Source organism: Dendrobates tinctorius, unplaced genomic scaffold (genome assembly GCF_039654945.1).
Source record: "Dendrobates tinctorius isolate UK_male_01 unplaced genomic scaffold, ASM3965494v1 ptg000038l, whole genome shotgun sequence".
NCBI classification, from domain to species: Eukaryota; Metazoa; Chordata; class Amphibia; order Anura; family Dendrobatidae; genus Dendrobates; species Dendrobates tinctorius.
Window position 1 is genome coordinate 8,522,712 of NW_027361706.1, and position 288,358 is coordinate 8,811,069.

The window sequence follows — 288,358 nt, forward strand, 5'->3', positions numbered from 1 at the left end:
GGGACAGCAATTTTTGGGGAGCACTATACTCTGGAGAATGATAGATGGGGCCCACCATACACTGGAACATTCCAAAGGTGGACATCAGACACTGGAGCAGCATTTACAGGGCCCATTATACACTAGAGCATTAGAAATGGGGCCCATTATGTTTGGAGCATTATTTGGGCCCATAAGACAGTGGAGCTTCATCCATGGGGACCAACATATACTGTAGCATTATGTGGAGCTCATCATATACTGTTTCAAACATTATATGGGACCAATGATTCTGTATGGAGAAATAGATGGGCCTCGTCATGAGATGTAAAAAGTGAGGTATTTTTCATTGTACTATACCGCTATTTCTCTGCCGTATCGGAGCATGATGAGTTGTGGTATGTGTTAAAGGGGCGCTCTTTCGCCCAGGGCACATGAAAACCTGGAGCCAGCCCTCCCCCCCCCACAGTTTGTAGCCAAATAACCCCCATTTTTCAGTGCGTAACTTGTATTATGAAGTTAATTAAGGTTGCAAGCTTAAGAAGAAGAATTGATGCTTTTGGCATTCAAATGGGCACTGTAGGTGTGTTTCCTGTCCTCCTCTCACTGCCGACTTTTATTCCCCATTGACTTACATTGGGTTTCGTGTTTCGGGACGACCCCGACTTTTCCCTATAATCGGACGATCTTGCTCGACCCGACTTTTGGAAAAGTCGGGTTTCACGAAACGAAACGCGACCCTAAAAAACCAAAAGTCGCTCAACTCTACTTCTGAATAATAACACAGAAGCCACACGGATGGAAAAAAAGCCCGCACAGACAACATAAGGATAATAAATAGGGATATGGCAAAAAGGATCAAAATTATAATTTAAAACAATTAATATGAAATTTCCTAGAAAGGTTAATGGTATCATCATAGAATTCTTAGACATTTCAGTCTCTATATAATTAACAATGAAATCATCACTAAAAACTACAGAAAACTACTCTTTCTTTGCAGTAAGAAAGTGCCCATTCTGCACATGTGAAAAATCGAAATCATACAGTCAATTCTTGTGAATATGATGTACAAATACTATTATGGAAAACTTCACGGAACAGGAGACGGAGTTAAAAGAAACATTAACAAAAAGAGGGCACCCAAAAAATGAAGTCCCAGAACTTCTGAAGATACGAAGCTCCAGTGACCTGCCATATTCTAAAGATGGCGAAAGAAGAATAGAAAACCTGTTTGCTTTTCTTTTGAGCACAGTCCTTTATATAAAGCTGTAAAATCGCCATTTATAAAAAAAATTGGCATATAATTGATAATTATCCAGATTTTAAATTAGAAACGCAATCACAATAAAAAAAAGATATTTCAGAGTGGAGTCGCCTTAGTGATAGGAAAACCACCTGGTTAGAAAATTCCACACCAAAAGGAAATTAAATGCGGCAATTGCACAATTTGTACTGACGTCATGATAGAGTCGGGCCAGATGAAGCGTCAGTCACAGAGCGAAACAGCGGTTGCCTTATAATGTTGCCTGCATGCACGTCCCATCTACCGCTGCACAGTAATAAAGTATCCGTGCATTTTACTTCCAAGGTGTCTGACACTCTTTTCTCTGTAGATGCTGTATGTGGACTGCACCTTATAGAGTGTCCAGCACCGCCCTTATGGTCGTATATCCTGGGAGATCCATTATATACAGCTAATCTCCTAATGCAGCCAAGTGATTCCTAGTGCCGGACAGTTTCTTTTCACTATTTTCCTCGCAGTAATAATACAGTAACATTACAGCCATAGAGAGATAAAGTCATGCAACTACATCATCCTATGGCTCCTGCAGGGTCTAATATCAGTGTGGACAAAATGCCAGTGAGTATAAAATGTAGGCCGCTCTTTCTGTGTTCATTGTGATTGATCTAGGCTGCTGTACACACATACAGCAGCCCTGCCCCAGGCTCTGCTTGATTGTGCACCTGTGTCTGGGCCTGTTTCACCCTTCATCTGTGGTGCTGGTTTGGCAGTGTGGCGGTTGGACCTGAAATGTCTATGACCTGGTCAACCTTTATCTGCGCTCGTCCTTTCTGGCGCCTTGGGAGTGATTCAGAGACGCTTCAGATACAATTTGCATTTAATGTGGTCTTGCTTTTAATACATTTAGGAGGCTGTAATGGCACAGCGAATACAAAAAACCTAGAGTAGGACTGCCCCATTTGAGAATGCCTTGGCATGGCGGGGTGGCTCAATGAATTGATCAAATGTGTGCTAACTGTCTGATTTTGAAATACAGTTAGATATCAATGTATTGCGTTCTGACCATAGGCAGCGCTGGCTTCTTTCTCTTTTTTATGTAGAATAAAATCCACTGGAGAATGTGAAGACTTTATACACTGTTGTATGTAGATGAAATGTCACTATGGCCTCTACACAACACAGGGCTCTGGGATGGAGGCGGTGGGGGCACAATGTGGATTTGTTCCTATATTCATTCATGTGCATCACTGCAGATTTGCTCCCATCAGCCATAACATAAAAAACACCTGTCTAATATTCTTGGTACTCTGGAGAACTGAGTCTCCGATAGGTATTTTAATACGTTTTTCTTCATATATTATATTAATGAGATCATGTCCAGCAATTTTATATACTGAAATGTATTTCTTTGGTTATTAATCTTTGTATTTGTTGCTGCATCAGTTCTTGCCTTTTTCTAGGTGTTCACAGTTCTTTAAATAGTTAGATGCAAAACATTTAGGGTCAATCAGTAGGATATTAAAATGTGCTAAGTATGTTATTATGAAAAACAAAACTTTTCTTATACTAGGTCATCTGATTATGTCAAACTTAGTCCTGCAGCATCCGATGACATCATCGCTTACACTCTGGCTGATGATGTCACAATGGCGATGATGTCACAATTGAGATGATGTCACAATACTAGGTGACTGTTAGGTTAAGGATTCCGATGTCTTTTCTTACTTTACCTTCAGCTGTTGGAGAGTGAAGACGACTTTTGACTACTTAGCAAATTTGTTATTATTGATATTAACTTATCATGGGACGAAAAAGGAAGTGTGGTGAAAAGAATATGAGGAGTGCTAAAAAGAGTTGCATGGAAGAGAATTTTTCCCAGAGAGGAGAAACTTCTCAGGACATTGTACAGGACGTACCTGTTGAGAAGACAGATGATCCCTGTACATTATCTTCTGGAAATCCTCCAGAGAAAAAGACCCTTAAAAAGGGGAAAAAAAGAGGGAACACACCTCCTGAGAAAGGAGATGAAACCCCAAATAAGAGAGGAAGTATGGTGGAATGTGAGAGAAAAAAGGATGTTACCTCTGAAATACGGTTTAGCTTAACAGCTAAAACCAGGAGCTCTCACTTACATCATGAGAGAGTTGAAAATCAAAGTTGTAGAGAACAACTTAAGAGAAAGAGGACATCTGACACTGAGTCCACCACAAAGAGAAGATGTGAGAGTGACAAATCCATCAATCAAGCTCCAGAAGGTAAAGTCTATAGACATTTAGTCACAGGCCACATCCATGTTTTATAAACAGTGTTCATATATTTTATATTTTACAAAATGTAACCGAATGACATAATCTTATCCCGTATATCTTACCGCGTACATCAGGTCCACCTTTAATACTTGGGGCTCTCCAGCCAGAACATGGTGGTAACCAGGTTCATCATGGTTCAAAGTTCATGATAGATTTAAAAAAAATTGCCAATTTATTGTAGCATTATATATGTGCATGACTGTAAGATTAATTGTTAGTTTTTATATCTGTTTTCCGTTCTAGGTGTAATCGGTGCTCCGACCACCAGCCCTTCAGAGCAAGTGACTGCCTGTTTTTCCCTGGAGAGTTTCAACTTTACCAGGAAGCTTGGAAAAGGCGCTTATGGCAAGGTGATGCTGGCGACACATCAACCCAGCGGACTTCAGCTGGCGGTCAAGATGGTTAAGAAGAGAAGATTGTTGGAAAATGATAAATACACCCTCCACATAGAGAGAGAGGTCCTGGAAATCACTAAAGACAGCAGATTCGTCACACATGCCTATGGCACCTTCCAGACAGCGGTAAGGGACTCCTCACGTTCTATAAATTTTCTCCTTTCTCCCCATCATGTCCATTTGCTTCCATTAGATTGCAAATTCAATCTTTGCCAGTGCAAATGAAAGGACCTGCTGCATGCTCTCTGTGCCTGTATGTCCTGGGGGCCATTACTGATGGCTATCATTAGAGGATGTTGACTTAGTTTCACCCTGGACACCTCTCCAGTGTGTGCAGACACAGACACGTCTTCTGAACATACAGTATAGGTCTCAGAACCATAGTAAATGTTATCAGGATGGATAAAATCTGCATTATTTACCATCTTCTCCCTTTCTCTCGCACAGGACTATGTATTTTATGCCATGGAATATCTGCGTGGTGGCGAGTTGTCTGCATTCATCCGTTCCAGACCCCCCCTGGATGTCTGCACAACCAGGTAAGAGAGCAGCCGCTCTGTGATATCTGTGGCCGCTGTCTCCCCTCATAGTTATTAGTGGTTCAGTAGAACAATTAATGCTGATAGGAGTTTTTTCTTCCTTATTAGGTTCCTTGCAGCAGAAATCTTGAGTGGAATAGAGTTTCTCCACAGTCGGGGGATTATTCACCGGTAAGAAGCCATTTCTTGTTTTATACGTAGGGAAAGATTTACTATGGGAAATAGTTAACTGTGCCAGAATTGTGGTGTTGTTTGGCCAAAATTCTGGTGATCATGACGTGTACCACATTGATGAAGTGCTTTAGACACTTTTGGGGCTCACTTGAAGAGGGGACAACGCTTTTATAGAAATGGGAATAGTTTGATGGGAATCCATGTGGCTTACAATGTCACAACGTGCAACTAAACTGTAATCAGATTTTGGTGAAAATTATTGGCTCTAAGCAATGAAAACAATAGTGGTGTAACATCAGACAAAAGTCTCTGAAGATGCTCCTAATGTGTCACACAGCCACTGTGATGAATTTGGCGCGTTTTCAGACAGCCTGGTATATGTCTACACAAGATAGGATTAGTGAATCTGCCCCCCAGTGTATAGTGAGTGGTCCTGTGAAGCCCCCACAGCAACCCAAGCACTACAGCTGATCTATGATCTGACTCACAGAACTATTTTTCTTTCTTTTTTTAAGTGATTTAAAACCAAACAACATTCTTCTGGACGGTGATGGACACGCTAAGATTGCTGATTTCGGCCTTGCTGCCATGAATGTATTTGGCTCTCAGAAGATCAGAGACGCTTGCGGCACTCTTTGCTATATGGCTCCTGAGGTGACTATGTGACTACTAATATCTCTTATTATTCACCTGCAATTCTCACTTAATGTGGAGCTTGTGGAATCACAGATCTATCACCACAGAGCTCACATTAACGTTATCTAATAGATGGACTGTGTAAGGCCCCCATACATGTTAGACTAAAGTCAGCCAAACCGGCCAATATCAGAAGGATCAGCTTAGTGCAGCACGGTGGCTCAGTGGTTAGTACTGCAGCCTTGCAGCTCTGGGGTCAAATCCCACCAAGGACAATACCGTGTTTGTGTGGGTTTCCTCCAGGTTCTCCGGTTTCCTTCCCCACTCCAAAGACATACTGATAGGGAACGCACTGTATGTAACGCACTGTGGAATAAGATAGGGCTATATAAGAAAAGCATAATAAATAAAAAAAACAACAGTTTAATGTTTACTGGGTCTTCTCGACTTGAGAGGTAGCTATCAACCAAATGATCTTTTGGCCAATATGCCATATTTTGTTTGGTTTAGGTGCGGAAAAACACTACCAGTAAAAATGGACCACGGTAGTTTTCTCTCTCCCAGGAGGAACAATGTACTAACTTACTCTTCTAATCTTATATTTCCACAGATGATTCATCGACGGCCCTTTAATTACACGGTCGACCTGTTTGCTTTTGGGGTCATACTCTTCCAAATGGCCACAAGATCTCACCCGTTTTATTATGATCAGTGTGATAAATATGATAAACCTTGCTATCCGCACACCATGGATTCTCAGCTCAGGGATCTCATTAAGAGAGTGAGTAAATAGACACTTCTACCTGGAGATATAGGAAGGATAGACCAGTCAGGAGATTTGATAATACACCGTACATTTCATCACCACTGTGATGGGTTTTTCAGCTTTATCCAATAGAAGGAATGGGGATAATGCTGGAGCCTCGGGACAGCTTCTCCCATATGTATACTGTTCTTATCTACAGGCCAGTTTTATACAATAAAGAGGCTGCGGTGCTCACCAAAACCTCTTCACACAGCTAATCCTCAGGATTATGGGGTATCGGCCCCTGACTGATCGACTACTGATGGCCTATCCTGTACTATCCTATCATGAACTATCCTGTACCATTCTATCCTGTACCATTCTATCCTGTACCATCCTATCCTGTACTATCCTATACCGTCCTGTATTATCCCATCCTGTACTATCCTGTACCATCCTATCCGGTACTATCCTATGCTATCCCATCCTGTACAATCCTGTCCTGTACCATCCTATCCTATCCTATACTATCCTGTCCTGTACTATCCTATCCTGTCCTGCCCTATTCTATCCTGTCCTATCCTATCCTGTCCTATCCTGTCCTATCCTGTCCTATCCTGTCCTATCCTGCCCTATTCTATCCTATCCTGTCCTATCCTATCCTATCCCATCCTGTACCATCCTGTCCTGTACTATCCTGTCCTGTACCATCCTATCCTGTACTATGTTATCTTGTCCTGTCCTATCCTATCCTGTCCTATCCTGTCCTGTACTATCCTATCCTATCCTGTCCTGTCCTATCCTATCCTATTCTGTCCTGTCCTATCATATTTCTTTCTAGCAATTGTTGTTTTAAGAAATTCATCTTTCTATAACAAAGTGAGAAAATAATTCTGTTACTGCTGCTTTTTTCTGAGATTATTTATGCTATTACTTGTGATATAATAGTGGTTCTTATATATTTGCAGCTCTTGCGTAAATCACCAAAGAAGAGGCAGGTTGCTTGCAGCAATCTAAAAGGACATCCATTCTTCTCGCCCATAAACTGGGAGGAATTAGAGGCGGGAAGGTCCCAGCCACCATTTACAATGACACCTGTAAGTGCACAGCGCTATTTTATTATAATGTCACCTCCTCGTCTGTGTAATGTGATAATATGTGTAAGAAATACTCAAATAATGAGTAACAATCCTACATAGTATAAGGCAGAATGTGTTTATCCTCCCCTGCTGGTAAATGGGTGGAATTACAGTATGGGGCAGGATGGACAGGCCTTTACATATTTCTCAAAAGTGTAATTATTGTCCCCAATTCTTCAGAAGGCCACTTAGTGACTAACTTGGATCTGTTAGGCTGCGTTCACACTGTGCATTTTTTTTTCTACGAAAGAGCCATAATGCTCTGGGCATTTTTTGGGGAAAAACACAACAAAAGTATGCATTATTGTTGACACTGAGTCAAAAGAACCCAATGTGGTTGCAACGTGTGAGCACAGCTTTGTGGTGCAGTTGTAGCAGATGTGGATCCCGCAGATTGCCAGGCAGCACCAGTACTTGACTTGTTCTCAAGCTGCAGGTAACGATGCATCGTGGCGATTAGCGGTAATCGGCACACGGTTACCACGGCTCATCCACAATCTGTACAGGTGCCCTCAGGAGGAGACGGATATAAATAAATACCTAATGAATTAACCAGACTGATTTGTCTTTCTTCTATAGATCCCAGTTACGGAAACCAGTGAAGAAACAGAATTGCACCAAGTGATATCTGGCACTGAAGCTCAGAAACCACCTATAACCCCGGAGGACCAGCGGCTGTTCTGTGGCTTCTCCAACATCAGCAACAGGTGGAAGAGCATTAACAGCCGCAGAAAAAACAGCAATAGAAATATAACATAGTCCCCTCCCCCAACACCTGACTACTGTCTCAGGAAGGCGTGCACCTGGGTGTGGTCTGAAGAAAGAGGCGGGGTCTGGTGGAATCCCAATCCCGAGATCTTCCATCTACTCTGTTACATATCAGGGACCTGCACTCTCATCTGAGTGGCAGGCTACTTGGAGATATAGGACCATCATACTACAGGACGGCACGGTGGCGCAGTGATTAGCGCTGTTAGCGAGCAGCAGGGTGGTCCTGGGTGTAAATCTGGGACCACATCTGCACAGAGTTTGTATGTTCTCCCCGTGTCTGTGTGGGTTTTCTCCGGGTACTCCGGTTTCCTCCCACAATTCAAAATATACTGATAGGAGAAAAAAATAAAATTATTAATTATTGAACATCATCATCCTGTATCTCGCGTATTTCTGTATTTTTTACCAGTGTGTGATCTATAGAAAGGTGGTAACACCGCACATTGTCATGAATTTCATATACTATTACTCTAAATTACACATCTGTAAGAATTAATTGATGTCCACAGTGACATAAAACATGAATTTCCGAATAAGTAGGTTTTGGGCCTCTAGTAGTCTGCACAGTAACGATGTAACACGTAAACTCACCGGCTCCTTCCAACAGCCCTCCCTACACGTTGTTATTGCTTCCTCCTGAGAACGAGGTTGTGTTGTTACAGGGGCGGACACTGACAGCTTGGGGCCCCTGTGCAAGAAATGTGACTGGGCCCCCCTCCTTTTATGGCGTCAAAGCAACATGTGTATATACACTCACTGGCCACTTTATTAGGTACACCATGCTAGTAACGGGTTGGACCCCCTTTTGCCTTCAGAACTGCCTCAATTCTTCGTGGCAGAGATTCAACAAGGTGCTGGAAGCATTCCTCAGAGATTTTGGACCATATTGACATGATGGCATCACACAGTTGGCGCAGATTTGTCGGCTGCACATCCCTGATGCGAATCTCCCGTTCCACCACATCCCAAAGATGCTCTATTGGATTGAGATCTGGTGACTGAGGAGGCCATTTGAGTACAGTGAACTCATTGTCATGTTCAAGAAACCAATCTGAGATGATTCGAGCTTTATGACATGGCGCATTATCCTGCTGAAAGTAGCCATCAGATGTTGGGTACATTGTGGTCATAAAGGGATGGACATGGTCAGCAACAATACTCAGGTAGGCTGTGGCGTTGCAACGATGCTCAATTGGTACCAAGGGGCCCAAAGAGTGCCAAGAAAAAATTCCCCACACCATGACACCACCACCACCAGCCTGAACCGTTGATACAAGGCTGGATGGATCCATGCTTTCATGTTGTTTACGCCAAATTCTGACCCTACCATCCGAATGTCGCAGCAGAAATCGAGACTCATCAGACCAGGCAACGTTTTTCCAATCTTCTACTGTCCAATTTCGATGAGCTTGTGCAAATTGTAGCCTCAGTTTCCTGTTCTTAGCTGAGAGGAGTGGTACCCAGTGTGGTCTTCTGCTGCTGTAGCCCATCTGCCTCAAAGTTCGACGCACTGTGCGTTCAGAGATGCTCTTCTGCCTACCTTGGTTGTAACGGGTGGCAATTTGAGTCACTGTTGCCTTTCTATCAGCTCGAACCAGTCTGCCCATTCTCCTCTGACCTCTGGCATCAACAAGGCATTTCCAGCCACAGAACTGCCGCTCACTGGATTTTTTTTCTTTTTCGGACCATTCTCTGTAAACCCTAGAGATGGTTGTGCGTGAAAATCCCAGTAGATCAGCAGTTTCTGAAATACTCAGACCAGCCCTTCTGGCACCAACAATCATGCCACGTTCAAAGGCACTCAAATCACCTTTCTTCCCCATACTGATGCTCGGTTTGAACTGCAGGAGATTGTCTTGACCATGTCTACATGCCTAAATGCACTGAGTTGCCGCCATGTGATTGGCTGATTAGAAATTAAGTCTTAACACACAGTTGGACAGGTGTACCTAATAAAGTGGCCAGTGAGTGTACATATATATATATATTGATATTATATAGCCACACACATACATGTATATATATTACATAGTCTCCTTTATTATGTATATTGCTGTCCCTTACACAGTGCCCTCTCTTATGTACAGTACCATCCCTTACATATTGAATTATATAGAGCCCTGTTTTTTATTACATACTGTCCTGTCTTGTTAGTTGTATAATGCAATGATGGCTGATGGAGCATGGGAAAGCTTCCTTTCTAATGGAGGAGCTGATAGACTGGTAGTTTGGTCACTGGCTCCTCCATCAGTAGTCATTTTATATCTAAGAAGAGAGGGGACTATGTAATAAAAGAGGGCACTGTAAATAACAAAATTAACAAGAATGCACTATGTAAGAGACAGCACTATACATAACAGCAGAGGAAGCTATATAATAAGGGATGGCACCATATATAACTAGAGAGGATGGTACGTAATAAGGGACGTGTTATACATAATAAAAGAGTTAACTATGTAACTAAGGGTGGTCTTATACAGAATTAGTGAGTCCACTATATACTAAGGGACTGTGTTAGACATAGTGAGTTCACTATATGCTAAGGGACTGTGTTAGACATAATAAGCTATAACGTCTTCCTCCACCTCCCCCTGTTCCTAAGGCCATTATAAGTCCCCCTTCCTAACATCCCAATCCCCCACATCCCTCATTGTCCTTCTCCCCTCGCATCCCATTATTGTCCTCTCCCCCACTCCATCATTGCCCTCTTCACCACCTCCATCATTTTCTTCTCCCCCACCACTATCTTTGCTTTCTCCCCCACCACTCCCATCATTGCCCATTCCACCACCTCAATTATTTCCTCCTCCACCACCCCATTATTGCCCTTTCCACCACCACCAGTACATTCTCCCCCACCACCCCATCATCATTTCTTTTTCCCCCACCACCCCATCATTGCCCTCTCCATTACCCCCATCATTGCCTTCTATCCATCACTCCCATCATTGCCTTCTCCATCACCCCATCACTGCCTTCACCCCATCACTCCCATCATTGCCTTCTCCCCATCACTCCCATCATTGCCTGCTCCATCACCCCATCACTCCCATCATTGCCTTCTCCCCATCACTCCCATCATTGCCTTCTCCATCACCCCATCACTGCCTTCTCCCCATCACTACCATCATTGCCTACTCCCATCATTGCCTGCTCCATCACCCCATCACTCCTATCATTGCCTTCTCCCCATCACTTCCATCATTGCCTGCTCCATCACCCCCATCATTGCCTGCTCCATCACCCCATCACTCCCATCATTGCCTTCTCCCCATCATTCCCTTTTCTCCATCACTCCCATCATTGCCTTCTCCCCATCAATGCCTTTCTATCACCCCTCATGGCCTTCTCCCATTACCCCTCATGGCCTTCTCCCATCACCCCGGGCATCATGGCCTTCTCTCCTCATCACAGTCTTCTCCTCATGTCCGCATCTCCTCCAGGGCCAGGCTCCAACTACACACACACACAGACACACATACATACATACACACACAGACATACACACACACATACATACATACAGACACATAAACACAGACATACACACATACGTACACACACAGACATACACACACACACATACACATACACACACATACACACACACATACACACACATACACACACACATACACACATACACACACATACACACACACATACACACACATACACACACATACACACACATATACACACATACACACACACACATACATACACACATACATACACACATACATACACATACATACACACATACGCACACACATACATACACACACAGACATACACACACATATACATACATACACACAGACATACACACATACATACACACACAGACATACACACACAGACATACACACACATATACATACACACAGACATACACACACATACACAAACATACACAGACATACACACACATACACACAGACATACACACATACACACATACATACACACACAGACATACACACAGACATACAACCATACATACACACACATACAAACATACATACACACAGACATACACACACAGACATACACATATCTCCTCCTCTCCTCCCCCACAGCAGCAGCGCAGCACAGCGGGACTGACGCTGATATCATCTCATATTCTCACCTCAGGGCAGGCTCCTGTCCTCGTTGCGCCTGGTGCTCCACATGGCTAGTTTGAATAATAAGCCATGCGGTGCTGGAGGCTGGAGGGGCCCCCCCTCTCCCCCAGGGCCCCAGTGCAATGCACGGGCTGCACGGGCGGTAGGACCGCCCCTGTGTTGTTATATGTATACTAGATGGTGGCCCGATTCAAACGCATCGGGTATTCTAGAATATGTACAGGACTGTGCCTGTGTAATGAGCGAGGCAGCAGTGATGCCTTTAACGCAGGGGTCGGTCTCAAACTCAGCAGAGTAAATGGGCCGAACATAAAAAAAATTTAAGCTGGCGGGCTACATTCCTTTCAAACTTAATACAGTCACAATTGATAGCGGTATCTAAGGGGTTAAATGGCCGCGATCGGTGCTAATACCGATCGTGGCCGCTCAAATAGGTGGTCAGCTGCGATGTACAGCTTACCTTAGCGGATGATAGTGTCGGCTCTGCATGTGAGCCGGCGCTATCACCTCACTGTACACGCACAGCCACAGTCACCTGCATAATCCAGCAATGGGGGGAAAAGTCACGCCTCTGCTCTCTGCACGCTGGCATAATGTCTTTACACAGCGCCAGAGGGATGTCATCACACAGGGCCACAGCCACTACGGAGCAGCGCACTCCTCCTCTCTTCTAGCGTGAGCAGTGGCGTAACTACAAAGTTATGGGCCCTGGTGCGAGCTTTCAAATGGGGCCCACCCCATGCCAAAATACACGCACATTTGATCGCTGGTCTCCCGCTGGCCAGCACGCATCGCTGCATGTGGCAGGCGGGAGACCAGTGAGCTGGAGCTGGTAACCAAGGTAAACAGCGGGTTTCTAAGTGCGGCGCTTAGAAAGTCACTGTTTTCTTGGTTACCAGCTCCCTGCACCAGCACGCTGGTAAATAAGGTACACAGCGACGCGCACGCTCGTCATCACTGGTGCTGATCGCTGGTGAAGCTGCCTGCTTGGCAGCTCACCAGCATTCCTGTAGCGACAAACCAGCGATCCTGACAAGTTCATATCGCTGTCAGGATCGCTGGTGAGTCACTATGTGTGACGGGGCCCTAACTTTAGTAGGGAAGTGCGGTGGCTGCAGGAACTTAGCTAGCATGCAGCGGTTATCTGGCACGTGGAGTGATGGCTGGAATCACTGCAGGGGGATGGTTGAAATGGTGGTGTGGCACCAAGGGGGTGTCCCCCCTTGTTGGTGTGACCATGCCTCCGGTGCTGCTGGAAGTTGGAATTGATAGGCAGCGGGGACGAGGGAGTGTGGTCAGGGTGACGTCACCGCGACTAGGGAAGGGAGTGCAAGTGGGCCAAAAGAGTGCCAACGCATTTCCAAGGTACTCGGAGCTTCTTCGTCAGGGCTATCAGCCCCTGTTGTGCCCAACCCCTTATAAAGCTTGACCTGCACCTCCCCCCATCTGACGCCACCATAGAAAGTGCAATGTTAAAAAGTGAATAATAGAAGTGCCCCATACTGATATATTAATGTGAAAATATGCATAGTTAGGCGTAAAGCATGTTGGTAATCAGAATAGTAATAAGAAAGACCATAATGATGGGAGAGGGGATGCATTAGTTAAAATTTAAATATTTTATTTAAGTGAATTAAAAATTAAATAAGAGCAATTAAGAGTCAACCAAGCAGAGTCATATATGAAAAATATGACTAAAAACAAAAAGAAGAAGGTGAATACATTAAAAAATATATTAAAAATAGATAAATATATGAGACTGACCTTTATTAGTTATGCCATGATAAAAAATGTAAATAAAAATGCAGTTGATTAATAAAAACGTGGGTGAGAGTGCTTTTAACCCATCATGAGAAGGCATGAAGTTCAATCTCATGATTGAGGCTCCTAGGGGCTAGACCATCCAATCCACTGGGATTCCACCTGGGACATACGTTAGGTAGTCACCGCCCCTTTTATTTTTACGTACCACCTGGATACCACAGAACAAAATTCCTCTTGTTGATTTCTTATGATAATCCTTGAAGTGTCTGGAAAGGGGATGGCTATCGAAGCCTTTTTCAATGTTATTAAAATGTTCCTTTACCCGATCCATTAGTTTGCGTTTGGTGCAGCCAACATAAATTTTGTTGCACAGACACCTAATTAAATTAATAACACCGGTAGTAAAACATGTAATAGAATCTCTGATTATGAACAATAATTTATTCTAAGATTCATTCAAAGAGGTTTGTACTGTTTTGTTGAAGTTGGTACGAATGCAGCAAGAGCATGTGCCACATGGTGTGAAACCCCTACGGGGTGCACCTGATAGTGTGCGAATAGTAGATTTGATAGTGAGGGCTACCAAATTTCCCACAGTTTGCGCTCTCCTGAACACAAATCTTGGATTTTCAGGTAAAAGGTCACCTACTCTCTCATCACCCTGTAGGATAAACCAATATTTGCGAATGATATTCATAAATTCTCTGTGTCCCTGATGGTATTGGGTAATGATAGGTAGGTTATGAATTTCTTCATGTAGAGTAGATGGGCCCACAGAAGTTAATTCAGTTTTGTGGATCAGAGCATGTCTAGATAACAGCTGAACTTCTCTAGCTGCATCCAATTGAGCTCTAGAGTAGCCTTTTTCAAGAAATTGATTAGTTAGATTTTTAGCTTCGATGGCGTGTTCTTGCGTTTTAGAGCAAATTCATCTTATTCTCATGAATTGCCCTTTGAGAATGTTGGTAAGCATATTGACAAATGACAGCTATTTATATCAGTAAAGCTGTTAGGCTATGTGCCCACGTTGCATTTTTTATGCGTTTCCGATGTGTTTTTGCCACAGCGGAAACGCTTAAAAAATGCTAATAAAACGCACCCCCATGCAATCCTATGGGATTCTGCAGTTGCTGTGCCCATGCTGCGGATTTTACCGCTGCGGAATCGTATAGCGGTAAAATCCGCAGCATGTTTATTATTTCTGCGGAATCGCGGCGGATTCACGTAGGATTACATTGAAATGCTCACTTTACGCATGTGGTTATGCCCACCATGTGAAAAGGGAGCGCTTCATGTGCGGATGGCACCCAGTCTCCTCTCCTCCATGCCCTGAGTACCATTATCCCTGTGAAAAATAGAATTAAAATAAAAAATAGGGATATACTTAGTGTAAGGTTATGCACATGGGAAGGAGAAACAGATGCTACAATTACTTACTAAATGGGAAACTGCTGGGGAAATCAGACATGGAAAAAGACTTAGGCATCTTAGTCAATAAGAAGCTAAATTGGAGTGCCCAGTGTCAGGCAGCTGCCACCAAAGCAAATAGGGTCATGGGATGCATTAGAAGAGGTCTGGGGACACGAGATGAAAACATAATTCTCCCTCTGTACAAATCACTCGTCAGACCACACTTGGAGTATTGTGTGCAATTTTGGACGCCGGTGCTCAAGAAAGACATTACTGAACTTGAAAGGGTTCAAAGGCGGGCTACTAAAATGATAAATGGAGTTGGTTCACTACAATACCCAGAAAGGTTATCAAAATTAGGTCTATTTACTCTAGAAAAGAGAAGACTTAGGGGAGACTTAATATATATGTACAAGTATATCAGAGGGCAATACAGAGATCTATGCAATGAACTGTTTGTACCAAGGACTGTGACAAGAACAAGGGGGCATTCTCTCCGTTTGGAGGAAAGACAATTTCTGCCCCAGCATAGAAGAGGGTTCTTCACGGTAAGAGCAGTGAGGCTCTGGAATTCTCTTCCTGAGGAAGTGGTGATGGCCAACTCACTGAATGAATTTAAGAAAGGAATGGATGCTTTTCTTGTGAGTAACAGTATAGAAGGTTACGAATAACATAATATTATAGGTAGATGGTTGACCCAGCTTAGGGGAGGGAATATTTTTCCCTATGGAGAAAATTGTCTTCTACTCTGTGGGATTTTTGCCTTCCCCAGGATCAACAATGCAGAACAGCTGCACTAAGAATAGGCTGAACTAGATGAACATAAGGTCTTCCTTCAGCCTTCAAAACTATGTTACTATGTTACTATGTTACCCTCTGTCGCCCCGGAGTCCTCCCGCCTCTCAGCCACGCTGCCAGCATCTTCCATTCCCAGGAATGCATTGCGCGAATGACCTCTGATGACGTAGCCGTCTCGCGTGATGCTACGTCATCAGAGGTCATTGTCGCAAGGCATCCCTGGGAATGTAAGTTGCCGGCAGCGCCTATGAAGGGTGGGACGACTCCGGGGGCCGACAGAGGGTACGTACATCACTATTTTTTATTTTTTTTTATTATTTTTTACATTCTATCTTTTACTATTGATGCTGCAATAAAACCTGTCAATCACTTTTCCAAGCGCTTGGAAAAGTCCAAGGATTCTGCAAGCTAAAAACGCTTGCAAAACGCTTGTGTTTTGCGGGAAAATGCATGCGTTTTACCCGCAGCAGGGAGTTGCGGAAATGCTGCAGACATTTCCGCAGCATTTCTGCAACGTGGGCACTTAGCCTTAGAGTCAATTTCTTTATGATGACATTTTGTGTATAAATTATTTTCTTCCACATAGATTTCAAGGTCCAGAAAATTTAATTAGTGGTGCTAGTAGTGGCGGTGAACTCTAGGCCAAAAACATTATTATTATTAAGGCCAGAAATAAAGACATCTAGGTCCCTGGTAGACCCCTCCCAGGGGTTACACATGCATCAAATGACATTAGTTATAGGGTATTCCTTGTCTTTGTGAAAAACCGAAACGGGGGTATATTGTATTGAATTGGTATTGGTATATACTGAGAATGCTGGTGAATTTTCTGGTGTATTACATGATGGAGTGATGTTGTATTCATCTAGGACCAAAAATTGAGCTGATTTGTGCTGAGCACTTACGGTGGGTGGTGGGTAGCAGAAATGGTGAGAAACAAAGGGTTGGAGTAACTTTCACTTGATATGTTATCCCTCTGGAATTTTCTGATTTTTTTGGAAATAATCTTTTTCTTTATTTCTTAATCTGGAAAGTATATTAGTAACCAGATCCTGAAGGTCTTCCAAGTGGTTGTAAGGCTCCAATTGGTCGAACAATTTCTCTACATGACGGCTAGTTTTGTCCAGGTTGGACGTTCTTTTGCTTATCAAAAATTGCAGGGTCTTTAAGGAAAAGCTAAAAAACATAGTATCCCACTCCTGTTGGATATTCGGATCCCCAAAGACACCGGCTAGGCACTTGTGGATCACTAGCCCTTTGGGGATAGTTTTAGCCTGTGCATATTTTTCCAATGTAACTGTGGCGCCCCTGAAGCTCAGTCGCCACAGAGGTACTGCACCTTCTCCTAAGGTGTAGTGCCCCACCACCTAGGTAAGTTGGGAGCTCCTTTCCACACTCCAACACCTGCACCCCACACACAGGATAGTTCAGCAGGACCCCATTGCGGCTCCATGCTTAGAGGGTAGCAGAGCATCTTTCGTGGGTCCTTGCTTCGTAACACGAGATGTGCTGGGAGGTGGGTGGAGTTAGATATAAAAGGTTGGGAAGGTTTAGAATGACTGATCAGTCTAGAGGTCAGTCAGTCAGGAGAGACTGAGGACGGATCCCTGGAAGGAGGGATGGAGGAAGGAGTGCTGCAGCTGCCTCAGTGACCTGAAAGGGAAAGGAACAGAAGGAGAAAGACGTAGAACTGCAACCTAAGCTTCCATAAGAGAGAGAGAAGGAACAGTGCGGAACGAAGGCGTAGGAGAACAGAGAGGAGTTGTGGGTTGGAAGAGAAACCCTGCCTATAGGTTCTCAGCGCAAGGCCGGGGCCCGGTCCCCGAGGTTGTATGGACACTTATGGTTCTGCAGCAGACACCGGTGGAGTATTTGGCTGTAAATGCATTACTCCCATCCAAGACTTGGGGCACAACAGCAACTGAATAGAGAGCCAGGACTCCGGAGAAGGGAATCCCCGAGAGAGGCTACAGCTGTCTGCCATACGAGTAGAGCTGTTAGGAACATCTGACAGGAAGAACTTCAGAGAACCACGGTACTGGAGCTCTTCACACTAAAAGGCGCAATAGAGGAGTCGTTCAGGAGAGGTACATGTTGGCAGAGTGTTGGAGAAGAGTACCCTGACTTGCCCGGGAGATTGATTGAGTCTCTACCCCGGAGGACACGGCACGGAGGCAGGCACCAGTGTGTACCACAAACTGTGAGTAAAGCTTTGGAACTGCAAGCCCTGGTGTCTTCCATTCACTTGTGCGCCAACACAGTCAGCCCTGCTACTTCTGGGTACCAACATTCCTCACACCGCCTGCGCCTATCCTCATCTATTGCCTATACACTGCCCTGGGGTCACAGCTTCACCGGTGGGAAGCTACACCATCTATGCTGCAACACACCATCAGCCCCAGACGATCTGCACGCAGCGTTGGCTTAACATCTTGCTTGCCAAACACCACAGGTGGCATCACGAACTTTCACATAAACTATACCACAAACCACCATTGATTTGGGCGCCAAGGGCCACGGACCGGGTCACAGCCGCCGTGACACATCCCCCTGACACCGGCCCGGCACCGAGTACCCCACAGCCCTGAGAGGGCGACCCATAACTACCTCCCATAAATCCCTCATTTCAATAAATACAAGTTTTTCTAAGGATTTAAGCAAAATTCTCGCTTAGTGATCCATGGCCGTGGTATCATGATCCAGCGAAAAACGTTTATTAACACGGGAGAAACAATGATCCCTGTCAAGTTTAAGTGCATTTACAGCCGTTGGAGCTACCCATGTGTATTTGCACAGAAATGGTAATAATAATAATATGGATATAGTATACACTGGCGCTACCGGGTGCAGAAAAAGAGGGAAATAGAGTAAAAATGAGATTAAATAAAATAAAATCAGTATGTGATCTATAGAAAGGTGGTAGCACTGCACATTGTCATGACTTTCACATACTACTACTTATCCTCTACATTACATACCTGTACAAATTAATTGAGGTCTACAGTGACATAAAATATGAATTTCTGAATAAGTAGGTTTTGGGCCTCTAGCAGTCTGCACAGTTACGATGTAACACGTAAACTCACCGGCTCCTTCCTACAGCCCTACCTACACGTTGTTATTGCTTATTCATGAGAATGAGGTTGTGTTGTTACTAGAACTCCAGGTTTTCTGTTACTACGTGTGCTATGAGGATTTTCTTTAGCTGTATATGTACAGCGGATGTTGGTTGTGAGTGCATGAAGCCGGCTCAGGAGCGGAGCCCGCGCCCTACAAGGCGACAGTGGGTTGGATACACAGCTGACTTGCATCTCTAACTGACTGAGGTGGCATTATTACTAGAACTCTGGGTTTATGGTTCTGAGTCAGGGACGCATCTTCCTGCAGGGTCTAACTCTGACATTATCACTTATCTCCCCATGAGGCCTAATGTCCATCAGTCACTAATCTATTGTATATCTGTCCCATCAAAAATAGAATAAAGTTACATCAGTCACCCAATAAATTGGCAGTGCAGTAACGCCCTGACCACACGGGTGGAATATTATAGCCGCAGGACTCTGCTGGTGATACACAGCACAGAAGAGCGCAGTATGGCGTCACATGGCAGAGAATTATCATGACATGTACTGAAGAACTATACTGTAGAATGTACATTTCCAAGTGGAGCGCCCCCACCAGTGCCTAGCGGGGTACTCGGTACCGGGCCCGTTGATCTCAATGGGAGTTGTCACGGAAGCTGTGACCCGGTCCGTGGCCCTGGGGCTCCATGGCAAAAAGGGGATAAATGAACAATGAAATAAAGTTTATGAATAGTTCATGACGCCACCTGTGGTGTTCGGCAAGTGAGGTGTTAGGCCGATGCTGCATGCAGATCCTCTGGGACTGGTGTTGGGTTGCAGCCAAGATGGTGAAGCTCCCCACAGTTGGAGCTGTAGTCCCAGGGCAGTGTAGATGTAGCTGGAGGAGAGGCACAGGCAGTGTAGAGGCCGGTGCCCAGATGTAGTAGTGCGGGGTGTAGTGATGCGGGAATAAGTGGAGGACACCAGGGCATGTAGTTCCAAAGCTTTACTCACAGTCTGCAGCTCACACATATGCCTGCCTCCGTGCTGTGTCCTCCGGGTCCTGGGCTCCGTCAACCTCCAGGCAAGATAGGATGCTCCCTTCCAACACTCCGCCAACATGTACCTTTCTGAACGTCTCCTCTATAGCGCCTTTAAGTGAAGTACTCCTAGTACTGAGTTACACTAGAGTGCCTCCTGACAGATGTTCCCAAGAACTCCACTTGTACGGCAGACAGCTGTAGCCTGCTTCGGGGACTCCTTACTCCTGAGTCCCGGCTCACTATCCAAGTTGCTGTTGTGCCCCCAAGTCTTAGATGGGAGTAGTGCATTTACAGCCCACTACTCCACCGGTGTCTGCTGCAGAACCATTAGTGTCCATACAACCTCAGGGAAGGAGCCCTGGCCTTTCGCTTAGAACTTCTAGGCAGGGTTCTCCTCTAACCCACGTCCTCTCTGTTCCCTTTTACTCCTTCATTCCGTACTAATCCCTCTCTCTCATAGAAGGTCAGGTTTCAGTCCAATGTCTTTCTCACTGAGGCAGCTGCAGCACTCCTTTCTCCATCCCTCTTCCAGGGATCTCCTTTCCTCACTCCTCTCTGAGTGACTCTCTCCGACTGACTGACTGACTGACTGACTCTTCCCGCTCTTTATGTATGCTAAACTCCACACACCTCCCAGCACGTTTCGTGTTCCAAGCAGGGAACCACTAAAGGTGCTCTGCTACCCTCTAAGCAAGGAGCCGCAATGTGGCTTTGCTGAACTACCATGTTGTGTGGGATGCGAGTGTTGGAGCGTGGTTAGGAGTTCCCACCCTACCTGGATGGTGGGGCACTACACCTCAGGAGGAGGTGCAGCACCTCTGTGGCGACTGAAGCCTCAGGGGCGCCACACAAGCACTAAATTTTGTATTTATTTTCAGAAAATGAGAAATGGTCAAAATAACAAAAAATGCACTCCTCGCAGACCTCAAATAATGCTAAGAAAACAAGTTTATAATCATTTGGAAACAACAATACTAATGTTTTAACTCAGGAAAAGTTCAGAAATCAATATTTTGTGGAATAACCATGATTTTTTATCACAGCTTTCAAGCATCTTGGCATGCTTTCCACCAGTCTTTCACACTGTTTTTGAGTGACCTTATGCCACTCCTGGTACAAAAATTAAGTTCATATTTGTTTGTGGCTTGTGACTATCCATCTTCCTATTGATTCAATTCCAGAGGTTTTCAATGGGGTTCAGGTCTGGAGATTGGGCTGGTCATAACAGGGATTTGATGTGGTGGTCCTTCATCCTCACATTGATTGACCTAGCTGTGTGACAAGGCGCATTGTTCTGCTGGAAAAAACAGTCCTCAGAGTTGGGGAACATTGCCTGAGCAGAAGGAATCAACTGTTTTTCGAATAAGATGACAGTCATCCCGGTCAGTGGAGAGTTGTTTTTTTTGCCCTCTGCCGGTCTGTAGCTTTGTTGTCCCTAATATTTGCTGCTTGACCTCGTTGTAATGGACTGCTGTCTTAGAAATTTTAAGGATGGAGGCAACATGACGCTCACTGTATCCCTCTGCTAATAAAGCCAGAATTGAGCCCTTCTTTTGCTCACTCAAGACTTTTCTATTCAACTCCTTTGGCATGGTTACAAGTTATTTTTTCATTCCTAATACTTTTGGGATATTACTAGCACTTGTTTTGCCCTCCAGCTTGTCCTATTGCAAATGGATTGTAAACACCACAGCAGGGTGTTTGGAATGGAATGGCTGTCAGATAAGTAGAGAAGTTGAGTTTTATAAAACTGCAGTGGTCTCTTAATTTTTAAACATGACAGTGTACAAAAAAATAAAGATGTAATCCAATGGTATGAAAAGTAAGTAAATACAAAGCAAAAACAGTACAGTGGATGCTGTGACCTCCTGCGGTGTTTAAAAAGTGAACATATATTCCCTTAAAAACAACCATTAATGATTAGATATTAAAAAACACCTACCCAATGAATATTGGCTTAATACCAAAAATAAAAAATGACCTAACAAGCGACCTATAAACCCCTGCAATAGGCCTTATTGATTTCCTGCCTTGTTGTGGAGGTTGGCACCCTAGTTGTATGATTTTTTCTGCCCCCCACTCAATGTAGGCTGTCCCTATCACCCCTATTAAACCCTATCATGCAGGTGGGAAAACAATGTTAATGATAGAAAAGAGATGAAGAAAGACAGGTGAAAAACACCTAAAAATCCTTGCATGTTTTTAGTAGACGCAAGATAGTAGCAAATATCATGCTATTAATTATGTACATCCCATACAATAGTAAGCATTAAAATATCCACCCAAAATAGGGACATGTCCCTATTAAATAAATCAGGCCAAACACAGATTAGTCAATGCTTTCACAAAAACGACTAAACATAACAGAGGGTGCACTAATCATGTATGGGGTAAGCCCCAATGCGTTTCCCCGCTGTAACGGTTCATCAGGAGGCCAAAATGATGAGAAGATGCTTAGACAATGCCAGATGCCATGATGAATGGATGACTCAACTGGTGGCCAGAAGCGAGTGGACTTAAATAACCCCCGCTGTTTAAAACTGCCCTAATGGGCTCTGCCCACCAAACGTCGGCGGTAAAACAACCAGGTAGAAAAAGTGCATTGCAACATGTAAATGTACAAGATACAGGTCCTTACCATCCAGGTGTGCGTTCCACGATAATGCGCATGTCTAGAACCACTAACAACTCCACATTAGGCACTGGACAATATGTGTTCCACCGGCTTATGCTTAAAGCCACTGCTCGTGCACGGATGTGTGTCATACTATGAGTTCCACCAGTGCCCGCATAGTCCAGAATAAGACACTTCCGGGAGTAATTCAAAACTTAGCGATATCCTGCGATAAGATGCTCCACTGTCCAAGAACATGAAGGGAAAAACCCAATAAAGAGATGCCTTGGTATCATGAACCATGGTAACAATCACCTCAAAATAAGGAGATGTTATATTTAATTAACCGTACCATGGGACCAAAAGAAGAAAGAACAAAGAATAAATAAATCTGAAAACAGATAGAGAGGAGGATAAACCATTGTTATCATACAATGTGAACCATGTAGAAACATGTAGGTAATAAATAGTAAAATCAGTTAAACCCCAAAACAAACATGAAAAAGAGGCAAAAATTCCACAAGCAGGAATACCCAAAATTTATTGGCTACTGATTAAATAAAACTTGTGTAGGAGAGATATTCATTCAATCCCTTGGGGGAAAGCGACTAAAGAGTGAATTCTGTCTCTGTGTATGATTTTGTCTAAATCTCCCCCTCTAATTCTTGGTCTGATCAATTCGATCATAATGAAGGTGATATCACCCAGGCGTCCGCCATGCGTAGCATTCATATGGTGAGCAACTGGTGTATCTCTTTGATTCTTAATATTCCCCAGATGCTCACCCACCCTCACACTCAGTTCCCTAATGGTCTTGCCAACATAGTCCAAGGGGCAGGTGCATGTAGCCTTGTACACCAAACCCATGGACCTAGTTACCAAAATCTCTAATACAATAGGTCCTGCCATTTGCTGCACTATGAAAGGTCTTACTTTGAGTCATCATGCTACACCTGGAGCAATTTCCACACCTAAAGAAGCCAAGGGGTTTTGATCCAGCCATGTTCCTGGCTTCATCGGTCTCTGATACAGACTGTGCACCAATCAATCCCCAATGGAACTACCCCTCCTATATATAATGCTGGGTTTTTGTGACAAAGTTTTTAAGATTGGGGTCAGCCAAAAGAATCCCCCAATATTTTTTAATAATCTGGTAAACCCTTTCTGCTTGCTCAGCATAAGTTCCAATTAATCTAACCAGATTCTTATCTGCATCCACCCGGGCACGTTTTGCCCCAAGAAGGGACTGTCTATCCACTGCAAAGGCATCACTTAATGGCCCATCCAGTACATTGCAGGGATAGCCCCTCATCCTGAATCTCTGATATAAATCACCAGCCTGTCTTGTAAAAGTACCCAAATCAGAGTAGTTTCTCCTAATTCGGAGAAACTGCCTCTTGGATATACCCTTTTTCAAAGGGACAGGATGGTGACTTGTCCATCTCAACAGGTTATTAGTGGATGTGGGCTTGCGATACGTGCAATTACTGATGCTTCCATCATTTTATTTGTGATTGTAAGGTCCAGAAAATTAATGCTGTAGTCATGGTGCTCAGATGTAAATTTTAGTCCAATTGTATTGATGTTACTGCTCTCAAAAAATGGCAGAAGTCTGCCTGTGGGCCAGACCAAAAAATCAAGATATCAATGTATCTGGCCCAGAGGGTAATGTAAGCGTTCCATCAACCCTCCTCTCCTCCAAAGATATGGGCTTCCTCCCACCAGCCCAGAAAGATGTTAGCATAAGTGGGGGCACAAGGGCTCCCCATCGCTGTTCCCCTGAGCTGGTGGAAGTACTTACCATCAAGGAGGAAATAGTTGTAGGTGAGCGTAAAATACAAAAGACTCTCAATGACCAGGTTGTGCTCATAATACTCAACTGTTCTAGTTTGTAAAAAGTGGGTAATTGCCCTCATTCTGCATTCATGTGGTACTGCTGTAGAGTGCCTCCACATCAATTGATGCAATCAATGTGTCGGTCTTCGCAGCAATACCCTCAAGTATATTCAATAGGTGGGAGGTGTCACGAACATATGAAGGGAGTGATACCACGAATGATCTAAGTATCCTGTCCAGGTAAATGCCACTATTCTGGATTAAATCTATCCCTGAAACAATGGGACGGCCACTCAAAGGTACTAGACCCTTGTGGACCTTTGGCAGGGCATAAAAGGTTGGTATTGTAGGTTTGTTTGATAGCAAAAATTTCAGCTCATTGTCAGAAATCAGGAAAAATTTAAAGGGGTCTGAATACTTTCCAATTCCATACCCACTGTACATCTCAGGCTAGAAAATGATCAAAGCTGCACCACTTACGAATTTGACATATACAATATTGTAAATATAGATATATGCATAAATTCATATGTATAGAGCTCAGAAACACTCTTTAAACATGCCATTGTACAAAATAACAAAGATGCAATCCAACAGTAAGAAAAGTAAGCAAATACAAAGCAAAAAACAGTACAGTGGATGCTGTGACCTCCCGCGATGTTTTCCCCTCGTGTCTTCTCAGTCACCCATTGAAGTCTCCTAAAGTACACCTTCGCGGATATTGTGGTTCAGATAATGCGTGTATTTACCAAATGTTGCATCATTTAAGCGGTAATGGAGAACTAAGGCAATTAATGGCTGACATGCTGAGTAAACATAATGTAAAATACAGCCATTTACGAGGAAGCTATTTATCGGGAGTTTGCCACCTGCTATTTTGCATTATTATAATGCTCACATGGTGGCGAGCGTAATGAAACAAGGACATTTATTCTCACTTTCACATTTTCCATTGTAGTTTATAGGAATGAATAACTTTTAATATTTTGTCTTTACAGTTTCTTGCATGTATACAGCGCGCAGAGCGGCAGCTGCAGCCGACGAGATAGAAGATTATAGATCAGATAGCGGTAGTCTTTGAAATGTGGAGACAATGAGACAATGGAAAATTAGGAAGACATCTTCTTCACTGATTGCAAGGAAAAAAATATTTTATTTATACACTTAGAAATGCATTATCTGTCTTATGCGGGTGATAAGTTTGAGACTATTCTCATAGCTGGGAGATCCACAAAGATGAATGTAGTGCCAATGGTTCTGTGACTCTGACTTTTGTCTTTGAACTTTCCACATCAGGTTGCTCCCACTTCCTTAAGGCCGCCACTCACTTTAGACTGATGTTGGCTGAATCTGCCGATATTGATTGGTCCGATTGATGGTCTAATGAGTATGGGGCCGACTGATGGTGTGGAGAGATCTCATAGTAACATAGTTTTGAAGGCTGAAGGAAGACCTTATGTCCATCTAGTTCAGCCTATTTTTAGTGCAGCTGTTCTGCATTGTTGATCCTGGGGAAGGCAAAAACCCACAGAGTAGAAGCCAATTTTCTCCATAGGGAAAAAAATTCCTTCCGCTAAGCTGGGTCAACCATCTACCTATAATATTCTGTTATTCGTAACCTTCTATACTGTTACTCACAAGAAAAGCATCCATTCCTTTCTTAAATTCATTCAGTGAGTTAGCCATCACCACATCCTCAGGAAGAGAATTCCAGAGCCTCACTGCTCTTACCGTGAAGAACCCTCTTCTATGCTGGTGCAGAAATTGTCTTTCCTCCAAATGAAGAGAATGCCCCCTTGTTCTTGTCACAGTCCTTGGTACAAACAGTTCATTGGAGAGATCTCTGTATTGCCCTCTGATATACTTGTACATATATATTAAGTCTCCCCTAAGTCTTCTCTTTTCTAGAGTAAATAGACCTAATTTTGATAACCTTTCTGGGTACTGTAGTGAACCAACTCCATTTATCATTTTAGTAGCCTGCCTTTGAACCCTTTCAAGTTCAGTAATGTCTTTCTTGAGCACCGGCGTCCAAAATTGCACACAATACTCCAAGTGTGGTCTGACGAGTGATTTGTACAGAGGGAGAATTATGTTTTCATCTCGTGTCCCCAGACCTCTTCTAATGCATCCCATGACACTATTTGCTTTGGTGGCAGCTGCCTGACACTGGGCACTCCAATTTAGCTTTTTATTGACTAAGATGACGAAATCTTTTTCCATGTCTGATTTCCCCAGCAGTTTCCCATTTAGTAAGTAATTGTAGCATCTGTTTCTCCTTCCCATGTGCATAACCTTACACTTATCTGTGTTAAACCTCATTTGCCATTTTTCAGCCCAATTCTCCAATTTACTCAAATCTGTCTGTAGTTGCAAACTGTCCTCCTTTGTGTTAACTGCCTTACATAGTTTTGTATCATCTGCAAATACTGATATTTTACTGTGTAAGCCATCCACTAGATCATTAATAAATAAATTAAATAGTAGGGGGCCCAATACAGAACCCTTCGGTACCCCACTAGTAACCCTGGCCCAATCTGAGTATGCACCATTAATAACCACTCTTTGTTTTCTATCTCGATCAGGCGTGTCCGATTTCAGACTGCCGATCGCATTATTCTCCCTGAGATAAGACACTGTCCAATGCGTCAGTCGGCAGCTTTCTCCTGGAGAACACAGGAGTATTCGGCCAAACAAGCGCCCCTGTATATGGGTGAGTCGACTGAGATGACTGTCGGCTGAATGATTGGCCAACAGCCCTCTCATGTGTATGGCAACCTTAGACTTGAATGAGGGGAAACTTAAGGAGGTTAATTAGACCTCACCTTCTCAATTTTCCATTTTTGCGCTTTCACTTTTGCCTTCCCTTCTTCCAAGTGCCCTCTCTTTTATATTTTTCTGCCGACATAGACATAAGAGGTCTTGTTTTTTTGTGGGACAAGTTGTAAGTAAGGTGAACTTGGGCAAAAAAACTAAATTATGCAATTTTTACAGCGATTATTGTGTATTAGAAGTAGTGACCTGTCAACATGATTCTCCAGATCAGTACAATTATGGTGATACCAAACATAATTTTTTTGGCGAAAAAAAAGGGTAAACTTTTGTAAAAAAAAAAAAAAGAAAAATAATTAAGCTTATGTCACCATTTTCCGAGACCCATACTATTTTCATATTTTCTGGAAATGGAGCTGCATGAGGGCTTCTCTTTTGAGGGGTGAGCTAGTGCTTTTATTGATTCCATTTTGGGGAGGATACAGTGGCATAATGAGCACACACAGCGGTCGCAGCCTCAACCTGGACAGGCGGATCGGGGGCCTGCTGACGCCAGCAGAAGCCTCAACTGGATGTCTCTCCTCAGACACATATTCAGCTGTGGTGTATTACACTGCACAGATCTAGCGGTCCATGTGCGGCAATAAACATTGCTGGCCAATCAGAGGCAAACAGCTGACGTTGGCGTGCACGTGACCGGAGACGCATAGCAGTGATGTCATGTGCTCCGATCGCACACTGAAGTCAGCTGTCAGTTTCAGAATAGGCCGCCCAGGGAAGGAAAGTAATTAAAAAAAAAAAAAAGGGGCCATACTAATTTGTATGACTATGGGCTGTGCATTATACTACAATGTATGACTATGGGCTGTGTATTAAACTACATGGGTGACTATGGAATAGGCATTATACTACATGGAGGTCTATGGGCTGTGCAGTATATTATATGGAGGACTATGGGATGAATTATATTATATGGATGACTATGGAATGTACATTGTACTTAATGGATGACTATGGGCCGTGCATTATACTTTATAGATGGCTAAGGGCTGTACATTATAATTCATGGATGGCGCAGAGGAATTATATTTTATGGAGGATCATAGGCTGTGCACTATACTTTATGGAGGACTATGGTATGCATTACGCTATATGGAGGACTATGGGGGATGTTATACTATATGGAGGACTATGGGAAGTGCATTATACTTCTGCTATGGGGCCCCATGACATGTACGCCCCTGGTGAGTATAATGGCTTATTTTTTTCTATACATGAAAGATTGACGGCAGAATGGGGGACATATATACAAGGATGGGAGATATATACCAGGATGGAACTCAGGATAAGGGATATATACATGGATGGGGCCAGGATGACGGTTATACATATGATGATTGAGGATGCATATATATATATATAATTTATTAAGGAAGGGGGGCCACGGTCCAAATCTTGCATCGGGGCCCATCAGACTATAGTTACGCTACTGGGTGAATACCACGTTGTGTTGACCAAAAAACATGGAATTCTGGAGGTTCAATTATTTTTCCTCTTTACTGAATTTACCAATTGGGTTATTTGGACTTTTACAGACGCAGTAATACTAACTAATATTTCATTATGTTGAAAGGAGGAAAAGTGGGGTGATTCAAATTTTTATACTTTTTTATTTTTTTCTAAAAACTTTTTTTCCTTTAATATTTAGTCCCCTTAGAGGATTTGAGCCTGTGAGTATATGGTTAAAAATACCACAGTCACCTATGAAGTAGAGCCATTAGCTGGTCTTTTATAGGACTGCCATCATGGCAGGCATGGGGATCTTCAGCAAATCCCATGCTTTGTAATGACACCCTGCGATCGCATGACAGGAGGATGCTGTATGTCGGGAAGAAGTTAAAGGGAATATCGCAACAGAGCATGACCTATTGTTTAAATCACATTTTTATATTGAATGCATTTTTTTTAATTTTTTATATTTTTTTAATTTTGGCATCTCATCACATTAGAAACAATTCTAAAATCTTGCTAGCTGGTTGTGGTCAATTTTGAATCTAATCCACTATGCTGTTGCACCAATCATCTATACTTATAGATGTAGGCAATCCCAAGAACTAATTGATTCTAAAGTTGCCATAGAGCACTGCCAATAACACTTAAAGATGTTCTCTGAGAATTAGATAAACATAGCCTTGATCACATATGTCTAGGACCGGTTGCAGCTTGAAATATGTGATGTCGGCAGTTTTATCCCATTCTCAGAGAACCCCTTTAATACAGTGGTGGGAACTGACAAAAAATTTCGAAAGGAGATTTCCTTTGCCAAGCCCTGTCATGCACCAATAATACCACAGTATATTATCAGTTCATGTAGTGTTCACTTAAGGGTTTTTAAAAAGTAGTTATTAACTGATAGGATATAACTTGTTGATTGCTTGGATTTTGACTGCTACCTCCAACAATCTGTAATTTGTTGTTCCTGAACCTCGATAATAGGGCACTTCTGTTTTGAATGGAAGGAAGGCGTGCTATCTGCTGTATTTATTGTCAATGGAACAGACGGAAATTAATAATGACAATTCTTGACTTCTTCTAGAAGACCCAGAGACTATTAATTGAGTGGAGGTTTGGAGTGTGCACCTCTGCACTTGTGAGTAGAGATGAGCTAATTTGTTTGGATTTTGGTCCCGAATCTGATTTTGACATCTTCAAACACTATTTGGGCTGAATGTTTGTCTTATGATCGGTTCCGAACATATTCAGTAATTTCTACTCCCATTGACTCTAATGACGTTCAGCTGTGTTTGACGGATATTGCCAAAAAAAATATTCGAATCCGATCGTATTCAGAACCGAATCCAAACAAATTTGCTCATCTCTACTTGTGAGACCCTGGTGCATAGCTTCGTTTTTGAGGTTTCAGAGCCCTGATCCCTGGATCATTGAAGGTGCAGTGGTCAGAACCCCAACAATCAGCAAGTTATTTTATAACTCTCAACCATATACTACTGTCATATGTCTGTCCACAGATGTAATGATTGGTAGAGGCAGATAAGACAGTGGATCCAAATAGTTTCAGTAACTTAAATATCTATGACTTTGGCTGCATTGCAATTGCTGCTTTTTTTGCATTTCTTTCTAAATTGCTCTCAGTTTTAACTGCTTTGTATTACGATTAATGTCATTTTTATGTAATGCTTTCCTTTCCAAGGTCCTTATTCCCAAATTGCATTTAACCAAAAGTGCTGAAATTGTGGTTGCAGTGGTATCTGCAGCAATGATAAGACGCAATGGAAATTAGATTCCATAAACAACTGATGTATTACGTTTATTCCAGAATGGGAGCCGCGCTCCGAGCTAAGAGCATTGTATGCCAAGACAATTTTAGTTTTGTGCTAACATTTCAGAACAGGATAGTATTAAATCTCCATTCAAAGTCATTTGACTTTACTTTGCTTTTGTAAAATATACAGCATATTGTATCATTGCTTATTTACAGATAGCTACTTTCCTACCATTGCTCTTGGCTTGACATATCCTGAGATTTGCAAAGTGCTTCCATCAACATTTTTATTCTCTTAATATATTCCCAATTATCATATTATATAGCACCGTGAACTTACAATTGCTTATTTTGCCTTTCTACCTAGTTAATACTTCTCTTTTCCAATAGGTCTATAATATCAAGTGATTAAAAACACTGAAAAAGCTGAACCCTCTCTATGTAGAAACAGGATGTCTCTTTTCCCTGAATGAGTCAGCACTGCAAAAATCCCTGGCAGGGGGAAGGGTGGAGAAGCCCCAGTCAAGAGGTGAAGACGGGGATGATTCATGGTGGAAAAAAGAGACTTCCTGTTTCTACACAGAGCAGAGAAAAGAGATGAATTATATGGGTAGAAAGTCAAAATGAGCAATTGTAAGTATATGATGATTGCAATATATTAAGAAGATAAACAAAGCATAGAGGTCAATTAGTTCAACAGTTTATATCAGCTTTGTGACGTAAAACAGCTTTAAACATCACAGACGTTTTTACGCCACTACTCTGACAACCCCTTCTCAATTTTTATAGTCCCCCCATATAAATTTTAAACAGCCTACACTCCCCTCCCATGCCGGCGCCCATGGATCGGGCAACATATATCAGCTGTCAGGTTCTCTTTAAGATCTTAAACTTTTCCTTATCTATGCCACAATCTACATTTGTTGCCAAATGTTACAAATGACATTTATAAAGAGATAACATGCATTTTTTTCATCTTAATTTCACATCATCGCTTAGTCTTAATGTTATCAAGGATCTCTGGGTGGGACACAATTTACTGTAACATGTTAACGCTGTCAGGCAGAAAATGTAAATCAGTTATGAGAAAAAGAAATCAAGCTTTTCAAAAAATTGCAATTACGGAGAAGCCATTAAGGGGCAGATGAAATAGACAATTGCAGAAATTATCATGGTCTCTGTATACAATAATGTCCTTCAGTCATTTTATTATAGACATTAATAGGACTGTACTGAGGTTTATTAAATAATCAATTCCATTTCCTAATACATGTCTCGTGACTGTACCAAGGCTTTTTATCTCGTTTATTGCCAGATGTCTTACATGGTCTAAGGGGCTGTCCAGGATTAAGGTATCGATGACCTTTCCTTAGAGTAGATCATCAATCTCAGATCGGTAGGCACTGGCACCACCACCGATCATCTTGTAGTAGGGTCCACAGCAGCTGGTAGTAATCAATATACAAAGACAGATATCCAAAGCTACGTATCCCACGAAGTGACCATTCCCAAGGACTCACTCATTGAAGTGGATGTGATTTGAGCTGCAGTACCCCCAAAACAGCTACTACATTGTGCATGGAGCTGCAGTCAGCTGATGTGGATATGGTACAGTTGGTGTTGGGACCCTCACTGACCTGATACCTATGACCTATCCTTGTGATAGCAGATCAACAGTACCAAATCAGTGGGGATATGACACCTGGCACCCCCAACCGATCTGCTGTTCTTGGTGTTCCCGGTGACCAAATGTGCTCAGTTGCAGAGCGGAACTAAACAGTTCCGTCAACTGTATAGTGGCAGCAGTGGGGTATTGCAGATCCGCTCCCATTCACTTGAATAGGGATGGATCTCCAGTACCTTGCTGCAGTTGACGGGGATAGGTCATCAATATAAAGTACCGAACAACACTTTAATGTTGAACACATCACGGTGAAATTTGAACCCTAGACCTTAAGGAAGACCTGTCACCTTCTGGGAAAACTTCATAAAGTCAAAGGTAACAACAATACAAAGCATTTCTAATGTATGATTAGAAAAAGTACAATATTAGTTGTTTAATTTTATGATTTAAACTTTGACCCTTTAAGAGAAGACTGAAGTAGGCTGAAGACAACCGCTTTAGGTAGCTAAGCTAAGACCATCAATGGTTCTAGTCAACTCAACTCCTTTAGATAGCTAAGCTAAAACCATCAATGGTTGTAGACAACCCTTAGCAGTAAGGATTTATAACAACAGTGAGGAAACAGTGTTCCTCTGGCTGTAATTATAGTTCACAGATTTAATTCAACAATAGTCACATATAAAAAAAAAAGTGGACCCCAATATTAAGATGAAACCTGGCTCATTGTATTTTGTTTTCCCTTTCCCCTCCATCCTATTTACATGACCCTTTTGCCAATTCGCCAACACCTCATTTGCTATCAACATAGTTCTTCAGGGAAGAAATTGGTTCTCAATATCCAATAGCATCAAGATGGGGTAAACCAGGGCTAGGTATCTTTTTTTTAAACCTCTTTCCGATGTTAGGAGCTATAGTACACCGATGTAGGACACCCTCCCTTTGATGTGGGCTGCGGGGCTAAGCCCACTTCGATTCCGGCACATGTCAGCTGTTTTGAACAGCTGACATGCGCCTCTAACAGCCGCTGGTGGAATCGCGATCCACCCCCAGCTGTTAACCGTTTAAATGCCCCTATCAAACTCTAACAGCGGCATTTAACACTCGCTTCCAGCAAGTGCACACCGGAAATCCTGCCCATCAACGCCCGTGTCACATGAATACGATGGGTTGGTATGACAACCAGAGGTCTCAAGCATGTGGTTGTCACTGCCGAATTGCTATGAGTGCTGTCCCGTAGTCGGCGCTCATAACAAGTCAGCAATTCTGCTACATACAGGCGATCTGATCATCACCTGTATGTAGCAGAGCCGATCGGATAAGTGCAGCTTCTAGTCTCCCATGGAGACTATTGAAGCATGCCAAAAGTAAAAAAAAGTTTTAAAAATATTTAAAAAATAAAAAATATATAAAAGTTCAAATCACCCCCCTTTCGCCCCATTCAAAATGAAAAAAAAAAAATCAATCATACACATATTTGGTATTGAAACATTCAGAATCACCCAGTCTATGAATATAAAAAAGGAATTAAACTGATTGCTAAACGGCGTAATGAGAAAAAAAGTCAAAATGCCAGAATTAAGTTTTTTTGGTCGCCGCAAAATTACATTAAAATGCAATAACGGGCGATCAAAAGAATGTATCTGCACCAAAATGGTATTGTTAAAAACATCAGCTCGGCGCACAAAAAATAAGTCCTCACCCAACCAGAGATCACGAAAAATGGAGACGCTATGGGTATTGGAAAATAGCACAATTTTTTTTTTACAAAGTTTTTAATTTTTTTTCACCACTTAGGTAAAAAAGAGCCTAGACATATTTGGTATCTATGAACTCATAATGACCTGGAGAATCATAATGGCAGGTCACTTTTAGCATTTAGCGAGTGTTACGTGTTACAGAACCACTCAGCACCCAGAATATGTTGTGCAGTTATATGTATGTATAATAGGTTCCATGTGAGATGCATGTCCCTAATGCATCAGCATTCCCCTTTTGTCCGCCCTCCCCCCACCTTTGTAATTCCCACAGTAAACATCGGCAGGCTCCGGCCACCTGCGGCTTTTGTAATGTATGTCTGGCCTGCCGCTTTTCTATTGGCCGGCCCTCTGTATCTGTGTGATATATTCTGTGTCCTGTGAGAAAAGTGTTGTCAGACTGGAAATACATGGAGAAGCAGTGATCTTTTATATGCGCCCATGTAACCAAGGAATTCCAGCCAGCGTCATTCATTCAGACTCCAGCCAAAGCAGAGCGGACCTCCGAAAACACGGGGTGGTACTGAAAGAGGTACCCCAGCTTGGTAGACCCCGTTACAGCGAGCATAGTTAAAATAAAAAACAGAACAAAAAACACTTGTGAAATTGCAGTTTTTTGCAATTTCACTGCACTTGGATTTTTTTCTCCATTTTCCAGTACATGATATGTTAAAACAAATGATGTAGTTGAAAAGTACAACTTGTCCCACAAACAACAAGCCCTCACATGGCCATTTTGACAAAAAAAAAAAGTTATGGCTCTGGGAAGAAGGGGAGCAAAAAATGAAAACGCAAAAACGAAAATACCTCCGATCATGAAGGAGTAAGGCTGGTTTCACATTTGCGTTAAAACAACGCTGCGCCCTGCGTCGTTAAGCCCCGCCCCGAGCCGGCTCCCTGCCCGCCCCATCCGGGATCACCGCCTACTTTCGCATTTGCACGCATGCGATCGGCGCACCCTATCTTTAGCATAGGGTGCGCAGATCATGCGCTGCCAGTGTGAAAGTAGCGTGCTGCGCACTTTTGACGGTGCGCCGTGCGCGCCGAAATGCAGCATGCATTCTCAGTGGTACAAGGGAAAAAAAATCATGCATGCTGCATTTCGGCGCGCACGGCGCATCGTCAAAAGTGCGCAGCACGCTACTTTCACACTGGCAGCGCATGATCTGCGCACCCTATGCTAAAGATAGGGTGCGCCGATCGCATGCATGCAAATGCGAAAGTAGGCGGTGATCCCGGATGGGGCGGGCAGGGAGCCGGCTCGGGGCGGGGCTTAACGACGCAGGGCGCAGCGTTGTTTTAACGCAAATGTGAAACCAGCCTTAAAGAGCCAATGGCTGTTTCAATATTGAGTTTGTCTCCAGTGATCTGTTGAGTAAGGAAGGGGTGGGTAATTCCCCGAAAACACACTGTAACAAAGACTTTCTGAGCTGTGTGACATCTGGGGGAATACAGGGAGTATCTTTACTTATTAGGCAGCTATGTATTCTGCTATTTGCTATAAAGTAAGAAATGTGTAAATTTACACATGATACAACTATATATATGAACAGTATAAATAAACGAAATCTTCATTCCATTATGGGACAGCTTTGGAAATATATGCCTGCGTATTTCTTTCATTCTCAACAGCGCAATAAAATGAATCCCAGAAACTTTTTAAATTGGAGGTAGAACTGCTCCAACAGATCCTGAAATGGGGACTCTGAAACCCTGAGAACGTGGCTCTGAAGTCCAATCCTGAATGGAACGGAGCTCCACATGCTCGACCTGTGCTCCATTCATTGTCTACGGGACCGTCGGAAATAATGTACCTCTGTACTCATCTTTCTCCAGCAGTGCCATAGACAATAAATTCACAATAATCACACATTGCGGGTTTATGTCAATATAGATTTTTGTCCTCTGGATTTTTTAAATCCACAGCATGCCAATTCTTTGTGAAAATTTTTACTGTGTAATTTACCGTTTGCAATACATAGGGTAAAATCCACAGCAGAATCTGCGCTGATATTTCTTCATAGTGGGATCCGATTTTCTCAAATGAGGGAAAGATGGAGAAAAAAAAGTCTCCATTTTCTCCATAGAGTGAAGCCACGGAAATCTGACTGCAATCGGATGTCATCCGAGTGCAGTCCAATGGTTTCTATGGACTCATTGACTTGCATAGCCGAATCCGATCCGAACATTGGATCAAATTTGGGCACGCAGAGATTTTTTTTCCCTTGTACCACTGAGAAAATCTGAAATGTCCACAGCCCCACAGCATAACATTGCTCTGAGTGCGATATGAATTGTCAGATTACACTCGGGCCATAAATAGTGCCATGTGCATGAGTTGTAAATATCGCTGATCACAAGGGTTCTTAAGAAATTAATTTTTGAGCAAAAAGTATTCGATCTCTGAACTACCAATCGTCTTAACTACCTAAAGGGGTTGACTACTCCATTGTCTTCTTAAAAGGCCACATTAAATTAGGGAACAAATATTGTAGATTTTCTAATCATATACAGTTGTGCTCAAAAGTTTACTTACCCTGGCAGAATTTTTGCTTTCTTGGCCTTTTTTCAGAGAATATGAATGATAACACCAAAACTTTTTCTCCACTCATGGGTATTGGTTGGGTGAAGCCATTTATTGTCAAACTACCGTGTTTTCTCTTTTTAAATCATAACAACCCAAAACATCCAAATGACCCTGATCAAAAGTTCACTTACCCCATTTCTTAATACAGTGTATTGCTCCCTCTAACTTCAATGACAGCTTGAAGTCTTTTGTAGTAGTTGTGGATGAGGTTCTTTATTTTCTCAGATGGTAAAGCTGCCCACTCTTCTTGGCAAAAAGCCTCCAGTTCCTGTAAATTCCTGGGCTGTCTAGCATGAACTGCGCACTTGAGATCTCCCCAGAATGGCTCAATGATATTGAGATCAGGAGACTGAGATGGCCACTCCAGACCCTTCACCTTGTTCTGCTGAGAAAGACTCACAGGGCTAGCGGGGATGTCACCGAGGTCATGGCAGTTCAGCCCAGCTGGGAACGAAGCCTGACTGACCGGAGGTAACCTTGATGACGTCACCACCGGACTCTGAGTCTTCGCTCGCAGTAGCTCATTCACTAATGGTTCTCAGCCTGGACGTTCGCATCTTGGCACCATCCAGGTTGAAAACTGTTTATCCCCCAGACATGGATAACGGCGTGGGACAGAACGACGGACAGGTATGGTATATTGTTGTTTTTTATTTTACTTTTATTATAGGGGAACGAGGGCTTTGCTGGAATTAGGCATTTAAATAAAAATGGAAAACTGTGTTTAGTCTTATATAAAATAAAGGACTTTATTCTGGCTGTGTCTTTATTTACCATACAACTATAGGATTAGTAATGGATAGATATCTTATAGACGCCTTTCCATTACTACTCCGTGGGCTTGATGTCACCTGACAATACAAAGGTGACATCAACCCCACAAATATTAACCCCACTTGCCACCTCTACAGGGCAAGTGGGAAGAGCTGGACAAAGCGCCAGAATTGGCGCATCTAATAGATGTGCCTTTCCTGGGCAGCTGCGGGTTGCTATATTTAGGATGGGGGGGCCCAATATCCATGGCCCCTTACCAGCCTGAGAATACCAGCCCCCAGCTGTCTGCTTTAGCCAGGCTGACTGTCAAAAATTGGGGGGACCCCATGCTGTTTTTTTAAATTATTTAAATAATTAAAAAGCAGCGTGGTGACCCCTCTATTCTTGATAACTAGCCTTGCTGAAGTTGACATCTGAGGGTTGCAGCCCCCAGCTGAGAGTTTTACCTGGCTGGTTAGCAAAAATACAGGGGAACCCACGCCGTTTTTTTATTATTATTATTTATTTACATTTGCCGCTTAGCGGCAGCAGGTGTCGGATTATGGGATCAGTAGTCCAATCAGCTGACACAAGTTAACAGTAAACTTTACACCTCTGATCACAGCTGTGGGCTCACGCTGTCTTTTGACAGCGTGGGAACCGCGGCTCTCTGACCGGCGGGACGATCAGAAGCAGTGTTTGCCGCTCTGTCATGCACATGACAGTGTGACACACACCCAATGGTCAGGCAGCTGAACCCAAAAAGTAACACAGACTTCCTGGTGAAGCCCATGTTCGGTGTCCGTGCTCGAACAGTAGGTGTTTGGTATGGATGTCGAACGTTACTGTTCGGGTTCACCCATCTCTAGTCCCGAATACAAATCTCACAATGATGTGTTAAATGTAAAGAGGTTGTCCAGTACTTTATATTAACAGCCTATCCTCCGTCAACTGTACTGACGGGGTGTACTCCGCGCAAATGAAGGGAAGTGTAGCTACACTACCCCACTGCTGCCACTATACAGTTCATGGAGTTGGGCAGTTCCAATTTGCAACTGATAACATTCGGCCACCGCCAACAGCTAGAACATCCACCCATCTAATATTGATGACCACCTATCACAAGGATAGGCCATCAACCTAATATAACAGATAACCCAATTAATATAATTTATTAATAAAAGACTACTTAAAATGCAGAATTTTGCAATGGGGGTTCAGGATCATTTCTTGATGGGCCAAGGTTTCCCACATGAGCAGTTTATATACGGCAACCCAGCGGCAAAATGTTGCTGAAAATCATTTTATAATGCCGGTTACAATGCAGTGCCATATTTCACAGCCAAGCTATCCAGTGGTAGCAATGAATATCTGCAGAGGAGGTGTTCTCCAATTCCTCAGGACAGACGATTGCGGAGACTTGTAATAAGAGTTAGTGGACGGCCAAGGTCAGGCTGGATACTGGCACAAAACGGAGATGTGTTCCCTCACATTACGCCAATAATATTTAGTCTGGAACATCAAAAATTAATTGGATCAGCAACCAAGATACATATTCTCTACAAAATGTACCTATTGCCATTCACGAGTCACTGCACCAATTTTAATTACACTTTAGCACAATTATGACTTAAGAATAATGCGTATTGGCATTTCCCGCTAAGCCAAGGCTTGGATAGGATAATCATTACACTATTGATTATGTGTTCAGTAGAAATTATTCATTAACTCTATAGTGGTCAATTACCATCAACACAAATATCACTGAACACAGCTGGATATCTAAAGTTATGAGAGCATCATTTCTGGTGACCTCAAGAGTGATTGTCTGAATATTTGTACCTTTCTTTTACTATCCTATAGGGCATCTCAATAAATTAGAATATCATCAAAAAGTTCATTTATTTCAGTTCTTCACTGCAAAAAGTGAACTCGTATATTATCTAAAGTCATTAGTGTTTATTTCTGTTAACGTTGATGATTATGGCTTACAGACAATGAAAACCCAAAAGTCATTATCTCACTAAATTAGAATAATTAACAAATAACACCTGCAAAGGCTTCCTAAGCATTTAACAAAGTCCCTAAAGGGCATGTCACACTAAGCGATATCGCTAGCAATATCGCTATAACTTGTGACGTTATAGCGATATTGCTAGCGATATCTCTGTGTCTGATACTTACCTACAACCCGCTCCCCTGCTGGTTATCACTGATCGCGCGAGAACGTTCAGGACTGTTTCTCGTTGTCAGCTTCCTGCGGTGCTTCCTGCTGTGAAGACGAGCGACGCGTGGAGCCGGGCGGGAGGACGCAGGATCGCCTGGAGTGACAGGTAAGTAGCGACCCCCGTCCCCAGCGATGTCGCTGGTGAGATCTGCCTGTGTGGCAGCTCACTAGCGACCACTTAGCGATGTACCAGCGATCCTGACCGTGTCATATCGCTGGTCGGGATCGCTGGTACATCGCTAAGTGTGACGGTCCCTTAGTCTGTTTCAGTAGGCTCCACAATCATGGGGAAGACTGCTGACTTGACAGATGTCCAGAAGGCCGTCATTGACAACTGTAAGCATAAACATCAACATTAAAATAAATAAACACGTGAAATAGATCACTCTGTAATGACTCTATATAATATATGAGTTTCACTTTTTGTATCGAAGAACTGAAATAAATGAACTTTTTGATGATATTCTAATTTAGTGAGAAGCAGTTGTATGTATTTTATATACAGTATAAAGTTATATCAAAAGGGAGTCTGTCGCCCCAAAAAATATATTAATCTGGCTGTAAAGTGATATAGTGGACTTAGCCCCTATAAAAATCATACCAGCATTGTATATTTTAGTGGTGCAGTGCTTGAGAAAATAACTGAATTCAAATGAGTGGGGTTTCGGTGTACCCTTGGTGTGTCCGAGGGCACAGTATAACAGTATTCCATCTCAATTAGAATTTTTGTGATTTCAATCACTTCTGATTGACAGTACTCACTTGCCAAATTAAATGATAGCTAAACTCAGCGCACATGTCTGTGCGTGCACACTGACACTGCGGGTCCGGCCGCACAAACACACCATCAATGCTGACACACACAGTGTGGGTAGGGTGGGCACTTTCTCCTGCCTGGTTTCTCTCTGAATCCACTTGTTCACTGCACTTTCGGGTGTATCAGTGTATCAGGCTTCAGAAAAGAGCCCGGGAGGAGAACTTGCCCAACCCAAGCTGTGTGCGCCAACTCTGACATTGTATGCACACCGGCTCTGACATTTTGTGTCTGCCGGCTCTGACACTGTGTGTGCACTGGTTCTGACACTGTGTGTGTGCTGGCTCTGACACTGTGTGTCTGCCGGCTCTGACACTGTGTGTGTGCTGGCTCTGACAATGTGTGTGCACTGGCTCTGACAATGTGTGTGCACTGGCTCTGACACTGTGTGTCTGCTGGCTCTGACACTGTGTGTCTGCCTGCTCTGACTGTGTGTGCACTGGCTCTGACACTGTGTGTCTGCCGGCTCTGACACTGTGTGTGTGCTGGCTCTGACAATGTGTGTGCACTGGCTCTGACAATGTGTGTGCACTGGCTCTGACACTGTGTGTCTGCTGGCTCTGACACTGTGTGTCTGCCTGCTCTGACTGTGTGTGCACTGGCTCTGACACTGTGTGTCTGCCGGCTCTGACACTGTGTGTGTGCTGGCTCTGACAATGTGTGCGCACCGGCTCTGGCACAGTGTGTGTGCTGGCTCCGACAATGTGTGCGCACCGGCTCTGGCACTGTGTGGTCGCATTGACACTGCCTGATCCCAGACATGTCTGCTGAGTTCCGGCAGCACTCTTTCTGGGCAAGTGAGTGCTGTCAATCTGAGGGGAGGGAAGTCCCCAAAATACCAATTGAGGGGGCGTAACGCTGTACTGAGATATTTGCCATGCCAAGGGTGCATTACATATCTTTATACAGCTAGTTCAATATACATTTTGAGAGTGACAGACACCATTTAATTTGGGCATCTCGTTACTGAGGGGAGCACAGTTGTTACACTGGTGTCCTGGGTTCTAGTTTAACTGAGATCAACATCTGCATGAAGTTTGCATGATCTCTGCATGTTTGTTGGGGTCCCTACTCCAAAAGTCCTCTGTGTGAATGAAGTGGTAGATGTCCACCGCTCCATTCACTTCTATGAGAGCAGTATTACACATGCATGACTGGAGTGAAAGGAGCAGTGGTCAATCATGCATGTGTAATACTAATCCATTCACACAGGGGACTTTGGGACCCCTATTCTCAGGAACAATGAGGGACTCATACATTTATCACTTATCCTGTGGAAAGGTAATGAATTTTATTTAAGGACAACATTTTTAACCCCTGTACTATATATATATATATATATACACACACACAGTATTTCAGGTGTGTCGGGGTTATGAGATGAGACCACTCTACACAGGTTAGGTGTTGACTGTGTTATACAGCCGGCTGCAGTCTCTAATAGTATCGACCTCTGATCGCAATTTGCAAATGGCTGTGATGGGTGCTCCTACATAGATGAAATTGCAGAGTTCAAATAGATTACAAAGACAGTCGGGGATCTTCTCAAAACAAAAATATAATATACCCAAACCTATAGAATGGAAACTGAAGATATACTTAAACCGATAGAATGGAAAACAAAAATATACCCAAACCTATATGGAATACAAACCAAAAACATACCCAAACCTATAGAATGGAAACCTAAAACATGCCCAAACCTACAGTTGTACTCAAAAGTTTACATATCCCGGCACAATTTTTGCTTTCTTGGCCTTTTTTCAGAGAATATGAATGATAACACCAAAACTTTTTCACCACTCATGGATAGTGGTTGGGTGAAGCCATTTATTGTCAAACTACTGTGTTTTCTCTTTTTAAACATAGTGACAACCCAAATTCATATTGTCTGAAACATGGCAAAGAAATCAAAAATTCTGCCAGGGTATGTAAACTTTGGAGCTCAACTGTATATGGAATGCAAACCAAAACCCTACCCAAACCTATAAAATGCAAATAAAAAACATGCCCAAACCTATAGAATGCAAACCAAAAACATAGTCAATCCTACTGAATGGAAACCAAAAACATACCCAAACCTATATGGAATGCAAACCAAAAACATACACAAACTTATTATCATGCTGCTGCGATGCAGGTTGGTGCAGGCTCCACAAGATGGCAGTAGAGTGGAAGCAGGACTGCACCTAAACAGAGCTGGCCTGCAGTACAGCAGCAAGCTACCACAGGTGACAGCATAGTAGTCGAACTAGCCGGGTCAAAACCTAGACTGTAGCGCAGTACGAAAGGAATAAGCAAACTCACGGTCAGGGACAAGCCAGAGAATCAGCAACTGTCGGAAGCAGATAAGACATAGACAAAAGACAGAATCAGGTCAGGATGCAAGTGGGTCGACCTCCCAGGGTTGTGGGGTACTCGGTACTGGGCCGGTGTCAGTGGGTTATGTCACAGCAACAGTGACCCGGTCCATGGCCCTGGGCACCCAAGTAATGGGGGAATGTAATGGTGTAATGGAATAGTTCGTGACGCCACCTGTGGTGTTCTGCAAGGGAGATGTTAAGCTGACGCTGCAGACAGATCCGCTGGGACTGATGGTATGGTGCAGCAAAGATGTAAAAGCTCCCCACAGGTGAAGCTATAGTCCCAGGGCAGTGTAGATGTGGTTGGCACGGGGATGTAGTGGTGCCGGAAAGGTAGGAAGCAGACAAGACACAGCGGGGTGCAATTTCTGTACCTTTACTTGATAACTGCAGTCCAGGTCCTGATTACAGATGGTAACGGAGCAGGCTAGCCTGGAAGCAACTCAGGAATTCTCTCTCAGCAGACGGGCTGTGCAGTCTCCTTCCTAACGCTTGTTTGAATGAAGCACTCCTGTACTAAGTTACTCTGAAGTTCCTCCTGTCAGATGTTCCCAAGAACCGTACTTGCACGGCAGACAGCTGTTGCCTCTCTCGGGGACTCCCTTCTCTGAGTCCTGGCTCTCTATCCAAGCTGCTGTTGTGCCTCAAGTCTTAGATGGGAGTAGGGCATTTACAGCCTCCTACTCCTCTGGTATCTGCTGTAGGACCCTTAGTATCCGTACAGCCGTGGAGACCAGGCTCCAGTTTGTGCGCTCTCAAGCTGAAGGAGCTCTCCTTCCTAGCTCAACCTCCAGCTTCTCTCCATACGTCTGCACACTTCACCCTCCACAGACTAACTGACCACTCCTTCCTCTTGGCCCTCAGAGGGCACCCCTCCCCTTAATCCTGGTTCAAAGTCCCCCTGCTGGCCTGGAGTGGAACTGTGTTGCATGTATGGATTGACTGCGAGAGAGACCCATCATTGCCTCCAAGCCTGGCATTACCCTCCCCTGGAGGAAGGCAAAGCCACTGTGGCGGCCATACTCCTGGGGGCGCGACATTCCCCCCTAGTGCAAGTCAGCACTCCTGGGCTGAACAAAAACATGAATAACATATAAACAGTTACAATAATAACAATTGTACAAGATTTAAAAATGAAAAATGTACAAAAACCAAGTGCTTCAAAAATGGTCCTATGATGATAAGTCCAGCATCAATGTCCATGGTCCATCCCTGGGCAAATGGTAAAAGTTTTTGGCCACACACAAGTCCTGTGGTTCAGTGTCCATAAAACAAAACTCCAAAGGAAACTCTTACAGATTACCTGTAGGCACAAAACTTGAAAAACAGTTACACATTTACACTTACAATTTCAACATTTACATTTTTCTACATACGAGGGGTGGTATACCTTGTGTGGTGTGGGTAGACCTGCGTAAGACTGGTGTAGTGGGTAATGTACTGGATACACTACTGGGGGTTCTCTGTAACACAGGGATACTAGATTGTCTGTGAACTCTTAGACTCACCTGGGGCACAACAGGTTCACCACTAGCAGGGCGAGGGTTCTCTGGCTCCACTGCTGGTGTGGCATCTGCTACCTGATTTGCCTGATTCTATGGAGTCACATCTTCCTGTGCTACCAATTGGGGAAACAGCAACACTGGCACCACTATAGCATCGTTCACTTTAGTCCAATTCGAAGGGAATTCCCCAAGCACTGTGCTGACCTTCTCTTCTTCCACTATGGGCTGGATGTTATCTGGTTCTTCTTTCCTTTCCTTCAACTGGTCAGGACACAACTTCAAGTGATCTCTCGATACCGCAGCTGAGGTCTCCCCTCCATCTTTACTCACAAGGCATACCTTAGTATTATCAAAGTTCGAGGGCAGAATGGTATAAGGTTCAGCTTCCCATTGATCATCCAACTTGTGCAATCTTCTCTTCCTTTTCAAGACTTGCTCCCCCGGCGACAAAGGAATGGCAGGTGCATTTTGATTGTAAAGGTTCTCCTGCTTTTGCCTTGCCTGAGCCAGACTCCTTTCCACGCATTCTTGAACTCTCCGGTACTGTTGCTGCCTCTCCGTGTCCCAATCAGCATCTGGGGACGCTACTTCAGGCGTCAGAACTCCCATGTCTAAGTCAATAGGCAGTTTACCAGGTCTGGCTCTCAATAAATAGGCTGGGGTACAGTTGGTGGAGTTCACTGGGATATGGTTGTAGAGGTCCACCAGATGGAGCAACTTCTCCCACAGATTCCTCTCCTCCAAGAGCAAAGTCTTCAGGAGGTCAATCACAACCTGGTTCATATTCTCGCACATGCCATTGGTCTGTGGGTGATATGGTGTTGTCCGGATCTTCTTACAACCATACAGGTTACAGAATTCTTGGAACACTTCTGCCTCGAAAGCTGGACCTTGATCTGTCAGCACTTTCTCAGGATACCCATGTGGTCTACAGAAGTGCTGTTGGAATGCTCTGGCTGCTGTCCTGGCAGTTTGATCTTTGACAGGCACAACTACCAGGAATCTTGAGTAGTGGTCCACAATGGTAAGTGCATAGATGTAGCCTGACCGGCTTGGAACCAACTTCACATGGTCCAGGGCTACCAACTCAAGGGGCTGTTTGGTGATGACTGGCTGTAGCGGAACTCTCTGGCTGTCTCGATCCTTTCTGCGCAGGTTACATTGTCCACACTCACGGCACCACCTCTCAATGGCTTTCCTCATACCAGGCCAGTAGAACCTCTCTCAGAGCAATACTTCCAACTTCTTCCAACCGAAGTGTCCAGCTCCATTGTGGTATGCTTCCAGGACCATTGATGCCTCTCTCTTTGGGACTACCACCTGCCAAACCAGCTCATGAGAGTGGGCATTGATACTCCTCCGACACAGCTTCCCTTCATAAATGAACAGCCGGCCTCTCTCCTTCCACAACTGCTGAGTTTCTTCAGGAGCATCCGACTCTGGACGTGAGTCAGCTCGGGTCAGCAGATCCTTCACCAGGCGGACTGCAGGGTCACTATCTTGTGTTTCTGCCAATCATGATGGGGCAATGGGTTCAGGGTGACCTCCTTCAAGCCAGACCGTCTGTTTCTCACTCCTTGAGCACGCTGGGCCGCAAGTGGCCAGTGGAAGGGAGGTAGCTCTATCTCTTCAAGAGCCTCAGGGTCTTCTCAGTCATCTGTTAGGTTAGGCATTCTGGACAGCGCATCAGCATTGGCATTCTTGTGCCCTGCCCGGTACTTGATGGTAAACTCAGAGTTCGATAGCCGAGACATCCATCGCTGTTCCAGTGCACCTAGTTTTGCAGTGTCCAAATGCGTCAACTTATTGTTGTCCATGAAGATAGTGAACTTGGCAGAGGCTAGGTAATGTTTGAACCTTTCGGTGACAGCCCAGACTATGGCAAGGAACTCCAGCTTGAAAGAACTGTAATTATCAGAGTTCCTTTCCGTGGGGCACAGCCTCCTGCTGGCATAGGAGATCACTCTTTCTTTCCCATTCTGTACCTGCGACAGTACGGCTCCTAGTCCCACGTTGCTGGCATCTGTGTACAGCAGAAAGGGTTTGTCATAATCTAGGTAGGCCAGAACTTCGTCTCCTGTGAGAGCCATCTTCAATCTGGTGAAGGACCTTTCCAACTCTTCAGTCCATTCAAAGGTGGAATTTTTCTGTTTGGTCTTCTTGAACTGCCCCACCAGAAGGTTTTGCATAGGGGTGGCTATTTCAGTAAAGCCCTTGATGAATCTTCGGTAGTAGCCTACGAGTCAAAGGAATTGGCGTACTTCATGAAGGTTGCTGGGCTTCGGCCAGTCCCGGATGACTGTGACCTTATCAGGATCTGGTGCCACACCTTCTGCACTAACCACATGACCGAGGTACTGCACCTTGGGCTTCAGGAGATGGCACTTGGAGGGCTTCACCTTCAGGCCAAAATTGGAAAAGCTTCAAACACTTCCACCAGGTGCTCCAGATGATCTTCATAGGTTTTGGAGAAAATAATGACATCATCCAGGTACAACAGGACCGTCTCAAAGTTCATGTGTCCCAGGCAGCACTCCATCAGCCGCTGAAATGTTCCTGGAGCAGTGCAGAGCCCAAATGGCATATAATTGAACTCACAGAGACCCATTGGAGTGGTAAATGCGGTTTTCTCCTTGTCTGCCTCTGCCACGGGAACCTGCAAATACCCACTGGTGAGATCCAAGGTGGAAAAGTAATTAGCAGTTTTAAGTGCAGCTAATGATTCCTCAATTCTAGGTAATGGGTAGGCATCTTTATGTGTAATGCTGTTAATTTTCCTGTAATCAACACACATTCTCATGGTACCATCCTTTTTCTTTACAAACACTATTGGAGCTGCCCAGGGGCTACAACTGTCTCTGATGACTTCTGCCTCCTTCATCTCCCTCAACATACTCTTAGCACACTGGTACTGTGTTGGGGGTATAGGTCTGTACCTCTCCTTTATGGGTGGATGGTCTCCCGTGGGGATATGATGTTGAACCCCCTTTGCCTGCCCAAAATCTAGTGGGTGTTTACTGAATACCCGCTCATACTCTTGTGTCACTCTGTAAACCCCATTTTTCTGGTATGAAGGTGTAGAGTCAGTTCCCACCTGCAGTTGCTGACACCACTCATCTGGCTGCTTCACAGAGCCATTGTCCTCCACCTGATCGGATGAGACCAAGGGTCCTGCTGCCTGCAAAGAGTTATTAACGGTGAGCAGCTTAGCAACTGTGGTGTACCGAGGTATTGTGGCTTCCTCTTCCCCACAATTCAAAAGGCGTACAGGTACTCTCCCCTTTCGTACATCAACCACCCCTCTGGCTGTCAGGACAGTGGGCCTGCTCTCGGAGTATGCTGGTTCTACCAACGCCTAGTAATCTCTCCCTCTAAGACCTATAGCTGCCCAACACCAAACCAACATTTCACATCTGGGGGGTATTGCAATGGGAAAAGCTTCACTCACTCTGACGCTACCAATCTCTCCGCCAGAGAGTTCTACCTGTTGCCTTTGCATCAGGGCTCGGATCTCCTTCTGCAGGACTCATTGTTCTCCGGAACCAGCAGTCTCAGCCACCTGTTGCAACAAGACAATAACCTCGGACAGACAGTTTTCAATTACATTTGTAACAAGAGTCATCATGGGATTACATTCACGTCGGTCAATATCATCAACTATTTAAACCTTGAGACTTTAGCTCTGCCCACCCAACTTTGACAGTAATTTCTTTACATCCTATCTGCGGTAAAGACTGACCATTACTAGCAACTACTGTCAGTTCATCAGTTGGGCCACGGGTAAGCTCTGAATCAGCCCAATATCTCTTGTACAGAATGTACGGCATAGTGGTCACCTGGGAACCAGTTTCCAGCAAAGCGTTCATGGGGATGCCGTCAATCACCACCGGAAGGATTGGCCTCCCTCCCACATACTTGGCTCTCCAGTTCTTTGGGCCTGGGGATCCTACTCCTGGGGGTTGGCCCTTTGCCCCAGGGGTTGCTCGTTTAAAGGACAGTACCTGGCAAGATGACCTGCCTTGTAGCAGCGACGACAGATGGGACGTCCGTCCTGGTCATAGCGATTGTCGTTCCTTCCTTGAAGTGGCAGGGTTCTCCTCCTCTGGAGCCACGGGACATCCTCTGGACTGGAAGCAAGCTGGATCTTTTCTTTGGAGGACACTTGTAGGGACTGCACAGTTTTGGTAAGTGCAGCCATCCCTTTGGTCAGCTCCTGGACTTGAAGACGCAGCTCCTCAGTTGGATCTTTATCCAGAGTCTGTGCATCAGCCTCCACAGGGATGGAAGGAAAAGATGTTGCTTCCTGATGGTAGGTGATCGCTAGGCGCCTAGGGTCACTGGACGGCTGTCAGTGGACTCCTGCAGTACCCGAATAGCCCTGTCCTTAAAATCAGCAAAGTTCAGATCAGGGTTTTGCAGGGTTATAATACGCAACTGTCCTCTGTGGGTACTAGATAGGAGTCCTTCAATGAACTGCTCCTTTAACAGTTTATCTTCTTCCTTTACACTGTCAGGATCAACTTGCTTAACTGCTCGCAGCGCCTCCTGCAGGTTGAGAGCATAATCCCTGATACTGTCCTGCGCCTTCTGTTTACAGCCAAAGAACCTCATCTTGATTTCAGCTGCAGTGTGGGTGTCAAAGGTGCTCTTCAGCTTGGCCAGGATCTTTGCAACAGTCTCTTTATCAGTCTCCTCCCAGGCTTTCACCTCTCTCTGCGCTGCACCCGTTAGCTGTCCAATCAGGATATTCACTTTCTGGCTTTCAGACAGAGGGTATACTTTAAACAAACTGCACAGTCTCTCTTTAAATTTACTCAGGGTATGCGACTCACCCGAGTACTGCTGTAGCCAGGCCGCTCCCGGGATGTAGGGCATGGATAGCGGCATTATGGGGACCGCTGCGGTGGGCGCTCCTCCTGGCGGTACCGTGGGGTTAGCAACGGCGCCTGCCACTGCATCGCCGTTTGCCACGGACATCTTCTCCCCCCTAGTTAACGTTAGCCAGGGCCAGGGGTTGTGTAAGCTCACCGGCGGCCACTTCACAGGCCCGACGCTCCGGGCTGTAGGCCTCAGCTTCTCCTCCTCTCGCGCGCTGTCCTCTCTTCCCGCGCGGCACTTCGCTTCTTTGCGCTCTGCGGCAGGCTCCGCCCACGAAGGCCTGCCTCTTTCTTCCCGCGCGCGCCAAGCAGCGCGGCAATGGCAGCAACTGGCGCCAATTTCACGCACAGTCTTTATGCACAAACACAGTCTGTGGCACACAGGACCCGGGGATACCGGGCTCCGTAATCCTGTTCATGACGCCAAATTGGGTCACCCTCCCAGGGCTGTGGAGTACTCGGTACCGGGCCGGTGTCAGTGGGATGTGTCACAGCAGCAGTCACCCGGTCCGTGGCCCTGGGCGCCCAAGTAATGGGGGAATGTAATGGTGTAATGGAATAGTTCATGACGCCACCTGTGGTGTTCGGCAAGGGAGATGTTAAGCCGACGCTGCAGACAGATCCGCTGGGACTGATGGTATGGTGCAGCAAAGATGTAATAGCTCCCCACAGGTGAAGCTGTAGTCCCAGGGCAGTGTAGATGTGGTTGGCACGGGAATGTAGCAGTGCCGGAAAGGTAGGAAGCAGACAAGACACAGCGGGGTGCAATTTCTGTACCTTTACTTGATAACTGCAGTCCAGGGTCCTGATTACAGATGGTAACGGAGCAGGCTAGCCTGGAAGCAACTCAGGGATTCTCTCTCAGCAGACAGGCTGTGCAGTCTCCTTCCTAACGCTTGTTTGAATGAAGCACTCCAGTACTGTTACTCTGAAGTTCCTCCTGTCAGATGTTCCCAAGAACCGTACTTGCACGGCAGACAGCTGTAGCCTCTCTCGGGGACTCCCTTCTCTGAGTCCTGGCTCTCTATCCAAGCTGCTGTTGTGCCTCAAGTCTTAGATGGGAGTAGGGCATTTACAGCCTCCTACTCCTCTGGTATCTGCTGTAGGACCCTTAGTATCCGTACAGCCGTGAAGACCAGGCTCCAGTTCGTGCGCTCTCAAGCTGAGGGAGCTCTCCTTCCTAGCTCAACCTCCAGCTTCTCTCCACACGTCTGCACACTTCACCCTCCGCAAACTAACTGATCAGTCCTTCCTCTTGGCCCTCAGAGGGCACCCCTCCCCTTAATCCTGGTTCAGAGTTCCCCCTGCTGGCCTGGAGTGGAACTGTGTTGCATGTATGGATTGACTGCAAGAGAGACCCATCATTGCCTCCAAGCCTGGCATTACCCTCCCCTGGAGGAAGGCAAAGCCACTGTGGCGGCCATACTCCTGGGGGCACCACACAAGCCAAGTCAAAACCAGGGAGTCAGTACACTAAAGTAAAACACTGAGTCAGGACAGAAATAGAGTAAAACAGAAACACGGGATCAGATAGCAAATGTAGCAGGGCCAATCAGAGTCAGCTACAGCAGCCCTAGGCAGGAACTATAACCGACATCGCCTGCAGGAAGCAGAGGCAATAAATAGCAAACCTGAACCCAGACTGAGGCTGAGAAAGGTTAACCCCTTCATGACCAGATCGGGAAAAGGGGAAAACAGGACTCGAACCCCGATCTGGATCATGACACCTATATGGAATGCAAACCAAAAACATATCAAAATCTATATGGAATGCAAACCAAAAACATACCCAAACCTATGTGGAATCCAACTCAAAAACATACCAAAACGTATATGGAATACAAACCAAAAACATTTCCAGACCTACTTGGAATGCAAACCAAAAACATACCCAAACCTATATGGAATGCAAACCAAAAACATACCCAAACCTATATGGAATGCAAACCAAAAACATACCCAAAAATATAGAATGCGAACCCAAAGCATACTCATATCCTACCACGGTGATGACATGTTATACACATTATGTAATAAAATGACCAATACGAAAGGTGGAATACATCAACAATTGATTTAAGCATGAATGAAGAAAAAATATGAAAAATTGGAATTTTTAATAGCATTGATATGTGATGGAAATAAAATGCAAAAATACTTTGGGTTGGTTAAAAAAATGTGTTTACGGTAATTCAGAACTTTAGCAAAGTTAAAAAAGAAGTGTTTGGTTATTGAAAACCAGAGTAACCTGGTTGCTTAAGGAATAAGGCACACAATGTTCACATTTCTAGTTTCTCACTGTAAATGCGATTAAGCAGTTAATGATGGGGAAACAGGCAATGTAACGCAATGTAAATCCCCGGTATTGACATCTTTACTCAGCAGCTATCACTCGGACCGTTAACACCATTTGGAAAGGAAAGAGTTTTGCAGTGACATCAATCCTTGAAAACAGCCCGATTTAATAGAATTAACCCTAATTTGGTAGACCGGTCGATAGCAGTGACGTAGAATATATTACGGAGTGAATTACTAGAGCGCACTCCGCTCCGGAGTGAGCAATGAAGGTGCTGCTCCACATTGCATGAGAGTTGGCAGAACCTTCAGATTTTGTCAGAATTGGCTGACTATCTAATATGTATCTGGGGAGGACCTTCACTCCCCCAAAGGGAAGATGTTGAAGATCACATGGATTGGGAATATGGAATTTGCTAGCAGATGGCCCACTGACAAAGGCGTCTGGTAGAAACGTAGTCTACTATTCCCAATGAAATACATGCATGATTGGACAGCAGCATTAGTCACCCATTGGTGCTATCTGCCATATATTTTTGGTGAAAAGCACCAGGGAGTATATAAAGAGGGCTCCTGACCTCACTCTATAGGCAAAGGGTACATAAGCTGTATGTTAAAGCCCATTTGGACCCATCAGGTCTATAATTGGTGAAATAGTTTTTGTAGCAACTCTCCGATATCAGCCTACCTAAAAAGGATGGGAAACACCCAACAAATGAGCAAAATGCTCCTTAACCGGTTGCAATGAGTTCTAGCCAGGTTTAAAAATCAGTGATTTTGACCGCAGATCCAGCGTAAAGAGATGTGCTGCCGAGAACATGACCCTTCTCTGCACACAGAATTGTTCCTGGCTTGTCTAAATAGGCCAATAAAAGACCATTAGAAGACCACCGATGGGCCGGCACGGCCACGATCATGCCACGTAAATCCAGCATTACTCTACTGCAATGGCATGGATTGTCAGAAGATTCAATTCTGATCATTTAACCACATAGATGTTGTGGTCTCCCCATTGACCCCACCACAACACAATGCAATGCCCCCAGGTCTGCCATTTTATTACCGATATTAGACTTAACAGGAGAATGCTTAAAAGACAATATATATATATATATATATTTGTATACCGTATATATAATGATGTAAAATTATTAAAAAAAAATAACGTTAAAAATAAAAAAAAAAATGTAAAAAAAAGTATACATAGTAGCAGGCATCATCACATTCCTAATGATCCAAGCTATTTATCCTGCCTGGTTAACACCAAAAAAGGGGAAAAAAAAGAAATAGAATTGCTGTAATTTTTCCTCAATATACACCTTAGCGACAAGACAAAACTTTACAAAAATTGATCAGAAATTCAAAAACTACCAATAAAAACTACAGCTCACCCTACAATGAAACAAACAAGGCCTTATGGAGGTTAATCAACAGAAAAAAATATATAGTTCTAAGAATCTGGCAACATAAACCAATTTCCATTTTCTTTTTTTTTAATTTTAAAAAAAGGATATCTTGCTAAAATAGTAGAACATAAAAAAAACCCTATATGTTTAGGTCACTATAATCAGGCTGTCTGACTGAATGATATAGTATATAATATAATATTTTTAGTTCTCAGTGATTGTCGTAAAAATGAGACCCCCCAAAAAAAAATCTGGGGAAAAAAATTGTGTAGTTGCTGATATTTTTAGATTCCATTGGAAAAAAAAAATAAAGTTTTTCAACACACTATATGGTATTTTACATGTGGCTTTTAAAAATAGAATGGAGCCGCTGAGCTCAGTAATTCACTACAAAAAAGTTGACATAATGTCACAACTACAGCCAAAGAATGGAGACCTAGGAAGTAGTGGAGACATTGTGCTGAACCCAGGAAGGGTGAATAAAGTTTGGTTTGTTTAAATGCTGATCTCTGTATAACCCCGCCCACACGACTGATTGGCAGCTTTCTGTGTACACTATGTATAGGCAGAAAGCTGCCAATCAGTGGTGAGAGTGGGGTTATACAGAGCTCATAAATATGGAGGACTATATGGCAGCAAGTTTACTAGTTCACTAATGATAATCTCCTGCTGATAGAACAGTGAATTTATCAATAAGTCACATGACTGTATAAAAAGAGCATGTGAGAGAGGCAGAGTCTCTCAGAAGCAAAGATGGTCAGAGGTTCACAATCTATGAATTGGGCTTGGGATTGTAGTTTAGTAGGAAATGAAGTGTTATAATGTTCCTTCATATCTTTAACCTCTTAAAGAGAATCTATCAGCATATTTTTGCTATGTAATATGAGGACAGCATGAGGAATGGATTAAAACACAGATTTCAACAATGTGTCACATATCAGGCTGTGTGCTGTTGTTTACTTATACTGAAGGTTTTCTCACCTGGTGATTATCATTACTGAACTACAGGCACTACTGCAGTGTGTACATGCTAGTCTGACTCTGCTCCTTTCTGTGATAAGCAGCCCACTGCCTATAGATAATGTACTTACAGAGCCTGGTGTTGATGGGGTCATCTTTCTCAACTCTGCTGCATTGCTAAATCCAAGAACTCTGATTGTGTCAGAATCGCTTCACCCAGTAAGCTAAGTGATACATCATTTGCTTCAGTGTCTCTTTGCCTACATCAGGCTGCTGTCAGATGAGGTAGCAAAAACCCGGTGAAAAAATCTTTTTAAGGACTCTAACATTTTGGGCTTTTAGGACGAAGCAGTTTTTATCGTCGCATTATTTTATCGTCAACCTACCTGTATGCTGGCTTATTTTTTTGCAAGATGAATTATATTTGTCAGTGACATCATTGTTGAGAATATGTACGGTAACTTATTACCAGTGATGAGCGAGTATACTCGTTGCTCGGGTGTCCTCAGAGTATTTTGGCGTGCTTGGAGATTTATTTAATTTTCATCATCTTATCTGCATGATTTGCGAATTGTAGACAGCCTGAATACATGTGGGAATTCCCTAACAAACAGGCATTCCACACGTATTCAGGCTGTCTAGCAGCCGCAAATCATGCAGCTGAGACGACGAAATCTAAATCTCTGAGCACGCCAAAATACTCGGAGGACACCCGAGCATGCTCGGAAAAACCCGAGCAACGAGTATACGCGCTCATCACTACTTATTACCAAACTTTTATAGGGAGAAATAAAAAAATAAAACAAACTTGTTGACATTATAACTTTTTACGCTATTCACGTGTTGCACAAATATTGTGTTACCTCTGTTCTGTAGGTCACCCTGAAAAATCTATTTTTTTTAACAACTCTTTGGGGGGTGCATCATATGCGGAGACCCATACTTTTTTTATTTTACTGTATGAGGGCTTATTTTTCGATAGGAGCAAACCCAAACTTAAAAGTTTGTAATACATACCGGACAGTTAGTGTTCGGTGCTAAATGGCGAACACAGATTTCGCCCTGAAGTCTGTTGCAATGTACAAAGTTTCGGAGGAAGTCCGTTGCAGAGAGACAGGACGGGAGGGAGACAAAGAGATATTTTTTCCAGCTCAAAACTTCGGAGGCCCGAACTTCCACGGGTCTGCTCATCCCTACTCATTTTGGAGGTGATAAGCTGTATTTTTATAGGTTCCAATTTTTGATATATACAACTATTTGTTCACATTTTATTTCATTATTTTGTGAGGCTAAGTGAGAAAAAAACTGCAATTCTGGTATTGTTTTCTGGATTTTTTTTCTCGCTGCATTTATCATGTGATTTTAATTATAATATAGCTTTATAGCATGAGTCAATTTTTATTTTTTTAAGTTACTCGGTATTGAATCGCTGTGGCTGCATGTCTCGCGTTATCTGAGGCTACTCATTCATCTTTACTTTTTAATGCTGATCTGAGGTCAATAGACATAGAACAGAGTTGTGTGGTTCAGCTCTTTTTTAATGTTTACATCCATCCATCGGAGTTCTAGGTCTCTGACCCCCCAAAAATCTGATATTTATGTCCTATTATAAATAAAGTTTCAATATTATATACTTGAGAATACACAGAAGAAGCTCAGGGCAAAACACGCGTCGGGGTGAGGGTGAATGCCTGGACTATCCACTCACACTTTCACTGCAGTCCTATTTGCCTAAGGTATTGTGGTTTCACTCTAATTTATTTGGCTTTACATTTATGCCTTTGGTAAGGCTTACTTTGGCCCCTTTTTGTGTCTACAGGTGCAGAATTGTTAGAGGATGCCATTGGGACCTCTTTGCCTTATTCACTCCTGACACTCCTTCCCACTTACCCTTTATTCTTATGACTGCTTTATTTTCCTATACTAGAAATTCAATTTAATGGATCCTTGTCTTATAAACTCTAATGTTGTCTTACTTTGATGATTTGATTGCTATTTGATCTATTTTATTGCACCAATCACTTTTTATTATTATACTCAGGATACTTATCCTGTTCACAAGGCTAAAGTATAGGATATATTTACCTAGTATCTATTTAGCTGTATAGTACTGGGGTTCCCTCTACAGGGTATTTTGTGTATGATCGTCTGGTGGTTTTTACTATTTTTTTTATTTTTATGGATTATCAATAAAAGTATTATGTTTTTATATATGGGTCTCTTCTCCCAGCCTGCTATTTTCATGGGTCCTGTTCTTTGTTGTTCTACTGTCTGAAGTGCCATTGCTGTTAAATATGGACATTATGTGATTTATTCATACTTGGGAAAACGCCTTTTATCAAATCTAAAGATGGATAAATCTGTACATAATAATTTTGAACACTGACCCATTTAAGGATCCATATGGGTCCCATTGGTCAGTTGGGTTATGTCTTATAGAAGTCATTAATAGAGATGAGAAAATTTGTTCGGATTTTGGCCCCGAATCTGATTATGACATATTTGAACACTATTTGTGCAGAATGTTTGTCTTATGATCGGCTCCGAACATATTCGTTAATTTCTACTCCCATTGACTCTAATGACGCTTGGCTGTGTTCAATGAATATTGCAGAAACAATATTCGATTCTGATTGTATTCGGAACCCAATCCGAACAAATTCGCTCATCTCTAGTCAGAATGACTAATTTGGGGGTCCTTTTCATTATCGCCCATTAAAATGTAAATAACATCTAATTGGATTTTGTCTTTCAAACCACAACCTTTTGTGAGACAGAACCTTTGTTTTTCAGGTTAAAAGCATCCGACCCTCCCTGATTAACTGTCTCGGAAGTGTCTCTCAGACCATGCTATCTCTAACTTCCAGATAGATCATTAACTGCGCTCTTATTGATGAGCTCATGAACTGTCGGAAAAATCCATTTTAGCCCTTGATGGTGCATACGCCCGCATTAACGGGTTTTCCAGCCAAACTTTATTTAATATAAAAGTCTTTCATCTCAGGTTTAATGTAATAGGACAAAAGAAAAAAATAGGAATACAAATGATTAATAGCAGCGGAGTAATTGGTGTCCAATGTCTATTTATCACTTACTCTCAATTTCTTTGTAAAAATTCTTGCCTGTATGATAAATATAGGGCTCCCCTGTTCAGGCTGACAGCGTGATTAATGATGATCCAGCCCCCAGACATTCATACAATAAGCGGCGTATAAGTATTGTAAATGTCAGTTATTCTGCCCAGGCTTCAAGTCGATTTATTTCCGTTCACCATTAATAAAGAAAATACCGATGAAAGCGGATTCTCCGGACTAAGGTTCCTTTTTTTTTATTGATTTTCTGCTGCTAAATCATTCCACATTGCCTCTCCAGGTATTGTTGCACTCTCTGAAGAAACGGAGTCTTCAGAGGAGCCGGTGGAATAAAATCTAATTTAAATGGCATTAATGCAATCTGTAATTTCACGGCAAATTACTGGAAAAGAAGTTATCATCCAAACGAAATTGGTTAAACATGATTAGTGGGGAACGTGTACTACCTATTTCTATCTTCGAATGTCTTGCCGGCATCCGGAATGGACATAGATTTATTTCATGGCAGTTAGCAGATCTACCCTTATTACATGATTTTTTTTCTTCTGGAATTTCTACTATTAGAAACGTTTTATCATTATTTGAATAATTTAAATTAGAGTTGAACATGCTGGGGTTATGTTTGGCACAGCGGGTGCCCTGGATCACCGGGGAATTGTAAACTGTGACAACATCTCAAAGGAGAATTTCTGCCCTCCCTTAGTATGAGATTTCTTCTGATAGTCCAGTTTATTACTACTTTCAAACACAGGTTAATTGGGTTCCAATGATCCCCCATAAGTGTCATCCACAGATTCCCCACAACAGTGCAACCTCCATAAATCCCCCTAACTTTGTCAGAAAGAGATGCTTCAATGACGGTGCACCATTCACAGATCCCCTGTAGTAGTGCGTAATTCACAGATCCCCATTAGTGAGTCATCCACAGATCCCCCATAATAATTCATGATCTACAGGTTCCCCATAACAGTGTGTCATCCACAGACCCCCATAACAGTGCATCAGCCACAGATCCCCATAACAGTGTGTAATCCACACATTCCTATAACAGTGCATCCTCCAAAAATCCCTCATAACTGTATCATAAACAGATGCCCCAATAACAGTGAGTCATCCACAGATCCCCACAACAGTGCATCATCCATAGATCCTCGTTAACAGTGCATCATCTGTGAATCCACGATAACAGTGTGTCAGTAACAGATCTCCACAACAGTGTGTCATCAACAGATTTCCTATAACTATGTTAGAAACAGATGCCCCAATAACAGTGCGCCATCCATAGACCCACCATAACAGTGTGTCAGAAACAGATCTTTCATAGTAGTGTGTCATACACAGATCCCCCATAAGAATGCATCATCCACAGTTCCCTAGTAACAGTGAGTCAACCATAGGTCCCCTATAATAGTGCATCATACACAGATGCCACATGAAAGTGCATCACAGACAGGTACCCCATAACAGTGATTCATCCACAGATCCCCCGTAATAGTGTCCTAGTAAGTCCCTATTGCAATTAGAACTCAGATATTTCCACTTTTTTGAAAATATGTTGTTGAAATAATGAAGGAGAAATCCCACTACAACTGCATTGTATCCAAATAGCCGATGTTGACAGGTGTTTTTGTGGTTTTATTGTGAATACAGTATTTAATGGAAACCTGTTGAGCCCAACGAGGACACCTGATCTCCAGGGAGACAATAAGCCACAATGGTAAGGATCAGCGCTACAAGCGCCATACCTCTGTACCTGCCATGGCGGTAAGGATCAGCGCTACAAGCGTCATACCTCTGTACCTGCCATGGCAGTAAGGATCAGAGCTACAAGCGTCATACCTCTGTACCTGCCATGGCGGTAAGGATCAGCGCTATGTGTGTCATACCTCAGTACCTGCCATGGCGGTAAGGATCAGCACTACAGGCATCATACCTCAGTACCTGCCATGGCAGTAAGAATCAGCACTACAAGCGACATACCTCAGTACCTGCCATCGTGGTAAGGATCAGCACTGCAAGCGTCATACCACGGAACCTGCCATGATGGTAAGGATCAGCGCTACAAGCGCCATACCTTAGTAACTGCCATGGCGGTAAGGATCAGTGGTACAGGCGTCATACCTCAGTACCTGCCATGGCAGTAAGGATCTGCGCTATATGTGTCATACCTCAGTACCTGCCATGACGGTAAGGATCAGCACTACATGCGTCATACCTCAGTACCTGCCATGGCAGTAAGGAACAGCACTACAAGCGTCATACCTCAGTACCTGCCATCGTGGTAAGGATCAGCACTACAAGCGTCATACCGCAGAACCTGCCATGACGGTAAGGATCAGCTCTACAAGCGCCATACCTTAGTACCTGCCATAGCGGTAAGGATCAGCGGTACAGGCGTCATACCTCAGTACCTGCCATGGCAGTAAGGATCAGCGGTACAGGCGTCATACCTCAGTACCTGCCATGGCAGTAAGGATCAGAGCTACAAGCGTCATACCTCAGTACCTGCCATGGTGGTAAGGATCAGAGCTACAAGCGTCATACCTCAGTACCTGCCATGGTGGTAAGGATCAGCGGTACAGGCGTCATACCTCAGTACCTGCCATGGTGGTAAGGATCAGTACTACAGGCGTCATACCTAAGTACCTGCCATGGCAGTAAGGATCAGCGGTACAGGCATCATACCTCAGTACCTGCCATGGTGGTAAGGATCAGAGCTACAAGCGTCATACCTCAGTACCTGCCATGGTGGTAAGGATCAGCGGTACAGGCGTCATACCTCAGTACCTGCCATGGTGGTAAGGATCAGTACTACAGGCGTCATACCTAAGTACCTGCCATGGCAGTAAGGATCAGCGGTACAGGCATCATACCTTAGTACCTGCCATGGTGGTAACAATCAGCGGTACAGGTATCATACCTCAATACATGCCATGGTGGTAAGGATCAGCACTACAAGCGTCTTACCTCGGTACCTGTCATGGTGGTAAGGATCAGCGGTACAGGTATCATACCTCAGTACCTGCCATGGTGGTAAGGATCAGCCTACAAGCGTCATATCTCAGTACATACTATGGTGGTAAGGATTAGTGGTACAGGCATCATACCTCTGTACCTGCCATGGCGGGGCATATTTTATGTGAACGCTCATGTCTTTTCACATTGGATCGGTTCCTACGTTAGATACAGGTCTGATATGGCCGCTCACCGCTCCGGGTTCAGTCCTGCTTTGTTCCATGTGAATAAAGGTTATCTGTGACTACACAGCACACGCATCTCGGGCATCTTCCAGAGACGTCTCGCTTCTGCCGGTATGTAATTATCATACAGAAAATGTCATCTAAGGTTGCCATAACAACGGGATTCTTTTATACTTTTCGCTATTTGTGGAATTATTCAATTGTGTAATTCTAATTTCCTTATTTTATAGAATAAAAAATGCACAATCTGCTATCCGGTGTAAGTGGCAGTCATATAAATAGCAATACTCTGGAGTTTTACTAACGCTCTAGGTGTCAGTGGTGTGCACAAGGTATAATAAAAGGGGTTGTCTCACCATTAACCCATTTATCATACAGATTTTAGAAAATGAATGACATTAACCACTTACATGCTATGAAAAAATTATCCAATGAAAAGTTCTGACATATATTAACATAGTTTGGCGCCACCTGGTGTTCAATGTGTATAGCATAGTGCACGTCCACCTAATGAGCTGAGTGCTGGAGGACACACATGCTCAGTCACCCTCCTAACAGAAAGGTCTCTGCAAGCAAATGATCCTGTGTCAACTACAGAGCAGTCAGTAAGAAAACATTTCTGCCCTACCTGTCATGGAAGGAGCCAAGCTGTTGCATTAGCATAGCTAGATAGCTGACAAATCTCCTTTTGCAGATCTAATATATAAAGCTCAATGTATGTGTGTATGTGTGTGTGTGTGTGTGTGTGTGTGTGTGTATGTATGTGTGTATGTTCGGGATTGGCATCTGCACCGTAGCAGCTACAGCCACAAAATTTTGCACAGTCACACGTCTGGACCCCAAGAGCGTCATAGGCTATGTTGTGAGGCGAAATTTTAACCCTGTGCGTTCCAATTTACCAAACAATTTTGCCTATTATTCTTATAATTTCTTTGGTGTTATCATCCTTCTGTAAAGCTGGAAATAACACAATTTATTACCGTGCCAACACAGACCACCTTCTGACACAGACTGCAGGGGGAGCCCAGTATCACACAGGATAGGATTAGATACACGACTCAGCAGTCAGTATCACACAGGATAGGATTAGATACGCAGCTCAGCAGTCAGTATCACACAGGATAGGATTAGATACACAGCTCAGCAGTCAGTATCACACAGGTTAGGAATAGATACACGGCTCAGCAGACAGTATCACACAGGAGAGGATTAGACACATGGCTCAGCAGTCAGTATCACACAGGATAGGAATAGATACATGGCTCAGCAGTCAGTATCACACAGGAGAGGATTAGATACACAGCTCAGCACTAGAGTTGAGCGAAACGGGTCGAAAAAATTCAAAAGTCGCCGACTTTTGGCAAAGTCGGGTTTCATGAAACGAAACCCGACCCTAGGATGAGGTCGGCCACGAGGTCGGCGACTTACGCGCCAAAGTCGCGTTTCAAAAGTTTGTTTTGCGCTCTTTTTCAGCCAATCAGGATCCACGGACACTGTGGGCAACGTGATGACATAGGCACGGGTCACCACCATCTTTCAGAAGGGCATGCAAGTGATTGGCTTGCTTTGGTGGGCGTCACAGGGGGTATAAAAGGGCGTGCACGCCGACCGCCATCTTACTTCTGCCGATCTTAGTATAGGGAGAGGTTGCTGCTGATTCTGTAGGGAGAGCGTTAGGCAGGGAAGAAGACAAAAAAACTGCTTCTGCTGCTAGCGATTTGGCCTGCACAACACACAAGTCACTGTGTGTGCAGTGCAAGGGGAGGCTATATTGTGGTGTATCAGTGGTGTTGGTTGTTGGGCTGCCTTTTAAGGCTTCCTGACACGCTGGCATTGCTGTTTACCCACTGCTCCGCAAACTGCTTTTTTAAAAGCAATCCAATCTCCCTTATCCTCTCGTCACTTTGGTCACAGGCAGCTGTGCCATCGAGCGTGTCACATAGCGCTCAGATATCAGTGGGCCTCACACCATCCACAAGTGTCCAGTGTCCAAAAGTGTACGAAGAGATTCAAAATCTCCATTATCCTCTCGTCACTTTGGTCACAGGCAGCTGTGCCATCGAGCGTGTCACATAGCGCTCAGATATCAGTGGGCCTCACACCATCCACAAGTGTCCAGTGTCCAAAAGTGTACGCAGAGATTCAAAATCTCCATTATCCTCTCGTCACTTTGGTCACAGGCAGCTGTGCCATCGAGCGTGTCACATAGCGCTCAGATATCAGTGGGCCTCACACCATCCACAAGTGTCCAGTGTCCAAAAGTGTACGCAGAGATTCAAAATCTCCATTATCCTCTCGTCACTTTGGTCACAGGCAGCTGTGCCATCGAGCGTGTCACATAGCGCTCAGATATCAGTGGGCCTCACACCATCCACAAGTGTCCAGTGTCCAAAAGTGTACGCAGAGATTCAAAATCTCCATTATCCTCTCGTCACTTTGGTCACAGGCAGCTGTGCCATCGAGCGTGTCACATAGCGCTCAGATATCAGTGGGCCTCACACAATCCACAAGTGTCCAGTGTCCAAAAGTGTACGCAGAGATTCAAAATCTCCATTATCCTCTCGTCACTTTGGTCACAGGCAGCTGTGCCATCGAGCATGTCACATAGCGCTCAGATATCAGTGGGCCTCACACCATCCACAAGTGTCCAGTGTCCAAAAGTGTACGCAGAGATTCAAAATCTCCATTATCCTCTCGTCACTTTGGTCACAGGCAGCTGTGCCATCGAGCGTGCCACATAGCGCTCAGATATCAGTGGGCCTCACACCATCCACAAGTGTCCAGTGTCCAAAAGTGTACGCAGAGATTCAAAATCTCCATTATCCTCTCGTCACTTTGGTCACAGGCAGCTGTGCCATCGAGCGTGTCACATAGCGCTCAGATATCAGTGGGCCTCACACAATCCACAAGTGTCCAGTGTCCAAAAGTGTACGCAGAGATTCAAAATCTCCATTATCCTCTCGTCACTTTGGTCACAGGCAGCTGTGCCATCGAGCGTGTCACATAGTGCTCAGATATCAGTGGGCCTCACACCATCCACAAGTGTCCAGTGTCCAAAAGTGTACGCAGAGATTCAAAATCTCCATTATCCTCTCGTCACTTTGGTCACAGGCAGCTGTGCCATCGAGCGTGTCACATAGCGCTCAGATATCAGTGGGCCTCACACCATCCACAAGTGTCCAGTGTCCAAAAGTGTACGCAGAGATTCAAAATCTCCATTATCCTCTCGTCACTTTGGTCACAGGCAGCTGTGCCATCGAGCGTGTCACATAGCGCTCAGATATCAGTGGGCCTCACACCATCCACAAGTGTCCAGTGTCCAAAAGTGTACGCAGAGATTCAAAATCTCCATTATCCTCTCGTCACTTTGGTCACAGGCAGCTGTGCCATCGAGCGTGTCACATAGCGCTCAGATATCAGTGGGCCTCACACAATCCACAAGTGTCCAGTGTCCAAAAGTGTACGCAGAGATTCAAAATCTCCATTATCCTCTCGTCACTTTGGTCACAGGCAGCTGTGCCATCGAGCGTGTCACATAGCGCTCAGATATCAGTGGGCCTCACACAATCCACAAGTGTCCACTGTCCACAAGTGTGTGCAGAAATTCTAAAACTCCCCTGTCCTATAGACACCTTGTACCTTGTTTTACATTACTATATAGTTTGTTGGATTTTGTCTACATTTCTACCAAAAATGAGGAAGGCTGGTGGAAGAGGCCGTGGAATTGGGCGGGGGTTGGCAGCTGGTAATGATGGTGTTGGTGGTGGATCTGATGGTAGTGGCAAGAGCAAAATAGGACCGAATGCAGGAGGTGCTGACCCTGCGTCATCGTCTGGCTACATAAGGCCTCGAACGCTTAGTTTTCTAGGAGTTGGCAAACCGCTTTTAAAGGCAGAGCATCAGGAAAAAGTTTTGTCTTACATTGCTGACTCCAGCTCTATCGCCTCCTCTTCTTCAGTTGTAAAAAGTAAAAGCACTGAGTCGTCATTGGAGGCTCATGTTCATGAACCACACCTTTCCTTGTGTCCTTCACCCCAACCAAGATTGAAGGATGACGCAGGCCATACTACTGATTACTCCATGGAGCTGTTTTCACATACCATGCCTGGATTATCAAGTGAAATGGTGAATTACCCAGGCCAAGATGAATCTGACATGGAGTGCACTGATGCACAGCCGCTGATGGATGATTCTGCTGGTACATTCACTCAGAGCACTACATTGTCCTCGCAGTGTACAGAGCCAGATTCTGACCCTGATGAGACTCAGGTGCCCCTTCCCGCACACTATACCACCATACACGGTGACACAGAGGAAGGTGCACATGACATAGAAGAGGAGGTGATGGATGACCCAGTTGTTGACCCAGATTGGCATCCATTGGGGGAAGAGGGTGCTGCTTCCAATAGCTCAGATGAGGAGCATCCACAGCAGACATCGACATCGCAACAGCTGTTATCTGGCAGGCCCGGAGCACTCCAAAGACAGGTTCCAAACATCAAAAGAGTTGCTGGACAGCTTGTCCAGAGGGTCAAAAGATAACAGCGTGCTAGGCCGCAAAATGTCTGCCAAAGTAGGAAGAGTGCAGTGTGGCACTTTTTTGAACAAAATCCTCATGATCAGGCCAAGGTTATCTGTAAGAAGTGCGCAAAGACCTTTAGCCGAGGGAAAAATCTGAAAAATTTGAATACCAGTTGCATGCTTAGACATTTAACCAGCATGCACTTGCAAGCGTGGACACAACACCAAACCTCAAGTGCCACATGTGCAACTGATCACAACGAAGGTAGTCAGCAACGCTACATTGTTTCCCCCACTGTAAGCCCACCGGTTAGCACAGCAGCAAATGTTGAGGTGTCGTTGCAAGGCCACAGCAGTCAGGGAATCCCACTGTTATATCAATGAAATACTGATTCTAGGCCATCAGAAAGAACACCAACTCCATCACCATCATCAACCCTCTCTCAGTCCGCCCTGTCCACCGCTACTTCCACCATATGCAGCTCTCAAGTCCAGCTCACCCTCCCAGACACTATGAGTAGGTCAAGAAAGTACTCAGTCTCTCATCCGCGTACACTGGGTTTGAACGCCCACATTGCCAAACTAATCTCGTTTGAGATGATGCCCTTTCGGTTGGTGGAAAGCACAGCTTTCCGCGAACTCATGGCCTATGCAGTACCACGCTATGACCTACCCAGTCGCCACTTCTTCTCTCGCAAAGCCATCCCAGCCCTCCACCATCATGTGAAAGACCGCATTGTCCATGCACTCAAGCAGTCAGTGAGCGGAAAGGTGCACCTCACAACTGATGCATGGTCCAGTCGGCATGGCCAGGGCCGTTACGTGTCCATCACTGCGCACTGGGTTAATGTGGTGGATGCAGGGTCCACAGGGGACATCGGTGGTGGGACAGTGCTGCCTAGCCCACGGTATAGGAAACAGTTGGCTGTAGGCGTTCGACCCTCCTCCTCCTCCTCCTCCTCCTCCAGAAGCGAAAGCTCGTCCACAGAGCGCAGTCGTACGAGCACTCCATCTGCAGCTGCCACTGTTGCACACGATGTGTCCCCCTATCGAGCAGCTAGTGGAAAGCGTCAGCAGGCTGTGTTGCAGATGATGTGTTTGGGCGACAGACACACCGCCGAGGTGCTGGCCGAGTACTTGAAGCGACAAACTGAGTCATGGCTGGGCAGTGTACATCTTGAGGCAGGCAAGGTAGTTAGTGATAACGGCTGTAATTTTGTGGCAGCCATAGCCCTTTCAAAACTCAGCCACATACCTTGCTTGGCTCACACCTTGAACCTGGTGGTGCAGTGCTTCCTCAAAAATTATCCGGAGTTAACAGCCCTGCTCCAGAAGGTGCGAAGACTGTGCGCGCACATCCGCCGGTCGCCTGTACACTCCGTTCGTATGCAGAAGCTGCAGCGATTGCTCCACCTTCCCAACCACCGCCTCATTATCGACATTGCAACAAGGTGGAACTCCACCCTGCACATGGTGGAGCGGCTGTGCGAGCAGAGGCAGGCCATAATGCATTTGTGGGAGGATACACGGCCAGGCACTTTGAGAGCAGACATGGAGTTGACAGGCGTGCAGTGGTCGAAGCTGAAAGACCTTTGTAAAGTCCTTCAGTGTTTTGAGGAATGCACATGGCTGGTAAGCGCAGACGATGCCATCCTAAGCATGAGCATCCCACTTATGCGTCTGCTCATGCAAACTTTGACGCACCTTAAGGAGCAGGCGTCTGCAGCCAATGTTGATGAGGAGGAAGAGGAGGAGGGAATCCTTGATGACATTCAGCCATTGTCTGCTCAGGGACCTCTCCTGGACGAGGTGGAGGAAGAAGAGGAGGAGGAGGAGGATGATGGGGATGATTACTTAGGGGAGGAGGATGCATCTCGTGGGGCAAGTGAAAATGTTGGCGTGGCAAGGTCTGGTACAGGGTTTGTGCGTGACTGGAGGGATGTGGATTTGCCAGAAAGTGCTCCTCCACCCAGCACTCGCAGTGCATCATTGACACCGGGAACATTGGCCCACATGTCAGATTATGCCTTGCGGATCCTAAAAAGGGACCCCCGCATTGCCAAAATGATGAACGATGACGACTACTGGTTGGCCAGCATCCTGGATCCACGCTATAAAGGCAAATTACAAAACATCATGCCACAGGAGAACCTTGACCTAATATTGGCTAATAAACAAGCAACTCTGGTAAATCGGTTGCTTGAGGCATTCCCAGCACACAGCAGCGGTGATGGTTCTCACAAGAGCCGTACGGGCCGGGGGCAGCTTGGCAGAGGTGTTCATGGTGCACACAGCAGAAGTGGCGTTGGAGATAGGGGTTTCATGACAATGTTGTGGATTGATTTTTCAAATACCGCTCACACAACTGGTAATACTGCATCGATGGAAAGTGACAGGAGACAGCAGTTGTCAACTATGGTTACAAACTACTTTTCCTCCCATATCGATGTTCTCCCACACAGGTCATTCCCCTTTGACTATTGGGCCACTAAACTGGACACCTGGCCTGAATTGGCCCAATATGCCTTACAGGAGCTCGCTTGCCCAGCTGCAAGTGTGCTATCGGAAAGAGTCTTCAGTGCAGCTGGATCAATCCTGACAGAAAAAAGGACCCGTCTGTCAACCCAAAATGTGGATGATCTAAGCTTCATTAAAATGAACCACGCATGGGTTTCCAAAGATTTTGTCCCACCTTCCCCTGATGACACATAGGGTGACAGAAAAATGGCTTGCTTTGGTCCACCTCTTCCTGGTACTTCACCTATTTCGCCTTTTGCATCAGCTGAATGTCCAACATCAACATATGCCACTTTCTAAAACTCCATAACTGTGCTGCCTCCCCCCCATGGCCGGGGTCACCACCTACCGCACGACACCGTGCGAGTGCCGTTGCCCTGGACAGGTGGGTAGGCCGACTCTTGGGCGCGGGCACTGGCACAGGGTCCCTCATAGTGCAATCAAGTGTCTCTGACGGTGGTGGTGCACACCCGCCGTCAGACACACCGCTGTACTATGAGGGGCCCAGTGCCAGTACCGATGCCCACGAGTGGGCCCCCCTTGCTTGGCCAGGGCCCCAGCATTTGCAATCTTTACCTCTCCCTGCTCCTCCGCTGTGTTATCTGGGCCGTCAAATCCATACTGTGCCTGACACCGTCTGAGCCTGCCTCCTGAGACATATATTTTGAATGTGTACGCTATCCATACATGTTATCCAGGGATACGGTACCCTTTCTAACCTTTGTGCAATGACGTGCAATCCATACTGGGCCTAACACCGTCTGAGCCTGCCTCATGCTGTATAGACATATATTTTGAATGTGTACGCTATCCATACATGTTATCCGGGGATACGGTACCCTTTCTAACCTTTGTGCAATGACGTGCAATCCATACTGGGCCTAACACCGTCTGAGCCTGCCTCATGCTGTATAGACATATATTTTGAATGTGTACGCTATCCATACATGTTATCCGGGGATACGGTACCCTTTCTAACCTTTGTGCAATGACGTGCAATCCATACTGGGCCTAACACCGTCTGAGCCTGCCTCATGCTGTATAGACATATATTTTGAATGTGTACGCTATCCATACATGTTATCCGGGGATACGGTACCCCTTCTAACCTTTGTGCAATGACGTGCAATCCATACTGGGCCTAACACCGTCTGAGCCTGCCTCATGCTGTATAGACATATATTTTGAATGTGTACGCTATCCATACATGTTATCCGGGGATACGGTACCCTTTCTAACCTTTGTGCAATGACGTGCAATCCATACTGGGCCTAACACCGTCTGAGCCTGCCTCATGCTGTATAGACATATATTTTGAATGTGTACGCTATCCATACATGTTATCCGGGGATACGGTACCCTTTCTAACCTTTGTGCAATGACGTGCAATCCATACTGGGCCTAACACCGTCTGAGCCTGCCTCATGCTGTATAGACATATATTTTGAATGTGTACGCTATCCATACATGTTATCCAGGGATACGGTACCCTTTCTAACCTTTGTGCAATCACGTGCAATCCATACTGGGCGTGAGAACGGCTGGCGAGCTGTTAAGCAAGCTACAGCACCTGTCCAGACAAGTACAGGGATTCCCTAGCGAGGAGACTTATTTGATTGTTTTCAATGTTGGGACAGCAATTTTTGGGGAGCACTATACTCTGGAGAATGATAGATGGGGCCCACCATACACTGGAACATTCCAAAGGTGGACATCAGACACTGGAGCAGCATTTACAGGGCCCATTATACACTAAAGCATTAGAAATGGGGCCCATTATGTTTGGAGCATTATTTGGGCCCATAAGACAGTGGAGTTTCATCCATGGGGACCAACATATACTGTAGCATTATGTGGAGCTCATCATATACTGTTTCAAACATTATATGGGACCAATGATTTTGTATGGAGAAATAGATGGGCCTCGTCATGAGATGTAAAAAGTGAGGTATTTTTCATTGTACTATACCGCTATTTCTCTGCCGTATCGGAGCATGATGAGTTGTGGTATGTGTTAAAGGGGCGCTCTTTCGCCCAGGGCACATGAAAACCTGCAGCCAGCCCTCCCCCGCCCAAAAAATAGGGCCAAATAACACCCATTTTTCAGTGCGTAACTTGTATTATGAAGTTAATTAAGGTTGACAAGCTTAAGTAAGAAGAATTGATGCTTTTGGCATTCAAATGGGCACTGTAGGTGTGTTTCCTGTCCTCCTCTCACTGCCGACTTTTATTCCCCATTGACTTACATTGGGTTTCGTGTTTCGGGACGACCCCGACTTTTCCCTATAATCGGACGATCTTGCTCGACCCGACTTTTGGAAAAGTCGGGTTTCACGAAACGAAACGCGACCCTAAAAAACCAAAAGTCGCACAACTCTACTCAGCAAAAAAGTATCACACAGGATAGGATTAGATACACGGCTCAGCAGTCAGTAAAACACAGGATAGGATTAGATACATGGCTCAGCACACAGTATCACACAGAATAGTATTAGATACACGGCTCTGCAGTCAGTATCACACAGGATAGGATTAGATACATAGCTCAGCAGTCAGTATCACACAGGATAGGATTAGATACACGGCTCAGCAGATGGTATCACACAGGATAGGGTTAGATTCACGGCTCAGCAGACGGTATCACACAGGATAGGATTAGATACACTGCTCAGCAGTCAGTATTACACAGGATAGGATTAGATACACGGCTGAGCAGTCAGTAACACACGATAGGAATAGATACACGGCTCAGCAGTCAGTAAAACACAGGATAGGATTAGATACACGGCTCAGCACGTATCACACAGAATAGTATTAGATACACGGCTCTGCAGTCAGTATCACACAGGATAGGATTAGATACACAGCTCTGCAGTCAGTATCACACAGGATTGGATTAGATACATGGCTCAGCCGTCAGTATCACACAGGATAGGATTAGATACACGGCTCTGCAGTCAGTATCACACAGGATAAGATTAGATACACGGCTCTGCAGTCAGTATCACACAGGATAGGATTAGATACATGGCTCAGCAGTCAGTATCACACAGGATAGGATTAGATACATGGCTCTGCAGTCAGTATCACACAGGATAGGATTAGATACACGGCTCTGCACGTATCACAAAGAATAGTATTAGATACATGGCTCTGCAATCAGTATCACACAGGATAGGATTAGATACACGGCTCTGCAGTCAGTATCACACAGGATAGGATTAGATACATGGCTCAGCCGTCAGTATCACACAGGATAGGATTAGATACACGGCTCTGCAGTCAGTATCACACAGGATAAGATTAGATACACGGCTCTGCAGTCACTATCACACAGGATAGGATTAGATACATGGCTCAGCAGTCAGTATCACACAGGATAGGATTAGATACATGGCTCAGCCGTCAGTATCACACAGGATAGGATTAGATACACGGCTCTGCAGTCAGTATCACACAGGATAGGATTAGATACATGGCTCAGCTGTCAGTATCACACAGGATAGGATTAGATACACAGCTCAGCAGTCAGTATCACACGGGATAGGGTTATACACACAGATACACATGTTGTTTATCAAAAGGCTCTTGTATGAGTTGAAAATAAAATACTATCAATACTTGGGTAATCTATTTAATTGTGCACCTGTGTCTGGGCCTGTATCACCCTTCATCTGTGATTGCCGGTCAGGAGAGTGTGGAGGTTAAACCTGAAATGTCTGTCTGGACCTGGTTGGCCTTTATCTGCGCTCACCTCTTCTGGCTCTATGGGAGTGATTCAGAAACGTTTCAGGTACAGTGTGCATTTAATATGGTCTTGCTTTTAATACATTTAGGAGGCTGCAATGGCACAGCAAATATAAAAAAAACTAGAGTAGGACTGCCCCATATGAGATTGCCTTGGCGTGGCGGGGTAGCTTAAATCAGGGTTTCCCAACTCCAGTCCTCAAGGCACACCAACAGATCATGTTTTCAGGATTTCCTTTGTATTGCACAGGTGAAGCAATTATCACCTGAGCAATACTAAGGAAATCCTGAAAACATGATCTGTTGGTGTGCCTTGAGGACTGGAGTTGGGAAACCCTGGCTTAAATGATTGATAAATTTTTTGCTAAATGTCTCATTTTGAAATACACTTAGAAATTAATATGTGCATATGCACTTTATGTATTGCGTTCTGACCACAATCAGCGCTGGCTTCTCTCCTATTTTATGTGCTATTGCAGTGTATGATATCAGTGATCAGATGATCGAAGGAGACTAAAAAATAAAGGAAAAAGTTAAAAAAAAAAGTTTTTAAAAATAACAAAAAAGTAACATCTAAAAGTTTCTCACCGCTCTTTTCACCCATTAAAAAAGAGAAATATACCGTAATTAGAAAATGAAAAACAAATATATTTGGTATCACCACAGTAAAAAAAAAAAATCTATCAAAATATAACATTAATTAACCCAATCGGTAAACGGTAAAATGCAATAAAGGCAGATCAAAAAGTCACGTATAGGCTAAAGCTAAAGCTGTCAACTCATCATGTAAAAATCAAGCTTTAATCGATGGAAAGACAAAAATGTTACTGGTCTTGGAATATTGCGACATAAATCCAAAAAAAAAATTTTTTTTACAAATCTCTAAAAAAATTTCTCTCCAATTAAATGAAAACTAAATCCATACAAGTTTGGCATCGCCGTAATCCTACTGACCTGGAGAATCAAGTTATCGAGAAATGTTTACCACAAAATGTACACCGTAAAATAAAAAAACATGGCGGAACTGCATTTTTTTTTTCCCAATCTAACCCCAGTTTGAATTTAAGTGAATGATTTAATTTAAAACTACAACTTGTCTTGCCAAAAACAAGCCGTCGTGCAGCTATTTAGATAGAAAAATAAAAAAGTTACTGCTCTTGGAAGAAATGGAATAAAAAACAAAAACATAACAAAATGGTTGCAGAGGGAAGGGGTTAACATAGAATTTTAAGCATTTCCCAAAAATCATGCTGCTGGTGCAAATGTACAATGATCTAAAATAAAGTACAAAAATTATGATCGGCATATGAAGCAATAAGAGGAATTATGGTCTGTTGGCCACAAAGAATACCAAAAACGAGACACCTACAAAGCCATAAAGCGCCAAGGTGATTTTCACAGCATGGAGTAAAGAGAACAGCCAGGATCATGTTGAAGGGAAATATCGCAGTAGGCCAAGATGGAAAAAGCTATCATAATATGTAAATGATGCTGAACCAGGCGTCAGAACAAGATAACTGACAAGCCCGGTGAGGGACAAATTCACCAAGAGATAACTGGCATGTTACGGTGTCAGAAGTGCCAGCTGACAGATGGATTGCTGGATTAATGAAAGAGGAAGGTCTCTAATTAAATGAAGGGTCACCAGGATCTTTAGGCAGATAACAACACATTTTATTAATTACTGGGTCTCCTTATGGTCATTAATGTCTATTTGCATATTTACTGAATATGTTAAAATAAATTAACCCAAAAGTACTAATTAGTGGCCCACGAAAAAAAAAAAAGTCTTGTCAACCTTACCACCCCACAGGACAAAAAAAGGACGAGTCATTTATATTCTTCTAATGTATTTATAGAGGAAATTAATTGAGCAAGTGTCCACAGTGTAGGTCTGAACTCTAGTGCCGTGGTCACACGATTGAACTGTCGAGTTTGAGATTTTAGCTTGGGTTTGACCATTGTCGACTTTTCTCACAGACCTGACAGTCATGGTCACCCTCCTGCCGCTGACTGGGAGTTAAAATGAATTACCTTATTAACTGAGAATATCTACATGTAGAATAAGATCTTCTCTAGACTGCGAGATCATAGAAATATCAAATAGATAGTATTCCTATAAAAATGGCTGAAGTTTGCGTTCTTAGGCTGGGTTGACATCGCGTTAGGTGCCATCCGTTTAACGGATCCGTTACTAAGCGGCACTAACGCAATGTAACGGATCCGTTAATGCCCCCATTGCCATCTATTATCGGAACGCATCCTAACGCATTTCAAAGTCGGCATGCGTTAGCGATGGTCCGTTACTTTGTGGCGCACCTTCAAACGGGGTCTACCACGTTTTCGGGTACATTAGGTTGAACGCACAGCTAACGGAAGCGTTCGCTGTGCATAGACCTCTAATATTAACGCATGCCATCGCAATGCTACCATGCGTTAACGCGATCGTAGAAAAAAATAGACTTTGTGCATCATCGTTATCGCATCCGTTTAACGGATCCGTTAAATGGATGGCACTAACGCGAAGTGAACCTAGCCTTACTGCTTAATGGTGTGGTAGGCGCGGTTGGCCTTGGATGCCTATAGGATCACTACAGAAAGTTCAGTGACTTTCGGTCTGGCAGACGGAATATGGAGAAGTGGACTTTCAGCTTGGGGCAGTAAAGCCATTGAGGAATGGCAAGCCCAATGGTGGGCTGCTGAAAAGGGAGAGTAAAGGAAGTTCCAACACTTATAGCATTCGCAGAATGCTGATTAAGATGAACAAAACACTCGAAAACAGTGAATTTCAATTTATAAATCATGAAAATCTGGATGGTTCTTGAACATATATGCGCCAAGTATAGCTGTAACTTGGTGTAGGGATAGGAGGTGCAAGATCAAGATTTTATTCTGGTTTTCGGTGAAATGACAAGTATGCGTTAGCATCTTCTTACACACTTATCTAGTCTTCAAAGCCGAGATCTGTTCCTGTCCCACATGCCTGCCTCCCTTTGCTGTACTCCATATCAGGTCTTACAAGTGTTCCGGTGTTCTTCAGTGATATCATCTACCAAAGTCTTTTAAAGTGAACCTGTCACCAGAAAAAACTGAACCTGCGCCGCCCCCGGGACTGCCGGGAACAAAGTTAATTTTTTTCCCCGCAGCGTTAGGCTAAGTGCAGGTACCGGCCAGCATAATAGCATTATTAGCCTGCAGATTAACCCCATATCTGCAGATTATTAGCATTTTTTCTGGTGACATGTTCCCTTTAAGGCCTAGCAAGCCATACCTTTGTGTCTGAGTATTGACTCTAATGTGCTCAGTTGCTGTTTAGAGATTATTATTATACCTGTTTCTTCTGTTACTTTAATATTCCCAGACTTCTGTGATTTCCATCATTTGCATCTGTTGTAGGTTAACCCATCATTTGCTATAAGCATCACAAACTGTTATTAGAGTCTGTTCTCACTATGTTCTGCTGTGGATTCTATAACCTCCATCTACCCAGGTTGACATCTTGCTTGCTGTAAGCTTTTTCAACTGCTATTAAAGGTGTACCACAATGATACATTAGGCTGTGAATTCTATAACCTGCAGCTGCTCAATTTGATCCATTGTTTTCTGTAAGAGTCATGAGCTTTTTTAATTTAAATGATGAAAAAAATCAGAAATTTGTAAGAAAGAAAAAAACTGCTTATCTCGCCTTCTTCCGAGACCTGTAGTGCCTCAATGTTTCGGGGTCTAGGGCTGGGTGATGGCTTATTCTTTGCGACCGGAGCTGACATTTTTATTGATATCATTTTGGGGTACATAAGATGTTTTAATCTCCTGTTATTGCATTTTAGCCTTTTTAAATTGCCTGTTAATGCTTTTTTGAAATCAGTGATTGACAGCAGCATTTAACTGGTTAACAGCTGTTAGAGCAGTGGTTCCCAAACTCCAGTCCTCGCGGACCCCAACAGGTCATGTTTTCAGGATTTCCAAAGTGTTACACATGTGAGAGAATTCCTGATGCCTTGATGATACTTCCATCACTTGTGAAATACTAAGGAAATCCAGTAAACATGACATGTTGGGGGGCCGCAAGGACTGGAGTTTGGGAAACGCTGTGTTAGAGGCACATGACACTGATTAGATCAGCTGTCAAGTGCGGAAAAAGATGTGGGCTCAGCCCAATTGAAAGGCAAGGACACAACCTTTGACGTAACTATACATCAAGGGTCATGAAGGGGATGAATACACCTTCTGTATCAATGCCCTGGACCTGTGTGTCCACCCTGACCTTGGAGATTTGTGAATCCACTTCACCCCCATGTTGAGCCAAAATTTATTGTAAGCCTCACAAACTGGTATTAGAACCTTTATTTTAACTTTTTTTCACATAGTTTGTCCCACCATTAGCTCATAAAAGACATTTGTGGAAAGAGGAAAATTTTAACATTTAAATACTTTTTTTTGCCTGATTTTTCCTGTAACTGGTACTGGTAAGTTATCCCCAGTTACAGTGGAAATGCATCTTCCTGGTTACAGAGTGGATCTGACTGGGTCTCCTAGAATTCAACAGCTCCTGTTCCCTCCCAGCTATCACATGTCGGAAGGAAGAGTTGCTTAAACGATAGTAATGTAGTGTAGCCTAAAGACATATCCGCAAAGAATTCTTTAAGTTATGTTCCCTTGGTAAAAACCATAAAATTTGGCACTAAATAAAAAGGTCTAGATCCCTGGAATGATATGGAGTATTTAAAAACACAAACAAAAGACAAACAGCTAAAACAAAAGAGAATACTCAAGGGATCAACTCGAATAACATAACAGCAGAAACTGGCCAATTTTAAACTGTTGACAGGTCACCTTTAAATTGACTCTAGAGGGCATTTCTTTTAATTTCTCATCCACAGGAAAGCTCTCATCACAGTGGGTATCAGACCTCTGGGATCCTCTCTAAAAAAAAGTCCATGGCTTGATTTTGGCAAACAATGGAAACACTTGTAAGACCCCCACTGATCAAATATTGAATGCCTCCCATTAGCATAGACCACTACTGTTAGAACTTCTTTAAGAGGATAATACAAAGGTATAAAAGAAAAATAACACAAATTTTCTTTATAAAAAAAAAACAATAAAAAACTCTTGCAAATCAATAGCTGTGAAAGTTCCTTCTGTCTTATCTGCATTATTAAAACACAAGTCTAATGGGCAGGGGAAAAAAATTGGCTGTCAAATAGACATCTGCATTTAAAATATACAATATCCTGTATTTAAATTCTAATTAGACCATTAAAATTAAAATTACAACACTTCGGCAGAAATTAGTCAATTTCTCGGCAAAATAAAGGCACTTGCACAGTCAATCAATAGAAAAGAGGCACATTGTGATCATTTTGCATTATGCGCTTTCAAGGTGAGCGGCTAATAACTTGCACGTTACTTGCCTAAGCCGGAGGAGAGAAAATTTGTGGCATGATAATTTAGGTGTTTCATAAAGAGAGGGAAAAGAAATATTGTGAGAACTGGAATAATTTATCACTGGACAACACATTTCACAGAGAATAAGTGAGGTTTAATTGCCGTACATGTAAAATGGGCGAGTCTCCATAGAAAGTTTTATTAACGTCTGTGTTACAACGAATGAATCGGAACCTAACATATATATTTTTATACTTTTTTTTTTCTTAGAGTGTGTGCACACGCTGCGGATTCTGCTGCGGATCCGCAGCGGATTTGGCCCTGCGGATCCACAGCAGTTTTTGCTGCAATGTACAGTACCTTTATTTTCTATGCAAAATGGAAACTGCAGTGCAGACGCTGCGGAATTTTCTGCGGCGCGGATTTGCTGCGGTTTCAAAACCGCAGAAAAGAATTGACATGTCAATTCTTGCTGCGGATTCCGCTGCGGTTTGCCATCTGCTCCATTGTAGAGATGATAAACCGCAGATAAACCACAGGTCTTCTGACCTGCGGATTTTACTAAATCCGCGCCGACGAATCCGCAGAGCATTCCGCAGCGTGTGCACACACCCTTACATTTATAATGTTTCATAATTAACAAAAAATACAAAGAACAACCAAAAATTTTATCAAGGATATTGCAATATTTATGGAAGATATTACAAGCACAACATACTCCAAAATCCAGTTTTCAGGATCAGCAATTATTACCTATCCATAGGATTGGAGATATTTTGCTATGTTTGCCTTTAATATCAGGCAAAATTACATATTCATCTGCCGACTCTATCAAATACTCCCACAATACAAAAAATGACTTAAAGTCAGACCATTACTGAGCCTCACACTCCTGACTTTATAGCTACTATGGCTCTGATTCAACATTCGCTTTTTTTTTTTTTTAAAGTCACTTTTCTTTTTTGTCTTGAGTTATTTGTTACCGTTTCTTTGGGCCAAATTCATCAGAATCTTAAGAACAAATTACCCAAAGGGTAAATAGACCCAACGTAAGGGATAATGTGATTAAAACTTGACTTTGATTGTAAATCTAGCCTGTGTCCCCTGATGAAGCTAGTCATGGCGAAACATGTCTGGGAAGCTACTGTATGAGCAAATTTTAAGTTAGCTTTAGTGATTTGCCATAGATACTTTTGAAAAACTAGCAGACTAGGTCGGAAAAAGTCAGCTTTAGGATAGTGATATCTCACAGAGGAATCCTGAATAAATTTATTCACATAGCAATACCACTTTAGCGATTTTAATCTTTATTTGTTATACCATATTAAATAATTCTAATAAAAGTCAAGTTTTAAGCATATTTTCCCTTAAGTTGGGTCAATTTACCCTTTGGGTAATTTTATTATCACAATTTTTCATCCCTAATGGGTTTTGTTATACACCTAGTTTTTTGTTGATTATAATTCATCAAAATGGCACGCGTGATTCTTGAATTTTGCACAAAAGCCAAAAATAATCTATTTTTTTTTGTCTTTCACCTTTTTTGTACTAAAAGTCACACATTTCACAAAATGTCTCCAAAAATGTTTGAAAAAAAAAAAAATAACCCGGCCTATATATGTAAAATCACTCCAGTAGGAAATGGCGTGCATTTGAGAAAAAATTCAGCAACTTTTCAAAAAACCATAAAAGATGAATCATGTGAAGATATATGGAAAGCCTAAACCCAAAAAATACATAAAAAAAAAATCAAAATGAAAAATAGGGGAAAATATACTAAACTTGGCAAAAAAATGCACAAAAAGCAATGCTAAATCGATGCTTGTGATTTTTTTTTTATATCTAACACTGAAAAGTATTGTGACCCAATTGTCCATTCCTCTGGGATTGCAATGAGATCGTTCATTGTATAGAGATAATTACGCAGCGCACAATATGAAGGAATTGTGTTACTTACCGTGAAGATGCTCTGCAGCAGTAGGGAAAAAAAGATGACACATTAAAGACTGTTATCTGTGGACATAATAAATGCTGTAATAAAATATTGTATTAAAACTTTTTGTCAGTAATACTTTAAAGTTTGGGAGGGTTTCGACATTGCCCATACTAAAAGTTTTGAAAAGTCCCCAACTTTTTTGCGCAACGCAGAATTGCACAAACATTTTTGCCACTTTTGGTATTTCCACGCAAGTTTCGCAGGAGGGGGGCACCTCAGGGGTGCAACCCCACAAATTGTGCATTTCATGAGAACTTTTGGAGTTCCTTATGCCAGAAATACCCAAGTACTGGAGTAAGATTTGTACTTAGGTGAACGGAGGAGTCCAGTGGCTATTCCATGGTAGAAAGCCGTCCCTTGAGGACTGTGAATAAAACATATATAATTCCTATTTATGGAGAGTTACCCTGATGATGCAAAAGCAATGCCGCAAAATGACAAAAACTTTGGCTCTGTTTGGTCCATATGTTATAGTTAATGTTTAGTCATCCGATAGAGACAATCCAATATATATTGATTTTTTTACCTGCTGATAATTCTAATTATGTGGATAATAAAAATGAAAATCAATTAGAAAATATATTTGCCATGTTGGAAATTTTTCAATATGTATCCTGCAATCTCCTGTTTATTGACAGATGGCATAGAGAAAGTAGTTTCGCATAGGATTCTTGGAGCTTGGAATGTTTACGTGTTTATGTTCTGCTGATAATAAAGGATTGATTGTTTATCTATTGAGACAATGCTGCGAAAATAGATAGGAGGCCGACTAGGGGACCAATCAAACCAATTTAGGCAGAGGGGAAAAAAGATAATACAGCAATAAATAAGTTGTTCAGATGTTAAATAAAAATAAATTTGGCTGATGAGTATCTATTAAAATAACAAAAAATACAATACCTCATCAGAAGTCTCCAATTGCTCCAAGGATCCATCACCATTTTTGTTTGAAATGATTAAATGATTTGTGGTTGATTTCATGTTGACAAAGCAGCGGCTTATCTTACACTTTGCTTTATTAACAGGGCGTGACTGCTGACGTCATGGTGATTGATAGCCACCTCGCCGCTGCTCAACTGCAGGGAGCCGGGAATCAATCCGCATGACGTCGGCCATCACACCCCATCAACACCGCAGCTTGGAAGAGAAAGAGCTGCTCTGTTCAGGTCAAGCAGTTTAATTACTGGCAGGAACCGTCAATGACTGCTTTGTGCCCTAGCCAGGTAGAACAGGCAGGTAGATAGAACAGGCAGGAGCTGGCTGGCAATCAGCATGAGGTCGGCCGTCACGCCCCATCAACAGAGCAACTCGGAAGAGAGAGCTTCTCTTTTTAAGTCAAGCAGCTTAATTGCTGGCAGGAACCGTCAATGACTGCTTTGTGCCCTAGCCAGGTAGAACAAGCAGGTAGATAGAACAGGCAGGAGCTGGCTAGCAATCAGCATGAGGTCGGCAGTCACGCCCCATCAACAGAGCAGCTCGGAAGAGAGAGAGCTTCTCTTTTTACGTCAAGCAGCTTAATTGCTGGCAGGAGCCGTCAATGATTGCTTTGTGCCCTAGCTGGGTAGAAAAGGCAGGTAGTTAGAACAGGCAGGAGCCGGCTATCAATCAACATGAGGTCGGCAGTCATCCACCATCAACAGAGCAGCTCAGAAGAGAAAGAGCTGCTCTTTTTATGTCAAGCAGCTTAATTGCTGGCAGGAGCCATCAATGACTGCTTTGTGCCCTAGCTGGGTAGAAAAGGCAGGTAGTTAGAACAGGCAGGAGCCGGCTATCAATCAACATGAGGTCGGCAGTCATCCACCATCAACAGAGCAGCTCAGAAGAGAAAGAGCTGCTCTTTTTACGTCAAGCAGCTAAATTGCTGGCAGGAGCCGTCAATGACTGCTTTGTGCCCTAGCTGGGTAGAACAGGCAGGTAGTTAAAATAGGCAGGAGCCGGTTATCAATCAGCATGATGTCGGCAGCCACGCCCCATTGACAGAGCAGCTCGGAAGAGAAAGAGCTGCTCTGTTTTACGTCAAGCAGCTGAATCTCTGGCAAGAGCGATCAATGACTGCTTTGTGCCCTCGCCGGGTAGAACAGGCAGGTAGTTGCCAACTACCTGCCTGTTATTTTTAAGTCCATAGTTAAAAAAAAATAGTTGTGGATAAACCCTTTAAGTGAATGATTCCATACCAGGTAAAACAACGGTCAACTGATGTGAGGGACATTCTAAAAAACCTTCCATGATCGTCAAGAGAACTTTGTATCTATGAGCTTTGAAAACTAATTATGAATCCAATCCCATATTATGTCTACTGCAACTGTATAGCTTAATGAGGGGCTGGCTTGTGCTAAGGAGATTGGCAATGCTCCATCAGAAAATGCTGTAAATTAGCCTTCTCCCAGAACAAAACAATCTTGCAATAGTTACCCCAGAAGCCTCACTAAGGGGATACTTACTGTACATGGTAACTTCCTTAAGAAAGTGGCACATGCTTAAGTTTTCTTTTGCTTTCAGAGCTTCTTTGCAGACAGCAAATGTGCAGCAATTATCCAATGACATAACCCATGTAAAATATATCTCACAGAATTGATATTATGTATTACTATGTATTCCCAAGCTTCAGAAGCGGCCCAGCACTGACAGCTAATGTAAACAGGCTCCAGACATAATCCTGATTTTGGTCATTGGACAACGGATCATTTAACCTACAAGGCAATTCACCAAGAGCGCTATAAAAATATCAATTATTACAAAGTGTTGTCGGTGAAGTCGCTCGCCTGTGGAGTAATTTCATCAGCTTGAGCAGTGTTTGTAAAATGATATTCCTGTGCAGCGACGGTGAAATCGACAGAATAAGCCATTGAAAAGTTAGACATGAAGGTCAATATCCCAACTCGTGAGCATGGCCCTATGGCTCGTACATGATGGCGCAAGGTTCACCAGTCTATACATTGCCTGGATAAGGAAAACTGATGGAAGGGGTTATAGGAGAGTGGAAGGCTGCTGACTCGGCAGCCCGTCTTGGATTGTGTACACATAGAAGGTGAGAGGGACACATGCATTATTTAGCAGGTTTATATAATGCAGAAGTTCCACATTCATGACATTCCGAGGTCACAGCCGGTGACTCGGCAAAACGAAAAGAAAAAAGTGACCACAGTTACCACTGGAATCAACTGCTCAATTCAGTCCCAATTCTTAGATGTACAGTTCCCCTTTCAGTAGAAGTGTTTGATAATAAATAGTAAAGTTGCGTGGAGCGCTCCTTCTATTAAGTTGCGATAACTACAGCTGGCTAATTGTTCCTGAATAAAACAGAGCCTGTTTGGTGCTCAATAAAGCAACTAATTCCCATTATATTCCTCAAAATTGCCATTGTTTTTATTGTCTGCCATTGTGAATGTATATGATTATTACCCGGCGCTGATGTCAGAAATAAATGGCAATTAAATTTTGACATTTCAAACTTCACCCGGAAATCTGCTCATTCTTGTATCTCTCCATTCAGAGATTTGTCATTAAGTGTCAGCGGCGTATAAACAGCTGTATAACATTCACTTCTTTCCTGGTGCGATCCTGTGCTGACAACCTTTTTGGCTTTCACCATCGATTTCTAATATACCGTAATTAATAACAGAGTACAGCATTTATTCTTGTTTTGTTTTTCAATGTGACAAAGTGTGAATGATTTGTTTAAGTGATTTTTTTTTTAGTAGTTATATGCCAAGCAAAAATGATAGATCCCATAACAAATGTGTTTACAAAATACAAAAAATAGAAAAACTACAAAGCAAAACTCCAGCTCCTGAAAAAGGAGTTTTATACTGGGTGCATTCAGCTCACGCAATTACAATTGTTTTTAAACATTTTGGAAATTTAAAAGGTAATCTGTCACCAAGTTTTTGCCGCCCAATCTGAGAGCAGCATTATTGCATTTTCCCATCATCGCCTTCCTGCGAGTGTTGGCTGCGCAAACATTTGGGCATCTCTACATGCAAGCTCCTAAAGGAGAAACGGGCAGGGCAAGAAGCCAGAATCTATAAATGGAAATGTGAACAGCTCTTCCGAGAGTCCAAGTTTGGGATCACTTGTCTCCTAGCACTTGGCATGGTGGGAAGAAGGAGGATCAGGGTAAGGATTATGTGGTCCAGAATCACAGCTACTGAGACTGGACTGTGTGGAAGACATGGTGGTGCTGGAAGTGTGACTGGAAGCATTATCTGCTAATAATCCAACAACCTTTTCACTCTGGTCTGGCTTCAAGAGTGGTTTCCCAGGTCTCCCTACAAAGTGCGACAGTAAGCCAGATCGACATGATGTGTGTGTTTGTTGTGATCTCACAGCAGGCACAGTTTCACCTTGCCCACAGCCTTGGTCTCTGCAATGACCTACCTGTCCCTTACCACACTCCTTTCCCATTCTAAATTACATATGATATATCCCTGTTGAGAAAACATTGCAGACAGTATTACAATGCCAGCAAACTTTGCCCAGTACAGATGAACATATAAGACTGCAGTATCAATATAGCAATGCTATTTGTAACCAAAGTTTTTTGTGTTTTTGAGGCATAATATTACGCTGATGTCGGACTCCCTCCCTTTACTGTGGGCTACGACAGTGAGCCCACATCTGTCCCAGGACACGTCAGCTGTTTTGAGCAGCTGACATGTGCCTGCAAGATCCGTGGGTGGAATCGTGATCCACCTGTGGCTATTAACCAGTTAAATGCTGCTGTCAAACACTGGCAGCGACATTGAACAAGCGCTTCCAGCAATCGGGCCGGAAATACGCACACCAGTGACCCTTGTCATGCGATCGTGGATTACCGATCTGTTGGCATGACATTCGGAGGTCTCCTGGAGACCTCTATGGTTGTCAGTGCTGGCTTGCAGTGAGCGCCACCCAGTGGTCAGCGCTCATAGCAAGTGAGTAAATCTGCTATATAGAGGCGATCTGATCATCGCCTAAATGTAGCAGAGCCGATTGGGTTGTGCCAGTTTCTAGTCTCCCATGGAGACTATTGAGGGATGCCAAAAGGAAAATGTTTTTAAAAAATATAAAAAAAATAAAAATTCAAATAACCCCCCTTTCACCCCATTCAAAATAAAACAATTAAAATAAAATAAAACATACACATTTTTGGTATAGCTGCGTTCAGAATCGCCCGATCTATCAATAAAAAAAGGATTAACCTGATCGCTAAATAGCGTAGTGAGAAAAAAAGTCAGTGCCAGAATTACTTTTTTTGGTTGCCGTGAAATTGCATTAAAATGCAATAACGGGTGATCAAAACATCGCATCTGCACTAAAATGGTATCAATAAAAATGTTTGCTTGGCACGTAAAAATAAGTCCTCACCGAACCCAAGATCACAAAAAGTGAAGACTCTACGGGTATCGGAAAATGGCGCAATTTTTTTTTAACAAAGTTTGGAATTTTACTTCACTACTTAGATAAAAAAGAACCTAGACATGTTTGATGTCTATGAACTCATAATGACCTGGAGAATCATAATAGCAGGTCAGTTTTAGCATTCAGTGAACCTAGCAAAAAAGCCAAACAAAAAACAAGTGTGGGATTGCATTTTTTTTTGCAATTTCACTGCCCTTTGTAATTTTTTTCCCCATTTTCTTGTACATGACATGGTAAAATCAATGGTATCTCGTTCAAAAGTAAAACTTTTCCCGCAAAAAACAAGCCCTCATATGTCCATATTGACTGAAAATTAAAAAGTTGTGGTTCTGGGAAGAAGGGGAATGAAAAACAAAAATGCAAAACCGAAAAAAGCTCCAGGGGGTTAAGGGGTTAAACTTTTTTATGTGTGTGTTTTGAGGCCCAACTCTTGCATGAAAAATGCCATATAAAATATCACTGCTGAAAAAGAAATTTTGCCCACTTCAGATGGACATATAAGACTGCAGCATCAATATAGCGATGCTATTTGACACCAAAGGTGTTTTTTTTTTTTTTTTGTATTTTGAGGCCAAACTGTAGCATAATAAATGCTGTATAAAATTTCACTGCTAAAAAAAATGCAGTATAACCATTCCAGCAAACCATGTCCACTTCAGATGGACGTATAAAACTGCAGTAACAATATAGCAATGCGATTTAACAAGCCATTTTTGGGGAGTTTCAATGCCCAACTCTAGCATGAACAATGCTGTAGAAAATTTCACTGCTCAAAAAAATTGCAGTATTACAATGCCAGCAACATGTACCCACTTAAGATGGACTTATAAGCCTGCAGTATCAGTATAGCAATGCAATTTTTTGTAACAAACAATCTTCTTTGTGGGGATTTGAGGCCCAACTCTAGCACAGTAAATGCAGTATAAAATGTCACTGGTGAACAAAAATTGCAGTATTACAATGCCAAGCAAATTTGAACACCTCAGATGGACATTTATGACTACAGTATCAGTATAGCAATGCTATTGAGATTCAACCAAGTTCTTGTGTATGCTTTTGACGCACAACTGCACAGTAAAAATGCTGTATAATATTTATTATAATTAGTCCTAAGAAGGGCTGTTTTTGTACTTAAAATAAATATAAACGTGATTAAATTCCTGGCTAATATGCAGCTACAATTCTGTCCCTCTCTGAACAGAACCTCTTCCTATTCTGCCTGTTTCTGGGATACACTGTCCTGCGCATGGCTTCAAGGGTCTTGTATAGACCTGATGATGCTATGCGGCTAGCCAATCACAGTAATGCCACAACCAAGATATTCATGGCATTACAGTGACTGGTAGGCAATTCCCACATGTTCATTAGCTGTCTAAAAAGCGCAAAACATGCAGGGTGGGGACTCGAGCTCCCACTCAAACATTAAAAAAATGCTTGCCGATTAACAAGTATCCCGAGCACACTGATTCTCAAGCAAATTACGAGTAGTGACGAGCACGCTCGCTCATTTCTAATTACTATCATTATGTACAGGAAAGATATATATCTTTGTACTGTGTTAGCCAGTAAATAGAAGAATATTTAGAATTGAGAGTCCTCAGTGGTTGATTACCTTTTAATGGATAACTGAAAAGATGGTAACACATTGCAAGCTTTCGAGACGAAGGTAGGACTTTTTGGTGATAATTCTAAGCCGTATGTGTGGATAAAACCAGACACTGCCCCAATACAATCCCAACAGTGAAACATGGTGGTGGCAGCATCATGCTATGGGGGTGTTTTTCAGCTGCAGGGACAGAACGACTGGTTGCCATTGAAGGAAACATGAATGCGGCCAAGTACAGATATATACTGGATGAAAACCTCTTCTAGAGTGCTCTGGACCTCAGACTTGGCCGAAGGTTCACCTTCCAACAAGACAATGACCCTAAGCACACATTTAAAATAACAAAGGAGTGGCCTCAGAACAACTCTGTGACCATTCTTGACTGGCCCAGCCAGAGCCCTGACCTAAAACCAATTGACCATCTCTGGAGAGACCTGAAAATGGCTGTCCACCAACGTTCACCATCCAACCTGATGGAGCTGGAGAGGATCTGCAAGGAACAATGGCAGAGGATCCCCAAATCCAGGTGTGAAAAACTTGTTGCATCATTCCCAAGAAGACTCATGGCAGGTATTAGCTCTACTGTATATGGCTGTAAGCCATATAGATGAATATGTAAGCAGAGCACAAAATAATGCCCCGCCCACATCCCTGCCCACAACCCCACCCCGGAGCACGACAATCTTATTAATTGAAAACTACAAATACCGATTAAACAACAACCACGATATGGATTTCATCAACCAAGGTGTCATTCTAATCGGCATAATGGCGCCGACCTGACACTGTCCGTAGATTACTGTGCACAATCCTGATGACAGGTTCCCATTAATAACAAAAAAAATTGCTAACAATACATAAAGGGGTTGACTCATACCTGTTCTTCAGAACATACATCTCCGCTTTTCCAAGCTTCCTGCTTGTCAGAGGGAGCTGTGCTTCTGAAGATTGAGAGCTTTGATTGGCGTATGACTTAGCCACTGGCCCAAACCACGCACCCTCTGATACAGCAAGAAGAGGCAGTTTTGCCTCTGCAGCAACGTTGGACTAGGGTGCCATGAACCCAGCAGTAACCAATGCCAGGGCCCCACTTTTCAGTCACATCAAATGTGACATTATGCTCATTCACAAATTTATGTAACAGTGAACTGGTTAGATTATAAATGAATGAGATGCCGCCTTTGTCTGTACATAGTGATCCAAGTATATTGTGCCAAGCAATGCTCATATAAGAGGGTGGTGGCCCACTCTTGAGCAGAGGCCCACCGGAGGATTCTGCGGTTCTCCTGTGGGCCAGTCCAAGACTGCTCTGAAGTATGATTAAAAGCACAAGGACTCTTAAGCTGTATAGTAAACTGCTTGCAAGCACATAGTACTTGCATAGGAAACTGTCCACTAAATAGATGGCTGTTAAGTTGAGATGAGTGGAGCAGTTTGTGTTTCACGCAATTAAAAACATTTTGATGTTTGATTATAAAAAAAAAAAAACTTGCCCAGCAACATATCCCACACTATGGAAACATCATAAAGCGGGCTAACGTCATATGACACGGCATCTAGAGGATTATCATGCCTTGTACATTTGTGGTCAGTACCTGGGACATCACCGATCAGTGGTTTCCAGTGGAGAACGGTTCGTATAGCAGTCTTTTTCCATCCCAGAATCACAGGGTAAGTCTCTGTCTCTTGTAGACTATAAGCTCTTATGGTCAGCGGAGTCCCCCAACTCCCACTATCTCTACCTCACCCCTTTCCCTCGAATTGTGTATGATATTATGATCAGCAGGGTCCTCTATCTCTCAATTCTGTAGACTGTAAACACTTATGGTCAGCGGGGTCCTCTATCTCTCTTCTGTAGAGTGTAAGCTCTTAAAGTCTGTGGGGTCTTCTCTCTCTTCTGTAGAGTGTAAATCCTTATGATCAGTGGGGTCCTCTTTCTATCATGTAGAGTGTAAGCTCTTATGATCAGTGAGGTCCTCTCTCTTCTGGAGTGTATATACAGTGTCACTCAGTGTGTCCATGTTTGATCTCCTGCTGTATTATGGAGATAGTACTTCACACATGATGGGCATTAGCCCATTCGGCCCACAATCTCATTTCTTTACCCCCGACACATTCACAGGAAGGGCCATCTGTAGAGTTGAGCGAAACAGGTTGGTCAGATTCAAAAGTCGACGACTTTCGCCAATGTCGGGTTTCATGAAACGAAACCCGACCACAGTGTGAAGTCGGCCATGCGGTCGGCGACCCAAGCGCCAAAGTTGGGTTTCGCCGAATGCTTGCATGTGACTTTTTTCAGCCAATGAGAGAAGCGGAGAGTAGCTGGAGTGGGAGAGGAGAGAGAGAAGAGAGAGAGATTTCGCCGCCTCTAGGGTTAAAATTCATGCCAGGTGTGTTTCCTGTCCTCCACTCACTGCCGACTTTTCTCCCCATTGACTTGCATTGGGTTTCATGTTTCATGACTTTTCCCGACTTTTCCCTATAGTCAGCCGATTTCGTTCGACTCGACTTTTGAGAAAGTCGGTTTTCATGAAACCCGACTCGACCCTAAAAAAGGCAAAGTCGCTCATCTCTAGCCATCAGTAAGTTTCATAGCACTTGTGTCTCCATTATTATACTTTTTTGACATGTTTAAAGAGTTGCTGCACTACTTTTACATTGCTGTCCAATCCTATAGACAGGTCATCAATATTGACAGACACCCAGAACTTCCACCGATCAGCTGTTCTCAGTGACGGCCATCACCAGATGTAAGCAGCTGCAGATCTATTCAGCACAGCTCCACCAACTGTGTAGTGGCCACTGCCCAGTACTACAAGTCCACTTCTATTCATTCCAATAGGGACGGATGGGCAGTACCCGGCAGCGGACACTACGTAGTTGCCGGAGCTATTCTGTTCAGATCCGCAACTGCCAACATCTGGTCACAGCCGGCACTGAAAACAACTGATCGGTGGAAGTGCCCGGTGTCTGACCTCTACCAATCTGATATTGATGACCTGTCCTTGGCATTGGTCATCAATATAAAGTAATGGACAAACCCTTTGTAACTGCTCTGTCAGGGAACATCCATCTGAATGGCTGTTGTGTAAAACTACACTTTTCCTTACAGATCTTGCAATGGATGTTTGAATTCTGCTTCTGAAATCAGATACCCAAACTGTTATTAAGACTACCTTCACGCCGAGTTTTTTTAAGGAGGATTTTGGAGCAGATCTGCTTCAAAATCCACATCAAAAAACACTTTGAATACACTTTGCTTACTCTTCCTATTTCTTTTCTATGGAAAATCCACTTTGCTGTTCATACAAGAATGTGAGCTCAGTGGTTAGCACAGTGGTTCAGTTGTTACCACGGTGACTCAGTGGTTAACATGGTGGCTCAGTGGTTAACAGTGCTGCTTTGCAACGCTGGGGTCCCGAGCTAAAATCCAACCAAGGACAGCATCTTCAAGGAGTTTGTGGGTGTGTGCACACGTTGCGCATCCGCAGCGGATTTGTCCCTGCGGATCCGCAGCAGTTTCTGCTGCGCTGTACAGTAGTCTATGTAAATAGAGAAACGCAGTGCACACGTTGCGGAATTTTCCGCGCCGGTTTAAATCCGCAGCATGTCAATTCTTTGTGCGGATTCCGCAGTGGTTTGGCACCTGCTCCATTACCAGGTGTCAAACCGCAGGGGAAAACCGCAGGCTAATCCACAGTAAATCCGCAGATAAACCGCAGATCATTGGACCTGCGGATTTTGACAAATCTGGGCGGAAAAATCCTCAGCAGAATCCGCAACGTGTGCACACACCCTGTATGTTCTCCCTGTGTTCATCCCACACTCCAAAGACATAGTAATAGGCAATTTATGTTGTGAGCCCCAATGGGGACAGTGATGATGATGTCTGTAAAGTGCTGTGGAATTAATGGCGCTATTTAAGTGAGTAAAATAAATAAATATGTAGTTTCGCTTTTTGTATTTTTTTTCAATGATGTTTTGAAAACCTAGAAGAGGAAAGCAAAATTGTAATGTGACTTCGATGAGGCTGAATCCGCAAGGCAATCAACTCCAAACGTGACACTGTCAAGTAAAAAAAAAAGCTATAAAGAGAGGACATTTAGAATAAAAAATACTCTTCAACATATATGTCAATAAAAAAAGACACCAAATAAAACAACAACAAAAACTACTGTGTGTTTTTAAAAGGGGATTAATCTTGAAAAAGTTGTCAGATTTTTCCACATCCAAAGAACTCTTTGTGAACATGAGAAGTCTATTTTGGAATTATTTGTAGAAAAATCATTGCAAAAAAAAAAAAAAAAACGCAAGAAAATTTCAAAAAGCACAAAATGCCACAAAAATTTTTTTTTTTTTTTAAATTTCTTTTACCATTTCTTCAACCATCATCATTACTATGGAAATAAAAAAGCTTGACATAAATGTAACATATAGTATGTAACAGCAGCTCAATCAGTCGTCAAATGTATAAACTTCGGGCAATCCACCCTAATCCCTTTATAGTATACACTGTACCTTTGGTGCTAATAACATGTTTGCCCTTCATGCAGAACTCATTTATTATACTGTAGCCGCAGGAATTATTGTGGCAACATTCTCCGGGATAATCTCTCGCTTACAGAATTTCTTACTATTTTCGGCAGTGCATACTTTGGGAAAGCGGGTAAGATGCTGAGATTTTTACCCTACGCCGTGACCCATAACTACTGTTAGATAAGCTGTTTTTAAGCCAGCAAATCTTCCGCTTTCTCTCTACAGGTGAGACGTATATTTTGCTGATGCTTCTGCTGTGCTGCTACTGTGTTATGTAAAATGGTGAGAGCCGAGGTGAAGAAAACGGAGATAAAAGACTCAAGAAAGCGTTAGAGGGGTTTTATATAGAACCTAAACCAGGTTTTTGCAACCACATCTGAGGGCATCATGATATAGGGGCAGAGACCCTGATTCCAGTGATGTGTCCCTTACTGGGCTGCTTGCTGCAGTTTTGATACAATCACTATTTATCTGCTGCAGATCTTACAGTTTAGTATATACTGTACGTAATTTATGGTAGCATCATGTAGGTCCTAAGGTAGTATTATTTTGATGCTATATGGTAGAATTAAGGCAGATGGTATAGATGCAGTGCTATGTCAGTAATATGTGGGATAAAAGTCTAAGAAAATTGTCCAAAAATAGGAAGCAGTGAAGGCGAGCGAACCCAAAAGGTAAAGTTCGGGATCCATACCGAAAACCTAGTGTCCAGGCACAGACCACGAACATGGTCTTCTCTAGGAAGCTAGGGAGTCTGTGTTACTGCTCGGGTTCAGCAGACTGACCATTGGGTGTTACCCATGCTGTCATCTGTGTGACAACGCGAGAAACACAGGCTCTGATCCGTGGTTCTGGTAACCTTTCATGCCACTGCCGGTCAGATCGCTGCGGTTCCCACGCTCTCATACACTGCGCGTGAGGCAGCTGATGTGACCAGCGGTAAAAAGGTTAATGGATGCGCCTTTTCTGGGGATCGTGCGGGCTGCTATTTTTAGGCTGGAGGGGTGCCAATATTCATGGTCCCTTCCCAGTCTGAGAATACCAGCCCCCAGCTGTCTGCTTTTGCTTGGCTGGTTGTCAAAAAATAGGGGGGGACCTATGCTGTTTTTTAAATTATTTATTTAAATAAAAAACATGGGGACCTTTCTATTCTTGATAACCAGCCTTGTTAACGCTGGCAGCTGAGGGTTGCAGTCTGCTGCAGCTGTCAGTTTTGCCTGGCTGGTTATAAAAAATACAGGGGAACCCATGCCGTTATTTTTTATTAAAAAATGGCTTGGGGCCCCTCTATTTTGACAACCAATCAAGAGAATACTGACAACTGAGAGCTCACGCTGGTTGTCAAAAATAGAGGGAACCACATGCCATTTAAAAAAAAAAAAAAGTATATGTTTATTGCACAGGCGCCTGCTGATGAAAGTAAAATTTTTACAGCCGATCACAGATGCTGGCATACATACATGTCATACAGATGATAGCGTGGGAATCGCAATGCTCTGACCGAAGGTAACTTGAAAAGTTAACGCCAATTAGAGCCAGTGTTTCTCGCAGATGAAAGCATTGGAAACACCCGATGTTCAGACATTCATTTGAAAGGGTGTATGTATCTCGTCTGTTTCACTAAATCCCATAGCCAGGAAGGAGTGAACAGAAAAAGCACAAATCAAAAAAATAATTTATAACTAGATAACATTTAATTACATTTTTAATTACAAAAACAGAGATAAAAGCAAAAAATAGTGACCTCAGATGTGAGAGACACTTAAGGCTACAGACTCCTTTAAACACACTGCTGAGTACAAAGTAATAATAAAGTGAAGCAAATCTATAGAGAGGAGCAGTCTGTTGGTAAAGAACAATACTAGAGGCACAATTGTGCAATGTGAATAAAATACTGTATACTAAAGGCAGAACGCGCTGTATAACTAAGTCTCATATGTAACAAAGCTTGCCAATGCAATTTGCCTAAAGAATGCCCTGAGTATTGGTATAGCAATTTACTGAAGCAAAGTCAGTGAATCCACAACTAGAAAAGTGCAAGTGCAGACATGTATAACCTCTCAAAATATATTTACTAAGTGTGTGGAGTCAGTGCCGTATCCCTCCACTCCGACGCACGTTTCGTCCATACTTCTTCAGGGGGCAAAATATTTATTATATTCATGAATATTCATCTCTCTTACGTAGCAGCTCATGTGACAACCGGCAGCAGCAGGAAGCCAGTGGCTGGCACTGAGCGCTACTTGAAGATCAATGCATACTCAATGCTCTATGCGCGCACAGTCCCGTGAGTATTCTGGCAGCTGTGCTCTGCTTGTGAGCAGCGCATGACGTCCCTGCCATGTGCTGCTTACAAGCATAAAGCAGTTGCTGGCACTGGAGCAGGACGCTGCAGGGGAGCACCTGGTAAGTGTAATGGTTTGTTTTTTTAAAGTTTTCTGATGGGGCCATGCATACGAGTATGGAGATGGGAGTGGGGGCCAATTATAAGGATGGGGCCATGCATACCAGGACCGGGGTTGGGAGGAAATCATACCAAGATACTATGATTAAAGAGAAATTAATATTCATTGCCCTCCACCCCCATGGACGTACCTTGGTGGATCAGAAGTCTAGTCTGACGCTAATGATGCAGGATTTGTCTGTGGAACATAGGACCCTGGCCACGTCCCATAGCCAACTACAAAGGGAGCTTTCTGTGACGGTTAACACCCTTCAGGGTTCTATTCCCCAATCTACCTGTAAGCACTCTGACCCTGTAGATGTGTTGCTACACTCTCCTGAACTCTCCAGATACCTTCTCCAGAGAAAAGGAGAAATTCCGTATGTTCAGGGAGAGTTGTAAGCTGCCATTCTTTCTTAGAACCCGATCCTCTGGAGAGGAGAGTCAACGGGTGGGGATAATTATTTTGTTACTGCAGGAGGGTCCCCAGTTGTGGGCTTTCTCTTTACCTGCCTCTGCCCCTGAACGTGTGTCAGTGGATAGGTTCTTTGAGGCCTTAGGACTGATTTTTGAAGAACTGGACCGGGTCAGGGTGGCAGATGGCAGAGGACACAGTCATGGGTCTCTTTTCCCAGGGTAAACTCACTGCTGAATGGTATTGCTCAGAGATTAGATGATGGTCCTCTGAAGTGACCTGGGATGACTGCGCTAAGATGTCAGTTCAAGAGGAGACTGTCGGATCATCTTAAGGACGCTTTTTCTCTCCATTCACCACCCAGATCCTTGGAGGAGGCTATGACTCAAGCCATTTGCATGGATCAGAGGTTACGGGAGAGAGGTGTAATACAGCAAGTCCAAAAAATACAGTAGATAGATAGCGTCAAAACTAGAAGGTTACATACACTATATATAAAGACACATATGCATGTTTTTCTCATCTGACATGAAATCAGAATAAACCTTTCCGATTTTAGTTCAATTAGGATTACTATAATTATTAATATTTGCCAAATGCCAGAATAATGAGAAAGAGAGAGAATGTGTTAAGGCATTTTTATTACTGCAAGGCCAAAAGTTTACATACACTATGATTGCTATGCCTTTTAACATTTCTGGACTGCCCGTATGATGATGTCATGTTTGTTAACTTATAATAGGATTTTTGGCAACATCTGAGTTAATTAGAGACACACCAGTGGATATATTTTAATGCACACCTGAAACACACTGCTTCTTTGTGTAGCATCACGGGAAAGTCTAAAGAAATGAGCCAAGTTTTCAGGAAGAGAATTGTGCACATGCACAACTCTGGCTCATCCTTGGGTACAATTTCAAGGTTCCTCGTTCATCTGTACAAACAATTTTACTCAAGTACAAACCATGGGAATGGGAATGTCCAGCCTTCATTCCGCTCAGGAAGGAGATGAGTTCGGTGTCCCAGAGATGAACGTGCTTTGGTCCAACATGTATTAAAAACACATGTGACATGCACAAATGTGAACAAGTCTGTTGGACAATGTTCACACCACCCACTGACCGAAACACAAACAAAAAGCACAGAATGACAAATGTGCAGAAATACCTTACAGTAAGACGTCTTACTGCAAGGTATTTCTGCACATTTGTCATTATGTGCTTTTTGTTTGTGGTTTGGTCCAACATGTGCATATCAACCCAAGGAAAAAAGCAAAAGACCTTGTGAAGATGATGGCGGAAGCTGGTAAGATTGTGTCAATATCCACAGTGAAAAAAGTAATGTATCAACATTTGCTGAAAGACCACTCTGCCAGGAAGAAGACATCACTCCAAAAGAAACATAAAAAAGCCAGATTAATGTTTACAAATGCAAACAGGAACACAGACCTTAATTTTTGTAGACATGTCCTGTGGTCTGATGAAACTAAAATTGAACTTTTTGGGCATAATGACCATCGTTACATTTGGAGGAAAAAGGAGAAGCTTGGAAGCCTAAGAACAGCCTAAGAACACCATCCCAACTGTGAAACACAAGGGTGGCAGCATCATGTAATGGGGTTGTTTTGCTGCGGGAGGGACTGCACTTCACAAAATAGATGGCATCACGAGAAAATAAGATTATGTGACAGTACTGAAGCAACGTCTCAAGAAGTCAGCCAGGAAATGAAAGATTGGGAGGAAATGGGTCTTCTAAATTGGCATAGTGCCAAAATGGTAACAGCGTGGCTTAAGGATAACAAAGTCAATGTTTTTGACTGGCCATCACAAGGCCCTGATCTCAACCCTATTGAAAATTTATGGGCAAAGCTGAAAAGGCCGGTGCGAGCAAGGCATCCTACAAACCTGGATCAGTTGCAGCAGTTTTGTCTGGAGGAATGGGCACAAATTCCAACCGACTATTGTGAGAAGCTTGTGGAAGGATATTCCAAACTTTAAGTCATTCAGTTTAAGGGCAACGGTACCAAATACTAATGAAATGTATGGGAACTTTTGACTTTTGCAGTAAGTAATAAAAATGCCTTAAAACATTCTCTCTCTCTCATTATTCTGGCATTTGGCAAATATTAATAGTTATAGTAATCCTAATTGACCTAAACTGGGAAAGGTTTATTCTGATTTCATGTCAGATATTGAGAAAAACATGCATACGTGTCTTTTTATGTAGCGTATGTAAGCTTATGGTTTCATCTGTAGATATGGAGTGACCCTACAAAAAATGTTCTCCCAATTTTTAATAATCAGCAAAGACTAAGCAGACTCATGTGCAGTCTGTGATCTCTTAGTATACCCAAGTCTTTTTCACATGTGCTGTTGCTTAATTCTATTCCTCCCATTCTATAGATGTGATTTTCGTTTTCTTGCCAAGGTGTAGAATCTTGCATTTCTCCCTATTAAATACCATTCAATTAGTTGCTGCCCATTGTTCAAGCTTATCTAGATCCTTCTGAATCCTTCCTGTCTTCTCTAGTGTTAGCTATCCCGCCTAGCTTTGCATTGTCTGTGAATTTGATTAGTTTACCTTCAGTTCCCTTATATAGATCATCTAAACTTATCTCATTCATATTCTGCATTCTATTCTGGTACGTTTCATATGGATGTCACACGTCTGACAAACGTTATGTTATAAGTGTGCACGTGTTGTATTACTGCTGGAGAAAAACGGACATGTGTCACGCACGGTGAGAGAAAACCAAGTATAACATAATGGGGAATTGGGCCCAGACACTAAGGAAGGGATTTGGAGACCCCTAGACTTGATCTAATCTCTCCCTAGAACTCCTACCGAGTCCCTATATTGGTTCCTCACCAATCGCCGAACCGAAACCTGGGGCCCTGAATCTCCCTGGGGCCTAGTCCTGAATAGGGAACGGGAGGAGATGCACGCTAGGCAGTCTCTGCTAAACTAAAGACTGTAAGGTGAGACAAACAGGGGAACACTTAGCTGAATCGCCAGATACGGAAACCAGAAGAGGGATTCCAGACACCAAACTGGAGCACTCTGAAAAGGTCCAACACTCTAGCAAGCAGAAGTGGAAATGAAGCTATTACCCGCACTGGGTCACAGCTGAGCCACTAACTAAATAGATCCAAACTTCTCAGGGCAGAAGGAGGTCGATGCTGGGTCCTAGAGGTAGATGGTTCAGGGAGCAGTCTGTGTGGACAGACGCTCAGACCTTCTGAGGCCTGATGCAGGATGATAGCCTGTCATCTCCGAAGCGCTCGTGACAACATGTCCACATGTAGGTCACGCGGTCAGTGTGAACACATGGACATGTGTGCAGACCCATAGATTTAAATGGGTCAACGTGTGTAAGTGTCTCCAGCACATGGGATAACTGTCACATGTATTGGAGGCACTGACGTGTAAATGCCGCCTTATATACAGCGCTTCCTACAATACGGGACTGGCTATAATAATTATATTCATAGCAAACTGAAATGAATATGGCACATGTTCACTTAAAAAAAAACAATATAAGCGAAATGCAGAAACGCACATGAAAGGAAGGAATGGATCTTCTTGTTCAATTTAATTGTCTAATTTAGTACTTCGTTTATCTGTCTGCAGATTCAGAAGCCTTAAAATGAATACATTACTGCTATGCCACGTAAATACGGCATTCATCAAAGTGACAAGGGAGTAATTGAATATATTTTAAATACAATTAGAACACCAGTTTATACTTTTTCTCTCTCCTCTGTGATGAGTTCAAGCTGAGAATAGAAAAAAAAAAAAGCAATACCTGACATCAATGCGGAGCAAAGAAAAGTAAAGTGATAACTGTATTTACAATGGGACGGACCCGGATGCCCTGCGCTGACATTTACTGCAGTACGTCAATGGACTGAATAGAAAAGAGCTGTTCTGTTCTGCCAGGTATGTAATAAACAGCTATGCACTGCCTTACAATCCTTCTGTTAACCCTTTCTATACAGCTTAGTATAGCTCAGGCACTGACTATATTATGTGTTTATCAAGGTCCTACAATATGTTCATGGGATTATCTACAGTCATATAGATGCAGAACCCAGGAAAGGTGCAATCAGACTCAGCAATGAGGACATCTTGGTGGAGGCTTTCTGCCATTTCTGCTTTGTAGGCAATCCTCACGCAGAAGATGTAACTCATGTCTCTGCCATCAACCCTTTGGTTGCTGCTAATTGAGGTTTTCCACTTTTAGAAAAGTGAACTTCAAAAAATTTCCTATAGTATAAAGAGAACTAAATCAAGTAATACTCACACTTGACAAGTCAGTCCAACGCCAGCTCTCCGCTGCTGCTCCCGTCTCAGAGTTTTGGCTGCAACGGTGAAGCCACATTGATGGCTTACATCACCGCAGCAGACAATCACTGAGCCAAATGGCTAGTGGTGTCTACCTTGGTTGATCTACTGAGCTCATTGTTTGGTTACAGCGGTGATGTGAGCTGTCAACATGGCATCACCACTGCAACGAAAACTCTAAGACTAGAGAGCAGGCTCTGGACCCATGGAGGGTGAGTAGTATATGATTTTGTTATTTTATATTGCAGGAAATGTTTGGGGGTCCACTTTTCGAAAACCACTTTATCCCATTCATGACCTCGGGATTTTCCATTTTTTGCTCCCCTTCTTCCCAAAGTCATTACCTTGTTTTTTACCGTTAATATCTATATGAGGGCTTGTTTTTTGCAGGACTAGTTACCAAACATGTTTAAGTTCTTTTTTATTTAATCCACTCGCGGCTGTTAGGGGCACATGACCGCTGACCAAATCAGCTTTTATGTGCCAGAAAAGATATGGGCTCAGTGTCGCATCCTGTAACAAATGCGGGACACGACCTATGACTTACCTATATGTCATATGTTGTGAAGGTATTAATGCTAAAAAGGTGAGTATGTCTAGTGCCTCATTTTACAGGGTTATTATCAAAATAGTAAATTATAGTCAATTTGTACTTTACTGATTGCCAAGGGTTCAACCACTGGGACAGCAGTGATCCTGAAAATGGGGCTCTGGAATCCAGGAAGAGCCCCATCTTGAATGGAGCGAATGGGCAGCATGGTTACTCAGTGGTTAGCACTGCAGCTTTGCAGCGCTGGAGTCCTGGGTTCGAATCCCACCCATGACAACATCTGCAAGGAGCTTGTATGTTCTCCCCGTGTTTGCGTGGGTTTCCTCCGGTTTCCTCCCACATTCCAAAAGACATACAGTTAGGGAATTTAGATTGTGAGCCCCATCGGGGATGGTGATGATAATGTGTGCAAACTGTAAAGCGCTGCGGAATATGTTAGCGCCATTTAAAGATTATTATTATTCACATGCTCGACTTCTGCACCACTTATTGTCTATGGAACTGCCGGAAATAGAGGAGTGATGTACTCGGGTATCCGGAATGTTTAAATGCGCATCTCAATTCCATTCAAGATGGGGGCGCTGCAGAGCCTGATTCTTAGGTTCCATTCTCAAGATCTCTGTGGGTCTGAGTAGTTGGACCCCCAACAATCAGTGAGTTATTCTCTTTCTTTCAGATTGGAGATAACTTACTAAACCCAACATTGTGGATTTTCAGATTGCTGTTTTCTGAACAACTTTGTCATGCTAGGTTTGCCTGTGAAGGTTGTGGTCTTGTGACGCCCCTGAGGGTCCAGTCGCCACAGTGGTACTGCACCTCACCCAGAGGTGTGGTGCCCCACAGCCAGGTAAGATGAGTGCACCCGACCAGACTCCAACACCCACATCCCACACACACAAGTAGTGTAGCATAGCACCCTTTATGGCCCCCTGCTTGGAACATGAAGAGTGCTGGGAGGTGGGCGGAGCATAGTTGGGAGGGGGAATCCTAGGATTGAGAGCGAGGTTAGTTCCCTCAGAGGGAGGGAAGTAGATGGACGTGTTCTGCGCAGCTCCTGACTTGCACCAGGAGTTGCCGAACAGAGTGGACTCATACAAAAGGTTCTCCGTGGGAAAGATTGGTTCTTCTAGAGACACGGTTGGAAAGTGTATCCCGTGGGGCTCGTTCCATGCAGACCGCCGTCAGGTGGAGGAAGGAACCGGACTTGTCACAAAGGGAACGGTCCCTAGCCTAGTTCGCATTCCTCAGGGTGCCACTAGCAAGCCGATAGCTTTGGTTACTTTATGGACCATCGCCCCTACAACAGTTAGTCCGACTGGAAAGGTGGCTGTATAGAATCACAGAAACGGTGAGGTGTTGTCTGACAGGATTCTCAGCTGACGGCCCAGAACGATAACTGTGAAGTGCTGGAGTGGAAGGAAGGAGTTTAAGCAGCATATTGCTTGGAAACGGCCAAGAAAGACACACACTGACAGGGAAAGTTGGAAAGGTGCATTTCATCGTATCTGGAAGTTGGCTGGACCCCTCACCTGGAGGATGCAGCACCGAAGCGGGCCTCTGTGCATGCCAGAACTGTGAGTAAAGCCATTGGAACTGCATTCAACTGACTCCTTGTCTCTTTCCCTGTGCCTCTCATCCAGCTCTGCTACATCTCCCTCTCTACACTACCTCACCAATTACCGACTCATCACTACTGCCCTGGGACTACCGCTCTACCTGTGGAGAGCTTTAACATCAATGCTGCCCATAACATCTGTACCAGAGAAGCAACACTGCAGCGCTGGTCATACTGACCAGAAACCACAGGTGGCGTCACGAATTCACGTCATAAACTTTATTCCCATTCAATTCTATCCCTTTTACATGACCGCCTGGGGCCACGGACCGGGTCACCGCCACTGTGACATTTCCCATTGAAGTTAACTGGCCCGGTACCGAGTATCCCACAGCCGCTGGGGCAAGTCAGTCTAATCATCTCTGCCGTGATTTGTGGTCTGAGTTCCTTACACTGTTTCATTTGGTATTTATGCACCTGTGCAGCTGCCATTTTACTTGGGTCCGCTGCACCCTGGATTAGTGCAGATGCATTTAGGCCTGTCTGGTTTGTATCTGAATTTTTTGGAGGATTTTTTCCTCTTTTTGAGGTTTTCATGTTAGAGTAGGATTGGCAAGTGTAAGGAACTTTGACGCAGTTTGTCAGCTTCCGTACTAAGGCCTTAATATCAACCAATACCTTACATATATTTATATGTTTTTTGTGCACTTTTTATATTTTTTCCAGGGTGCAGTTGGGCCCTAATGGTTCTGCAAACTTGTGGCCTCTGTTCACACGGGATGCATTCTAGTTGGCACTGGGCAGCCCCCCTATATGGTGTTACTAAGAGGTTGTGAACCAGAAGCCCTGCATTCCCTGTGTGAACACTGCTACATGAAGATTATTTCTTCTGCACTGGGGTACCACACGGCCAATCCCTGATTGTAGGCTGGCAGTTTCATTTGGTATTTATGCACCTGTGCAGCTGCCATTTTACTTGGGTCCGCTGCACCCTGGATTAGTGCAGATGTATTTAGGCCTGTCTGGTTTGTATATGAGTGATTTGTGGTCTGGTCTGAATTTCCATTGATGGTGATGTAGATCATTCGACAGCAATGTATTTTCAACTGCAACACCAGAAGATAACAAAAAAAATCAAACATGGCCGATCAACTTTGTAATAGATATCCGCCATCGAACAAGTTGTCAAGATAACTCACATGTCATTGGCTGTACAGCAATAAGCGCCAGCTAGTTCTGTTATCCCTTCCTATCACATTTCTGATTGGCTTGGTATGTAGCTTTTCCCGCTAAAGTAAGCTCATTCACGGGTGCACAGTTAATGAGAGATTAGCGCTAAGTCATATCAAAAGGGTAACATAAATTATGAATGCATATTATGTCTTCAGAGAGGAAGAGGACTAGATCGCTACAGTCTCCTATTACAAGTTGCAATCCTAAAAGTCAACATCGACCCTTTAAGAAGCCTTGCCACTTGACTCGGGAAAAAAGCCAAACCAAAATCTCAATGTTCTGACATGTGTTTCAGGGTGCTGTCCCTCTTCAGTGCAAAGCATGAGAACTGATTTGGATGTATGAAAGGCCTCTAACTGCAGACAAAGGGGTAATATTTCACCTTGTGGAGAGTGAAATGCTTGACATACCAGGGTAAGGAGACTTATAGGCCAAGTAATGCTCCTCTTGGAAATTAAATTTGCAAATTGCATCTTCAGAGAGGAAGAGGACAGGCACTCCAGGGCCACCTACTGGAAGTAGAAATCCTAAAAGTCAACGTCACCCTTTTAACGCACCTTGCTATATGACTTGCTACCCCATAGACCTCAATCAGAGGCCTCTCAAACAACCAAATGAGATCTCAAGCTTTGTACTGAGGAGGGGCAACACCCCAAAACAGTGTCTGCAAATTGAGATTCTGGTTTCACTTTATCATAAGTCATGTGGCAAGACTAGTTAAAGGGTAAATATTGACTTTTAGGATTGACTAGTCAGCCCTCTCATGCAAATCTTTTGCATGTACTCCGCTCATTCCGGTAGCATCACTGCGTCTCTGAAGCCAGGTGTATGCTTTCAGGCTTCGAAGGCGCGCACTACGCATGTCCTGAAGTTTAGAAGATGGCTTCCAATGCGCGGCTCTGAATCCGGGAAGTGTATACCTGGCTTCAGAGACACAGTGACGCTGCCAGAATGAGCGGCGCTCATGAGCAAGATTTGCATGAGCTGCGATGATGCCCACAGGGATGTGATAACATGGAAAAGGGCTGACTATTCTGGGGCAACTAATACCCCATTGACTAGTCAAAGCCCTCAATAGCATAGGAAATGGGGACATTATAAATGCTTTTAATGCTTATAAATGGCTGAAATTTTGCTGCCCCTGGGTCGGACAGCATTTGTCAGCTGTCAGATTCGATTTAAGTGCTGCTCTGTATATCTCTGAACTAATTTCTCATTACCTTCCAACACGTAATCTCCGTTCCTTCTACTCTCTCTCTCCTCCACACTTATATGTTCCTCACCTTATCGCCTCCAAGACTTCTCCTGAGCATCCCCCATATTTTAGAATTCTGTGCCCCACCACGTCCAATAATCCGCCAGTTTTGGAACTTTCAGATGGAATTTGAAAATATGTCTCTTCGAGCAACTCTAGTGGTGGTGACGCAGCTCCAGTGGTTGTGAGGAGGCATCTCCAGTGGTAGAGAGGAGGCAGCTCCAGTGATGATGAGGAGGCAGTTACAGTGGTGGCAAGGATGCAGCTCCAGTGGTGGTGAGGAGGCAGCTCCAGTGGTGGTGAGGATGCAGCTCCAGTGGTGGTGAGGAGGCAGCTCCAGTGGTGGTGAGGAGGCAGCTCCAGTGGTGGTGAGGAGGCAGCTCCAGTAGGGGTGAGGAGGCAGCTCCTGTGGTGGTGAGGAGGCAGCTCCAGTGGTGGTGAGGAGGCAGCTCCAGTGGTGGTGAGGAGGCAGCTCCAGTAGGGGTGAGGAGGCAGCTCCAGTGGTGATGAGGAGGCGGCTCGGGTGGTGGTAAGGAGCCAGCTGGGTTATTGCAGTCTCTAAGCTTGCCTCCTCACCACCACTGGAGCTGCCTCCTCACCACCACTGGAGCTGCCTCCTCACCACCACTGGAGCTGCCTCCTCACCACCACTGGAGCTGCCTCCTCACCACTACTGGAGCTGCCTCCTCACCACCACTGGAGCTGCCTCCTCACCACCACTGGAGCTGCCCCCTCACCACTACTGGAGCTGCCGCAACCCCCAAAATCTACTTTTTCCTTCTCCATTATCTGGCAGACTGTAAGCATGCACGGGCGAGGCCCTCTCCCCTCTGTATCAGTCTGTCATTGTTAGTTTGTTCACTGTAATATATATTTGTGTAACCCCTTCTCATGTATAGCACCATGGAATCAATGGTGCTTTAAAAATAAATAGCAATAATAATTAAAAAGTAAAGGCCCTATATAAATCTAGCCTAAAAAAATATGTCAAGTAGTGTTGACAAAACCTTTCTTAAAATCTAATATATGCTACTTATTTCAACATTGGCGGAGGATGGAGGTAGTGATAATGACTAAAACAAAAGAGCTCAGAGATAAGATGATGGTTAGTGTATATACACCAAAGTCAACATGGATTGTACAGCTTGGGGCACCCATCACATTGGAGAGAGATTATATAAAGTATATGGTCACTTAAACTCGCCCTTTGTAAAATAGCTAAGGTCAGTGCGGTCTCTGAAATGAGACATGAGCACTTCAGCTTCCATTGTATTTGGTAAAATCTGAAGCTGAACAATTAAAATTTTAAGAGGCAAATTATACATCTCACTATTTCTTTTACAATTTATCATTTTTAAGGCAAAATTAGCATTATTCTACAAAGCCTTTGGCCCCACAATGAAAGACTTACTAGTACATCTCTAGCCTAGAACAACAGCCTTCTTCTCCCCCTTCATCCTCCTCCTCCTCTTTCCCATTCTCTGTGCTGGAGAGACAGCCTTCACGCTTCACTGACTAATGCTGGAGTTTTAATATCTATGGTGAAACCCTCATCTATCATCACCTGATCTATTCAGTGGCTTATACTAATAGAACGTAGATAGAAATCAGATAGCATACACTTCCACACAGGCTCAGAAATCATTTGTGTGCTCCTGCAAGCAAATAAAGCTGTGCATGCAGATTAAAGCTATTCTATTGAAATTAAATTTCAATGTTGTATCACTGGGGAAAAAAAGAACAAAGGGTCATTTACAATAATAAGCAACGTAAAAAAAAGAGACAATTAAAAGGGAACCAGCAGATCATCCTCCCATAGAGTAGACTTTTTTGAAGTCTAGAAATCAAAAATAGGATGGTAGTGCCAAATTCGCAATGGACCATGTGGTCATCATTATCTATAGCCACCTTAAGAATTAATAGTCAAAAGAGAATTGCAGCATTGTACCAGTTAACACTCTGTAACTTGGCAACACCAGGTTACAGGGAAACTGTCGGAAGATTTTTGCTATGTAATCTGAGAGCAGCATAATGTAGGGGTTGAAACCCTGATTCGAACGTTGTATCACTTACTGGGCTGCTTTTTCTTGTTTCAATAAAATCAGTGTTATATCAGCAGGAGTTTATTACAAGAGAACTAGCTGCCTCGTGCCTCCTAGATAACTGTTCTGTGTAAACCTCACCCCCAGCATTGATTGGCAGCTTTTTGCCATGCACATTGTACCAACCCCACAATCAGTGGTGTGGGCAGAGTTATATAGGGCTGGGCATTCAGACATCTGCAGCAGAGGAAACAGTGGTTGTATCAAAATTACACCAGGAAGACCAGCAAGTGACACATTGCTGGAAGCAGGGTCTCTGCTCCTAAATAAGATTACATAGCAAAACACTGGTGACAGGTTTGCTTTAATCCTCACTGACACTGACCTAACTGAAAAGTCATTTTTGCCAGCAAATGCCTACCATTAGTTTATTTTAATAAATAACAATTTGTGTCCTTGATTAACTTTCCAAGATTTTGATGAGATTTTTCCCATAACTTGTGATAACTTGATCAGTGGGAGTCTCCCATTGATTCTGAAAAGCAACACCTATATGGAGCAGTGGCCAAACATGTGTAATGAGTTTGAATAGCTGCCATGTTCCCCCTGAAGACATCAATGCTGCTATGATATAGAATGTGAATAATGTTTTGCTCCTGATATGTTTCCTAGTGAAAACAATTGTTAATTTCCCTGTAAGCTGCACTACTAACTCATGGTCACAATATGTCACTGTCTAGAACTAGGTGAAAGGTTAAGTTTTGATAGCTTCAGTGAAAGTTATGGGAGCGTTTACTAAGTGTAAGGACAGCCCATAGTGATGGGCATTTTGGGAATCTCTGGGTAGTTTCAGGAACAGGAAGAAGTGAGTTCAGTTAGGAGGATTGTGGTGAAGTGACAGCAGCGGTCACAGGCAATAGTCTGTTAGGGACAGTGTGAGTCTGTCAATCGGGGCAGTGGATTGCCATAGAACTCTTCCGTGCGAGTCCATCTGTCAGCCCGGGAACCTCGAGATGGACATTGGAGACTTTAGGTGCACTAAGCCGGCAGGGCTGTAGGGAAAGATGCACTCAAACTCTTAGAGGCGGGAGGTGATGGAATCCGGGTTCACTGCTTGTGCTGGAGACAAATTCCTAATTCTGGAGGGGTTAGCAAGAGGCATGCTCTACCCATACCAAGAACTGGGGCTGAAGTTAAGTCTGGTATCTGTGTGGAAGACTGTAACCCATTGGGCGTTATGCTATATGCCTGATTGTAATGACTGAAAGCTGCTAAGTAAAAATTTGACCGTTTTAACAAATTAAGTGTCTCCTGGATGTTTGCTGTGAAGCTACTGGAAGATGAAAGCGTAGAGGCCTATGGGACACAAGTAAATGTGATGCACCCCACACACAACAGCACTCTGGGACTGGGACGCATTTTGCCTGTAGGGTGCCAAAGCGAGTAGAAGCAGCAGCTTGCCCACATCTACCTCGCTCAAGTATCTTACACATGAGCACCAGTCCTTCACTCATTGTCTATGGGGCAACCTAGTGCAGCGCTCTACTTTTTCCAGCAGTGCCATAAACAGTCAGTGGGACAGTGATACACATGCCAGCCACCTTTACATCAAATAAGGGTCATTTCCTAAATGCATTCTTTGGAATGATGGAGGTACCAACGGTCTATCTCCCACTGATCATCAAATTATCGCCTATTCTATTAAGCGGTGATAACTTGTAAAGATGGGAATAACCCTATAAAGGCTTATAATGGTACAAATGTAAAACTTGATCCTGCCAGTGTGACAGCAAATTTTTCGACCTATTACAATGCACATCTCAATCACTACGGGGCCATATATACACACCCATAGCATAAACACAGTGTTTCAGAGTATTACAACAACCTTGATTTTATTTCAAATCTTCTCATCTCATGCTTAACATTTTGAGATTTGTTTGACCCAAGTTAAAACATTGAAAATCTGTACTTGGATAATTTGTCAATTGTACCTGACATTTTGCAGGGTCTATAAAGTCTATGCCATGCTTTGTCTTGTTTTGTGTTTGCTCTTCCGTCTGCACCGATCCTGTAGTTAAATTAATGTGACTAGGAATGAAGGGACCCGTGGAAATTCTGGTTCTGGTACCTGACCTGATGTTTATTCCAAAGTTCGGTTTGGATACCAGAACTGTACCAGAACTTGAACCAGAACCCGAACCCCTTTGATAACAATGGAGACCCAAACTTTGGGTCTGGGGGAAAAAAATCTTTCTCTCTTCCCCTTGAACTCCGAATATTGCAGCAGAGTTCCGGGGAAAGTCCTTCTTCAGTGTTTATCTCCAGACACTAACTGTCCGGTAGGCATGCCAAACTTTTAAGATCAGGTTCGCTCATTTTTAACTGTGACCCCAAAAGCCACCGGCTCGTTCTGTAGCATTTTGCTTATTTTAGGATAGTAATGGGTTTGCATCGATGCTTATACAGTGAGTAAGGCTGTGTGCCCACGTTGCGCTTTTTTAAGCGTTTCCGCAGCGTTTGTGCCGGTTCAAACGCTGCAAAAACGCTTAAAAGATGCTTCAAATTAATTTGCATGCGTTTTTGGCTTTTTGTGCCAATGTATGCGTTTTTAAACGCTCAGGAATCGCTTAGCGGCTAAAAACGCAGCATGCTCATTAATTTCCGCATTGCTGAGCGTTTTTAGCCTTCCCCAATGTTCCCAGAAAACGCGCGTCAAAAAACGCATCAAAAACGCAAGTCTTTTGTGCAAAAAACGCGCGGAAAAAAGACGCGCGTTTTCTGGGAAGGGGATCAGTTTCCTGAGCGTTTAAAAACGCTAAAGTGGGCACATAGCCTTAAAGAGAGAAAAAGTTTCATAAATCATTTGAGGACGCCGGCTCATGTTCGCCTCAGCCCCCAGACTCCAACATATGGGCCCCAAAGCAGCTACGTCCACTGCCTCCATTGGAGATACACCATGCAAATTATACAGATATGTAAATAAAAAAAATTATCATTATACAGCTGTTCATCAATATGCGGAAAGGGTTATATATACAAGCTTCCATAACACTTTATGAGCTACTTTAATTAGTGAATATTTGCACTGATGCTCTAGATTCCATTTGTGGGAAGATGATTGGATGAGATTAATAAAGCTCTAAATTATTCTCACTAGTGATGAGCAAACGTTTTATGGGAGCATGCTCGTGCGCTAACCAACTGTCCTCGGCATGCTCGAATAATATGTTTGTGTCTCGCGGCTGTTCTAACAAACAGGCAATCCCTGCATGTGTTGTGGCTTGTCGAACATGCGCGCGACATGGAGCCCCTGGAACTTGAACTCGATCAGTTTTTATTTGTCTTTTTTATCCATATTCTGATGGCAAAAACTGACCAAAATTTGATCAAAAACATTGATAAAACTTTCCAGGTTTTTTTCTGCATACGAAAAAAAAATCACCAGCATTTAGGCTATGTGCCCATGTTGCGTGTTAAAACGCACACTGAAAACCAGACTCCTTCCCAGAAATCGCGCGATTTTACCGCGATTCTGTTCGCGATTTTGTCGCGATTTTCTCAAGCACTTTCCAAACGATTTGAAGCATCGCTTGGAAAGTGATTGACAGGTTGGTCACACTCGTCAAACATAGTGTTTGACAAGTGTGAGCAGCTTTTTACTATTGAGGCTGCCTATGCGGCATCAATAGTAAAAGATAAAATGTTAAAAATGATAAAAAAATAAAAAATCGGGGTATATTTACCTTCCGACGTCCCGCGCTGCCATCCCGGGCCTCAGCGTTCCCAGTAATGCCTTGCGAGACCTGTGATGACGTTGGTCTTGCGTTACTATAGCAATCTCGCGAGACCGCTAGAGTCACGAGAGACTATGTCATCACAGGACCTTGCAGCAAGGCATTACTGGGAACGCTTAGGCCGGCATTGCAGCGCGGGACGCCGGAAGGTAAATATACCCCAATTTTTTATTCTTTTTCTTACAGGGGTATGGTACCCAGGGCCTGGAGGACAGTCTCCTCTCCTCCACACTGTGGGTACCAACCGCACATGAGACGCTTAACTTCCCGCATGGTGGGCATAGCCACATGCGGGAAGTAAGCGATTCTCATGCATTCCTATTGGTGCGGAATTGCGGCAATTCTTTGCGATTCCGCACAAAAGAATGACCATGTTGCGATTTTTTCAGCGATGCATTTCCGCTGCGGAAAAAAGCGCAGCATTAGCACAGCATGTGCGGAATGCCATAGGAATGCATGGAGGGCGTTCTGTACACGATTTTTAAACGTTTTCACAGCGTTTTTGCGCCGAAAATCGAGGCAAAAACGCTTAAAAATCGCATCGTGGGCACACAGCCTAAAATGAGCCCTAAATCAAAAGAATCAGTGTTAGGCAGGGGTCACACTTGTGAGAAACTTGCACGAGTCTTGCGTCTCAATACATGGCACTGCCTCTCGGGACCGGAGTGTGCGGCTGCATGTATTCCTTTGCAGCAGAGCGCTCCTGTCTGAGGGCCGGCGGCAGTGCCGGGTATTGAAACGCGAGACTCGTGCGAGTTTCTCACAAGTGTGACCCCCGGCCTTAGAAGCGTATTTCCAATTTGTCATGTTATACACACTAAATTGTATACGCTGCACATATATGTAGAAATGAAAGTTGCAATGAATGACAAGGAATCTTATGAAAGCAAAGGTATTAAAAGAAAGAAAAGTACAGTAAACAGCCCGGTAGATGACATTAGTTTTGACATTTGGAGGGTTTCTGTTTAGTTTCTGCTCTAAAAACTGCCCTTAAAAATCTGCGTGCACATAGCCATTAAGAGGAAAATGAGCGGAGACTCTTTAAATGCACCACCAAATCTCAAACTCCTCAAAATCTATGAGTTTTTACACTGTTTCCTCTAAAAAAAAATATCAGCAAAAAGACTCCATTCGCACGTAGTCAGTATATTTTAAAAACCGGCACAGCCGGCAAGATTTTCCAGGCAAAGCTGCTTTAGGAAAACATTGGCAGTCATTTTCCTGAGGTAGTTTTGCCTACAACTGTGCCTATGGGTATGTGCACCAGGTCAAAAATCAATAATTTTATAGGCAGAAACTTTTTCATGAAGGTCTTCTGTTTTGGGGACTTGTTGGAGGAGTGGTTTTGATTAGGTATTGTACAGTTTTGGAAAAGTTTTTTTCTGAAACATTTTTGCAGCCTTTTGATCAGACAGTGCTAAATTTCCTTCCGAATCCTCTTAAAAAAAAAAAAAGTCACATGCCTTTTTTTTCCCCCCCAAGAGTTTTTCAAAACCTCTTCAGAAAAAAAATGAAAAAAAAAATTCATATGAAAAACGAATTGGAAAAGTTTTCCAAGAGGCTTTGAAATGTTTTTTTTTTTCAGGATGATTTTGGTGATGATCCACTTAAAAAATACTTTTAAAGAAAGCCTAGTGTGAACATAGCCTTTGGGTCTTTTTTGATGAGTTTTTAGAGTGGAAAGTCCAAGTTTTTGAGAAGTTTTGAGTTTTTGAGGGGTATTTTGAAGATTTTCAGGTCAATTTTTGCTCTTTAAGCTTTTTTTTAAAGTGCAGAAAACTATTCTGATGTTTTATCCTATTTTAGACATATTGATTACCATATATCAATGGTGAGGAGAGTAATGCCCAGATGAATTAAAAGAAGTTCAAGAAAAAGATTAATGCATATTATTATTATATTGATGCAGACTAGTAAAAGTCTTCTATTGATGCAGACTAGTAAAAGTCTTCGTTGCTGCATCAGAGATTTGCCAATAATTTAGAAAATAAAGATTTAACTTTTACATTTTGCTTCTCATTTTTCCATTAATTCAGACCCCACAGTGAACTACAAATTTAGACAGGGAAAATATAATCAGGCAGAGGTCAAGACAAGTCTGTAAGGCTTGAAAGGAGGAAATTAACAGCGAAAAATGGCAGAGGCCACTGCTGACAACACATTCTACCTATTGCAATACAAACCCCTGTGCTTGAAAAAAAATGTTCTCCTACCACCTGCAATGGGCACAAATTTCCAACCTAAGAAAGCTGTCAATGTATTAGAGCTAAAATGAGCATCCCTTGATTATTTTTCTTTCTAGTAAACAGCACGCAACATGGTTCTTTCATTTCCCGCAGAAAAATATCAATAAAGGCTTCGCAATAATAAAAGCTTTTAAAAGGAGCCAGCCAGCAAGAATAATTCAGACTATGGGGGGGCCAGCCAAATGAACCAAGATATAAAAGGGACGGTGGTCATGAATGTGAAATCAGGGAGAGGAGAATTACAGAACTGCTTGCAGATTATATCGCTTAACACAATAAAAATAACAAATAAAAATCTGTTTCCCTAAATAGTAAATGGTCATTTTGATGTATCACAGCAAGTTGGTTAACCATGCGTCTCTGAGCTTAGTGATGAAGCTTTATATCTGCTGTAGGGGCTAAATGATGACTGCTAATACATAGCAACAATGTAACTAGATTAGGAGATTACCTGTAATCATCACTAATACCTGTAATTAGTGCAGGAAAGGTTCGTCATCCACTCTTGCTGTGTCAATAAGTGCGTTGTTCTACTTTATGATTAGAATAATTATTTCTGGATCACTGAAAGTTAAAGGAAACTTCTTAAAATTCCAAAAATCTTAAAATTGCTGTATTCTAAAATCTATATATACTGTTTATATATTGTGAGGTTGCAGCCGGAAAAGTCCTGGATGGACTGTATGTGTCACTGAGGTGCCTAGCTTCAGTAATGTGAAACCCAGAGAATAGGTTCAAGCATGGATAGCGCTGAGAAGTTTTTTAATGGGACCGGATATTGGGTCCAGATTTTAGGAACAGTCACTAGAGCTGGGTGGGACTGGCTGTTCCCATACCTCTTTGAGCCTTTTTTAAGCATTTTCTTTACATATATTTTGTAGATACTAGAATTGTCTGCTGATTGGTGGGGTCTGTGTCCAAAGATCCCAACCAATCAATCATAAGAGACCTGAGAAGTGTGCCTGAGAAATGCGCAGATTGGGAGTCAGGAGCACACAGAATCAAGTATGTATTGAACAGAAAGCTTGTGGTTGCCATCAGATTACAGAGGGGGCAGGTAATCAAAAAACATTGACTACAAATGACTTGAGATTTGGTGGCAGCATGAATTGAGGTTCCAATTTTCACAGTAAGAAGCATGCTAAACATGGAACAACTTCAGGTCCGGACTACTCTACTGACTGAAGAAAAGTCTTATTCAATATGCCCACAATCATATAAATAGCCAAAAGAAGTTTTGAGACTGTGTTATGCGAAGCAATGTTGTAACATAACTGGTACTTTTCAGGCCTTTGGGCTAGTAGTGTGTTTGGAAGAGGAAAAATAAAGTATGTGCTGAAAAAAACACCCTGACTACAGTGAGCATGGTGGGGGGCTCAGTAATGCCTAAAGTGAAGCAGGCCAGTGGCTCGATGATTGGTGCAGTGAAGTAAACCAATGGCTCAGTTAAGCCTACTGTGATACATGATGGGGCTCAGTGATGCCTAAGGTGAAGGACAGTGGCTCATGATGGCTACAGTGAAGCAAAGAGATGGTTCAGTTAAGCCTACAGTGAAACATCTCAGGGGTTAAGTGATGCCTAAAGTGAAACAGGGCAATGGCTCGGTGATGACTATAGAGAAGCAAAGCAAGCTTTGGCTCAGTTAAGTCTACAGTGAAGCACGGCAGGCACTCGATGATGCCTCCAATGAAACCTGGCGGGGGCTCAGTAATGCGTACAGTGAAACATGATTGAGGCTCAGTGATGCCTAAAATAAGCATTGGAGATCAGTGTTGCCTACAGTGAAGCATGGCGAGATCTTAGTGATGCATACAGTGACGCATGGCGGTTGATTGATGATGCCTACAGTGAAGCATGGTCCCTCAGTGATTGCCTACCATGAAGTAGGGCAGTGGTTTGGTGAGACTTGCAGTGAAGCATGGAGATGGCTCGGTGATGCCTACTGTATAGCATAGCGGTTTCTAGTTAGTTCTTACAGTGAAGCATGGCAGTTTCTCGGTGATACCTACAGTGAAGCATGATGGTAACTTGAAAATGCTCTGGGCTACTTTGCTTCATCTGGCACTGGAAATCTGCAGCATGTGGCAGTCAAGATAGATTCAGTGAAGTGTAAGGAAATCCTAAGAGAAAGTGTCATTTTATCTGTGAAGAAGCTGACACTTAGGCATTACTTGACCTTCCCACAAAACAATAATTCCAAGCAAACCTCAAAGTCCACCAAGCCTTTGTTTCAGACGTCCTGGAAGATTCTGGAATAGCCTGACTTGAATCCCATAGAAAGTCTTTGGTGGGCATTGTAGAAGGTGGTTACAGCAAACCCAAGACTATTAGTGAACTAGAGGCTGTTGCCCACAACGAGTGGGCTATGATTTCTCAAAAATGCTCTTATATGCAGGTCATAAGAACCAAAGTCACTCTACTAAGTACTAAAAACACTTGTCATGAAGGGGTGAATTATTGTAAGGCTGGAGTGTTCAGTAAAAGTGGTATTCAATGATGAATTTAGAGACTTATTATTAGTTATGTTGAGACAGCTGAAAATTTGAAAATTTCCCTCATAAATCAAATTTGAAATGATGGTGGAATAATTTTAACTGCATATTAAGGCTGTGTGCCCACGTAAGCGTTTTTTTCACGTTTTTAATGGCAAAAATGCTTAAAAATCGCATAAAAGGAGCATCCCATTCATTTTAATGCATTTTGCACTTTTTGTGCATATTGATGCGTTTTTTTCCACAAAAAAATACTTTGTGGTAAAAAACGCAGCATGCTCATTAATTTTGCAGAAAAGTCCGCGTTTTTAGCTATTTTCTATGTGTCTGGGGACACGCAGAAAAAAACGCATCAAAAACGTGTGCTTGTTTGTTGTGCAAAAACGAGCAGAAAACGCACAAAAAAAAGCGTGTCTTCTGGGAAGGAGTCCGGTTTTGATGCAGAAATTTTCTGCATACGTGGGCACATAGCCTGAATGACGAAAGATACAAGAGTGAACACTTTAAGCTAATGGATATAGTCAGGATGGTTGGTATAATCATACTTTCTGGGAGAGGTTCAGCACTTCTAGACTTTTTGGGAGAAGTCAACTCCACGTGACTTTTTGGGAAAGGTCAGCACCTCTAGGCTTTTTTGGGAGAGGTAAACTCCTCCAGACTTTTTGGGAGAGGTCAGCTCCTCGAGACTTTTTTTTGGAGAGGTCAGCTCCACCAAACTTTTTTTTTTTTGGAGAGACCAGCTCCTCCAGACTTTTTGGGAGAGGTCAACTCCCCCAGACTTTTTGGGAAAGGTCAGCTCCTCTACACTTTTTGGGAGAGGTCAGCTCCTCTAGACTTTTTGGGAGAGGTCAGCTCCTCTAGACTTTTTGGGAGAGGTCAGCTCCTCTAGACTTTTTGGGAGAGGTCAGCTCCTCTAGACTTTTTGGGAGAAGTCAGCTCCTCTAGACTTTTTCGGAGAGGTCAGCTTCTCTAGACTTTTTCGGAGAGGTCAGCTCCTCCAGACTTTTTCAGAGAGGTCAGCTACACTAGACATTTTGGTATGTTTCTGATTTGCCAATTATGAAAAAATTGTAGAGTTTCTAAAGGAATTCTATTATATAAAAGCCAGAAAATGCATTGAATAAATATCCTATTTTTTTTGTCATTTTCAATAACATCTCCTTTGTTCAGAAGTAAAACCATCGACCCAGTCAAGAGCAATCAATCAAAAATATATACGGTATACACAAATATTTGCAAAACCAGAAAAATAAATTGCTGTAGTTAAATCTGCCTGGCAGTAGTCAAGCTAAAAAGACCATCAAAACACAAACCATAAAATGTGTTTCCGACGTCACCAGCAGATAAGAGAAAACTCTTCAGCGTAACCAAGGAATCTACATTAACCATGATTCTCCTCCAACCACTTCTTGAAAGAGGCATTTTATGGATTGGGTTCTGAGAAAATAATTTAGCATATTTTTGAATAAACGGGGATTCAAGGATTCACGTATGCACTTTTCATGTGGAATGTGATTTGCAAAAAAAAATGGAAAGAGATTGTATCACTGTTTTATTTTTCAATGTGGCAATGTTTTCTGCCAGTAACACAGAGGAAGGATCGAAGAACAGAACTTATAAATTACAATTGTGAAATCCAAGTGGTCGATGTGGTGCCTCCAAGTACATATTCTCCATCTATCTTTTCTTTATCTATCTCTATCATATTAGATGAACAGAAAAAGACTGTTCTGATAGGAACTAAAAAGAGAGTGAGGACTAAAACTTTCTATTGTGTCCTACAGCCATAAAATTTCTGCATCAAATTGATTTCCTGCATGCTGGAGAGATTTGTCTATAAGACGCGATGACCTCAGTGGCATTACTAGTGCTGTGAGAGAAGGAGCAAGCAAGAGATGTGTCATCCAGTACATGTCAGCCACTCCAATAGTAAGGTAAATCAGCATGAAGGTAGACCACTGAAGGTAGATGTTAGCACTAAGGTCAACGGCCAACGTGACTGATTCATCACACTCATTCCAATGAGATAGATAGATAATGGATAGGTAAATGCATAGATAGATAGATAATAGATAGATAGATAATGGATAGATAAATAGACAGATAGATAGAAGATAGGTAGATAGATGGATAGATAGTGTTACACAGCTCCGTCATACTCACCCGGCCTCGGCTCCCACGCCGCAGCTGGCCTCTGCTCCCATGCCGCAGCCGGCCTCCGCTCCCACACCGCAGCCTCTCTCCACCTGACGGCCACGGCGGTCACCTCTGATGGGCTCGCGGCCGACGCCATCCCTGCATGCTATGCGCATGCGCCATAGGCCGGGGCCACGCCTCCCTTCTGCTTCTTGTGCTCCGGCTGTGCCCTGACTCGGAAGCACCTTCGGACCAATGGCAGACCAGACGGGTCCATATCAGGCCGCTTCCCCCTGAGGGAGGCGCCTGATCGTTGTTTTCTTGCACACTGGGCCCTGCTTCCTCCTATGCTCTCTGCAGCCTCTCGGTTCCGTCCTCTGTGTTTCCTGCAGCAGCCTCGTAGCCCTGTCACCCGTGTTCCTTGCAGTGTTCTCAGTCCTGCTCCAGTGTTCCTGCTCCTGCTCTGCTCCAGCGTTCCTGCTCCATCCTACTCCAGTGCGGTTCCTGTGTTCCTGCTCCCATCCTACTACAGTACAGTTCCTGTTCCCTCCTGCTCCTGCTCTGCTCCAGGGTTCCTGTTCTGTCCTACTCCAATCCTGTCTCTGGTGTTCCTGCTCCATCCTACGCCAGTCCTGTTTCTGGGTTCCTGTTCCATCCTACTCCAGTCCTGCCTTCGGTGTTCCTGCTCCATCCAGCTATCCACACTTCTACAGTCCTACTCCAGTCCTGTCTCCTGTGTTCCGCTCCTGCCATCTCTCCACATTCCAGCCTTACAGTCTACACTTCAGTCCCGCACTCCTACTCCAGTCCATCCTGAGCCGCCCCTCTCGGTACCGGCTACCGTGGTACTTGAACCCCTGGGCTTGCTCCTAACGGTCCCCGTATAGGGGTCGGTTCCACCTGGCAGCTCGCCCGGGGCCCCTCGGTGCCACGGTCCTTTGGGTCCACTCCTGGAGTTTCCAGCTCCTGACCACCCACGCTAACAGATAGATAGATGATAGATGAATAGACAGCTAGATAGTTATATAGATAATAGATAGATAGAAGATAGGTAGAAAGATCTATAGACAGTTAGACATACAGATTGATAGATAGATAGATTGATAGACAGATAGATAGATAGATAGATAGATAGATAGATAGATAGATAGATAGATAGATAAAACAAAAAACAGACAGCAGCACAAACTTAAGCAGATTTTGGGTGCAATACTTCCTGAATGATGCGGTTGTCCAACGCAAAACATAAATGGAAAAAAATCAGGCAGCACTCCAGTTCAAGGAAAAATTGTGGACTTTAATCCAGCACCAAGTGGTGCAACGTTTCGACCTCACAGCACGGTCTTTGTGTGCTTGACAAAGACCGTGCTGTGAGGTCGAAACGTTGTACCACTTGGTGCTGGATTAAAGTCCACAATTTTTCCTTGAACTGGAGTGCTGCCTGATTTTTTTCCATTTACATAGATAGATGCTAGATAACAGATAGATAGATAGATATAGATAGATAACATGGGGACATTTCTATTCCTGATAACGAGCCTTGTTAATGCTGGCAGCTGAGGGTTGCAGTCCACCGCAGCTGTCACTTTTGCCTGGCTGGTTATCAAAAATACAGAGGAACCCATGCCGTTATTTTTTAAATTATTTATTTATAGTGGAGCGCCCTGCGGGGCCAGGGGGGTACTCGGTACCGGGCCCGTCGACTTCCATGGGGGACGGTGTCACGGCGGCGGCGACCCAGTCCGTGGCCCAGAGGCGTCCAGTAATAAAAATAGGGGAAAGTTGTGTGGTATTTATGTAGTAAAAAATGAAAATAAAGTTATTAGATGGTGAAATACGTGACGCCACCTGTGGTATTCTAGTCAGAGGTGACCAGCGCTGCAGTGTGGCTTCTCTGGGATGGATGTTGGGCACAGCTATGATGTTGTAGCCCTCCACAGGTAGAGCAATAGTCCCAGGGCAAAGACGTTAAATAAATAGTAAAAATTACTGTGAACATTGGGGTGCAGAGAAATGAGAGAAGGACACAGAGAGGTGCAGTTTCTTTACCTTTTACTGGCAATAGGTTGCAGTCCGGAGTAGCACAGCAGGTGATGGAATGAGTCCGGCTCACCTGGAGGCACCTTGCCAGGTGGGGATTTAGGACCTTCCTTTCTACGCTTTGTGTGTGGGTTTCCGCTGTTTATAACTATGCTGCGACCCTCAATTGCGTGATGATTTCACTAACCTGTACGGCTGTCAGCGTGAGCCTATTCCACGGGTACCGTCCTTTTCACCGTCGGCCCCGGGCTCCTTATCCGCTGCCGTGCCCTCAGGTGTGCAATGTCGCACAGGAATTTACAATCCCCTGTACTTTCAGATTCGTCGGTCAGGACTTACAGCTCCTGTCAGCCTAGGACTCTGACGTCCCTTTTCTCCCTATTAGCGCTTCACTCAGGGGTCTGCTATTTGCAGTATTTTAGCTTCCCCAGAGCCTCTCCATCTCTGCTCGTGTCCTATTCCTTCTTCACAAATCAGCTGCCTGTCTTGCACTGACAGGACCTTCCAGAAAGATCCTTTTTCCTCACCTCCTCACGTTTAACTGTCATTATTTCTGCTCACAGCTGCTTTGTATCCATGACAACCCCCTCAGCTGATTTCTAGCTGACTCACCAACCCCCTCTGCTGGCCAGAATTTATAAGGCATCTCCCTTTTATGACCTGCAGTAGGAATTGTGATTTTTTTTTTTTAATCTGTTAGGCTACTTTCACACATCAGGTTTTCGGCGTCAGGCGCGATCCGGCGTCGTGCCGGAACGCCGGATCCGGCAAATGTTTAGTAAAACCGGATGTGACGGATCCGGTTTTCTGCCGGATCCGTCTTTTTCTTGACAGACAAAACCGGATCCGTCTCATCCGGTTCATCCGTTTTTCTATCCGTTTTTCGACGGATTACGCCGGATCCGGTTTTTAAAATTGACCCTTGTGGCCTTCCGAACGGGATTGGCTACTGGAAAACTATATATAGCATGTTCCTACAGCCCTTCTTTGACAGGTTGTAGAGGAGAAAGTGCAGGTTGGAGAGAAGAGCAAGTTACTGGCGAAGATGGATGTTGTCATTGGAAATATTTTGAAGAATTTGGCGGATTTTACAGCGGAGGCAAATCGTTTGAGGGTGATTGTTCTGGAGAAGGAGAGAGCGAGACAGCAGCGCATCAGGCATCGTAGACGACGTTTGTGGATCCACCCCATCACAGCCAAGAGAATGACGCGTGGGGTCTATTCTACACTCTGCATGGACCTTCGACGAAACCCGGATAAATTTTTTGGATATGTTAGGATGAAAATGGAGAATTTTGATTACTTGGTGGAGCGCATTGCACACCTCATAAGAAAAGCGGACACCTATTGCCGCTTCTCTGTTTCACCCGCAGAGCGTCTGATGGTGACTTTAAGGTAAGCCACATTTATTGGATATGCTCGCATCAGAGCACACTTTCACTGCAATCTTGTTGGTGGTAGTTTGTATCTCCAAGTGTTATAGCTGAGTTTTGGTATGTAATGCTGTGATTTAAAACTAATTTATTGTTTGTTAATTCCCCACAGATTTCTTGCAACTGGAGAATCACTTTCGTCACTGCATTTCCAGTACAGACTCGGGATTTCCACCATATCTGGAATAGTGAAGTACACATGCCGTGCACTGTGGGACTCCTTAGCTGAAGAGTTTTTACCAGAGCCCACAACAGAGAGGTGGATTGAAATTGCTGACAAGTTTCAACAGATATGTCAGTTTCCAAACTGCTTGGGCGCTGTGGACGGGAAACATATCCGCATTGTAAAGCCAGCTGGATCTGGATCGGAATATTTCAATTACAAGAAATATTTTTCAATTGTCCTCATGGCCATCGCTGACGCGGAATACAAATTTATTGCTGTTGATATTGGGGCCTATGGCCGCTCCAATGACTCTCAAGTTTTCAAACTGTCTGCCATGGGGCGTAAACTGTATGGAAACACCTTCCAGTTCCCACCACCTAGACCGCTGCCGCAAACATCTGGTCCACCTATGCCATTTGTCTGTGTAGGGGATGAAGCCTTCCAGCTGTCAGAACACCTTTTGAAACCGTACTCTAGCAGAGGATTGACAAGACCAAAACGCATTTTTAATTACCGCCTCACAAGAGCAAGAAGAATGGTTGAATGTACCTTTGGTATTCTGACAGCCAAATGGCGGGTCCTATTGACTGCGATCAACCTCAAGACAGAAACTGTGGACGAGGTGATCAAAGCTTGCCTGGTACTCCACAATTTTGTTATCTGCAAGGAACCCATTTCCATTGAGGACACCTCTGAAGAAACCACCTTGCAAGATTACCATGACATTACCACTAGAAGTTCTGTGACGGTTTCAGTAATGAGGGACAATTTTGCACTATACTTTATGTCACCTCAAGGCAGAGTACACTGGCAGGATGACAGAGTGTGAAAGATTTGTGCCCCAAACTTGTGTACCTTCTGTACCAACAGTATATACCTTTGCCAACCAAAGTTGGCTATCTTGTCATGGTCTCTATTTTTAGCTTTAGGCCACAGGTGTGTACCTGGTTGTGTTTTATGCAAAGTATTTCACCTTTTAACAAAAGTTGTGTACATTGTTAGGAAATCACCAACAATAAACACAACTTTTTAGGTGAAATACTTTGCTTCAAACACAACCAGGAACACAACTGTGGCAAAAAGCTAAAATTTACCCACAGTTATATACCTAGTTTTGAATACCATTTCACCTTTTAAATACCCTGTATTTAACCTTTTTCGCCGCAGAAAGAAATGACAAACAACCAGTGTAAAATAATTTAACTTTTATTGAAAAATGTTTTTTTTAGTAAACTTTTTTAAAATTTTAATAAACATGTTTAATAAAAATTTGAAACTATAAAACTGAAACCATAAAACTGGTCATTTTTATTTAAAAACACACATTATAAATCTGTGTAGTGTGTGGTGGAAATACTGCTGTAGGGGCTGCGGGACACTTCGACACTGGGAGTGTGGAGAGAGGACTGGGATCGTTGTGGGGAAGGAACAGTTAGAGGTGAAGGTGTGGAAAAAACTACAGAATGGGTGGACATGTGGGAAGCAGAAGAGGTGGTGGGTGGTGGAGTGGAGGGTTGGGCAGGGACTGTAGGAGCAGATGATGTTGATGGCAAGTTGTATGGGGAAGGAGTTTGGTACGGGGCAGGTTGCTGGAAGTGGGGAGATGTCTGGTACGGGGCAGGTTGCTGGAAGTGGGGAGATGTCTGGTACGAGGCAGGTTGCTGGAAGTGGGGAGATGTCTGGTACGGGGCAGGTTGCTGGAAGTGGGGAGATGTCTGGTACGGGGCAGGTTGCTGGAAGTGGGGAGATGTCTGGTACTGGGGAGGTTGCTGGTACTGGGGAGTTTGCAGGTACTGTGGAGGTTGCTGGTACTGGTGAGGTTGCTGGTGCTGGGGAGGTGGCTGGTGCTGGGGAGGTGGCTGGTGCTGGGGAGGTGGCTGGTGCTGGGGAGGTGGATGGTGCTGGGGAGGTGGATGGTGCTGGGGAGGTGGATGGTATGTAATAGGAGGGGGAGGATGGAAAGTGGCTGGAGGTGGATGGTATGTAATAGGAGGGGGAGGATGGAAAGTGGCTGGAGGGGGTGTAGATGTAATAGGAGGGGGAGGATGGAAAGTGGCTGGAGGGGGTGTAGATGTAATAGGAGGGGGAGGATGGAAAGTGGCTGGAGGGGGTGCAGGTGGAGGAACTACTGTGGTGGGAGGAGGAGGAGGAGGTTGGGAGGTAACTTGCTGGAGAGCAGCGTGGCATGAATGCATTACATGCATCTGCTGGGCAGGAGAGAGCGTTTCCATGCGCTCCACAACAGACCTGAAAAAGGTGTGGTTTGGCGAAGATCTTGCTTCTGAATGCATGGTTTGCAGAAGTGTCTTCACCTCCAGAATGCTGGAGTTGATCTGCTGATAGCTTGCGGAGATTTGCTCTGACAAGACTTTTAGACAGTTCTGGAAAGATGCATTCAGATGCAAGAACTCTGGCGCATAAGTCTTTTCCTGACCCCTCTGCCGCTGCCGAACAGTACCCGCAGGTGTACTAGAGGTGGCAGGGGCAGAAGGGTGGGGTAAAGGGAAAGCGATCTCCTCACCAGCAGCTTCATGTAATGTAGGCGGCCACGATGCTCCTGTGCTGGTGGATGGGACAGATGGGTCGAATGTGTGGGAAGGTGCAGATGTACCGGGGCGGTCGAAGTGTCCCTCGGTGCCGGTCTCCTCAGGGATCGCCTCAGAAGGGTCCAATCGTGCAGGCTCCCGAGTGCTGCTCACCGTGCTGTGGAATAAAGAGAAAAAAAAACAATTAAAATACTGACATGGTATGGCCCTGGCTGAAAAAAAAATTTACATCTAACATTTTTTTTCACATGTGGTGTGTAATATTTACCTTCTGGTGACCATTGTTTCCGGAGGAACGACAGGGCTTCTGCGTACTTGTACTTGCTCCTGCGTCCTCCAGATCCACTCGGGGCCCGCATCTCTTTATTGAACTCCTTCTTGAAACGATCCCTCACAGACCGCCACCGATTCACAATTCTGTTCCCTGAAACGAGAAAGGAGTGGTTAGTATACAACATCAGTGTTTCCCAAACTCCAGTCCTCATGGCCCCCAGGGGTCATGTTTTCAGGATTTCCATAGTAAATAGAAATCCTGAACACATGATCCGTGGGGACCACGAGGACTTGAGTTCGGGAAACACTGGTTTACATCAAGCAACCGGTACTGTATATACTTACGCTCTATAATCTGGGCCCGAACATCGAGGTCCTCCCAGCGGCCCACAAGGAGCGAACAGATTTCCTCCCAGAGTCGTCGGGTAACGATCAGGTCAGCGTGGCGGCGGTCAGCCATATTCCAGAGCGGCTCCCTTTCTCTGACAAGATCGATGAGGCGGTCCATATCAATCCCTCCATCCTCACCGTCAGAGTCGGGAGCACGCTGTGAAGGCTGTTAAAGAAAAAGACAAAAATAACATAATTAGCCTCCACAAAAGAAATGAAATAAAAAGTGCAAAAAAACAAAGCAAAAATATTTATACTTACACGCTGGTGACCGCCGCGTTGCTGTCGCCGACGACCCTGGGAGGCACTGCGAGCACCTCTTGGCCAAGCACCAGATTGGGAAGACTAGAGAAGAAAACAAAAAATGTTATGTCTTTGGATGTAGGCATTTGTTTGCTGTGTGTGGTCTGCAGAACATTGTTTTCTATGTGTTGTGTGTAGTGTGATGTTGTGTTTCTGCGTTTGATGCAAAAAACTTACCAATTGTGAGCCCACTCCAGGTGTCTGTCCACCCCTTCCTTCTTCTTCTGGGAGCTCCTCTTCATCTTGTGATTCCTGTTTTGAAATAAAAGGCCATGAATAGACATATATTACAGAGAAGATGGATTTTGGAAATAAAAACTTACCGTCAAACGCTGACGATGCGAGGGAGGGCTCCCAGAAGATGATGTGCTGTCTTCCTGGTGGCCATACTCCATGCCTGTGGGTGGTGTTGCAGCTGCTGCCATTGCTGCTGCTGCTGCTGCTGCTGCATCTATTGGGCGGCTGTTGAATAAAGAGAAACAAAGGGCCAATGAATATCTTGATATTCAATAGCCCTAGTTTGGAGGAATGGGTTATTTGATAATTACCGTCTCTCATCTGCTGCTGGCCTCCCCTCCTCAGCATGTTCTATTTGCTGCTCCATTTGGGGTGGTGGTGGTGCGGATGGTGCTGCAGTGGTCTCCTGCCTTCTCCTGCGCCTGGTTGCTGTCTTGGGTGGCATGTTGGGTGTGGCTGTGGGTTCCACTGTCTTGCTTTTATATATGTCTTGTGGGCAGAGCTACTGAGCATGCTCAGACCAAAAAACCGGATCCGGCCGCCGGATCAGGCTTTCGCCGGATCCGGCACATTGCGGCGCTCATAGGCTTTCATTGTGTGAAAAAGCCGGACGCGCCGGATCCGGCGTGTCCGGCTTTTTCGCCGGAGACAAAAAACGTTACAGTAGACGTTTTTTCCAGACGCCGGATCGCGACACATTGCGACACATTGCCGGATCCGGCGATAACCGGATGAAACGCATGGCCATCCGGCGCGATCCGGCGCAAATGCAAGTCAATGGGGGGGAAAACGGATCCGGCATTGCATTTCGCCGGATCCGGTTTCTGTCAAAAGCGCCGGATCGCGCCTGACGGCGAAAACCTGATGTGTGAAAGAGGCCTTAGGCCTCTTTCACACTTCAGTTTTTTACAATCAGTCACAATCCGCCAGGTTTTGAAAAAAAACGGATCCGCAATCTTCTTTTGAGGATCCGTTTTTTCCCCATTGACTTCCATTATTGGCGGATTGTGACGGATTGCCGTCCGTTGCATCCGTTTTTTTTGCGGATCCGCCAAAGGTTCCTGTCCGTTACCATCCTCAAAGATTTGAAAACAGAGCTTGCAACTCTCTCTCTCTCTCTCTCTCTCTCTCTCCTTTTCCAGGCTGCGATTCCTTTAAAATTGTTCATTTGTCGGATCCGTCAAAAAAAACGTACGGGTGCCATCCGTTGTCATCAGTACTAAAACGGATCCGCCATCCGTCCTTTTGGCGGATTATAACTGATGCAAAAAACTGAAGTGTGAAAGAGGCCTTACCTGGAATGGGGGTCCCTTTCTGCCTCCAAGCATGACTTCACCTCTTAGAGGGAGGCAATGTCACTGTGACAACCAGACTCTGGGGTGTCACATTAGCACAACTGATGGGTCAACTGATGCCACTTTTCCTGGCGTCTGCCTCTAATTTTAGCTGTTTTTGCAGTTTTTTTGCCTTCTGAAGGTGTTGTCTATGTGTTTGGTTTTGCCTCAGATTGAAGTGATTGTACCCAAAGAGTGGTCGTAAATGGCTGCACATCCAGTTGGAAGAATGTCTCAAGTGGGGTACCACAGGGCTCTGTCCTGGGCCCTGTATTGTTCAACATCTTTATCAACGATTTAGATGAAGGAATTGAGGGTAAACTGATTAAATTTGCTGATGACACAAAGCTAGGAGGGATATCTAATACTAGAGAAGAGAGAGAGGATTCAAAAAGATATAAATAAACTGGAGAAGTGGGCAGCAACTAACAGAATGGTTTTTACCAGGGAAAAATGCAAAGTACTACATCTGGGCAATAAAAATGAAAAAAGCATATACAGAATGGGAGGAATAGGGCTAAGTGACAGCACATGTGAAAAAGATTTGGGTATACTGATAGATCACAGACTGAATAGGAGTCAACAGTGTGATACAGCAGCAAAAAAGGCAAATGAGTGGAATAGGCTGCCACGAGAGGTGGTGAGTTCTCCTTCAATAGAAGTCTTCAAACAGAGGCTGGACAGACATCTGTCTGGGATGATTTAGTGAATCCTGCTTTGAGCAGGGGGATGGACCAGATGACCCAGGAGGTCCCTTCAAACTCTACCATTCTATGATTCTATTATTCTATGAAGTCAATGGGGTTCGGGCTGGTTTGTTGATCCCGATGTTCACCGATCCGAACTGAACTGAACCTTGAAAGGTTCGCTCATCTCTAGTTATCACTAGAGTACTAGAAATATTTTGCCTCCTGAGCCAACCCGCACCCACCAGTGATTAGCAGTTTTCCGTCAATATACAGTGTACACAGAATACTGCCAATTGGTGATGTGGGCGGAGTTACACAGAGCTCAGCATTCTGAGCACTGTTGGAACTGCTGCAGAATAAACAGTGATTGTATCACAACTGCTGCACCCAGTAAATAAAGTTATACATTCCTGGAATCATGGTCTCTGTCCCTACATCATGCTGCTTTCAGATTGCATAGCAAAAACCTGATGACAGATTCCCTTTACAGTATTCACTTATAGCATTGCTACTTCTAATAGGTGACACTATAGAGCTGGTTCTCTATCTCAGTGAAAAAGTTATTTGCGTCTTTTATTTCCTGTGGAGAATTGCATGGCATACAAGTCTCCTTACACAAAATTGTCAGTTTTCTTAAAGGGAGTCTCTCAACCCCAAAACTCAGTTTAAATCAATCAGATTAATCATATAGGCCCCATTAAAAATCATTCCTTTGTTTAGTTTTCTTAAAGGTGAATTTTTACCCCTTAGACTGCCAGTATAAAATGCATAGATTGCCTTTACCAGGGACTGCTGAGCCCTTTTTACCGTGCTATTTACTCTCATGCATTCATTGTGTTTGGAAGTCACTACACTACACGGCAAAAAAACATATTATTAAAAATGCCCTTTTTTCAGTCCACAATTTACTGGGTTTTTTTCAGCAAATCTCCTAAAACCAATTTGAGATGACATTTACAGCACTAAAATATTCTCTATAAAACCAGACAGAGGAACCTTTTCTAGTCCACCTCCATTATGTAAAAAATTATAAAGGAAGAAACAAGAGAGTATTTTAAAAAGTCCAGAACAGCATGGCAATGAATTCTAAGTAATATACTAGACTGTTTTTCCAAAAGTTTTCTATATACTTTTTTAACCATTGATTTAGTCCATAATTTACTGGACTTTTATTTTAGCAAAATGGTATTTTGCTAAACTATTGTTGAAAAAATGAATAAGAGATTTGATCTATGCAGCAAGAAGTAAGAGAGTATCTCACAAGGTACAAAATGGCAACGAGTTCTAAGCAATGTATAATAAGTACGTGTTTAATATAGCAAAAGTTCTTTTAAAAAGTCATTTGAGGTTACTTTTCTGAACAAGCTGTAATGTGTGTATACGTGAGAAATATCACTATATCTGGCCATTATATGACTTGTATTCGTCATTTTCATCAGTCTTCCCTCTGAAGGCTCCATCACCTGTCTGTAGCTGTCCCGTATATTTAGAAAAAACCTTGGGCCGCCACAGAGTGATGCTTTTACAAAATAACACTTATTATCGTCCTTAATGGGAGGTTAAGGGAGCAGTTTTCCAGCAAAAGTCAGATTCAGCCTTCCATGTTGTGTGATCTTGACACACAGCGTGAGATCCCGCAACCTTTCATAGCCACTCACCAAGAATCTTGTGCGTTAAAAGGAATCTCTCAGTAGGATCAACCCTCATAAGCTGTCTACATTGGCATGCAGTTCATAGAAAGTTGAATAAAATGATATCTTGAATTCTGCAATCTTCTGTCTTTTTCCAAAGAAATTCACATTTTTCTAATATGTAAATTAGTTGTTAAGATCTATGGGCCGGACATAGGAGGAAGATTCTCAGGGAGATCTGAGTTTATTTTAGATGAAAGGGGAATTACCATTGTGATTTCCCCCTGTTGATCCCCTTGACAAATTGGTTGTAACTCATCTTCCAACGGAAACACGCGTCGGGGTCTCCTTGCCCCCTGCCTTCTCTGACTTCTCAGAGTTTCCTTTATCTTTATAATATTAATGTTCTAAATGATTTGTACTACTTTGTAACCACTGTGTGTTTTACTTTTGCCTGCACATTTTTTATGGTCATACCTTTTTACATTGTTACACTTTTGCTATCACATGATCACTTTGGGTTCTACTCTTATTTACATATTTTTATGGCCATATTCGGTTGCACTACTATGCATAGACATTGTGCCTATGCTTTCTAGTATTTTTTGTGTCTGCTTTGCGACATACAGATTGGCACTGTACATTCTAAATTCTAAACAGACACAAACCTCATATTACTTTTGCTCAAGCATTTAGGCAACCTGTATTTATTTTTCTATTGATATTTAGCAGTGGGGTATTTTCTCTGTTCTACATTCTCCTTTTTAATTGTTTTTATGGATTATCTTGATTGAACTAATACAATTTTTATACTTTTTTCGACATTCAGGTTTTTGCACTTCCTTTCTTTTTGATTTTCAGTTTTTATTACCAGCTCAGTCCTGCTATTCCTGGTGCTACCCACACCCTCAACTCTGCTAATTCAAAGTACCTAATAACCTGCTAATTGCTGCTATTTCTGGTGCTGCTCACACTCTCAACTCAACTAAATCAGGATATATGATTCCAAACTTGTCTTTGCTAGTCCTGGTGCTGTCTATACTATACCCGTGATGAATCAGGGTACTTGATAATAAACTCATCCTTGCTATTCCTGTTCTAACCACACCATCAACTATGCTGAATTATGGTGCCAGATTACCTACCCAACTCTGCTGTTCCTGTGTGCTATTGCAGTTCTGCAACGAGATGCCAGATTGTCTAATCACCTCTGCTGTTCCTGACCTGTCCACACAATTGGCTCTGCTGCATCTAGTACTTCCAGTTCCTCTTACAGGGAACCTGTTATGTGAAAAAATACTATTAACCTGCAGATATGGGGATAATCTGCAAGCTAATAACATTCTACAGCTGTTTGACTGCCACCCTGAAAGCCTAGCTGCTGGAAGGAAATTAACTTCCACATGACAGCCTCCAGCTTTCAGTCATAGAGAAAAATTTGGAGTGGCTTCATTCACTTCTTAGTACATTTACCATGCCCCGTCACTGACTGACAACTGGCTTAACATTGTTGCACTGCTGAGCTGGCTGTCAGTCAGTGCCAGAGTGTGGCTCCAGCCTTTCCTCACTATTTACTGAGCAGTGACTGAAGTCTCTCTGGCACACCTCTATGACTGAAAGCTGGAGGCTGCTGGGAGTAATAAAGACAGCATTTCTAGTTTTCTACACTATTAACCTGCAGATTAACCTCATATCTGAAGGTTGCTAGCTTTTGAAGAACTGAAAGGTTCCCTTTAATTACACTTTATTGAAGATTAGAAACATGAAAAATACATTCAGAACTGGTAACATTTCTTGTTCCTGTTTATGAAAATTCAATACTAATTGGCACAAGCTCAAAAACATGTTTTGATATGCAGAAGTGATGGTCCAACTTTCTAAATAAGCCTAATACAGAACAAGGGAGCAAACTACACGGCCTCTGCCTTACTCCATTGTTCACTTATGTCAGTACATGTAGCTCCATGTGCTAACCTATTTAATATATTTGAAATCCAGCTAAAGTGGAATCAAACACCCTGTTTGCCAAAATTGGAAAACCTCCTTTACATCCCCCTGGTAATGCTGTGCCACGGTGAAAAGATTAGGATTTTTTTTTATTAAAAATTTAACTGTTTGTTTTTTTTTCCCATATTTTTGACATAAATCCTGGAAATGACAAACCTTTCACAGTTAATGAACAACTTCTAAATGATTGAGATTTATACATATTTCAACACAGTTGTTTGAAAGATCCTTCAGGAATTTGTAGACTTTTTATGTGATTACAGCTTTTACATTCCATAGTAAAAAAAAATATATATATACAAACTCCAGTGTAAGGCTGGTTTCACACTAGCGTTTTTTTGCGCTGCGTTTTTGCGCATACATGCGCATGCGTCCTTTTCCCCTATCTTTAACATGGGTGCGCATGGTCTAGCGTTTGCATGCGTTCATAAGCGTTTTACGTGCGCATGCGTTTTTTTGTAGTGTGCGCCCAAGCACGCCGGACGCTACCTGTTGCATTTTTGGTCCGTCCGACCTGTCTCAAAAAAAACGCATGCGCACAGAATGCGCAAAAAAGCACATTACAGTCTATGGGAACGCAGATGTGTGCATGGATATGCGCACGTCTGCGTTTAAAAACGCATGCGTTTTAAGAGTAAAAATGGCTAAAAAATGGTTAAAACACGTGCAAAAAAGCAGCAACCGCATACAAATCGCAAGATGCGTTTGCACTGCGCAAAAATGCAGCGCAAAAAAACGCTAGTGTGAAACTAGCCTCACACAGTTTTCTGGTTTTAAGAAGTACAGATTTGTGCAGTAGAATATGGGGGTTTGGAGGCACGTGGATTACTGAGACATTACTGGGAACACTCAAAATATATTTCATTCACTCCGGAAAACACATTAGGTATGAAGAATAACTGACAGCATTTTATATAAACATTACCAAGGACACATGAGGATTAAATTTTATTATGTATGTTACATTTTATAAAGTATTGCTCCATTTTACACTGCAGCAGGTCCGAGTTTATGCAGGTCCTTGGGCCCCCTTGAGCCTCCACCATTCAATCTTAAAAAAAATAAAGGCAACACTATGACATAGGATCCTATGTTATAGTGGTCCCTTTATTTTTTTGAGCAGTATATATACCGTATATCTACATACATATATATATTCTTTTTATATAATAATATATATTATACATTTTCTATATATACCTCACAATATAATTAATGTCATGAATTGAGGTAGGCGTTCACATTAAGTACATAATATACTACACATAGAGGAAATGAGTGAAAATAAATGTATAAAAAAATCTATAATTAATTTTATTAGAAAAATATAAAAGCATCTATTAAAATCGTGGGCAACAATACAAAAAGACAGTTCACGACAAACGTATCAGAAAAGGGGTATCATAAAAATAAAAGTTTTGGGTTCTCTATACAAATGATAAGATATAGCAGACAACTTTATCATACGTTTGTAAGAACAAGTAGCATTTTAAATATAGAAGTGAATAAATACACCACATATGTCACAAGAGATACATACCAGTAAGGGGAGAACAACACGTAAAAAAGAACCCCAAATCTCTGATGTATGTTTCGCCCTTGGCTTTCTCTAGGAGTGTGTGGGGTAGTGGATAACAGGCATTTTATATGCTGACTCATCCACTAGAAATTTAGTAATTAGAGTAGGTAATAAGGTGCATGTGTGGCATACAATAGAGATTGCTAAATGAAGGAAGTGATGTGTGTGTTCCAAGCTCTAACACAATCATGTGATAAAACAATCGGGATATGATAGGTGTAAACCATAGGAAAATGCATCACTGTCCTTTTAAATCAATAGAGATGATGATGCGTTCTACAGTGAACCCATGACGAAAGGAAAGCAAACAACACCAGCACAAGTTCTGCTGTAGCACCTTCACCCATCAGTGGTTTGTTCTGGAGTCTATGCTGTTATAATTCATTTCGATATAGAGATAGCAGGGCATTTAAAGAAGCACAAGACTTGAAACGGTGAGAGCCGCGATCAGGACACATGCTTTGAAAGCAGTCGATGGTGAGGAGCTGGTGATTTTGCAAGAATTATAACAACAGCTTGCCATGAGCTGAGAGTGGTGGAGCTAACTGCTGTATAGAAATCAATGAGCTGGAGAAAGGTGGCAGGATATTAGGCGCTAAACCCTTTTGTGGACCTTTTCTACAGCGCACACTCAGCCAGGCTCTGGGCAGGCACTAGTGGTCGAGCTCCATGGATACCAGCTGTACACTATGAAAGATAAAAGATCTCATAACAGTCAATTGTAAAGAGCTAATTTTCATGCAGTCTAACTTACTAAAGAAATGTATTAACCTTCTTTAATTCACTTATTATATCTTCTGTAGTTTTATCTGATTGTTACACACCTGCCCCAGCCCGTTAGATTTTCTGATGCTCCACGTCAGGATTTGCAAGTAGCCCAGCGTATTTCCTAGGCATCTATATGGTCTCCTAAGACACATACCTGTGTCTTAGTACTGTGTTAAGATTTTCTAGTAACTCTTTTAGTTTATCTGTGCATGCTTCCTGCCCACAGGCTCTAGCACGTATTCTAGTCTCCTTTGGTTTTCAGTCCCTGAGTTACTTGAATGCATCTTCGAGTAACCCTGCTGGCTGTCAGTAGTCTTCTGGACTTCACCTATTTGCCTGCAGCTTCCAGTACCCTGCTGTCTGTCAATAATCTTCAGGGTATCACCTGTTTGTCTGTGACTTCCAGTCACACTGCTACCTGCTAGTGGTTTCCAAGATTTCACCTGTTTGTCTACAGCTTCCAGTAAGGCTGCTGCCTGTCAGTGCAGGATGGGCCATTTATATGGATACACCAGCGTGTCAAGGGTAGGAGAAGAGGGTTTCATTGACAATCCAACACAATGGCCAGCACTTTGAACACATTTTATAAGTGATCATAAACTTTAAAATAACTCATGAAAGAATAAAGTTATGTTAAAACCAAGCACACCATTGTTTTTCTTGTGAAATTCTCAGTAAGTTTGATGTGTCACATGACCCTCTTCCCATGGGAAAAAATAAAGTTGGATGCAAAACGCCCAACTTCAAAATGGCCACCATGGTCACCACCCACCTTGAAAAGTTTACCCCCTCCCATATAGTAATGTGCCACAAACAGGAAGTTGATATCACCAATCATTTCCATTTTATTTAGGTGTATCCATATAAATGGCCCTCCCTGTAGTGTTCAAAACTTCACTTGCTTGTCTGAGGCTTCCAGCAAACCTGCTGCCAGTCAATGTTCTTCAGAACTCTACCTGTTTGTCTGAGGCTTCCAGGAAACCTGCTGACTGCCAGTGTTTTTCAAAACGTCACCTGTTTTTCTGCAGCGTCCAGTAACTTTCCTCTCAGTGTCCTTCAGGACTTCACCTGTCTGTTGCTTCTAGTAGCCCTGCTACCTGTCAGTGGTTGCCAAGACTTCACCTGTTTGTGTGCGGCTTCCAGTAACCAAACTGCTTGTCAGTGGTCTTCAGGATTTCACTTGTCTGCAGCCTCCAGCAAACCTGCAAACTGTCAGTGGTCTCCAGGAGTTCACATATTTGTCTGTGGCATACAGTAACCCTTTTACATGTCTGCCTGTGGCTTAAAAGATGTCTCTTTTCCACTTGTGGCTTCCAGAACCATTTAAGATTTTCAGTTTGCTTCTATGCATCTGTCTGTGGCTTCCAGTAGGTCTTCTGTCTGCTTTCAGCTTCCAGGACTACTGTAAGACTTTCAGTTTGCCTCTACATACTGTATCTGCCTGCAGCTTCCAGGATGTCTCCTGTTCGCTTGTGGCATCCAGGGACCCTTTAACCTTTCGGTTTACCTCTACATGTCCACCTGTGGCTTCTGGGACATCTGTCCACTTGCAGCTTCCAGGAACCCTTTAAGATTTTCAGTTTGCCTCTAAGTGTCCGCCTGTGGCTTTTAGGATATCTGCTGTCCGCTTGCGGCTTCTATGATCCTATAAAACGTTTAATTTGCTTCGAGTAACTCTGCTATCTGTTTCCCATGTGAAACACCTTCCTGCTGCACTGACAACTGTGGCCCACGTGCCTACCCAGACCTTAGGCTTAGAGGATCCACCTCACCTAGTGCTCTGGCTTTCTGTAACACTGATGCTCTGGTAGTCATATAATCTTTTTTACATGTCCTGAAATAATGATTTGACGTTCATTCACACGACTGCAGAAACCAATATCTTGTTAGGCCAGTGTTTGGACGCACGGTCGCGCTGATAAATGGCACGTCATCCCTTCAGTAAAGTAAACAGAGACCACCTAACCATCAGCACTGGAGAAATAGGGATGTTATGTATTTATTTTAGAACCTTTCCTGTCCTAATGCTAATTTGTTAATGAAACATCCATAGAAAGATTCCGAAATAAATATATTACATAAAGAGTGAATTACTGGTATTGGTAACTATCCAGCATCACAAACAGACGGGCTCCCATATGGAGAGAAGAATGAGATAGAGTGATGCTGATTAGCAGAGAGCTGGCAGGAATTCCCTCACACTGCACCATTTTTATCACAATCTTTAGTTGGCAGATGTAGACTGCAGTTCAGGTTCTTGAATATGGCCATAGTATTATTGTACACCTGTCCGACGACAGATGCACTTTAATGTGCAGTTGTGTTTGGGTTTTAGGCCTAGGTTATAGCTGACGCCAGAGTATAGGATTGCAGAAAAGAAGCCTGGAGGCTCCTGTCATTTAAGAACTTCCACCACTCATGTCTTATTCCATATTGCTTCTCTAGGTGATGATCATGGAGTAGAGATGAGCGAATCTGCTGAAATTCAAAATGAGCAAATTTGCTCAAATTCAACTGGAACATTTGGTAATATATTTGGTGTAAATTGAATCAGCCAGGAAGAGGTTGATAAAAAAAACTCTTAGGCTGTGTTCACACGTTGCGTTTTCTTTCGCGGATTTACCAAAAAAATCCGCTTAAACGCTTAAAAGAAGCTTCCCATTCATTTTAATGCATTTTGCACTTTTTGTGCATTTTGATGTGTTTTTTTCCGCGGTAAAAAACGCAGCATCCTCATTAATTTCGCGGAAAATTCCGCATTTCTTGCTATTTTCTATGTGTCTGGGGACGTGCTAAAAAAAAGCGTGTTTTCTGGGAAGGAGTCCTGTTTTTATACAGAAATTTTCTGCATACGTGTGCACATAGCCTTATACTCACTTGTCCTCAGCCCTCTTCTTACCACTCCTGAAGTTGTCAGTCCTCCAATCAACACCTCTATCTTCTCACTTCAATCTTCTCTTTTCAGGCATCCAGCTCTGTGGTTCTTTATTAGCAAATTAGGAAGGGGAAAGGGAAATTTGTGCTCACCAAAATAGTCCTGTAAGCCGGTCGTGCCTAGGGATCAAATGGCTGACCACCATGTGTTGCAAACATGAAGAGAGAAGGAAGATCCGGCACTGGAGACTTGATAAAATCCACGATAAGTTTTATTCACATAATAATGATAAAACCATAAAGGGGAAAACAGACCCCCACGCCTGACGCGTTTCGAACCTTACACCAGGTTCTTCCTCAGAGACAGTTCTTTATTAGCTCCCGTGCTGTCACATGGGGCACATCTCACGTCATTGATGTTAATGACATGCACTGTGCTCCATGTGATCATGTGCATGCTCATCATTAACGTATGTCACATCCCATGTCACATCGTGGGGCCTGTTAACGTCAAGCAGTGGCGGAGACATTAGTGTCAAAGATGGGATACATAAAGCTGATCTGGAAGCCAGTATCAGCAGGAGAGGTATGAGGTAGGCTGAGGACAGGGGAATTTTCATTTTTTTAACCCCTCCCTAAAAAGTGCGGTAAAATCTCAGCCAGCTAGCCACAATTTTACTGGGATTCACACAAAGTATATTGCAAAAAATTCAAATTTTGTCGAATTCCAATTTTTTGAGAACCTCGTAATAAATTAAACGGTATGAATCAATTTCCTTATCTCTATCTTTTAGGCATTTCACTGTAAAATCGTCATTATTTAGAAAGGATTTCTGTTCCTAAATGGTGAAAATAAATTTCATATTTTATTGCTCATTGGCAAAGTTAACAGTAGAAATGAGTGGATGCTTCGAAATTCGAACTCACCCAATTTTCTCCCCAAATTTGATTTGCAGTGATAAATTTGCTCAAATCCTAATACTGTAAAGCTTGTAAATGCTCGAAAAATACACTGAGAGAGAGGAGAGAGAGAGGACTCAGTTGACAATAAGAGCTTATACTCTGCAGGAGAGAGTAAAAGAGAGAGGACCTTACTGACCATAAGAGCTTACACTCTACAGAAGAGAGAGAGGACCTCACTGACCATAAGAGCTTACACTCTACAGAAGAGAGAGAGGACCTCACTGACCATAAGAGCTTATACTATACAGAAGAGAGAGAGGACCCCACTGATCATAAATTCTTACACTCTACAGAAGAGAGACAGAGGACCCCGCTGATCATAAATGCTTACACTCTACAGAAGAGAGACAGAGGACCCCGCTGATCATAAATGCTTACACTCTACAGAAGAGAAAGACAGAGGACCCCGCTAATCATAAATGCTACACTCTACAGAAGAGAAAGACAGAGGACCCCGCTAATCATAAATGCTACACTCTACAGAACAGAAAGACAGAGGACCCCGCTAATCATAAATGCTACACTCTACAGAAGAGAGACAGAGGACCCCGCTAATCATAAATGCTTATACTATACAGAAGAGAGAGAGAGGACCCCGCTGATCATAAATTCTTACACTCTACAGAAGAGAGAGAGGACCCCGCTGATCATAAATGCTTACACTCTACAGAAGAGAAAGACAGAGGACCCCGCTAATCATAAATGCTACACTCTACAGAAGAGAAAGACAGAGGACCCCGCTAATCATAAATGCTACACTCTACAGAACAGAAAGACAGAGGACCCCGCTAATCATAAATGCTACACTCTACAGAAGAGAGACAGAGGACCCCGCTAATCATAAATGCTTATACTATACAGAAGAGAGAGAGAGGACCCCGCTGATCATAAATTCTTACACTCTACAGAAGAGAGACAGAGGACCCCGCTGATCATAAATGCTTATACTATACAGAAGAGAGAGAGAGGACCCCGCTGATCATAAATTCTTACACTCTACAGAAGAGAGACAGAGGACCCCGCTAATCATAAATGCTACACTCTACAGAAGAGAGACAGAGGACCCCGCTAATCATAAATGCTACACTCTACAGAAGAGAGAGAGGACGCTGCTGACCATAAGTGATTAGATAGCAGCAAGCCAGGAGAATATAGGAAAATGTACACACTATAAAACTAATAAAGTTTATTTCAAATATGTTTAAAAAGGAACTTCTGCTCCTAATAAAAAGTGCACGTGGGACAAAAGACAAACAAACAACACAAAAATCGCATATTAATCTAGCCTATGCGAAAACAAAGACACTCAACCTCAAATGACAGCGCTCAGGAAAATTTCTAACAGTTATGCAGAGCTGTCTGAATTAGAGGCTGGTAGTGTCTATCACAGTATTCTACTCATATCCTGGGAGAAAAAATACTGAATTAGTCTATTTTTTGAAAGGAATTATATTCCATCAATGAAACAACATTGCATATAATCTCAGTCTCCTTAATGTAAACATGCACAAATCTCATAGACCATATAGCAGCACAAAAAGATCCAATTGATCCAACATGGGCAGCATAGAAAAGCAAACTGAGGTTTCCAATTCATGTATGCGTCTCATACTTTAAGATAACACAAATCATTTACATCTTATACCCCCTTATTAAAGTTTGCAAAAAATTACAAACTGGGCGGCACAACAAAGCAAACAGGGGTTTCCAATTTAAGTATGTGTCTCATAATCTAGTAGAACACAAATATCCATATCCTATACCCCCTTCTAATGGTTTGCATGTATAGAAAACAGCATGTATTAAGGAAGGATCTCACTCTTTCCCATACTATTGATGGGTCTCTCCATAGCACATTGCTCCCTTCTTCCAACGCGTTTCGCTCTGGTCAAGCTCATCAGGGGAGTCTCAAGAGTAAATTCGTGCCTGCATGCTCCATAAGTGTTTACATTATACAGAAGAGAGAGGACCCCACTGACAATAAGAGCTGACACTCTACAGAAGAGAGAGAGAGGACCTCACTGATCATAAGAGCTAACACTCTACAGAAGAGAGAGAGGACCCCACTGACAATAACAGCTTACACTCTACAGGATAGAGAGAAAGAGGACCCCACTGATCATAAGGATTTACACTCTATAGAAGAGAGAGAAGACCCCACAGACCATAAGAGCTTACACTCTACAGAAGAGAGATAGAGGACCACGCTGATCATAAGTGCTTAAATGCTACAGAAGAGAGAGAGGACCCCACTGATCATAAGAACTTTCACTCTATAGAAGAGAGAGAAGGCCCAGCTGACCATAAAAGCTTACACTCTACAGAAGAGAAAGAAAGAGGACCCCGCTGACCATAAGTGTTTACAGTCTACAGAATTGAGAGATAGAGGACCCTGCTGATCATAATATCATACACACTTCGAGGGAAAGGGGCGAGGTAGAGATAGTGGGAGTTGGGGGACTCCGCTGACCATAAGAGCTTATACTCTACAAGAGACAGAGACTTACCCTATGATTCTGGGATGGAAAAAGACTGCTATACGAACCGTTCTCCACTGGAAACCACTGATCGGTGATGTCCCAGGTACTGACCACAAATGTACAAGGCATGATAATCCTCTAGATGCCGTATCATATGACGTTAGCCTGCTTTATGATGTTTCCATAGTGTGGGATATGTTGCTGGGCAAGTTTTTTTTTATAATCAAACCTCAAAATGTTTTTAATTGCGTGAAACACAAACTGCTCCACTCATCTCAACTTAACAGCCAGCTATGTAGTGGACAGATTCCTATGCAAGTACTGTGTGCTTGCAAGCAGTTTACTACACAGCTTCAGCCAGCTTCAGAGTCCTTGTGCTTTAAATCATACTTCAGAGCAGTCTTGGACTGGCCCACAGGAGAACCGCAGAATCCTCCGGTGGGCCTCTGCTCAAGAGTGGGCCACCACCCTCTTATATGAGCATTGCTTGGCACAATATACTTGGATCACTATGTACAGACAAAGGCGGCATCTCATTCATTTATAATCTAACCAGTTCACTGTTACATAAATTTGTGAATGAGCATAATGTCACATTTGATGTGACTGAAAAGTGGGGCCCTGGCATTGGTTACTGCTGGGTTCTTGGCACCCTAGTCCAACGTTGCTGCAGAGGCAAAACTGCCTCTACTTGCTGTATCAGAGGGTGCGTGGTTTGGGCCAGTGGCTAAGTCATGCGCCAATCAAAGCTCTCAATCTTCAGAAGCACAGCTCCCTCTGACGAGCAGGAAGCTGGGAAAAGCGGAGATGTATGTTCTGAAGAACAAATATGAGTCGACCCCTTTATGTATTGTTAGCAATTTTTTTTTTTTATTAATGGGAACCTGTCAGCAGGATTGTGCACAGTAACCTACAGACAGTGTCAGGTCGGCGCCTTTATGCTGATTAGAATGACACCTTGGTTGATGAAATCCATATTGTGGTTGTTGTTTAATCGGTATTTGTAGTTTTCAATTAATAAGATTGTCGTGCTCCGGGGTGGGGTTGTGGGCGGGGCATTATTTGGTGCTCTGCTTACATATTCATCTATATGGCTTACAGCCATATACAGTAGAGCTAATACAGCCATGAGTCTTCCTGGGAATGATGCAACAAGTTTTTCACACCTGGATTTGGGGATCCTCTGCCATTCTTCCTTGCAGATCCTCTCCAGTTCCGTCAGGTTGGATGGTGAATGTTGGTGGACAGCCATTTTCAGGTCTCTCCAGAGATGCTCAATTGGGTTTAGGTCAAGGCTCTGGCTGGGCCAGTCAAGAATGGTCACAGAGTTGTTCTGAAGCCACTCCTTTGTTATTTTAGCTGTGTGCTTAGGGTCACAGTATGAAATTTGTAGAAACTTATAAAGCCCCAAGTGGGGTAACAAAAATCTGGTGATTCCTTTTTTTTCAATAAATATTAAAATCCAGGGACTTGCAGGAGCAATTTTTGAATCCAATATATCTAAGTATGAATTCATGCAAGACACAGGTTAATTTTCTTCAAAAAAGGAAGGACAGGTAAAGCACCACCTACCGGATACCATTTTATGTCACAAATATGTATTTAGATAACAAGTGAAAAGTAAATAATTTATTATAACGAAGTGCTCAGTAATTACCTGCATTCTGTTAGGGGCTCCCAGCAGGATAGGTAGAAGCTCATTCATTGTTAGAGATAAAGGGGTTCAGAAGGCAGCACTGTGCATAAATCTGCAATTACTTGCTGCGATCAGTCAGGGCATATCTGCCAGATTCTCCGGAATAAACAAGCGCAGACACAATCTGCTTATTTGTACTCCCTCTTTAGATAAATGCTGGAGAGCAGCGTTACCATGCCTCTGTCTTACGGCTTACCAAGCCAAGCATTTCTAGAATTGTTCATCTTTGAAGTAAGGTGCTAATCACATACAAATGCTCCCCAGAAATAACGGGGTTTTAACACTTAAAAATACCTTTATTTATACATTTTACAGAATTTTGCTGTCTGTAATGATCACAATAAAATGATATAAGATGTGGCAAACTGTTCTTTATAAACTGTAACATAAAGCCTGTATGGAGTGCATATGTGGTATGGACCGACAGTGCCTTGAAATAGTATTCGTGAACTTTTCCACCTTTTTTCACATTATACATGCTGGCTGTATTGCTACATAGTATGTGGAAGAAGGTGCTGTGGTCAGATGAGAGCAAAGTAGAACTTTTTGGGCTAAAATCAAAACACTATGTAAGGCAGAAAAGTGACATTGCACATCAGCCTGAAAACACCATCCCCACTGTCAAACATGGTGGTGACAGCTTCATGCTATGGAGAGGCTTTTCTTCAGCAGGGACAGGGAAGCTGGTCAAAGTTGATGGTGAAATGGATGGAGCTAAATACAGGGCAATCCAGGAGGAAAACTTGTTAGAGCAGTGTTTCTCAACTCCAGTCCTCAAGACCCACCAACAGGTCATGTTTTCAGGATTTCCTTAGTATTGCACAGGCGATGGAATTAATGCTTGAGCAGGTGTTGAAATCACCAGTGCAATGCTAAGGATATCCTGAAAACTTGGCCTGTTGGTGGGTCTTGAGGACTGGAGTTGAGAAACACAGTGTTAGAGGCTGCAAAACACTTTTTACTGGGGCATTGGTTCACCTTCCAATGACCCTAAATACACTGCCAGAGCTACAATGGATTTATATCAAAGCATATTCATGTGTGAACAGCCCAGTCACAGTCTTTATCCAATCTGACTGAGCTAGAGCGAGTCTGCAAAGAAGAACGGGCAAAAATGTCACATCTAGATGTTCAAAGCTGATAGAGAAAGACCCCAAAACACTTCTAGCAGTAATTGCAGCAAAAGGTGGTCCTACAAAGCATTGACTCAGAGGATCTCAATACAAATGCAAGGCACAATTTTCAGATTTGCAGTACTAACCAAAAGTTTGGGCATACCTTCTGATTCAAAGAGTTTTCTTTATTTTCATGACTATGAAAATTGAAGATTCACTCTGAAGGCATCAAAACAATGAATTAACACGTGTGGAATTATATAATTAACAAAAAAGTGTGAAACAACTGAAAATATGTCTTATATTCTAAGTTCTTCAATGTAGCCACCTTTTGCTTTGATTACTGCTTTGCACACTCTTGGCATTCTCTTGATGAGATTCAAGAGGTAGTTACCGGAAATGGTCTTCCAACAGTCTTGAAGGAGTTCCCAGAGATGCTTAGCACTTGTTGGCCCTTTTGCCTTCACTCTGTGGTCCAGCTCACCTCAAACCATCTCGATTGGGTTCAGGTCTGGTGACTGTGGAGGCCAGGTCATCTGGCGTAGCACCCCATCACTCTCCTTCTTGGTCAAATAGTCCTTACACAGCCTGGAGGTGTGTTTGTGGTCATTATCCTGTTGAAAAATACATGATGGTCCAACTAAACGCAAACCGGATGGAATAGCATGCTGGTTCAGTATGCCTTCAGTTTTGAATAAAACCCCAACAGTGTCACCAGCAAAGCATCCCACACATCACACCTCCTCCTCCATGCTTCACGGTGGGAACCAGGCATGTACAGTTGTGGCCAAAAGTATTGACACCCCTGCAATTTTGTCAGATAATACTCAGTTTCTTCCTGAAAATGATTGCAAACACAAATTCTTTGGTATTATTATCTTCATTTAATTTGTCTTAAATGAAAAAACACAAAAGAGAATGAAGCAAAAAGCAAAACATTGATCATTTCACACAAAACTCCCAAAATGGGCCAGACAAAAGTATTGGCACCCTCAGCCTAATACTTGGTTGCACAACCTTTAACCAAAATAACCGTGACCAACCGCTTCCGGTAACCATCAATGAGTTTCTTACAATGCTCTGCTGGAATTTAGGACCATTCTTCTTTGGCAAACTGCTCCAGGTCCCTGATATTAGAAGGGTGCCTTCTCCAAACTGCCATTTTTAGATCTCTCCACAGGTGTTCTATGGGATTCAGGTCTGGACTCATTGCTGGCCAACTTAGAAGTCTCCAGTGCTATCTCTCAAACCATTTTCTACTGCTTTTTGAAGTGTGTTTTGGGTCATTGTCCTGCTGGAAGACCCATGACCTCTGAGGGAGACCCAGCTTTCTCACACTGGGCCCTACATTATGCTGCAAAATTTGTTGGTAGTCTTCAGACTTCATAATGCCATGCACACGGTCAAGCAGTCCAGTGCCAGAGGAAGCAAAGCAACCCCAAAACATCAGGGAACCTCTGCCATGTTTGACTGTAGGGACCATGTTTTTTTTCTTTGATTGCCTCTTTTTTTCTCCTGTAACCGCTATGTTGATGCCTTTGCCCAAAAAGCTCTACTTTTGTCTCATCTGACCAGAGAACATTCTTCCAAAACGTTTTAGGCTTTTTCAGGTAAGTTTTGGCAAACTCCAGCCTGGCTTTTTTTATGTCTCGGAGTAAGAAGTGGGATCTTCCTGGGTCTCCTACCATACAGTCCCTTTTCATTCAGACGCCGACGGATAGTATGGGTTGACACTGTTGTACCCTCGGACTGCAAGGCAGCTTGAACTTGTTTGGATGTTAGTCAAGGTTCTTTATCCAACATCCGCACAATCTTGCGTTGAAATCTCTTGTCAATTTTTCTTTTCCGTCCACATATAGGGAGGTTAGCCACAGTGCCATGGGCTTTAAACTTCTTGATGACACTGCGCACGGTAGACACAGGAACATTCAGGTCTTTGGAGATGGACTTGTAGCCTTGAGATTGCTCATGCTTCCTCACAATTTGGTTTCTCAAGTCCTCAGACAGTTCTTTGGTCTTCTTTCTTTTCTCCATGCTCAATGTGGTACACACAAGGACACAGGACAGAGGTTGAGTCAACTTTAATCCATGTCATTTGGCTGCAAGTGTGATTTAGTTATTGCCAACACCTGTTAGGTGCCACAGGTAAGTTACAGGTGCTGTTAATTACACAAATTAGAGAAGCATCACATGATTTTTCGAACAGTGCCAATACTTTTGTCCACCCTCTTTTTTATGTTTGGTGTGGAATTATATCCAATTTGGCTTTGGGACAATTCTTGTTGTGTTTTTTCATTTAAGACAAATTAAATGAAGATAATAATAACAAAGAATTTGTGTTTGCAATAATTTTCAAGAAGAAGCTGAGTATTATCTGACAAAATTGCAGGAGTGTCAATACTTTTGGCCATAACTGTAGAGTCCATCAGTTCACCTTTTCTGCGTCACACAAAGACACGGTGGTTGGAACCAAAGATCTCAAATTTGGACTCATCAGACCAAAGCACAGATTTCCACTGGTCTAATGTCCATTTCTTGTGTTCTTTAGCCCCAAAAAGTCTCTTCTGCTTGTTGCCTGTCCTTAGCAGTGGTTTCCTAGCAGCTCTTTTACCATGAAGGCCTGCTGCACAAAGTCTCCTCTTAACAGTTGTTGTAGAGATCTGTCTGCTGCTAGAACTCTCTGTGGCATTGACCTGGTCTCTAATCTCAGCTGCTGTTAACCTGCGATTTCTGAGGCTGGTGACTCGGATGAACTTATCCTCCACAGCAGAGGTGACTATTGGTCTTCCTTTCCTGGGGTGGTCCTCATGTGAGCCAATTTCCTTGTAGCGCTTGATGGTTTTTGCCACTGCACTTGGGGATACTTTCAAAGTTTTCCCAATTTTTAGGACTGACTGACCTACATTTCTTAAAGTAATGATGGCCACTCATTTTTCTTTATTTAGCTGCTTTTTTCTTGCCATAATACAAATTCTAACAGTCTATTCAGTAGGACTATCAGCTGTGTATCCACCAGACTTCTGCAAAACACAACTGATGGTCCCAACCCCATTTATAAGGCAAGAAATCCCACTTATTAAACCTGACAGGGCACACCTGTGAAGTGAAAACCATTTCCGGTGACTACCTCTTGAAGCTCATCAAAAGAATGCCAAGAGTGTGCAAAGCAGTAATCAAAGCCAAAGGTGGCTACTTTGAAGAACCTAGAATATAAGACATATTTTCAGTTGTTTCACACTTTTTTGTTAATTATATAATTCCACATGTGGTAATTCATTGTTTTGATGCCTTCAGAGTTAATCTACAATTTTCATAGTCTTGAAAATAAAGAAAACTCTTTGAATGAGAAGGTGTGCCCAAACTTTTGGTCTGTACTGTATATGTTTAAAATATTTTTTGAAAAAACATATAATTTCCTTTACACTTCACAAATACTTTGCTACTTTGTGTTGGTATCACAGAAAATCCGAATAAAAAAACATTTTAAGTTTGCTGGTGTAAGGTGAAAAATGTGCAATTGTTTACGGGGTATGAAAACTTTTTCAAGGCATTGTATATGAATATCAAGTTTAGAGTCAATGTGAGGAGCTAATTATTTCCTTAGTACAGTGTCAATTTTAGGACATGATCAGATATCAAAGTCAAGCATCAGAGTAATGTCAATTTGAGGCTAAATACCCTGTCTGAGAAGAAACTTTGACATATGAATGATACCTGACTTTGACATCTGACTTTGACAACTGACTCTGACATGTGACTCTGATATGTGACTGATATCTGACTTTGCGATCTGATTTTGACATCTGACTCTGATATGTGACTTTGATATCTGACTGTGACATCTGACTTTGACAACTGACTCTGATATCTGAGTTTGACATCTAACTCTGATAAGTGACTTTGACATCATCTGACTTTGATATGTGACTATGACATCTGACTTTGATATATGACTGACAAGTGACATTGATATCTGAGTCTGACAATGTCAAAGTCACATATCAGAGTCAGTTGTCAAAGTCACATATCAGAGTCAGTTGACAAAGTCAGTTATCAGATTCAGAAGTAAAAGTCAGTTCTGAGACAAGGTATTTAGCCTAAAACTGACATTATTCTGATGTTTGACTTTGATATCTGATCATGTCCTATAATGAACACTGTACCTTGGAAACCAGGCTGTAAGAGTATAGGTGTTCCATAATTCGTTTACTGTGGGTTCTACGGCATTGCTGACCATTGAAAAAATCAAAAGAAGAACACCAGTGCATAGACGTCCAAAAGTAAATAGAAAAATCACATATCTTTATTGGAGACACAGGTTAAAAAAGGCACCATGGCATGATAAGAGTGACATAAAAAAATAGCAAAACAATAAGAGTGTAGTGTCCATAGAATACCATAATTACATTGTTACCACATAACATCTGGTAGTGAACCGAGTAATACAACAGCAATGGATAGATCTACATAGTCCTAACAGACATGTAAAACAAAGTGTAAGGTTGGCCAGTAGGTAAAGATTGAAGTATAGTCACCGGCCGGTCAACTATATAAAACACAATCAAATAATCAGGACTAGGATAACTAATCACATACCAGAAATAGAGACACCGGACACCTAGTGTTGCAAACAGCCCCGACGTACGTTTAGGATGCAAGTCTTCCACCCCCTGAGGAAGGAAGACTTGCTTCCGAAACGTACGTCGGTGCTCTTTGCAACACTAGGTGTCCGGTGTCTCTATTTCTGGTATGTGATTAGTTATCCTAGTCCTGATTATTTGATTGTGTTTTATATAGTTGACCGGCCGGTGACTATACTTCAATCTTTACCTACTGGCCGACCCTACACTTTGTTTTACATGTCTGTTAGGACTATGTAGATCTATCCATTGCTGTTGTATTACTCGGTTCACTACCAGATGTTATGTGGTAACAATGTAATTGTGGTATTCTATGGACACTACACTCCTATTGTTTTGCTATTTTTTTATGTCACTCTTATCATGCCATGGTGCCTTTTTTAACCTGTGTCTCCAATAAAGATATGTGATTTTTCTATTTACTTTTGGACGTCTATGCACTGGTGTTCTTCTTTTGTTTTTTTTTCAATATATATATTTAGTGTGTCCCACACTGATTGGTTATGGGCTGTTTGAAACTGTTTCCACGACTTGTAATTTATAGATTTATGATACGTGATGTTATTTAATTACAGCCCTATGTATTGTCATTATTGCTTATTCTTGGCATTGCTGACCATGTTTATGGGTTTATAGACAGTCGGACTGAAGGACTTTGGGCCAAAAAAAGAGACAAACTTCCCCTTTGGGCTTCTTAACAAGTTAAAGGTTTTCTCATGTTTTGATTGTTTAAATCTGCAAGACAAAAATAAGCATTGAGTTCATGAGATTTCAAAATTCTCATGCACTTTGCTTGTACAGTAAAATGCTATTTTTTTTTGTTTTGCGGCAAAAATGCAGCCCATATGTTAGTGTATGTATTATGACTACAAGACCTGGACCTGGGATTCATGGTGATTGGGTTCAGTAGATCCACTGGGCGATCAAACAAAATACATTCCAGCCATCTGAAACTCTTCTCTCCCGTTATCCCTTCTACTGTGATGATATTTATTACCCATATCCAGATTACTAAGACTCTCCTTTCATAGTCGTATAGTAAAACCTACAGATCGCTGCTTGGGGGGGACATCAAACCAATTTTCAGCCCAGTGAAATATTGTGTATGTGATTGCTGGCCTACTTAACTGACCATCTGTTTAATTGAGTAACCTGATGAGATATTTCTGCTCATGATGCATCCAAATAAAATGCACAAAACAGACAATGTTTGCAGAAAAGGAAGCTGCTCGGGAAATATACAAAGCATGACCTATATATCCACCAAGAGTAATCAGGACGCGTTCATATGTAGAAGAGCCCAAGCAATAACAATGCAGCTGAAAAATGTAAATGTCCTTTACTGTACGTGCATTTTTTATGTTCATTTTTGGGTTTTGTCTTTTTTTGTAAACTAATTTTTTATGTATGATACCTAGAGAACAGGAATTAGAATACATCTGGGCAAAAAAATCCAAATTGAAAATTTGTATGAAGGAGCCCATCTAACACTTCCAGTTTTTAATATTGGTGTTGTCTTCTGTGGTAGAGGGGCTTTGGGGTATCTGGATTTAAATGCAACTGCAGTCCAACCTTCCCATATAACTAATGTAATGAGGCTAGAGATGAGCAAATTGATTCTCAGGCTCTTGGTTCAGCGGCTAAGACCGTATTCCATGGCTACCAGATGGGAGCTGTGCGGATCACCTCTGACCTGAGGGCATCTAAGCTCCTCTTTTATTAGCCGAACTGGCGCGGTCATGGGTGCTTCATGCCTCGACAATGATGTCGCATTGAACCTACAAATCAGAAGACGTACGCGGGACTACAGGAGGTAGGAAGTGGTTTGCAGGGGTCCTATCTGGTAGCCATAGAGTAAACACGAAGACCAAGAGTGTGCAAATATATTTGCTCATCTCTATAAAGGGCAAATTCCCAGATTTGCTGGACAAACAGGAACTTGGACAACTAAAGATTAGTGTGACGCTCAAGTGCTCGTTACTCAAGTTTGCTTAGGGTGCTTGGGTATGCACTGAGTATCACGGGTGTTCGAGTGACATGTTCACCTCACCGCGGCTGTTAGACAGCCACAAAACATGCGGGGATTGTCTGTGTTTGTTAGGCAATCCCCACACATTTTGTGGCTGACTAACATCCGAGAAACATGTGGCCTCGGGGACTTGAACATCTCACTCAAGCACCCGTGCTACTCATTCCTCGCCCAAGCACCATCGGCAAACTAAAGTAAAGAGCACTTGCACTCATCACTACTAAAGACATTTTACATACATCTCTGAATATATTGTTCTACTATGGACCATAAAAGTGTTGTGAAAGACCTAATATTTATACAAGTATTGAAAAACGTCAACTAAATCTTTCAGTTAGGCTCCATTCACCAAATAGACGGTCAAGATGTAGAAACTTGTCAAAATACATAGATCACAATCTCAACTGATTCCCAGAAATCTAGGACAGGCTTGAAATTAGACTAAAGACATTTTTCCATTAAAAAGAAATACATATTCTTAGAATTTAATGCAAAAGTAACCAAAGTAGAAGCATTAGCTGATGCAAATTTCCAAGATGGTTAAAGAGTGCCCTTTGGTGCCACCTATATAGTGTGACATCCGTCTGAGAGGCTGGGCTGCAGTAAGACAGCACCCCGAGCAACCCTGATACCCTTTACCCCTATACAGGGATCTGGATTTATAGCAGAGCCCAGGAGGTAGCTGTCTGAATAAGAGCAGTGGACCAGAGCAGGACGGTCGCCAGAGAGGGTTTCAAATATGGAACCAAAAACGCAGTGGAATCCGAGTCTAAACCAGGCGGGCAGCAGCGGTACAAAAACGTCAGACAGTAGCAGAGTCAGATACAGGCCAAGGTCAGAGTCATAAACAAGGAGAGCGGCAGAGGTACAAAATCGTCAGGCAACAGAATGGTCAGGTATCCAGGCTGAGGTCAGAGTTAACTATAGCAATTCACACAGCAGCACACAGGGGAACCAAGAATATATCCGGCGGCTTGCAAGACCAGTCCCAAGGTATTTGAGGGATCAGGTCATCCCTCACAGGTTCCTGGACTGATGATGTAATTAGGACCGCCCCCAGGACCAGGCCAGATGGACATGCAGTAAGCCCTACCTGACTGACAGAGGGGCGGAGCCTGCGCCCACCAAATGCCTGCGCAGGAGCCTCCTCTCTGTCACCACCCTCACCCTGAGGCGAACCACGGGACCTCCCAGTGGCCGAGGCAGGAACAGCCATCCCCGAGTCTGACAGCGACGTGACGGTCCGGTGCCTCCTAGTGCCGAGACCGGAACAGCAGGCCCTGAGTCTGGCAGCGATGTGTCAGTCCGGCGCCTCCTAGTGGCTGAAGCCGGGACAGCCGTCCCCGAGTCTGACGGCGACGTGACGGTCCGGCGCCTCCTAGTGGCCGAGACCGGAACAGCAAGCCCTGAGTCTGGCGGCGACGTGACATATAGGTAGCGAATCCTATAAATTATTGCCCAAGAGCTTATTTGAATACCTTTTTCATAGGGAGCATTGTCGGGTCTATTAGTCTCCCTATGCCAGCTTGGAGGTCTCCACAAGGAGAAACAGGACCCCCTATGCAGTGTACACATTCATTCCTTTGGCTTCCCTTTGGAAACCCACAAACCTTTCACTTTAATCCATATTTTTAGTAGTACCAAAGGAATGAGTTCAGATTAAGCTGTAAAAATCTTGAGATTCCGGCAGCCACTTCACTGGCACTTCATGTTTGTATAATGCACGCACTTTTCTTTTCTGTCCTCTTTACCCAGAATATGAGATCATGTGCTGATGACATCTGCTCCCATCCACCGTTTTGTTTCCATCTTCAGTCTTCAAATTATGTGAAGGATAAATGGTCTATTATACCATTTAAAGAGCCAATTTACTCTATAAATACAGTACAGTGTGAAGGATCAAAAGTTACTGTCTGCATTTAGGATTCCTTATTGGAAACAGTAATATATTTTACTACACTGCCAGACGTTATATATGTATGTCAAAGAGGTTGTCTCATCATCAGGTATGGATAAAATTGCAAAGTGCTTTTAAAATACTTTGCAATTTCTTGTTATTAAAAATTCGGCCCAATTTTTAATTCTATAGCTTCCTCTCAGAGGTGGCCGGTCTCTTAGATAAAAAGCGCAGAGCTTACAGGCTCTTTTCAATAGGTATTGTAAGCGCTGCTCTGAACTGAAGCTTGCAGGATTTAATGCCTCCTCCGATGCCTCAGTTTATAGCATCGGAAAGTGCACAGTTCGGGCTAGCGGTCCCAAACTATCAATCAATCAGGAGCACAATGCTCCCTGGAAAGAATGAGAACAGGGGACAACCCTTTTACATAGCCTCAAAAATATCCAGGTCCACTAGTATGCCATTCTCATCCAAAACATTTATGGATGTTTGAGTTCGTTGCATTCAACCAAACTTTTGTCCAAAGTTTGGTTCGGGTAGTAAACTAAACCCGAACCCTAAAAAATTCAATGGGATCCCAAACTTTGGTGCTGTAAAATGGTCATAGTAAAGGATAGGGGGCTTTCTCTCTATGTCTCCCTCTCTCTCGCTCTCTGTTCTCCCAGAACACTAAAACGGATTTCTGGGAGAAGTCCGTGTTCGAAGTTCAGCATGGGATACTAGGTGTTGGGTACGAACCCCAAACTTTACAGTTTGCGTTAGCTCATCCCTACCCCTGATTCATTAAGATTTGCATTTTGTATTGTATTTGTCTTCTTAATGAGGGGCGTGCAGGAGTAAGATGCAATTAATATGCTAACACCACTTAATGAATTCAGCACATTTTTTCAGTGATGTGCATTGCTGTGCACCTCGTCAGGAATTTTTCTCCAGCCAAGAACTGAAGTGACATTCCTAGTGTAAGAAGCACCGCCATTTTCAATTAATTAGATGGGCATAGCCACTCTCCGTTCAACTCCGGCTCCATTACAGCTTCCACCATTTTGGCACAGCTGCTTGAAACTAGCATGAAAACACTAAAAGTTGCACAATTTTTGCACAACTCCGCATTTTACAATTATTCAAAATGCGTTACGATAGTTTTCTGGCGTAAACACTTTGATGTATCGGCCCCTAATACTTTTGTTAAAAGATTTTGTAAACGTTGAACGCCATTTTCCATAATTTTGTAACTTAAAAGGATTCTATTACACAAATCTGTATCGGCACTTCACTAAAATATGTCGCCAATATTAAGTCGATAGTAGAGGACACAGTTCGGACTAGAGGCACAACCATGTTGCTGTTCCAAACTATCAATCACACGGTAGCACAAGGTTTCCCGGGAGGCAGTGGAGCAGTGCGCTCCTGATTGAGAACATTGGAGAGCCACCTTTAAAAAGCCACAAAAATTTAAAGACCAACTTGTCCGCTCTTCTCTTTCTCAACACCAAGATTATTGTTGAAGATTTTGTGAACTTTGAAAGTCATTTCATAAAATTTTGCAATTTATAAGGATTCTGTTACTCAAACCAGTAACACATCACTGTCACCGTCTACTAGAAGGTAAACACCTTCCTACGAAGTTGTCTCTATGAGAAGTGTTGAGTTCTTCAATGGAAGTCTTCCAATAGAGCAGTGTTCCCTAACTCCAGTCCTCAAGAGCCACCAACAGGTCATGTTTTCAGGATTTCCTTAACATGGCCCAGGTGATAATTGCCTCACCTTGACAGGCAAGAATTCATCACCTGTGCAATACTAAGGAAATCCTGAAAACGTGACCTGTTGGTGGCTCTTGAGGACTGGAGTTGGGAATCACAGCAATAGAGGCTGGACAGTCATCTGCCTGAGATGGTTTAGTGAATCCTGCTTTGAGCAGGGGGTTGGACACGATGACCCTGGAGGTCCCTTCCACCTTTAACATTCTATGATTTTATGATTCTATCAGAATAGAGTGATATCAAAATTAGCAAAGTGATGTGTCTTATTGTCATGATTAGTCCATCCTTTGCTATTAATCAGTGACCAAGTCATAATATATGACTGTAATATTATAATTAGATTTTGGAAAAAAAACATTCTGATTCCTTCAGTGAAAAAATGTGATTTATTTACCCTTCGGGTGCAATTTTTCAGCCTTTTTCAAAAATACCCTAAAGATATCCCATCAATATCTCAAGAGTTTAACGGACTCATCTTCTTGCGTGTCTCATGATCATAAGGCATCTATTTGAACCCCTGCCGATTTCCACACTGACACGAGCGAAAATTCTTCAAAACATAATTGGAGATTTCTGCGGCTAGAAGACTGGACACACAACTTTCGTATTTTTACTGATTTATGTTACCTATACTGAAGAGTGAGAATGATCTTTGAGAATTCTAGCTATGGACCTTCCACTTATGTCCAGTACGTTCAGGTCCTCTATACAGATCCGTTAACTCTTTATATTTGGATTTGCTAAGGGTCTTAGCTTAACTAATAATATCTTCTGTGAAATCAGGTAATATTTAGAGATTTCCCTTATAAAGAAGACATGTCACTTGCCATTAAAGTGTTCTTTTTTATGCCTGATGTAAATGACATTGTTCTCCAAAATCCAGAGTGTTTTTTCTTTAGTTCCTGTGCCTCTCCGTTCCTGAGATATGGCCTCTTCTTCCTTTATAAAAGTTTAGTCTTATTAGCCAATGGGGAGTGACCCTAAAGACGACGCCCACTGAGGAAACTTGAAGACAACCCCCGCTTAGTGATGAGACTGGTCTCAATTAAAGAAACGAAGGGGCCATATCTCAGGAACAGAGAGGCACAGAAACGAAAGAAAAACAAAGCTGGATTCAGGAGAACATCGGCATTTACACCTGTAAAGAAAATTACTGTACATATTTATAGCAAATAACAAGGACTTTAAACCTGACATCCATTTATTGATGTACATATCAAGTCAATACATTTGTTATAATATTTATCAGTCTCTCCATTAAAAAAATGACAAGTACTATATAATAGCTGCTCTTTTATGTAAAGAGTGCTACTCCTGTCCAAAGGTTGAGTGTGGTATTACAACGTATTCATTAAAAAGTAGGTGAACTGCATTACCAGACACAACCTCTTAGTAACGGTGGTGCCCTGTCAAAAAATCTTCTAAACCTTGAGGGTTATTCCTATCTTCCCAAATCCCATATTTTCAGATAGCTCTTTTAAACACAAACAATTTTCCAATTTGCTGCTTATTAATATTTTCAGCCGTTCTTGAGATATTAAACTTGTCTTTAGTTTACAAATCGTTGCCTTTGGAAACCGACCACTGCTGCTAGACAATAGAACATGCTCAGTGCTTGCAAATTCTTTTCTATTGATCTCGTAAGCACTGTTTTGAAGTTGCCAAGAATCACTGGAGCACTTTGTTACCGCCTAATCCTGGCCAGATTCAGCACAGTGCTTTAGTAAGCACTGTGCTGAAACTGACTGGGATTAGGAGGTAACAGCAGTTTCTCTAAGACAGCAGTGGTGGTCGGTCTCTTAGGCAACAAGCTGTAAACAAAAGAAAAATGTTAATATCTCAAGAACGACTGCAAATTTGAACCCTGAGATGCGCTGTACTAGTTTTGAACAGCTGACATGTGCCCGGAACAGCTGCGGGAGGAATCGCGATCCACCCGCAGCTATTAACCTGTTAAATGCTGCTGTCAAACTCTGACAGCGGCATTTAATGCGCACTTCCGGCCATCGGGCTGAATATCTGCCCACTGGTTAGCCCCATCACGTGATCGTGGGTCACTGGCGGGTTGGCATGACAACCATAGGTCTCCTGGAGACCTCTATGGCTGTGAGTATTGGATTGCTATGAGTGCCGCCTGGTGGACGGCGCTCATAGCAAGTCAGAAATTCTACAGTACAACATAGAGGCGATCTGATCATCTCTTGTATGTAGCAGAGCCGATCGGGTTATGGCAGTTTTTAGTCTCCCATGGAGACTATTGAAGCATGCCAAAAGTAAAAACAAATGTTTTTAAAAATATAAAAAAATATAAAAGGTCAAATCACCCCCCTTTTGCCCCATTAAAAATAAAACAATAAAAAAGTATCAAACATACACATATTTGGTATCGAAGCATTCAGAATCACCCGATCTATCAATAAAAAAAAGATTAACCTGATTATTAAACGGCATAATGAGAAAAAAAGTCAAAACTCCAGAATTATTTTTTTTTGGTCTCCGCGACATTGCATTAAAATACAATAACTGGCGATGAAAAGATCGTATCTGCACCAAAATGGTATCATTAAAAACGTTAGCTCGGCACACAAAAAATAAGCCCGCAGACCGGAGATCACGAAAAATGGAGACGCTACGGGTATCGAAAAATGGCAATTTTTTTTTTTTTTTTTAAGCAAAGTTTGGAATTTTTTTCCACCACTTAGATAAAAGAGAACCTAGACATGTTTGGTGTCGATGAACTCGTAATGACCTGGAGAATCAAAATGGCAGGTCAGGTTTTGCATTTAATAAACCTAGTAAAAAAGCCAAACAAAAAAACAAGTGTGGGAATTCACTTTTTTTTTGCAATTTCACCGCACTTGGAATGATTTTCCCATTTTCGAGTACGCGACATGATAAAACCAATGGTGTCGTTGAAAAGTACAACTCGTCCCACAACAGAAAAATAAAATAGTTATAGCTCTGAGAAGAAGGGGAGCGAAAAACGAAAACGCAAAAGCGAAAAAGGGCTCTGTCATGAAGGGGTTAATAAGCAGTAAATTGCAAAAGTGCTTGTTTTTACCAGTTCTTTCCATCTATGAAGATAGGGATAATGCTTTACGAGGTGTTGCCCCACTTCTTCAAAATCCACTTTTTTTAGACGTCCTCTGCGGTCAGTCTGATTGGTCGGCACTTGTACTATTTTTCACGTAATCTGTAAATAGCCTATTGCTTTATCGAATACCATTGAAATCAATAATCCACAGACATCCATCAGGAGCCCTGAACTAGTTAAGAGTGTTTTTTTTTTCCACCTGGAAATAATTAGCATTTTTTGCGTGTGGCCAAAAGTCATTCATGCAGAATATTGATTAGTAGTCTCTTTGCTTAAGGTTAATCACCATAAGCTAAACTCCAGAAAGCTGCATCTAGTCACCGATCTATCTCCCATCCCTGTCAGAGCAATTTGCATGAAGATCAGCATTTTTAACCTTGAAATGTTACCGACTCATGATACAGGATGTAGAAAGCAGACAAACCTAAATGCATTAAGCAGGGGAATTAGCATTAATTTCCCTTTGAGAGGCACATCCTCCTTGGTGGACCCTTTCACATAAGAAGTACCTATTCTGATAAATTCCCAGATAATGGCTTCTGTGAAATCGGCACTGTAGGCAATTTCAAAGCCTACATATTGCCTGTTGACATACAGCTGCTTCTTAATGCGCTCTTCTCGGCTATGTACAGATTAACCCTCCCTTTGTAGCTTTCAAGCAAAGGATTTAGCAATATTTCACCAATGTGTTTTATACCCAGTTGTTTGTTTTTCTTGTTTGCTTTTTTTTCTTGTATTATACTTTTAAAAGGGGGTTATGCAACCATTAAAGGTGTTGTCCAGTAATAGGACAACCCTTTCTCGATCTAAATGCTTGGCCCCAATAAAATAAAAATCCTATACTCCCCCCCCCCCCCCCTTGCTGGCACCATTCCAGCGGTGTCGGCACTCGCAGTGCGGTTGTTGTGACATGTGACCCCAGCGCCCAATCAGTGCTGGCGTCACTGTGCCCGCCTTCAGACAAATTGAACATGAAGAGGAAGTCAGCTGATCTTGGACCTCCTCTCCATGTTCAATTCAACAGGAGGCGTGGACAGTGACACCAGCGCTGATTGGGCACCAGGGTCATGTGTCACAACAAGAGCATGGGGGGTCTGAAGATAAAGTGAGTGCCGGCACCACGGGAACGACGACACCACGGGGGCACCAAAGGTTAGACTTAACACCAAAGGTTAGTATTAACTGCTTTCATTATACACAGGAAAATGTAGCAATTGAGAAAGGGATGTCCAAGTAAAATGATGCAGCTCACCCTTTCCAAAATTAATCCAATCAGTGGGAGAGCCTGGAAAGCACGTTGACCCTTTAAAGTGCCTGGTGTGCCTATGTTGCCATCACAGCACTTCTGGATGCGCCTAATGGCCATTTTAATAGGGTTATTCATGAATTTAAAAAATGGGGCACGGGAGGTCTGAGGATAAAGTGAGTGCCAGCACCGCAGGAACGACGACAGCATGGGGGGTAAGTATAAGCTTTTTCATTTTATTTGGGCTAAATGTGGGGTATGTGAACAAGTTGTCCAAGTAGTCAACAACTTCTTTAATAAACCCTGGTAGGAGATTCCAGTCCTCTACTCTGACAATGCCTTCTCAATTTGAATATTCCCCCATGCAAAATAACAACAGTCTACAATCAATTTCAGTATCGATGCTGCTCCAGTGAAATCAGTGGTTGGTCTCCCAGGGCTCACATGACATTGTTATACCACGTGAGCCCTGCAGCCAATCAGCCGCTGCTTCCATCTCACTTCCTTGGGACAAAATCAGAATGTAATTTACATTGGAAGTTAGAGTGAAGCGGCCTCTGGTTGATTACATGGCTGCAGGGTCACGTGGCCCTCCGGAGACAAGACGCCAATGTCGCTGCAAAGGTCCCACCACCAAAGGTTAGTATTAACACCAAAGGTTAGTATTAACACCAAAGGTTAGTATTAACTGTTTTCATTATACACAGGGGAATGTAGCCAGGCTCGGACTGGCCCATAGGGTAACAGGGGAATCCCCCGGTGGGCCCCTGTGCAGATCTGAGCCCCCAACCCCACTGTATGAGAAGTACTTGGCATAATTCAATTGATTTTGTATAGAAAAAGGCAACATCTCATCATTCATTAATCAAACTACCCAGTTTCGTATTATATAGAGATATACAGTAGGTAAATTTGTGAACGAGGGTAGTATAATATTTGTATGCAAGTGGGCTCCCAAATTCAGTGTTACTGGTGGGCCCTTGGCACCTCAGTCCAACACTCAATGTAGCAATTGAGAAAGGGATCTCCGAGTAGTGTCCAAAGAAATAAAATGATCCAGCTCACCCTTTCCAAAATTAATCCAATCAGTGGGAGAGCCTGGAAAGCACACTGACCCATTAAAGTGCCTGGTGTGCCTATGTTGCCATCACAGCACTTATGTAAGAGAGTTTCTGGATGCGCCTAATGGCCATTTTAATAGGGTTATTCATGAATTTAAAAAATGGGGCAGTGTAAGGGTAGATAAGTCCAAAAGGGGTAAATAATTCAAAGAAACGTCCAGTGATCTGCTCTTCTAGTCACCTGACTACTGCAGCCAATCACAGGCTTCAAAATGGGGAAAGCACCACTATCAAGGCTGCAGTAGATTCATTTATTATTATTATTTTTAAGAAATCTATGACAGCCAAAAATATTTTACTGTTGGATAACACCTTTAAAAGGTTTGTACCTAGACTTCATATGTCATCACCTATTCACAGGATAGGGGATAACTTCCTTATCGTTGGGTAGTCCAAACGTTAGGATTTACGCTGATTTGAGAACAGGGCTCTCAGCTGTCTCTGACATACACATTGAAAATTAATGGAGTGTCATGTACATGCTTTACCTATTCTACATTCAGAAAGAGCACTTCAGAACCTTGTCTTCGGGATTGTTGGGTGTCACAGCAGTCGGACCCCCAGGAAGTTATCCACTATTCTACGGATAACTGCCGCAGCCTCTTCCCCCTTCCTGAGTCGGGCTAGTCCCTACATGGTGTGCACTTTTCAATGTATACAGTGACACTGCGCTCTCTCACCAATGCAAATTAGTAGTTAGGAACTCAGCAACAGAGCACACTATCGGTGCTCATTGTAAGACGAATACTCAGCTTGCAGAGACCAGCGCCACTCCCGTAAGTGACACCACTTGAGGGGACAGTGCTATTCTAAAGTGCACTGACAGTGCGCTCTGTTTCCAGCTTGTTACTGCTGCTCTGAGCCAGCAGGAGAGCGAACTGTCATTGTGTACATCGCACAGCACAAATCGTGTAGGGACTAGCCCAGACCCTGAAATTACCCTTTGTTTCAGGGAAGGGGCAGAGGCTGCAGCAGTGACTACAGCTTGTGCCCCCTGATGACGCTTTGCTTGTGGATCCCTACAGGATTTGGGATTTTCAGATGAAGTGTCATAAAAAAAGAAAAGCAGTTTGGGTAGATAGTGTAGTTAGGGAATTTTTAATTCAAGTATATTGGAAAATAGTTTAGATTATGTCATTATATATTGATTTAGGATGAAACTTATTTCGGACCACCCTTTTAAGGCTACGTTCCCATAATGATCTTTTGGTGAGTTTTGCAGCATTTCTGCACCTATTATGTAAATTAGGCTATGTTTTTTCATTGTTTCTTTGAGTGCTTTTTTTTTTACGTGCTTTCTTATAGTGTTTTTGACGCAGCGAAAACATGCAAAACATTTTACAGAATTGTGGTTGTTTGTGTCACGAGGCAGACAATTAGCTTCCACGGACGGTCATTTGTCAGCTATTTGATGGTGGATTAGGTGTCACTCCGTACAAATCACGGTTTTACGGTCAACCAGGGAAAGTGGAGATAGGGTCATATTTTGAAAGGGAAATAGTGCTTTTGTGCTCACTTTCAGCTTTTTTTTTTCTTGTAAATAGCTTGAAAAAGCCCCGGAGGGAGGAAAAAAATGATGTTCGAAGAGCAATAATAAAATAGCAATTAACGTCAGGAGAAATTAACTGTTACCAGATCAATACAAAATGGACTCTAAAGTCCCCATAAACGTGTGTGAGAACTGAAAGACGGATGCACTGTGTGAACGGGAGTCACTGGCGGAATATTAATGGATATCAGTTATTGAGGTAATACTAAGACCCTGCTCATCCTCCGTAATAAGCCATCGGGATGAAATGGTGGCGAGGTGCGGTAAGATTCACATTTCCTTTACTGCCGTAATTCTTTGTATTCCACTTTATAGCCAATGTGTACAAAAGATTGGGTATATACTGTACTTATAAATATATATATAACATATACTAATATATAGAGGCCGGTTTATGAAAACTGACTAGTAGAAAAATTGTCCTTGCTGCCCATAGCAACCAATTACAGTGCAGCTTTCATTTTACAAGAGCTGTTTAAAAAATGAAAGCCGGACTCTGATTGGTTGCCATAGGCTACAAAGACAATTTTTTTTTTCTGTTCTCTGATGGCGTTTATTATTATGACCCCACTAAAAAGAGGGGTCCAGGTCTATTCTAAGGACAGCACCGCAGCTCCTGTCCTGAAAATGGCTGCTGAAAGAGGGGCATGTGACCCAGCCATTCGCTTCTCCCATTATAAAGCATTGCCTTAGCCTCTTAGTCCAAGCACAAATTAAAGACGACCCGTCAACAGCTCCAAAGTGTCCATTTTTTGCTCTTATTTTATGCTCCTCTGAGAATTCCATTGTTTTTTTGTTTTTGCTTTTTTTTTTAAAAAATTTGCTAATTTTTTGGAACTTTACCAAGATTTCAGCTTTCAGCAGAATCATCAGCACTGAGACATTATGGGAAAATTAGCAGTTTAAAGGGGTTGTCCGGGATTTGACAATTGATGGCTTCTCCTCAGGATAGGTCGTCAATGTCTGATCAGTGCCGATCAGCTGCTCCTTGTGTCAGCGGTGGCCACTACAGCTCCATTGACTTATAGTGGCCAAGACCGGGTACTGCACATCCACCCATTCAAATCAATAGGGGGGTGGATGCGCAGTACCCGGTTGGGGCTACTATTCCGTAGCAGCTCCGTAACTGAGCAGTTCCGGTCACCAGGAATAGCTGATTGGTAGGGATGCCAGGCATTGCACCCCCGCCAATCACACATTGATGAACTATCCTAAGGATAAGCCATCAATGTTAAAGTTCTGGACAACCCCTTTAATTTGGGATATACAGCCACCATTCAGGCTTCCTGCAGTCACATCATGGGTGGTGATGTTGGAGCAATACACTTTCAGGTGCCATCACAACCACTACTGAACTACTGACTGCCATCTAATGGAAAACAAAATGCAGCCATGGAAGATTAGTTAGGACTGTCTCCCATGGGTGATGGTGGTGTATGGGTGCCGCCAGCATTATTTTGCCATACATTTAAAGCACAGTGCTGGTGTGGGTTGGAAGAATTGTTTATATCTCAGCTGGGATGTTCATGATAAGACATACATACTTCAGATCTATAGATCCACAGAAGTCATAATTGTCACTTATCAATTGTTTCATTGACATTAAGACAGGAAAATGCCCATCTCCTGTGAGCTGACAAAGAATTCCTTGCCTGTCTTCTGATATCCCGCTTCACGAGGATGATGCCACATTTAAGAGTCTAATGCTCCTTTACAAGATTCCCTCAAGACCTAATCTGTCTTACATTATAGCATGTAACTACGTCTGAGAAAACGATAATCAATAAGTCTTCCATCCTTTGTCATTCATTTTCCCCGTGTGAGTCATGTAGTTGTTACATGTGAAATAACGCAAATCCCGGATTTAATTCCGGTACACTGACAACTATTTTTTTCCCTTAGAGGGGAAGAGTTTCAGGGGGTAGGGAAGAGGGTTTAATGGTCAGTTAAAAATGTAATGAAAAGGAATCTATCACCAAGTTTTTGATATTCCATCTGAAAGCAGCATGACGTAAGGAGGTGGAGGTGACGCCCATGTTTCCCCTAGAAGACACTTGTATTGCTACTATGTATTTGGATGTATAAAGTGCTTAGTGATGTGCATTATTAGCAGTAAAGTCGTTTTCTGTTCAGCCACAGATAGTTGATAGGGACAGGTAGAGATAATGGTTGGGACTAGCCCAGAGTGGGAGGGGCTGAAGTGAAGGAACAGAGGGATTTTCCTATCAGGAAGGCAGAGAGTGCCTAGCTTATGGTTAGAGCAGACCTTTGGTCTGATTAGACAGCAGATCGAACGGCATGAATTGGGTGTCATTGAAGTGACCAGAAACTGAGGCAATGTATAATGGTACATGGTCAAGTGTGGAGACAAGGAAAAGTGTTAGAAGGCGTTATGAGGTCTGGGCCCTGGGCAGGAAGCCTACCGGGACAGTACAGAATCATCTGATAGTCAGGTGACGGAGCAACGCTGAGAAGGAAAGATAGAGCGCCAAGTGTGGTAGTTCCAAGGCGTCAGCAAGCAGAGAAGTTAAGTAATAGCCATAATAGCAAAGGTAGCTCCGATAAGGAGAAAAGGATGCGGATCCATGGGTTGAAAAATAGGACTGTCACTTATTGGTTAGTGGTGCTGTTGTTGGAGACTAGGGAAGCTGTGAAGCTAAAGAAAGAGGCTAAAGGACTGAGAACGGAGCGCGCTCAGGAAGGAGCGGAAGGTGTATGAAAATGTCATATGTTCTAAGACAAACGTCCACCAAGTTTTGCACTCGCTCTCCACTGTACATACTTCTCCCTACATTAATGTTCAGTAAAAGACAATTTTTTTCTGACTGGTGGTCTCCCTCATTGAACTCTACAACATCTGGTCCTGGTCAGCCAAAGTCACCAGCATCATGAGGCCTGCAAGTGTGTGGCACACCTCGGAGATAAAGTCCACACACCCAGCCAGGACACTAGATTAATTATTTGTAACCCACAATATCAATTATTGTGAGAAAATAATCCATTATTATTTTTTAAAATGCTAATATAGTGCCCGCCATTATAGCCTCTTGCAGTCGGGTGTCACGATCCATTTTTGGATCTATGGCAGATCTGCATTCTCAGATATAAACTTTTTTCCTTTCAGGCCAACGGGGGTTAATATCAGTTTTCCCCCGGGGGCCGCTGGTGTAATTACATGTCTGGTCTGTTTGCTGATGCAGGTAGTGACCACTCCCACCTTCTTTCAAAGGTCACCTGGTGCATCAGCTGACTGTTGGTTATACAGGTCCTTTCGGAAACCAACCGTGCTGAAGACAGGAGCTTTCTGGTGCAGTGGTGATTCAGCTGAAAGCTGTGTTCGGGTGCCTTACTCTGCCGTGCGGTGCATTGCAGCAGAGAAAGCTAAGTGTTGTTTGTTTTACCTTGTCTGTTATTTCTTCCCTTGGTGTATTAATGCATCGTTGGGACCAGTGTCTGCACTTGCCAATTCCCTACTGAGGGATAGGTGCAGGGCAAGTGAGGGCTAAGGTATCCTGCTCGGCGATGGTTTGAAAGAAACCATATAGGGACGCCAGGATAGTCCAGGGCAGAGCCTCAGGAGAGTGCAGGAGGTGTCAATTTCCCCGTTCCCTATTGCATAGCCCACCATTGTAATTGTGTCCCCGGTGTCCCCTTGTTTGTTTTGCTGTTTAGTGACCGACCGATTGTTGGGTCATGTCACACAGGGCCAGTCACTTCAAGACATTGGGCATTCCACAGTCTGACTGCTCTAACTGTAAAGAACCCTTTCTTTTTCAGATACTGAAATCAGGTTTATTTCACATGTAAAGAATGTCTCCTGGTCTTTTGTATGGTCTTTGAAAAAAGAAATCATGTGGCACTAGTCTATATATTGACCACACATGTCTACATATACAGTATATATGAGATCTCCCATAAGGAGTGCTTTATCTAAATTAAACAAGGCCAACTTTTCTGATCTCTCATTATAGGAGAAGCCTTCCATCTCGTGTAATAATCTAGCTACCCGCCTTTGAACTGACTCGAACTTCTCAATATCCTTTTTAAAATGTGGGGCCCCAACCTGGATCCCATATTCTAGATGTGGCCTCACCAGTGAATTATAGAGAGGTAACAACAATACATTGGGATTTTATCTCTCTTTTTATACACCCTAATATTTTGTTTGCTTTTGCGGCTGCTGCTTGACATTGAGTACTGCTGCTCAGCTTACTTGTAACCAGAAAACCCAAGTCCTTCTGTTCTGTAGTTCCAAGTATGGGCCCATTTAATGTATATGCAGCAATAGGATTACTCCTGCTTTCGGGCATTACTCTCCATTTATCTAACTTCATCTGCCATGTATTTGGTCATGCAAACATCTTATCCAGATCATTCTTTAATATTATGCAGTTATGCTCAGTTGTTACTATCCTACAATGTTTTTAGATTGAATAAAATAACATTCTAGGTATATTTTAACACTTTTACTGCAAAAAGTACAATAAACCCCGTCACCATCCTACCAGGAATAAGAAGCATTAACATCTTATCCATCCTAGACATCCAGAAATATAAGATAGTGTCCAATATCCACCCGAGTTTTTGAAGAGGAAGACTATTCTGGAAAATGTCAGAGGTGTTTTTCTTGAAGCGTCTTCTTTGGCGTCTTTTTGGTTGTTTTGTGTCTTTTTTTTTTCAACTCTATATATAAGTTAGATAGATTAGAAGAATGGTCACATCACTTTTCTTTTAAACAGCAAAAAGCAGCCGACAGCACAACGGAGGATTGGATGCCAGTTCAAAGGTTCATGGACCCAAATGAACAATAGTCCAAAATAAGGAAGAGGAACAGCATCCGGTCTGGGTGAAAAATTGTATCAAAAATTTATTCTGCCAGTATAAAATACAACGTTTCGGCCATATTGTGGCCTTATTCAAGTATAACATAACAGTACATATGGTGGCCTTTTATAGTGTGGCACAGCCAATCACCATCAAGGTAACACCCATCACAAAGAATCCATACATAAAATACATATAAATACATCCATCAGTTACGTGTATATTCAATAGCACAGCTTATCCAATCGTTAACAATGATAATCATAATCATATTAAAGATATTACAAAAACGTCTCATATATAAACATCAATCCCCAAATCTGCCCACCAATGGTCGTAATGCATCAAAGGTATCCATAGAAATAACACACCAATCCCTTGCAGTAATACATATCCATATATGAACCGCCAATCCCTAGTCACATAATAGTGGCGCCAACCCCAATGGACCAATCCTGAGTGGACTCACAAATCCCTATATCGGCAGAGTTCCCTCTCCCCATATGACAGCATCAGCTAGAGCCAGGTCACATCAGGAGCGCAGCCTGATGATGCGCGCTACAAGGCCACAGCGAGCGCGCCGCCCATCCCCGCCCAGGCCCGGTCACGTGAAGACTCCACCACCGAACACCGCGCATGCACGGTGCTATGTGAGGAATCAGCCACGCGACCCGCCCACCGGGGAGGACCGCGCACGCGCCGAGGCCCAGAGCGCGCGATCACACGCAACACTCCTCCGTAAAACCCGCACATGCGCTGGTAGATAAGAGCAAATGTAAAGCCACATTTAAATTAATGAGTCCACACGAATAGACCAAAGATGCTCCCAGAAAAGACATTTAGAATCAAAAAACCACATCCATGGTAAATTTAATAATATTCCGTACTTTATGAGATTCATAAATGTTGTATATTATATAAGGAGCAAAACTGGGATATTTACAAAAAAGAAAAAAAGAAAAAGAAAAAAAGGGAAAAAAAGAGAAAAGAGGGCACGGGGAAAGGCAGGCAAGAAACAACGACAAAATTCAAAAAGGACAACATCCTCTTCATGATTTCAGGACTGTTCAGTCCCCGTGTCCTCCACTCTTTCAAATGTATCACCTATAAACACTAAAAAATAAAAATATTAATTAAAAAACCATAATAGCCACATATATAAATATATATCCTAACAAAGAATAATGGCACAAGATAAGGGATTAGGTGACACAAGTATGCAAATTGTAATCCAAGTTCAAACCCCTTGGTTGCAACGTATCAAGAATCGATATCCATCTCAACTCCTTTTTTTTCAAAGGATGCGATAAGAATTTTATCTGGAGCCCGGACAGATATGTCCTTTCTAAATAAACCTACTGCTGATATGCTTAAAAAGAAATATGAAACAGAAAGAAGGAAATGCATATCGTATGAATTGCATGCCACTACATTATGTGAATATTATAAAGTTCGCAGGATTCCACGTGGTTTAAGACCGCATTTGCGTCCTACATTGCTTGCAGATAATTCACAATTTTGCAGCAGGTTTGAGTCTATTACAAACAAATTTGCATTTGATCTAATGCTTCTGAATGTTGAGTTTCTTCATATAGAGGTGGAGTCTGTGAAGAGAAACATTGTTGATTTGGAACAGCAATTAGCAGCTGAATTGACAACACAGGAGGTGGACTTATTTAAATCCCAGTTGGAGGATAAGTTGATGAAATATCGAGGTAATATAGAAAAAACGAAACGTACGAAATGGTTTCGTGATGCTGATGATTACAGATCTGGTCGTGTGTTTTCATGGCAGATGGGTCAGCACAATACTCCATACTCTAGGAGAGATCGACCTTTGCCAATGCGTAGAAGGAGGAGACCACCAGTTAAGGATCAAAGATTTGGGTTCACTACCGCTGAGTCTGATTCAACGGATGACTCTAATATGGGTGCAGCATCTTCATCTTCTACTTTTTTAGGAAGAGACAAGTTGGACAATATGACAAGAAAAGGAGGACCCGTCGAGGAGGTAGAAAGCATAGGAGAAAGAGGAATGTCACGCAAAGCACCAATGCGAACGAGGAATATGGAGGTGAAAAAGAGAACCTAGCAACACAGAGGGACTTGGTGGTAAATATCTCGTCGTGTGTGTTATCTGAAGTGGACTATGGAGTATTATCTAAGGGACTGTCATTTTGTCCCACAAATTTTCCTGATTGGTTTGAAATCGAGTGTGACTTGTTCTCTTTTTTTAGGAGACTACGACTGGCGTCCTTTTTTTCTGACAAGGAAGAAAAATCATGTATAATTAATGATGATGATAAATCTAGTGGTTTCACGCTCCAGGGTGTTGGACTATATAGTAAGAGTAATTTTCAACCACCTGTTAGGAATAACTTTGTTGAATCATATATTCAGTTGGTTGAAAGAGATATTGCACAATTGAAAGGGGAGTTTCGGGGTCAACATAGGGGGAATCTTACATACTCTGAAAAACAGGCATTGGATAATCTTTCAAAGAATACTGCTATTACGATAAAAGCTGCAGATAAAGGTGGTGCGGTAGTTGTTATGGATACGGACAAATATAAGATGGAGATTCTTGGCCAACTTTCTGATACTGCGGTGTATGTTAAATTGATGAGTGACCCCACCCCTCGCTTTTTGAGCGAATTACGGCTTTTGGTGGATGAGTCCTTGCTTAATGGACTCATTGATCAGAAGCTGTCTGAATATTTGGTAGTGGATGCTCCCCTGACACCAATATTATATACGCTACCGAAAATACATAAGAGTATGGAGAATCCACCTGGGCATCCCATAGTGTCTGGGAGGGGGTCACTATGCAATAAGGTTTCGATTTTTCTTGATAAAGTATTGCGACGTTTTGCTACCTCAGCACGGTCTTATATTGTGGACACAAATGATTTTCTACAAAAAATCAGTGACGTTAAGGTTACTCCTCACATGATACTTGCATCCTTTGATGTGGTTTCTCTATATACGTCTATTGAGCATGATAGGGGTTTGGAGGCCGTCGATGTGGTGCTGACAGGCTCAGACATGGCATCAGAGTGTGCACAGCTGGTCCTAGCACTGTTGGGTTTCATCCTCAGGAGAAATTATTTTCTCTTTGGGGATGATTATTACCTACAGTTGTGCGGTACCGCCATGGGGTCCAATGTGGCCCCGACTTATGCAAACATCTATATGGCGGTATTCGAGGACCGGTATGTGTACAATTCCACCCACTGGTGCCATGTCCGGGCCTGGTGGCGCTACATCGACGATATTTTTTGTATCTGGGATGGTAGTCTGGAAGATCTTCTTGATTTTCAAAATGAATTGAACAATGTATTCTCTGAGTTGAAGTTTACACTGACCTACTCTTATGATCAGGTCCAATTTTTGGATACGTTGGTTTATAAAAAAGATGAGTTTCTATATACCGATCTTTTTATAAAAGAGACAGATAGGAACAGTCTGTTGGTATTTGATAGTAATCACCCAAGACGGATGGTGGAGTCACTACCATGGAGTCAAATGCTACGTGTACGGAGGATTGTTAAAGAGGATGATAAGTTGGACCTAAGATTGGATCAGATGTGTACAAAATTTATTAATAGGGGTTACCCGATGGATCGAGTTAATTCTTATAAAGTTAAGGCTCAAAATATATCGATAGAGGATTCTAACCGTAAGCAAATCAAAGGGCCTAAGAGACGAGTTCCTTTTGTCTCAACATATTGTCCAGTTAGTGGCAGGATTGGAGGTATCTTGAACAAACATTGGAGCCTCTTACAGAAGGGTCTACCCCAGATATCAGAATTTGTGGATAGGCCATTACTTTCATATAGACGTGGACATAATCTTAAAGATAGATTGGTAAGGTCAGATATTGGTTCATCAAAAGTTAACATACAAAGGACAATATGTCCTCCGAAGATGGGCAATTTTCCATGCTTGGGTTGTGCCTGTTGTGGTAATATGTTAAAAGGTGACAGTTTTAATCATCCTCGAACTGGAAAAAAGTTTTCTATCAAAGAAAGGTATATGTGTTCGTCAAGTTTTGTGATTTACCTGATTTTGTGCCCATGTGGGCTTATGTATATAGGAGAAACTACTATGGAGATTAGGGCTCACATTAGTAATCATAAGAGTACGATTAGGACTAAACTAGTGGAGTTGCCGATTCCGAAGCATTTTTTAGAATGCAGACATTCAGTGAATCAGTTACGATTTAGAGTGATAGATGGGGTTCCTGTATCAAGACGTGGGGGTGATAGGGTTAAGATGTTGAAAAAAAAAAGGAGTTGAGATGGATATCGATTCTTGATACGTTGCAACCAAGGGGTTTGAACTTGGATTACAATTTGCATACTTGTGTCACCTAATCCCTTATCTTGTGCCATTATTCTTTGTTAGGATATATATTTATATATGTGGCTATTATGGTTTTTTAATTAATATTTTTATTTTTTAGTGTTGATAGGTGATACATTTGAAAGAGTGGAGGACACGGGGACTGAACAGTCCTGAAATCATGAAGAGGATGTTGTCCTTTTTGAATTTTGTCGTTGTTTCTTGCCTGCCTTTCCCCGTGCCCTCTTTTCTCTTTTTTTCCCTTTTTTTCTTTTTTTCTTTTTTGTAAATATCCCAGTTTTGCTCCTTATATAATATACAACATTTAAGAATCTCATAAAGTACGGAATATTATTAAATTTACCATGGATGTGGTTTTTTGATTCTAAATGACTTTTCTGGGAGCATCTTTGGTCTATTCGTGTGGACTCATTAATTTAAATGTGGCTTTACATTTGCTCTTATCTACCAGCGCATGTGCAGGTTTTACGGAGGAGTGTTGCGTGTGATCGCGCGCTCTGGGCCTCGGCGCGTGCGCGGTCCTCCCCGGTGGGCGGGTCGCGTGGCTGATTCCTCACATAGCACCGCGCATGCGCGGTGTTCGGTGGTGGAGTCTTCACGTGACCGGGCCTGGGCGGGGATGGGCGGCGCGCTCACTGTGGCCTTGTAGCGCGCATCATCAGCCTGCGCTCCTGATGTGACCTGGCTCTAGCTGATGCTGTCATATGGGGAGAGGGAACTCTGCCGATATAGGGATTTGTGAGTCCACTCAGGATTGGTCCATTGGGGTTGGCGCCACTATTATGTGACTAGGGATTGGCGGTTCATATATGGATATGTATTACTGCAAGGGATTGGTGTGTTATTTCTATGGATACCTTTGATGCATTACGACCATTGGTGGGCAGATTTGGGGATTGATGTTTATATATGAGACGTTTTTGTAATATCTTTAATATGATTATGATTATCATTGTTAACGATTGGATAAGCTGTGCTATTGAATATACACGTAACTGATGGATGTATTTATATGTATTTTATGTATAGATTCTTTGTGATGGGTGTTACCTTGATGGTGATTGGCTGTGCCACACTATAAAAGGCCACCATATGTACTGTTATGTTATATTTGAAAAAGGCCACAATATGGCCGAAACGTTGTATTTTATACTGGCAGAATAAATTTTTGATACAATTTTTCACCCAGACCGGATGCTGTTCCTCTTCCTTATTTATCACTTTTCTTTTAGCCTCTTCATGGTTTTTGAAGGCTGAAGTGGCTAAAAGAAGCTCAAAAACACCAAATGTAGGAACAGTAAGTCGTTTCTACATTTCAGTGCATATGTTCACTCTTTAGCTTTTGTAAGCACTTTCTCAAGCAGATTTAAGGTGGAATCCGCTTGCAAAAGGCATCATGTGCATAAACCATAAAGGAGTATTCTGAGAGGTTATAGGCTATGTTTACACGTTGCTTTTTTGCTGCGTTTTTTATGCTTTTTTACAATACAAGCAAAAGGTATGAGATTTCAGAAATCTCATGCACACAGTTGCTTTTTTTTTCCTGATTGAATTGGAAAACTGCTGCTTTTTTAAATCTGCAAAATGTCAGTTCTTTCAGCGTTTTTGGAGTGTTTTCAGTGAATAAAACTAATTTTGTTAAACATGTATTGTAGACAAATGACCAATGTAATCTGCACCAAAAAACAGCAAAAATTATGCAGCAAAAAATATGCAGCAAAAACGCAACGTGTGAACATATCCATAGCTAGTGTAAGATAAATATTTAATTCAGTCACTTTTTATCAGTCAGTCATGCAACTGCATCTCAGATGTCTCTTTGGCATAAATGTGAAGTCACGAACATTGATCTTGCGTTATTTCATAGCAAAGAAAGTCCTTCACATATTTATTCATATGGCATATACAGTATGGGAAAAGGCTGGATATCAGACATACTGTGCAGGAGCAGCAGGAGCACCGATGTCACTCAATGTTAATGTAGAGTAAGTTAGTATTTAAGTGCTGTACAGGAAGGAGAAAGTTCTACCTCCTCCAAGAGATGCAGAAGAACAAAGGCTGCCAAGAGATGTGGTGAGTTCTCCTTCAATGGAAGTCTTCAAACAGAGGCTGAACAGACATCTGTCTGAGATGGTTTAGTGAATCCTGCATTGAGCAGGGGGTTGGACACGACGACCCTGGAAGTCTATTCCATCTCTACCATTTTATGATTCTATGATTCTATAAAGGCGTGTGAAAGAAATATATAGTAATAATTGCACAGATATTAGCTGTCCCAGCTCTCCGAAGATCCGAAGAATATCTACTAGCTGTAAGTTCTCTTTTTTTTTTTTAATAAATCCAGATGAACCTTCAAACCTCTTGACCACCAGAAAGGGGTTGAAGTACATAATTTACTATATATCTCTATTGACATTTGCCAAAATAAGTGTGCATGGAGGAAATTTTTTATCTCCTCTGTATACGGTAGGTGACCAAATGTCCCAAAATTCATTAGGGGCAGAGCCGCTGCAACCGACCTTGAGATAAGACTCGGTTTGAAAAAATATTTGCACCAAATCGAAAGAACCCCAACTGCCATGAGTATGAAACTAAAAGGGAGAAGATACAGATTAGACATTAGAAAAAAAACTTTTTGACAGTGAGAGTGATCAATAAGTGGGACAGGCTTCCATAAGAGGTGGTGAGTTCTTCTTCAATGGAAGTCTTCAAATAGAGGGTGGACTGACATCTGTCTGAGATGGTTTAGTGAATCCTGCATTGAGCATGGGGTTGGACATGATGATCCTGGTGGTCCCTTCCAACTCTAACATTCTATGATTCTATGAAGACGATTATTATGACCCAGAAGTATGAAAAATGGAAGGAAGTGGATAGAAAAAAAAACCCTGAGGCTAAGTGCAGACGTACTTTTTAGCCCTGCGGATTTTTCCACGCAGAATTGAAGAAATCCGCAGGTCAAATGACCTGCATTTTTCCTGCGGATTTCTTCCTTTTTACTTGTGGTTTTATTGCTGTTTTTGGGCAGTTTTCCCCTGCGGATTTCCCCCTGCGGATTTGGAGAATGGAGCAGGTGGAAAACCGCACAAAAGAAGTGACATGCTGCATATTTTGAACCACAAGAAAACCGCGCGGAAAAATCCGCAGCTTCTGCACAGCGTTTTTTTTTTTCCAATTGACTAACATGCTACTGTACATCACAATGCGGATATGCAACGTTTCTGCACGGTAAAATCCGCTTCGGATCCGCTGGATATCTGCATCGTGTGCACATGGCCTGACTCCTTATGTGACCTTTCCCTTGGCTTGAGTATTCAGCTATTCCAGTAGAGGCCCATGTGTTGTGAATTCACTTTCTGGCCGTGAGTTCTCTTTCCGTGCTCCCTCTGGTGGTTACAGGAGGTAATGGAACTGATCTAATTAACAGAGGCCTGCCACCTGATAATGAGGAGGACGATTGGACATTGGGAGTTTCTGACTGGATTTAAGACAGCTGACTCCCTCTATCCCTGCTGGTGATTTTTCCTGCCTCCTGAGGTCTTAGTTTCCAGCTCAGTCCCTGCATGCTCAGCTAAGTGTTCTTTTGCTATTGTTCACATTTGATTTGGTTTTGTCTATTTCAGTTTTGTGTGGTCAGCCAGCCCCGGCTGGGGCTGTGCTGAATTTCCATCCTGATGTTACTGTTTGTGCCAGTTTGTTTTTGTCCCTTATTAGATTGGCCTCTCTTTGCTCTGTTTTCAGAATATACCAGAGTGCTGATATAGTGGGCGAAGTCTTGTGACTTCAGTGTTTTTTCTATCAGACGTGTTGGGCATTTTTTGCAGGGATTTTTGCGTGATTGCAGACAGTGTCTTTCCTTTCCTGTCCTGTCTAGTTAGTGTGGGCCCCATCGTTTGCTCAGCCTATTTTCCTGCCTGCGTTTGTGTTTTCATCTTGTCTCATCGACAATATATGTTTGGGGGCTGTCTATTCCCTTGGGGTCTGCTCTGGGGCAGATTAGATTTCCCCTTTCTTGCTTTAGGCTTATTTAGTTCTCCGGCTGTGTCGAGGCATCTAGAATCATCGTAGGTGCGCTCCGTGGCTACTGCTAGTTGTGTGGACAGGATCAGGGGTCTGCAATCCGCTTAGTTGCCAACCTCTCTGGTTTTCTGTGGCTTAGCTTGGTCTTGCTTTCCTCCTTTGTGACACAATCATAACACCCACGCTGTGATGTGGAGGATATTGCCCGATATTTGGTGGTGGTGAAGGTGGTGTATGGAATCAGATGAGGTTCTAGCCTAGGTGAGTACAATTTTCTAATTATTCGGCTCTATAAAATTTTCATAGTTTCCTGTAAAACAAATTCCAAAAATTTCAGATTCTGTAGAATCCTTAATTCTTGGAAAATTCATAATGAATTGAATTAAAAACAAATCAATTTTCTCGTCTCTGCTCCTCTGCCAATAAACCCCTCCTCACCTTCCACACTTGACCCTTGTAGTTGTAGACGTCACTTACCCAACTCAGATTTGATACAAAGAGGTAACGATACTAATATTTATTTTATCCGAGCAGTTTTAATTGAGGGGCTATGCTCCTTATTTTGTTTTCATGTATGTAGTATTATCTGGGAAGAACGAGCTTCCCAATAAGATTTAGTAACCCTTTAATTACGTTTTATTTGAACGTCTCCGTATAATTTTGTTTTTAGCAATAATTTAATCAGCCCCGGATTCTGTGTGTGCCATTTCTATCAGCGTTCTAATGTACATATTAACAGCATTGCAGATGGTGCATAATGTGGTTTCAATTTTCATTCTCCTCTTAATAATAAATCCCAAATCAAGTGTGAAAATCTCTGAAAGAGCTAATTGATTTAAAAGCAGCGGTTCACTTCTTCTCCAGCGAGCGCAGAGGCAAATCAACGCTACGGCGTGCATCTGCAAGGAGAGAAATTCAATTGGAAGCGGAAGAAAAGAGCAGTGGTATTTAAAAAGCGGTAATGAACAATATTTTACTAAAAATAAATACGGAGCGCAAGGAGCCCCTACCTGAAAACCCTGCTAAGGTAGATCATATGCTTAGATACATATGTGTAGATAAGCATTTGCTTATCCATCCTTAGATATTTATTGAACTATTTAATATTTCTCCAATACATTTAAAAACACGCAACTTTGCATAAAGTTTTGATAAAATATTCTACCACTTAATGTTTACAGTTTTTTTTGCAAGTCCCTAAGCTCGAGAAATGGCTTTATAAACTTTTCCAAACTAAAAGATCTCAATCACTTTGTTTTTCATTTGTTCCAGAATTTCTTTGTATCGAGGCAAGATGTCTAGCTTTTGAGGATCTTTCGGTCTACTTCACTTTGTCAGGCAGATCCTATTTAAGTGATTTCTTGATTGAGAACAGTTGTAACAGTAATCAGGCCTGCATATAAATCAAAATTAGGAAAAAAAATGTGGACTTATTCTGCACTGCTGAATAACTGAAGATCCGGGTGTATTGCATAAAATGTAGTTTCATTCAACGCATTTCAAAGTACTGAGACTTCTTCATCAGGAAAATACCACAAATGTCATGTACCACAAGTGTCATGTTTTAACCCCCTGTGCATGGTTAAAACATAACCACCCAAGAAAATTAATATTCAGGTAGCATGGTCATATTCACCCAATGCAATAGTAAATCTCCAATATTGTGATAAATAATATTAAGCAATGGAGCTTAACAGCGGACAAACATCTATGCCCCAAGAAATTGAAAAAAAGAGTTGCAAGTCAGGCTCGCACTGGTCCACAGGAGAACGGGAGAATCCTCTGGTGGGTCTCTGCACAAGAGTGGACCACCACCCTCTTATATGAGCAGTACTTGGCACAATATACTTGAAAAACTATGTACAGACAAAGGCAGCATCTTATTCATTTATCAATCTACCAAGATCATTATTATTATATAGCTGAAAAAGTGGGACCCTGGAGTTGGTTGCTGGTGTTCTCTTGGCACCCCAGTCCAACATTGGCATCCGATTCTCTCAGATAAGGAGAAGATGGAGAAAAAAAGTCTCTATCTTCGCCATTCTGTCAGTCTATGGAAATCTGATTGCGCTCAGATGTCATCCGAGTGCAGCCCGATGTTTCCAATGGACCCAATGATTTGCATGGGTCTGTGTTATCCCAATATCAGATAAAATTAGAGCATGCAGCAATTTTTTTCTTTGAACTGGCTCAGTCCAAAGAAAAGAGTATGGCATCTGCAAGACTCCATAGAATAACACCGGTCCGAGTGTAATCCGATGTTTTGTTGATTTCACTTTGACCATGTGCATGAGCCCTAAAAGGGGACTATTAGAAGACCCCGTAAACAAACTATAACTCCTTCCATGTCAAATTCTTGTATGTCACAAGTCATTTATGTCAGCTGCGTCTGCCGGGATCAGAGATATCTCCAATCTGGGCAATGTAATTTAGTGAATGTCACTGTCAATAGCAGTCGTGTCTTCCAAGCCATCTCATCACAATTGCCGAATGCCAATGGTTTGTAATGGCAGAAGTTCTGCAGAGCAATGTAAAAATGAATAATCATAGATTTAAGTCGCATGGTGTGACTAAAAATATCAACCTCCGTTTTCCCATTTCTTACATTCAAAAATAAACCATTAAAAAAATAAATTGTCACTGCCATATCTGTAAATCCCGTATAAACAAATTATAAAGTAATAATAATAATTATTATTATTATTTTTTTTAAAAGCAGTAAAAAATATACTGTGTATACATTTATTATTGTTGTAATCCTACTGACATGTAAAATAAGGTCAAAAGGGACCAGTCAGCAGGTCAAGAGTGGAAAGTTTTTCCTCTTGTTTTATTCCCGCTGCTCCTTTTATTATTAGTATTACTTTTTATTTCTGCCATACAGTTCCAAAAATATGGCCCTATTGTATTCATTGTGCACTAACCGTTAGGGCTTGTGGATCGCACGAAATATAAATTATGAAAAGGTGCGATCACAACCTGGGGTCCACCGTGCAGAGAAGGTATTCTGCTGCTATACAACAACGGACGGCGAGAAGTCAACTGCACGTTTGACACCGGCGGGTAACCACTGACCCGGTGTGATAGGAAACGGACTCTGTTGCTGCACAGAGTCCGCAGAAACCAATGCCGAAGCCTGTTAAACCTCACAGGCTACAGCTAGAGGAGCGGGAACCGCTACTGTGGAGCCAGGGAAAGTTCCCCCTGGAACGCTGAGCCCTGTTAAATGTCACAGGGTGCAGCAAGCATTAGCCTACCGCTCTGAGCGTGTACTGCTCCTGCACATGCAGTCGCCACTAACCAGCCTGAGCTTAGTGCTGGAAAGACGGACGCTGCAACATATGCGGTAATGTGATGCCTGTGCTCAGTTCCGCCCACTGGCGCTAACGGATGAATGAGTTGGATGCACTGTGGCGCTAGGCAGTGCCAGTACTAAGTGCTGACTCTAACCCCTAAACCCTACTAACACGCGTATCAAAGGGAAGGGGTTTCATAATGAGTCATTCACCTGTCTCATATCTCCATCATCACACACCACTATACACATAAGGCCGGGGTCACACTGGCGAGGAATACGGATGAGTGAGAGGCGCTAAAAGCACGCATTAGACACGGACCAATGATTCTCTATGGGGTCCCTCGCACCAGGCGTATATTACTCATCCGTATTCTACAGTCCGTGCCAATCGCAGCATGCTGCGCTTGTCAGCGTACTCCGGCCGTAATACGCCAATGCAAGTCTATGGGTGCGCAAAAAATACGGATTACACACGGAGCACACATGTGACTTGCAAGAAATACGCACCCAGGTGTCTTTTAGAAAAGCCGGCAATTCAGTGTGCGATACAGTAAACTCACACTGACCGGTTTAATAAAGAAACGAAAGAATAGATATAGACACATAGATTTGTCGGCTGCACATCCCTGATGCGAATCTCCCGTTCCACCACATCCCAAAGATGCTCTATTGGATTGAGATCTGGTGACTGAGGAGGCCATTTGAGTACAGTAAACTCATTGTCATGTTCAAGAAACCAATCTGAGATGATTCGAGCTTTATGACATGGCGCATTATCCTGCTGAAAGTAGCCATCAGATGTTGGGTACATTGTGGTCATAAAGGGATGGACATGGTCAGCAACAATACTCAGGTAGGCTGTGGCGTTGCAACGATGCTCAATTGGTACCAAGGGGCCCAAAGAGTGCCCAGAAAAAATTCCCCACACCATGACACCACCACCACCAGCCTGAACCGTTGATACAAGGCAGGATGGATCCATGCTTTCATGTTGTTTACGCCAAATTCTGACCCTACCATCCGAATGTCGCAGCAGAAATCGAGACTCATCAGACCAGGCAACGTTTTTCCAATCTTCTACTGTCCAATTTCGATGAGCTTGTGCAAATTGTAGCCTCAGTTTCCTGTTCTTAGCTGAGAGGAGTGGTACCCAGTGTGGTCTTCTGCTGCTGTAGCCCATCTGCCTCAAAGTTCGACGCACTGTGCGTTCAGAGATGCTCTTCTGCCTACCTTGGTTGTAACGGGTGGCAATTTGAGTCACTGTTGCCTTTCTATCAGCTCGAACCAGTCTGCCCATTCTCCTCTGACCTCTGGCATCAACATGGCATTTCCGGCCACAGAACTGCCGCTCACTGGATTTTTTTCTTTTTCGGACCATTCTCTGTAAACCCTAGAGATGGTTGTGCGTGAAAATCCCAGTAGATCAGCAGTTTCTGAAATTCTCAGACCAGCCCTTCTGGCACCAACAATCATGCCACGTTCAAAGGCACTCAAATCACCTTTCTTCCCCATACTGATGCTCGGTTTGAACTGCAGGAGATTGTCTTGACCATGTCTACATGCCTAAATGCACTGAGTTGCCGCCATGTGATTGGCTGATTAGAAATTAAGTCTTAACACACAGTTGGACAGGTGTACCTAATAAAGTGGCCAGTGAGTGTATATATATATGTATATATATATATCCATACATGTCATTGTTACAAACATATATATATATTTATATTTCCCAGAGTTCTTCATAGCAGAATAGCCGCTAATTAAATTGCCGGCTTCTATGAAATCATTCCCCAACCCGACATGAAATGACACATGGTTTAGATTCAGTAAAGCATTTCATTTCATGTTTTTTAATATGTCCTTGACTAATAATTAGATGAGGGTTTGTGTGCAAAATTAGGGAGTTGTAGTTGTTATTTTAAGGGGTTAATTCGTTGTTAAAAAAAAGCGTGGGCTTCCCATTGCCCGATAGTGGTGGTGAGTGGGTTAATCTAACAAAGGGTTAATGTCACCATTCGATTGTAAGGTGACATTAACCCTTTGTTAGATTAACCCATTCGCCACCGCTACAGGGCAATGAGAAGCCCACGCATTTTTTAACAACAAATTAACCCCTTAAAATAACAACTACAACTCCCTAATTTTGCACACAAACCCTCATCTAATTATTAGTCAAGGACATATTAAAAAACATGAAATGAAATGCTTTACTGAATGTAAACCATGTGTCATTTCATGTCGGGTTGGGGAATGATTTAATAGAAGCCGGCAATTTAATTAGCGGCTATTCTGCTATGAAGAACTCTGTGAAATATAAATATATATATATGTTTGTCTCAATGACTTGTGTGTATGTGCGTGTATATATATATATATATATATATACATATGCACTCGATGTGTCTATATCTATTATTTCATCTCTGTTAGAAACCCTGTCATAGGGCTCCATTATATGTCCATTTTGCAAGCGGCGAGAAAATCTCAGCATACGGATTGCATACGGATGCAGATATGCGCAAAATACACAACCACACCTTGCTTACGGATGACATACGGAGCACTATTTAGGGGTCATTCATCCTTATTACGCATGTAAACTACGGACCGTATTTTGCGTCGGTTAGTGTGACCCCGGCCTAAGAACTAATGTCTATCATAGCACATGGCCGAGTGGCCATGCAAACCTTTTATAGCAGCATCCTTTCGGGACCTTCCTGATGGTCCAGTCTGAGCCGGAGAAGGACCTGAACATGTGACTTCCGATCTCCAATGGGAGATCGTCCCACTGTCATGCTCAGTGGACTGAAAGGAGGACTTAGTCCCTGGAGTGGCTCGCTGCTGACCAGCATGCATTGCTATAGCTGGATCAGAGGTGGCAGCAGCAGCCAAAGCCACAGTGCTTGTGTGAGCAGAGCTCTGGGATTGACAAGACTGCTGAGCAGACTCCTCTGTGGCCAGAGAGGAATGGGAGACCACTGAAGGCAAAGCTCAGGAATCCTGCTGTGCAGCGACAGGAACCTGATGCCTAACACTAACAGGATTATAATGAAGCCTAAAGACATGCTCCCAGCAAATCTCTAAGACACACCCCCAGAAAATCTATAAGACACACCCCCTTGTAAGGATCATAAAATTGGCAGTGAACTCTAGCACCACCTATTGTAAGTAGTAATTAATTTCCCAGATGAGCTTGCATGGTGCACAAGTCTCCTCCCTCTGACATGCCAGGCTTGACTTGTCACTCTCCACAAGGAGAAATGTTACCCCTTACATACAAGTAAACTGAGATAAAATAAACACCATAAAAGTGCTACCAGAACAAATAGCAAAATAGTATAAATCGCCATGGAGCCAAATTGTAGTTGCTCCAATGCATGTGAAACAACTTGATTGTTTCACTTTTGCAAAATGATTTAAAAAAAAAAATTTGCAAATTTATTTTTAATTTTACCTCCATTGGTTCGAGAAAATTTGACACAACCTTTTGCACACAAGAACAAAAAGTGTTTTTACACATTTGGTAAAGATTAGTGATGAGTCTGACTCACGAACGTGCTGGGATAAGATGTTATCTGAGCATGCTCGAGTGCTAATAGAATGTCTTTGGCATGCTCGAAAAATATGTTCTAGTTCCCGCGCCTGCAATCCCTACATGTGTTGAGGCTGTTGAACAGTCGCAAGACATACAGCCGCGGGGACTCGAACATGTTTTTCGAGCACACCGAAGACTCTCGGTCAGCACCAGAGCATGCTCAGATAATATCTTATCCAAACACTTTCGCTCATGACAAGTAAAGAGCATACATAAAATATTGGTCATTGAAAGTATATGATAGCAGGTGAAGATTCGCAAGAGTTGCTCATACATAGGTCTTTTTATTCCTGCCCTGTAAGAAGATTTTTACCTTATTAATATACTGTATGAGGATGGGAGTGAAGTCCCAAATGACTTCACAACCGACAAGCGATGAATTAGACAGTGTCATTGCAATTGCTTGACACAAGGCAGATTACAAAGGGCAAGTGAGATGACTGTTGTCACTGATTAAACCGTCCACTTGAAGTGCTGCCAATAAAGTTTTTGTTCATTCAATTTAAACCCAAGATCTTTTACTTGCTGCATATATTAATCTAGGAAACCTAAATTACATAGCAGAACCAAGGTCTAGGGAAGTTATTACTATGGAGCTGAACCTATCTACGAGCATCTACCAAACACTCAAGGGGATATTGCTGCAGAAGCCTCTCTGCAATAACAGAATGCCTAATATAAAAAGCCAAAAGTCTGCAAATAATGAATACTTTAAAGAGGATTTGTTACTAGGTCAAAAGTGGCCAGGTTTTGCTCTTATGTGATTCCCGCTGCTCCCCTGAATATTCAGTTGTTTTGTGCTTTTTTTTTTTTTTAATTCGGCCATACGGTTCCTGAGGTATAGTGCTAATTTTCATGATCTTTACAGGGGGGCGTGGCTCACAGGGTATTTATGCAGATCAGTCTGAAGACACGCCCCTGAGGATCCTGTAAGTCCCTCTCCATGATCCGTACCATAAAAATTAGTACTAAAGAAAAAAAAATAAAATAAATAAACAATGGACTACTTTCAGAGGAGCAGTAGAAGTAAAATAAGAACAAAAAATGACCACTTTTAAGCCAGTGAGAGAATCTCTTTAAGATAGAAAAATTCAAAATAGCACTAGCAAATATAGTATTTTAGGCTGTAAAAAACATTTCCTATCATTTTTTGCTGAGACAAATTGATCCATTTTAAGGCAATCTGCATATTAATTTTGTCACTCCAACACCTTTCCACTTCCAGCAGGTTATGGTGGGAATAAAGTGATGATGTCCCATCAGTCAGTCATCTGACATCTGTAGCCAATCAGTGGCCTCAGCAGTCAGATGACTGATGAAGGAGGCGTCAGCCATCATCACTAGAGTGGAAGCACCGAGTCACGGGAGAGAGAACTTGAGCAATAAAACACATTTATTTCTTGATTTTATACCAATCAATTTGCTCTGCCAAGTTTTGAAAAGTCCTGTAAAATCCCTTTAACAAATTAAAAATTCAATAATTTTCCTAACAGCAAAAAACACTACTAACTCTATGTAGAACTGCACTCAGTCACTAGATTTTAAAAACCCAACTGCATACATCATTAAAGATATTTCTAAGACTTAATGGCTTTGGTGTACTTACTGGAGAAAATCCATGTCAGTAAGACTGCCTTTGAAAGTTTTCCCACTTGATATTTAAATAAAAATTTTAAGAGTCATAAAATCCTCATTTTAATATAATATACACATTGCCTCTTTAGATAGGAAGAGGACTTCAACTCTAGTACCACCTAGTGAAAGCAGCAAATTCTAAAAGTCAATATTGACCCTTTAACCAGCCTTGTCACATGACAATAACCAAACCAAAATCTCAATTTGCAAACACGTGTTTTGGGGTCTTGCCCCTCATCAGTGTATAGCAAGAGATCTGATATGGCTGTATGAGAGGCCTCTGACTGGGGTCACTCCTTAGAACCTAGTCACAGGCTTCTCCTACAGCCAAATCAAATCTGTAAAGAGACAATTTGCATATTTAATTTCCTAGAGGAGCATTGCATGGCCTATAAGTCTCCTTACACTGGAATGTCAGGCATGTTACTTCCCACAAGAGAGACATTACCCCCTATTTTACTACCAGTATTATATAGCGATTTTGATATAGATTTTCAAAATCATTGTACTATTACATTTTATTATTATTTAAGAATTCAAAAATATGATACAACATAAAAATCAACATAAATATTTTGGCATATGAAACTTCCGTATTTTGCTGGTTATAAGATGCTCCAGATTATAAGACGCACCCCAAATATTGAGTAGAAAAATAGGAAAAAAACTTTTTTTTAAATAAAATGGTGGTGCTTCTTATAATCTATGCGTCTTACTGCTTAGCGGGGGGTGGCTGCAGTGAAGCGGGGTCCCAGGCTCGCTGCTGGAGGAGGCAAGAGTAGAGCATTGCTGCAGGCAGCAGGCAGGGATGAAGGGGTGTTTGGATGTGCGGCGTGTCGCTGCTTGTGTCTCCAGTGCTGCGGGGGGCTCTGCTGACATTTTGTGAAAGGCCAGAGCCCCCGCAGTTCCAAAGTTTCCTATGTGGTGGACTCCGGGAAAATGACTGCCGGGGGGGTGCATGTGCAAATGACGATCTCGGCACCAAGATCTCAGGAGATGAGACCTCAGCGCTGAGATTTCATCTCCCTGAGATCTTGGTGCCGAGATCTCCATCTGCGCATGCGCCATCCCCGGCAGCAATTTTCCCAGAGTCCACCACATAGGAAACCATAGAACTGCAGGGGCTCTGGCCTTTCACAAAATGTCGGCAGAGCCCCCGCAGCAGCACCAGACACCCGCAGCGGTGCGCCGCACATCCAAGCACCCCATCATCCCAAACTGCGGCCTGCAGCAACGCTCCACTCTTTCTTCCTCCATCCGCGACCCTGGGACCCTGCTCCACTGCGGCTGGTAAGGTATATCCGCATTATAAGACGCACCCCCATTTTCACCCCAAATCTGGGGGGGGGAGTACGTCTTATAATCCGAAAAAATAGAGATTGTGACATATTTGGCAGAAATACATCAATGGAATATGTCTATGTGTGTTCCAGGTAAAATAAGATTGAGGTGCATTTAGATTCTAAGCGTTCATAGCCTAAACAAATTTTCAATTGTGTCAAGCTGTAATGAATTAACTCCAAGCGAAGATGTGACCTAATTTTTTTTTTTTTCAGCAACAACCCGTGCATTGTCTTAATGCTTTGTGAGTATATTTTTAGAAAACAGCTACAATTATTGACAGCGAAAAATATTTTAAAAAATTATACCCACACCGATCCCCCACAGCTATTGTTCCAGTGCTTTACCGATGCTCATTGGCCTCTTTTTCCTGGTATGATTTCGACACACCAAAAAACCTACTCAGCCAATCACTGCCCACAATGAGTACCCCCTTTAACCAATCAATGGTTGAAAGGGGATGTTTGTAGAGCATCAATGTGAGAGAATGAAGAGGAGAGCACGAGGCCAAGGTGAATGTTGGAATGGGAGCTGCGAGGAATTAGTTTAGGGGGGTATTATTTTTATTAATATTTTTAAGATATCAGCCCCTGATTGGCTACCCCGTAAATGCGATGTGACTCCATCATAAACGTCACGGCTCAACTGCACTACCTTTGACAATACGCATCGATTTACTATTAGAGACGAGCAATAGTCAGTATTCAACGACCACTGAACAGTAATCCTGAGGACCTCTTCCTTCCTGGCTCTTCCTTTGATTAGCCGGCCTGGCGTGACATCATCATTGCTATGAAATGCACAAACGACAACGGGCCAGGGCGGCTAATCAAAAGAAGAGCTGTGGATGCTGTCTGGTAGAAAGCGGTTCACATGGACTCACCTCCATCTACCATAAATTTCTGATAAACTAATTGAAGGCCACAGTGACTTTCTTGACGTGTCCACGTAACTCTTATGCGATTGGGTGACCAAAACACGTCATGGAAGCCTATAGTCAATGCTTTCATAAATTTTCCAGAGAGATGGTTTTACATTTTTGTTCAATTTATCCAATAATAAAAGGAAAAGTCAATAAAAATTCTTATTTTTCCACTATTTTTTTTTTTATGGGCTCATACACACAGGCATAATCCAGCATAATTGCATTGGCGCACAATGGGGATGCCATTGAGGTCTGTCCTCTATTGTTTCCTACACATGCCTCCAATATCATCAGGTTTTTACTGTTAAGTTCCAAAAAAAAGTCCAATATACCTAACGACTCTGTATGTACACAGGTAATTTTGACTTGGAACCAGAGAATAATGTCTCTGCGCCCATGGAGTCTAGCAGAGCCTGTACGACTGTGCATCTGGACTATATGGCTTCATGTGCATGCGCCATTAAAAAGTCTCACCTCGGGAAATTTTTACGTCCCAAGAAAGGGAGAAACAAAATAGGAAACATTATTAGGGGGATGTTTTTACTATTGTGGTAGATGAAGGTAATAATAATGATATTCTGATTAGGACACCCTACTGCAAAGAACGGCTCTAAATCTCTAGAAAAATGATTCAGTGAAGGGTAGTAAAAGGACCCCCGAAAACAAAATTGTAACAACCTTAATTAATTTGGGTTTATAATGATTCAACTTTTTACCCAGCACTGATGCGGTAAATAAGACAATGGAGAAGAATGCGAAATATTGAAGGTTGTATAAATTTACGTATTAGTGAAAATTGCAGCAAATTTATAAAAATTGTCACAAGAAGGATAATACATTTAGTGCAACTTGCTACTCATAAAATCCATACTTTCCTCAACTTGTCGATATATCGTGCATCCAAACTATGTGCCGTGCTTCTTTAATAAGGTGGGCATTTTGTATATTTACCTTATAACATTCATTATAAGGCAGAGATCACGTTGCGTTTCTGCCACACATCAGTGTCTCTATCGGAGCTTCCGTCTGAAGCCCTGAAAACGGGGAATCAGGTGGAACCCCCAATGGAGCTACTGAGGCCGATGTAGTCACTTTGTGCTCTGTCCGGTCTTCGTTTTGGCACTGTCCTTCTACTGTATTGAAGCACAGTTGACCCACATCAAGATGCCCTACGACTGCCTTACTAACATCAATAATCCCTTCAGGGGTTTCACCCTTAGTCCTGAAAAAAGGTACATGAAAATAGCTGAAGTTGAAAGAACAAAATTATCTCAGGAACCATACCTGGTTCCAATAGACTTCAGTTGCCCTACCTTATGCTATTATTTATCTTTCCAGCTAAACTATGCCCTTTAAGGAGTTAGCAGCCATGGAGGGCAGATACTAATGTCTTACTGCAGCACTTTGGTCTACAGCTTAGTCATTAACTCTACAAGATCATATTTTTGGAATAAATATATCTATAATAGCAATTGCTATTTACGGATGTCATCTGCTTTTCTAAGACCTTGGCAAGAACGGTATGTCCTCTAGTAAATTTTCTTTGAAGTAAAACAAAAGGGTGTTTATTTTTTCACTTCCAAGCCAATGTAACACTTTCTCACATACAGAATTGTATAGAAATGCATATAAAGTCCATTGTGTCTCCAAAGACTCCTTGAAGAACAGTCATGACTTTCTTGATGGCATCTACTGACCTTTTCACTTTTCACAGTAGTTTTGCTGGTATCATTTTGGGACACCTTTACCACCAATAAGTATTTATAGTCATAGAAGACCGATACAAAGAATTGGGTATCAATATTTAAAGGGTTTGTCTTGGACTTTCACATTGATGGCCAATCTTTAGGAAACGTCATCAATGTCTGATCGGTGCACCTGCACCCCCGGCAATCTGCTTTTCCCAGTGCCGGCAGTGGACAGAACTCCTCAGTTACGAACAAAAATGGAACATAGTGGACAAGCCACACATTTATGGGAAAATAAGGCCACAATTCAATTTTGCCAGAATTATCAGAGTTGAGCAAAAATTTTGCAAATTTTGTCATTTTCACGACAGTTTCTTCCAGCTCTGTCAAAATTGGCCGGACTGGGGCTGAGCGAAGTTGCAACAGAGGCAAGATGTTACGGCTTGTCTAATTCATGACAAGCTGCAGCATTCCTTATGCCATAAATCTTACTCCAGTCAGTGACTGTGGCCAAGAGTATGGATGTGCAAGTCACACTTCAGACACTACTGATTCATTGAGAGGCATGAGCCTCTTACAGTATCAAGAGCATCTGACTTCAACATGACCTCCCATCAAGGCGAATGAGAAAATCGCCATTAGTGATTATTTCTTCAAGTAGATATACTAAATATATAAATAAGTAACTAAGGGAAGAATTTGGGGGCATAAAGTGAGAAAGAAAAACTCAGACTGGTAGCGGATATGTTGGAAAATCCACAGAAAGTTAGAAACTAGGTGAAACCTGAACTTAGGGCTCATTCAGATGTCATTGATTTTTCTCGCATTTCACCAGTGCTTTTGATCATGTTTTCATCAGTTTTTGATCAGTGTGTCAGTTTTTACCATTAGAGTTTCATCAGTTTTTCTTGCATGCAAAAAAATGGAGGTTTCTCAAGCTTCTCCTATGAAACAGTCAGTTTGAAATGGACAGCACTGAGATGGCAATCGCGTGTTATCCGATATTTTTCACAAACCCATGGACCTGTATTGGCGAACTTGATCCGTGACTCGGTCCAAAATCGGACATACCTTCTTGTTTTTGTTCGGACTGCTCAGTCCTCAAAAATACATGGGCTTGTGAACAAACTCACAGACTGTTCTCTCCATGAAAAATTTGTACGTGAAAAATTGATTCCCGAATAAGCCCTTAGACTCTTTGATGGGAGTGAAAATTTCATTGGAAAAAGTTGCAAACTCGAAAACAACCTATGATTTCTGATACTTACTAAATGGTTTTCAAAGAATAGGATATACCCTAATATTCCCTTTCTTATGTCTAGTTTTTCCACATTCAATTTTAAGAAAAATCATTATTTCAACATTTCTATACACTGGATGAAGGATTTTCAGGAATTGCCATGTATTTAATTTAATTTAATTTTTTTTTTATAAAAAAAAACATTCAAATTCCTTGAAAAATTAGAATCGACTCCGGAACTCAACGTTCCAAACAAATGAATTGTTCAAAATTAGTGAAATTCAGGTCAGATTATTAGAAGCTCTGCCAGATACAAACCGTGAAAAAAAAAGGGGGGGAACAGCACCAAAATAAGCGTAAATCAGTGCGAGCCCTCGGGACCTTAGGCATTTTTATACTGTTTGCTTGACTGCAATTATTACCACATGGGGCCCCATGAAAAAAGATAAGGCACAAATGTATTTGCATGAAGCAGATTATGTCTTTCACTTACTGCATGAGTGACAAGCAATTCACCGGCACTCGCATTAACTGTTCATCAGCGATTGTCTCAGTAACTGGCTCTGAGCACTTATAAGGACGAGAAGGATAATTTTAAAATCCATATAGAAATATTACATGCTCTCGGCTCATGTTCCTTACGTTGGTTAATACATAACCACCCAAGAACATTAATGTTCATCTAGCATGGCCATATACACCCAACGCTCTGGTAAATCTCCAATATTGTGGGAAATAATATTTAGCAACATCTATGCCCCAAGAAATTGAAAAATAGAGTCACAATCAAGCTAGGACTGGCCAACAGGAGAACCGGACAATCCACCGGTAGGCCGCTGTGCCAGACTGTACCACAACCCTCTTATATGAGAAGTACTTGGTACTATATACTTGAATCTCTATGTACAGACAAAGGCGGCATCTTATTAATTTCACAATCTACCCAGTCCATTGTTATATAAATTTTGGATTAAGGATAATGTGACATTTGCATGTAGCTGAAAAGTGGGGTCCTGGAGTTGGTTACTGGTGGGCCCTTGGCATCCTAGTCCAACACCGGTCACATATTCATTAATGCATAGGAAAATGATTAAATGTATATAAGGAAAGGAGTCTACTGCCATAACCTTCCCATTGTACATGTATTTGTACATGAGCTAGAATATTTTCCTATAAGTATAAGCTTATTATACATCTATTTGACCTACACGCTTGCAATTTTTCACCATATCCCATATATTATGACCTTAATTTGACCAAATCTCAATCCCCTCCCCCCCACCAAACACTCTCCCTCCAGTCCTCAGTCAAAAGACCCTGCAAATGTAAGTACACTGGGGGGGGCCTGTGAACTTATGCAGTGCTTCTGCACTGCAGATCATAGAGAAAAGGATCAAACCCCATCACAATTTCGCAAAAAAAAAAAATCTCACGGAAAGAAAGTCGTTTGAGTTCTGTCAAGCCTTCATCAGATCAAAGTACTCTTAATGATCAGTTGTAATTTGCTAAATAATGTCTCTCGTTTTCTTTTTCTCTCTAACCGTAATTTCGGAAGCTGCAGAAAATCACTAATTTCTTTCATTTGTGTTTTTCAATGCCGGGATAATGTACAGGAGAGGAAAAAAAAAAAAAGGCCAAAGAACCTGTTCGGAGAAGAAAAAAAAATGTTGAGTTTGTACATGTCAATGACGTTGAGGGTTGTGGAGGTTTTTGTTTTTTTTGTAATGTAGAAGCGAGAAGAGTGTCTGAAACGCGTTGGTGGAGGCTGTACTATGATCATTTCAGGACTGTCTTAATGAAGTAGCAGCCATTAAAAGTGCGCAACGATCAGCAATTAGCCGCTTTTTTCTTCTGCTTAGATCTTTTCGTGATATTTTTTTCTTGTCTCCATCTGAAATCCAGAAGGACGCGGATAATATATGCAAGACGCGAGAATCTCGGTTAAGCATGTATTGAAGTGACTCACTGTTGTGTATACTATGTGAAAATGTTCATATGGGTAATTGTATGAGTCCTGGTTAATTCTGACTTCCAATCAACATTCGAGTTGGATTAACTCCTGTGGTGCCACAGGGCAACTAAATCCTCATAAATGGCACGGGAGATGAGCATTAGGCACACATCGGTGCATACGGTTCATCAGAATGGGTTATAACCGTCGTGACTTTTTTTTTTTTTTCTTAATCTCCGAAAAAAAAAAAGGTGCAGCTTCAGCTCCGGCTCCGGCTCCGGAGCTGATAATCACAATTTCACCTTGCTCATTACCGCCTGCAATAATTTCAACTTAGACGGATTCCTCAAGTTTGTACACGACTTCTCTGGGTTATTACCCAGCTGTGCGGCTGAGCGGGGAGATAACCACATCCACAGCCTCTTATCTGTAATGATGTAATACATCCCAGCACTGGGTCGAGATGATTGGGGGAATAATGGGATTGTAAGAACTGCAGAGATGACAACACGGCAATGCCGCCTGTCGCTTGTAACGCGCAGGGGAAAAAAAAAGAAAAGAGGGGGAGAATATGAAAATAAACACTAATTCGATTCGGAATCAAGTTAGCAATTTTTGGTCTGCCCACCCGTTTGCATCTAAAAACTAGGAACCCGAAAAATTCACGCTGCGTGCCGAAAAATTCCCGGGCGACCGCAACCACGCAGTCTAGCTCATTTAGCCGGTTTTGCAATTAAGTGTAACGGCTTAATTAACAAGATATTTTTAGATGCAACGCTATAATAAAGGCTGATGATTGCGTAGAGGAGAAACCTCCGGCGTCGTCTGTTATCGATACGCTCTGCCGGCGCCATACTAGCACAAATACACTGCGCTTACCTTCTGCAGGAGCTGGGAACCTGAGTACTTTGCTGCTATGGATTTGATCTCACCACCGAATGCAGAGGCCCAGAGCTTTACCCTAGGACGAAGAGACAGAGAGAAGCGTAAATGAGCCAGCTTCGTTCCGCGGAGAAAAAACCTTTTCATTGAACACCCCCCCCCCACCACCACCACTACGGAAAACTAACAGCACTGCAGAAAAGGACACTGGAGCCACTTGCAAATCTGCATCTAGCCTTCTTGAGCAAGGTAAGGCCTCTCTGTGTCATGCATCTGCTGCAGCTCCTATCTGTAGAAATGGAGACAAGGAACCTTCTGCTTTGCTCCCTTTGAAATTACATTTTTTTTTTTGCCGTGTTCATTCACCGTGGTTTTAATGCCGTAACGAAATGCGGATAAAAAAAAATATGACAATATCTAAAAGCGTAAAGCAAGGTCAGAAAAAGGCAGCAGGTAAATTGATATCGAGGTGACAAGAGGGAACAACACAAAAAAAAAGCCTATTTCTCCATCCCACATGACTATTTCTCCTTCCCGCACGACTGCATTTAATTGGCTACGATAAAATAGCCCTTGGAAAAAAAAAACATCCGCAGTCTCTTAAACTTAAGTTTACGCCAATGTCTTCAGCCGCGAAAGAAACACACACGGCAACGGTAAAAAAAAATGACTTGTCACTTACATAGATAAGGGGATCTGCTGCTCCGATCCAGTCGCTGGTTTTAGCGTCGTGTTCAAGGCTATCCAGAAGAAGAAGAAAAAGATCCCAAACGCTAGCGGAATGGTGAAGATCCCTTGCATGGTTCCTCGTCTTGTGTCTGGAGAGGGTTGTACAGTAAAAGAAGTGAAAAAAAAAAATCCGGTTGATTCTCTGGTGTTTTTTTTTCTTGGGTTGAGTAGGCTTAAAGGAATAAGAGTTGATCATTCATCATTATCCATCCGATAACAGTCCCGGTGGTGGAAGAGTAGAAGGAAGAGGATGCGATGACTCAAAAAGTTGTGTCCTTGGTAACGGGAAGCGTGATGTACCAGCACTGCAGCCTCGTGCCTTTACTTCTGTACAACTCTGCGGTAAGCAGAGCACTGGAGTTACTTCTCTGACCTAATGAAGAGACTAGAGAGCTCTTAAGCTGCAAGAAAGCAGACTATTGATTCCAACCGGACAGCCTGTCCTCTCACAATTACTGCTCACTTTACAAATGGGAAGCTGCCTTCAGGTCTCCTTTTTCTTTTTTCCTTGTAACCTCCAGCCTTCATCCCATATCAAGTCTAGAGCTGGTTCACTGGAGCAGGAACGGACATTAATGGAAAAGTGCTGACAAATTGGAAAAAAAAAAAGAAGAAGAAGACGGGAACTTGTGCAAGATGGTCCAAGCGGAAAATATGTTGAAAACCGGAGTAGGAGGACGAGAGGCAAAGAGTTGAAGAGGGAGCAGTTATATGGCAAGCAAGTCTTCTCGGAAGGGATGGTCGATGAACAATTTGCTGGGGGGGGTGTAGTGTTGACGGCGAGTGAAGAGTAAAAGGGTGGGGGGAGTTGACACGAGGGACAATGAACACCCACTGGAGAGTTTCCCCCCCCAATTCATTCAGCGCCGTGCTGCATAGCAGCTATTGTTGTGGGCCGAACGGCTGCACGGTACAACCACCCAAAGAGCGGCTCGCCGGCAAAGTGGAGAAAGACGGCGAGAGCAGGACCCTCGCTGACATGTCATCTCGGCATCGCAGTCAGTTTTTTTTTCGATCTTCGCTCAATCCCCCCCCGTGCATGGCTGCTTCATATCACGGCCGCAGCAGATGCTCCAGATTTGCAAAACGCAGCCTCGCTAGATCAATGCAGGCTAAGTGACTCGAGACCATGAATAAATTATTAATTTCGGTTTGAGGAGGAATCCCTTTGGTAAATTGTGCATCAGATCTCTGCCTTTAAACAAAAAAAAAAAAATAAACAGCTCAACAGCTCTGGAGATATCTATTCCCCCCCCCCCTCCATCCCAACATTTCTTCCTTTCTCTTCCCTGACTCACAACTCTGCTTTTATTTTTGTGCTTTGCACGCATGCTGAGCATCCATTAATCCAGCGGCTCTCGGAATGCTGCCATTATTTCAGATTAGCATAGTACTACTGTAAGTTCTGTTTACACCGCCATGAAAGTGTCGCGCGCCCTCTCTCTAGTAATCCTTTAACCCCTTTGTGGCCGGCAGCCAAGTTTTGGAGATTCCCCCTTCACTGCAATAATAGTGTAGATCTAACAAAACCAAAAATCCTTCTGGTAAGTGAGAACATGATCAGGAAGCCTTGGGTATCAAAGAGGTCAAATGGGGCAGGTCAAAGGTTAAAGCTCGGGGTCAATAAAGTCATTGGATGAATAGCATGAAATTACAGAATGATGGCGTACAATTGCCTCTTCGCACTTCACTTCTTACTTACTATTGATCCCATGGTGCATAATACTTCGGTCTGAGAAGTTTATTTAGATCACGTGGACATTGGGCATTATGTAAAAGATGAGCACTTTAGAAAGCACTTAAAGGCATTGGACGCTACTATATATTATTTAAAATAAGAATAACATTAATTAGTATTGCTTATATAGCACCAACATAATCTGCAGCGCTGTACAGAGTTTTCACACTTTCCATCACAGTCTAATTTCCCAATCTAAGGGCAGGCGCAGACGACTGTATTTTCGGTCCAAGCTCGATCCTGCAAAGAATCGGATGGCGCTTGGACCAATGTTATTCTATGGTCTGATTATTTCCTCGGTCAACACTCGGTCCGAGTCGAACACTGCAGCATGCGCGATTTGCATCCGATATTCAGGTCGCACTCGGTCAATGAGTCCGTGGAAAAAAAAAATCGGACCGAACTCGGATGACTAGAGATGTTTTCATAGGGACCAATTCATTAATTTATGTCTTTTATTTTAGTATTTTTGAATATAGCATAGCTAACATACGCTTTAGCGTGTGTGTGTGTATATATATATATATATATATGTGTGTATATATTTATTTTTATATATATACACGCTAAGGCGTATGTTAACATGTGTGTGTATATTTTTTTAAAAATGTTATATATATATATATATATATTTATATATATATATATATAATTTTTTTTTTTTTTAATTTTACGATATGATGGCCGGTATTTATAGTGCTAAAAATGAGAATAAATGATGTAATGAATTGTAATGAATGATATAACAATATATAGTAATAAATATGGCAACACCATAAAATATAAACGCGTTTGCACTGTTAATATGATTTTGTCTCCTCGACAACATACAAATCTATCAAGCTCCTCTTATTATCCCATTAAAATAATAATACCGTACGCCGAATATTTATCAAACTGCGCCTTTAATGTGAATTAGATGTCGTATCGCCAGGTGCACAGATTACCTACAGGCAAAATGTACAGATATGCCTGGACGACTTACCATGTATAATGAATTACGCGCCTCCCTGCGCACACGCTGCAGACAGTATAGTCTCTTTTTTTTCTCTTTTTTTTTTTTTTTTGCTAAATAGGACAAAAATGACTGTAAGGAATCATTTTTTCTCTTGCTGGTATGTTGGCATGTGTCACCGTTCAGAATTTTCCACCCACTGGAAAGTTGGGTCTGCATTGAGATGCGTTGATTTTGCTCATTTTCGCCTTGCTTTTGCCGCGTGCCGGACGTTACTGTGCGGCAGTGTGAACGCGCAATTAATTAGCGTCTTGTCTGCCATATTGCACGGATCGTAAGGCTCTAGCGCACGCGCTTGTTTGCTAAAATTAGTGAGCCAGAGCATTCCTGAAATAAAATCAATTACGCAGGGAGGAAATGTCTGAAGAGGAAAACATTGACGTGCTTTAATATTTTATGACACATGCGGAAGAATGTGATAGATGGCGGAGTAAGTTGCATGCTTGGTAACTATGCAATGGTTTGTGTTTAGGGCGGAAGAGTGGAAAATATTCTCCATCCATTCCCTGACCCTTTTTTATACTAATATAATATTCGCTTTCCATTCTCCCAACCCCATTTTATAGGATTGCAAAATAAAAATTGCCTCTGAAAACTTCTCTTTTTTTTTTCCCCAAAAAGAGCACCACACCTGTCAATAGGTTGCGTCTGGTATTGCACTTTAGCTCCATTCTCTTCAAAAGAGTTGCCATACTAGACCCTACCCATTGACTGGTGTGACAAGTAGAAATGCTTTTGTAATCCGACACAACCGTTTCGCCCTGGGCTTCTTCAGAGGTTCTCATTGCTAAAGTGAAACCGCCTAATCTCTATAGACATTGTCATTGAAAAAAAATATTTATTACAAAGCTTAAGAGTCAATCTTTAATTATTTTTTTTTCCAGAAATTATTACTGCTTTACACAGGGTAAATAATGGTCCCAAACCCAAGTGAGCGTTGCCACGTATCCCCTACCCAACAGTACCGAGGCGGACAAGCCTATTTTCACCTCCAAAACTGGAATTGAGGGCCATATTGTTTTTGCACAGTGGCCCTTTTCTGTCTGTGCCCGCCACATATGGCATGCAATCTAAAAGTTAAATAAAAAAAATTGAGGACATAAAAGCTTTTGAGAGATACGTGAATTATTATTAACAAATTGGAGAGAACCCCAAATAATCCCTCACTAGAAGGCCTAAAAACTAACTTTTGCTAATTATTAATTAAAATTCAGACAAGGTATAAAAAGAAAGTCCCTATTCTGCCTACTTGTTCACCTAATCATTATATAGCTTGCTGCTCTATTTTATGCAAGTGGGTAAAAGCCCAGGGTGCTGACCTCTGTCTGGCAGAATAGGGCATATATTTAGCACATTAGTCCCCGCCAACATGTTTCGCCGCGTCTGTGGCATCATCAGGGGTTGGGACATAGGCTACACTATTTTCAATTAATTCTATGCCATCCTTAGCTTTACTAAGTGGAGTATAGATATGATAGACCAGCATCGCCACCACTGATTACGCTAAATAACGGCAAAGTGGCATATGGGTATTATGCAGGTCCTGAAATCTAGGCATATTTTATTAGCGCTATGATGTTACTGGGTAATAACAAATGGGTGTTACACAGAGGGCATGTACTTCTGTAGAAAAAAAATTCTAGATACATATACACATTTTTTGTTACTTTTATACCCAAATACTGGCATACAATGCCAAATAATACCATACTTCTGTACAATGACCAAGCAATTCTGCTATCAGGTGCAAATTAATGCTGTCATACCATGTCTCAATAATATCTCCATACAAAAATCCAAACAAGGCCGGGGTCAGACTTGCGAGTACAATGCAAGAAACTCGCGCGGGTCTCTCGCATCAATACCCGGCATTGCCGCCGGCACTTGGGACCGGAGTGTGCGGCTGCATTGAAATACATGCAGCCGCACAGTGCTGGGTATTGATGCGAGAGACTTGTGCGAGTTTCTCACATCACACTCACAAGTGTGACCCCGGTCTAATACTACCAGTCAGCAGGTTTTTAGACACCAAAGCAACGCCATCACAGTAAAGTACCTGCAATGATGATTGTTTCCATGTCTTTATATTATGTCTCCATTGTGTTAAAATTCATTGGAAAATTTGTATGCAAATCCAGGGTCCTTCACTTTCAGCTCTTTGGCTTCTCCGGTTTCTTTCTCTATCCAGCGTTGGACTTCTGCCAGTGATTAACAAAAAGTTCACTCTTCCTTGTGAAATGCTTCCCCAGCTAACATCTTCTCCAGGCACCGTCATTCCTGGAGTCCTGATGACGTTGTGAGTGTCGGGCTATCCATTTGCTCATGCATTGCTCTTGGGAATGACGATGCTTGCGCAAGATCTCACGTGAGATAACAGGTCACAGAGACTGACATCTTGCTCAGGTGCCATCATTCCCATTGGCAGCACATGTACCGATGGATAGTCAGGCTTAGGACGTTACTGCGCATGCGCTGCCCCGGGAATGATGGCACCTGCACAAGTTGACCGCCGGGGGAGCAGGTCACGGAGAAGAGTGACCTGTCAATCACTGGCAGGAGGCCAGCCCTGGGAGGAGAAGGAGGACACAGAGTTGTCATTGAAGGCCGAGCCCCTGCCCTTGTGAGCTTAAAAATTTGCCAATGGATTTAGAGACAAAGGAGACACGGACTTAGAATATAAATGTATGGAAGTGATCATCATTACAGGCACTTTACTGTGATGACGTTACTTTAGGGTCTAAAAAAACCTGCTGACAGGTTCCCTTTAAATACCACTTCTGTAGAAGAATGATGGAAAAATCCGCTGCACACAAATGTGATCACATGCAAATGTCTTCTCATATATCTCTACTTACGTGGGCTGCAGGATATCACCAGTTATCACACTCTGCAGGTTAGCGGACGTTGTAGAGCTAATCTTAATTAATCGCTTTGCCATCTTTTGGCTGGAGATACAGTATGCCTTCCTTCTACTGAAAAACGATAAGACACTTAGTTCATTTACATATAATATCTCATCCAGGTAATATTAGCTAATATTCTCCTCTTTTTTCAATGATGAAGAAATAGGCTGTTAAATAGTCAAGAATCCAGTATCTCTGTATCGCTATAGCATGCAAGCATAGGAAAGAAGAAATAGGAATTGCATTGCTACTCTAGAAAATAAGGGTCCAAAGAAAAAAAATCTCTGCATGCAAGTTCGAGTTTGAACCTATATTCGTATCACATTCGGCCATAAAAGGGACTGAGTCAATGGAAAACATCAGACTGCACTTGGATGACATATGAGTGCAAATAAGAAATTAAAGCTGCACTCTGTAATGCTGTAGTATACAAACATTGAATATATGAAATTATAAATGCATCGCTGCTCTAGAAAATAAGTTAAAATGAAGATACTTAGTGCATAAATTTGCCAATTCATGTGTGCCCAACAGCCAACGACAAGGCGACCTTCTTTTCTGGGAATCTATCTCAAATGATACTTCTCCCGGGCTGAACACCTACAATTATATGAGTAAGTAGGAACAAGGCTTATGGGTGGAGTGCTCAGTCAGAAAGCATGTGTGTACTGACCGTCACTTCGGAACAGAAAGACAAATGTGAACAGGTGCTTACTAAGAGCAGCCTTCTCCATATATAACTAACAAATTGAAGATACTTAGCTCATAAATTGGCCAATTTGTGTGTGCCCAACAGCCAACGACAAGACAGCCATATGGAAGTGGCTCTCTTAGTTTGCACCTGTTGGTACAGTGGAAGTGAGGGTCAGTCTTTTGATATTTGTATGCACAGGATTTCTGACTGAGCACTCCACCCATCAGCCTATAGAGGTTTTTAATCACAGCTTGATCCTACCTACCCATATAATTGCAGGCTTTCAACATGGGAGAGGTATCTGTTGTGAATTCTCTCTCTGGCTACCCTCTGGTGATTACTGAAGGTAGTAAAGCTGGTCAGATTGACAGAGGGGTTGCGAGTTCTCTTTCTGGATTCCCTTTGGTGGTTACTGGAGGTAGTGGAGCTGATCTGATTGACAGAGACTTGCCACCTGATAATGAGGAAGACGATTGGAGATCTGGGGTTTCTCATAGGGATTTAAGACAGCTGACTCCCTCTATCCCTGCTGGTGATTTTCTTCCTGTGCCTTCTGAGGTCTGATGTCTCCTGCTCTTTCCCTGCATGGTTCAGCTAAGTGGTTCATTTGCTATTCTGTTTGCATTTAATCTGGTTTTGTCTATCTCTGCTTTGTGCGGGTCAGCTAGCTCCTGCTGGGGCTTTGCTGAATCACCCCCCATATGTTACTGCTTGTGCCAGTTTGTTTTGTGCCCTGTTATATTGGTCTCTTTTTGCTTTGTTTTCAGAATATACCAGAGTGCTGATATAGTGGAGGTGAAGTCGTGCGACTTCAGTGTTTCTGTGCATCAGACGTGTTGGACTTTTTGCAGCATTTTTTGCATGATTGCAGACAGTGTCTTTCCTTTCCTGTCTAGTCAGTGTGGACCCCATCGTTTGCTCAGTCTATTTTTCTGCCTGCGTTTGTGTTTTCATCTTGTCTCACCGACCACATATGTTTGGGGATTATCTATTCTTTTGGGGTCTGCTCCGGGGAAGTTTAGATTTCCCCTTTCTTGCTTTAGGCTTAGTTAGCTCTCCGGCTAGGATCATCGTAGATATGCTACACGGCTACTGCTAGTTGAGTGGATAGGATCAGGGGTCTGCAATCCACTTAGTTACCAACCTCTCTGGTTTTCTGTGGCTTAGCCTGGGCCTGCTATCTTCCTCGGTGACCCATTCATAACAGGTATCATATTAGGTTAGGTTCCCAACAAAGAAGGTCACCTTGTCGTTGGCTGTTGGGCACACAGGAATTGGGCAATTTATGTACTAAGTATCTTCATTTTAACTTATTTTCAAGAGTAGCAATGCATCTCCAATTTCACATCTTCCATGTTTGCATACTATAGCGTTACAGAGCGCAGCTTTAATTCGTTGTTTGCACTCAAATGTCACCTGAGTGCAGTCCGATGTTTTCCATGGACTCACTCACTTGCAAGGCCGAGGGTAATACGAATGCAGGATCAAACTGGAGCTCGCAGCAATTTTTCCTTCGGACCGGCTCGATCAGAGGAAAAAAATCAGATATGTACTTGTGGTGCCCCTAAAGGTCCAGCCGCCACAGAGGTACTGCACCTCATCCAGAGGTATGGTATCCCACCCTCAGGTAAGGAGGAGGCACCACCCAGGACTCCTAACACTTACACCCAACACACACCAGGCTGGCAAGGAAAGGGTGTTGTGGAGTTAGTGGAGAAGGTAGGTAGAAGGGGAGGAGCTTAGGAAGTGGAGTGATTGAATGTCCTCAATCAGTGACAGTGAGGTGACAGTTAGTGGGAGGAGTTAGTGTGAGGTAGAAAGATCATTCTTGAAAGATCCAGTCAGGGATGGACCAGCGAGAGAGCAGGACTGACGAGGAGAGTGAAGAAGTAAGGGTCAGAGAGAAACATCTAGAAGGAAAGATACTCCTAGGAGAAGAGAAGAGGTCCTAGGGGCACGGGTAGTGCGACAAGCCACCCGTGGGGCCCGTATTCGGATGAGGAAGGACCAGGCCACAGTGGGGGAGCCGGCCCCCAAGCCTAGTGGAGAATATCAAACAAGGCTCAGCTAGCAAGCCGGAGGCTGAGGTAATTTCAGATGCCTCAGCCACAGCCACAAGTATTCCCTAAAAAGGCAGCCAAGATAGGAGCAAGGGGACTTTGAGAACGTCGCCCGACAGGGTCCGCAGCTGCCGGCTCAGGGACACTGCTTGTAAAGACGCAGGGCAGGAGGGAAAGGAGAGATCAGCGCAGAGAGGCGGCCTAGAAAGGAGAACATAAAAAGGTGTCCTAAAAAGGTGTCACCAATCTACCTGAGAGTTTGCTGGAACCCTCCCCCGGAGGACACAGTGCCAAGCGGGTCATCATGTGCACAAGAATTGTGAGTAAAAACCCAGAAACTGCACCCAACTGTGTCCTTCGTGTTATTAACATCTCGCCTGCTTTACACCGCATTCACCATCACCGTCACCGGCTCAACTGCCCTGAGACACAGCTCTGCCTGTGGAGAGCTTCACCAGGTCTGCTGCCCTAACACCGTCCAAGAGGATCTGCATTGCAACGTCGGCTACCCTTGCCGAATACCACGGGTGGCGCCACGATTCCCGTTTTCCCTACCATTTTTCCCCATCATTTGTCCCCATTATCATAAATCATTCTTCATTAAACATCCATCTTTACTGGACGCCCAGGGCCACGGACCAGGTCACTGTCACCGTGACACAACCCCCCTTTTAAAGAACCTGACCGGCCCGATACCGAGTAACCTAAGGCCCTGTGGGGGCTTTCCATACTCAGTCCTAATTTTTTGGGGGGGTTATCTTTATGCCGATTTATTTCCGGAAAATAGAATGCAAATTGCCAGAGAAAGTTCTGTACATATATTGTGCTTATAAAATTGGCTCTAATGTCTGCAAACGTGACATCTTAGTGATGCTGTATATTTCTTACTTTTTTCTTAAAATGCTTTTTCGTATTTGTTTTTACTTTATAGACTACCGGAGCCTGCCAACAAGCTGCTGTCTGTGATCTGCTCTTCTTTTTGTGCCTCTGATTCACATTTTGCTGATGATGTCCTACTGCAAATAGGCCACGTTCATTAAAGGGATTGTCCAGTACCTTTACCTCCAGTTTCCTTCAACACTCCAAAGACATGTAAATGAGGATTTTAGATTGTGAGCCCCAATGGGGACAGGGACGATGATGTCTGCAAAGCGCTCTGGTGCTATATTAGTGAGCAAAATAAATAAATATGTGTCTCCGAGTTGAGTTAAAGTGGTTTTACATTAATAGATACTTCTATATTGATGGCCTGTTCTTAGGGCTCTGCAGACGTCCGTATTTTTGGTCCAAGTGCGATGCAAATCAATGTTATTCTATGGGGCGGTGCACATGTCCAATTTTTTCCTTGAACTGAGTCTGTCCATGGAAAAAAATTGCAGCATTTTTTATTTCATATGCATTAAATTATATTATATTATTTTATATATGTAAAAATATTACAAATAATATCTCCATTGTAAAAATTATAGCCACGCTCTTAATTAGAATGGTAGAAGCAAAAAGTAATATTTCTTAGCCATTGTTAAGCCAACCGAGGAGGGTCATTCTTGGAAAAATCGGAATCCATAAATTGTGGTATTAGGTCACAGAGCCTCGGATTTCTGCTGAACTTTGCACAGTTACAAAGAGCAAATAGCAAATTCCGTGTTTGGATACAAACGTGAATTATTTCTGCAAATCTCTGCACTAAGCACTGATGGATTTACTGTAGAGTATATACAGTTGTGGCCAAAAGTATTGACACCCCTGCAATTCTGTCAGATAATACTCAATTTCTTCCTGAAAATGATTGCAAACGCAAATTCTTTGGTATTATCTTCATTTAATTTGCCTTAAATGAAAAAACACAAAAGAGAATGAAGCAAAAAGCAAAACATTGATCATTTCACACAAAACTCCAAAAATGGGCCAGACAAAAGTATTGGCACCCTCAGCCTAATACTTGGTTGCACAACCTTTAGCCAAAATAACTGCGACCAACCGCTTCCGGTAACCATCAATGAGTTTCTTACAATGCTCTGCTGGAATTTTAGACCATTCTTCTTTGGCAAACTGCTCCAGGTCCCTGATATTTGAAGGGTGCCTTCTCCAAACTGCCATTTTTAGATCTCTCCACAGGTGTTCTATGGGATTCAGGTCTGGACTCATTGCTGGCCACCTTAGAAGTCTCCAGTGCTTTCTCTCAAACCATTTTCTAGTGCTTTTTGAAGTGTGTTTTGGGTCATTGTCCTGCTGGAAGACCCATGACCTCTGAGGGAGACCCAGCTTTCTCAATACTGGGCCCTACATTATGCTGCAAAATTTGTTGGTAGTCTTCAGTCCAGTGCCAGAGGCAGCAAAGCAACCCCAAAACATCAGGGAGCCTCCGCCATGTTTGACTGTAGGGACCGTGTTCTTTTCTTTGAATGCCTCTTTTTTTCTCCTGTAAACTCTATGTTGATGCCTTTGCCAAAAAAGCTCTACTTTTGTCTCATCTGACCAGAGAACATTCTTCCAAAACATTTTAGGCTTTTTCAGGTAAGTTTTGGCAAACTCCAGCCTGGCTTTTTTATGTCTCGGGGTAAGAAGTGGGGTCTTCCTGGGTCTCCTACCATACAGTCCCTTTTCATTCAGACGTCGACGGATAGTACGGGTTGACACTGTTGTACCCTCGGACTGCAGGGCAGCTTGAACTTGTTTGGATGTTAGTCGAGGTTCTTTATCCAACATCTGCACAATCTTGTGTTGAAATCTCTTGTCAATTTTTCTTTTCCATCCACATCTAGGGAGGTTAGCCACAGTGCCATGGGCTTTAAACTTCTTGATGACACTGCGCACGGTAGACACAGGAACATTCAGGTCTTTGGAGATGGACTTGTAGCCTTGAGATTGCTCATGCTTCCTCACAATTTGGTTTCTCAAGTCCTCAGACAGTTCTTTGGTCTTCTTTCTTTTCTCCATGCTCAATGTGGTACACACAAGGACACAGGACAGAGGTTGAGTCAACTTTAATCCATGTCAACTGGCTGCAAGTGTGATTTAGTTATTGCCAACACCTGTTAGGTGCCACAGGTAAGTGACAGGTGCTGTTAATTACACAAATTAGAGAAGCATCACATGATTTTTCGAACAGTGCCAATACTTTTGTCCACCCTCTTTTTTATGTTTGGTGTGGAATTATATCCAATTTGGCTTTAGGACAATTCTTGTTGTGTTTTTTCATTTAAGACAAATTAAATGAAGATAATAATACCAAATAATTTGTGTTTGCAATCATTTTCAGGAAGAAACTGAGTATTATCTGACAGAATTGCAGGGGTGTCACAACTGTATTGTGTAGGATATCTACAGTTACCATTCACTATACGTGCATTTATTTGCTGACAAGGACATGTATTGTAACCAAGGACGTTACAGTATAAAACTTTGATCATAATTTTATTTTTAGAGTTTAAGGTTTTTTTTTTTTCTAACTATTCAGCTGATAGTTCAGCAATAGGCATTAGGGGTTAACACATCGCTAGAAGCGAAGGTGGCCCATCTGTGCATTATGAAATGGGCTGTAGTCATGAAAACACACTCAGCAGTGATAAGAGGGACTCACTATGGACTGGGTCTTTCTAGATTCTAAAGGGGTTTTCTCAGGCGTGAAGGTGCAGGGGCCATAGAGCCTAAGGGGCACAAATGATCCCTTTCACCCAAAATTTAATAATAATACTATTATAGGTCCATGATAGTTAGGAGCCCTGTTGGAGAGATATAGAGAGATGTGAACACATGAATGGATGGATGGATGGGTATAAAATAGGTAGGTGGATGGATGGATGAATGGGAGGATGGAAGGATGGACAGATAGATAGATAAATAGATAGACATTAGATATTTATTAGATTAGTGGAAACACTGAGTTAAAGGGAATCTGTCACCTATTTTTTCGCATATAAGATGTGGCGACCTCCATCAGGGGATTATCTACAGCATTCTGTAATGCTGTAGATAAGCCCCCGATGTAGCCTGAAAGAGAAGAAAAATGAGTTAGATTATACTTACTGGGGAGTGGTCAGGTCCGGGTCCGTTGGGTGTTCGTAGGCGCCGGACCTCTCTAACCTTACCCGGCACCTGCGCACTGAAGTACACCTTCGCCAGAGCCGCGATGAGAAGCAAAGAAGAGGACGTCATCGCTAGAAGATTGGAGGCGCCGGACCTGGACTGCGACACCCATCGGATAGGACCGGACCCTTGGGTGAGTATAATATAACTCGTTTTTTTATCTTTCAGGTTACATCGGGGGCATATCTATAGCAAACCCCTGATGGCGGTGGCCGCATCTTATATACGAAAAATAGGTGACAGATTCCCTTAAAACCCTCATACACAACAGAGTAGCAACAGCCAAGCCTGCCGATATCAATGGGTTCAGCCGACAGTTTAACTGAGTACTTTGAGGAGATAAAACATTTTTGTACTGTCCCTGCCCTCAGAAACTGTAAAGATGACATGCCCAGTGCATTTTTATTATCTTTATAACCCTTGTAATTCCATGTGACATCAGCTGCTCTTCACTGCACCCCCCCATCTGGGACATTACATCCCACACCAGCTTTTGGCCCCCACCTGTGAGTAACAGTCTGAGAAGAGGGAGCATGGCCATGGCCACTGTCCTCTACATAGAAATAACGATTATCAGGAGACTGGCTGATAGTAACAGCATGGTGCTGCACACTACTGTAATGTCCCAGACAGGAGGAGTGAGCAGTGAGGAGCAGCTCTTGTCACACCTTTCGATGATGTCTGCCTGTCTGTAGTCCGAGGTGAGGGGCATGGTGGGGGGGTATTTTTTTTTAAAAATGGTAACCCCTTTTATGTTACCTATTTCATGTTATTATTTTATAGTCTGCCTCTAAATTGCTTCATCTAATAAATTACAGGTGGATTTAATTCCGGGAGTCAATATGTCAGTGAGTAGCAAACTTCAGGCATGTAATTCCAGTGAAAATATAGTTGTATCAAAGTTTACCACATTGTGTTAAATAACAATCCTTCTACAATGGCAGACAATCTTCCTGTACTGATTGCAGACTGACAATATATCATGTCAATCTCACATTTATATGCAGTAATCATTTGCAAATACAAATTGTATTGGGACGACGCCTTTGTCCCCATAGAGTTTGCGCGTTATCAGCAGCTTATACTCTGTGTGCGCCAGGTCCTGTGCTGCTGACCAACCATAACTTTTTGGTGCACATATAGATGTGTTCAGCTGTTGACTGATCATTGGTCTGTTTGCACCAGACAATGGTTGCATGTTCATTCACCTGTTCAACACAAAGGAAGGTAAATACTGAAAAGGTAGTATTTTCGACTAGTATTTAGACTCCCTTCAACATAGCTAAGGAGCTGGAGGATCGGCTATGTAATCAGATGGTGCAGGCGGCACAATCTGGTACAGTGGAGACTATGAAAAACTTGAACTACCTAAGTACTGTGAACATGCTCAGTACATTGACTGGGAGCAGTTACTATCAGATAGAAATAGTTATACAAATGATAAATGGTAGTGCTCTAAGTCTATATAGGTCAGTCAGTCTGCAAAATATATTCCTAAAGGTGTCAAGTATAGACGACAAAAATTACATCCTACATGACTTCACCTCCGGTTAGAAAAACTAGTAATAGCAAAAAAAGGCTAAGGGTACAAAGAAGAGCCTCGGAACTGATACGGGTCATGAAGGATCTTAGTTACGAGGAAAGAATAAAAGAATTACACATACTTAGTCTTGAGAGATGCTTAAGGAGGGGCATTAATAATTTGTACAAATGCTCAAATTGCCTTTACATAAAATATGGTCAAAAGATGTTGTCACTATACTGTAGCTGGATTTCCTGGGGCAATGGGCTCCTTCCCTGTCTCTCAAGCGAGTAGGAATGTAGACTATCCCTGTTCCTCAGATCAACCCCGATGGTGGAGATGCTGGGGTCTCGTTCCTTGCTATGCTCCTATATGCACACTGATTTATTTCCTCCCCCACACAGCAAGGTATAGGACAGAAGTGTATAGGATAACACAAACCTAACAGGCAGGGCAAACAGACAGGGGTAAAGAAAACTACAATCCTACAAATTTGCTCACAAAATAACCGAGTGAAAATCAAGGGAACAGTAGGAGGGACAAACCAAATGGGAAGAGAATTAGGATAAACACACAATGCCAAATTCACTCAGATATCGCTTGTAAACAGCACCAACCAACTGCTACTTAGTCAAACCACTCCTTCAGCACTAAACTAAGGAGTTGCAATCTATCACCAGCAATTCCGTAATGCAAGTGGTGAGCATATATATGTGGTGCCCCTGAGGTTCCAGTCGCCACAGAGGTACTGCACCTCAGCCAGAGGTGTGGTATCCCATGACCATGTAAAGGTGGAGACACCTGACTACATTCCACACCCACAGCCCACCCACACCAGTAGTGTAGCAGAGCACCCTTTATGGCCCCTGCTTCGAACACGAAGAGTGCTGAGAGGTGGGCGGAGCGTAGTTTGAGAGCGAGAGAAGGATAGGAAGTTGGTTGGGAGTTCCCTCAGAGGGAAGGAGAAGGACGTGTCTGGAGCAGCTCTTGTGATTAGAGGCTGCTGGATGGATTGGATTATAAGGAAAGCTGCCTAAAAGGAAAGAAGGTTCTTCTGGGACACGGCTGGAGCATACTCCCCGTGGATCCCTTATGCACGCTGACTGACGTCAGGTGGAGGGAGAAACTGGTCGCAAAGGGTCACGGCCCCTAGCCTAGTGAGCGTACTTCAGGGCGCTACTAGCAAGCCGATAGCTTTGGTTACTTTATGGACCATAGCCCCTACCACAGTTATTCCGACTGGAAAGTCAGCTATATAGGATCACAGAAAGGGAAGGGTACGCATTGTCTGACAGGATTCGTAGCTGCTGGCCTGGAACGATAATTGTGAAGTGCTGGAAAGGAAGGAAAGTGGAAAGCAGCATATTGTATGGAGATGGCCAAGAAAGGTAGATACTGACAGGGAGTGATGGAAGGGTGTACTTCATCTTATCTGGAAGTTGTCTGGACCCCTCACCTGGAGGACGCAGCACTGAAGTGGGCATCTGTACTGCAGAAAGAATTGTAAGTAAAGCCCTTGGAACTGCATACAACTGTGTCATCTGCCCATCTGTCTCCTTTCTGCGCCTCTCACCCAGCACTACTACATCCTCCACTCCACACTACCTCACCATCTACAAACTCATCTCAACTGCCCTGGGACTACAGCTCTGCCTGTGGAGAGCTTCACCAACTCTGCTGCATCATAACATATATCCCAGAGAAGCACCACTGCAGCCCTGGTCACCACTGACCAGAATACCACAGGTGGCATCACGACTTGCACAAAAACTTTATTCCCCATCAATCCTTTAATTTTATATGAACGCCTGGGGCCACGGACCGGGTCACTGCCACTGTGACACATCCCTTAAAGACAACCAGCCTGGTACCGAGTAACCCACGGCCCCTGGGGCGCTTCATATACCTGAGAAGAGTGGCCAACACTGAACAGCTGAGACAATTCAGGATGAAGAGCTCAAGGAGATAGACAGAACTGATTAACCATTGCAATAACAGAGTAAGGAAGACTTGTACTGCTAACAGGATGGTGAAGCAGATCTAATACATTCAGGAGTTTGTGTAACCAGATGCTGCATTCTTCTGGCCCCTCTCTGTCATAGTATCCCCTTGACAGATGTTGTATATAAAGACCCACAAAAAACAAGTGGTCAGGAGACAAGGCTTCTTTACTAGTGATGATCGAGCAATAAAATGCTCTGGTGCTCAGTACTTGAATCGAGCTTGTCGGATGCTAGGAGGGCGCTATTTGAGTAACGAGCATAATGAAAGTAAATGGGAAACTTGAACATTTTTCCAGAAGACCCTAACAGCAGGGCTGGGAGAGCAGGGAAATATCTGAAATGGATGGAAACAGTGCTGAAATTGAATGGAAACAACATGGGAAGCACACCTGGATGCATCTCTGACTCCCAAGTCGCTGCTGGGAACTAAATAAATAAATAATTTTTACAAAAATTACGTGGGACCCCCACCTATTTTTGACAACCAGCAAAGGTAAAGCAGACAGCTGGGGGCTGATATTATCAGGCAGGCTGTGAAGGGCCATTGATATTGGCCCCTTCCCAGCCTAAAAATACCAGTCCGCAGCCGCTGCAGAATTGGAACATCACATTAGAGCCGCTGGCTCAATGCTGCACTCAGCTAGAGTCAACTGCTATTCACAGATGTCAGTGACATCAGGGAATGTGGACTACATCAGAGGAGTTTTGTGGGAATATTTTTGATAATAAATTGGTGTCTTTATTGGTGGAGTCTTTATTCAAATAAAGAGCTTTTTACTGTGAGTGGTTTTTTTATTACTGGGTTAGTAATTGGTGTGTCTGAGGGCTCCCTCTCAATCACTAACACTAGATGTTGATGCCAGTTGACATTACACAGCTGACATCAACCCCATAAAAATATTATCCTGATTGCCACCGCACCAGGACAATCGGGAAGAGCCAGGCAAAGAGTCAGAATTGGCACATTTAATGTGATGCCCCAATTCTGTGGTAGCTATGGGCTGGTATTTTTATGCTGGGAAGGTTATCAAAAATAGTGGGGACCCCACTAGAGCATGGCAATCGAGCACCTGCGATAATCGATCGTGCCCGATCAACCTGATGCTCAACCGAGTATCAAGCAGTGGCAAGCATGCTCACTCATCACTATTCTTTACCATAAGAACTATTAATTGGTGGAATAGTCTCCCTCAGGAGCAGATGGATTTTTTTTAGAAGAAAATAACATAAATGCTTATGTAAATGTATAAAATTCTTGTTTGAGACTTTTTTCAGATGATCAACACTCGATGTCAAGGAGGGAAAAATTTGCTCTTTTCAGGCAGACTGGATCATGATTTATAGCTGTACCCATACCTTTTCATTTATCTTCTCTGATCTCTTGTTTGAACTTGATGGATATGTGTCTTTTTTTTAGCCTTACTATGTAACTATGAAATAAAATGCTTTTGAGTAAAATCTTTTGGAAGTGCTGAGACTCTAAAGCATTCAAAAGGCTGAAATTCCAAAATGTTTTTAACTTTTTGCAGAACTGAATGATTGAAAAACATGATAGAAACTTTGTCAGATATGGTAAGACCAAGGTGCAGAAGAAATGTCATGACATTAATGAGCTCTGGTGCCTTACCGAACCTGATGTCCGCTTCCTCTTCTTGTGGGTTGTACACTTTTTTGCAACATTTAGATTTTTTTCAACCAAAAAGCATAAAATCACATTAGCTATTAAGTAATAGTGCACTCGTATTGTTGTATTATTTTTCCTATTCCCTTGTCATATCTGGTGGCATTATCAGAAACAGTACAATTGGGACATTGGGCATTACAATATTTGCATGTTCACGATGATTCCCTACATAATCGATTGCCACTAGTTCCAGAAATTCTGCCCCAGCCCAGGATGAAACTTCTTTTTTGAAGCCACTTGTACTTTTCTTCTCAATCTTAATAGTCCATCACAGCTACTATATGTTAACTGGGGACTAATAAAAGCAAAATTGTCTCTTCAACAAAAGTTTCCCCAGTATTTGCTATTCAAATTACTTTGATCATAAAACTAAGCATTTTGTCTAATTTTTTTCTCCAAAGAAAAAGACATTTGCTACATTTCTTTGAGACTTATATATATATATATAACTTCAAAAAGTTTTAAGTAATGTACAATCATTTTACAATTTTGTCACCATGTCATTCTTTAGCACTCATAATTTCAGTGCTTTAAGAATTGCTCAATTCACCAATTATATATTAAATTAAGAAAATTATGGGTCCTCGTTGAGACGGTCTTTTGGTAGAAAGACTTCCATTGTACCAGGCTCTAATAGGTCTTGCTAAGTGGGACTGGTGTTTTAAAGTGACTGCCTTGGCTATACATTAGTGGCCTAATCTAATTCACAAGAGTCAATTATCGGCCTGTGTATAAACCTTTTCCCAGGGAGTGATGATGGCTTTGTAAATGAAGACAGCCTGTGCTCTTGTACAGATAAAAACACAAAGGTCTGGCTGTCGGAGGTATGTCTCCTATTGAGTACACAGGACAAAACATCAATTATTGCCCCTACATACAGCTGTCAGAAATGTTTCGAAAAAAAATGTTTTAACGTTCTACAAGTGCACAAAATATCTTCATACATCTAACGTCCATCACATAAAATGGACAGGAATTGTCCCCTGGAAGTTAACAATGAAAATTGCTATTGAATGACAGCGTGCAGAGACCTTGAAGATTACGAAAATTGATAGAAAAAGTATATTGGAAAATTGTAGAACTTTTGTGCTTTGAGGAATAAGTGTAGATAGATTGTGTAGTGGAGTCTAATAGGAATTACGAGTCTTCACCCTTTATCACCAATACAGAAAATTTGCCTTCACCGAAGGAAAATCACAGGTTATAAATTCCTCCGTAGTCCAAAGCTAAATGGCAGGTCCTGATTTGAGGTTGAACAAGGCCATTCTCGGAGATGAGACAGGAGTCAGATCTTGATCAGGTGGAAGCCAAGGGTTCCAAACCAGTAGTGGTGGAACAAGTCCTAAGATGGCTGGTAGAGGAGTTGTCAAGAACAGTCCAGAGGGCAGCAGAAGAAAAATATAAGAGGAAAATACAATTAGAAGATTCTGAAAACAACTCAAGCCTCACAAATATATTTTTCAAGAAATCCAAAACTCGCCTAAACTAATAGCTGACAATGGAAACAGTTTATTGCCATTTGTGATTCAATACCTCTTGCCAGCTAAGGAGACCTCCTAGTCAGACAGTCTACCAAAGGACTGATTAGCTAGTTAGCTAGGCCCCTAGACCATCAACACAAGCACACTTGCAGTACATTTGCCATCAAAAATCCCCACCAGCCCCCAAAAGAATCCTATAATGGTGAAAGGCACTGAGGTCCATTAGCGCAGGAACATGGTGAGGTGAACAGCTTTCTGGGGCAAAAATAAAATTTATTTGCTTAAAACGGGATAGTCTTTTATAAAGAAGGCCTGCATTGCCAGCAACAAGCAATGGGGTGTCTTGCTGTTGGGACCCACAATTCAGATTTAGCATTTAATACTGTAAAGCCTCTGCAGTACGTGCCCCATTATACTTTGCTTTTAGAGAGATATTCCAGTTTAGAAGCAATTCTTCTAGAGGAGAATACTTTCATATATATTGAACTTCTGTCTAATGTGTGAGGGGAGCTTTAAAGTGGTTGTCCAGGACTTTAACATTGATGGCCTATCCTTAGGATAGGTCATCATTGTCTGATTGGTGGGGATGTGACACCCAACACCTCCATCAATCAGCTGTTCCCAGTGTCAGCAGTGGCCGGAACTGCTCAGTTACGGAACTGCATAGTACTACTAGAATAGTGGACGCAGCCGGGTACTGCACAACAACCCCCTATTTATTTTAATGGGGGGGCGGATGTGCAGTGCCTGTCCGCAGTCACTATACAGTCGATAGAGCTGTGCTGTTGTGAAGACTTTTGACCTGGCTTCTGAGTTTGGGCTCCCTCTGGTGGTTGCTGCTGGTAATGGAGCTGGTCTGGCTGACAGAAGTCAATCACCTGGGAATGATTGGAGGTCAGGTGTTACAGACTGGAGAGATTTAAGTGAGCAACCTTCCCTCAGTTGTTGCCGGCGATTTGGTTTTCTTCTTAAGCATTTTGGAAGTCTGCTTGCCTCCTGCTTTGTCCTGCATCTTTCAGATAAGTTATTTGTCTGCTTGAATCTTTTTGCATTTTGATTCATTTTTTGCTTTTCTCTGATTTCTACTTTGCAGGTATGAGTCCAGCCTTGTTCCCTGCTGGGACTTGTGCTGGACTCTGTTCCATATGCCACAGCTCATGTCAGTCTTTTCAGTATTTCTAATCCCCTGTTATATCAGTATCTTTTGTTTTGCGTCCAGTTCACACCAGAGTTCTGATTTAGTGGAGGAGAGGTCGTGTGACTTCAGTATTTCTGCATATCAGACGTGTTGGATTTTATCTTAGGGTTTTTGCGTGATTGCAGACAGTATCCTTTCCTGTCCTGTTCTATCTAAACAGTTTGGGCCCCATCATTTCCTTACTCTATTTTCTGCCTGTGTTTTGTGCCTCATCTTGTCTCACCGGCAATATATATTCGGGGGCTATCCATTCCTTTGGGGTTCTACTCCGGGGCAGTTTAGCTTTCCCGTTTCTCTCTTTAGGCTTAGGTAATGCTTTGGCTGTGCTGAGGCATCTAGGGCATCGTAGATACGTCCCACTACTAATTCTAGTTGTGTTGTCAGTTTAGGGGTCTGCAATCCGCTAAGTTAACAACCTCTCTGGTTATCTGGTTGCCTAGCCTATGCCCCTGCTATCCTCCTTGGTTACCTATTCATAACATCGTGCTGTGCAGCTTCATAACTGAGCAGTTGTGACACCGGGAATAGCTGATCGGCTGAGGTTTCAGATGTCGCAACCACACCGATCCCACATTGATGACCTATCCTAAGGATAGACCATCAATGCTAAAGGCCTGGACAACTCCTTTAATACTTGACTACGATATCAAATTACACAGAGGGTGTTCTAGTCTGCCACCATGAAAGCACATACAGTAGGTCATCTTTATAGCGGTGTATGGAAATGACTAGGAAAAAATTAACTAGGACTATTAGCAAAGTTGCTTTTTTGTTATGCTTGGTGCACTGGAAAAATAAAAATGCTGGAAAAGTGCTCAAATTCTTATTACAGGTATTAGTGTAAAATAAAAAAAAAATAAAAAAAAGGAATGACGAATATGGCTCAACAACATCAGAAATGACCCTTAATGTTTTCTGACGGGTAAACTGCTTAGCCTTCGGGGTATACATTATAATGTTGTTTTGGCTTCAATCACACTCTCACCGATACTAACATATATCAAATCCAAAAATAAATGGAGATAAGATATCAATGAAAGAATAGCCGTAAGCTAGAACTCTGTGCATTGGCATAATGATCGCCAGATTTTTTTGATAGTAGATTTCCTAGCCATTTTAGCTACACAAAAAGAGATTTATTTAATTTAAACTCGCTGGAAGAGTTCAATGCAGTTATTTTCTGTTGGTCTCATTTAATATTGTTTTCATAAATCTTCATCTATTTCCAATCATCCTGAATGATCAAACTTTTTACTTTGTGTGTGCGTCAACTTAAAGAATGAACATATCAGCAGACAGGTGAATTATTCCTGCACCCCTCGGGTGACGGCTCCTTGTACCTAGTTATTCTGTTGTTGTTATTATTGTGTTCAGACGAGTTGAAAATGGAACAAATGTCGGGAATGAGATGCCACAGATGAATAATAGACAACATTATAGACAGAATGGCTTTCAATGTGATTGGATTTAACAACGCCGCAGATAAAATTAAAGCAATTCCACCAAAATAGTATCTACCTTGTAAATTGTAAAAAGATCTTGTCAGCACAATGCCGGACTCGCTCTATCATTTTAAATTAACTCTTTCCTATAAGGCAAAATTGTACTTATACTGAAAATAGTCATCTGTAGAATTTTTGAAAATCAGTCAGATGCTTTTCAATATATGGGATGTAAAACGAAATGGGGAAGTTATGAAAAAAAAACATGTTTTATGCCCAAGTGTGATGGCAACAGAGAGCGCACTGTCATTGTGCACATGTGTGCAGGAAACAGAAAGTGCGCTGACATTGTGTACATGTGTGCAAGCAAGAGGGAGCACACTGTCATTGTGCTCGTCGCACAGTGCACATCACACAGGGACTAGCCCAGCCACTGAAATGAGTGTCACTGATGACGCTTCGTTTCAGAGAGGGGACAGGGGCTGCAGCAGTTTCCAAACTCTCTTTCCTTGATAAAGTTTAGTTTTAAGGAAGAGACAGGAGCTGTGGAAATAACTGTACTCTCTGCTCCCTGACTGATGACGCTTAGTTTCAGGTAGGTGACAGGGGCTGTGGCAGTTCGTACTCTCTGCCCTCTGATGACGCTTCGTTTCAAGGAAGGAACAGGGGCTGTGACAGTTCCCGCCAGGACTGCCACTAGGAATTTCAGGGCCCCATACTGGCAATATTTTTGGGTCCCCTTGAGACTCCTCCCAGGCTCCACCCCAACTCCGCTTCTACATCTCGAACCTTCCACAGTCCCACTGTCCACTCCTGGAAAAACTATTCTTCTTTACCACGTCCTTGCCAATCTGATATTAACATTTCCCATCAAACATCAGATCACATACATAGCCAACATCTTTTGTTCTGGTCAAAAGAATTTTTAAGCTGCCACTACGACACGGTAGACTCTTTTAGCCAAGCCCTACACTACTTAAACCTAATAAACATTTCTTAAAATATCCAATACTCTTTTTAGGTATATTTTTTATTTATTTTTCTTAAAGGGAATGAGTTACATATTTTTTGAATGACAATAATACCATATACAAGGGACAAATAATGTCACTCCGTGACCGGATGACATATTACCAACACATAGTGACCGAATACTACCATATAAAAGGGAAAAATACAGCCACACCATGACCAGATCACATATTACCACCACGTAGCGATGGAATAAGACCACATAGAAGGGACAAATACCGTCACACCGTCACCAGATCACATATCACCACATAGTGACCGAATACTACCACATACAAAGAAATATCTCCACACCATGACCCGACCATATATTACCACCACATAGTGACTGAATACTATAATACTGATCATTAATAAAAAAAAATGCAATATTAATGCCATAATACACAGGAGTGCTGTATATAGTGTCAGTGTACAGGTAATACAGTGATCTCCGGTGACATTACACACAGGAGCTCTGTATATAGTGTCAGTGTACTGGTAATACAATGATCAACGGTGACATTATATACAGGAGCTCTGTATATAGTATCAGTGTACAGGTAATACATTGATCACCAGTGACATTAAGCACAGGAGCTCTGTATATAGTGTCAGTATACAGGTAATACAATGATCAACGGTGACATTATTCACAGGAGCTCTGTATATAGTGCACAGTGTATATTGTCAGTGTACAGGTAACACACTGACTCACCAGTGACGTCTCTAGCTGAAGTCCTTCATCTTTGCTTTTCTTTTTCATGCAGCGCAGACCGCTATAATTTCTCCCAGCCAGGGCTCTTCTTTGCATAAAATAACACATAATTATCTAGAGTACCGCTTCCAGAGCACATCCCCACTTTTTCCCCTTATTCTACACCACACAGCTGAATACAGATGTGCACTCACCATTAATATATAATTAGTTATTATGCAATCCACCATTCCAAATATAAATTATAATCTACCACTGTGCCCCCACCAACTATAAATAGCCATATTCCCCATCTAATAAATATATACATTAATTAGTCCCTGTTCTCTTTCCCCCAATTCATTAAGCCACTGCATCCTCAACACCCCCCACTAAGTGCCTCCTGCTCCACCGATTCATTATATTTACATGCCCCTTCCTCCCCAATTCATTGTCATGTCTTCTCTCTCTCATACTCCCACCCTTAATTCATTATCAACTGCTCTAATCCACATTCAATACATCATTTACTCCCACCACCATCAAAATTCATCATTATTTGCTCTCCCCAGGTCCTCATTTGCTCTCCCCATCCCTCACCTTCAATTCAATTGCTGTCCCCGTCCCTCACCCTCACTTCATCATTTGCAGTCCCCCTCCCCCTCACTTCATCATTTGCTGTCCTCCTCCCCCTCACTTTGTCATTTGCAGTCCCCCTTCCACTCTCACTTCATCATTCGCTGTCCCTGTTCCCCTCACTTCATCATTTGCAGGCCCCGTCCTCCCCTCCACTTCAACATGTGCAGTCCCCTTCCATTCGTCATGTGTAGTCCCCTTCCGTTCATCATGTGCAGTCCCCTTCCGTTCATCATGTGCAGTCCCCATCCGTTCATGTGCATTCCCCCTCCCCCGCTTCATCATGTGCAGTCCCCGTCCCATCCCTCACATCATCATTTGCAGCCACCTACATCATTTGCAGACTCCCTCCATCATTTGCCGACCCCCTCGATCATTTGTTACCCCTCCATCATTTGCTGCCCCCCTTCATTATGTGCAGCCCCCCTTCATAATGTGCAGCCCCCTTCATCATGTGCCACCCCATCATCATGTGCAGTCCCCGTTCATTTCCTCCTCACCCATTTAATTAATTTTATAAAAAAAAAACTTTTTACATACTTTCTTCATAAGCGATCCCCAGCAGGCGCATCTCCACTTCTGGTCACAGTGTCCTCGTACATCTCGGCACATATGCAATGACATCATCGTGTACGCACTGACACCTGACCAGAAGTCCAAGGAGGGAGGAGGGAGTCGGAGCTGCGCAGCCGTCAAGGTTAAGCGGCCGTGCACAGTAGGGTGACCGCAAAAAATCGATGTCGGAATTTTGTCCGTCTGGACCCCACAAAACGATTCCCCTTTCCAGATATTGAGATAGTCAAAATTTGAGCTCGATCAAACGACGTTAACCCGTGCCGCTCGTTGCTCAAAGTTTGAAAAAATCCAAATTGAGGTATTTTAAGATTTAGGTATTTTGCATAGTCTGTTGGACTATAAAGAATGTGACAACAACATTGCAGAAATAGCCCTGACCAAATTTTCGAACCATTTGTGGTATTTGAATGCAGAGTTGGTGGGATTATCGTTTTTTGATCCCACCATTACAGACAATGAAAAGTTGTTAATGGCTAATAAATTGCTCAGTAGCACAGATGAACCATCAGAGCACGCTAGGGTTGTAAATCCAAAAGTTAGGAAAGAAAAATTAAAAGAGGTAGGAAGTAACCGACTTTAACGACCTTCTGACAAAAGATGAAGAACAAAGCAGTATGTCCTGCAAGTTGTAAGCAAATGCCGAGCATTATATTCTGACGTTTCAAAAACTACTTTAACAAAAGCTCTAGAATAGATTAGATAACTATGTAAAATTATCAACTCATGTAGGTTAGCGTGCTCTGATGGTTCATCTGTGCTACTGAGCAATTTATTAGCCATTAACAACTTTTCATTGTCTGTAATGGTGGGATCAAAAAACGATAATCCCACCAACTCTGCATTCAAATACCACAAATGGTTCGAAAATTTGGTCAGGGCTACTTCTGCAATGTTGTTGTCACATTCTTTATAGTCTAACAGACTATGCAAAATACCTAAATCTTAAAATACCTCAATTTGGATTTTTTCAAACTTTGAGCGACGAGCGGCACGGGTTAACGTCGTTTGATCGAGCTGAAATTTTGGCTATTTCAATATCTGGAAAGGGGAATCGTTTTGTGGGGTCCAGACGAACAAGATTCCGACATTTCCCCCCCCCCCATATGAGATCCGGTCACCCTAGTGCACAGCTACGAGAAAGCACCCGGGCCCCAGCACTGACGTTTGCGCTGCAGGCTCGCAGCACAGAGCACATTAGTGCACGATGGGGCCCATTGACCAGAAGCACAAGAGGCGGGGCCCACTGTGTGCCGCTGCTCATCGGGCTCCATACAGCAGTAAGGGGAGGAGACAGGGGCTACGGCAGTTACCACACATTCTGCCCTTGATTGTGCTTAATTTCAGAGAGGGGACAGGGGCTGTGGCAGTTACCTCACTCTCTGCCCCCTGATGACGCTTCGTTTCATTGAGGGGGCAGGGGTCATGGCAGTTACCGCACTCTCTGCCCCCTGATGACACTTCATTTAAGTGAGGGGGCAGGGGTTATGGCAGATACCGCACTCTCTGCCCCCTGATGATGCTTCGTTTCAGTGAGGGGGCATGGGCTATGGCAGTTCCTGCACTCTCTGCCCCCTGATGGCACTTCGTTTCAGTGAGGGGGTAGGGGCTATGGCAGTTACCGCACTCTCTGCCCCCTGAAGATGCTTCGTTTCAGTGAGGGGTCATGGGCTATGGCAGGTATCGCGCTCTCTGCCCCTAATGACGCTTTGTTTCAGTGAGGGGTCATGGGCTATGGCAGCTACCGTACTCTCTGCCCCCTCATGACGCTTCGTTTCAGTGAGGGGTCATGGGCTATGGCAGTTACCGCACTCTCTGCCCCCTGATGATGCTTCGTTTCAGAGAGAGGGCAAGGGCTATGGCAGTTACCGCACTCTCTGCCCCCTGATGGCACTTCGTTTCAGTGAGGGGGTAGGGGCTATGGCAGTTACCGCACTCTTTGCCCCGTGATGACACTTAGGGCAGAAACAGACTGCTGTATTTCTCGTCCAAGAATCGCATGGTAAACCTCGTCCTGGCTGTTGGCTCTCCTGACCTGAGATTGGCAGCTGCATAGTAATCCATCATGCTGTCTTGCTATGGTCAGGAGAGGTGCCGGGCCAGTCTGTGCAGTGCGATGCGATTCTTGCACGAGTTATACGGCCGTCTGACTCTGCCCTTAGTTTGAGTATTGCATGCACTGGGATTCTCAAACGAAGCATTATCAAAAAGGAAGTAGGGAAAAAAAATACAAAAGCAGTTAGACAGTGTAGTTAGGGAAGGATAGGACAATTTTAATGCAAGTATTTTAGAAAATAGTTTAGATAACGGCACTAAATAGATAGGGAGTTAACAATGAAAATCACTTTAGCCTTCAGATAACCCGTATAAAGAGTAACTAAACTTTCACAAAATTTTATCACATTTGATAGGTCCTTTATCTGCTGCTATGGACTGTTTGGAGGCCTATTTATTGGTGAGGGTCTCGGGACCCGGTTCCCCATCAATCTGCAGACAATTAAAGTACCTGCCAAATATAAAAAAACGCAGTAAAAGTTTAGTTACTCTAAGGCCGGAGTCACACTTGCAAGAAACTCCCACGAGTCTCGCATCTCAATACCCGGCACTGCCGCCGGTACTCGGGATCAGAGCGCTCAGCTGCATAGAAATACATGCAGCCACACACTCCGGTCTCGAGTGTCGGCGGCTGTGCCGGGTATTGAGATGCGAGACTCGTGCGAGTTTCTCACAAGTGTGACCCCGGCCTAAGCATGATTCTTGGAGGGGTGTTATGAATGAGTCACCGTAGGAGGCAAAAGCAGAAATACAAGCTAAGTCCAGAAATCCAGAGAAGTTGGCAACTATCAGATTGCAGACCCCTGAACCTATCAACACAACTAGCAGTAGCCGTGGGGGGTTTCTACGATGCCCTAGACCCCTCGATCACAGCTGGAGAAATACATAGGCCTAAAGAAAGAAAGGGGAAATCTAAACTGCCCCAGAGCAGACCCCAAAGCAATAGGCAGCCCCCAACATATAATGACGGTGAAGCAAGATGAAAATACTAACACAGACAGAAAGATAGACTGAGCAAAGACGGGGCCCCAAAACTACCTAGATAGCAAAGGACAGGAAGGCTGCTGTCTGCAATCTGCCAAAACCCTATCAAAGACATAAGCCAACCAGCTGATATGAAAAAAGGCCCTGAAGCAGCTAGGCTTCAAAAACTGAATCAGCACTCAGGTAATTTCAGAAGACAGAGCTAAATGAATTCAACACACCCCTGCAGGGAATGGCAGAAATCCAGAAAAACAAAGCAAAAACAAAGTCAATGCACAAAAGCAAAAGGCCGAGCAGCTAACTTAGCTTTGGAGGAGCAGGAATTCAGACTGGTCTCCAAGGATCCCACAGAGAAATCACCCGCAGGGCAGAAGGGCGTCGGCAGCATTATATCCAGTTTGTAACTCCACTCAGCCAGTCACAATCATCAGCCTCAGGTGTTTGACAATCAGGCTCACTACCTTCTTTTACCAGAAGCGGGAGTTCCTCGGGCCTCAGTAATGAAGGGGAAAATGAACTCACAACAGTACCTCCCCCTTGAGGAGGGGTCACCGAACCCTCAACTATGCCACCAGGGCGATCAGGGTGAGCCCGATGAAAGGCACGCACCAATCGTGTGGCATGAATATCAGAGGCTGAGACCCAGGAATTATCCTCCTGACCATAACCCTTCCACTTAACCAAATACTGGAGTCTCCGTCTAGCCAGACGGGAATCCAGTACTTTCTCTACCTCATACTCCATGTTACCTTCAACCAATACAGGGTCTGGAGGTGCCACCCCCGGAACAACAGGTTCAACAAACCTCTTCAACAAAGATTTATGGAACACATTATGGATTTTAAATGTGACAGGAAGAGCCAAACGAAAAGAGACCGGATTAATAATCTCCACAATCTTGTAAGGTCCAATAAATCTAGGCTTAAACTTAGGAGAAGCCACCTTCATAGCAATATTTTTTGATGATAACCACACCATATCACCAACCTTAAACTGGGGACCAATGGTCCTATGTCGGTTGGAAAACCGCTGGGCCTTCTCCTGGGAGAGAGATAACTTATCCACCACTTGGTCCCAGATCTGGTGCATTCTCTCCACCACAGTGTCAACACCTGGGCAGGCAGAGGGCTCCACCTGCCCTGAAGAAAATCGAGGATGAAACCCAAAGTTACAAAAAAAAGGTGACATCAAAGTGGCAGAACTAGCTCTATTATTCAAAGCAAATTCGGCCAAGGGCAAAAATGAAACCCAATCATCCTGATCAGCAGAAATAAAACATCTCAAATATGACTCCAAGGTCTGGTTTGTTCTCTCTGTCTGCCCATTGGTCTGAGGGTGAAAAGCAGAGAAGGACAACTGAATTCCCAGCCTGGAACAGAAAGTTCTCCAAAATCTAGACACAAACTGCACTCCTCTGTCAGATACAATGTTCTCAGGAATCCCGTGCAAACGAACCACCTGTTGTAAAAACAGGGGCACCAACTCAGAGGAAGGCGGCAACTTAGGGAGTGGTACAAGATGAACCATCTTAGAGAACCTATCACAAATCACCCAAATAACAGTCATCCTCTGAGAGACAGGCATATCAGAGATGAAATCCATTGAAATATGGGTCCATGGCCTCTTGGGGACAGGCAAAGGCATCAACAACCCACTAGAGCGAGAACACGATTTAGACCGGGAGCACGTCTCACAGGACTGCACAAAATTCCTGACATCACGAGACAAGGAGGGCCACCAAAAAAACCGACTCACCAGATCTCTAGTACCAAAAATACCTGGATGACCAGCCAAAGCAGAGCAATGAACTTCAGACATCACTCTCTTCCTCCACTGGTCAGGAACATACAACTTTCCACTGGGACAACACTCAGGTTTGTCCTCCTGGAACTCTTCCAGAGCACGTCTCAAATCGGGCGAGATGGCAGAAAGAACTACCCCTTCGCCTAAGATGGTAGCAGGCTTGGTCACCACAGGAGAATCAGCAAAGACGCTCCTAGAGAGGGCGTCAGCCTTGACATTCTTAGTTCCAGGAAGAAAAGAAACCACAAAATCAAAACGTGTAAAAAACAAGGCCCACCTAGCCTGTCTAGGGTTCAAGCGCTTAGCCGACTCTAGGTAAATCAAATTCTTGTGGTCAGTGAGGACCACGACTTGATGCTTAGCTCCCTCCAACCAATGTCTCCACTCCTCAAATGCCCATTTCATGGCCAACAGTTCCCTATTCCCCACATCATAGTTACGTTCAGATGGAGAGAACTTTCAGGAAAAGAAAGCACAGGGATTCATTTTAGATGTTACAGGATCCTTTTGGGACAAAACAGCTCCTGCACCAATCTCAGACTCCTGCACCAATCTCAAACTTATTACGCCTTCTGAACTCCTGACGCTGCTCTCTGGAAAAAACTCTATCACATTGCATAGGTTCAGACATTTGTTCAACAGGTGGCAACACCTCTCGTGCAGCTCCTCTACCTGGAATGGAAGTGAGACATCAGGTTGCCGCAAAACCGGGGCGGAGGTGAATCTTCGCTTCAACTCCTGAAAGGAAGAAACAGCCTCCGGAGACCAATTTAACACATCAGCACCCTTTTTAGTCAAATCAGTCAATGGCTTGGCAATACTAGAAAATTTTGCTATAAATTTCCGATAAAAATTAGCAAAGCCCAAAAACTTCTGGAGGGCCTTCAAAGAAGTGGGCTGAACCCAATCGTGAATGGCCTGTACCTTGGCCGGGTCCATTTCAATAGTTGACGGGGACAAAATAAATCCCAAAAAAGAAATCCTCTGTACTCCAAAAAGGCATTTAGATCCCTTGACATACAGGGAATTCTCCCTCAAGATCCGGAACACAGTCCGAATATGTTCCACATGAGAATCCCAATCCTTGGAGAAGATCAAAATATCATCCAGATAGATAATCAAAAATTTATCGACAAAATCTCGGAAAATATCGTTCATGAAGCACTGGAAGACAGAAGGGGCATTAGTGAGCCCAAAAGGCATCACCAGGTACTCAAAATGTCCCTCCGGAGTATTAAACGCCGTCTTCCATTCATCCCCATGCTTAATGCGAATAAGATTATACGCCCCCCTGAGGTCAAGCTTGGTAAACCAGCAAGCACCTTTAAGGCTAGTTTCACACTAGCGTTTATGAGCGCAGCGACGCACCGCGCACGGCCGCCGCTAAGCCCCGCCCCCTGCCTCGCCCCCGCCGGTAGCTCCGCCCACCGGCGCATGACGCTGCATGTGCCCTGCGTCCCCTATCTTTATCACTGGGGGCGCAGGCCGTGCGCAGTATGCATTTGGCGGCGCATGCACCTTTCTGACGGTGCGCCGACGCAACCAAACTGCAGCAGGTTGCGTTTGGCGCAGGTCGGCGCACCGTCAAAAGGACGCATGCGCCGCCAAATGCATACTGCGCACGGCCTGCGCCCCCTGTGATAAAGATAGGGGACGCAGGGCGCATGCAGCATCATGTGCCGGTGGGCGGAGCTACCGGCGGGGCGTGGCAGGGGGCGGGGCTTAGCGGCGGCCGTGTGCAGGCTGTCGCTGCGCTCATAAACGCTAGTGTGAAACTAGCTTAACTCTGGAGAATAGATCAGAAATCAGGGGTAACGGATACTGATATTTAACAGTAATTTTGTTGAGGGCACGATAATCAATACAAGGTCTTAATGATCCATCCTTTTTGGCTACAAAAAAAAAAACGGCACCCAAGGGTGACGAGGATGGTCTAATATGACCCTTCTCCAATGCCTCCTTAATATAGGATCGCATAGCCTCGTGCTCGGGTACAGATAAATTGAAGAGTCGACCCTTGGGAAATTTACACCCCGGGCTCAGTTCAATTGCACAGTCATAACTCCTATGAGGAGGCAGAGACGCAGACTCATTCTCACTAAATACATCATAAAAGTCCGCCAAATAATCAGGAACATCATGCGACTGAGGAGAGGTGGAAAACACCGGAGCCTCACTAAAGGCACACCGACAACCCCAACTCACCACAGACACAGATTTCCAATCCAAAACTGGATTATGAATCTGTAGCCAGGGAAACCCCAGAACAACAGTATCATGCAGATTATGCAACACCAGAAATCTGCAATTTTCTTGATGGTCTGGGGCGACCCGCATTACCACCTGGGTCCAAAACTGGGGTTTATTTTTAGCCAAAGGAGTAGCATCAATTCCCCTCAAAGGGATAGGCGTCTGCAGAGGTGTCATCGGAAATCCACAACGTTTAGCAAAATCCAAGTCCATTAGGTTTAGGGCTGCTCCCGAATCCACAAACGCCTTGGCGGAAAATGTGGACAGGGAGCAGATCAGAGTAATAGCCAGAAGAAACTTAGGTTGAACACCCCCAACAAAAAACGTGTGTGCAAAGCGTTTCTCTCGTTTGGGACAGACAGAAATAATATGCGAGGCATCTCCACAGAAAAAACACAACTTATTACGCCTTCTGAACTCCTGACGCTGCTCTCTGGAAAAAACACTATCACATTGCATAGGTTCAGACATTTGTTCAACAGGTGGCAACACCTCACGTGCAGCTCCACGTTCGCGCAAACGCCGATCAACCTGAATGGCTAATGACATAGAATCGTCAAGACCAGAGGGAACAGGAAATCCCACCATAGTATCTTTTACGGCTTCTGACAACCCCTTCGAAAGAGAGCAGCCAAGGCATTATCATTCCAGGTAGTAAGTACTGACCACTTTCGGAATTTTTGACAGTACAATTCTGCAGAATCACGACCCTGACTCAATGCCAGCAGGGTCTTTTCAGCCTGATCAATGGCATTAGGTTCGTCATACAACAACCCCAAAGCTTGAAAGAATGCGTTCACATTAGTCAGAATAGGATCATCTGGTTTCAAAGAAAACGCCCAATCCTGGGGATCGCCACGCAGCAAAGAGATGACAATTTTAACCTGCTGCATGGAGCTCCCTGACGAGTTAGGCTTCAAGGCAAAAAATAATTTACAATTATTTTTGAAATTCAAAAATTTAGACCGATCCCCAAAAAATACATCAGGTGTAGGAATCTTTGGTTCAGCAGCATGTGAATGAGCAAGGTAGGCGGAAATTCCCCGCACTTCCGCAGCGAGCTGCTCCACACAATCAGACAATTGCTTTATCTCCATTGAGAGAAAAAAAAAAAATTCCCCCTACGGCCTCGGAGATATAGAGGAAAAAATATACACACTTTTTTTTTTTTTACAATTCTTTCCTGCTATTGAGTACCCTAGAATCTGCGGTGAGGCGGGTGATTCTGTTATGAATGAGTCACCGTAGGAGGCAAAAGCAGAAATACAAGCTAAGTCCAGAAACCCAGAGAAGTTGGCAACTATCAGATTGCAGACCCCTGAACCTATCAACACATCTAGCAGTAGCCGTGGGGGGTTCCTACGATGCCCTAGACCCCTCGATCACAGCCGGAGAAATACATAGGCCTAAAGAAAGAAAGGGGAAATCTAAACTGCCCCAGAGCAGACCCCAAAGCAATAGGCAGCCCCCAACATATAACGACGGTGAAGCAAGATGAAAATACTAACACAGACAGAAAGATAGACTGAGCAAAGACGGGGCCCCAAAACTACCTAGATAGCAAAGGACAGGAAGGCTGCTGTCTGCAATCTGCCAAAACCCTATCAAAGACATAAGCCAACCAGCTGATATGAAAAAAGGCCCTGAAGCAGCTAGGCTTCAAAAACTGAATCAGCACTCAGGTAATTTCAGAAGACAGAGCTAAATGAATTCAACACACCCCAGCAGGGAATGGCAGAAATCCAGAAAAACAAAGCAAAAACAAAGTCAAAGCACAAAAGCAAAAGGCCGAGCAGCAAACTTAGCTTTGGAGGAGCAGGAATTCAGACTGGTCTCCAAGGATCCCACAGAGAAATCACCCGCAGGGCAGAAGGGCGTCGGCAGCATTATATCCAGTCCGTAACTCCACTCAGCCAGTCACAATCATCAGCCTCAGGTATTTGACAATCAGGCTCACTACCTTCTTTTACCAGAAGAGGGAGTTCCTCGGGCCTCAGTAATGAAGGGGAAAATGAACTCACAACAGAGGGGCAATATATTGTACCTGTTGGACCTTACCCCACCAATCCCTAGAATTTTTATTAATACAGGCAGGATTTTTAGTTTTTTAAAATTGATGCCTTCCCCCTTAAATGGTGCCCTAAGTGACTGCCTAGATTGCCTACCCCTGTCCTGCCTATGCCTTCTGCCATGACAGATTTTCTATAGAAGCAGTTTTATGGTCCCTGACACTGGAGAACCCAGCACATTTGTGCACTATATGAACAGCCCATTGGTCTCAAGAAAAACTGATGGGTTTGTTTAAGGCTACTTTCACACATCAGGTTTTCGGCGTCAGGCGCGATCCGGCGTCGTGCCGGAATGCCGGATCCGGCAAATGTTTTGTAAAACCTGATGTGCCGGATCCGGTTTTCTGCCGGATCCGTCTTGTTCTTGACAGACAAAACCGGATCCGTCTCATCCGGTTCATCCGTTTTTCTATCCGTTTTTTCGACGGATTACGCCGGATCCGGTTTTTAAAATTGACCCTTGTGGCCCCTCAAGGCAGAGTACACTGGCAGGATGACAGAGTGTGAAAGATTTGTGCCCTAACCAAACTTGTGTACCTTCTGGACCAACAGTATATACCTTTGCCAACCAAAGTTGGCTATCTTGTCATGGTCTACTATTTTTACCTTTAGGCCACAGGTGTGTACCTGGTTGTGTTTTATGCAAAGTATTTCACCTTTTAACAAAAGTTGTGTACATTGTTAGGAAATCACCAACAATAAACACAACTTTTTAGGTGAAATACTTTGCTTCAAACACAACCAGGAACACAACTGTGGCAAAAAGCTAAAATTTACCCACAGTTATACCTGGTTTTGAATACCTTTTTACCTTTGAAATACCCTGTATTTAACCTTTTTTTTAAACATAGTTCGCCGCAGAAAGAAAAGACAGACAACCATTGTGAAACGATAATTTAACTTTTATTTAAAATTTTTTTTTTTTTGTAAAATGTTTTTAAAGTGCAAAAAACTTTTTTAATAAAGGTTTTAAACCCAATGGGCATTTTTATTAAAAAACACACATTACAAATCTGTGTATTGTGGTGTGGAAATACTGCTGTAGGGGCTGCGGGACACTGGGAGTGTGGAGAGAGGACTGGGATCGTGGTGGGGAAGGAACAGTTAGAGGTGAAGGTGTGGAAAAAACTACAGAATGGGTGGACATGTGGGAAGCAGAAGAGGTGGTGGGTGGTGGAGTGGAGGGTTGGGCAGGGACTGTAGGAGCAGATGATGTTGATGGCAAGTTGTATGGGGAAGGAGTTTGGTACGGGGCAGGTTGCTGGAAGTGGGGAGATGTCTGGTACAGGGCAGGTTGCTGGAAGTGGGGAGATGTCTGGTACGAGGCAGGTTGCTGGAAGTGGGGAGATGTCTGGTACGGGGCAGGTTGCTGGAAGTGGGGAGATGTCTGGTACGGGGCAGGTTGCTGGAAGTGGGGAGATGTCTGGTACTGGGGAGGTTGCTGGCACTGGGGAGTTTGCAGGTACTGTGGAGGTTGCTGGTACTGGTGAGGTTGCTGGTGCTGGGGAGGTGGCTGGTGCTGGGGAGGTGGCTGGTGCTGGGGAGGTGGATGGTGCTGGGGAGGTGGATGGTGCTGGGGAGGTGGATGGTATGTAATAGGAGGGGGAGGATGGAAAGTGGCTGGAGGTGGATGGTATGTAATAGGAGGGGGAGGATGGAAAGTGGCTGGAGGGGGTGTAGATGTAATAGGAGGGGGAGGATGGAAAGTGGCTGGAGGGGGTGTAGATGTAATAGGAGGGGGAGGATGGAAAGTGGCTGGAGGGGGTGCAGGTGGAGGAACTACTGTGGTGGGAGGAGGAGGAGGAGGTTGGGAGGTAACTTGCTGGAGAGCAGCGTGGCATGAATGCATTACATGCATCTGCTGGGCAGGAGAGAGAGTTTCCATGCGCTCCACAACAGACCTGAAAAAGGTGTGGTTTGGCGAAGATCTTGCTTCTGAATGCATGGTTTGCAGAAATGTCTTCACCTCCAGAATGCTGGAGTTGATCTGCTGATAGCCTGCGGAGATTTGCTCTGACAAGACTTTTAGACAGTTCTGGAAAGATGCATTCAGATGCAAGAACTCTGGCGCATAAGTCTTTTCCTGACCCCTCTGCCGCTGCCGCCCAGTACCCGCAGGTGTACTAGAGGTGGCAGGGGCAGAAGGGTGGGGTAAAGGGAAAGCGATCTCCTCACCAGCAGCTTCATGTAATGTAGGCGGCCACGATGCTCCTGTGCTGGTGGATGGGACAGATGGGTCGAATGTGTGGGAAGGCTGGGAAGGTGCAGATGTACCGGGGCGGTCGAAGTGTCCCTCGGTGCCGGTCTCCTCAGGGATCGCCTCAGAAGGGTCCAATCGTGCAGGCTCCCGAGTGCTGCTCACCGTGCTGTGGAATAAAGAGAAAAAAAAACAATTAAAATACTGACATGGTATGGCCCTGGCTGAAAAAAAAATTTACATCTAACATTTTTTTTCACATGTGGTGTGTAATATTTACCTTCTGGTGACCATTGTTTCCCGGAGGAACGACAGGGCTTCTGCGTACTTGTACTTGCTCCTGCGTCCTCCAGATCCACTCGGGGCCCGCATCTCTTTATTGAACTCCTTCTTGAAACGATCCCTCACAGACCGCCACCGATTCACAATTCTGTTCCCTGAAACGAGAAAGGAGTGGTTAGTATACAACATCAGTGTTTCCCAAACTCCAGTCCTCATGGTCCCCAGGGGTCATGTTTTCAGGATTTCCATAGTAAATAGAAATCCTGAACACATGATCCGTGGGGACCACGAGGACTGGAGTTCGGGAAACACTGGTTTACATCAAGCAACCGGTACTGTACTTACGCTCTGTAATCTGGGCCCGAACATCGAGGTCCTCCCAGCGGCCCACAAGGAGCGAACAGATTTCCTCCCAGAGTCGTCGGGTAACGATCAGGTCAGCGTGGCAGCGGTCAGCCATATTCCAGAGCGGCTCCCTTTCTCTGACAAGATCGATGAGGCGGTCCATATCAATCCCTCCATCCTCAACGTCAGAGTCGGGAGCACGCTGTGAAGGCTGTTAAAGAAAAAGACAAAAATAACATAATTAGCCTCCACAAAAGAAATGAAATAAAAAGTGCAAAAAAACAAAGCAAAAATATTTATACTTACACGCTGGTGACCGCCGCGTTGCTGTCGCCGACGACCCTGGGAGGCACTGCGAGCACCTCTTGGCCAAGCACCAGATTGGGAAGACTAGAGAAGAAAACAAAAAAAGTTATGTCTTTGGATGTAGGCATTTGTTTGCTGTGTGTGGTCTGCATAACATTGTTTTCTATGTGTTGTGTGTAGTGTGATGTTGTGTTTCTGCGTTTGATGCAAAAAACTTACCAATTGTGAGCCCACTCCAGGTGTCTGTCCACCCCTTCCTTCTTCTTCTGGGAGCTCCTCTTCATCTTGTGATTCCTGTTTTGAAATAAAAGGCCATGAATAGACATATATTACAGAGAAGATGGATTTTGGAAATAAAAACTTACCGTCAAACGCTGACGATGCGAGGGAGGGCTCCCAGAAGATGATGTGCTGTCTTCCTGGTGGCCATACTCCATGCCTGTGGGTGGTGTTGCAGCTGCTGCCATTGCTGCTGCTGCTGCTGCTGCATCTATTGGGCGGCTGTTGAATAAAGAGAAACAAAGGGCCAATGAATATCTTGATATTCAATAGCCCTAGTTTGGAGGAATGGGTTATTTGATAATTACCGTCTCTCATCTGCTGCTGGCCTCCCCTCCTCAGCATGTTCTATTTGCTGCTCCATTTGGGGTGGTGGTGGTGCGGATGGTGCTGCAGTGGTCTCCTGCCTTCTCCCGCGCCTGGTTGCTGTCTTGGGTGGCATGTTGGGTGTGGCTGTGGGTCCCACTGTCTTGCTTTTATATATGTCTTGTGGGCAGAGCTACTGAGCATGCTCAGACCAAAAAAACGGATCCGGCCGCTGGATCCGGCTTTCGCCGGATCCGGCGCATTGCGGCGCTCATAGGCTTTCATTGTGTGAAAAAGCCGGACGCGCCGGATCCGGCGTGTCCGGCTTTTTCACCGGAGACAAAAAACGTTACAGTAGACGTTTTTTCCAGACGCCGGATCGCGACACATTGCGACACATTGCCGGATCCGGCGATAACCGGATGAAACGCATGGCCATCCGGCGCAATCCGGCGCAAATGCAAGTCAATGGGGGGGAAACCGGATCCGGCATTGCATTTCGCCGGATCCGGTTTCTGTCAAAAGCGCCGGATCGCGCCTGACGGCGAAAACCTGATGTGTGAAAGAGGCTTAATTCAATTCACAGTTTATCACTGGATATCCAAGCAGCATGCCACACTGTGATCATCTTTGAGGGACCCTTATAATTAGGGATGAGCGAGTAGTGAAGTATTTGGACTCGCTGTACTTGTTACGAGTACCTCCTAATACTCGGGTACTCGTAACGAGTAGCGAGTCCAATGTAAGTCTATGGGAAATGCGAGTAATGGGCTGTGTGTGTGTGCTGGTCTGGGCGGGGACTGTGCAAAGACTGTGCCGGGCTGTGCGGGACTGTGCGAAGACTGTGCCGGGCTGTGCGGGACTGTGCTGGACTGTGAGAAGACTGTGCGGGACTGTGCTGGCCTGTGCGAAGACTTTGCCGGGCTGTGCGGGACTGTGCTGGCCTGTGAGAAGACTGTGCCGGGCTGTGCGGGAATGTGCTGGCCTATGAGAAGACTGTGCCGGGCTGTACGGGACTGTGCTGGGCTTTGCAGGTACTGTGCGGGGACTATGCTGGGCTGTGTGGAACTGTGCTTGCCTGTGCGGGATTGTGCTGGGCTGTGCAGGTACTGTGGGGGGACTATGCCGGGCTGTGCAGGACTGTGCTGGGCTTTGCAGGTACTGTGCGGGGACTATGCCGGGCTGTGTGGGACTGTGCTGGCCTGTGCGGGACTGTGCTGGGCTGTGCAGGTACTGTGCAGGGACTATGCCGGGCTGTGCGGGACTGTGCTGGGCTTTGCAGGTACTGTGCAGAACGATGCCGGGCTGAGTGGGCCTGTGCTGGCCTGTGCGGGACTGTGCTGGGCTGTGCGGGAACTATGCCGGGCTGTGTGGGACTGTGCTGGACTGTGCGGGGACTGTGCTGGGCTGTGCGGGGACTGTGCAGGCTGTGCCGAATATTGCGAAGTGAGTAGTGAAATACTCGCCAGGATTCGAGTACCACATTACTCGACGAGTACCGAATCCTAACGAGTATACTCGCTCATCCCTACTTAAAATAATAGGTTTAATATCAAAGGGATTGTCCACTTTAGACAATGCCTAATTTTACAAAAGGCGTTGTCCGGTCTAAAATGATAAGTCTACAGTCGCTCTATGTGACTGAAGACTTATGAATCCCCCCAGCTCACACGCTGTGAGCATACCCCAGTTTCTGAGCCGGGAATGGCGCTAATGTATGCTTTATGCATACTCCCGGCCAGGACCCAACTAGTGAGCGTGTCATCGCTCTATACACTTGTATTGACAGAGGCCGCGCCCCATCTAGTGACGAGGCCGTCCAGTGGGCACAGCCATCTAGTGACCATGGCCTCATTCAATACAAGTGTATCGAGTGAGGTCGTGCCCACTAGTTGGGTCCTTGCCGGGTGTATGCATAAAGCATACATCAGCGCCATTCCCGGCTCAGAAACCAGGGAATCCGCACAGCGCACAGCGCGTGAGCTGTGGGGGATTCATAAGTCTTCAGTCACATAGAGTGACTGCAGACTTATCATTTTAGACTGGACAACACCTTTTGTAAAAATAGGCATTGGCCAAAATGGACAATCCCTTTAAAGTAAAGTGAATGTATCATCCTGTTTCTATGTTAATTTTCCTTTTCTTTTTAAAACAGTTCTACATTTAAACAATCACTTTTGGGTCACTTAACTATTTTTCTTACAGAATTTGAAGATACTGATTCCAGATATGAAGTCAGAGTTGATGTATCAGGTCAGAACTTTCAGAGATTTTTGTTTACAATATATCACGTTTAACACGAAGAATTAACAAAACCGCTTGTGTACAGATTGACACGTAAAAATCTAATTTTCTGATGACCCGTTCCCTTTCAGCACTCTGAAGATAACTATTTTCTGTACTGATAACATTTTATTTTCCACTCTGCAGCTGTTAGCCCCTTACGTCCCCGGATGCATTTCTACACATTATTAAGGTGTCACCTCTAATTCATCACTTTTTCTTTCGCCATTATTTTATTTTCCTATACTAAGTTCTTTTTTAGCACGAACTTGTCCGCGTTCCGTGTTTGAGGCGGGGTACACGTGTCTGTTATAGTGTAGATTAGCAGGTGTCCCTGTGCAAATGCCTGATCATAAGGAATTGTGTTTCGCCTCCCGTCTTGTCCCCCTCCTAAATTCCTCCATGATGCAAGCCATCCCCCAACACATCCTTTTCTTCTTTATTGCATCTTACAACACCGATAAGATACTGATCTCTTATAGAAACTGGCATTGTAGCAATTTTCTTCTGCGCTGTTCAGCAGTTGCCAGACATTGTTCACCGTGACCTTATAAACATTAAAATCTCCAGCAAAATCGGAAAAGAGTTAATGGGATAATACGTTACTCTGGGTCACAAAGAATAAGAACTATGGTGAGCAAGAAGTCGTCAGATCTAGACACAAAGTAACATCCATTTATTGTCGGCACCGGCGTTTATTTCTTTAAGGCAAAAGTTCTCTTTTTTTTCCTTTCTTCTCTAGAGATATACCGGGAGATTTGTGTTAGTGTTTATTGTGCTTGTTGGTGAAAAAATGGCAATATAAAAAATGTTTCCACCTAAAGTATTTACAAAATAATAGTTAATACCCAGTAAGAGAAAGAAAAAGGGAAGGGTTAAAGGGGTCGTCCGGTTTTCCAAATAGAAAAAATTGGGGTCGACGCCGATAATGTTATTTGCTTTTCTGCTTTTAGTAGCCACAATATTTTTTGAATTTTTTCCTGATGAGGGACAAATGATATATTTTCTGTGTTGTTTGAAGATTTATATAAATTTGTGGGTCATTTATTCATGCAAATATAAAATACAAAAATCTAAATAAAAATTTGATTTATATATATATATATAAATATACATACAGTATATATATATATATATATATATATACAGTATATATACACACGCACAATTTTTTTCTGGTTCACATTTCATATGTTTTTCTGTTCACATTTCACACCAAATAAACAGTTGAATAAATTCTCCTAGTTTTACAAGTCATGTGGATAGTTAAAGGGGCTCTCAACTACTAGGACAACCCCTTCTTGATCAAAAAAAGGTTTGACCCTGAAAAAATAATAAAGCTTATACTGCCCTCCAGTGCCAGCGCCGTTGGCTTGGTCGGCACTCGTGGTCCCGGAGTTCTCATGTGGTGTTGTGACACGTGACACCGGCGCCCGGTAAAGAGAGTCAGGTTCTCCCTAAAATAGGCACCAGCAGAATGGAACCAATGATATTAGCAATATTGTGTATTTATTATTATTGTTATTATTATTTTTCAGATTCTATATATTCGTATTTTTATACGAATCATACCCCGCCTTGACTACTGCAACACTCTCCTCGGTGGCCTCCCTGCTAACTCTCTTGCACCACTCCAGTCTGTCCTCAATTCTGCTGCCCGACTAATCCACCTCTCTCCTCGCTACTCCCCCTGTCTCCCCCCTCTGCAAATCCCTCCATTGGCTCCCAATTCCCCAACGCATCCAGTTCAAACTACTAACACTGACCTACAAAGCGATCCACAACCTTTCCCCTCCCTATATCTCTGAACTGATCTCCCGATATCTTCCCTCACGTACTCTTCGATCCTCAAAAGACCTCCTACTCTCCTTCACACTTATTCGTTCCTCACACAACCGCCTCCAAGACTTCTTCCGAATATCCCCTATCCTCTGGAATACCATGCCTCAACACATCCGTTATCCACCACCCTCGAATCCTTCAAACAGAACCTGAAAACCCATCTTTTCAGGAAAGCTTACAGCCTGCAATGACCATTCTGCCACCTCACCACCGCCTGAGCTGCCGTCTCACCACCACCAGAGCTGCTGCACCCCCGACCTTCTGTCTCTTCCCCACTATCCCATAGAATGTAAGTCCGCAAGGACAGGGTCCTCTCACCTCTGTACCAGTCTGTCACTGTAAATTTGTTTACTGTTAACGATATCTATAACTTGGTATGTAACCTCCTTTCTCATGTAAAGCACTATGGAATTAATGGCGCTATATAAATAAATATTAATAATAATAATAAGAAGAATTTCTAAAAATGGTATTAGAAAAAAAAGAAGCTGGAAGCAAAAAAAAAAGGAGCACACATTAGTACCAAAGAATAGATGAGAGAGAAGAGGCACAAAGAAGCAGAACGGGTTGTTCTGAAGGGCGCACAGAACTGCAGCGAGCAGGGCACTTCATTGTTATACTACTTCATTATAGCTCTTATTGGCTGAAGCTGCAAGAATGCAGTGCTAATCACCGAGACACCCAATTTCCTTCATATGTAATTGTAAGCTTCTTAGGACACAATTTGAAAAATAGTGTAAGCCCACCTGCCCCAACAAGGTAACATTCTCAGTAAACATGGGATACAGCTTTGCTTCTCCTCCCGCAGTTCTTGCAAGTACAATTAGACCAGCGCCCTAGACTCACTGGTGAACACTGACGGAAAAGGGCCCCTGTGCAAGAACAATATATGGGCCCTTTGCAGCCCAAGAGCTTTTAAAAATGCAAAATTGCACCTGCTTTGGAGGTTTAAATGGGCCCCTTCACCTCTTGGACCCCTTTGCTGCTGCACCGATTGCACCAAAGATGTGTCCGCCCCTGCCTAAACCACATTCAGTGCCAGTAAAACATCTACGCTACAGTGAAGCTGCAATAGACCCCATGACAAGAGCCAAGATTGCAATAGAATTACAGAGCAATGAGACTTATTCCTGCGTATGATACCTGACTGCATCACTAAGGGCGAAGATATAGTCGCTGTATGGACGCCGATGCCTGAATGTGAAGAGGATTGCCACCAGGAGATTGGTTCTTGTGTGTGTAAGGAGGTCAGGGCATAGCCCTGTAGAAGTGTATATTTGCTGTATTCCTTACATGTCTGTGTGCAGTATGTATGTCATGTGTATGTGTGTGTTTGCAGCCACATGACATTAGTTAGATAGATATTTAGAGATAAGTGTAGTATTAGAAAAGGGACACTAGATGGGGGCACTGAGCACAACTAGTTGAGAGCCTTTAGAAGGGTTAATTAGAGGAGTGGCTAGCCGGGAGCCAGGAGAGAGATTTCCTGTTTACAGGCAGAGCAGTAGTGATGGGCAGTCCGGGTCTTTTTGGTGATCTGGCTCTCACGGGTCTGCTCACCAAAAAGAGTCGGCTCTTTTTGGATCCTAAATGGATCCCTATTGCACACCTGCTCAGGCGTCCGAAACCCTGCCCACCTACCGCATATACCCCACCCACTTTGTAAGAACCAATTAAATTGTTGAGTGGGCAGAGTTTTGTTCGGGTGGGCGGAGTTATGTCCATTGAGCATCTGGATTTTATGCCCAGTGAGAGCCTTTCGGGGATTTTAGTGGCTCTCACTCGGGTGCCGGCTCCCATCGTTCACAGCAGGAAGCCGGCTCTTTGTGTCGGATCTTTCGTGAATGACATATCACTACAGAGCAGAGTTGAGGAGAGCAGAGAGTAGCCTGGGGTAGCCTCAAGTACTGAGAGGAGGCAGACGTCCTGTTAAGCGTGACTGATTGAGACATGAAGTGTAGTAGAGTCTCTCAGCTATTTTGAGCAGTGAAGTGCAGCATTGTGCCTACAGCAGCAGCCAGTGAGCAGCATCACTGGGGTTCCTTCAGTAGGAGACTGGGAGCTGAAGGATTAGGGAGGCTAACAGAAGAGCCTCAGAAGTCACGTCATCTAATAGCGGAGAGCTGAAGTGACAGCCAAGTCAGTCTGTGGAAACCAGCCCGTGTCTGGAATCGCTCAAGCCAGGGAGGTCAGTGAGTGAGCCCCCTGTGGAAGAGACAGCTGGAGTGCCGGAGCTGTGTTAAGAGTCTAGTGAGCCACAAGCCTAAAGATACATGTAGAAGCAACAGTGCCATAAAGGGGTGAGCTATTACAGAGTAGACAGGTACCTTCCTGGGCCAAAGTCAGTCGCAGGAAGAGTGGTCCAAGTGCTGTGTTCACCATGTTCCGTGTGGCGTGCTCGCTTGTTTGTGTGTTCCAACCGTGTGCAACAGAAGAGGAAGTAGAGTGCTGCTGTAGATGAAAATGTATTGCTGGTACTGTGAAAGGAGTCCTGAAGCCGTTGTGAACATGCTGTGCCCTGAAGAGAATAAAGTTGAACTGTTTAAGTTGTTTCCAGCCTCTGTCTGCAGTCATTTGAGTCTCAAACCTGATCAGCACAACAGAGAAGGAACAGCCTCCAGTATAGTGACCGAAGAGGCTACCCCCCGACGGCCATGGTATTACATTTGGCGTAGTTGGCAGGATCTCGCTGCCCAAAATGGCGGCGAGACCACAGCGGAGGTGAAGAAATAAGGAAGGCTGACAGTGATTGCAGCGCCCTATAAAGTAGAGATTGAAGAGTTCAGTGATGGGCAAGTGAAGATGATTAAAATACCAAATGTGACTAAAAAAGTGCTGAAAAGTGAGACCATGAGACTGATTGTGACCAAAGAAGAAGATCTGCAAAGTCACCCTGTGAAACCCAAAATGGGTGCCACCAAAATGGAGAATTCTGGCGCCAAACAGGACTGTCCTTGCCAACAAGGAGCACTTTGTGGGCGTGACAGCGTCTGGATGGCGCCAAATGTGAGCTTTCAACATTGTTGGGTCCGCCCCTGGAAGGAGTGGTATGTGCAGATGGACAATCGTCCTTTCCCACTTAATGCTGAGAAATGGGTGGAGAGGCCGGCGAGAGCCCTGCCTTGGAATGGGAGTGGCCCTGCAGAATGTGCTGAGTGCAGCTGTCTGGCATCAGTAGATCACCAGGCGCTTATCCGTAGCGAAGATTAGCAGCAGGAGCCTGACATCACAGGCCGTGTTGGAGACGCCGCAGGACGAATCACCCGTTACTCACCCGGGGGAGCCAACAAGCCCGGAAGTTGTTCCTGTGGGACGGCAGGAGGGAGAACCCCAGCGTACCCCGGAAGTCAGTTCCAGTAGCAACGGCGACATGGCAGAGCCCATCCGGCGGGAGGAGACAGCGGAGCAAGAAAAGACCCCGGCCTCCCTCTTACAGCAGTACCTGGAAGAGCTGAGGACCGGACGGAGCGGAGCTGCGCAAATGAAGGAGGTGAGTGCATCTCAACCTCAGCCGGTGGTGGACCACGTAGCCTCAACGATGTCCCAGTGTGGAGACACGCGGCCCAAGGTCTGCACCACCGTGCAACCTCGCTACCGCCAGGCATTCCCCGAAGCCCCTGAGCAGCAGCGCTTCAGCCAGGCGTCCCCTGAAACCACTGCATCCTACGCAGCTGATGTGGATCCGCATGCAGAGGCAACTGATGACACCTCTGCCCCAGAGCATGCTTTTCACCCTGGAGACTCTGCAACTGCAGAGTCCTCTTCGGCCTGCGTCAGGGCCTTGGCTGCAAGTAACAGTACCACGCCTGATGCGTATCGCTGAACTCACTTGGCCCTTTCCCCTTTTAATGCCTGTTGCACCTTTCTGGGACTGTTCCGCTTCCCCCAGGGTAGGGAACCCTGCAATGCTCCAATGGTGAGCCTATGACAGTCTAAGAGACCTGGTTGAAGAAACTGCTTCTGTGTGGATTCGTTTTTCTGGCGCCTGTTGCGCCTCTGAGTGGAACTGCTGCTAGCAAAAGTGACTTGCTCCTGTCTTTACAACGTGTAACAATATAGGAGAAGAGGAAAGAAATAGGCCATAAACGGGATCACCCAAGGCAGGAAATAGCATAAAATTATTCAAATTTTATTAGACAGAAAAAACAAGCAAAAAGACATCTAAAAACATTAAAAATAGTCACACATGTGACATCTAGACAGATAACACTGAGCTTGTAATAGAGCTAACTACCTGTAGCAAGACACTCCACAGAGTATTGATTTAGGTAAAAACCCTAGATCCATATAAGCAGCATATCAACGTATGATAGGTACAGACCATCCATGTTGTAAATGCATTAACTATGAAGAGAGAGTAAAAAGATGACCCATACACAAATGTTTATGCATAGAAAAATGGTTCAGAACCTAATATAACAAGGCTGATATTGGTAACTAGGGGTCACTATAGACAGGGAACACACATAATGTAGACAATAAAAGAAAAAGTATGAATAGAACCGTGTTACCTAAGAGCAGTTTATCCATATACAGTGCATAGGTAACGAGGATCATAGGCTTATATAGCCAACCTCCAGAGTATAATTAACCAAGTCCCAAAAACGGACATAGAGCACTGGAGGCCCACACAATGACCAAGTGGTGATGGGCACATAAGGATAAGTAACGTGAGCTAAAATAGCCACCTGCAAAAGACAACACAGATTCACATTAACTGTATGCAGAACCCATGTGGAGTGGAGCCAGGCAGAGAAGAGACCCGACGCGTGTCGCCACCCTAAGTGGCTTCGTCAGGGGTACTTACTGCCAGTTAACTGTGTCATTATATATGGTGGTTAATTATTAATGTAGCGCAGCTGTGCTGCTGCTTACCATAAAGAAGTCAGGGAACAAACACACCTGAAGTAAACATGCACGGCATATGGCTCATGGCGTCGGTTTGTGTCCCATGGCGACGGCGTGTGATGTCCAAACAAATACATAGGGCAATCATATGCGCAGGCGCCAGCGTCCATAGGACCTCAAGTGCAACACCAGACGAGAGGCTGTAATAGCCGTAAACAATGCGCAGGCGCCAGAGGTAGCATGGCAGGAAGTACGTCATGTTGTATACAGCGTTGTTGCTGTAGTAACCAAGTGTGTTGGCGCCCGCGACTATAAGGCCGGAAACCCGTCATCAGGTGGGCAGGCAGAAAGCTGTAGTAAACAGAACCACTGTGCAGGTGTGGCGCCCCTGAGGATTCAGTTGCCACAGAGGTACTGCACCTCCTCCTGAGGTGTGGTACCCCACCATCCAGGTGAGTTGGAGGCTCCTAACCACGCTCCAACACTCGCACCCCACACAACATGGTAGTTCAGCAAAGCCACATTGCGGCTCCCTGCTTGGAGTGTAGCAGAGCACCTTTGGTGGTTCCCTGCTTGGAACACGAAACGTGCTGGGAGGCAGGTGGAGTTTAGAATACATAAAGGCGGGAGGGTTTAGGTTTTCAGTCAGTCAGTCAGTGAGTGAGAGAGAGTCACTCGGAGAGGAGTGAGGATCCCTGGAAGAGGGATGGAGGAAGGAGGTGCTGCAGCAGATCTCAGTGACCTGGGTATGCTGGCACGGGAAAGGAAAGAAGGAGAAAGACATTGAACTGAAACCTGATCTTCCATAAGAAGGAAAGAATAGTACGGAACGTAGGAGTAAAAGGGAACAGAGGACGTGGGTTAGAGGAAGAACCCTGCCTAGAAGATCTAAGCGCAAGGCTGGGGCCCGGTCCCCGAGGTTGTATGGACACTAATGGTTCTGCAGCAGACACCGGTGGAGTAGTGGGCTGTAAATGCACTACTCCCATCTAAGACTTGGGGGCACAACAGCAACATTGATAGTGAGCCGGGACACAGGAGAGAGGAGTCCCCGAAGCAGGCTACAGCTGTCTGCTGTACAAGTATAGTTCTTGGGAACATCTGTCAGGAGGCACTCCAGTGTAACTCAGTACTAGGAGTACTTCACACTTAAAGGCGCTATAAGAGGAGACGTTCAGAAAGGCACATGTTGGCGGAGTGTTGGAAGGGAGCATTCCATCTGATCTGGAGGATAACTGAGTCCCTGACCCGGAGGACACAGCACTGAGGCAGGCATCTGTGTGTGCTACAGACTGTGAGTAAAGCTTTGGAACTGCACGCCCTGGTGTCCTCCAATTATTCCTGCGCCAACACACCCTTTACCACTACATCTGGGTATCAGCTTCTACACTGCCAGTGTGGGGCCCCCAGGAGTATGGCCGCCACAGTGGCTTTGCCTTCCTCCAGGGGAGGGTAATGCCAGGCTTGGAGGCAATGATGCGTCTCTCTCGCAGTCAATCCATACATACAACACAGTTCCACTCCAGGCCAGCAGGGGGAACTCTGAACCAGGATTAAGGTGAGGAGTGCCCTCTGAGGGCCAGGAGGAAGGGGAGTTCAGTGAGTCTACGGAGGGTGAAGTGTGCAGACGTGTAGAGAGAAGCTGGAGGTTGAGCTAGGAAGAAGAGCTCCCTCAGCTTGAGAGCGCACAAACTGGAGCCTGGTTTCCACGGCTGTACGGATACTAAGGGTCCAACAGCAGATACCAGAGGAGTAGGAGGCTGTAAATGCCCTACTCCTATCTAAGACTTGAGGCACAACAGCAGCTTGGATAGAGAGCCAGGACTCAGAGAAGGGAGTCCCCGAGAGAGGCTACAGCTGTCTGCTGTGCAAGTACGGTTCTTGGGAACATCTGACAGGAGAAACTTCAGAGTAACTTAGTACTAGAGTGCTTCATTCAAACAAGAGTTAGGAAGGAGACTGCCCAGCCTGTCTGCTGAGAGAGAATCCCTGAGTTGCTTCCAGGCTAGCCTGCTCCGTTACCATCTGTAATCAGGACCCTGGACTGCAGTTATCAAGTAAAGGTACAGAAATTGCACCCCGCTGTGTCTTGTCTGCTTCCTACCTTTCCGGCACTGCTACATCCCCTGCCAACCACATCTACACTGCCCTGGGACTATAGCTTCACCTGTGGGGAGCTATTACATCTTTGCTGCACCATACCATCAGTCCCAGCGGATCTGTCTGCAGCGTCGGCTTAACATCTCCCTTGCCGAACACCAGAGGTGGCGTCACGAACTATTCCATTCCATTAACTACATTTCCCCATTACTTGGGCGCCCAGGGCCACGGACCCGGTCACCGCTGCTGTGACACATCCCCCTGACACAAGCCCGGTACCGAGTACCCCACAGCACTGGGAGGGCGACCCAATTTGACGTCACAAACAGGATTACGGAGCCCGGTATCCCCGGGTCCTGTGTGACATAGACTGTGTTTGTGCAAAATGACTGTGTGTATAATTGACGCCAATAGCCGCCTTACCGCGCTGCTTGGGGCGCGCGGGAAGAAAGAGGCGGGCCTTCGTGGGCAGAGCCTGCCGCAGAGCGCGAAGAAGCGAAGTGCCGCGCAGGAAGAGAGGACAGCACGCGAGAGGAGGAGGAGCTGAGGCCTACAGCCCGGAGCGTCGGGCCTGTGAAGCGGCCGCCGGTGAGCTCACATAACCCCCCGGCCCTTGCTAACATTAACTAGGGGGGGAAGAAGATGTCTGCGCCAGACGGCCATGCAGCGGCAGGCGCCGTTGCCAACCTCGCAGCACCGCAAGGAGGAGCACCTGCCACAGCGGTCTCCATAATGCCGCTGTCTATGCCCTATATACCAGGAGTGGCCTGGCTACCGCAGTACTCGGGTGAGTCGCATACCCTGAGTGAATTTAAAGAGAGACTGTGCAGTTTGTTTAAAGTGTACCCTCTGTCTGAAAGCCAGAAAGTGAATATCCTGATTGGACAGCTAACGGGTGCAGCACAGAGAGAGGTGAAAGCCTGGCAGGACACTGATAAAGAGACTGTTGCAAAGATCCTGGCCAAGCTGAGGAGCACCTTTGACACTCTCACTGCAGCTGAAGTCAAGATGAGGTTCTCGGCTGCAAACATAAATCGCAGGACAGTATCAGGGATTATGCTCTCAACCTGCAAGAGGCGCTGTGAGCAGTTAAGCAAGTTGATCCTGACAGTGTAAAGGAGGAAGATAAACTGTTAAAGGAGCAGTTCATTGCAGGACTCCTATCTAGTACCCACAGAGGACAGTTGCGTATTATAACCCTGCAAAACCCTGATCTGAACTTTGCTGATTTTAAGGACAGGGCTATTCGGGTACTGCAGGAGTCCACTGACAGCCGTCCAGCGCCCCCTAGGCGCCCAGCGATCACCTACCATCAGGAAGCAACATCTTTTCCTTCCATCCCTGTGGAGGCTGATGCAAAAACTCTGGATAAAGATCCAACTGAGGAGCTGCGTCTTCAGGTCCAGGAGCTGACCAAAGGGATGGCTGCACTTACCAAAACCGTGCAGTCCCTACAAGTGTCCTCCAAAGAAAAGATCAAGCTTGCTTCCAGTCCAGAGGATGTCCCGTGGCTCCAGAGAAGCAGAACCCCGCCACTTCGAGGAAGGAACAACGATCGCTATGACCAGGACGGACGTCCCATCTGTCGTCGCTGCTACAAGGCAGGTCATCTTGCCAGGTACTGTCCTTTAAACAAGCAACCCCTAGGGCAAAGGGCCAACCCCCAGGAGTAGGATACCCAGGCCCAAAGAACTGGAGAGCCAAGTATGTGGGAGGGAGACCAATCCTTCCTGTGGTGATTGACGGCATCCCCATGAACGCTTTGCTGGCCACTGGCTCCCAGGTGACCACTATGCCGTACATTCTGTACAAGAGATATTGGGCTGATTGCGAGCTTACCTGTGGCCCAACTGATGAACTGACAGCAGTTGCTAGTAATGGTCAGTCTTTACTGCAGATAGGATGTAAAGAATTTACTGTCAAAGTGGGGCGGGTAGAGCTAAAGTCTCAAGGTTTAATAGTTGTTGATATTGATCGACGTGAATGTAATCCCATGATGACTCTTGGTACAAATGTAATTGAAAACTGTCTGTCCGAGGTTATTGTCTTGTTGCAACAGGTGGCTGAGACTGCTGGTTCCGGTGAACAAAGAGTCCGGCAGAAGGAGATCCGAGCCCTGATGCAAAGGCAACAGGTAGAACTCTCTGGCAGAGAGATTGGCAGCGTCAGAGTGAGTGATGCTTTTCCCATTGCAATACCCCCCAGATGTGAAATGTTGGTTTGGTGTCGGGCAGCTATAGGCCTTAGAGGGAGAGATTACCAGGCATTGGTAGAACCAGTATACTCCAAGAGCAGGCCCACTGTCCTGACAGCCAGAGGGCTGGTTGACGTACGAAAGGGGAGAGTACCTGTACGCCTTTTGAATTGTGGGGAAGAGGAAGCCACAATACCTCGGTACGACACAGTTGCTAAGCTGATCACTGCTAATAACAACTCTTTGGATGAGGCCAAGGGTTCTGCTGCCTGCAATCAGGTGGAGGACAATGGCTCTGTGAAGCAGCCAGATGAGTGGTGTCAGCAACTGCCGGTGGGAACTGACTCTACACCTTCATACCAGAAAAATGGGGTTTACAGAGTGACAGAAGAGTATGAGCAGGTATTCAGCAAACACCCACTAGATTTTGGGCAGGCAAAAGGGGTTCAACATCATATCCCCACTGGAGACCATCCACCCATAAAGGAGAGGTACAGACCTATACCCCCAACACAATACCAGTGTGCTAAGAGTATGTTGAGAGAGATGAAGGAGGCAGGGGTCATCAAAGACAGTTGTAGCCCCTGGGCAGCTCCAATAGTGTTTGTAAAGAAAAAGGATGGTACCATGAGAATGTGTGTTGATTACAGGAAAATTAACAGCATTACACATAAAGATGCCTACCCATTACCTAGAATTGAGGAATCATTAGCTGCACTTTAAACTGCTAATTACTTTTCCACTTTGGATCTCACTAGTGGGTATTGGCAGGTTCCCGTGGCAGAGGCAGACAAGGAGAAAACAGCATTTACCACTCCAGTGGGTCTCTGTGAGTTCAATTATATGCCATTTGGGCTCTGCACTGCTCCAGGAACATTTCAATGGCTGATGGAGTGCTGCCTGGGACACATGAACTTTGAGACGGTCCTGTTGTACCTGGATGATGTCATTGTTTTCTCCAAAACCTATGAAGATCATCTGGAGCACCTGGCTGAAGTGTTTGAAGCTTTGTCCAATTTTGGCCTGAAGGTGAAGCCCTCCAAGTGTCTCCTCCTGAAGCCGAAGGAGCAGTACCTCGGTCATGTGGTCAGTGCAGAAGGTGTGGCACCAGATCCTGATAAGGTCACAGTCATCCGGGACTGGCCAAAGCCCAGCAACCTTCATGAAGTACGCCAATTCCTTGGACTGGTAGGCTACTACTGAAGATTTATCAAGGGCTTTACTGAAATAGCCACCCCTATGCAAAACCTTCTGGTGGGGCAGTCCAAGAAGACCAAACAGAAAAATTCCACCTTTGAATGGACTGAAGAGTTGGAAAGGTCCTTCACCAGATTGAAGATGGCTCTCACAGGAGACGAAGTTCTGGCCTACCTAGATTATGACAAACCCTTTGTGCTGTACACAGATGCCAGTAACGTGGGACTAGGAGCAGTACTGTCGCAGGTACAGAATGGGAAAGAAAGAGTGATCTCCTATGCCAGCAGGAAACTGCGCCCCACTGAAAGGAACCCTGATAATTACAGTTCTTTCAAGCTGGAGTTCCTTGCCATAGTTTGGGCTGTCACCGAAAGGTTCAAACATTACCTAGCCTCTGCCAAGTTCACCATCTTCACGGACAACAATCCGTTGACGCATTTGGACACTGCAAAACTAGGTGCACTGGAACAGCGATGGATGGCTCGGCTATCGAACTATGAGTTTACCATCAAGTACCGGGCAGGGCACAAGAATGCCAATGCTGATGCGCTGTCCAGAATGCCTAACCTACCAAATGCAGGAGAAGACCCTGAAGCTCTTGAAGAGATAGAGCTACCTCCCTTCCACTGGCCACTTGCGGCCCAGCGTGCTCAAGGAGTGAGAAACAGACAGTCTGGCTTGAAGGAGGTCACCCTGAACCCATTGCCCCATCATGATTGGGCAGAAACGCAAGATAGTGACCCTGCAGTCTGCCTGGTGAAGGAGCTGATGACACGAGCTGACTCACGTCCAGAGTCGGAGGCTCCTGAAGAAACTCAGCAGTTGTGGAAGGAGAGAGGCCGGCTCTTTATTTATGAAGGGAAGCTGTATCGGAGGAGTATCAATGCCCGCACTCATGAGCTGGTTTGGCAGGTGATAGTCCCTAAGAGAGAGGCATCAATGGTCCTGGAAGCATATCACAGTGGAGCTGGACTCTTCGGATGGAAGAAGTTGGAAGTATTGCTCCGAGAGAGGTTCTACTGGGCTGGTATGAGGAAAGCCATTGAGAGGTGGTGCCGGGAGTGTGGACAATGTAACCTGCGCAGAAAGGATCGAGACAGCCAGAGAGCTCCTCTACAGCCAATCATCACCAAACAGCCCCTTGAGCTGGTAGCCCTGGACCATGTGAAGGTGGCTCCAAGCCGGTCAGGCTACATCTATGCACTTACCATTGTGGACCACTACTCAAGATTCCTGGTAGTTGTGCCTGTCAAAGATCAAACTGCCAGGACAGCAGCCAGAGCATTCCAACAGCACTTCTGTAGACCACATGGGTATCCTGAAAGAGTGCCGACAGATCAAGGTCCAGCTTTCGAGGCAGAAGTGTTCCAAGAATTCTGTAACCTGTGTGGTTGTAAGAAGATTCGGACAACGCCGTATCACCCACAGACCAATGGCATGTGTGAGAAGATGAACCCGGTTGTGATGGATCTCCTGAAGACTCTGCCCTTGGAGGAGAGGAATCTGTGGCCAGAGAAGTTGCCCAATCTGGTGGACCTCTACAACCATATCCCAGTGAAGTCCACCAACTGTACCCCAGCCTATTTAATGAGAGCCAGAACTGGTAAACTGCCTATTGACTTAGACATGGGAGTCCTGACACCTGAAGTAGCGTCACCAGATGCTGATTGGGACACGGAGAGGCAGCAACAGTACAGAAGAGTTCAAGAATGTGTGGAGAAGAGTTTGGCCCAGGCAAGACAAAAGCAGGAGAAGCTTTACAATCAAAATGCACCTGCCGTTCCTTTGTCGCCGGGAGAGCAAGTCTTGAAAAGAAAGAGAAGATTGCACAAATTGGATGGTCAGTGGGAAGCTGAACCTTATACCATTCTGCCCTCGAACTTTGATAATACTAAGGTATGCCTTGTGAGTAAAGATGGCGGAGAGACCTCGGCAGCGGTATTGAGAGATCATTTGAAGTTGTGTCCTGACCAGTTGAAGGAAAGGAAAGAAGAACCAGATAACATCCAACCCAGAGTGGAAGAAGAGAAGGTCAGCACAGTACTTGGGGAATTCCCTGCGAATTGGACTAAAGTGAACGATGCTATAGTGGTGCCAGTGTTTCTGTTTCCCCAACTGGTAGCACAAGAAGAAGTGACTCAAGAAAACCAGGAAAATCAGGTAGCAGATGCCACACCAGCAGTGGAGCCAGAGAACCCTCACCCTGCCAGTGGTGAATCTGCCATACCCCTGGTAAGTCTAAGAGTCGGTAGGAGAATGCTACCCAGTTTGCCCACACTAGAGTTACGCAGGTCTACCCACACCACACAAGGTAAACCACCCCTTAGATATCGCATATAGCAAAGTTAATGTAAATGTTGAAATTTTGTAAATATGTAACTGTTTTTCAAGTTTTGTGCCTACAGGTAACCTGTAAGAGTTTCCTTTGGAATTTGTTTTATGGACACTGAACCACAGGACTTGTGTGTGGTCAAAAACTTTCACCATTTGCCCAGGAATGGACCATGGACATTGATGCTTGGACTTGCCATCAAAGGACCATTTTTGAAGCACTTGGTTTTTGTACATTTTTCATTTTTAAATCTTGCACAATTATTATTGTAACTGTTTATATGTTCATGTTTTCTTTTGTTCAGCCCAGGAGTGCTGACTTGCACTAGGTTGGAATGTGGTGCCCCCAGAAGTATGGCCGCTACAGTGGCTTTGCCTTCCTCCAGGGGAGGGTAATGCCAGGCTTGGAGGCAATGATGGGTCTCTCTCGCAGTCAATCCATACATGCAACACAGTTCCACTCCAGGCCAGCAGGGGGAACTCTGAACCAGGATTAAGGGGTGGAGTGCCCTCTGAGGGCCAGGAGGAAGGGGAGTTCAGTGAGTTTGCGGAGGGTGAAGTGTGCAGATGTGTAGAGAGAAGCTGGAGGTTGAGCTAGGAAGGAGAGCTCCCTCAGCTTGAGAGCGCACGAACTGGAGCCTGGTCTCCACGGCTGTACGGATACTAAGGGTCCTACAGCAGATACCAGAGGCGTAGAAGGCTGTAAATGCCCTACTCCCATCTAAGACTTGAGGCACAACAGCAGCTTGGATAGAGAGCCAGGACTCAGAGAAGGGAGTCCCCGAGAGAGGCTACAGCTGTCTGCCGTGCAAGTACGGTTCTTGGGAACATCTGACAGGAGGAACTTCAGAGTAACTTAGTACTGAAGTGCTTCATTCAAACAAGCGTTAGGAAGGAGGCTGCACAGCCTGTCTGCTGAGAGAGAATCCCTGAGTTGCTTCCAGGCTAGCCTGCTCCGTTACCATCTGTAATCCGGACCCTGGACTGCAGTTATCAAGTAAAGGTACAGAAATTGCACCCCGCTGTGTCTTGTCTGCTTCCTACCTTTCCGGCACTGCTACATCCCCGTGCCAACCACATCTACACTGCCCTGGGACTATAGCTTCACCTGTGGGGAGCTATTACATCCTTGCTGCACCATACCTTCAGTCCCAGCGGATCTGTCTGCAGCGCGGCTTAACATCTCCCTTGCCGAGCACCACAGGTGGCGTCACAAACTATTCCATTCCATTAACTACATTTCCCCATTACTTTGGCGCCCAGGGCCATGGACCGGGTCACCGCTGCTGTGACACATCCCCCTGACACAAGCCTGGTACCGAGTACCCCACAGCCCCGGGAGGGCGACCCACCTGCACCTCTCCTCTGTCCCTACATCTACACTGCCCTGGGGCTACAGCTCCACCTGTGGGGAGCTTCACCATGTTGGCTGCAACACACCACCAGAGCCAGAGGATCTGCATGCAGCGTCGGCCCAACATCCCACTTGCCGAACACCACAGGTGGCGTCACGAACTATTCCATTAACTACAAACCACCATTCAACACCCCTGATTACTTGGGGGCCCAGGGCCACAGACCGGGTCACCGCTGCTGTGACACATCCCCCTGAAACTGGCCTGGTACCGAGTACCCCACAGCCCTGGGAGGGCGACCCACAGGCGCCGAAGATTAAACAGCAGAAGGCGCGTCATCATCTAAGCAAGCGGCGTTACTCCACTGCGCATGCACCACCTATAGCAGAACAGGAAGCGTATCATAGATTGAACAAAATCATTACCATGATAACTAAAACCTCTGCTCTCCTGCCGACCAAAGCCAAGACAGGAGATGCTTAAAGACTGAGTACACAGCAAAGTTACTATGACCACAGCCAATAAAGGTACACTATACTGCGCGCGTACAAATACACAGCAGTACAAAATATGTCAAAAAGTAAGGACTACGGCTGCAAAAAAAATAGAAGCATAGTGTAACTGCTTCAGGCGCTCCTACAGCTTAGGTCCCCAAAGGGAGTGATATCTAAACCCAATTAGTGGATAATCGGAGACACATAGGAATACTTAAGAAGAGCCCAATACAATGATCATATCTATTAACACACGGTACAGACGCCATGCCTACACAACAGTATATTGTGACGGCGCAAGTCGTAAACAATCGTTGAGGTATAACCACGCGGCGACAATAATAACCAGTGTTTAGCGGCCATGGTTCAAATGGCGCATATAGTTGTTACAGTGTCGAATAGCACAAACAATTCTTAAGATTGGAATAAGTTTAAGAACTAAACACCAGCATGTGATAGCTGTGATTACATATCACATATTATTGTTGAGACGGCGCATGTCGTATAAGGCCTGTTTCACACATCCGTTTGGCTCCATCAGTCAAAATCCGCCGTTTTGCAAAAAAAATGGATCCGCCATTTTTCTTGGCGGATCCGTTTTTTCCCCCATTGACTTGCATTATCGGTGGATCTTGATGGATGGGCATCCGCTGGATCCGATTTTGTACGGATCCACCATGATTTTTGCGCCCGCTGAGTGGACAGGACAGACAATGAAACATTTTTTGTGTTGGCCGGATCCGCATTTGTGACTGCGCATGCCCGGTAGACTTGCCTCGGGAGGAAAATTAACCCTTAAATCCGTTCTGGCTGCTGTTACAAATATTCTCTCTCTCGTCACCTTCGCGTCCCGCAAGATGCCCGCTCTCATCACCTTCGTGTCCCGTGAGATTCCCGCTCTCGGCACCATCGCCTCCCGCGAGATGCCCGCTCTCATCACCTTCGCGTCCCGCGAGATGCCCGCTCTCCTCACCTTCACCTCCCGCGAGATGCCCGCTCTCATCACCTTCGCGTCCCGCGAGATGCCCGCTCTCATCACCTTCGCGTCCCGCGAGATGCCCGCTCTCCTCACCTTCGCCTCCCGCGAGATGCTCGCTCTCGCCACCTTCGCCTCCCGCGAGATGCCCGCTCTCATCACCTTTGCCTCCCGTGAGAAGCCCGCTCTCATCACCTTCGCGTCACGCGAGATGCCCGCTCTCGCCACCTTCGCCTCCCGCGAGATGCCCGCTCTCATCACCTTCGCGTCACGCGAGATGCCCGCTCTCATCACCTTCGCCTCCCGCGAGATGCCCGCTCTCATCACCTTCGCATCACGCGAGATGCCCGCTCTCGGCACCTTCGCCTCCCGCGAGATGCCCGCTCTCATCACCTTCGCGTCCCGCGAGATGCCCGCTCTCATCACCTTCGCGTCCCGCGAGATGCCCGCTCTCCTCACCTTCGCCTCCCGCGAGATGCTCGCTCTCGCCACCTTCGCCTCCCGCGAGATGCCCGCTCTCATCACCTTCGCCTCCCATGAGAAGCCCGCTCTCATCACCTTCGCGTCACGCGAGATGCCCGCTCTCGCCACCTTCGCCTCCCGCAAGATGCCCGCTCTCATCACCTTCGCGTCACGCGAGATGCCCGCTCTCATCACCTTCGCGTCACGCGAGATGCCCGCTCTCATCACCTTCGCCTCCCGCGAGATGCCCGCTCTCATCACCTTCGCATCACGTGAGATGCCCGCTCTCATCACCTTCGCATCACGCGAGATGCCCGCTCTCATCACCTTCGCGTCAAGCGAGATGCCCGCTCTCGGCACCTTCGCCTCCCGCGAGATGCCCGCTCTCATCACCTTCGCGTCCCGTGAGAAGCCCGCTCTCATCACCTTCGCATCACGCGAGATGCCCGCTCTCATCACCTTCGCATCACGCGAGATGCCCGCTCTCATCACCTTCGCGTCACGCGAGATGCCCGCTCTCGGCACCTTCGCCTCCCGCGAGATGCCCGCTCTCATCACCTTCGCGTCCCGTGAGAAGCCCGCTCTCGGCACCTTCGCCTCCCGCGAGATGCCCGCTCTCATCATCTTCGCGTCACGCGAGATGCCCGCTCTCATCACCTTCGCGTCCCGTGAGAAGCCCGCTCTCGGCACCTTCGCCTCCCGCGAGATGCCCGCTCTCATCACCTTCGCGTCCCGTGAGAAGCCCGCTCTCGGCACCTTCGCCTCCCGCAAGATGCCCGCTCTCATCACCTTCGCGTCCCGTGAGAAGCCCGCTCTCGGCACCTTCGCCTCCCGCAAGATGCCCGCTCTCATCACCTTTGCATCCCGCGAGATGCCCGCTCTCGGCACCTTCGCCTCCCGCGAGATGCCCGCTCTCAGCACCTTCGCCTCCCGCGAGATGCCCGCTCTCATCACCTTTGCATCCCGCGAGATGCCCGCTCTCATCACCTTCGCCTCCCGCGAGATGCCCGCTCTCAGCACCTTCGCCTCCCGCGAGATGCCCGCTCACAGCACCTTCGCGTCCTGCGAGATGCCCGCTCTCATCACCTTCGCTTCACGCGAGATGCCCGCTCTCGGCACCTTCGCCTCCCGCGAGATGCCCGCTCTCATCACCTTCGCCTCCCGCGAGATGCCCGCTCTCAGCACCTTCGCCTCCCGTGAGATGCCCGCTCTCATCACCTTCGCCTCCCGCGAGATGCCCGCTCTCAGCACCTTCGCCTCCCGTGAGATGCCCGCTCTCATCACCTTCGCCTCCCGCGAGATGCCCGCTCTCAGCACCTTCGCCTCCCGCGAGATGCCCGCTCTCAGCACCTTCGCCTCCCGTGAGATGCCCGCTCTCATCACCTTCGCCTCCCGCGAGATGCCCGCTCTCATCACCTTCCCGTCACGCGAGATGCCCGCTCTCGGCACCTTCGCCTCCCGCGAGATGCCCGCTCTCATCACCTTCGCCTCCCATGAGATGCCCGCTCTCGGCACCTTCGCCTCCCGCGAGATGCCCGCTCTCATCACCTTCGCCTCCCGCGAGATGCCCGCTCTCGGCACCTTCGCCTCCCACGAGATGCCCGCTCTCGGCACCTTCGCCTCCCACGAGATGCCCGCTCTCGGCACCTTCACCTCCCGCGAGATGCCCGCTCTCAGCACCTTCGCCTCCCGCGAGATGCCCGCTCTCCTCGCGGCTCCCGTTACATCGGCTGTACTTATTTTTTCAGGTATGCGGTTCCTTTAACTTTACTACATCGGCGGATCCCGTCACACCAACGGTCCGGTGGCTCCCGTTGGTGTTTCAACTACCACGGATCTGTTCTCCGCCTTTTTGGCGGCTCCCGACTGACACAAAAAACGTAAGTGTGAAACAGGCCTAAGTTGTTCTGATATAGCCACATTACAGCGATAGTTCACAGCATATAGTAGCTGTAATTAAAAGGACAGACAGTCCAGACAATAAAGGAAAACGCAAAGGCAGGGCCAAGGTCCCCACCAACATGACAAGTACAGACATATAAAGCCCAAAGAGGTGAGAATGGGACAGAAAATGTATGCTGATGTTCAAAAAAACACACCTTAATGTCCAATTAGCATCATGTACCCATTACCCAACAATAGACAGCCCACTTTCCGGACTATCATGTGAGTGCAGAGAAAAAGAAGAGAACCAATTTGATTGCAACCTGTAACAATCTATATGTTTATTATCCACACCAATGAGAAAGAGCTCAACTTTAGAGAGAGTAGACATCACAGATGACCCACAGATGCAACCCTGGTCTGGTAGAGACCCAAAGGAGGGTGATGGAAGATTGTATATTTTATGTATAGAAACCCCCCAACAAAAGAGAGCCCCATATGACGAACAGGAATGGGGGAAAAAAGCAATATAACAAACCCCCAAATGGAACATTAAAGACAGTAGTTATAGAGAGAAAATTGATATGCTGTTTATATGGACACCCAAACATAGAGACCAAAAATAAACGAACAAGTGTATACATATAAGTATAACCAATGTCTGGGGAAGAAGAACAGCAAATATACATGCCCCTAACCAAAAAGTGGGATCATGTCTGTTTGTAGAACCCGGTAAACAGTAGGTCTTCGTTCAAGCCAGAAGGAACCACGCTATTAAGGTTAAAAATCCACTTGAAGCTCCAGGGTAATGTCTCCACCCCTAATGACTGATTGGACAGACTCAAGCCCCAAAATCTTGGTACCACTCCATTGGGCATTGTGTGCAGTCAAATAATACGAGGCCACAGATGTGGGTGTTTTGTCCTTCTCCATATCCTTCTTAGCCATAGTTATACTTCAAAAGTGATGTTAAATCCTCCTCCTTAACTCCTGCGTTGTTTGACCAACATATATTTTTGGGCAGCCGTGGTATTACATGTGTGAGGGACTGTGTAAGAATGCGGACCAGACAAGTTCCTGTGGTATATTGCTGCCAATAAGTGGTGATCATAAAAGGGGTTGTGACTAGCACCAACACCATGATTTGAGCAGTGGAGGTATGAGATAAGACTTTTGCTAAGTGATGGATGTGCTGCTGAAGGAAGTGCCAGCAGCGCATTCCTACAGGTGTCAGCATATTGTTACCATTAGTTTTCCTCTGTTCAACTCAACCCATTGTCTTCTGTAAGACTGAGAATACATCAGGAAAGTTGTATAATATAAGACTGTGAAAGTATTAAACTTATTGCCTTCTTGTTGGTAAAGTTCTTCAACTTACTTTTGTGTATATCTGCATGTTTTTGACATCTTTGAGTGAGAAGCCATTTTACTACCTAGTGCCACGACATCCCAATATACTTAAAGTGACATATACATTCCATCATTTTTAGGGTGAGTGACACCCTTACCGCCTCCTACAGGAACGGTTATCACAGGAATTCAAGGTGTTGGAAAAATTAGGAGCTGCAAGCAAAACTGTATTTTATGTACAAATGATAAATACGTTTGGATGGCCATGTTGGCATTAAAAGGATCTTAAAGAATACGGTAACCATAATTTTATTTTCTTTTATTTTTTCATTCATTTTAAGTCAATAGATTTCAGTCAATAGTATGCGTAAAAGTAAAAAAAGTTGACAAATATTTTCCTAGTGAAATGCTCTTCTTTCTCCTCCTGAATAGAACATTCTCAAAACACTCAATCAACTGGTAAAATATGTCTTCAGCGAATAAAGATTCTCAAATTACTGAGATAGGAGATGACAGTTGGTGCTTATAAAGTTCTATGGAGAATGGGAAATGTCATTTCAGGAGAACTTGTAGCAGAATGTCTGTGTCGGCCTCTAGCTCCTCCCTCCTCCATAGAATTTTACAAGCTCCAACTGTCATCTCCTATATCAGTAATGTGAAAATCTGTCTTCTCTGAAAATTTTTTAGACATTTTACCTGTAAATTGAGAATGAAAGATCAGTCCAGGAGGTGAAAGAAACGGATTTCTCTGATAAGATGTATTACAAAGTTTTTCTTATTTTCATGTGTACTATTCATTTATGAACTAAACATTAAAATGACGATTACTCTTTAAACAATGCCGTAATAATCGATCTGAAGGGCTGCTGCTCATGAAAATTACCATCACAATATATAGTATTGTAGAACAAAACAGCTAATTGGATTTACGTCACATATTCATTTATTAGAAGCTTAAAAACCCATACAGGTGTTTTTATTTTTTTATTTTTTTTTAACTCTTAATGGAATTGTTAAAATTAGAATGGCCATTAACAATTCAGTTTTTCATTCATTTTATTGTCATTTGCCATTATTGAAACAAGTAGATAAAAGTGAACATTGGAAAATATTAATTACTCATTGCAGCCCAGATTGTACTTTTGTAAATTAATTTCATATGTAAACAAAAGGGAAATAGTGAGTAGTTATTTTTGTATCGTCTTTAGACGTGATTTAATCATTTTCTCTAATTTGTAAAAAAGAGGTCCAACATTATTATCATTTATGGCTTGCTTATATTGCGCCATCATATTCCGCAGCGCTTTACGGACATTATCATCACTGTCCCCATTGGGGCTCACAATCTACATTCCCTATCAGTATGTCTCTAGCTTGTGGGAGGAAACTGGAGAACACGGAGGAAACCCACACAAACACGGGGAGAACATGATTTCTTCAGAAATATTCAGGAGGAGCTCCAGAGGAAAACACAATGCAGAATTCTGACAATATAAGCTACATAACTATTATTTCATGAGAAATTAAATTAATCACTAAAACACACACGTCAGAAGAGGAGACAGATCCTCTTTAAAGGGAACTTGTCAGTAACATTACCCCTAAGATAGATCGAGAGAGGGCAATGTACCATTTCGTCTTAATTCAGCTTTTATTAATATGCAAATTAGTTCTGCAAGTGCACTAGTGGGCGTATAAATACACTTGCAGTCCTAGGTTCCTCTTTTGCTTCTTTCCTCGGCACTGCTCCAACCTTTCGTCTGACAGTGGAGAGTTGAGGTGACATTATGCAGCAGAGTCTCTATCTCTGTTATCAATCAAGAAGTGGGGCGGCACCACCAAGGGGTGTAGCTACTGTTAGGTTCCCATTAACCCCATAACGACCTCCAATACGCCTTTTAACAGCAGCAATTAAGGGTACTTACGCCACAGCGCTGCTTTTTAACGGCGTTGAGAAATAAGTGTATAGCACCCCCCCAGGGTCGGACTTTCTCCGGGGTCTCAGCTACCGGGGGTAGCTGAGACCCCAGAGGATGTGAATCAGGTTGGTTTTTACAGACCCTAGTGTTGCGGTTGCCGTTATTAACTGCAACAAAAAAGTCAGATTTCTCATTTAATTTCTCTCTCCTCTGATGTGATCACACATCAAAGGAGAGAGAAATGGGGTCCCCCGATCCTCTCCGGTACCTCCGGAGTCCCTGCAACCCCCCATGAAGTCCCCTGGGCCGCCGGCATCTTCTTTCAGGAGAAAATGACAGGCGCCGGCACCCGGCAACAATAGAAATTTTTTTGTATTCGTTCATTTTGATCACTGTGATAGACCATATCACAGTGATCAAAATAAAAAAATAGTAAATCAAACCCCCCTTTATCACCCCCTTAATTAGGTAATAATAATAAAATTAAAAAAAATTATTTCCATTTTTCCACTAGGATTAGAGTTGGGCTAAAGTTAGAGTTGGGCTAAAGTTAGGGTTGGGCTAAAGTTAGGGTTAGGGTTGGCTAAAGGTAGGGTTAGGGTTGGGCTAAAGTTAGGGTTGGGCTAGGGTTAGGGTTGTGGTCATGATTATGGTTAGGGTTGGGATTAGGGGTGTTTTGGGGTTAGGGTTGCGACTAGGGTTAGGGCTGGGCTAAAGTTAGGTTTGGGCCTAGGGTTAGGGTTAGGGTTGGGCTAAAGTTAAGGTTGGGCTAAAGTTAGGGTTAGGGTTGGGCTATGGTTAGATTTGGGCTAGGGTTAGATTTGGGGATAGGATTAGGGTTTGGGCTAGGGTTAGGGTTGGGCTAAAGTTAGGGTTGGGCTAAAGTTAGGTTTGGGGCTAGGATTAGGGTTAGGGTTCTGGTTATGATTATGGTTAGGGTTGGGATTAGGGTTAGGGGTGTGTTGGGGTTAGGGTTGTAGTTAGAATTGAGGGGGTTTCACTGTTTAAGTACATCAGGGCGTCTCCAAGACGCGACATCCAAACAGTGGCTTTCCCTCACATACGGTGTATCAGCGTACTCAGGAGAAATTGCACAACAAATTTTGTGGTATATTTTCTCCTGATACACTTGTGAAAATAAAAATTTTGTTCCAAAGTAAATTTATTGTGCAAAAAGTAAAATGTTCATTTTTTCCTTCTACATTGCTTTAGTTCTCGTGAAGCACCTGAAGGGTTAATGAACTTCTTGATTGTGGTTTTGAGCACCTTGAAGGATGCAGTTTTTAGATTGGTGTCACTTTTGGATATTTTCTGACATATAGACCCCCAAACTCACTTCAAATGTGAGGTGGTCCCTAAAAAAAATGGTTTTGTAAATCTTGTTGGAAAAACGAGAAATCGCTGGGCAAATTTTAACCCTTATAATTTCCTAACAAAAAAAAATTATGCTTCCAAAATTGTGTTGATGTAAAGTTGACATGTGGGAAATATTATTTATTAACTATTTTGTGTGACACCACTCTCTGATTTAAGGGCACAAATATTAAAAGTTTGAAAATTTTCTAAATTCTTAACAAATTTCCATTTTTTTCATACATAAACGCCAGTTATACAGAAGAAATTTTGAAGTACAATATGTCACGAAAATACAATCTCGGAATCAGTGGGATCTGTTGAAGCGTTCCAGAGCTATAACCTCATAAAGTGACAGTGGTCAGAATTGTAAAAATTGGCTTGGTCATTAAGTACCAAATTGGCTCTGCACTAATGGGTCAAACTGCGAACTGTTGCCATCCTCACTGCAATTTTGCAACTTCGTCTACATTCCCTGTGACTGTATTTTGACTCATTGCGGTACCAATCCTTAAAGGGAAACTTTTACCAGTTTTTCCTTATATAACTAAATCCTCTACTTTAATGTAGTCTTGAACAGCAACCTGTTAATGAGACCCCAGCTGCCTCATATATCTAAGAAAATACATCTACTATATAATTGTCTAATTCTGTCTTTCTGCCTGTAATGGAAATCCCGCCTCGCTGATTGGTCGCGGTTGCAGTCCAGCCATCCGCGTCGCTGATTGGTCGCGGCCTAATGTGCAGATGGTAGCCAGGGTCCGGAGGAGAGGAGACTTCTCCGGACCCTGAGTACCATTAATCTGTAAAAAATAGAATTAAAATAAAAATAGTGAGATACTCACCTTCGGACGGCCCCCGGACTTCCCTTCTCTAACCACGTGCCCGGCATCGCGGTCCCAGTAATGCTTTGCACCAAAGACTGATGATGATGTTGCGCTCTCGCGAGAGTGACATCATCTCCGGGCCTTGGCGCTAAGCATTACTGGGACTCCGATGCCGGGGCCATGGAAAGGGGATCGGGGGCCATCGGAAGGTGAGAATAACCTTTTTTTTATTTTTTATCATTTTTTACATGCTATGTTGGTCGCGGCCGGTAGACCATGACCAATCAGTGACTTGGGCGGCTGCACTGCGCCTGTCATACCAGCAAAGGGGGGTGAGGGGGACCATGCATACCAGGAAAGGGTGGTGAGGGTGCCCATGCATACCAGGAAAGGGAGGTGAGGGTGACCATACATACCAGCAAAGGGGGGTGACGAGACCATGCATACCAGGAAGAGGGGGTGACGGGACCATGCATACCAGGAAAGGGGGGTGAGTGTGGGTCGCTCTCACACCCAGGGCAGTGGGGTACTCGGTACCGGGCCGGTGTCCAGGCGGGAATGTGTCACAGCAGCGGTGACCCGGTCCGTGGCCCTAGGCGCCCAATATCAATGGTGGTGATGTTAATGGTGTTAAAGCTTATTGAAATAGTTCGTGACACCACCTGTGGTGCTCGGCAAGTGTGATGTTAGGCCGACGCTGCGGGCAGATCCTCTGGGACTGATGGTATGCGCAGCTTAGATGGTAAAGCTCCCCACAGGCGGAGCTGTAGTCCCAGGGCAGTGTAGATGAAGTAATGGTGGGGAGGCGCAGTTGGTGTAGGTTCAGGTACCCAGGTGTAGCGGTGCTGGAATAACTGGAGGACACCAGAGTATTGGGTTCCAAAGCTTTACTCACTGTTTGCAGTTCACACAACTGCCTGCCTCCGCACTGTGTTCTTCAGGTCAGGGCCCCAGCCAACCTCCAGGCAGGATAGGATTCTCCCCTCCACACTCCGCCAATATGTACCTTACTGAACGACTCCTCCAATGCGCCTTTAGGTGCGAAGCACTCCAGTACTTAGTTACCCTGGAATGCCTCTCTCTAGGTGTTCCTAGTCTCTACTTGTATGACAGACAGCTGTAGCCTGTTTCGGGGACTCCTCTCTGCGTCCCGGCTCACTATCCAGTTGATGTTGTGTCCCAAGTCTATGATAGGAGTAAGGCGTTAGTGGCTCACTACTCCTCCGGTGTCTGTTGCCGGACATAAAGATCCAATCAACCTCGGGGACCGGGCCCGGCCTTTGTGCTCTGGACTGGAAGGGTTCTCTCTCTTTCTCAACCTGCTTCCCACCATCCTTCTATTCTCCTTCGTTCCGATCTGTTCTGTCTCTCTTATGGAATCTGTAGTCTCCTGTCTACGTCTCTTTCTCCTTCTCTTCCTTCCCTTGCCAGCTGGCCCAGTTCACTGGGGCAGCTGCAGCACTCCTTCCTCCTTCCCTTCTTCCAGGGATCCCCACTCCTTACCGAGTGGCTGTCCTCTCCTACTCCGCCTGCCCTCTTCTGCGGACTGACTTGAAATCCTACACCTTCCCTCTCTTTTATATCTAACTCCACCCGCCTTCCCAGCACCTCTCGTGTTACGAAGCCAGGGACCACAAAAGGTACCCTATGACCTTTCCAGCATAAAGCAAGGATGGGTCCCTGCTGAACTATCCTGTGTGTGGGGTGCAGGTGTTGGAATGTGGAAGGGAGTTCCCACCCTACCTGGATGGTGGGGCACCACACCTTAGGAGAAGGTGCAGTACCTCTGTGGCAACTGAAGCCTCAGGGGCGCCACAAGTGTACCATGCATACCAGGATAGGGGGGTGAGGGTGACCATACATACCAGCAAAGGGGGGTGACGGGACTATGCATACCAGGAAAGGGGGGTGACGGGACCATGCATACCAGGAAAGGGGGGTGAGGGGGACCATGCATACCAGGATTGGGGGTGAGGGGTAGCATGCATACCAGGAAAGGGGGGTGAGAGGACCATGCATACCAGGATAGGGGAGTGAGGGGTAGCATGCATACCAGCAAAGGGGGATGACGGGACCATGCATACCAGGAAAGGGGAGTGACGGGACCATGCATACCACGAAAGGAGGGTGACAGGACACCATGCATACCAGGAAAGGGGGGTGAGGATACCATGCATACCAGGATTGGGGGGTGAGGGGACCATGCATACCAGGAAAGGGGGGTGACGGGACCATGCATACCAGGAAAGGGGGGTGAGGGGGACCATGCATACCAGGATTGGGGGGTGAGGGGTAGCAGCATACCAGGAAAGGGGGGTGAGAGGACCATGCATACCAGCAAAGGGGGGTGAGGGGACCATGCATACCAAGAAAGGGGGGTGAGGGGACCATGCATACCAGGAAAGGGGGGTGAGGGGACCAAGCATACCAGGATAGGGGGGTGAGGGGTACCATGCATATCAGGATTGGGGGGTGAGAGGACTATGCATATCAGGATTGGGGGGTGCATTATTGCATTATTATTAAATCTTCATAAATAAACTACATACATATTCTAGAATACCCAATGCGTTAAAATCTGGCCACTATCTAGTTTTCTTTTATAATCCTCTATGGTCTGCGCCGTATACCAACCAGAGTGGTCCTGTCCAATGGATGTTGTTGGTGTGTGCGCGGTACCTCCTCTGCCGTCCTCCTGCCTTGCTTGGCGTGGCTGACGTCGTCTACCTGCGCAGCTCTACCCTACTATGCAGGTACGAGAGTTGGTGACGTAAGATGTCAATCATGGCAGGAGGATGGCAATTTCTTGGAAGCAGGAGGCGCCGAGCACACACCAGCAACATCCATAGGATGGGACCAATTATTAGCAGGTTACTGGAGTTCTCACTAAGAGGACTCGAGGGTGCTGGATTTGGTTTATGGACAATTCTTTAAATCTGTGTGCCTCTGATTTTATACAGACAGAGTTTATATGGCAATATTCTACTCTAAAAGCATTCCTTCTAGGGGCGACATGCCACCCTTGTCTACCACAACCATTCATTGCACAAATTACCATTTCCACATTAAGCCGATCCTCTGCTATACTTTTTCTAAATACCGTATGTCCTATTTTACCTATGTGCAAGTTCTCACACTGTGAAAAATGGACTAGAATGGTTCTATCCAGTATATAATACAGACTTACTTTCAGTCTAATTGTCCCTTAATGTTAATGTAAAGCGATGTGAGAAAATCTTGTACCTGGCTACATAGTGAGGCTCGTCACCACCGTGACACGACTCCTCATACCGTAAACACGTCTGCTGCAGATCTACATCTCTAAATATTAAAATAACACTATGGCCATGGGAAGATCTCATATGGGGTTATCCAGGAATGTTCATTGATGGCTTATCTTTGGCCCAATATTTGACCCACAAGTTCTCGACTGGTCGGCAAAATAAAGGAGCTGCAGAGATTGTTTTGGTGCCTTCCCGTTCCCTTACTCTGGGCACAGAGGAACATCCACATAGGCTGCCATGATGGCTAATGTAGCTCAACCCCAATAAAGTAGGGTGTAAAATAGGGTTTATACTAATTTACTGGGTGCAACAGTTATGATAGAGTCACAGTTTCTTGATCTAGCAGAGCTCAGTTGTTGATATGTGTATAACCTCGTCCACACCACAGCTTTCTGTGGACATTGTATAGTGACAGAGAGCTGCTAATCAGCAGTGGGGGCGGGGTTGGACTAGGAGGCTCGAGACACCTAGTCCTGTAGTGATAATCCCCTGCTGACAAAACACTGATTGTATTGGAATAGCAAAACACAGACCAGTAAGTGATACTTCATTGGTCAGGGTCTCCGACCCCTACATTTTGATGCTTTCAGATTACACTGAAAGAACCTGCTGACAAATTCTTTTTAATTCCATGATTCAAAGTACACTTGGCCAAAAGAATGGCAGCCCATGTCTACTGGACCATAACTCTACAACCATAATTTTATATGTCTTTCCAGTTAGTAGACCTAGAATGCTTCGCACCACAGCAATTACTGAGCTGGGCCTACTAATCAAGCTAGGTGCCAGGGATGGTAGTATGTAGTAAGGGCTTCGGTCCGGTGGCCACTGACTTCTAGTGTCTCTCCTGGATCAAGTTTCGGTGAATCCTTTTGCTCAACTATAGGTTATTCCAATCTCTGCTTTTCGTCAGCCACAGGTGATTTTAAGTAGTTAGCCGGTCCATTCCTGCCCCATAAATTGTAGGCTTTTTTTGCCCAGGAGAGGTGACATATCAGGACAGGGACCCAGCTTTTGAAGGACGCCTTGACGTGGCAGTTGTGCTCACATATATTGGCCAATCTATACGCTACGTACTTTCTTTTTTACTGCATTTTTCATAGCAATTTTGCAGATGAATATTTGATAACTACATCATATAGAGCTTTTTTTCCCATTTTCTAAAGCAGTAATGCAGTTTCAATGTTCTAGAGTAATCATTCTTGGTAAATTATGGTGCAACCTTTATCGTTTTTCAAGTTTCATGGCCGAGATGGGAATAACTGGTCCTAGGTCCTGGCCACCAGAGGCGGGGTTCCAAAAACATCTGAGTAAAGCTGTGCTACACTGTTTGTGTAACTCCCATCAAAATTACTGGAAGCTAGGGAAACAGCATAGAAAGGCCAACTACGCGGTTCGAATAACTTCTGAGTTGCATACATTTTCTCTATCTTGTCTGTTTAATAACCCTGCCTCTCATGGCAGGGACATGGAAGTCCTACTTGGTCATGAAAGACATAGATGGGAAGATGCCTTTATGGGGTTAAATCAATATTCCCTGTTGGTTACTGAAAGAATCAACATAATTGAAGGTACAGAGCATGTAGAAGATCTATGCATACAACCCTGGTGGTCCAGGGCAGCAAAGCTGTTAATATACAGTAAGTTTCCCTGGTGGCATAGGGCAATGAATGATTTCTTGATGGCTTGTCAGTAAGGTTTATGTCGGCACCTGGATGTCTAGAGTTTCTCAATTTCCTAGACTTCATTGATGTATTGCAATGTTTTACCAAATTACGCTTTAAGTTACTTCTCACACATTTTTAGTGGCAATGATAATGTATTGCCAGCATCAGCCGTCTGGCTTCAATTACCTGCCACATCAGTCACTTACCAACCTGGAGGCATCTCTAGCTGAGCTATAGAAAACAACTCTAATTGTCAAGTTTTCTAGAGGTTCCATATCCACAAGTGATCTCCAACATGCAAAGATTCATTTGAACCTCTATCAGTCCTACTTTACGCCACTTTCATCCCCCCTTAATGCGCGTTTGGGTGCTGGGGCTATGTCTAAAGATGGAGCATCCTGGCATCATGCCCAAAAAACCTTCTGAAGGTGCTCCTTTCTAGAAGGTTTTGGTGGTAAGTGGGACATTTGCTATCTCATCCTGGAGGGAAAGACATCCTAAGAAAGTTGAGTAACATCAACAATGATAGACCTTTAATGAATATTTTTGGTAAACCCCATTTAAAGGGTAACTGTGACCAGTTATAAAGTGGCCAATTTTTGCTCTTATTTTATTCCTGTTTCGCCCCTTTTTTGCTTTTTCATAAATCGGCCAATCAGTTCCAGAGATATGAGCCTTTTTATTTATTGCTAGGTTTTATGGTCTTTCAAAAGGGGGGCGTGGCTCATAGGGTTCCTCAGGGGCGTGCCTTAATTACCCTGTAAGTCACGCCCTTTTGTAAACAGCTTGAAAATCATCACTGAATAAAAAGGCCCAAATCTCTGGAACCGGTTGTCGGATTTAAAAAATTTTAAAAACAAAACACTCAGGGGAGCAGTGAGAATACAGTACGAGCACAAACTGACCACTTTTGAAGTGGACACAAGTCCTCTTTAAATTTCAGTGAGAATCAGATAGATGAATTTTGGTTGCACACACCACCTGCTTCCCAGACTCATTGACTCGTCTCTACAACCAGTCACAAGACAATGCACCGTACCTTTATAACATGATAACTGATAGCTAAATCTATATTTGTTGAAGGAAACAAGAGCATCGCAGACCCCCTTGGGGACATGTGCATTTAAAAGCAGGATCATCACTTTGACCACTCATTTCATGACATCTTACAGAACACTTCCAAGAATCAGCAATTAACTAATCTGACATCACCCCCCACATTCTTATCTGGTCATTCCAGCAATGAATACATTTTATGAACACAGTACTTTATATAAAATGCCTCCTCAGCATGTGACAAAAAGGCCTCCCGTTATTATAATAGATCTCCAAAATTGTCCGTGTTCTGCACCATGTTTCGTTGTAACGCCTCATTACTATTCCAGTAGATTAAACTTCTATTATAGACTGTGTCTATGCAGCACATATGGAAAACATGCCCCCCGACTGATGTGCGTGTACTGGAGATCACATGCTGCTTTCAAGGTCTATAGTAAAATCTGTTCTTTTACAAATCCCCGGAGCAGGAAATCGAAGACCTTCTCCTCGTTCTTACTAGTTGCAACTCATATGGTCCTCCTAAGGCAAGTCTATGAAAGCTGTGTGCTAAGAGAATGCTCATCGGATATTGTCTAGCCATTGTACTCACTGGCCGTGCTAGGAAAAAATAATATTATAACAGTGAAGTGAAATTGTTAAAGTAGGAGGGAATCTCAGGCTGAATTTGTCAAGTGCAGTCCAGATGGCCTGTCTTCTCTTATAAAGTCACCGCATTCTTAATTCTAACACAAGCACGAACAGGGATTAAAAAGGAAGAATAGCAATAAAATCTATCACAGAGCTGTAAAATAAAGGAATTGTCCAGTTTTTAATCATGGTACATAGGAGTATGTTCACAGATGTTTTAGTTTAGGTGATGGGTTTCAGAACTGACACACAAAAAAAATTCCTATCTAATTTTTAACTTTGTAAAACATGTGCTGCCATATAGTCTCACCATGTAGCACACATATACCGTACATACGATAGATGATAATTTACTGATGATTTCCAGTTATCCCATGTCTCTGAATCCCAGGAACAGACCTCGTGGAGCTACCTCTTAAATGGATTGGAGACATACGTGCTCAACGCTCTGCTCCATTTAATTTTTAAATGACTACTACTAGTTCCCCCATAGACCAGGTATTTGTAATTATGTTGTTGGCCACTAGATGGGGGCATGCTAGTGGGGTCTGATAGAAGGTTCATAGAGGGTTCATTGTAGGAGGGACTGCTGAGAGTTAAGGTTAGTGCTGAAGAGTGGTTTAGTCAGACGGGGCCAGGGCGCCCGAGTGTCCATATGGGCTCTAGGCCTGGACAGCTTGGCAGTTACATAACATTAAGTCATTATAGCCCACATTATCCACGGCCACTGCAGGTCTTAGCAGTGGGCCAGAACAGAAAAGGAAAGATGTGGCGTTTCACCGCCTGAGCCAATGTTTTCAGGGCAGAAGTTGGCTGGACTGAGGAGATGAAAGGAGTTGGAGCTTCGATGAGATCGGTACAGAAGGGCCGGATGCTTCACCGGGGGTCACCAAATGTAGTGATTGATGAATTCATGTCTGGAGCGAAATAGACTGAAGGTAATGTCATTATAGTGAGGTCAGGCCTGGAAGGAACTGGGAAGCAGTCTAGTATGTTCCGGTCTGGGTGTGTACTGCACAGAAGTGACAACAAGCAAAGGAAAGATCAGAAAGCTAGCAAATGTTATGATGTACCAACTGTGGATGTAGCATGCGAAATCCTAAGTAAAGAAAGTGTTAAAGTTGTCTCAGACTGTGTCTCCATTGATGAGGTTCGCATAGAACAGGGACCATTATGGCCTGGGAAGTGCCAGTTGAAGATGAATCTGGAGATGTAGGTATGCCAAGGAGAAGAGTATTGTTTCATGTAGGGGAAGGACTGGACACAGCTGCCACGGTAATAGAGGTCACGACTACCGTCCCTCCCTTACACTATCTGTTCCCATTCTCCTGCCCTCCTGTGGTCTCCAGGACCTCTGCTACCTGTTCCGGTTCTCCTGCCCGCCTATGGTCTCCAGGACCTCTATTGCCTGTTTACGATCTCCTGTCCACCAGCGGTGTTTAGGAACTCTGCTACCTGTTCCCAGTCTCCTGCCTGCCTGTGGTCTCCAGGACCTCCGCTACCTGTTCCCGTTCTGCTGCCCACCTGTGGTCTCCAGGATCTCTACTACCTGTTCCCATTCTCCTGCCCGCCTGTGGTCTCCAGGACCTCTGCTACCTGTTCCTGTTCTCCTGCCCGCCTGTGGTCTACAGGACCTTTGCTACCTGTTCCCGTTCTCCTGCCCACCTATGGTCTCCAGGACCTCTATTACCTGTTTACGATCTCCTGTCCACCAGCGGTGTTTAGGAACTCTGCTACCTGTTCCCAGTCTCCTGCCCGCCTGTGGTCTCCAGGACCTCTGCTACCTGTCTGTTGTCTCCAAGAACTCTGCTATCTGTTCCCAGTCTCCTGTCTGCCTGCAGTCTCCAGGACCTCTGCTACCTGTTCCTGTTTTTTTTAACCACCTACGATCTCCAGTACCACTGCTACCTGTTTCCCGCATGCCTCACCTGCCTGCTGCACCGACTCCTGTGGTCTGTGTGCCCACCCAGTTCTTGGGCTTTGAGGATAAGCTTCACCAGGTGTGCCTAGCACCCACTAAGTAGTAAGTTATCATATGGATAGCTGATAACTTACAATTGTATGAATAACCCTTTAAACAGTTATTTTCCAGAGAGAACAGAAAATATATCTTCTGTATATTGTAGCATTCAGGCTCAATTTCTAGAATCCAATATGAAAAAACTGGTTTTCTCTTTATGAAACAAGAGCAACATTTCTTCGGGGACTGCATTACAGTCCCGTACAACTCTGGTAACAATAAGAAAGCTTTGTGCATGAAGCCCTAAAATTGGAGTATTTTCAGTTAAATTATTATTAACTAATCAGAAAACCCTGTTATGCACGTTTTTGGCCACTGTAAAATATATAACTGAACTTGTGATGTATATACAGAATTGGGCAGATTTACTAATCTTTTCCAATATTTAGACAATCTGACAATCCACTAAATTATGGAATATAAATGTCTCATGCTGGACGATAAATAAAAATCTTCAGCCTTTTTTTATTTTACACCATGTCTTTACTTATTTTTAGGGCATGTGAACACAACATTTTTTAGGCAGATTCCGCCATAAAAAAATAAAAATAATAATTAACATATGCACAGCAATATCAAAACAACTTGCTGTGTACATGATCGCGTATGGCCAATATGGGTTTTCCTTACCTGAGAACCTGTCTTATGCCCCACCCGTACTGGTAGGCAACACCAATCTTTCTTTAAAATAACAACACTATACGAAATATTTTTGATAATTTTGGCCACAGCGGCCAGTTTATTAACAAACAAAAACATAAACCATGTTTAACAATAAATATTAAATATGTCATATGTAATGACATGAGGGGAGGGTTCTTGGAGCCCATAAAAATCTGGCTTAAAAATTTTGGCAAAATGTCCAATGAGAACTTCAACCGCCAAGTTACCCTCAGCCATACACCACCAGCTCGAGGGCACCATAAATCCCGTTTCGGGAAGGCCAACCACCAAACAGCTCCCAGGGTAAAAAACCCCCGTCCAGAGACCGTAACCAAAATGCCAGATCACCCACAGAATTTAACTATCCGGAATTTTACCTACAATTCCTTTTTACGATGAATCAGCGTCAACTCCAAGAACCCCACCCCCCGCCAACTTGCCACTGTGACGAAGTAACCTTCATAACAGAAATACCAAGACCACGTTGCCCAAGCACCCCATTGTGTCTCAGATAAACTCCCCCACCCCATCCCACAAAAGCGAGGGGGGGGGGCCCAAACAAAGGGAGGGTGGGTGGGTCTTCTGTTATGATTGAGTCACCGTAGGAGGCAAAAACAGAAATGCTAGCTAAGTCCAGAAAACCAGAGAAGTTGGCAGCTATCGGATTGCAGACCCCTGAACCTATCAACACAACTAGCAGTAGCCGTGGGGGGTTCCTACGATGCCCTAGACCCCTCGATCACAGCCGGAGAATTAAATAGGCCTAAAGAAAGAAAGGGGAAATCTAAACTGCCCCAGAGCAGACCCCAAAGCAATAGGCAGCCCCCGACATATAATGACGGTGAAGCAAGATGAAAATACTAACACAGACAGAAAGATAGACTGAGCAAAGACGGGGCCCAAGCTAGCTAGATAGAAAAGGACAGGAAGGCTGCTGTCTGCAATCCGTGAAAAACCCTATGAAAATAAGAGCCAACAGACTGACAGTGAAAAAGGCCCTGAAGACGCTAGGCTTCAAAAAAGCTAAGTCAGTACTCAGGAATCTTCTGAAGACAGAGCTACAGGCAAAAGGAGATTCAGCTCACCCCAGCAGGGAATGGCAGAATACAGAAAAGCAAGGGAAACAAAAAACAAAACAAAAATGCTAACAGGCAAAACAGAAAACTTAGCTTTAGAGGAGCAGGAATCAGACTGGTGTCCTAGAAGTCCACAGAGAAATCACCCGCAGGGCAGAAGGGCGTCGGCAGCCTTATATCCAGTCCGTGACTCCACTCAGCCAATCATCCTCATTAGGCTCAGGTGCCTGATAATCAGGCTCACTACCTTCCTTCACCAGAATAGGGAGTTCACCAGACCTCAGTGACGAAGAGGAAAATGAACTCACAACAGTCTTCTTTCGGCGTCCTCCCGTGCCAGAATGCGTTTTTTCCCGCACTTTTCTCCCCCAGCATCCTCTGCCCCTCCCAATACTCCTCCTTTTTTCTGCCTCCCCCAATCCCTTCCAAGTCCACCCCCATTTTTCAAAAACCCTGACCTGCCCAACGCAGTCATGGGGGGCCTCCATCTAGTTGTGCTTATTTCCAGCCCCCCTCTTTTCGTCTGTTGTACCTTCTTTTAACAGTGCCAGGCTTCGAAAGCCGTGAAGCGGCAAAATTAAATGACCATTGTTCAGGTGGCTCCTATTTTATATCTGAAATTTTAACAAAAAGACAACTGCTATTGCAAAAAAAGCTAAAAAGAAAACAAAAAATACCCTTAAGGAAAAACAGGGCCAGCATTCTACTGACGATTCTCATGCATCAAAAACTAATTTTTGTGTCAATTTTTTATTTTTATTTTCTCAAGCCTGATCTTTTTCCCACTAAACCATACCTTCCCAGTGAAGCCCCGGTTCTTCAAAGCAATAGCTATAGAATTTTGATGTAAAAATTACTTTGAGCGGAACGAGGGCACAGACGAGATGTGACGCCACAGCTCATCTACTTCACAATAAGCTGTGGCGTTCCTTAATCCAGAAATTTTACGATTTGTGGCGAGTTGCACACCACTCATCAAAATCTTCTGATTCATTAAGAGACTCCAACATGCTCCCTCATCAATGTTGATGAGAAAATCGCCAGTCTTGACAAATCGAGATCTCTGTTTTATATACGGTAGATAATAAATATGACTAAAACTTCTAGTAGGCCCACAGAAGTGGAGAGCGGTGGGGCAGGGAGCCTACGGCTCTCAGCTCTACCACTGGATCCAACTGTATCGGCATCATGTGGACACCAGTCAAAAGTGGCTCTCGCCCAGAAATCTTGCACATCCATCCAGGAGTCCGGGACATATGCACTGTCCTGCATCTTTGCCATTAGTTAAAGGGTACGAAATTTATAAAGAAAGTACGGTAGTACTTTCGTGTTGAAGGCAACCGTCTATGCGTCCTTTCCAAACGCTATGCCACTGCTTGGAGGGTTTCTTCACGTTTTACCTCCAACCTTCATGCATCAACCATCTCATAGAGACAGAGTATATTTAATTTTTACTAGAGTTTAACCTCCAGAGGATCAGCGAACCAGATTTTTACATTATCAACTTTTACATACTAAGGGAAAAAAAGCAAAACTCTGCAGTGACCTTAATGACCTTTTTATAGGAGCATTTACTGCACTCTATCATAGCGTTCAATCACTGGAGAAGCCAACGGGGACTGGAGTACAGTACCTAACATCTACTCTGGCAGAATACGAATTACCATTAGGAGAGATCTGAGCGCTGTGGCTCGCATCATTTCACAGTTGAGTTGTTTGAAGACAGGCTGTCCATTACACACAGCAGCTGCGGGATTTGGCTTTTCCGCTCCTTCATTTTTAAGCCCTCTCTACTTTAACAACTCCTTTTCAAAATTTTCCTCAATACCAGCCGGCGGCTTTGAACATATTGTCATATGTAGTTTGTTTAGTCAACTAAATGTACACAGCAAAGAGAACGCAGCAGTAACATGAAGACGTATGCACCTGAGTAATGGAGGGGATATTGCTGGTCTGACAGTCATATGATTGCAGTATTAAAACCTATGGTAAAGTATTTGCAATTGTGTCAGTACTAGAGATAAGCAAATCAATCGGCAGAGGATTGAGTTCGAGTTGAAATTTCTGAAATTTGCAATTCCAAGCTAAATTGAACACTTTGCAATTCGATTCGTGATTCGCAAAAAAAAATGCCCTGTCACCATTTTTGGTAGAAAAATTGAAAAATTAGGGCTGACAATTGGTAAAAAAAAAAAAAAATTATGCAGCCCAACTACCCATCTCAGCTGCTTACCTCCTGCCGTCCGGTCCTTTTTTTCCACCTGACTGTGCCATTTCTGTAGGCACTCAACTTGTGTCTTAGGGCCCCGTCACACATAGCGACGCACCAGCGATCCCGACAACTATATGAACTTGTCAGGATCGCTGGTGTGTCGCTACATTATTGCTGGTGAGCTGCCAAACAGGCAGCTTCACCAGCGATCAGGACAGCGACACGCGGGTAACAAGCGACGCACGTCGCTTAGTTACCCACTGTGTACCTTAGTTACCAGCGCGCTGGTGCAGGGAGCTGGTAACCAAGGTACACATCGGGTTTCTAAGCGCCACGCGGCCCTTAGTAACCCAATGTGTACCTTGGTTACCAGCTCCCTGCACCAGCGTGCTGGTAACTAAGGTACACATCGGGTTTCTAAGCGCCATGAGGTGCTTAGAAACCCGATGTTTACCTTGGCTACCAGCTCCAGCTCACTGATCGCTGGTCTCCCGCCAGCCACACTCAGCGATGCGTGCTGGCCAGTGGGAGACCAGCGATCAAAAAAATGTCCTGGCCATTCCAGGACGATCAGCGATACCCGGCAGGGGGGCCGGTCGCTGGTAAGTGTCACACACAGCGATCTCGCTGATGAGATCACTGTTGCGTCACAAAACTTGTGACTCAGCAGCGATCTCGCTAGCGAGATGGCTGTGTGTGACGGGGCTTTAGTCTGTAAATTTTTTATTCTGCAGTCCGTAAAGAAAGAATCGTTTCGGTCCTACACGGACCTTCTTCAGTCTGACTGCTTGAAGTAGAAGCGAGGATAGGATTATGAATGGAAAGACAAACTGGTAGAAAATATTCAATTGCCTTATTACGATCAAGCAAAAAACAGGCAGGTATGTATATCAAGTAGAGATTAGATGCCTTTGCTTTGTTAGAGAAAAACATTTTTTCCAAATGTGGGTGGATTGCATGGCTGTAACCCAGTTTAAGAGTTGTGCCTATTGCCTATTGTACACCGCGTTACACACTGGGGGAACCCACTGACCACCACTGCCGCCAGCACACAGCAGCTATTGCTGAGTTACAACACGAGCAATAGACACAACTCTTAAACTGGGTTATAGCCATACAATCCACCCACATTTGGAAAAAAAAAATTTCTCTAACAAGTCTTTCTTACTGCTTTTGGGTGACCTTGTGCCACTCCTGGTACAAAAATTTAAGCAGTTCTTCTTTGTTCGATGGCATGTGACTATCCATATTCCTCTTGATTACATTCCAATGGTTTTCAATGGGGTTCAGGTCTGGAGATTGGGCTGGCCATGACAAGGATTTGAGGTGGTGGTCCTTCATCCACACATTGATTGACCTAGCTGTGTGGCATGGCGCATTGTCTTGCTGGAAAAAACTGTCCTCAGAGCTGGTTTCCTTTTATAGGTCACTTGATGTCATCCTGTGGTTGTGAGTGACATTTGAATGTGATGATGGTCATCCACATCAGTGGAGAGTCGTTTTCGCTCTCTTCTGGTCTGTAGCTTCGTTGTCCCCAATGTCTGCTGCTTGACCTTGTTGTAATGGACTGCCATCTTAGGAATTTTAAGGACGGAGGCAACATGATGCTCACTGTATCCCTGTGCTAGTAAAGCCAGAATTGAGCCCTTCTTTTCCTCACTCAAGTCTTTTCTTTTCATCTCCTTTGGCACGGTTAAAAGTTATTTTTTCATTCCTACTACTTTTGGGATATTCCTAGCACTTGTTTTGCCCTCCAGCTTGTCCTATTGCAAGAGGATTGTGAACACCACAGCAGAGTTTTTTATACTTTCCTTCGTTAAATAAGATTTGGTTCAGGTGATCACCTAATCAGAAGCACATTAAGTAGAATGAGGTGTACTCTGGTTGGAATTCAACTGACACTGGAATGGAATGGCTGTCAGACATGTAGAGAAGCTGATTTTTATAAAACAGTGCAGTGCTCTCTTAATTTTTGCCAGAGCTGTCAATAGTACACATGAAAATAAGGAATTTTGTAATACATCTTATCAGAGAAATCTGCTTCTTTCTCCTTCCTGGACTGATCATTCATTCTCAATTTGGATGTAAAATGTTTTAGGCTTTCCTGTTACTGAGATAGGATATGACAGTTAGTGCTCATAAAGTTCTATGGAGAATGGAGAACTGTGACTGTTGTCTCAGAAGAACATGCAGCAGAATGTCTGTGTCTGCTTCTTGCTCCTCCCCTCTCCATAGAATAAGCACCAACTGTCATCTCCTATATCAGTAATGGGAAAATCTGTCGTCACTGAGAACTGATTTTACTCATGTATTAAGAAGGATCAGTCCAGGAGGAGAAAGAAGCAGATTTCTCTGATACGATATATTACAAGGTTACTTATTTTCATGTGGACTATTGATTTATGAAATAAAAATTAAAACGACAGCTACGCTTTAAGGAATATTGATGCAGAATCTTACTTCTGAAATATTTCCAGTGTTAATGTATTTTTTTTTACATTTTTTTCCCACTCCCTATGTTTCTAATCTCCCATGCCATTTCCATAAAAACCATTCTATATGCTTCTACCGTAACCTACATACGTAGGCCGTTTTCATGATTATGGATATTGAAAAGCGGCTGAAACGGGTGTGATATTATATGTAAAAACAACGCACCACACGGCTGTATGTGATCCTTGAGAATCAATAACGTAATTATTGTACAGTAGACAAAGGCTGACAAACGCTGTCACTCGGATGCCATGGTCAGGTTGTCGTAAGCTGCCATGAGAAATGATGAACTACAATGACAAACGTGACAAAAAAGAATCTAATCCTATATTTATGATCCTAATAATCAGAGATGAGCGAACCCGAACAGTAAAGTTTGCCATCCGTACCGAACACCTACTGTTCAGGCATGGACACCGAACATGGACTTCACTGGGAAGTCCATGTTACTGTTTGGGTTCGCCCCCTGAACACCGGGTGTCCCTCACTGTCGTGTGCATGACAGCGTGGCAAACACTGCTTCTGATCGGCGGTAAAATCATCACCGCTGGTCAGAGAGCCGCGGTTCCTACTCTGTCAAATGACAGGATGAGCCCGCAGCTGTGATCGGAGGTATAAAGTTTACCTCTGGTCATTGGTGTCGGCTGATTGGACTACTGTTCCCATCAGCTGGCACCTGCTGCCGCTAATAACAATGAGTGCAGGAGAGGCTGATGGGAGTATTCATCATCCAGCGTCTGCGCTGTAAATAAATATTTTTTTTTTAAAAAGCGTGGGTTCCCCTGTATTTTTGATAACCAGTCAGGCAAAATTGACAGCTGGGGGCTACTGTCAGCGTTAACAAGGCTGGAAATAATTTAAAAATACGGCATGGGGTCCCCCCCCATTTTTGACAACCAGCCTTGCTAAAGAAGACAACTGGGGACTGGTATTCTCAGGCTGGTAAGGGGCCATAAATATTGACACCCGGCTGTCAATGGTGTCAATTTTTAGGCTTAAAAATAGCAGCCCACAGTCACCCAGAAAAGGCGCATTTATTACATGCACCAATTCTGGTGCTTTACCCGATTCTTCCCACTTGCCCTGTAGCCGTGGCAAGTGGGGTTCATATCTGTGGAGTTGATGTCACCTTTGTATTGTCAGGTGACATCAAGCCCTCGGCTTAGTAATGGAGAAGAGTCTATAAGACACCTATCCATTACTAATCCTATAGTTATGTGGTAAATAAAGACAGTCAGAATAAAGTTTTTTATTAGAAATAAAACAAAACACACCTTTCCATTTTTATTTAAAAATAACAAACACAGTTATACTCACCTAATGCCTAATTCCACTGACGCCCTCGTCTCCTGTAATAAACCTCAAATAAAAAACAACAATATACCTCACCTGTCTGACGTTTTGTCCCACGCTATAATGCACGTCTGGGGGAGAAATAGTTTTCAACCTGGATGGTGCAAGATGCGACCATCCTGGCTGCGAATCTCTGGTGACTGAGCTGCTGGAAGCGCAGCCTCAGTGACTAGCGGTGACATCATCGAGGTTACCGCTGGTCACTGAGGCTGCATTCCCAGCTCGGCTGAACTGCAGTCACCTTGGTGAGACGCGGTGCAGAAGCGAGTTCACCGCAGTAAAATTCTCCCAGTGAACTGCACTGAACTCACCTTGTAGTGGCCGCCGCAGGGTACTGCAATCCGCCTCCAAGCCCCGGCCACTACAAGTAGACGGCCAGCTCTGCAAGTGTGTACTTACAGCTGTGTCGAACCCCGAATGATCAGACATTGATGATCTATCCTAAGGATAGGCCATCAATGTAAAAGTAGTCTTGTGCACATAACCCCTAAGGGGATATTTTGGTTGTCTGTCCCTTTTATTGGATTCTTTTTTTTTACATCTACTAAGACTAAGTCTACTAAGATGAAATGTTTAATTTTGCCACTTTAGCAATGAAAGGCATAAAGAAATGTATCTTCATTTATTTGCTAGTTAAAGTGCCATTTTTTTGAAGTTCCATAAAGATGGATGAAGACTATAGGAGATTCTCTGCCAAGAAGGGAAAGCTGGAACATGTTATGAGCCTGAGGTTTAAAGATAACTGTAATCTGCGCCGCTCATCCACCGGTGCCTTTAAAAAATCAATAGTCCACACATATAGTAATAAACAGTGAGAGATTCAGGGATAATCACATTAAATAAGTTAGTGATCCAGCGCTGCTTTTGCCGTTTTATAGAGTACGACATGTCACGGCTTGTGGCCAATAAAAGTGAATTCTTTGGATCAGAGGATATTCCGAATACATGACTTATAGGACGTGAGTTATGAGCTAATTATAAAGCTCACTAAATCACTGTGTGACCTCCTGTCATTGTTACCAATCACTTTTTGCTTAAAGGAGTTGTGTCAGTTTTGGTTACTATTAGTATATTTCGACCTGTAAAGCTGCTAATTCTATTCTATAGAAGTAGAATCAGAAACGCGAATTACTAGTCAATTCAAAGGAAAAAGGGTTTGTCCACAACTAACCACTGATTTTCAAATACTAGATCCCTTAAAGGGAATCTATCTTCAGGTTTTTGCTATAAAATCTGAGAGCAGCATGAAGTAGGAGTAGAATCCCAGATTCCAGCGATGTATCACTTACTGGGCTGTGTGTTGTTGTTACAATACAATCAGTGTTTTATCAGCAGGAGATTATCACTTGAAAACTAGGTTTCTCAGGCGTCCTAGTGCAACCACACCCCCACCACTGATGGGTAGCTTTCTCTAACTATACAATGTACACAAGAAGCTGTGCTGTGGGTGGGCTTTATAAAGCTTAGCATTCTCAGCTCTGTTGCAGAAAAAACTATCAGAACTGCTGCACCCAGTAAACTAAGCAATACATTGCTGTAATCAGGGTCTCTGTCCCTACATCATATTGCTGTCAGATTACATAGCCATAACCTGCTGACAGATTGTTAGCAAAGCTCCACCAATGTCTTCCTTTCACCCTCGATCCCATGTCCACATACAATCCACTGGTCGACACAGCAGAATGTTTCCTGTATAAACACGTAACCTGTGCTGTGTGTGAAAGGGTTTGGCTGAGTGGCTCGTTTCTATAGCTAAGACAGCCCCCTTCCCCGGTCCTCCCTCTCTTCACTTACTACTGGTCATGTGCCAGGAAATATTATTCTTTGTCACTTATTATTACTATTTATTGTACTTATTTATATAAAGCCTTCAGGTTCCACAGCGCTTTACAGACATCATCATCACAGTCCCCATTGGGGCTCACAATCTACATTCCCTATCAGTATGTATTCGTAGTGTGAGAGGAGACTGGAGAACCCGGAGGAAACCAACTTAACCCCTTCACGGCCGCCAATACGCCTTTTAATGGTGGCAGTTAAGGCTACTTTCACACATCAGGTTTTCGGCGTCAGGCGCGATCCGGCGTCGTGCCGGAACGCCGGATCCGGCAAATGTTTAGTAAAACCGGATGTGACGGATCCGGTTTTCTGCCGGATCCGTCTTTTTCTTGACAGACAAAACCGGATCCGTCTCATCCGGTTCATCCGTTTTTCTATCCGTTTTTCGACGGATTACGCCGGATCCGGTTTTTAAAATTGACCCTTGTGGCCTTCCGAACGGGATTGGCTACTGGAAAACTATATATAGAGTGTTCCTACAGCCCTTCTTTGACAGGTTGTCGAGGAGAAAGTGCAGGTTGGAGAGAAGAGCAAGTTACTGGCGAAGATGGATGTTGTCACTGGAAATATTTTGAAGAATTTGGCGGATTTTACAGCGGAGGCGAATCGTTTGAGGGTGATTGTTCTGGAGAAGGAGAGAGCGAGACAGCAGCGCATCAGGCATCGTAGACGACGTTTGTGGATCCACCCCATCACAGCCAAGAGAATGACGCGTGGGGTCTATTCTACACTCTGCATGGACCTTCGACGAAACCCGGATAAATTTTTTGGATATGTTAGGATGAAAATGGAGAATTTTGATTACTTGGTGGAGCGCATTGCACACCTCATAAGAAAAGCGGACACCTATTGCCGCTTCTCTGTTTCACCCGCAGAGCGTCTGATGGTGACTTTAAGGTAAGCCACATTTATTGGATGTGCTCGCATCAGAGCACACTTTCACTGCAATCTTGTTGGTGGTAGTTTGTATCTCCAAGTGTTATAGGTCAGTTTTGGTATGTAATGCTGTGATTTAAAACTAATTTATTGTTTTTTAATTCCCCACAGATTTCTTGCAACTGGAGAATCCCTTTCGTCACTGCATTTCCAGTACAGACTCGGGATTTCCACCATATCTGGAATAGTGAAGTACACATGCCGTGCACTGTGGGACTCCTTAGCTGAAGAGTTTTTACCAGAGCCCACAACAGAGAGGTGGATTGAAATTGCTGACAAGTTTCAACAGATATGTCAGTTTCCCAACTGCTTGGGCGCTGTGGACGGGAAACATATCCGCATTGTAAAGCCAGCCGGATCGGGATCGGAATATTTCAATTACAAGAAATATTTTTCAATTGTCCTCATGGCCATCGCTGACGTGGAATACAAATTTATTGCGGTTGATATTGGGGCCTATGGTCGCTCCAATGACTCTCAAGTTTTCAAACTGTCTGCCATGGGGCGTAAACTGTATGGAAACACCTTCCAGTTCCCACCACCTAGACCGCTGCCGCAAACATCTGGTCCACCTATGCCATTTGTCTGTGTAGGGGATGAAGCCTTCCAGCTGTCAGAACACCTTTTGAAACCGTACTCTAGCAGAGGATTGACAAGACCAAAACGCATTTTTAATTACCGCCTCACAAGAGCAAGAAGAATGGTTGAATGTACCTTTGGTATTCTGACAGCCAAATGGCGGGTCCTATTGACTGCGATCAACCTCAAGACAGAAACTGTGGACGAGGTGATCAAAGCTTGCGTGGTACTCCACAATTTTGTTATCTGCAAGGAACCCATTTCCATTGAGGACACCTCTGAAGAAACCACCTTGCAAGATTACCATGACATTACCACTAGAAGTTCTGTGACGGTTTCAGTAATGAGGGACAATTTTGCACTATACTTTATGTCACCTCAAGGCAGAGTACACTGGCAGGATGACAGAGTGTGAAAGATTTGTGCCCAACCAAACTTGTGTACCTTCTGTACCAACAGTATATACCTTTGCCAACCAAAGTTGGCTATCTTGTCATGGTCTCTATTTTTAGCTTTAGGCCACAGGTGTGTACCTGGTTGTGTTTTATGCAAAGTATTTCACCTTTTAACAAAAGTTGTGTACATTGTTAGGAAATCACCAACAATAAACACAACTTTTTAGGTGAAATAATTTGCTTCAAACACAACCAGGAACACAACTGTGGCAAAAAGCTAAAATTTACCCACAGTTATATACCTGGTTTTGAATACCTTTTTACCTTTTAAATACCCTGTATTTAACCTTTTTTTTAAACATATTTCGCCGCAGAAAGAAATGACAGACAACCAGTGTAAACAATAATTTAACTTTTATTTAAAATATTTTTTTTTTGTAAACTGTTTTTTAAAGTTAAAAAAACTTTTTTAATAAAGGTTTGAAACCAACTGGGCATTTTTATTACAAAACACATCATAAATCTGTGTAGTGTGGGGTGGAAATACTGCTGGAGGGGCTGCGGGACACTTCGACACTGGGTGTGTGGAGAGAGGACTGGGATCGTGGTGGGGAAGGAACAGTTAGAGGTGATGGTGTGGAAAAAGCTACAGAATGGGTGGACATGTGGGAGGCAGAAGAGGTGGTGGGCGGTGGAGTGGAGGGTTGGGCAGGGACTGTAGGAGCAGATGATGTTGATGGAAAGTTGTATGGGGAAGGAGTTTGGTACGGGGAAGGAGTTTGGTACGGGGCAGGTTGCTGGAAGTGGGGAGATGTCTGGTACTGGGGAGGTTGCTGGTACTGGGAAGGTTGCTGGTACTGGTGAGGTTGCTGGTATGTAATAGGAGGGGGAGGATGGAAAGTGGCTGGAGGGGGTGCAGATGTAATAGGAGGGGGAGGATGGAAAGTGGCTGGAGGGGGTGCAGATGTAATAGGAGGGGGAGGATGGAAAGTGGCTGGAGGGGGTGCAGGTGGAGGAACTACAGTGGTGGGAGGTGGAGGTTGGGAGGTAACCTGCTGTAGAGCACCGTGGCACGAATGCATTACATGCATCTGCTGGGTAGGAGATAGTGTTGCCATGCGCTCCACAACAGACCTGAAAAAGGTGTGGTTTGGCGAAGATCTTGCTTCTGAATGCATGGTTTGCAGAAGTGTCTTCACCTCCAGAATGCTGGAGTTGATCTGCTGAAAGCCTGCGGAGATTTGCTCTGACAAGACTTTTAGACAGTTCTGGAAAGATGCATTCAGATGCAAGAACTCTGGAGCATAACTCTTTTCCTGACCCCTCTGCCGCTGCCGCCCAGTACCCGCAGGTGTACTAGAGGTGGCAGGGGCAGAAGGGTGGGGTAAAGGGAAATCGATCTCCTCACCAGCAGCTACATGTAATGTAGGCGGCCACGATGCTCCTGTGCTGGTGGATGGGACAGATGGGTCGAATGTGTGGGAAGGCTGGGAAGGTGCAGATGTACCGGGGCGGTCGAAGTGTCCCTCGGTGCCGGTCTCCTCAGGGATCGCCTCAGAAGGGTCCAATCGTGCAGGCTCCCGAGAGCTGCTCACCGTGCTGTGGAATAAAGAGAAAAAAAAACAATTAAAATAGTGACATGGTATGGCCCTGGCTGAAAAAAAAAAGTTACATCTAAACATTTTTTTGTCACATGTGGTGTGTAATATTTACCTTCTGGTGAGCATTGTCTCCCGGAGGAACGACAGGGCTTGTGCGTACTTGTACTTGCTCCTGCGTCCTCCAGATCCACTCGGGGCCCGCATCTCTTTATTGAACTCCTTCTTGAAACGATCCCTCACAGACCGCCACCGCTTCACAATTCTCTCCCCTGAAACGAGAAAGGACAAAGTGGTTAGTATACAACATCAGTGTTTCCCAAACTCCAGTCCTCATGGTCCCCAGGGGTCATGTTTTCAGGATTTCCAAAGTAAATAGAAATCCTGAACACATGATCCGTGGGGACCACGAGGACTGGAGTTCGGGAAACACTGGTTTAAATCAAGCAACCGGTACTGTATATACTTACGCTCTTTAATCTGGGCCCGAGCTTCGAGGTCCTCCCAGCGGTCCACAAGGAGCGAACAGATTTCCTCCCAGAGTCGTCGGGTAACGATCAGGTCAGCGTGGCGGCGGTCAGCCATATTCCAGAGCGGCTCCCTTTCTCTGACGAGATCGATGAGGCGGTCCACATCAATCCCTCCATCCTCACCGTCAGAGTCGGGAGCACGCTGTGAAGGCTGTTAAAGAAAAAGACAAAAATAACATAATTAGCCTCCACAAAAGAAATGAAATAAAAAGTGCAAAAAAAACAAAGCAAAAATATTTATACTTACACGCTGGTGACCGCCGCGTTGCTGTCGCCGACGACCCTGGGAGGCACTGCGAGGACCTCTTGGCCAAGCACCAGATTGGGAAGACTAGAGAAGAAAACAAAAAATGTTATGTCTTTGTATGTAGGCATTTGTTTGCTGTGTGATGTCTGCGGTACATTGTTTTCTATGTGTTGTGTGTAGTGTGATGTTGTGTTTCTGCGTTTGATGCAAAAAACTTACCAATTGTGAGCCCACTCCAGGTGTCTGTCCACCCCTTCCTTCTTCTTCTGGGAGCTCCTCTTCATCTTGTGATTCCTGTTTTGAAATAAAAGGCAATGAATACACATATATTACAGAGATGATGGATTTTGGAAATAAAAACTTACCGTCAAACGCTGACGATGCGAGGGAGGGCTCCCAGAAGATGTGCTGTCTTCCTCATGGCCAGACTCCATGGCTGTGGGTGGTGTTTCTGCTGCTGCCATTGCTGCTGCTGCTGCTGCTGCTGCATCTATTGGGCGGCTGTTGAATAAAGAGAAACAAAGGGCCAATGAATATCTTGATATTCCATAACCCTAGTTTGGAGGAATGGGGGATTTGATAATTACCGTCTCTCATCTGCTGCTGGACTCCCCTCCCGTTGTTCAGCATGCTGCTCCATTTGGGGTGGTGCTGATGGTGCTGCTGCTGCAGATGTCTGCTGCCTTCTCCTGCTCCTGGTTCTTGGCTTGGGTGGCATGTTGGGTGTGGCTGAGGGTCCCACTGTCTTGCTTTTATATATGTCCTGTGGGCAGAGCTACTGAGCATGCTCAGACCAAAGAAACCGGATCCGGCGCATTGCGGCGCTCATAGGCTTTCATTGTATGAAAAAGCCGGACACGCCGGATCCGGCGTGTCCGGCTTTTTCGCCGGAGACAAAAAACGTTACAGTAGCCGTTTTTTCCAGACGCCGGATCGCGTCACATTGCCGGATCCGGCGAAAATCGGATGAAACGCATGGCCATCCGGCTCGATCCGGCTCTAATGCAAGTCAATGGGGGGGAAACCGGATCCGGCATTGCATTTTGCCGGATCCGGTTTTAGTCAAAAGCGCCGGATCGCGCCTGACGCTGAAAACCTGATGTGTGAAAGAGGCCTAAGGGTACTTTTTCCTCAGCGCCGCTTTTTAACGATGCTGAGAAATAAGGATATAGCGCCCCCCAGCGTCGGAAAATCTCTAGGGTCCCAGCTACCGAATAATAGCCATCACAAAAAAAAGTCCAACTTACATGAAACTGGTCCAACTAGGGCAAAAAAAGTCGGAGTTTCATCCGAAACCCGACTCCAATGCAAGTCAATGGGAAATAAAAGTCGGCATTGAGCTGATGACATTCATCTTTTATTCCCCATTGACTTGCATTGGGGTCGGGTTTCAGACGAAACTCCGACTTTTTTTGCCCTAGTCGGACCAGTTTCATCTGAAACAAATTTTGTTTCATGAAACCCTGTTATGGATGAGTCACCGAAGGAGGAAAAAACAAAAATAATAGCTAAGTCCAGAAAACCAGAGAAGTTGGAAGCTATCGGATTGCAGACCCCTGAACCTATCCACAACAACTAGCAGTAGCCGTGGGGGGTTCCTACGGTGCCCTAGACCCCACGATCACAGCCGGAGAACTAAATTAGCCTAAAGACAGAAAGGGGAAATCTAAACTGCCCCAGAGCAGACCCCAAAGCAATAGGCAGCCCACAACATATAATGACTGTAAAGCAAGATGAAAAACACTAACACAGATAGAAAGATAGGTTGAGCAAATGATGGGGCCCAAGCTAACTAAATAGGACAGGATAGAAAAGCTGCTGTCTGCAATCCGCAAAAACCCTATCCAAAAATGAACCAACAGACTGATAGGAAAAGCAGGCCCTGAAGTCGCTAGGCTTCAAAAAGACTATATCAGCACTCAGGTATATTCTGAAGACAGAGCCAGAGATCAACAGATCAGAGGCAAAAATGGAATTCAGCTCACCCCCGGCCGGGGATGGCTGAACTCTAAAAAACAAGGCAAACAAAACCAGAACTAAAGTGTACAAAAGGCAGAGCAAAACTTAGCTTTGAGAAGCAGAAATCAGACTGGTCTCCAAGAATCCAGCAGGAAAATCACCGGCAAGGCAGCAGGGCGTCGGCTGCCTTATATCCAGTCATCAGTTCCTGTGACCCAGTCTTCATCTACCTGCTCAGCTGTTTGGTAATCAGCCTCACTACCATCCTTCGCCAGAAGAGGGAGTTCATCAGACCTCACTGGTGAAGGGAAAAATGAACTCACAATAGTACCTCCCCCTTGAGGAGGGGTCACCGAACCCTCATCCATGCCACCAGGGCGATCAGGGTGAGCCCGATGAAAGGCACGCACCAATCTTTCGGCATGAATATCAGAGGCAGAGACCCAGGAATTATCCTCCTGACCATAACCCTTCCACTTAACCAAATACTGGAGTCTCCGTCTAGCCAGACGGGAATCCAGTATCTTCTCTACCTCATACTCCATGTTACCTTCAACCAATACAGGGTCAGGAGGTGCCACCCCAGGAACTACTGGTTCAACAAACCTCTTAAACAAGGACTTATGGAACACATTATAAGTCTTAAACGTGACAGGAAGAGCCAACCGAAAAGAGACCGGATTAATAATCTCCAAAATCTTGTAAGGTCCAATAAATCTAGGCTTAAACTTGGGAGAAGCCACCTTCATAGCGATATTTTTTGATGACAACCAAACCATATCACCCACCTTAAACTGGGGACCAATGGTCCTATGCCGGTTGGAAAACCGCTGGGCCTTTTCCTGGGAGAGAGACAACTTATCCACCACTTGGTCCCAGATCTGGTGCATTCTCTCCACCACAGTGTCAACACCTGGGCAGGCAGAAGGCTCCACCTGCCCTGAAGAAAATCGAGGATGAAACCCAAAGTTACAAAAAAAAGGTGACATCAAAGTGGCAAAACTAGCTCTATTATTTAAAGCAAATTCGGCCAAGGGCAAAAATGAAAGCCAATCATCCTGATCAGCCGAAATAAAACATCTCAAATACGACTCCAAAGTCTGGTTTGTTCTCTCCGTCTGCCCGTTGGTCTGAGGGTGAAACGCAGAGAAGGACAACTGAATTCCCAGCTTGGAACAGAAAGTCCTCCAAAATCTAGACACAAACTGAACTCCTCTGTCAGACACAATGTTCTCAGGAATCCCGTGCAAGCGAACTACTTGTTGCAAAAACATGGGCACCAACTCAGAGGAAGATGGCAACTTAGGGAGTGGTGCAAGATGGACCATCTTAGAGAATCTATCACAAATCACCCAAATAACGGTCATTCTCTGAGAGACAGGCATATCAGAGATAAAATCCATTGAAATATGGGTCCATGGCCTCTTGGGCACCGGCAAAGGCATCAACAACCCACTAGAGCGAGAATAAGGTTTAGACCGGGAGCAAGTCCCACAGGAGTGCACAAAATTCCTGACATCACGAGACAAGGCGGGCCACCAAAAAGATCGACTCACCAGATCTCTAGTACCAAAAATACCTGGATGACCAGCCAATGCAGAGCAATGAACTTCAGACATCGCTCTCTTCCTCCACTGGTCAGGAACATACAACTTTCCACTGGGACAATGCTCAGGTTTGTCCTCCTAAAACTCTTCCAGAGCACGTCTCAAATCGGGCGAGATGGCAGAAAGAACTACCCCCTCGCCTAAGATGGTAGCAGGCTTGGTCACAACAGGAGAATCAGCAAAGAAACTCCTAGAGAGGGCGTCTGCCTTGACATTCTTAGTGCCAGGAAGAAAAGAGACCACAAAATCAAAACGTGTGAAAAACGAGGCCCACCTAGCCTGTCTAGGATTCAAGCGTTTGGCCGACTACAGGTAAATCAAATTCTTGTGGTCAGTAAGGACCACGACCTGGTGTTTAGCTCCCTCCAACCAATGTCTCCACTCCTCAAATGCCCATTTCATGGCCAACAGTTCCCGATTCCCCACATCATAGTTACTTTCGGATGGGGAGAACTTTCGGGAAAAGAAAGCACAGGGATTCATTTTAGATGTCACAGGATCTTTTTGGGACAAAACAGCTCCTGCACCAATCTCAGAGGCGTCCACCTCTACCTGAAACAGGAGTGAGACACCAGGTTGCCGCAGAACCGGAGCAGAAGTGAATCTTCGCTTCAGCTCCTGAAAGGAAGAAACAGCCTCCGGAGACCAATTCAGCACATCAGCACCCTTCTTAGTCAAATCAGTCAATGGCTTGGCAATACTAGAAAAATTAGCTATAAATTTCCGATAAAAATTAGCAAAACCCAAAAACTTCTGGAGGGCCTTCAAAGAAGTGGGCTGAACCCAATCATAAATGGCCTGTACCTTGGCCGGGTCCATTTCAATAGTTGACGGAGACAAAATGAATCCCAAAAATGAAATCCTCTGTACCCCAAAAAGGCATTTCGATCCCTTGACATACAGGGAATTCTCCCTCAAAATCCGGAACACAGTCCGAACATGTTCCACATGAGAGTCCCAATCCTTGGAAAAGATCAAAATATCATCCAGATAGATAATCAAAAATGTATCCACAAAGTCTCGGAAAATATCGTTCATGAAAGATTGGAAGACAGAAGGGGCATTAGTGAGCCCAAAAGGCATCACCAGGTACTCAAAATGTCCCTCCGGAGTAAGATAAGATAAGATAAGATAATCCTTTAATCGTCCCACCATGGGGAAATTCAGAGCATTACAGCAGCAAGGCAGGAACAAGTACAGATGCATAAAGGCATTACATTGACAGTAGGTAGGTACATATACGAAGAAAAAAAAATGTAACCGGACTGTCACAACTTTGGATCTATCAGTTCTCTGTTTGGGTCGTTCTCCGTTTTGGACAGTGCTGGTTATACAGCCTAACTGCAGCAGGAAGGAAGGACTTTCGATAGCGCTCCCTCTCACATTTAGGATGAAGTAGCCGGTCACTGACAGTACTGCATATCTTTGTCACGGTCTCATGCATGGGATGGGAATCATTCTGCAACATGTAGCTCACCTTGGCCAGTATCCTCCTGTCGCCTACTTCCTGAACTGGGTCAAGGGGGCATCCCAGGACAGAGCTGGCCCTTCTAATCAGTTTGTCCTGCCTATTCCTGTCCCTGGTTGATATGCCACTACCCCAGCACGCCACACCAAAGAAGATGACTGATGCCACAACAGAGTTGAAGAAGGATGCAAGGAGTGCCCCTCTAACTCCGAAGGCTCTCAGCCTTCTGAGCAGATAAAGCCTGCTTTGGCCCTTCCTGTACACTGCATCCAAGTGATGGGCCCAGTCAAGCTTATTATTGAGGATCACACCAAGGTACTTATAGGTGTCGACTATCTCAATGTCATTTCCCTGAATGTTCACCACTACTGGTGGATTTTTGCCCTTGCGAAAGTCCACCACCAATTCCTTGGTCTTCCCGGAATTAATCCTAAGGTGGTTCCTCTGACACCACTCCACAAAAGCTGGGTTAGTATCTCTGTACTCTCTTTCATCTCCTCTTGTGATGAGGCCTACTATTGCAGAGTCATCAGAATACTTCTGCAAGTAGCAGCTAGATGAGTTGCACCTAAAATCTGCAGTGTACAGTGTGAAGAGAAAAGGGGCAAGAACTGTACCTTGAGGTGCCCCTGTATTGCAGATCACTGTGTCTGACACACTGTCCCGAACCTTTACAAACTGAGGTCTGATCGTGAGGTAGTTAAGGATCCAGGTGGAGAGTTGGAGGTCCACGCCAACAAGGCCCAGCTTGTCTCTCAGTAGACCTTCCTCCAACGCCATCTTCCATTCATCCCCATGCTTAATGCGAATAAGATTATACGCCCCCCTGAGGTCAAGCTTGGTAAACCAGCAAGCACCTTTAACTCTGGAGAATAGATCAGAAATCAGGGGTAACGGATACTGATATTTAACAATAATTTTGTGGAGGGCACGATAGTCAATACAAGGCCTTAATGAACCATCTTTTTTAGCCACGAAAAAAAAACAGCACCTAAGGGTGAAGAGGATGGTCTAATATGACCCTTCTCCAACGACTCCTTAATATAGGATAGCATAGCCTCGTGCTCGGGTACAGATAAATTGAAAAGCCGACCCTTGGGAAATTTACACCCCGGGCTCAGCTCAATTGCACAGTCATAACTCCTATGAGGAGGCAAAGACGCAGACTCATTCTCACTAAATACATCATAAAAGTCAGCCAAATAGTCAGGAACATCATGCGACTGGGGAGAGGTGGAGAAAACAGGAGCATCACTAAGGGCACACCGACAACCCCAACTCACCACAGACACAGATTTCCAATCCAAAACTGGATTATGGATTTGCAACCAAGGAAACCCCAGAACAATGGTATCATGCAAATTATGCAACACCAAAAATCTGCAATTTTCTTGATGGTCTGGGGCCACCCGCATTACCACCTGGGTCCAAAACTGAGGTTTATTTTTCGCCAAAGGAGTCGCATCAATACCCCTCAAAGGGATAGGCATCCACAAAGGAGCCAAAGGAAATCCACAACGTTTAGCAAAATCCAAGTCCATCAGGTTCAGAGCTGCTCTTGAATCCACAAAAGCCTTGGCGGAAAATGTGGACAGGGAGCAGATCAGAGTAATTGCCAGAAGAAACTTAGGTTGAACACCACCCACAGAAAACGGTGTGAGCACAACGTTTCTCTCGTTTAGGGCAGACAGAAATAATATGCGAGGCATCTCCACAAAAAAAACACAGCTTATTATGCCTTCTGAACTCCTGACGTTGCACCCTGGACAAAACTCTATCACATTGCATAGGTTCAGACATTTGTTCAACAGGTGGCAACACCTCTCGTGCGGTCTTGCGTTCACGCAAACGCCGATCAACCTGAATGGCTAATGACATAGAATCGTCAAGACCAGAGGGAACAGGAAATCCCACCATAGTATCTTTTACGGTTTCTGACAAACCCTTCCGAAAGAGAGCTGCCAAGGCACCATCATTCCAGGTAGTAAGGACCGTCCACTTTCGGAATTTTTGACAGTACAACTCTGCAGAATCCCGACCCTGGCTCAATGCCAACAGGGCCTTTTCAGCCTGATCAATAGCATTAGGTTCATCATACAACAACCCCAAGGCTTGAAAAAATGCATCCACATTATTTAGAATAGGATCATCAGGTTTCAAAGAAAACGCCCAATCCTGGGGATCACCGCGCAGCAAAGAGATGACAATTTTAACCCGCTGCGTGGAGCTCACCGACGAGTTAGGCTTCAAGGCAAAAAATAATTTACAATTATTCTTGAAATTCAAAAATTTAGACCGATCCCCAAAAAACACATCAGGAGTGGGGATCTTTGATTCAGCAGCATGTGAATGAGTAAGATAGGCGGAAATTCCCCACACTTCTGCAGCGAGCTGCTCCACACGATCAGACAATTGCTTCATCTCCATTGAGAGAAAAAAAAATTCCCCCTACGGCCTCAGAGATATAGAGGAAAAAATATACACAAAGAAATTCTGACACTTTTTTTTTTTTCTTTTTTTACAATTCTTTCCTGCTATTGAGTACCCTAGGATCTGCGGTATGGCCGGTGATTCTGTTATGGATGAGTCACCGAAGGAGGAAAAAACAAAAATAATAGCTAAGTCCAGAAAACCAGAGAAGTTGGAAGCTATCGGATTGCAGACCCCTGAACCTATCCACAACAACTAGCAGTAGCCGTGGGGGGTTCCTACGGTGCCCTAGACCCCTCGATCACAGCCAGAGAACTAAATTAGCCTAAAGACAGAAAGGGGAAATCTAAACTGCCCCAGAGCAGACCCCAAAGCAATAGGCAGCCTCCAACATATAATGACTGTGAAGCAAGATGAAAAACACTAACACAGATAGAAAGATAGGTTGAGCAAATGATGGGGCCCAAGCTAACTAAATAGGACAGGATAGAAAAGCTGCTGCCTGCAATCCGCAAAAACCCTATCCAAAAATGAACCAACAGACTGATAGGAAAAACAGGCCCTGAAGTCGCTAGGCTTCAAAAAGACTATATCAGCACTCAGGTATATTCTGAAGACAGAGCCAGAGCTCAACAGATCAGAGGCAAAAATGGAATTCAGCTCACCCCCGGCCGGGGATGGCTGAACTCCAAAAAACAAGGCAAACAAAACCAGAACTAAAGTGTACAAAAGGCAGAGCAAAACTTAGCTTTGAGAAGCAGAAATCAGACTGGTCTCCAAGAATCCAGCAGGAAAATCACCGGCAAGGCAGCAGGGCGTCGGCTGCCTCATATCCAGTCATCAGTTCCTGTGACCCAGTCATCATCTACCTACTCAGCTGTTTGGTAATCAGCCTCACTACCTTCCTTCGCCAGAAGAGGTAGTTCATCAGACCTCACTGGTGAAGGGAAAAATGAACTCACAACAAAACCCGATCCGACTAAAGTCGCTCAACTCTAGCGAGCACTTGTACTCAACACTAATGACATATTCAATATGACGACCTAATGTTAATAAATCCTGTGGGGGTTTCCACTGTTTAGGCACATCAGGGGCTCTCCAAACGCGACATTGCGTCCACTCTCATTTGCATTAAATTTTGCATTCAAATGACGCTCCTTCCCTTCTGAGCCCTACCGTGCGCCCAAACAGTAGATTTCCTCCATAAATAAGGTATTGGTACACTCAGGAGAAATTGCACAACACATTTTCAGGTCCATTTTCTCTTGTTACCCTTGTGGAATTAAAAAAGCTTGGGTCTAAAGTAAATTTTGGGGGAAAAAAGTTAAATGTGCAACTGAAGGGTTAATAAACTTCTTGAATGTGGTTTTGAGCACCTAGAGGGGTTTTTAGCATGGTGTCACTTTGGGATACTTTCTGGCATGTAGGCCCCTCAAAGTCACTTTAAATGTGAGGTGGTCCCTAAAAAATGGTTTTGTCAATTTTGTTGGAAAAAAGAGAAATCGCTTGTCAACATTTATCCCTTATAACTTCCTAACAAAAAAAAAAAATAATAATATGCTTGCAAAATTGTACTGATGTAAAGTTGACATGTAGGAAATGTTATTTAACTTTCTGATTTAAGGGCACAAAAATTAAAAATTTGAAAATTTTCACAATTTTTGCCAAATTTCCTTTTTTTTCATAGGTAAACACAAGTCATAGCAAAGAAATTTTACCACTACCATGAAATACAATATGTATTTAATCCCGCAGCAGCTACTTCAAGCTGCCAGTTATAGTTTATTTATACCCTGGTTTGTTGCTTATCTAGTCCTAGTAACCTGTATTTTCTGGTGCTCAGTTCCTGACCTTGGCTTGTAATCTGTCTACTCAGCTGTTTCTTGATTTTGTCTCTGATTTTTACCTCCTGTTAGTGACCTGGCTTTATGACTTCTCTCTGCCAGCTTGCTGCATTGGCCAGCAACCACTCTGTAACTGTAACCCAGGGGGCCTTTTGTAAGTCCTAATACCCATGTAGGAATTAAAGAGTGAAGGCTGGGGTTCACTTGGGACCTGATTTATGAAGAGGCTTGTCCATGGAAGCCCTATTAAGAGCTGAAGAGCTACAATGAACAGAACTCCATTACCCATTTACATGCTGTTACATCCAATGAAGAATAATGACATTTACAAACTAACAGAGTATGGTACTATACAACAATCAGAACAATCAGTGTGTATGTCATTATCTGAGTGCTGGAGGATATACCAGCTCATATAAAGGGAATATTTAATTAGTAGCCAGAGGGGGAAGGACACTGATTCTGTCTAGAACCAACCCACAGCAGAACAGAGAAGCAGCAGCACCAAAAGGAACATGTGGAAGTAAATAATGATGCAAAAGATATTTTCTATGCTAGAAGCACTATACATTTTAAATAATAGCACCATTTAAGGCCTTATGATGCGAAAATGATAAATTAAATAACTCCTTTTAGAGATCATTTGATGGCTGCATTCTTAGGCATATTTGTTATTTAGGGTGATATCTTCTGTTGGAGATGGAAATCCATATTGGTTGTCATACAACTTTCTGAGAGACAGATATAGCAACAGCCCCTCATACACAGATTAAAGTCATCCGAATCCTCCAATATTGGTGGGATTGGCCAGCAGTCTGATGTGTATGGAGGCCACCTGGTGGTGGATGATGTTTGTCTTGAGCGTCCCGGTGTATTGAGAAGTCAAGGAAAATGTCTGTCAGATGAATGATCATTTGGCCAACAGCTATCTAATGTTGATGGGAGTTTACAGTTGCAATAAAAATTATTCAGCCCCCATTACAAAGAAAGAAAAATGTACAAACTTTCTGCTTTTTGGGATTAAGTGATCAAACATAACAATTGAAGTAGCTCAACACAGGTAATATTACAAGGGCTTTCTCCAAAATTATCACAAAATGCCACTTTTACTGACTGCTACTAGTATCAGAATTATTCATCCTCTTTATGAAAAGCATCTTTAATACTTAGTAGAGCCCCGCTGGCTGTTATGATGAATAGCCAAACATCAGCTTCTGGCAGCGTTCCTAAGAAATCTTAGCCCATTCCTCATGGGCAATTACCTCCAGATCACTAATATTCTGGGGTTAGAGTGCTATAACCACCTTCTTCAAATCACACCAACAATTTTCTTTACGGTTCAAGACATGCGACTATGATGGCCACTGAAGACTCTATTAGGTCTTCTTCTTAAACCAAGCCTTTGTGGACTTTTAATTATCCTTAGGATCGTTCTCCTGTTGGAAGGTCCAATGATGCCCAAGTTTCCGCTTCCTCACGTGATGTTTTTAACCCCTTTATGAGATCATTTATTGGCTGCATTACTAGGTGGATTTTCCATACAGGAACATGAGAAATCTTTGTGATTACTTGTGTTGAAGACAGAATTGCAGACACGTAGGTTGTTGTACAACTTTCTGATAAAACTTAAGAAACAACCATAAGCAACTAAAGGATTTATATTTGCTGCTAATAACTGTTAATTACTGGTAATTGTATATCACTATACTGCAACGTTATTTAACCCACATCATAGTGCAATAATTTGATCTTTTGTCATAATCCGCAAAATATTTCTAGAAAATTTCCAACGCCTCTGTCTGTAGCCAGAAATTTCCTGTACTTTCTCACCGGCCCCACACTGCACCAATTCTCCTCTTGTTCCCAGTCACTTTTCCACATCATTACCTCTCCTTTCCTCAGCATTTTTATAATTAATTTGTGGTCTCTGTGAAATTGCCAATGGCTTACTGCCCCCCCCCCCCTCCTTTCCACCTTCTCGCACATAAAAAGAAGGAGGAATGCGCCATCATCATGTCAGGACTGAAATTCATTTCAGTGAAGGATCCCGCACCGGGTGTCTGTGACAGCTTCAAACCTGACTCTGTAAATGCATCTCATGCTGCCAGCATGTAGCTGCCGCCGCTGACAACCGTGTCTGCATGTTTCGGGCAAATCACAAACTCTGTTTTCACAGGTTGCTATCAATTTAGTCTGTAAATGCTATATTTTCATTAATAGAATTTTTTCTTTTTTTTTTTTTGCTATCATTTCAGATTGCTGCTCAGATCCTAATCACTCTCGGCTGCCTGTGAGAACAATGAATTTATGTGAAAATCACCATAATTGAATAGGAATCCACCTTATGAATAATACAAGCTTCCATACACATTCGGGCTGTCGCATATGCCCCACCATCTATTACTGTCTTAGCTGAGATAGGTTCACATATCACACATCCTGCCATCACAAATGTTGTCGGAGTAGTAGAGAATATCTCATTACATACATTACCAAGCTGCTCCGTCATGTCTCCGGTCTTCAAAATTATTAGAGTACACACCATATCTGACCTTTGCTGACAAATAAGCAGCAATTAGGACTTCTCCATGCTGCCATCAATAGTAAAACCAGTCTATTTTTTTTTTCTTGCATAAACCAAGCACATTGATTTGGCAAGCTCTCAATCTACATTTTCCTAATCAATTTGGGAATCCATACCCATTGTTAAAGTCATGAAAATCAATTTACCACTGCTGACATTGTCAAATTAAATCTCAGAATGGGAAAAAAAATGACTTTATTTATGGCCAAAGTGACAAAACTCAGCTTAAAAGTAAAGACGTGACCGAGATTCGGGCCAAGTGCTCAACGTGTTCACAGCTATTTCTCCCAACTCCATCATAAACATACATGTGAGTCGCCTGCCAGGGCCGTGGGCTACTCGGTGCCGGTGTAGGGAAGGTGACCTGACGGACGGACTAGTCAGAGTGAAGAAGGAAAGGTTTGCACAGTGTAGGTAGGTGTCAGTTATTACAGTGGGGAAACAGCTAGGAAAGTGTAGTGGACGTGCAGTACCTTGGGTTGTCCATTAGATGGCAGGGAGGAGTGTGAGCAAAGGACTTGACAACAGCTTAGGGCTTTTGAAACCGTTGGTCATGGGGGGCGTGGTTACAGTGACAGGGGACCGGGAGAGCTATAAATACTGAGGGAGGGTTCCAGAAGGTTCCAGTCCCCAGGGGGAGCCGCAGTGACAGGAGGACTACGACAGTCTGTGCGCTGTGAGGAAAATCTAAACCAGGGGGACTGAGGAGAGAGAATGTCAGGGGGGTGGTCCTGACAGGAAGAACCGCAGAAGGGACGAGGCATTGGGTGTGACACCGAATTTGACACGACGACTGATCAGTGGAAGCGCTGTTGGTTTACGGGCCTAAGGCGGCCACAGTGACGGACCTGTCATGAGCGTCTACGAGTGAGGAGGGAACGATGTGTGCATACACGTCCCCAGTGTAACGTACGGTGTGTGAGAAGCGGCCCTGGAAACGGAGGGCCGTGAGTTGAAGGAAGTACAGTGTGCTTTTGAGGCCATCAGGCGGACGGCGAGCGTGAATAAACTTGGACCTGTTGCACCCAGAACCTGCCTCCATCTTGTCTCTGTTTCATCTCTGCGCGGCATAAAGAGGGACCACCACCCCCAGTCCGGCCCACCGACTCTACATTTGGCGTAGTCGGCAGGATCGCTGCCACTAATACATCATCTTCTGCGGCAGGCCTGCCTTAAAGGATGGAGAAGGACTTGGACTGTGCTGCTTGGATAATAAATACCTGTGGATTACAATTGGCTTACCTGTGGATTACAAATTGGGAGTGCTGTGGTGACTCAGTGGTGCTGGCAGAAGATCCAGGGCGGTATCAGGTGCTGCGCAAGATGGCGGCATTACTACAGCGCAGGGGAGAGGTCCAGGTGTTTGCAGTCGTGTTGAATGGACTGGGACCCCCTCCAAAGTACCCCCGTGGACAGCAGTATGTGCCCGGAGGCCGACGCTCCCATGTACTGGACCCTGACAGATGGGTGGAAAGGCCTGCCGACACCCCACCCCACAGAGGGAGTGACCCCAAGGGAAAGCTGGGGTGCGGCTGCTTAGCGCCATTTGAATGCTGCCCACCGGTCGGTATGAGACGCTGCAGGTGTCGGGGCATCGGCCGCCTGTAGTGGCGATGGCGGCGAGAGAATGGACTGCGCCAGAACACATCATCCTCGGGTCCCTGGACAAGAAGCGGAGCTGGTGCAGAGCCCGTGCGGAGCCAGAAGGAGGGGCCGCCATTGATACCGGCGGAGAACTTCCCCATGGAGCTTCTGAGCCTGGAGGCTAGGCCCGCTGAACACCGAGTTGGAGAGCGGAGACTGCGGGAGGAGCCGCGTGGTGACGTGATGGAGACCGCGGCGCTGGGGAAGGTGAGAATTCCCCCGGCTCTGCCGGCGGCTTCACAAGCGGCCCCTATCATTCTGCCACAGCAAGCAGTCTCCAGCATACCGGAAGGTCTGGCTGCAGAGGGCCCTATGGTATATGCGGAGTTGAGCGAGGGCCCTGCCCCCGTCCCTGAGCCATCCCGCCCGGAGTCATCAGGGCGGAGCTCGTTTGCAGAAGACATGGCTGTGCTCCCTCGGCCGGAAAAAGCTCCATCACCAGAACCGGCCGTCACTCCGGCTCTGCTGGAAGTTTTGGATGCGGCCTACCCTGCGGCCGCGGTTATGCCAGCGTTAGAACCGGCTGTGGCCTGTT

At 44.0% G+C, this 288,358-nt stretch overlaps 2 long non-coding RNA genes across 2 annotated transcripts; one reads left to right on the forward strand and one right to left on the reverse strand.

Annotated features, from left to right (window-relative positions):
• Positions 1–77,858: 77,858 nt before the first annotated feature.
• On the reverse strand, positions 77,859–187,865 carry LOC141088210 (uncharacterized). Its single transcript, XR_012231854.1, has 3 exons — positions 186,626–187,865; positions 185,941–186,022; positions 77,859–78,241 (listed from the first exon to the last, which is right to left on the reverse strand). It is a non-coding gene; the product is annotated as an uncharacterized lncRNA (long non-coding RNA).
• Positions 186,020–196,283, forward strand: LOC141088211 (uncharacterized). Its single transcript, XR_012231855.1, has 2 exons — positions 186,020–186,192; positions 196,014–196,283. It is a non-coding gene; the product is annotated as an uncharacterized lncRNA (long non-coding RNA).
• Positions 196,284–288,358: the final 92,075 nt, after the last annotated feature.